The following is a 243,793-nucleotide window of genomic DNA, read 5'->3' on the forward strand; positions in this document are numbered from 1 at the left end:
ACAAACCCTCTAGCCACTGTTATCACTGCAAGGCTGATGGGCGTGTGAGAAAGATGAGGACGCTGGAGTGACACAGACCCAAGTTTGAAGCTTGTTCTGTCATTTCCCCCAATGTGGCCCAGGGAGACCCATTTCCCTTAGAAATGGGTCCTCTCCCTCTCTCTGAAGTAGAGGTGATAATAGCACCTACCTAAGATGACCCATAAGTTTAAATACTATGATGTGACGTTAAATGGTCAGCATCCCCCGGCATGGGCATGTGGAAGGAACTCCATTAAAGATATAATGCTTTAAATTATTTTTAACAGGGTGTTCTTACCCTATAAATACTGTGGAGTTGATATTCACCCCTGAGACTCTGTAAAATGAAAGTGTGAGGTTCCATCATTCAGGACAGAGACTGTGTAGCCGACACTCATATTTATTCAGCCACAGAAAGTGTCTTAGGATGTGAGCCACTGAGAAGTTGCAAAAGAAGGGGCCCCCCATGAGTCAACACCCTCCGAATCCTGTCTCTTCACCAAGGCCAGAAGCATGGGCTTGATGATGCCTATGTATGAGGTATATGCACACCTCAAAGAAGAGCTAAGAGGAGAATTGGAGGTTCCATCTAGCTTCCTGAGGTCAGCGATCACCTGTAAGAAATGATGTCAAAGAATATAGATGCTGCCCCTCTGAGATGAAATGCCACCACCTAGCCCCTTCTAGCTTCTCTTCACTGTTCTCTCCTCACTCTGGTTCTGTGGAACGAAATTCAGAGTTGCCCTGGAGTCCTTCTGGCTTGGCTTTGCTCTGTGTCCTAAGAAAGGGCATTGTCTCATAATCAAGGAATGATTTCAATGCATTTATCCAAGATTGTGGGTTGTCAGAAATACTCAGGGATGTGTGCAAGGGGTGGAGGACAGACCAGCCCAGGCTCACTGGCCTGAGCCCAAAGTCCGGGTCCCTACTGTCTCTGAACCTTAGCAAATACTAAGGGGCTAGTTGAGGATGTGACTCGCTCAGAAACTCTTAAGAAATGAACGTTGAGGGAATTTCAGAAAGAGATGATCCATAGTGATACCATTAGTCAGGAGCCCTGTTGAATTCTTCCATCTGATTTCTTGCTTTTTAAGTTTAAAAATGTCCCCAAAGTTCAAGATTCCTAAAGAGGTGCTATGGTTTAGATGTCCCATTCAAAAGCCATACTGAAATTTCATTGCCACTGTGACAATATAGGAAGGTGAGGCTTTTAAGAGATGCTTAGGTCATAAGGGTGCCTCTTCTGACAATTAAGACCCACTATCATGGAAGTGGGTTAGTTATCCTTGGAGCAGGTTGTTATAAGAGTGAGTCCAGCTTCCTTGGCTCTCTCTTTTACCTGTCCTCATCCTCTTTCACCACGTAGTACCCTCTCACCTTCCACCATCGGATAATGCAGCTAGAAAGCCCTCACCAGATACTGGTGATCCTTGATCTTGGACTTTCCAGCCTTTAGAACTGTGTAAATTTGTTTTATTTATAAGTTACCCAATTTGTTGTGTTCTGTTAGAGCAGGGGAAAAAGGATTAAAACAAGAGTATTCCAAATGTCCTAGAGCCATATAGTTCGGGTATAAGACATTGGATTTGCTATGCTTTGAAGACAAAGAGGTGATCATAACGAGAGTCAGGGCAATGTACAGATGGAGCAGATTCTCATGTGGGTAAAGGAGTAGTAGGCATGGTTGAGCAGGGCTGGACTAAAGGCTTGGCTCTGCCACAGAGTGTCCAGAGGACTCTGGGCACCTCACATGGCTGCTCTGGGCATTTTTCCTTACTTCTCCATGAGAACATTGGTCACAGTGACAATGTCTGAGTGTGAACCAGTTAAGACACTCAACTGACTTTTATCCATCGGATAAATAGTAAGAATCATTACATTGTTTACTTGTCTGCTGAATTTTCCAAAGATCTTTTTGCCCATCATCCACAGTCATCTGGAGGATATCCAGCTCTCTAGGGTCACCCTAAATCCACCAGAGGGCTTGCATCTTAGATGCTGTGTTCCTGGTCCTTGGCCCTGGTGACAAGCTCTGATCCTGACTCTTGCCATCTTCAGGAATGAAGCCCTTGGACCTCCATTCTTTATGCTCCCAGGCTCTGGGTGTGGCTCCAGCAGGGCTCTGGGCTGGGGGTCAGAGGCACCTGTGCTCAAAAGCTAGAGTTAAGAAGCCACAGAGTCCTAAACTCCACTGGGCAACGAAAGTGAGATGACAAGGAGTAGTTGAGGTTCCTGTTCTCTGCAAAGGTGGCTGTTATGGCCCAGAGCAGGCAAGTCAGAGAGGAGTTGGTAACAGAAACCTCATATGAACCTGCACTTGGCACATCTCTCAATACAGGGTCTCAACAAGAGCTCTGCCTGAGGACCATGACCATTTATATACCTAGGGAAAATATTCGAAAGAGAAAAAGGCTACAGGGGACCTTCTTGGCCAAGGCCAAACATAATCATCCTCCGTAGGAGCTGGAGAAGCTCAGGCTTCCATGAAGAGAAGCATGTATCTTCAAACCCATGTCCAGTCAATGTAGGCAAGCATGTCCCTGCAGGGCCAGCTGGAAGCTTCCTGCAGGACCTCTCCTTCTGGCCTCTTCAACTCAAGAGGTTTTACTACAGTGTAAAACCTTAACAGACCAGAGAATAATCAAAACTCTAAACGCATGAGGTCATTTTTAAGATTCTCCAGTGATGAGAAAGAGAAACCACAGTAAGACGAATTTACATCAAGGACACTCCAAACGAACAGTACCAAGCACCACTGCAAACTGAAACGGTCCTACCTCTTGTCATCAGCAAAAATGCAAAGCTTTGGGTGGTGGCCCTTGGGCCATCAAATCCCAGAGGAACTATTCCAACCATTTAATCAACAAAATTAGTCGTGGGGTGGTTCGCTGTTTTGAAAGATGGAGGGCAGGACACTCACCATGTGTTGTCAAAGATGAGGCAACTGAAATCATTTCCCTGGGCAACCTTTGGACTCACTCAAGTGAATGAGATGATTTTATTAACTGATTAGTGAGTATCTTGGGCCCTGCTTGAACATTCTGGTGAAAGGACATTTGTAAGACGTACAAAGTATTCACACCCTGCATCTCGACAAAAACAGAAACTTCAAATCTTTTTCAGAAATGTGATCAAGAACAAAATAAAGTCTAAATATCTGTTTAAAAAATCTGCAAAACAATGTCGAAGAAGACGGGGGGGTTACAAAGTGGCAGCTCACACTTTCATGGCCCTTTGGGGAGCTGGAGAGGTTATGTGTATCTCACGTCATGGTTCTGACTGGTGCCAGATTTGAGAGGCACCTCCAGGCATTTGGAAGAAAGCACTACTTGGCTAGGAAAAGTGGTAACAAGGGAGGCTTTTAGTCCAGGAATTGCAATGAAAGTAACGTTAATCAGGTCACTACAATTGGCTTCCCACAGGCTGTCTCTACAACTGCTGAAGAATATCTTTGTGTTTACTTGCACAGTTGATCAAAAAATCCTTCTTCCCTAGAATAGATTAACCTCTTTCTCTAGTTATCTTTAAAATTGGGGAGGTTTGAGAATCCAATAAAATCTCTCTGTCAAAAGTCCTCTTGGCACACAATTTACAATGCATTTGAAAGGATCTGAAGTCAAGCCATAAACACTGGCTTGGAATCTGTGTTAAAGTGGGCTCCATTGGAACATGTGGATTAAGAGTGGTTACAGGTCCATTTCCCAAGCGCTTCAGTGTCAGGGGCCCATCATCTCTGGGGGCTGATGGAACTATTATAATCACAAGAGAAGGACACTGAATTTGTCCTGAGAATCCACCATACTCACTGGCTATGACAGAAGCATGTATTCAGCAGGCCCAGAGCCATTTCTCCCAAGGGTTTTCAGAAACTTAGGGTACACCTACTGGCATGACTGGACAGACAGATATAAGTGAGGACAAACTGGCAGTACTCAAATCAGGGACTGTCCCCTTTAGGTCCCATTCTATAACTGGTGTGTGTGTATATGTGTGTGCAGGTGTGTTTGTAAGTGCACATAGATGCTTGGGAGAGTGACATGCTGAAAGTTACCCATCTGAAAGGGCGCAGTATCGGATGCTCCAGGCTGGCCCTGTCATACTCAATGCCTCTTCCCCAACCACAGTCAGAATATGGGAGAGGGAGGAGGGGAGAAAGCATATTCCTACTCTGCATGATGCTGTTTGCATGCTGAGGGTCCATGTCCCCTGGGGAATTCTGGGATCTGTGGCCCTTCCTGCTACTGGAGCAGGCACATTATTGACAGCCCCTTGCTTGATGTTCCCAATATCTTGGAATATAGGCCATGAGACAAGTGAATTTTTATCTGACCTCTCTGACTTGGAAATAGACCTCTTGGAGGAACACATTGCAATAGTTTCTGTGACATTGGTGTCACTGGGGTACATGGGGTACATCTTCCTGCCACCCGGAAATTACTCTGGCTACAGGCTCCCTCAGCAGGGCCCTTCCCTCCTTAGAGACCAGGGAGGAGAATGACACTCAATCCCCTTCTGCTGTGTCCACTGGGAAGGAGACAGAGGGCAGGGAGGCAGGAGAGGTTGTGAGAGATGACTTGCCTTAGTTTTGAAGTGTGATGGTTTTAGACATAGTGCCCACAGCTAGCTGGATGGTGACAGAGGCTGGAAAGTCAGGTTTGCTAGGGGTCAGATGTAAATAGCTCAGTCTTGATACTGTGAGCCAAAGAGTAGAGCAGGGGACTGCTGAGTAGTGTTGTCACTTTCACAGGGTAGTACTTGAGGATCGCAGCAATGGCTGATTAGGGCCCTAAGCCCCTGAGTAGGACCCCCTAGAGTGTCAGCTAAGAAGGGCTTAGAGTGAGCCTCTCCCCTACCCCTGGTTTAGGGGTTTGCTTGGTTTATCTTGAGGGCTTATATACTTTAGTGGGCCCTGAGACACTCACTGCCCCAGGGCACTCCTTCATTTTGTTGACAGTTTGTCTGTCTGTCTCTCTGTCTCTCTCCCTCTTCCCTCTCCCCTTCTCCCTCCTTTGCCGCTGGCTTGACATTTCCCCCTGGAATGCTGCTCAAAGAGTTAGCCCTGGTAGATATTCATTCCCACTACACATTTCTGCTTGGGGAAAAAGATGGAAGTCTTTGTCTGTAATAGAGCAGCTTCCTTCTCCGGACATCAGTACGAAAAGGTGATATAACTACTTTTCCTGGATTTGCCCTTCCTGCTCTTGAAATTCTGGGCTGAGTGATGTAATGTCTCCCTGTCCATGGCTTGCTGCAAGGATTTCTTTGGATGACCACATGGAAGTATTCGCTCCACCAGGCAGTTTCCGTTTTGTTCTTTCCATTTCTTCCTTTCCATCACCCATTTGGTCCATCCTGAGGGTTTCTAAATAAAGCCAGAGCAGCACATTCCCATCTTTGGCATTCATGCCTTCAGTGGAAAGTTCTCTCTTTTTCCTTATAACGATGAAGTGGCTTCATCTTGAATATCTCTGAGAAACTCTTACTCAGTTGATTACAACATTGCTAAACTTTTGGCAGAACACATGTTTACCCACTTAATTATCATTATTAAGTTTTTCTCCCACTCAGATTTTTGGCTTTACATATTATATCATTTTTGGCTGAGGGTGCATGTGTGTGGGGTGGGGGTATCAAGAAGAGGAAAAATACCATTTATTCATGTTGATTAAAATTCTCTGTACTTAAACTTCAATTTTTCTCCCAATGACATATATCTAAGAACTACCCATAGTGCTTGGCAAATATTCCTTTCTTTAAACCATTTTTCTTTTGTTTCCAGAACATGTCCTTTCCACTTGTTCTGCCCCCATCCATCAAGTCTTATACTTCCATCACCTCCCACTTGGGTTATAGATAGTTTTAGTTTTATAACTGGTCTAAGATGATGTCTTTTGAATATCCAAGGAGCCAAACGGACATCAGAAAGATTAATTCTAGGGTATGGAAAGTAAAATATTAGTCATCTGATTTACTCACTTGTGAAAATGCCAAAGGATTAAAATCCAAATCGCTCGTCTGGATTTCCAAACTTTTTGTCCTTCTGGTTAGTACCATAATTCAAATCCAAAACCACTTCACCTCTTACATGTGATTTCCTTTCCTTGATGGATCTGTGAGTGGTCACTTCTAAACCCCTGACCAAGGAAGATCATAAAGGAACTATGGTGACCCCTTTATGGGGATTGCTACCATTCCCCAGATGAAAGCTCGGTTGCCCATGGTTCCAGCTGTCCCTAGGAGAGGGCCTGTGCGGCTACTGCTGAGGACTCTGACCTCTGGCCTGAAAGGACTCCCACATTGGATTCTGCTGTAACTACCATTCCATGAATACTCTGTCTCACTTTTGTTCCTCACCACTCCCTACCAACAATCACTAGTCGAAGTTGGCTCCCTAGGATGTAGGCAGCAGTTCAGAATGCTGGAAGGGGGGGAACAATCTACCCACATGTGTCTCATGATTAATGGGCTCAGTCTGGACTGGTGCACTTGACACATCTCCCCACAATTGGGGTCTTCTCTTTGTCCTCCAACAAGTGGCTCTAAGGGAGCCTTCTCTCATAGTCATCTGCTTCCCTCTGACATGTACATCAAAAATGTGCACTTCCTATCTAAATAGGGGAAGGCCCTTAGGAGACAGGCTCACCAGGAGACAGCTCCACCCCATCTCTCACCTCCATTCCATCTGGGTAGACAAGGCCATGCAACTAACTCTTGCCAGTGGAATGTAAGCAGAGATTCTGAGTGTCATTTTGGTGGAGGTCCTTAAGAAGAAGATATGTTTGACCCATAGACTTTCCATTTAGCAGCAGGGCAAAGGACAAGCAAAAGGTCCTGGGGGAACAGCAAAGACATGTGATGGAAAGACCCATGCCCCTGTCATAATACATGGAAAATAACTTCCTGTTGGTCAAAACCTCCGGCCTTGGACTACGTTACATGAATGGCATATAAAGGTCTATGGTGCTAGGTCAATGCCATGGTTTGGATGTTGTGTGTCTCACAAAGGTACATGGATTAAAGGCTTGGTACCATTGGGAGTTGGTGAAAATTTTAAGAGCTGGGCCTAGTAGAAGGTCTCCTGATCATTGGGGGTATGCCCTCAAAGGGGATAGTGGGACCCTAGCCACTTCTTTTTTCTCTTTTTTGCATCTGTCCATGAGGTAAGCATCTCTGCTCCACTTCATGCTCCATGGTGTGCCATACAGGTCCCAAAGCAACAGGGCCAACCAACTATGGACTAAAACCTCCAAAGCTGTGAACCAAAAGAAACCTTTTCTCCTTTTAAGTTGATTATCTCAAGTATTTGTTATAGTGACAGAAATCTGACTAACATAGCAACTGAAGTGTGGAAGACTATTTGTTATAGCAGCTGTGTTACCCTCATCCTCCAGTGGCCATCTTTGTCTCTTCCACCCTGGAGCTGCTTGGTTTCTGGCACAGTACACCCTGAAAATGACTGTCCTCACTGAGGCCTCTGCCTATCAAGGTGCTAATTTTTCCACAGCAGTTGAGATTAGGATCCTGATGCCTAACAGAAGCAGTTTAGAACCTCAGAATATTTTGATGAGATGACTTCTATGCCTTCAAGTGATGGCCTGTGGGTGTTGCCCAGGCTGCTGGGAGAAGGACCAGGGTTTATTTCTTGGTAGGTCTGAGATGAGGCTATACCAAGGTCAGTTCTCCTAGTGGCAACCTGACTACACAAATAGCCTAGCCCATCTCTCCCTGGGATCTTGTACAAGGAGAATGATGAAACCCCAGAGGATAAATGTCAAAGGATGAGATACCTAAAGTACCTGGCCCACAGTGAAGGCTCAGGAAACATTAGCTCCCTTCCCCACTCCTTCCTGAGGAGGAAACTCAGATATAAGTCTGTCTGGTTTAAAGTCTAGAGAAGGAAAGAGGGAATCCCCAAAGTGACCAAACCAGGTAGGGCGCGGTCACTTCCCACTGTGGCCTTCCAGGTTGAGAGTGAGCTCAGCAGGCTTTTCAGCATTCTAGGGAGGTGAACCATCTGAGCCAGTGGTCCATCTGAGCCAGTGAGAGGTCAGGACAGTTATCCCAGGCCCAACATGACCAGAGCCCCTAAAGGGTCAAAGGTAGCATACAGAATGACCAGGGGACACACTCCTACCATATCAGGACCACCTCATGGCAGAAGGAAGCTGTTTTGAGAGCTCTTTAAAACAACGCTTCCAAGTGGTGCCCACCTCCCTCCCATATTAGATGCAGAATCCACACTCTCCTGGATAATCTTTCATTTATGCCAACACAGTCTAGGGCTTCAGGTTGGAAAGTCTACAGCTCCTTTGCAGCCAGCTGCCTGACAAGCAGAATACACATGATCCTTTCCCTGAATCAGCTTCAGTTCTCCTGTCCTCTGAGTATCAGCCTCGCCTTCCCCATCTCTTGCAGCACCTGGGCAACCTAACTGGGTTGTCCTCAGATGTGTATCTCATGTCTGGCTTCATAAGAGCATCTGCTGGAACCCAAGCATGGGAACCTGCTTGTCATTAGTCTTCTTTCCAAGGCTCTGGGCTTCATCCATATTCTTTCTGAGTCGTGGCTACATATCATTGTCCTTAACTCCACTTTATGTCTGCAGCAGGTCAGCTCTCAACAAAACATAGTCAACAATGTCCACTGGATGTTTCTAGAAACACCAAAGAGTAATTCAGAGTCTTTTGTTTCAAATGGAAACAAATATGGAGGAATTATATTCATCTTCAACCCTCTCCTAAGACAGCTTCAGAATGTCATTCAAGAGACACCCCATTTGGGGGGAAGTGGTTTAACTTATTCAAAGGCCTTGAGTTCACAGACAAAATGGCCATTTCTTTATATGCAGAGGCACTCAGGATGTCACTTACCTTCCTTCTTAGGTGGGCCAGGATCCAATGGGGCGGGGAGTGGGGGTAAAGGAGCCATCTCCATCTTTCTTGCAAGAGATGCTTCATCAAGCATCTCTTTCCAAGAGGACTGTCCTGGACCATCTCTGAGAACCCCCCTCCCCAAGGCCAACTTCCAGAATTAAAAAAAAGAGCCACCAAATTCAGAGAGCAGGGGCTAGCCTTTAGGTGAGCAGATCCATTAGCTGGATTTCCCAAGATTCCTGGCCTCCAGGAAGCATCAAATCAGCCCTTGAAGACAGGGCAGATGACTGAATGCTTTGAGTCAGGAGAAGAATTTGAACCCAAGTAAAACTTTCTGTGTCTATACCATAGGCAAGATTTGGCTGTTCACCTCAAATTTTTCAATTTCCAACTAAGGTAGAGTACATTTTGAAAGGATGTGCCATGTGGTTTTTTGACAGCAGCTGGGTCAAGGCAACCTGCCCATTATATAAGCAGGGCAGTTACAAAGGAGGTACAATGCTAAGCACCAGGGGCTGGATGAATGAGACACACAGGGTCCCACTTTCATGAAGCTCACAGTCCTGTGGGAAGAAAAGCAGATGATTCCTGGAATAAAGGAACTCCCCACTTAGTTTGGGAGTGGCCAGAGAAAATTTCCCAGAGGATGGGGATGTCTCAGTTAAGATCTGTGGGATGCCCAGGATTCCACCAGCAAAGAGGAGTCTTAATGGGGTGGGGACCCAGGCCACATGGAGGCTGTGCACTGAGACAGTGAGGTGAAGGAGAATGTTTCGCCTGGGGAAGTGGCTGAAATGCCAAGGAGAGGTGAGCAGAGCCTAAGGGCCAACATGAATTTTGAACTTCAACCCAGGGGCAATGTCAGGACACAAACCTGGCATGAGAATTCAGAATGAGTCAACTATTATATTTGTAGATTCTAAGATGCTATCAGTTTTAAACCACAACCTGTTTCAAAAATATTAAGATGTGAAAAATTAAATGTTAGAATATAAGAGATGGAAGTCCAGCTTGTAAAATAAAGAAAAAAAATTCAGTTTCAAAGCAACCCAGGCACCAGAGGTGTGAGGCAGTCCCACCTTGGGCAGGCAGAGTGGGGAGAAGAGGTCACACATGGTACCATATTGCTGGGACAATCACAGGCCCCTTGGTTCTCTTCTCTCAGCAATGTTGGCCAAGACAAAACAGATCAAAGCAAATCTCAAGGCCTCACTTTAACAAAAATGTGGAGGAAAGGGAACTGTTGTGTACTGGGTGGGAATGTAAACTGGTATTTGCATTATGGAAACCAGTATGGAAGTTCCTCAAAAAATTAAAAATAGAACTTCTATATGATCCAGTAATTCCCCTTCTGGGCAGTTACTCAAAATATTTGAAGTCAGTATGTCTGCACTCCCATGTTCATGGTAGCACTTTTCACAATAAAATGGTGTTATAGAGATTATGGACTCAACTGAGGTGCCCATCAATGGGTGAATGGATGAGGATAATATAGATACATACATAGAATACTACTTGGTCTTTAAAAAGAAACAAATTTTGTCATTTGCAGCAGCATGGATGGCATTGGAGAATGTTATGTTAGATAAATAAAGCCAGGCACACAAAGACAAATATTATATGTCCTCACTTATGTATGGAATCTGAGACAATAGAACGAGAGAAACAGAGGAGAATAGTGGATGCAGAGGCTGGGAGAGTGGAGGAGTGGGGTAGTCATAGCCAAGTTCTACAAAGCCTCAAACAGGAGGAATATGTAGTTTTTCTTTGAAATCTACTCCACAGTGTCCCGAGTGTAGTAAATAACAATTCATTGTGCATTTAAAAATCACTACAAGACTTAACTTTCAAATGTTTTACCATAAAAAAAAGTATTTTTAGTGATGGCTGTATTAATTAGCTTGACTTAATTATTCCACATTGTATTCATAAATCATCACATCACTTTATATACCATAAACACGTACAAGTATAATTAGTCAATTTTATAACTAAAAGAATAAAGATTAAAAAGAAAAAAAAATATTCTGGGCAAGGGTTCCTGAATTGGGCATGGAGACAGGGACAACACTGTGCTCTTTCTGAGGGGCACTTGGGTTGATCCTCGCCATATGAGGCTGTTCCCCTGCCCCACAGGACTCTTTCAAACCCCCAACTCAACAGCAGCCCCTACTCTGACTCCCACCCCTAATGAGGCGGTGGTCATTCCTCCCCACTGCAGATGGTCCAAATTCATACACCATTATATTTTAGATCTTAAATGGTCCCCAAAGACTCATGAATTGAGGGTTTGATTCTCAGCTGGTAGCACTATTGGGAGGTGGTGGAAGCCTTATGAGGAACGGCCCCGTGGAAGGAAGTGGTTCAATGGGTGTGTGCCCTTGAAGGACATAGTGGGACTTTGCTGCCTTCCTCTCACTCTGGCTTTCCAGCCACCATGAGATGAGCAGCTTTCCCATCATGATGTTCACCAGACCCACAACAACAACAAAGGGGCCAGGTGACCAGGGGCTAGAACTTCCGAAACTGTGAACCAAAAGAAATCTTTCCTCCTTTTAAGTTGCTTATCTCAGGTATTTTATCACAGCAACAGAATGCTAACACATACCCCATTTCAAGGTCTGCATTTTACCCACTTGCTAATGCTTCAGAAATCATGATGTCTCTTCTAATGAATGGGTAAAGGAATTCTGAGTGGGACATGGAGATGAAAGGGTCAATCCCCACGTTGTTTCTGAGGACAATCTGTTACTAAATTGATGGTGTCTCTTAAAATCACTGTTCTATTGAGTTGTAGACTTTCAAATATTTGGTAATCCAAATGATCAACAGATCACGCGGTAGCAACTGTGACTCATTTGAAAAAACACAAAACAAAAAGCAAGGCACTTGTGTGTGTGTGTTTTAAGAAATACTTCTGTCTCCAACTGGTCTCCCCTTTTCTTGCAGATGTGCACAAATGAGCACTAATAAACAAATTCCAACCTCTATTGGGTAATTCATCTTAAAATGGAAACAAAATCGAGGAGTATGTGGATGATTGCAGGAATTAGAGTCATGAGTATCTTAGAAGAGCACGTTACCTCCTTATGTAAGGATATGGATTTGCAGGGGTGGGAGGGAATGGCCCAGCAGGGTACAGGTTGGTATTTTGTTGGCTGCAGTTTGCTTTGCTCACTGGCTGCCATTCAGCAGTGCCTGTTGACACATCTCATCTGAGTCCTCTTTGCACAAGTCCAGTGACTGTCTGGGTGAAGAAACCAAGTCAGAGAGAAGTGACAAGTCTATGTGTCTCATCACAGACAACAGGACTGAATAGGTGCATCTAATTGCAGAGAACCCCAGAGTCTCCCAGAGATAGGTATGGCACCCATGGTGCCTTACCTGACTTACAAAAGTTCTTCTCAGTAGAAACTGGCATGTGGAATTCACCTCTCCACCCCACAGCACTTCGAGAGAAGTCACTGGCTAGGGGGAGACTCATCAAACTTGAGATTCTTTCCATCTCTGCCCCCAACTTGGTGCCGGGAATGCTTAAACAACAATAATTGGCAGGGCTTATCACTTTCTGTGACTTCCAGGAAATTCCATTAAAATTATATAACATATATTTTAATATTTAAATTATGTTATAGTAGTGGGGTCCAAGACTGACATGTCAGCCTCCTTCCCTGCTTACCTGGCAGCTCTCAGGAAGCCTAGGAGCTCCTTTTTCAATATAGAAAAATCAGGCCTTGGGCTGGGGTTGTGGCTCAGTGGTAGAGCGCTTGACTACCACATGTGAGGCCCTGAGTTCAATCCTCAGCACCACATAAAAATAAATAAAATAAAGGTATTGTGTCCAACTACAACTAAAAAAATAAATATTAAAAAAAAAAAGAAAAATCAGGCCTTTCATTTGCAGGTGTGGGTCTTAGTATCAGAGCTCAGACCCAGGCTATAGGGATAGGTCCCTTGTCCTGGTTCATTTTCTGCTGCTGAAACAGAATATCATAGACTGTGTAATTTGTAAAGCAAATAAATTTACTGCTCACGGTTCTGGAGGTCATGAAGTCCAAGATCAAAGGCACTGTCCTCTAGTGAGGGCAATCTTGTTAATATTACAACATGGCAGAGGTCATCACATGAGGAGGGAGCATTTGTGTGAGAGAGAGCTCACTTTGATAACTAACCCACTCCAATGATAACAGCACTAGTCCATTCATGAAGTGGAGCCTCATGACCTAACCACCTCATAAAGGTCCCATCTCCCAATATGGTCACAATGGCAATTCAGTTTCAACATGAGTTTTAAAGGGATATTCAAGCCATAACACCCTCTGAACAGCCTAATGACATGGCTGGTGCTGGCAGCCCTAAGGCCGAGCTCATGGCTCCTGAGGTAATAGCTTACATGACACAGCTCACCCCTTCTTCTCTCCTTCAGGGACTCATGTCCATGCCCATCCCCACTGGCATGGATTCCTGCAGCCGCCTATCACTTGATTGAGCACACTTTGAAAGCTGAGCCCTTGCCCTTCCCCTCCTATCTAAATCAAGTGTTCAAGGATGAGTAGAGGTTGGTTAGACCAAAAAGGTCAAGACCAGGGAGACCTAATATGGTGGCTGGACTATGCCCCCATGCATTGAAGTTACAATCACCAGTACCTTGGAGTGCAACCTCATTAGAAAATAGAGTCTTTGCAGACTGCACCAAGCTCAGATGAGATCACTAGGGTAGGCTCTAATCTGATGGGTCTGGTATCCTTATATAAAGGAGATTCTTGGACACAGAGAGACACTCATGGAAAGAACACCATGTGAACATTATGGCACAGACTGAATGCCTTTTCAACAAGCCCAGGAAAACCAAAGATCACCAGCAAACCACGAAAAGTAGGAGAGAGGCCTGGAGCAGATTTTTCCTCACTACCTCTGGGGGAACCAGCCCTAGCCACACCCTGATCTAGGCTTTCTAGCCTCAAAAACTGTGAAAGAATAAATTTCTGCTGTTCAGGTCACCTAGACTCTAGTACTTGGTGGAAGGCCTAGTAAATTAACACAGAGACATAACACCCTGGATTCTCCAAAAAAGGTCATATTTCCAAATGTTCTAAACCTCAGTTCTCATGAGTTATCGAAATGTACCAGAAGTTCAAATTTTAGCTTGAAAAATACCCTTTCATGAGATGCTTCCTAGATCCCCAAACAGCATCAAAACCATTTAGAGAAAGTCTTAATTTAACGTTCAGAAAATATGTTCCTCAAATGTGTAGCTCAATTTACAAAAGCCTGTCTGCATCAGAACTCAGTTTACGCAGCAGGGAAACCTGCTCTGACACACATGATGGGCCAAGCAAATCCCTGTCCTGCTGACAGACTTGGTCCAAGGGATCAGTTGGACTAAATGCAGTGCCATCTGGCTTGCAGAGGAGCCTTAGAAAGTTCCAAGATAAACACACGTGGGTCACCATCCCACCTGCATCATTTCCTCATCATGTGGCTTTGGGCAAGTCAGTCTCCTTTTGCTTTGGTTTCCTTATCTCAGTGCTGAGGTAATGTAGTGCCTGCCTCCTGGAGTCAGGGAAGAGTTAGATGGACTGGAGTATATAGTAAGCACACACATACAGATGCATGCACTCACGCACCAGAGTCACAATTCTCCAGTAATCACAGCTTTTAGGCCATCAGGACCAGAGTTCCCAAGGGCTCATCTGGACAGAAGAGGAATCTATGGCCAATGGAGGACCCACTGCAGGGCTCAGGGCACAGCAGAACCAGCTGCCCCACACTTCCACACTCACAATTTCTCCTTCTCAGACCCAGATAACTCACAACGCCAGGAAAGATGGGTTTCTTTAGTCCAAGAGCCTCCTACCACAGGAAGGAAACAATTTTAAAATGGCATCTAGAAATGATCGCTTAGATTAAGTGGGAGCACAGATCCTCAGTCCTCCACTTTCTTCCCGCCCTCTTTTCTGTGAGCCTGTGAGCGGTGTGTGTGTGTGTGTGTGTGTGTGTGTGTGTGTGTGTGTGTTTAAACACAAGCAAGGCTGAGCCACAGCATTTAAAAATCTAAGGAAAGGAATTTTCAAGTAAGTTTTGTAAGCTCCAACTCTGTGGATTAACCAACTTGGGCTATGGATTTACTTGGTGATTCAGTTATTGGTCTGAGAAATGAAACATGGAAACAGAATATGTGCACGCATGAGAGTGAGCATCACTCCCCCATTTAAAAATTAAAACAAATGAAAAAAAAAAAAACAATAGGAAGAGAACAAAACCCCACCATGGTGTAACGAAATGAGGGACAAAATCCTCCATCCAGACAAAAACAGGCTTCCCCAGGTTCTGGTCTTTACTGGGTGGCGGGCCCAGGATGCCTCAGAAGGTAGGAAAATGCAAGTCAGATCAAGTGCTGAGCAACCCTAACTAGCTCCTGGAAGGGACACAGCATTTCCAAGCCTGTGCAAAGGGGCCAGATGTTTTCCTCATTAGGACTTTCCTCAGATAGAAATGATTCTTTCCTGTTTAATGCTTGAGTCAATTAGTCGTCATTCTGCAAAACTGGCAGCTGTCTAATTTCAACTGCCTTTAGAGGCTCTGAAAGTGTGTTCTGTACCCTGCATCAACCAGAAAGCACATTGGCCAAGTGTCGACCCTGGGCCCAGCCTTGCTGCCAGACTAACTTGAGCTTACAGGAAATACTGAAGGTAGAGGAACAGAAACTCGAAACCAGTCACACACATCCAGCATGTGGGACGTTCTCCAAGATGACTCTTTCAGACCCCTCAGTCAGTCTCCTAAGATTATTATATTTTTTAAACAGGTAGGGTGTACTCTGTGGAACACAAGAAAGCAAAGAGACACAGTCAAACACAGTGTGTAAACCTAGGTTCGATCCTGGTTTAAATAAGTAACAGCAAAACAATCATAACAGACAGTCTTGTGCCAACTGGGGAAATTTGAACATGGACTCTGTTGGTTTAGATTATGGCATTACCATTATTTTCTTAGGAATCATGTTGTTATTGTGGTTATCTTGGATATAGGGTGAAGTATCGTGATGTCTATAGCTTGTTTTTTTATTAGTTCTTTTTAGTTATACATAATGTTAGGATTCATTTTGACATAATTATAACAGCATGAAATATAATTTCCTCTAATTCAGGCCCACTATTTTCCCTTTCCCTCCATTTCTTCCTTTCTCTCTACTCTATCGATCATTCTGCTATTTACTTAATTTTTATTTTTTTAATTAGTGCCTTGTGGATACAACAAAGGTGAAATTCACTGTGGTATATTCATACATGTACACAGAAAAGTGAGGTCATCCATTCCACATTCTTCCCTGTGGTGTTCCTCCTCTCTACTCCTCAATTCACTTCCTCTTCCACTGGTCTTTCTTCTATTTTGATGGAATCTCCCCTTTTTCTTTTTCCTTGTTTTACACTAGTTTCCACATATCAGAGAAACCATTTGACCTTTGACCTTTGAGACTGCCTTATTTCACTTAGCATGATGGTCTCCCGTTTCATCTATTTACAGGCAAATGCCATAATTTCATTCTTCTTTTTGGCTCAAAAATCAAAACTCCATTGTGTATATATATCCATTCATCTGTTGATGGGCATCTAGGTTGGTTCCATAGTTTGGCCATTGTGAATTATGCTACTTATAAACATTGATGTGGCTGCATTCCTAGAGAATGCTGATTTTAGATCTTTTGGATATATACTGAGGAGTGGGATATCTGAATCATATGGTGATTCCATTCCTAGTTGTAAATAGCACATAAAAAAATACACATACACACGTGTGCAATGATGTAAAATATAAAGCAATGATTTAAAAATTGTCACAATTAATGGAACTACATGGAGGTATTTGTTGTATAATGTTTTCATATGAAAAAGCAGGGGAAAGAAGAAAACAGAATAGAAAAAAATAATGATGATTATATGTATTAGGACCTGCAGAAGTTCCAAATCTTTATATCTACAAGGTGAGCTGAACAGAACCTTAAATGTAGCAACTCTACCTTGGCTTAAATAATGATCTCTTGTTGACAAAAGTACCTTTAAAGAGAAAGTAAATAAAAGGGAAATATTTTAAAACTAAAAGTTTCTTTTAAAAGTTGGGGAAAAGATTATTCTAATTAAAGCCATGCATTCTACTATCTTGTCTTCTGAAAAGCATACTGGAGAAAATATGGCCAGTATGCAACTATGCATGCTAGAACAACTAGGAATGGGGGGAAAAAAGGAAACAAGTGCTTCTAAAATCAAAATCAAAATGCCTGGAACAGGGGATGTCTTGGGATTGGGAGAAGAGCACAGATGTCAGTGGAAGTAGATGTCAGTTCCAGTTCATGATTTGTGTGAAAGCCTCATGTACATGATGTATTATTAATAAATGAACAAACAAAATGGAAGAGGGCCATGCATGGATCAATGAGGATGGCTCAAAAATCAAGTAAGTTAAAATACTACCTGGTTCCTGTGGTTGGTTACGAAGATGATAAGAAAATGTTCTTATGTCAGTCTTTAGGACAGTGAAGAAAAAAATTGCACTCAGCTGGGCTCTGTGGTGCATGCCTGTAATCCCAGTGACTCTGGTGGCCAAGGCAGGAGGATTGCAAGTTTCAGGTCCTAAGCAATTTAGTGAAACCCTATCTCAAAATAAAAAATAAAAGAAAGGCTGAGGATGTGGTTCAGTTGTCCAGTGTCCCTGAGTTCAATCCCCAGTACCAAAAATAAACAAACAACAAACAAACAACAACAACAAAACTTCACACTCATTATAGGTCCACTCATTATAGGATGGTTTCAGTTTATCTATTACTTATTCATTCTACATTTTTTTTTTTAGTACCAGGAATTGAACTCAGGGGCCTTAACCACTGAGCCACATCCTCACATCTTTTTAATATTTTATTTAGAGACAGAGTTTTGCTGAATTGCTTAGGACCTCACTAAGTTGCTGAGCCTGGCTTTGAACTCAAGATCCTCGCGCCTCAGCCTCCCCAGTCACTGGGATTACAGCATGCACCACCACACCCAACTCATTCTACAAATATTTACTGAAGATCTGCCATAGTTCAGGTAGATAGATAAATGATAGGTATATGATAGATAGATGGTAGACATGTGGATAATAGATAGACAAATGATAGATACAGACAGATGGTAGATATATGATAGGTATACATATTTTTATAGAAGGATACATGATAGATACATTTAGATGATAGAGATAGAAAAATAGGTATAGATGTCATATAGATAATGTAACATGTCATATATACAGGCATCTGTACATATGTCAAATGCTATGAAGAATTACATAAAGCATGTGAAGGGGCTTAGAAACAGGGGCTGTTGACCAGTGGGCAAGGAGGGAGCTCTCTGAGAGTTTATATTTTAATGTAGATGGACAATAAACAAAAAAGCAAAATATACACCAAGCAAATTTCAGCCTGAAAAAGTAAAAATCATTTGATACAGTGATTAAAATAGGTTGGGCACTTACTTTAGATCCAGAAGAAAATCAACAAGAAAAAGACAATATAGAGAACCCCTTCCTGCTTCCCTAGAGAAGTGTGTGGCATATGAAAAGTGCTTGATGTATATTGGTTGGAAGAAAAAGTGAACGTGGAGCATCATTTAGCAATCAATAAGAATCAGGCACATGTGCATAGGCTAATATAAAAGGGTGACTGTGAGTAGAGACAATTAAGCTACAGAAAGATCATTTCATAAAACTAAATGTGACACAGACAGATGCACAGAGAAAGAACTGAAAGAACCCACTCTATGTAGGTAACACCAAGAGGGAAGTTGGAGGGGCTTTCACTTTTGCCCTAATGTACACATACTGTCCTTCTTCCAGAAGCACTTCTCACCAGAGATCATAGGGCTCCTCACTCATTCTGGGATGGCCCTAATGTGTGTGTGTGTGTTATATATATATATTAAGAGTATATGCCTACTTTGAAATAAAATAGACTTTTAAAGAAGCACATGATGATTATATGTATCAGGAAAGATGAAATAGAGCAGAAATAGAGCAGGAATGTTGTTGAATCATTTGATTCAATCATGAAACCTACACACAAAAAAGTTACTTTATAAGTGATTATTGCTCAGATGTCCAGGCAAAGCCAGCTCACTCACATACTAGCCATTGGCCAGGCTCCCTATGCACCCTGAAGCCTCTCCTATGTCCCAGGAAAGTCAGGGGCAGAGCATGTCACAGTGTCTACTGCCCATGTGTTATCTCAGAAACAAAGGAAGATGGCATAAGAATAGAGAATAAAGAAAGCATTCAAAATTTCAACTTTCAGCATCCTGTTGGTACCACCAAAATAACTTGTCAGGATCTAGTAGCAGTTAAATAATCCAGATCTTCACTGTGAAGGGAAATTAGAGATGCTGACTTGGTGGCCTCAACCCAGGTGAATACTGTGACTGGTTACAACAGAAACAACTGTCTTTTCTGATTTCTCACCCACAAAAAAAAACAAACAACAACAACAACAAAAAAAAAACTGTTTCATGTGGGAATGTTGACAACTGAAGACAGAGTACTGAGTTGTAGTTAAGAGAAAGCAGCTCTGTGTGCTATTGCACAGTGGGGTGACTGTACAAAAATGATAATGGTCCGTGAATATTTCACGAAAAGCTAAAAGAAATGATACTGAATGTCTTCCCTACAAAGAAATGATAAATGGTCAAGGAGATCTGCTTGCCCTGATTTGAACATTATACAATGTGCACATGTATCGAAATATCACAGGGTACCTCATAAATATGTACAATCTAGACATGTCAATTTTAAAACAATTAAAAATCCATAGACATCAATAATAATATTTTAAAAACTGGAGACAAAGACATCTGGTATGGGTTTTTGTGCAAGAACTGGAAAACTAACAAGGCAAGCCCTCCCCAAATTCTCCTGGGCAGTGTTGGTCTGAGAGCCCCACCAAGGACAGCTGCACACAAGAATCTGGTGGGTGGGATGCCAGCAGGAGTGCGTCCCAGGGTGAGGGCTCCTGACCCCAGAGGCTGAGCAGGCGAATCAGGTGACTGGGACTCCTAAAAGACCCTGTAATTTTCAGTTGACTAAATGGGGGGAAAATCAATATCTGAATCACCTTTCAAGTTTTTAATTTAATTAGACAAGGAAAATGAGGCTTCTTTAAAATTCTTACTCGGTATTAACTTCTGTCACAAAGCAGCCCAGAGTAATTGGTAAAAGTGCAAAAGTGATTACCGAGGCTTAAGCTTATTTATCACAGCTGCTGCACTTTCACAAAGTGAGTTTGCTGCTACTAAAGCCTCCGCCAGAATGGCACGCCCACCCACCCCCCAGCATAGATTCCAGCCTTTTCATAAACCACCCCTAATAAGCCATTGTAAGAGGGTGGGGCGGGGAGTATGTTAACAAACCACCTGTGGGGTTCACAGCTGGAGCTTTGTCCTAGGAGCCTGTCTTTCCCCCTCCAGCTTCTCTGGAACACTAGGATCCTACAGTATGGCTTGGTCATGGAGCCTCTAGCTCATCCCGCTAATCCTGGGCAAGGGATCCTACAGTCTTTGGTGCCACCCGTCACCAGCAGAGCCAGACAGTGGCCTCAGTCATGGGATGCTCAAGTTACAATATTTTTCTGCCTTTGGCAAGTGACTCAGCACATAGAGCTAGACATCGGTGGTGGTGGTGATGTGTGTGGGGGTGTTCTGCAGCAGCCCTTCATCTGCGGCCTTCAGGGTTCTCACTTGCCTTTGTCTCCTCTCTTCTTCCAGGGTCTGACTGTGGGGAAGGCAGGTTCCTATCCCTTTTATTTTCCAGGAATGACTGCAGTGCCCTGTGGGAAGGAAGGAAGGAAGGAAGGAAGGAAGGAAGGAAGGAAGGAAGGAAGGAAGGAAGGGAGGGAGGGAGGGAGGGAGGGAGGAAGGAAGGGATGGATGGATCTCTCTACATAAATAACCACCCAATGAACCATAGGAGTCTGTTTCTTCAACTAAAACAGAATAAAACTTTCAAGGAAGGAGTAACATGCCAAGCTGTGTGAGGAAAAAACAGACCCAGCCCACAAAAAAAATTTTTACAATCCAGTAGGTGAGATGGCAATATTTCATTTGGGAGGAAAAGATTTAAAAATTTAAACTGAAGGCTCTGAGAATAATAAATAGCACAAACAGCCACAAACTGACTTCCAAAACATTATTATTTCATCACACTCATGTTGTCCCTCCCAAACCCAAATAGGCAAATCAAATCAGTATTGTAACAGATCAGGAATTGTTTGTGATCTTAGTAGGCCAGAGATTTGGCTGCATTTTGCTTTGGAAAAACATTCTGTTGGACAGTAAGGAGATATATGGGATGGAGAAGATGATTATTAAATACTTAGACACTTTTGCCTGTTGAAGGGTTTCTGATCCCCTCCTCCCTCCCGTCTTGCCAGTTGTCACTGCTGTCAGGATGGAGCTACAAGATTGACAGCACTGGGCCAGGTGGACCTGAAGCCAGCCATTCTAAGACCGGCCTGGCCAGGCTTCAGAGCAAGGGGTAGGCTGGATGCAGACCCTGGCTCATGAATAGCAGCCTTCATACTCTGAGGAGAAACTTTGCACATCCCCCTTCTTTCAGGGTTGTCTGGCTTCCCACCTTCATATGAGAATCAATCAAACCCACCAAATCGCATATATTCAATATGTGCCTTTTTTTTTTTTTTTTTTTTTTGGTACAGCAATTACACCACAAAGCAGCTGTTTAAGAAAAAGGAAACATTTCTTTATTTTGGCAGGCAGACTCTGTGCAGAGATTATTCCACGTTGTTGGTTCTCAGAGTGGCTTCCAGGAATAGCAGCAGCAGCAGCCATTGCAGAGTATCCTCACCTGCTAACTCATTTGTTTATTTCTTAAATCAAGTAACATCAGCTTGGCCCCTAAGATGCTCAAGCTGCATTCAGGGGCTGGGAAAGGATTTGTAGATGCAGTAATTCCTTCTAACTTCTTTGGTTGGGGGGGCTTTGGTTTCAGCCAAATGAATGTGGCAAGGTGTTTTCTCTCTGCCATCAATGCTTGGGACCATGCTCCAATGCTTTGATCTTAGGGACACACCATTGGCAGCCTGCCTCCTGAGCAATGCCAAGGCACATGCTGGCTGAGGCAGCTGGAGCCATTGTCTCCCCCACCCCCAAACAGGTTAGGGCTGTCATTATTAATGTTTGGCACACATGTTATTTATGAGCTACTAAACGAGGCTAAAGAACAATAACAGCAGGATAACAGAACTACAGGCTACCAGTTTTGTCTGTGCCCAAATTAAATTAAGTAGTTGCAAAAGATAATTGGAGACACAGAGGTCTAGACTTGGAGTTAGCTTGTAATGTGGTAGGAAAGATTTGTAGTCTTTGTTAACATAACACATACAGGACTATCCAAGGCTAGTCTATAAAGTCAGGAGACTCGTTTTTACATGTGAGCCCCAAGAATCACCAGAAGTACTTTTATTCACAACTCATAGAGAATCAGGTAGGTGGTTTCTATAATATCCTATAGTGAATGTTAGATTCTTTTTCAGTTTAGTTTTGTTTTTTTGTTTGGTTTTGTTTTGCCATGGGTGAGTCCAAATACCCTAATGAAGTGGTTCCAAGTGTGGTCCCAGGACTACTAGCATTCACATCATCTAGACACTGATTAGAAATGCAGATTCTTAGGCTTCACTTTTCTAGGGATGGAACCATCAAAACATATATAAGAGCTGGGGATGTGGCTCAAGCAGTAGCGCACTTGCCTGGCATGCGCGGGGCGCTGGGTTCCATCCTCAGCACCACATAGAAATAAAATAAAGATGTTGTGTCCACTGAAAACTAAAAAATACATATCAAAAAATTCTCTCTCTCTAAAAAAAAAATATATATATATATATTTATAAATATAATTTGTGTGTGTGTGTGTGCAAGTGGTACTGTAAATTGGACTTAGGGCTTCTCTACCACTGAGCTACATCTACAGCCCATTTTATTTTTTATTTTGAGGCAGGATCTCACTAAATTGAGGATCCTCAATTGTGATCCTCCTGCCTCAGCCTCCTGAATTGCTGGGATTACAGAAGTGTTTCACCACACAAACTAGCAATATTTTAACAAGCCCTCCACGGGATTCTGATGCTCACTCAATTGCACCAATATACAGTAGAGCACCATAATTCCACACTCCATTTAGAACTTGGAAAGTGGACACACCATTGGCAGCCTGCCTCCTGGGTGATGCCAAGGCACATGCTGGCTGGCACACACTGGCCTACCCTGGCCTTACCCAGCTAACCCTGCTTCCTTTCGCTTGTCAATCAGCTGGGTTCAGCGCTGGCTCCTTCTGATCCCTAGATGGCCAGAGTCAAAAAATGTGTACTGAATGAGTAAGGAAGCCTCTACTGGATCATTTCTAAACTCTCCCAGGATTATGTTAATACGCTCAGGAAAGAACTCAAGGGTGGAGTCTGTTAACATCACATAAGGTCTCTATCTTGTGTGCACCCTACACTTGGGTTAGGCAGACTCAGGACTCCTCTGGGGATATTTATTATGTATACTCTGACTTGTGGAATATCCCAACCTACATAACCTGCAAATATTGGCTTCTACTAAGAAGGCATTTTATTACTTCCTGTTAAAACAGAAGGTGATTAAAGTACTTTTTAATTTAAAACAATTATTAAATGGAGCAGGAAGTAATGGTATCAGTTAATCTCAGGGTAGGGCTTTTTAAATTTTTTTTTTTTAATTTTAAGACCCTAATAGCTTCCTAAACATCAAGCATTTCTATGAAGCTAACCAGAGTTACTTAATTATAGGCTCTGTGACTAAGAATTTCTATGGAATTCTCAAAGGAATCATCAGGATCCTTGTATAATGCAGGGTTTAGATGTTCCACGCCAGAGCCTATATACTAGCCCTTTTATCTTAATGCACAAAGGTGTCCAGAAGAGGATGCAATGAGGAGTTAAACACCCTGGGGAGCCAGCCTGGCTCAGGGATGAGGCAACCGACCAAAGGCATGAACTCGGGTGCTGGCATCCCCACCCTGCTCGGCCGCGGGCCTCTGCAAGCCTTGTGCCAGGCGTACAGTGGCCTCCTGGTGGCTTTCTCATGCAGGGGAGCCCCCTCATAGCAGAAACATCATGGCTTATCACCAAGACACTCAGTGTGGCTGTTGCTTCCCCTCAGAGCACTGAGGATCTGTCTTCAAAGCCCATTCGGCAGAGGGAGCCAGCTACATGTTGGAACTTGAGAGCCTGCGAGAAATTAGGGCCGAGAGGAATACAGTGAATGGATGGCAATGATGAGCACCCAAGCCTGGTCCAGTGTCATCACCAGCAGGGGCACATGCACAAGCCCTGCAGCCCTCTCCTCTCCACTAACCTGCAGCACCAGATTCTTCAAAGCCCCTGTGAGCTTACAAACTCTCTGCTTCCTGTAATCTTTGCATTTAAGACAGGAGCCACATGGTTAAGTGAGGAAATGAAAACTAGGGAAGTGCTATGGTTCGCATCTGAAATGTTCCTCAAAGGTCCACAGGTGAAACACTTGGTCCCCAGCATGGTGCTATTGGGAGGTGGTGGAGCCTGTAGGGCCTCCTGGGAGGTTTTATGGTCACTGGGGACATGCTCCTAAAGAGGATCTTGGGACCCTGTCTCTTTCTCTTTTTGTCTTTTGCTTCCTGGCCATGAGGTGAACAGTTCTGTTCCACCACATGCTCCTGCCATCATGTGCCAACACACACCTAGGACAATAGGACTAACCAATCCTGGACCGAAACCCCTAAAGCTGTGAGCCAAAATAAACCTTTCCTCTTTATAAGCTGATTGTCTTGGGTAAAACTGATAAAAACAGAGAGAAAATCAAGAAAAGCAAACAGGTTCTGAATCTCATCCAACCTGAATTAGGGCCAGGCAGGGACACAGAGGTCCAGGTGGCAGGAGACAGTGTGCCACACTCATGTCACCACTCAGCACAGCACATGCAGCACTCTGCTGAAGGCCCGGGGAACTCTCACAGTGTAACGCACAGCCCCTGACACCATTGGTGTTATAGGCGTCTTGGACACTGTGGTAGTGCCATAGATCCTCTTCCTGGGAAAAGCCACCTGTGCACATCCTCAGAAGGTTTCACAGTCCTGAATTCAGAACTCAGAGGAAGATGGTACACACAAAGAACAAGGCAGTGGAGATGTGTGTCATAAAGCAAGTCTGTGGGAACACTAGGAAGCGTGAATCATGCCAGCTCAGAAGCTTGGGGAAGCCTTCCTGCTGAGAAGGCGAGAAGGGATGGGGTGGAGGGAGGGAGTCAGAAGAATCACCGTCTGCCTCTTCATCTTTGGAAATAATCGGAAGTAACTCACAGGGTGGTGATGAGAACCCGGCTTTACACAGTAGGTACTGGGACCTATCAAACTTCAGTTTCTGTGGTACTTTCCTAGTATCAGTGCTGTGGGCTACACACTCCCCACTCACCAAACACCTGCCAGTCAGTGACTACATGTGGCACTATTCTAGTTGTTGGGATGCAAAGTGCAAGGCCAGATCCCTCACTTTCAGAGGCTTACAGCATAGCAGGTGGAGACGGAAAACAAACCTTAATTTCCCCTTTAGAAAGAACTCCAAGCAGGACTTTCCAAATACACAGTTGGGGTCAAGAAATGGGAAGTCAGAGGGCCAGGGCACCCTCCCAACTAGAATAGGAACACCTTGAAGAAGTTGGCCCAAGAGGGAGACTTAACTGCTATTTTGGGTGGTACGGACTCAGGGTCCAGCAGGACAAAGACCACTTCCTCTGCTCTCCCCAGCCCTAGAAATAGCAGGCAACTTTAGAATCTGATCCCAGCCATCTACACCACTTCCTCTCCTCAGTTTCCATCCTATTTAGACTTACTGAGCTCAAGTCACTCCCAGTCCACAGGCCCATAGCCTGGAATCCCTCCACCCTGTATGCATCACACTCTGGAAGCCGTGGGCCAGCCTCACCTCTGTGGACAGGGACAGAGCTGTTGTTTCAACATTTTTGTTTTATTGGAATCACATCCCTGTTCCCCTAAGGCTTTATCTTAATGTTAACACACACACATACACACACACACACACACACACACACACACGACCCCTCAGGGTGGGTGATAACAGTAATTTGTCATTTACATGTTACAGGACAGATAATCATGTCTTGAGGACAGGTTTAATAGACAGGTTTTTTGAACAGGCTGCAGCAAAGAAGCTGCTGCTTTCTAGACTGTGGTGGGTACAGGGCATTGCACACAACTCTGTGGCACCCATTCTTTTCAGGACCTCAAGGCAAGGGTGTTATGGCTACCATTCTGCCTGTCTTTGTTGTGGCTCCAGGTACACCTAGGAGTCTGTCATCAGACTTTGGCTGTGGCTACTCCATTCCTTCCAGGGCTGGTTCTCCCTTATGAGTCAGGCAGCAGGTGATGTCCATCTCTCCTCTACTGGTTCTACCTCAGCAGGTGGAGGTCCTAAGTCACAATGGCTCACGTACAAGAAACAGCTGCTAGGGAGGGGAGTGGAGGCCAGGGAGGCGGTGGTGGAGACTTTTAACATCTACCCTGAATTGGGTCTGACAGGGAGTGACCTTGTCATGGACATGTGCAATGTGATTTTAATCACAGGACCTCAAAATTTTCTGTGGGTAGTATATTTGAGCCAAGAGTACTTTTCGGGACAGTGCATCATTACCTTAATCTCAAGGGCTGGTGCATTAGGGTAAACTCTCATGATTCAATATTTTCTCCAAGTCAGAAACATCACTCAGCCTACCACTGACATGGCAGTTTTACTTTATATTTGCCAGATAATCACACAAAAGTCTAGAAACTAATAGTGTATCTATCAGCTTCTTACATAAATTTCGGAATTCTCCAGGTGAGTAAGCAGCAACTTTAAAGAGTATCAACAATCAACTAGTTGCTGATACTAGGAATGTTTATTTCAATTCAACTTAATCTCTAATGCAAAATATCCTAGTTCTTCTCCCTTCCAGATCCTTTTAACTCTCAGTGGAAGTATGTATTATAAATGTGAGCAAGCATAAGTTGGTGAAAGGCTGGTCGTATTTCCATCTCTGTAATGAAAGCTAACAGAAAAAGCTTAGTGTACACACCACTGGCATCTTGGTGCAAGTTCATTCAGTTATCCAACCCATCTTGTAAATTCACAGAGGGAACAAAAACACAAAGCCACAAGAAGTAATTGGTCCAGCCATGCTCACAAGGCTGGCAAAGGGCACATATAGTTAAGGGGGTCCCCAGAAGACAGGCTGTTTCCTTTCAATGAAGATTATTCAAAAAGGCAAATGGAGGCCAAGACTGAGCTCTCAGAACACATTTAGTAGGAAGTTATGGGCATTTTATGGATGTGTGGGCTTTAAATCTAGGAAGTACACCTATGAAATCCTGACTCACCAACTCCTGCCAAAATCTGTGTTGTTCTATTTTTGCTCTATTAACAGTAGGTTGATTTGTGTTCCATGGCAGACAAGTGACTTGGGCAATTGTCATGCTAAGCCATGCTAAGCCATGGAAAGCTGAAGATCTAGCAAAAGGTTAGGGAGGCCTGGCTTCTTCAGTCTACACTACCAGTGAAAGAAAAAAGGACAAACTATGCCAGTGTTTTCCTACAACATAAAAAAAAAAAAATTATACTGGACTGGGACTGTAGCTCAGTGGTGGAGCACTTGCCTAGCATGTGCTAGGTTCTGAGTTCCATCCCCAGCACCCCTCCTCCACCACACACAAATACACACAGAAAAAATACACACAGCATTCATGTCTGCAGGATATGGACAACTGTAGAAAAAGCACATAAAGTGGTGATGGGGCAGGACTACCCCTCAGTCCCCATCTAGCTGCCCTGAGAACTGAGGAGAGCTCTGATCAGAGCTGGAACTCATGCAGATACCTCAGCTAGCCAGGGATCCATGTGGGACAGCTCTGAACTGGGCATTCATAGAGTGGACCCCTCCTCTTTCCAAGTGCTGTGGGAGCTCAACTAGGGACTCCTGACTAGACCATTCCCTGCAGCCAGAGTTTCAGTGAGCCATCCCCAAACTCACCATCATGGTACCAATGGCCACATGTAACTAAAGCTGTGGAAAATAGATTCTTTTGGCAACAGGGTTGGAGAAGCAAGCAAATAAAACCCAGGGTCCGTTCTCAAGGAGTTCTGAGCCCAGGGGACTCAGGGAAAATGGTTTCTTAGGAACAACAGTAACTAGGAAGAAATACAATTTGTTCCCTTCAAGTGCTACCCAAGGTGGGAAATGGCTGTAGCCCAGACTAATTTAGTGGGCATTCTTCCAAAATAGTGAGCCATATTTCTATCCAGGTAAGGCAAAAAAAAAATTCCTGAACTCTAAAATTGAGAAACTAAAGCAATTTAATGGGCTAAGTTTTTACCTTGTGTACAAGCATGCACTTCGCTTAAGGGCTAAGTAACCGGAATTAAGAGAGGGGAAATCTAGAAGCCTCTAGAGAAATCTAAAACATTCACGTACAGTAAGCCCATGCCCTCTGAGTGCTCTTTTTTTCTGGTAAAGAAAAAGAAAACTAAGCAGTGACCTGACCCAAAACTATCAGAGGAAGAAAAGCAACATTAGCTCAAAATTGAGCAGCAAGAACAATATGACTCCATTTGCCAGATAAAATAGGAAATTGTGCAGCTGGATTACCTCTGTGTCCGTCACAAAGGGTCAGTCTACTGGTCACGTAACCCAGTTTCTCAACTTAAACTGATTCCTGCTGTCTAAATTCAGCCATCTCTTTTCTGATTAATAAAACTGTTTCACAGAAAACTAAATCACTTTACTTCTTATTAATGTGACATAAAATTACTCATATTAATTTTAAAGAATTTCCTAATAGAAAGGAAACACAGATTTGACTTTTTAAAAAATACTTTCTTAGTTGTAGATGAACACAATACCTTTATTTTATTTATTTATTTTTTATGTGGTGCCAGGTATTGAACCCAGTGCCTCACGCAGAACCACTGAGCCACAAACCCGCCCCTCCTGAGTGAGATTTTTAACATGCTGGGAACAAATCAAGATTTAATTTAAAATATATTTATAATAATTACAAATGATTACTGACTTTTTAAAATAAAGGTCACATTTGCAAGGGAAAAGTAATTTGCCTTCATCAGATCCTTTGCTTCTAATGGTTTATGGGTCTTCAGAATTAAAAAATCATTTTGCTTGATGATGTACAATTGGAAGGCAACACAAGATACTCTGGGCATAGGTGAATGAATGGAATTGAAAGAGCACCTCTCAGCACTTAGTCAAAGGGCTGAGCACTTTCTCAGGGCACTTTAACAGGGCTAGCTAGGGGTCAAGGTTTTAGTCCCCTGCCAATACAGAACATTCACAAATTGCCTCAGTCTTTTCCAGTGTGATTTGTACAGTGAACTGTTGCTTAAGAATCACAGAGATCTTCAGAAGATAACAAACTTAGGGAATGTGCCATGGTCTTCAAGAAATATAATACAAAACGGAATGCTATTTACCAGTGGCATACAGAAAGTTGAGATCAAGTAGCATCATTGACTGGGACCCTTTATTTTGATTATCTAAGATTTAAGAGACCTCATGTAGTGAAAGAAGAGCCAATAATAGAAGACAGACAATCATCTTTGTATGTTGGGAGTCCACATCAACTCCAGCCTAAATTTCAGTCTTTGGCAGTTAAGCTGGTAAAAAATCTAACATCAAAATTTGTAAAGCATCACTCACTCCACTTAATGGAACAGTTACACTAAGTTACATAAATATAGGCAGATGATACAAACCCATCTTCTTTCTTCTTGGCTACCCAATTACACAGGATGTGGAAAATATTCCTGATATCAAGCAGATAATCTGTTTTATCAATAGCAAGGAAACCATTTTTATAAACTGTCTTTCAGCTGAGAAAACAATGCACTCCTTACATCATACTGGAAAAGGAATGACCTCAAGATTTCCAAGCAACACAGCTATTTTTCAAATCCTAACTCCCCTGCTGATCATCAGAAATAATTTCAAATGTCCCATTCTTGGCCTTCATGGGTGCCAAACCCTGGACAAGTATGCATCAAGGTTATAATTCCAAAACAGCCCCTTTCTGCACAGGGTGCTAAGCAGTCTGTCCTCCCTTTCTCTTCGCACACCATCATTTATATGAGTTTCAGGTCTCTCCTGAATCAAGCTGTGCTTATGTCATAGGGAGGAAGTGAGAAATCCAAGTTATTTTGCTTCAAGCTCCTGCCGGCTAATAAACTACCTCAGATGCACTGTGACTACATTTACTGTACTGTGTTTAGAAAGCTGTGGTCTGAACTCTGTCTTTGGTCAAGGTGTACGTGCATGAGACTGGTGATGAATATGACCCAAGAAGGCTCAGCACTGTATCCAACACACCCACGACTTTGTTGGTTGGTATTTGCAGAATGCATTTTTAAAACATAAATTTAGTAGAAGGGTAGAAATTGGTTTATCCAATGCTGATGTAAAGTGGTACTGTTTTCTATATCACATCCTTACTTAGTCCCAGCAATCTAAAATATTGATGAATGATAGATGAATTTTTGTTTTTCACTAAGTAGCTAGAAATATTAAAAAGCTAAGGCAGACCAGAAATAAAACACAATTCCAATATCTTTTTTAAACCATATTTAAGTTTTTTTTTTAATTCAAATTGACCCAAAGCAAAACTTACATTACAAAGGAAGAACAAAATACATTATGATATAACACACTGGGAGTTAACATGAAAGCTAAATTTGCAGGCAAACAGCCTCATCCCAATCACATCCTGGGCTAATGAGCAATTCTGCAGGGAAGTTAGAATCTCAGTTTCACATGGTCCACTCTGGTAATTAAGCTACACATTCTCGTCTCTCAGGGTGTGCATCTGACAAGTCATGCTAGACTCCCTCCTGCTCCAGATGTGTACTCTTGCCACTGCCAGAACACTGAATTCTCTAGTGGAAATGTTGTTCCAAGCATGACTGATAATGAATTAAAAAACAAAACAGTCAAGTCCTCCAAACTAACAAGCATGGATTATTTTGTAGTAAATAGTTTAGAAATGTGGGAATTAAATAATCTAAAAACACTCTTACTCTTCTGCACATTTATAAACACAAATATTTACAAAAAAAAAAAAAAAAGCAAACGTCTTTTCAAAAAATGAGGTTTGCGGTTCATTAATGATCATAAATCTTTTATGAGCTGGTTTCTTTGGTGTATCTGCCAAATATATTCTTATAAAGATTGAGTGGTTAAGTTTCAATAATAAATTTCAAAAGAAACAAAGAATCAACGACAAATTTGATAATATGCTGAACATTTTAATCAGGATTCTGAAAAACTAATCAGTTGATTTTCTGAAAATATCTGTTTTCTCTACTCAATATGTGACCACAAAAATGCTTCTCTGGCAAGCAAATTCGAATGCAGATCTGTATGTTCACTGCTATATTCTACTATTACCAACTGCAAGACATTTTAGTTATTGTTAAATATGATATGTGATTGGGACTTTATTGAAAACAAACATAAAATATTCTTTTGAAGCTTTCAGATAAATCAAACCTCAAACAATAAATAATGCAATTATACACTTCTTCATTAAATAGAATTTTCAATTCCAGGAAGAGTTCCCATAATTTTTTTCTGAAATCACAGCAGCAAGACAGAACAAAGAATTCACCTAATCTGATCTTTTTCCTTGGAATTTCCTGGCTCAAACTCAGTGGCTAACTTAGTTTGGAAATCTTTGAGTCGCTGGGGAGAGAATATCCTTTTAAACTAACTGAATAAATTAATACACATATGTGGATATAAGCACTGGGTAAATGAAATATTAACATCACCACTCAGAGTGCAGGACCCTAGGCACCCTCCTGCCTCCTCATCTCCCTGGGCTTGGGGTTTTAAGAGAAGCAACACCCAATTCATTTCTGGCCACATGTGTCCCTAATGCTGCTTCTACATATCAGATCTGATCTGGGGTGGTTTAAAGAATGAGAATACATCTCAGCAACTGTCTTCACAAGGGACTTAACTCTGACTTTCTGGGGATAATGTTTTGGAGAATATTTTTAATAGGCAAACATCTGACTACCCACTTCTATCCATCAGGCTCTGCCAGCTACAGTTGGGAATGGTTAACAGAACTGGTCTCTTGCTGACTAGGTGCCTGTAAGAATCTACAGTCCGCATAAGTGCTTCCCCTAATAATCCTTTTCCCGAAGCTGCACTTTCTTCAGAAACCTGCACATGGCTTAGGCATATCAGATTCTCTAATGCCAGGGCTACTCGCTAGCCCAGAGAGCAAACTTTGTGCTTGAGAAACTAGCACTGCTGGCTCTGAAAAAGGCAAAGCCAGCATTATCTCCTGGCTCGGCTTAGTTATACTTCTAGGTGAAAGAGTTTTTATGACTTATAAGTAGAAATTCAGACAAGAAAAGAGAAGCCCTTCATCTTGTAAACTTCTGATAACCAATTTATTAATAGCATATAAATATTGTGGCATTTCCCAAATCACTAAAAATGATACTGGGACATTTGAGGTGCTTCTGAAACTAACATGATAATGAATGAATGAAGCACACAACACGTCGGCCAGGACATTATAGATACCTAGTGCATCTGGGCTATTTTCCATTGTCAGACACTTTATCATATCTGTGTTTACACTGCACACAAAAGACCAATCAACCCAGAAGAGAAAATAACAGTCCTGAAGAGCTTCACTGTACAGAACCTTAAAATAGACCGGAAATGTTTAATTAGCATATTAGGAATTAGCCAGACTTGCAAATATGCACCCGTTAGAGATTTTACGTTTAAAAAATATATCTAGATGTAGACATATATTTAAAACTGGGGAGGAAAAAACCCACTATGAAACGACCCCAAATTATTTAACCATTAAAGGCAAATGGTTTAACAATAGTTTGGGCTATTTTTAGGAAATACTCTACCACCAGGATATGAAATTTGCTGCTTAAAGTGAAGTAAAAGATAAAGCTTAAAATAGAATTGGAACTGACACACTATGGGTCTGCTATGAAAATTAAAGTGGCGGTTCCTGTTCTCCCGGGCATGTCAAAGCCGGCCGTGGAATGATGAACAGCAAGTAAAATAATGGATAGAATACACGAGAAAGAGTATTGCACTGGAGGCACTGTTTTAAAAACAGAATACACTGGCTTTATAAAGTTATTTTCTATCTCATTAATTTTTTTTTTTTAAAGCACAATTCAACTAGAGAGAGAGAGGTTGAGACACAGTGTCTCATGGTAGTGTCCTAACGTTGTTAAAAAATAAGTTAAAAACGAGCACACCAAAAGGAAAGCCGAGGTACTGGATTTTTGTCATTTGAAAGCTACATTAATTAGGAAAAAAGGAGAACAGTTTGAAACAGCCAATTTATACTCATTAAAAATGAATGAGGTGACAGCATTATTTAAAAAAAAAATTTAGGGCATTTTCCAGTATAACCCAGGACCCCCCCTGGGTGAAACTGTGCCTCAAACTTCGACAAGTGTGCTGCTGGTTTCTGGTACCATGCTTGCCAATGAAACTAGAAATTTGGAAAGGGTAAACTCTCCACTTCAAACCTGCTTGTGTCATTTAGGAAAGACAATTTTTCTAAATGCAATGTTGTATAGAAAGCTTGGACCTCTTAAACTTGGACCAAGAAACCAAATTAAGACTTTCAAGCATGTGGTGTAAGTATATATAATATATATATATATATATATATATATATATATATATATATATAATCCCTCCCCTACAATGAAAACCAACCAAATAAACAAAAAACCTAAAAGTGTATACCTGCTTTCTGACTTCACAGCAAATCAGAAATTGCATAGGATATACTTTGTGCAAGGCAAAAAGCCTTTTAAGTATCTGGAATATAACTCCTAATCTTGCTCACAGTTCTGATATATCAGATATCATCAAATTTGTGTTTTAAGTAGTCTTTCATGACCTTGGCAATTGGTAGTTCATCAAGTAGCTTTAGGTTTTGAAGGCCTATACATTGTCGAATTTTAATTCGGCACAGGTCCTGCAAGTTTCGGGGCTGTCCTAAAAAGACAGAAAAAAGAAAATGTTACTTTGTTATCAAGCACAATATTTAAGATGGGCTTTGAGATTTTGAAAAGAACTGTTTATTTCACTGGGAGTGCTCTCTATGGATTTTAAACACCATGGATCAGAAAGGCACTGACTAAATGACATGTCCCTGTGAAGTCTCAGATAGTTCTTGTCACAATCCTCTACAATATGGTAGAAATTTCCATTTCCATTTTACAAATAAGGATACTCTGTATCAGAGATTTAAGTAAATTGTTCAATGTCAGACAACCTTAGATTGAGACTAAAAACCAGTTCTGAGTCTAAGCCTGGTCTTTCTATCATAAATCAAGAGAACTCTGGTTCTTGTCCTGATGAGGCCTCTAATCTGTAGACAAGCCTCTGAGAGCAAACTGTTTCTCTGGGCCAGAGACATTATCTGAAGAATATGCACCCAATGAGATACTCTCTTCCTCAAGCCCTTTCAACTCTGGGTCTAGGATGCTGGAGCCTTGATGCCTCTCAATCTCTGTGGAACTTTCTAAAGGACATCTGCCCACTTGTTTACTGTCATTCTAGACAGAGCAGAACCCTGGTTGTGAGGATGAGGGCTGAGAGGTGCAGCAGGCAGGGAGTGTGAACAGGCCCCTCCAGCTAGTCTGAATCTATGTTGTTTCACACCTCATACCCTAACCACCTGCCAATAACCCCTGCTTATCACCCCAAATGAAAAAAGGTAAACTCCAATTTATTCCACTTCTGAATACATTCCCAAACCATATAGATGGCCACAAACACAAGCGAAAAAATTTGTTTAACAGTGCTTCAACATATTTGGAGTCACGTACATTCTGCTTTCCTATTAAATGGTAATGATAATAAAAGCTAAAATATTAACTGCTTACTCTGTGCCATGTATTGTTATAAGTTCTTGACACGTATTAACTCCTTTAATCCTTTTATGAGGGAAGTACTTTGATCATCATCCCCATTTTACTGACAGTCTCAGAGAGATTAAGTAACATGGGTATGTATGGCCAGGTAGATGCTGTATTTCAGTGGTTCTTGAACTTTTTGTCTCAAAACACCTTTACACTTTTAAAAATGATTGAGGACCCAAAAGAACTTTGATGTGGGTTATTTCTATGGATAATTACCATATGAGAAGTTAAAACAAATTTTAGAGATTATTTATTAATTCATTTAAAAGTAATGGCTCAAAAACTAAAAAGAAATTTTGAGAGGAATGGCATTCTTTCACATTTCTGGAATGTTTTTTAATATCTGGCTTAAAAGTGGACAGCTGAATTTTCACATATGCGTCTGTTAATTATACCATCTAGTCTGTGGAAAACTTCACTTATACTCAGGAGAGAAGAAATATGAAAATCATTTTGACCTCATAGATACCCTGAAAGGGACCAGGGGACTGTAAGACTCCTCAGGCCACATGTGTAGAAACACTGCTATTCTTAGTAACCCCTTACTTGAATTATACTTGTTTATAGTGATCACCATTACTCAAATAATTCTTCACGAGTGAAAAAGTCTCCCAGTCCTCAGACTCAGACAACTATTCTAGAAGGCTTGGGTGAATGCTGCTTTCCAAGAGCATAGTGAATATGTGCATTCTTGGCAGAGTCACAGCAGAAGCAACTGCTGCCTTGGAAATGCCTCAACTTGGGGTATGTGTAACCACAGATGTCTGTAGAAGGATCCATGCAGGATGTGACCTATACATTCAAGGGGTCTCTGGACAAGATTGAATCTTCTCCATCTTCCAGATCTTTGCCAAAACAGCATTTCATCGGGAGACTAGATCATGCTCCCTATGGAAACCCTTAGAGCTCCCCTCCTTTATAACAGGCTGTAATTTTACCTTTCCATGTTTGGGTCTTACATATTAATGCCCATCTTTCTTACCATATGACATATGTCATGAAGCCAGGACCATGTCCAATACCATTTGCCAATGTAAACCCAACGCTTGACACAGTACTCAACAAATATTAGCTGGAATAAATGAATACTTAATAGGCTTTCCTTTAAAGTATAAAACAGTCAATATGTGGTGAAACATGCCTATAACAGCAAGTCATTTCCTAACCTGTTTTGAATTATTTTTCATCACCACTCACGGGCTACCTTGGGAAGAGAATGAATTATCACTGTCATTTTTCAACAAATGCTTGTAGTATTTGACCTGAAAATGCAAATCAGAATATTAGTTAGATTCTTCTTCTTCTTTTTTTCTTTTTAAGTAAAGAATCCAATTTTCCTGTTGGGTGTGGTGGCCCATGCCTGTAATCCCAGTGACTCTGGAGGCTGAGGCAGGAGAATCCAAGTTTGAGGTTAGCTTTACAAAGACTCCATCTCAAAATGCAAAATAAAAAGGGTTGGGGAATGTAGCTCAGTGGTAGAACACCCTTGGGTTCAATCCCCACTACTGAGAGAGAGAGAGAGGGACGGGGGTGGGGGATAGTTGATTTTTCTAATAGATGGTTGGTTCTTTTCAAGTATCATTTAAGGTGACATACATAAGTATACATTCATATAGAAAACATATCATCAACAAAGTGGAAAAAACAAAATTCCTGGAATTTTGCTTAGCTCTATCCCTTAGAAAGGACTGGGACAAAAGGTTATGTAATGGGGGCTCTTCTTAAGTTGTGTTTGTGATAGACTGTCCTCCCCAAGGATGACTACAATTTCTCCTCTCCCTCATATTTTGTGTAATGTGGCTGGATACTCTTATCACTGACTGGGAAAGACTCAGGCATAGATAACAGAGAATGGTAGTATTTTTATCATCATTACACTTGACAATACTACTACTACCTTTAGTATTTAGTGATTTCTCCTACCATTTTGTGGTTCAAAACAATTATTATCCCTTCTCTGTTCCATGCAGTGTTTTCTGGAGGCTTGACCAGGGCTTCCCCGCTTGCAAAATGGCTCACTCAGATGGCTGGTGCGTTGGTGCTAGAGGTCGGCTAGGAGCTCAGTCAGACTGTCCAGATCTAAATATATCAGAATGCTGTTAATGGACATTTTAGGCCTAAATATTTGGGAACACTTTGCTCAATTTGGTGATGTTTCTTCTCCTTCAAGCAGTTATCTGGTATGTTTGGGGAGAATGTGATCTTTATTTTCTCAAGCCTGTGTAACTCCCGTCTTTAATGATAGTGATATATCAGAGTCAGACTGCCTGGGTCTGACTTCTGGCCCTGTGTCTACATGATCTTGACAAGGTATTTCTGCCTCAGTATCCTCAAAATAACTGCATCTATCTCAAGGGCTTTATAAGCATTAAAAAAGTTAATTTTGAAAAAGTGCTAAGAAGAGTGCCAAACACAAGGGGATTATTTGGTCAATGGGTTTTTAAATATTTGTAAAGATAAGGTTTGCTTCTCATTCCCAGAAAAAACAGAAAGGCACCCTCTTTGGAAGGGAGAGTCTTCATCTTTTTGATGTTAAAATAGTAAGAAAACTAATTAGTGTAACCATTAAGGAGCAACTAGTTATTGGGAACAATTTATTACTCAGAAATAGTCCTGGGAAAATTGATGGAAATTGTATTCTGGAAATCATTGCATGACTTTTTTTTTTCTTTTTTTAACTTTTTTAGTTGTAGATGGACACAATACCTTTATTTTATTTATTTATGTGATGCTGAGGATTGAACCCAGTGCCCCATGCATGCGAGACAAGCACTGGTACTACCACTGAGCCACAACCCCAGCCCACTGCATGACTTTTAACTATATAAAAAGATGTGATGAAGTGAGGGATGTATTTATAGATTCTGCACTTATATATAAATACTAACTCATCTTGTCATACCAGCATTGTTGACTTAACAGGGGGCTAAATAATAAAGAGTAATAAGGACTACTCATTGTAATTGTTGTTATTCCTAAACTATTTCAGGAGTCTTCAGGAATAACATTTTAGGAATAGATTATGATTAAAACAAAAGTACTTAATTCTTGTCAACAGAACACATAAGAGTATTTACTGAGCACCTACTATATACTAAACAATGCACTGTACCAAAGATTAAAGGGGCAGGGGAAAGACAGAATAGTAGAGGAAGAGAAAGAATGAAGAGAATGAAGGCAAAAACATCAAGACAGATGTGCACATCATTTTCTAGGCTCTTTGAAAATTAGCTCCCACTAAATAATAACTGTTTAGTCCATGGGAATATAAGAGGGGAAAACGTGAGAGAAACCTCTCAAAAAGGGTAAAAATAAGAAACTATAAATGCTTTGAGGGATGCAGAAAAATTCCAAGGTATTCAGACTAACCAACTACAGTGGAATTACATAATAGTTCAAAGGGTTATTAGTCTTTCCATTTGGTAAAGAAGCCCATCATTACTAGTAATTGGGCTGGTATACAATAGGAAATCAGCTTTTAAAGGGTCCAGTTTAGTATAAATTACAAAACAAGAACCAGCTACCTCCTTTGACAGCACCATTACTATATTTGTGATAGATAAATCTATTTATTTGGATAAAAATATCTGGATTCATACAGGTAGACAGAGAGACAAAATATTTTAAATACCAAAGTGGACAACATTAAAGCAAAACAGATCCCAGGTTTTCCTTTGGGGGCTGGGGAGACTGGAGGAAGAGAGGAGTGTGTAAAGAAATAAAGGGAAAGATTTAGCCTCCTCTGGTTTGCACGATCTGTCACTCCTTCGGGAACCTCTTCATCTTAGGTCAAAATCTGGAATGGTCTCCCAGTACGTATCTCTGTGTTTTATCTCTACTTCCCATTTTTAAAACCCTACTATAAACACATGTTCTCCCTTTGTTCTTGCTTCTGAATTCCCTTCACTATGGGGTAGTATGAAATGTACTACACAAATTTTACTTTATAGGGCCAAGGCAGTTTCTAGTTCTCTTAAAAAAAAATTATGGCATAGTCTCTTAGAGTCCAAATGTATCCACTTATCAGTCTTCTGACATTTGCCTATTGGTTACATTTTTTCCATAGACAAATGAGCTTTGAACTCTAACTTCCTTTGGTACTCCATCACAAAAAACCATACATGGCTTACTAACAAATGACAAGAAATCTTTAGATGCTAACATTAAAAATAGAAAGTAATAAAAGTACTGTGAAAAAGTGCAAAATAAGATTTTCTGTATCTTTAAATTTTAAAATGTGATAAAAATTGACTTATAACTATGTACTACTGATTGCTAATTTCTAATTTTTAGAAACTAGAAATGATTATTGATTTTTTAATAATTAAGAATGGAAAACCTATTTAGATTATGATGTAGATGCCTGACAAAAATCCATAATTCATTAGAAAAAGAAAATATAAAAAATAACCTTAGTTAAAATGTGTTACACAATGTCTCCAAATAGTTACACTATATAATATTGTTTTAAAATGAATCATCCTGGGGCTGGGGATGTGGCTCAAGCGGTAGCGCGCTTGCCTGGTATGTGTGCGGCCCGGGTTCGATCCTCAGCACCACATACAAACAACGATGTTGTGTCTGCCGATAACTAAAAAATAAATATTAAAAAAAAAAATCCTCTCTCTCTCTCTCTATCACTCTCTCTTAAAAAAAATAAAATAAAATGAATCATCCTACCAAAAAAAAAAAAAAAAAATTAAAGCAGCATCGGAAAGGACAGTAAGTAAGGGGAGTAGATGTCAGTGGCATTTTGCATGATCACATACCTACTGCTGTACTGATTCAGCTTAGAAAGTCTCAGTCCATTTCCTTTTCTTAAAATTAAAAAAGAGAAGCCATGATTTTTATTGGTCCTGTGTGTGTGTGTGTGTGTGTGTTATTTTTCCTTTTGCAGTGTTAGTGATTGAATGCAAGGCCTTGTGCATGCTAAACAAGCTACTCCACCACTGTGCTATAGCCCTGGCTCTGAAGTTGTGTGTGTGTGTGTGTGTGTGTGTGTTTCCTCCTTTTTTTAAGTTTGAAATCTTGTATTTTACTTTTGCAAACATAGTACTTTTGTTTTTGCACAAACATAGTACTTGACTATTGCTGAAATATAAACAAAAACATATTTCTGGTAACTGTGATATTTATAAAATAGTATTTTTAAACATCTGTGATTGATGTTCCAGAAAGTTACTAGCTTAAGTAGTTGACAGATTGTCTCCTGCGAAACAGTTTACACAACTCAGTTCCCATCCACTTAATCTTTTTCTTTTGGAAATATGAGCCATTCAGTTTCCTAAAACATACAAATAAAAATCCAACCCAGTCCTACCTTCTATACACCCCTGAAACATACTGATTGCTGCTTCCAGTCTTTGAGCAGTGTCTTCCAGAACACAGACCACACTGCCTCAGTTCAGACTCCCTTGGATTTAAACACAAACCCAAATAGCATACTCTCTGCCCTAAGAATAATTTAGACCAGAGATTGCTATAGAAATAAAAAGGTGCTGTGTAAAAGAAAGTAAGCTGGGAAAGTTAAGCTGCTGAACTAGCAAACAAAGTTAAATGGTTTATTTACTCAGGGGCTTGGCACTTTTTACATATTACCATGCATGGCAAATCTCTGTAACTGGCCTCTGGGATCCAATGTACCAGTCTTTTCAGCTGATGAGAATCATGAACCTGTTTTACATCACAGTATCTATAGGGCCACAATTTTATAAACAAATTTCAGGAATCACCAATCTCAACATAACCTATGTAGTAAATGTGATAGCATAGGGCAAGCAATAATTTTTTAAAATTTCACATTACCCACAAATTTTAACTTAATAGAAATACAATAGAGATTCATCAAATTCCCAAATACTAGGCTAACAGGACACCCTTTAAAAATCTCAATGTAGAAATTACATATCACTGTGTGTTGACTTTTTAGTTTAAGGACCTCTTTGTACCTTTAAAATGGTAGGACCTTAAAGAATTCTTCTTTAATTGAGTTGAATTTATCCATATATACCACATTTAGAAAATAGAAATTTTAGAAACCTTTATTGATTCACTTACAAGTAACAGTAATAAATTCATCAGTTGAAGTAGAAATAAAGTCTTTTGGAAAAATTGAACTGATTTCCAAAACAAAAATGATCCCGAGATAAATGGCATTACTCTCACATTTCTGCAAATCTCTCTCTCTTTTTTTAAAAATACCCTTTATTTTATTTATTTATTTGTATGTGGTGCTGAGGATCGACCCAGGGCCTTGCACGTGCTAGGCGAGTGCTCTACCACTGAGCTACACCCCCATCCCCTGCAAATCTCTTTTAATGTGTGACCTAAGAGATCTGCTTCCGCATCTCATCTGTTGTAATATGCTGCCTTGATTGGAGAACCTGGAGAAAACCCTGCCTTACTCAGACATGCAGTTGGAAAAGAAAGGAGTATTTTAATATTTTTTTTCCAGATAACTGTAGATCTTCTATGATACTCTATCAAAACCACACAAGTGATGGCTTCTTCAAGGTTAGCTGAAATACAGAATTTGAAACCAAATTGGTGAACTTTTTGTACTCTTTTAGATTAAAATCCATTTATCTTGCACTTTGGGTCTTTTACCCATGTATGATTCTCGAACAAAGCCTTTACACATTAGAATCTTACAGTAGCAAATACAAACTTCCCCAATTCTCATTTTCAGAGTTCAAATTTCGACTAGCCATCAAGGCTGTCAGTTGTTTTCCTTAAAGTGACCAATGAATTTTATTCATTTTCAAGAAAATGCCTGCCAATAACCCAAGACTAAATCTATAGTTTGGCTGTTAATCTTTCAGGTAAAAATGGTGCTTCCTGAAAAAAACCTTCTGGTTCAGCTCAAATGAATTACAGTTACTTTTCCTCAATTCAGTCATCACACTTTGGTACACAGTGAGAACATTTTCCATTTCCATCCCACAGAATATTAAGAAGTATATACACAAAAGGGTAATATTTAATAAAATTAATTTTACTGCTTCATCAAAGGCATTCTTAAGTGGGACTGGAATACTCTTTACTGAAAGCACCTGCTGGAAAGATGCAATGACTATTGAGTACGCGTTGGGCCACTGCCTATATCATGCTAACAAGCCAGAGTTTACCCTCCACAGCTTGTCTACCAAATGTCATAAAGTGTAAATGTCATCACTGTGAAAAGGGCAAACAATACTTAATGAAATTAGTTTAGACTTGATGGACACATAAGACAGTCTTGAGGACCTGGAGAAGCCCATTTGGTGAAAAAAACAGTTCTACGTGAAACAAAAATTATTTTTAAATTGCAAGCAGTAGGAAGTCATGCCTTTAAAAGTGGTTAGTGGCAGCTGGGTACCATAGCCCATGCCTTTAATGCCAGTGACTCAGGAGGCTGAGGCAGGAGGATTGAAAGTTTGAGGCCAGCCTCAGCAATTTAGCAAGACTCTGTGTTAAAATAAAAAAGGGCTAGAGACGTAGCTCAGTGGTAGAATGCACCTGGATTCAATCCTCAATACCAAAACAAATAAGCAAACAAAAAAAACACCCCCCCCCAAAAAAAAAAAACTTGTTACCAGTAAAAATTTCAAGTGAGGGATCTTAAGGACTATGGTCTGATTTCACCAATTTTCAAAAAAAGAAACTAAGATTCAGAAGTGGAGGGTGAAGGGTAAAAGATCTGCCCTTATTTATTAGGCAAGTCAGACAGGAGCCCATTAGGAGCTCTCTCCCACCCCATCCTGCTGATTTAACAGCACCTCTGACACAGGCACAGTAGAGAGACCTTATTGATATAGGGAGACTGTGTTTCTGATCCCAGTGGGCAAATATTATTCAGTTTAAAGGATCACAGATAGGATGTATTTTTTACATTTTAAGTAAAAATGATAAAAATTTTTACTTCTGGTTTCAGCTCCAACAGGAAAAGAGCTTGGTAGTTGTTACTTCCGTCCTTAAAGAAAAATTTGAACTAAAATTATTGATCTTGGATCAATCAGTAAATTGAGGTTGTAGGGCAAACTTTACCAAACAGTTGAGATCTGCTTACCTGTAGTAGGAGCCACTGGAACTGACAGGAATACTTCAATGGCAAGTTTGAGGAACTGTTAGAAGTTGTGTATGAACTAGTGAGGTCATAGTCTTGGGAAGCCCCCTTCTGGTTATGAGTTTTACTTCCAGGAACCCCACCAGGTTCCCAAAGTGAAGAGCCAATAAAGACCGTCTCATGGCTCCTAGGGGGAGGGAAGCCCAAAGTCTAAGGCTTGGGGAACCCAAAACAAAGACCCTGTTGGAATAGGAACCTTCCAGTACCTACAGTTCCAGCAAACATTACACACAGCCTAACTCCTAGGCACAGTAATAAAACACCTTACATTAAAGGCTTATTTACCTCATTTCCTATTATCCTATATCATATCTTGCTTCAATAAAAATTTACAAGGCATACTACAGATTAAAGTCATTCTAAAACAGACAAAAGACAGAAAGAGAGCGTCAGAACCAGACTTAACATATGACACAGACATTGCAACTACCAGCCAGGGAATTTAAATTAACTATAATTATTAATATAATTCTTGGTTGTTTTTATTGCTCCTGGGCACAAAGCTACTCCTTCACTTGGCTGCTTTCTGGAGGAGGCCACCAGTCAAGCTGCAGCCATGGAAGAAGGCGGGGGTCTCTGAAGTCTGACTGTTGGATAGCTCATTCTGTAGGTAGACCGTGACAGGAAACTTTTGTGGCTTCTCCCTCCACTCATTATAAATGTGATACCAGAAGACCTTACTTTATGACCAAGCCACCTGATCCACTGTTTTTATATAGAATGTATCAAGAGTTTTTATGACAAGTTTTTAGTTTTTAAATTCCAGGATTAAGATTTCTGGGGCCTCTTCCAATTTGAATAAGCTGCTTCTAGTCAAAATGGTGCAATAAACAATTAAGATGGCCCTAAAGGAATTAGACACTCTTGCATCCACTCATTTCCCAGCTACTCAAGAGGCCAAGGTAGAAGGATGTTTTGAGCCCAGAAGTTCAGGGCCAGCTTGGCAGCATAGTGAGATTCCATCTCAAAAAAAGAAAAAGGAAAAAAAAAAATAATAGAAAAGATGGCCTTGGAGAAAGACCACCAAGAGGTATCTCTGCTATCCTTTTACCTGGGGAGTTTGAGTTCTCAGATTAGAAGCCAACAGCTTGGTGAACAGAGCTCTGGTGCTCAGTGGCATTAGGGCTCAAGCAGCCCACAGATTTGACTTGTGCCCTCTGAACTACCCAACCTTCTTTCCTTCTGGTTTCCAAGAGAGGAAACCCTCAGTGGAGGGCTCTAAAGAGCAGCAGCTACAGTGGCTCCTTCTAGCACCTATAATTTACTGGCAAAATCTATTAGAGCCAAGGAATGCATGGGTGAAGCAGGAACATCAAATCTGCTTTGGGCAGAAACACCACTAGAGAGTCAAAAAGAATGATTTAGGTGGAGGCACTAGAACACAAAGGAAGACTGCAGCCTTAAAAAGACAGATGGTCCTACACTTCTGGAAAGTATCCCAATTTTACTCAGTCCCTGCCCCTTTGTGTGCTCAGCCAGTCAATCCACGCACTAGGTGCAAGTTCCTGTTGATGCTTATTGTTGCCCCTCTTATTAAGTACATGCTCAGCAGGTCCCTCCTAGCCACCTGGCTGCATGACTCCACGCACGGACTCTACAGGGCTGAAAATAGGCAGCTGGGCTAGAATAAGAATCTATTGGTAGTAAGCTAGTCCTTGCTGTTTATCTACCCTCACTTTATTATAGTCTATTTTGAAAAAATGCTTATATAGCATTTAAAATATGTCAGGCACTATTTTAGGTACATTATAAATATTAATTTATTTAATGTTCATAACAAGCCTGTAGCGTGGATATTATCATCACCTTTATTTTGAGAAAGGACACTGAGGCACAGAGAGGTTAGATAATCCTGCCTAAGGTCACAGCTAAAGTGTAGAATTAGAATTAGAACTTAGCAGCCTATCTCTAGTCTATGCCTCTGCAGAGCAAAATATTTAACAAAAGGGGCTCAGATATTTAGTGAGTAAGTATCAGGCATTTTTGAGGGCAGCCATACTACTTCAACCAAGATTCTTCAGTGCAGAAGTTAAAAGAATATAACGACAAAAAAGATGCAAGGTAACCAATGATAAAAAGATACAAGGTACCAGTGGCTGCAGCACCACATACACCACATCTTCATTCTTTGGCTACTTCTGTGTGCCTCAAAAGCTTTCTGCAAGGGAACATATGCCAGATAGCCCCATACCTCTCCAAGGCCAGGCTGAATGGTGCAGACCAACAGGGAGTCATCAGTGCTCATGGCCATTTAAATTTATCCTAATGACAAGTAAATAAAATTTAAAAATTAGTCCCCTTAGTGGCATTAGCTGCATAACAAGTGCTCAACAGTCACAGGGAGGCCAATGGGTACCATAATGGACAGCACTGAGAGAACATTTCTATTATTACAGAAAGTTCTCCTGGCTGCACTGAGTTAGACCTGTGATTTTTTTTTTTTTAAGCTTTAGTCTGAATATATTTAATCATAATAAGTTAATCTTCTTCCCCACTAGAAATAAAAAAAATTATATTTCATTTCTTAAAAGCAAATTTTTACTCTCAAGTTCAGTTTCAAGAGTTGAAGTGGATTGTTTACAAGCAAGTTAAGTGAAATTTCTTACCCGTGTACCTAGGATGTTAATGTCTTTCTATAATCATGAGTGAAAGTTCAAAATCAGTGAGGTAAAAGGCATTCATTAGAAAGTACAGCAGGCAGCAAAATAAATTTTGTTTATAGACTTAACTTCATGTGTTGGATGTTAACCTTGGGGACGTGTACTTGACTGGTCACAAGGAAGCTGGACAAGAGAAGGAATCGAAGTCTACACAAACTAACAGTCCATCAGAAAACAACTCAGATGCATATGCTACTACATAAAGTAGATATTTCCAAATGCTTAAAAAAGAAGCCATACATAAACAAGTCAGACTAATGGAAGCTGTGTGTCTCAGGGACAATAGTGCCTAATTTCCCACTGATAGTTTTTTCCTACAACAATTTCTAGTATCCTTAGCCTCCATTACGAGGGGACTTAAATAATACTGCCATTCCATTTCATGTGGGTTCACTTGAATAGAAAAGCCACAATTAAAACATGAATAACTTAACAATAAATCACAAATTCTAGAACACTCCCATAACTAAGGAATCTAAAATCCAAATTTTCCATTTTCCCAATCTGAAAACTACAGAATTCTAGAAAGACGATCTCTTTGTCTGTAGGAACTGGCTTGTTCTAAACACAGATCTTTGTTTTGAAAATTCTCCTCCCTGTCCTTTCCTCCATTTCTTTTCCCATCCTTACTATCTACCCTGTTATTTTTATTAACACAAGTGAACTCAGAACTTTAAAATTTTTTTTGGATGAATGAGGCGTTATTTAGCAAGCAGGGCTTATAGGAACAATTAATGTCTAGTTATTTAATGTTATAAAAACACCTTGAGCTTCTCAAGAGATGCAAATTGTTTTAAAAGATGCAATAATATAGTAATAATTATATTACATACTTGTGACTTCTTGTAAGAAATCCAAACACGGTCGACTACTTCCCGAAATACTTATTGAAACAGCCAGTGGGGTCTGACCTTCATAGTTCCTTGTGTTTGTGTCTGCTCCATAGTTATATAACATCCGTGCACACAGCACATCATCCCGAAGGGCAGACAAGTGTAAAGGAGTCTGTCCATCTTCTAAACGCCCCAAGTTTGTGTCTGCCCCTCTCTGAAGGAACATTCGGCAATAAGAGTGATTACTTTTGATCACAGCATATCGCAACAGGAATCCATTCTGAATGTCGATGTTGGCATTGTGGTCCAGGAGGATTTTTACACAGCTTGACCTCTCACGGATGATGGCGAGCTGAAGCGGTGTTGTACCTTTATCGCTGAGTGGGTCGACCTCAGCCTTGAACTCCAGAAGGAGTCGGACAAATGAGTCCCTACCATAGTGAGCGGCCACATGGAGGGGAGTCCAACCATCATTGCTTTTTGCATTAATAATGTCACTCCTGTATTCCGATTCTAACATCAAGCGTGCAATCCGGGCCCGGCCATGCATGGCTGCATAATGAAGAGCAGTGAAGCCTCCAATTAAGTCTTTAACCGTGGGATCAGCTAGAGTTAAAACCAAAATGAAAACGTTAGCAGAGTCTAAGACAAAACAATGTACTCTCCGATGGCACAGCACTCCAATTCTAGCCAATTCTCGTACAAAATGTGAAGGGATCAAACATTACAAAGAACATCAAGTACTTTCTCCCCTCAGTTTAACTGAAGTCTACTTTCCACGAAAAACAAATTTTAGTAGAAAGTTATCAAGCCTGAGCTAGTGGAAAGAAAAACACATACAAAATGTTTACGCTGATAGATACTAAAAACAGAGTTCAGACCATCATATCCCCTCTTTGCTAATTTAACCAACTCCTTTGGCTACCTTACACCCCCATCTCTGCAGTCTCCCTTTTCTCGTTTGTTCTGAATGTTTCATTTTCTCTTGCACTTCTTCTTGGTCCTAAAGAGAAGCATGTGCAGCAACATCTGCTGCTCTGAATTATGGATAATACTCTGGTCTGGCAGACTGTGTTGTTTTAGGGCATATTTGATCAAAAAAATAAAATATAATATAAAAACAGTTTTTCTGTGGTCTATAAAAATTCTAAAGCATGCAAGATGTTAAAGTGATCTTGATAAATCATGTTTCCATAAAATAAAATATGTCTCTGAATTCTTAGTTTTACATGGTCTTAGGAATTCATAAGAATTAAGTACATAGTATGTGAAAAATGGGGAGAAATTCAAGCACTAGATAAACGCTATGTGCTAAAACAGTCTCTCCTTAATTGACTGATTTCTGGGGGGAAAAGGTACCAGAATTCATCTGCTATGTGACCTTTGAGTCACTTCTGTCACTTGCCCCAGTGTTTTCATTAAGGCAAAGGTCAGTTCTCTGTAGCTTGAATCCCTCTGGCATTCCTGCACAGTGAGTAGAGCAGGTTCAAGATCTGCTTCCTCTAACTCATATAGGCTACTTCCTGGAAGCCAGCAGTTCATTATAGGATATAAACTGGCCAAACGTAATTACTAGGATTAAATGGTTTTCTTATAAAAGTCATCTTGAATTTTCAGTTTGTTGATAAAAATTTAAAAAAACAATAGTGATTTTCACACACACATACACAAAATGCCTCTAAAGTTATGTGATTAAACATTCATATGTTGTTTAGTAAAATGTAAAATTTAGTTCTAGAATATATTACAATGGATGGATTCTGTTAGAAAAATCTTAAGGCAGAAAATTATATGTTAAAATATGAATAATACTATGGAGAGTGACATTTTCCATTAAGAAAGATTTGCTAACAAAATCTATGAAAAGTAATGCTTTTTAGGTAAACCATATCATTTGAATTCCTAAAAACACTTAATCTAATGTGACAGTATACAATGGTAATGTCATTTTAATCAGTTTAGAGAAAATAAGTGTATCATATCTATGTTGGTTTTACCTAAAAGAAAAACATACAGCATCTATTTACTCTCCGTTCAAAAAGGCAGGCAAGAACATTTTAGCAAAGCATTTTGCTGCCATCTACTGGTTATAGTGTGAACATAAACTATTAAGTTTTATTTTGACAGATGATGCTGAGCAAATCTGTTTCACATAACTTTGCTCATCTTAAATAAACTTAAAAAGCAAAGACAGGTATGACATCCAAAAGATTCCCTCCTATTCAAATGTTGCAAGCAATCTTGCCTAAATGTCATTTTCAATCTATACCTGGCCAGGCAACTGTTTCCTGACCTCTTCATCTGTGAGTAAAATTAAGAATACCTTCTTTCACTTCTCCCACCTTTCATCCACCAGGAGAGCCTTCAAAGGTGTCAGTCAACATCCTTATTCTCATCCTATACTCATTCTAAATTAAAACTGGGTTAGATGAAATTGCACTTGCATCTTTGATTTCCACTTCAGGTTTGTTTTTTTGTACTGGGGATTGAACCCTCTGGGGTGCTTTACTACTGAGCTACATCCCCCAATCCTTTTTGATTATTTATTTTGAGACAGGGTCTCCCTAAGTTGCCGAGGATCATTCTCAATTGCAGAAACTGGCCTTGAACTTGCGATCCTCCTACCTCAGCCTCCTGAGTTGCTAGGACTGCAGACATACCCCCAAGCCTGGTGAGGTCTTTTTTAGGCACTATTCACATGTTGGTGCTATGCTGGGCTAAGAAAAAAACAGATAAACACATGCAACAAAGATCTGCTTAGTCTCATTAATTAAAAAAAAAAAAAGCAATCAAATGAATTAATGGACTACACCCTAGGAATATGTCACTGAAAGAAGCAATGGAGGTAACAATGAATAAAATTTGTACAGTTACTGTTCACAAGACATTAACAACCAAATCAGAGATCATGAAGCAAATGAAAATGCAAACAAAATTTAATTTCTGGATTAGTATTTGCCAATGCAATAAGATAAGAAAAAGATATCCCATTTAATGGCAATAAAAACAACAGAACACTTAAACAGATATTCACTAGAAAATATGTAAGGCTCAAGCAAAGTACACTACACTACTTCATCTACGTTTGCTCAAACATCCCTTGATAAAAAAGAAGCCTTCCCTGAACACTTCATCTAAACTAACAATTCCACCAAACCTATTCATCTGTTCCTTTAGCAAACATTTTTTTTTTCTTCTCCAGATAGGACCTACTTTAAACAAGCTACAGCATAATCTCAATAAGCCCATTTAAATCTATTGAAAATTTTTAATATATATAAATAAAAACAAGGAAACATTCCTATGATGAATACAGTTTCTTCCTAAGAACTTCGAAGTAAAATTCACTCATTTTAAGTATAGAGATTGATGAGCTATGACAATTACATACAGTCACATAAACAGAAACACAGTTAAAATATAGAACATTTCCATCACCTCAGAAAGTTCTTTCATGTCTCAGTCAACTCCCTGCCCAAACTCTGGCAAACCATTGATGAGGAAAAAAGGAAGTTTTGCCTTTCCTGAAATTTCACATAAAAGGAATCATATGTAAACTTTTGTTTGATTTATTTCACCTGGCATAATATCTTGAAATTTATCAACATTGTTGAATCAACAGTCCATTCCTTGTATTGCTGAATAGTATTTCTATAATATGGATATGCATTTTTTTATCCATTTGTAAGCAGGTGGACATGAGTTATTATCAATGTGAAGCTATTTGAATGATGCTACTGTGTACATTCATGGTAAGTGTGTATGTGCATGTTTTCATTTCTAGGTGAGAACTCCTGGGTCATATGTTCAATGCACATTAATTTTATAAGAAATCACCAACTATTAGTTTCTAAATGGCTATACAGTTTTGCACTTGCAACAGCAATATGTGAGAGCCCCAGTTCCATGTCCTGGTATCATCAGTTTTACGTAGTTTTAAATCATGGCTTATTTTGCTTTAAATTTACATTTCCCTGATAACTAGTGACACTGGGCCTCCTTATACACTTTCTTTTGTGAATTCTTTTTTCACATCATTTAGCCATCTTTATTGGGATGCCTTATTATTGTGTTGTAAAAAATCTTTATATATTCTACATATATGATCTTTGTGAGATGTTTTGTAAATATTTTCTTCCAGTCTACCTTTTTTATCTTTGCCTATCTTTTCATTCTTTGTACTATGATTTGAAGAGTAAACATTTAAAATTTTTATTTAGTTCAATATTTCTTTTGTGTGTCCTGTTAAAGAAAGCTTTGCCCAATACAATGTCACAAGACATTCTGTTTTCCGTGGAGTTAATCTAAACAAACTTGCTTATGCATGGATGTGGCATGGTGGGTCCCAGCATTGAGTGTATCCACAGGGCACTAATAATTTTTTTTTAAAAAACTAAATGAATTGAAGAGAAATTGATGCAGTAGAGGAAGGGGAGTGAGGGCAGGGAGGGAGCAAGTGCTGGGGACTGAATTGGAGTGGGTCGTGTTTCATGCTTTTGTGATTATGTCGTGGTGTGTATCCTGGTATTGTATGTAACTAAAATGAATACATTTTAAGAAAAGATATTCTCTTTTCCTGTAGAAATTCTGAACTTCTAAATTTCTTATGTTTAGGTCAATGATCTACTACTTGTTAACTTTTTTTTTTTTTGGTACTGGGGATTGAACTCAGAATCACTTGACCACTAAAAGCCACATTCCCAGCCCTATTTTCTATTTTATTTAGAGACAGGGTCTCACTGGTTGCTTAGCGCCTCCCAGTTGCTGAGGCTGGCTTTGAACTCTTGATCCTCCTGTCTCAGCCTCCAGAGCCATTGGGATTACAGGAGTGCGCCACCATGCCTGACTATACCTCTTCACAATGATTTCCCCTAGCACCGTCAATGAAAATCAATATACCATAAAAGTGTAGGTCTATTTCTGAACTCCGTTTTATTCTATGATCTAAAAGTCTTTCCATACACAAATACCAGACTGTTTTAACTACTGTAACTTTACAGTAAGTTTTGATAGCAGGTAAGTACTTCAATCTTCTTTTAAATAATTTGGCTAATATATTTTAGAATCAACTTACCAATTTCTTCAAATAAGCCTGCTGAAATTTTGATTGGAAGGAACTCCAATGAATCTAAAAGTGGCAATATCCTCAAAATGATATAAACAACATGTTTTTCCCAAACCATGCAAATGGAATTTCTCCATTTATGCAAGTCTTCTTTAATTTCCCTCCGGAATATTTCAGTGCATGGGTTATATATTTTAAAATTTATCCTACAAATTTAAATTTTTCTTGCTATATATACTCATTCTTTAAATGTTAATTGCTCAGAGAGAAAAGTTAAACTGAGTTTTATATGGGCCTATAAATTCACTTCTTAGTTCTAGTACATTTTTGTAGATTTCTCACAATTTTCTGCATGCAAATTATGTTCTCTGTAAATAGACTATTAAACTTTTTCCTTTTCAATTTATTGTTCTTTTATTCCAATGGCTAGAACCCACAATAGAATATTGAATAAAAATGGTAAAAGCATATACCCTCGCCTTGTTTCTGATCCTAGAGTAAAAATATTCAATAGTTCATCCCTGAGTAGAACACAAATTGTAGGTTTTCACAGACATAATTCTGTTAAATTGCCTTCTTTTGTCTGCTTAAGTCTTTATCAGGAATGAGAATTTTAATACTATCACACACATTTTCTGCATCTATTAACATGTTCATTTTTTAAAATCTTTTATTCTCTTAATATAGTAAATAAGTCACCCTATTGACTTCCACACATTAAACAAACCTTGAATTTCTGACATAAGTACTACTTATTAAATGTATTGATAAATTTGCCACTATTTTGTCAGTGATTTTAAAAAGTCTTTGTTTAATTCCCAATACTATCAAAAAAGAGACAGAGACAGAGACAGAAAAGGAGGAGGAGGAGGGGCAGAAGAGGGGGAGAGGGAGGGGGAGGGGGAGGAAAGAAAACCTTAAAAAAAAAAAAAGTAGAGGCCAATAAAAATCATGGCACCTCTTTTTAAATTTTGAAACCAGGACCTCACAATGCTGGATAAGTGCTCTACCACTGAGCTACATCCCCAGCTCAAGGATTTTTCTATCTGTACCCATGAAGGATGTAGTTTTCTTTTCTTTATTGTCTTTGACAATGCAAATCTACATATGAAGTTAGGAGTGTTTTCTCTTCTGCTTTCTCAAAAGGTCTATATATAATTATTTGTTCCTTTAATAGTAAAACAACACAACAGAGACAGTAGCTGGGCCTAATGTTTTCTTTGAGAAAGTTTTAACTATGAACTAAATTTCTTAAATTGACGTACAGCTATTAAATCGTTCTATTTTTTATTTGGGTCAGTTTTAACGATTTATGTCCTTCAAAGAACTTGTCCATTTCTTCTAAATGGCAAAAAGATGCTCATCATATTCCTTACCTTTTTGATACCTATAGGATCTGTAGTAACATCTCCTTCTCCATTCTTGAAATTAGTTATGTTTTTTTCTCTTGCTTTCTTTGGTCTAGCTAAAGAGTTACCAATTTTATTGATCTTTTCAAAGAACCAATTTTTGTTTTTTAGTTCCCATCAATTTCCTCTAGTATTTGCTCAGTTTCAATTATGCTGATTTCTGGTTTTGTATTCATTATTTTAGTCCTATTTTAACTTGGGCTTTAATTTTAATAGTCTATCAAAACTACTTTAATATACTCACCTTTTCTTTCCCCTTTTCTATGTTCTTACTGTCATACATATTATATTTTCATATAAGTCCAATAGTTTAACAAAATTGTTTTACGATATTGTTCTTTCAAAAATGAAATGCGCAAAAAGCATATTTATACTATTTGTGATAGAACTATTCAAAGGTAAAAACAGTATTCCCTAATAATGACTATCTAATGTAATAACAGACTTTCAGCTTTTCTCCTCCTACTTTAAAAAAAATGATATTCAATCATAATCACATTCTAATTACTTAACCCTTTCCCTGTGTGTGGGCTCTAAGAATGCCTCTGTTTTTAAAATTATATGTAATAGGGGTAGCATTTTTATAGAGAAAATATCTCTTGCTTTTAAGACTATGTACTTGGGATAAATTAATAAAATTTAGTTATTAATTTAATTGAATTTAAATTATTAGAATGTATGTACATTTATTGGGCAAAAGCATCTACCAGTTTTAAAGTTATAAACATATTATTCAGTTGCTTTTCAAAAGTCATCTCACAATTTCCCACCATGTTTTGGCATTATCATTTGGGTAAAATGTTTCATTTCTGAAAAATCTAAAAAAAGTTCTTATAACTTCTGTGGAAGTCTTTGATTACTCCCTCATCTCACTTATTTTCATGTATTCCACACCAGTAGAGTTTTACTTAGTTTATTTTATTTGGTACCAGGGATTAAACCCAGAGGTGCTTTACCAGTGAGCCACATCCCCAGCTCCCCCAGCTTTTTTTTTTTTTTTTTTTTTTCTATTTTGAGACAGGGTCTCGCTAAGTTGCTGAGGTGGCTTTGAACTCGTGATCCTTCTGTCTCAGCCTCCCCAGCTACTGGGATTTCAGGTGTGCACCACTGTGCATGGCTTACTTACTTTGTTGAGAGGGGACCTAAGATGTTTTTCTCAGGTTCCTCTGAGGATTTGCTCTATATACTTAACTTCTAAAGTTTTAGTCTAATGCCCTCCAGGCCAGTTTGCAAAAGCACTCAATCTAAAGATGAATAAGTACACTAAGTTATGGTCTCTTCATTTCCTCTTTTGAAATGTTCAACACTGTCTTAGAATTTTTAGAAAGATTCAAAATTGGAAATTGAAGATAATAACAATGGATTTTTAATAATTCCTACCTTTGTAATATTCTCTTCTCTTACAATTCCAATAGGACACTAGATCAATAGCACAGAAAGACTACCACGATCTGTACAGAGGTATTACTTTATGCCTTCTATTTGTATTGAAAATTTATAAAACCCTAGTTTTTATCATTTTGAAACAACATGTTTAAAAGTAAGGCAATAAAGTACCACTTACCTGTGCAGGCCAAAGTTTTTTTTTTTTTTAACTTGTGCTAACACAGGAGCCCCTAGTCACCTGTGCTTATGGAGCAGTTAAAAACATGGCCAATAAGACTAAGGAGCTGAATTCATTTAATTGAAATTTAAATAGTTTCCCTGCAATGGATAACACAGGTTTAGAATGAACTAAAGAGTCTCATTTTTCCCCCTTTTGGAATATTGATATTATTAGTTATCTAGCTCAAATCTGCTTTTTTTTTTTTTTTTTTTTTAACAAAACTGGATTTTTCCCATAGTAGAAATATAGCTGCTCCTCAGCAAGACTACTCCGATGGTCCTACCACTCATACTCACTCTCAGGCATGGGAAGCCTCTTAGCTCTGAGCTTTGCTAGCTCTGTGCAATCACTCATGCATGAGTGGTTTTACTATGCAGGTGTATAGACTTAAAATTGGTAAAATCTGATCTTTTAATATAGTTCAAAAAACTGTGTAGTTTTACAAGTGGCTTATATTAAACATCTATCTCCTGCTTCTTAAATTGCATCTACCTTACTTTCTCCTGCTTGTTTGCGAATCTTTAACATTTCAATAAATAGCAACTCTTTCTTCCAGAGTCTCAAACCAAAAACCTTCATTCATTTGTGATTTCTTTCACTCCCACCTCATATCCCACTTCCTTAGGCCTCAGGTCTTGGGCCCTTCAATACAGTTACAAACTATAATCAGAGAATTTCTAGAACACAAATCTGCCTTTCCCATTCCTCTCCATTAAATATTTTGATAGACCAGAATGTCCCTAGAATAAATTATTGAATATGCTCCAAAAATAATCAACTTTTTTCAGTTCCTAGTATCAAACATGTTCCTTCTCTTTTCAACCTTCTCACTCGCTGTCCCTTGTTTTTGGATTAATTCCACACCCCATTCTTTCAGCACCCACACTCCTGTCTGACACACCTTTCAAGATCTTTGTTCAAACTCTGCTTTCTCTAGAAATCCTTCCTTGCCACCCCAACCACAATCCTAGCAGACAGAGGATCTTATAGCACACAGCACTTAACTCACTTTGTTGGAAATACCACATTTTCTTCCAAGCAGTAGTCATGGTTAGAAAAATGGTTTGATTCCCAGATCCAATGTTAATGATGTGAATGATCTTAGGCAAATTATCTACTCTTCTGTGGCTACTTTTTCATTGTGAAAATCAATAACACTACCTTCACAGTTGTGAAGACTTTGGCATATATTAAATGCTCAGTAAATATTGGCTATAAATCTACACACTTGTTAAAATGCTAGAAGGCTAGCACCATGTTTATTTCTGTGTCTTGTTGCCTAATACAGGGCCAGGCAGATATTAAATGCTCAATAAATATTTTCTGAATAAATATGACTAAATTATTTAGAGGGGACCAAATAGCCAAATCATCTATCTATGAGTTCTCTCTCTCTCTCTCTCTCTCACACACACACACACACACACACACACACACACACACCAGAAGAAAGGGGAATAAAGAAAAGGAGAGCAAAATGTTCAACTCTTGTTATACATTTTTTTTCCACTTATTTCCCCCTGTTGGTGATTTTGAAGAGTGGTCTGATAAATTCAGGTAGCGTTCTAATTCCATCACAAGTTTAGCCCATTTTCAAGCAATAGTTTTTGAGAAAAGATCAGTTGTATCTGTCAGACTAGTAAACTATTATGTTAGTTACTTAACTGGTGCTAGTTTTATCTCTTAAGAGAAAAAAAAAAGGTGTAGGTTCTACCCTCATGAAACTTCAGACTAACTGGCAACAGAGATATTGAATAGTAAACTAATTTATCATGCTTATTGACAGGCGCTACAATAAGAAGGTGTAGAGGAAAATATCATGCACTAAAGGGATAATATCATACTGGAACAGCATTTTATCATACAACTAGGACATAAATAATGATCTCAGCTGACCTAAGAGAGTAGCAGCTGAGATTTGAGGGAGAAGTAAGCACAAGCAAGGGAAAGGGGGCCAGAGTGAGGTAAACACAAGAGTGACCTATCCAGGAAAAAGCCCAAGCTCAGCAAAGGCACAAAGCTACAGCAGGAAAAGTAAGTGGAGTCAGATACTGCAAGCAGATCACAGGAAGGACTTAGAACAGCAACTGCAAGGAACTGGGAAACCACTGATGGATTTTGAAAAGGAAATATTTTAATTTCCACTTCTGACAGATAACATTATTTGGAGTTAAGCCGAGTTGAAGGAAGGGCAAGATGATGTGGGTATGAAGGAGACCAATCCAATAGTACTGGTGAGGAAAGAGGCTTTCCTGCCTAAGAGTGGGGCTGTGTCTCCTGTGAAAAGAGGTGAAATCGTTGACAGATTTTTACAAGGCAGAATCAATTAAGATTTAGTAAGATTTAGTAAATATTTTGGCTTCTCCAAAATATTTTGTTGTTGTTTTTTATTAAAATGTGTTATAGAGCACATAACAGAATAAATGGAATGACATGTTGTTCTTTCAAACACCGGTTAGAAAACTTTATCTGATCCAACAGTGCATCATCATGAAGAAAGAAGGGAAAATTGAGGCTTATCTTTGGGGGAAAGAGGTAAAAATTGTACATGCACAAAAACCAATTCTGGACTAACCTAAATGCCACAAACTTTTTTAGAAGAAAATACAGGTAAATAATGATCCCATGATATGATGTATTTCCTAAACAACACATAAAAGGCACAAACCATAAGACAAAAGAAAAACTGAACTCACATACATTAAAATGTAGACTTCTGCCCAACAACAAAAACATCAAAAATGTGGAAAAACTGGGCTGGTGATGTCAGTGGCACAGCACTTGCCTACCATGCACAAGAACCTGTGTTTAACCCCCAGTACCACAAAACAAATGATTAGTAAAAATCAAAATGAATGTGAAAGAAATAGTACAAATTCAGAGAAGATTGTTGCGATATATAGCAAAGGGGAATATATAAGCAATTCCTAGAAGTCAATAAGAAAAAAACAACCTAGTCTCATAATTTTTCATTAGTTATAGTTGATTTTGAAAAAAAAAAAAAAAGAGGCAAGCGTGTCGCACAGGGGAAGAGCAAACCATCTGCTGATACGCTACTGGCAGAGGTAGAAGAATGGGCACTTTCCCACAGGTCGGGAAGGACATAAGCAATTACAACCTCTTCAGAGGACAACTTGTCAATATCCATTAAAAAATTTGACTTGGGAAGTGCACTTCTAGGAATTATTAAAGAGAGAAGCTTACATATGTAGAAAGATCAGTCCAGGACATTCTCTGTAATACTACTTCTATCAGGAAAATGAAAACAATTTAAAGTATCCAACAACAGGAGTTAAGCGGAAATAAATTACATAAATAAATTAGAAATAGAATGATATTCTAACAAATAACTATCACTAAGCTGTTAGGTGACAAAAATCAAGATACAGAACAGAATATTAAGAAACGGCAGCAGGCTAGAAGGTAGAGGATGGAAAAATAATCATGCCTATATGCACAGACTATATATGCAGGTTTTTTTAAAAAAGTGATGAAAGATATGGTCTCTGGGGAAAAGACTGAGACTGGGACTGGGACTAGTGAGTATCCACTTCCTCCTCTCTGACCAGTCTGCAGTGCCTTAAATTTTGTTTTTAATGAGGTATGTACATATTACCTTCTCAAAAGACAACATCTCTTAAGAAAATTTCATCCTTTCTCAAAAATAAAAAACAGAATAAATGATAATAAAACCATACTGAAACATCAACATGTATTTATTGACAGCTATTTATGAGGCAGAATCAACAAGACTTAGTAAAAAGGTGTCCATGATGGTTTCTAGATCTGGTACAGCAGTCCAGTTATATTCATAACATATCATCTATGGCTGCTTTCACATTATGCATTACTATAGAACTCATATGAGGTTTCTCTTTGGAGTAATGACAAATTAAATGTGGTATTGGATGCTCAAGTCACTGAATCGTACACTTTTACATGAGTGAACTGTATAGTATGTGAATTGTATCTACTTATTATTTGAGGTACTAAGGGATCAAACCCAGGGGATCACACATGCTAGGCATACACCAATTCCTTTGAATCATGTAAATAAAGCTGTAAACACACACACACACACACACACACACACACACACAATGTTTATAGAGAAAATAGGGATTAGAAACTGTGGCCTACAAATAAAATGTGGCCCATCACTGGTTTTCTTCTTCTCCCCCAACTGGTTTTGTTTTGTTCTGAGACAAGGTTTCATTATATAGCCCAAGCTGGCCTTGAACTTGCAATCCTCATGCACCAGTCTCCTCAGTGGCTGAGATTACAGGAAAGTGCCTCTGCAGCTGGCCCACCATTGATTCTTTTTTTTTTTTTTTTTTTGGTACCAGGGATTGAGCTCAGGGGCACTCTACCACTGAGCCACATCCCCAGCCCTTTTTGTATTTTATTTAGAGACAGGGTCTCATTGAGTTGCTTAGGGCCTTGCAGTTGCTGGCTTTGAACTTGTGATCCTCCTTTCTCAGCCTCTTGAGCTGCTGGGATTAGGGCGTGCCCCACCATGCCAGCAAAATGTTTTTTTGTCATTGTTGTTTTTGTGTGGGTGGTGCTGGGGATTGAACCCGCAAATCAAGCACTCTACCAACTGAACTACCAACATAGCCCTGATTTTTTTTTAAATATTTTTTACATGGTACATGGACATAATACCTTTATTTTATTTATTTATATGTGGTGTTGAGGATGGAACCCAGTGCCTCACAAGTGCTAGGCAAGCTCGCTACACTGAGCTACAACCCTAGTCCCTCTACCATTGATTTTTATAAATAAGGATTTAATGGAAAAGTCACACCAATTATATATGATATATAGCTGTTTTCTCATTACAAAACAAACCTCTGATATCAGAAATATCTTTAAGTCATACAATTGAGTATAAAGCAACTGCTGTAGAACAGTAAGTAAGCATATTGCTTATGATCAAAACCCACACACAATACAATGCAGTATAATTTTTATGAGTACATGCAATGGCATTAGGACATGATCTGGAAGGATAAACACAAAATGAAACTTATGCCTACAGTTACTTACAGGCAGTGGAAGGCAGACAAGGATAGGGGCTGGCCAAGGGGGACTTGGGCTTTATTTGTAATTTATTTGAAAATGTGTTTTATCTGTGCTAAGGAGACAGTATCCATGTATTACCTGAATATTTGGACTTTTTCTTCTTAATTTTATTTTTTTAGCGAGGCTGCTGAAAGTAGAAAGTAACAAGACTAGGAAGAATAAAGAATGTGAGCTCTGATCTTCATCTTAATTTTACTATCTACTGCCAGAATTTTAAGTGTTCTTGATCCTACACCCACCTTTTTGTTTTTTCAATCTTTTTCCTGGCATTCCGCTTATGTTTCACCTTCATTAACTTCAGAACTGAGGTTTTCAAGTTGTATGGTGAAATGACGTGGAAGACAACTAGAAAGCAGGCACAGGCCAATGAATTTCTGGGTCTTGTAGACAATAGACTTATTTCAGGCATATAATTCCCATTTCAGGGCCCCTGGGATGTATGACTACTCCCAATCTCAGGTTTAGCTTTATCTTACTCCATGCTCATAGCCTTTGTATCCATATATTCATGTTCTTCACTCAATCGTCATAAGAGCTATGGGACTTCTGACATTTTTATGCACTTCAGAATGCAAGGAAATTTGGCTAGCCTTGTAACAAAGTGCAAACTAAGAATGAAACTATGTTGTTAATGAGCAATCCAGGCCATACAATGGCACAAATGTAAACTGAGTTCCGACCAAGCTGTTTTATACCATAATTTATAGAGTTAATGAAGGTATAAATAATAATAAAAAAATCCATTTCTAGGAAAATCAAGCAGCTTAAGTTCAACTGGAAGAAAAAGTAAATTGATTTGGGACAGTTATTTGTTTAAAAATCCTATGGAGATGCAGTTTTTTGAAGCAAAAACATCAAATGACAAATGTAGTTTCCAACTACATATATTTATACAGAATTAGACCTCAGAAAAACCAGTCTTCTTGTAGGATACCTAGAAACTATGTATGATTCTGGAAAAGGCAAGTGCTCTACAGCAATAATAATAAAAGTAAGCATTCAAAATAAAAAGAAAGGCAAATTTTAAGACCATTAGAGCCAAGATGTTTAAAAGAAGTCTGAACTAAGGTCTCTCTGCTTAAGCAATTATCAACAGGGAAAACTTGTGCAATTCTCAGTACCTCAACCACTTCTGCTTCTGGAAACAAAAGTTAACTACACAGCTCAAGAAGTACAGCTTAGTTGAAATACCTTGAGAAAACTTGGTTGCACGTGGAAATTATACATGCAAGGAGAGGAAGTCAAACTCATCTTTTAAACAATCTGGTTTTAAACAAAACTCAGTATTTTGTTCACAAATTTTTCACAAAGAATAGGGAACGAGATGTTGAGTATTAATGAAAGAGGAGCATTAAAAATTACACACACACATGTGTGCAGACACACATGCACTTTTAACTTGATTTCAAGTTTCTCCATGGGGAAAAAGGTTTGCTTGTAATAAACTCACCTCCGTGTTCTAGAAATACTCGAACACATCTTTCCTTTCCTCTTGCTGCAGAGAAATGAAGCAGGGTCCAGCCATTAGCATCTCGGCCATTTGGAGAATAGCCTTGTTCTAACATCTTCCGCACTGTGTGAACATCCCCAGCGGCCACTGCAGCCTGAATCTGCAATTCTTCCTGGAGTTCAGGGTTCCTTCGACAATGGTGGTGTAACATCCTAGCGAGTCCACTTTTTACAAAGGATTCATTAGGTCACAGGGATCAGCCTTTCAGGAAGGTAGAATTTATGAAATTTAGAATAGAATATGTGGCTCCTAATACTGCATCCACAAAATATCACAGAATTATCTCCAATTGCTAAATCAGTAAACCTAAGTAACAACAGTTCATATTCCTAGTTAACATTAAGACAAAAAGTTTCAGGAATTTCACTAAGATTACAAATGATTTTGCCAGGTATTGAACTCCTAGAACAAAACATTTCTTCTTTAGCCTTTTGAAAATTCAAAACAAGCAACATATGGGCACAAGAGCTTTATTACAGATAAAATGGGAGGTGACACATGGCAGCTAAAAAAAAAGTGGGAACCACTAAAGGTGCTAAATTAGTACCTGTTTTAGGAGTTCTGATTTATGTGGTGCACCACGGAAGAGATTTAAGTTGCAAACATTTAAGGATTCTATCTTAGATCAGAGTTAGTAAATATGGAGTATCAAATGGACAATCCATGTTCTTTAAAGACTAAAGACAATTTTGTGAAGTCAAAAACAAAAAAAAAGAAAGAAAGAAAGAAAGAAAGAAAAATCTTTAGGCTGGTTCTTTAAAGTAAATCAATATCTTATTTTTAGCATATGGTGGAAGGTTGGGGGAAGGAAAAGTAGACTGGATTAAGTAAATTAGAGTAAAATATTTTTATTATATTTACCTTCCTTTTGTCTATTTCAATTTCTTTCTATCAGTGTTTCCCAGTTTATGGTATTTGATGTATGATCTACTCCTTTCCTTTTCTGCCACATCCTTTTTGGCACTTTTCTAATTTGTTTTTCAGAAGTTTAACTTTATAAATATTCAAAGCAGAAAAATTATGATATATTTTTAAACTCTAAGAATCTGAAAAACCTGTTATGTACCTGTTAAAATAAAATTATTTTAAAGGAAAAGTAATACCTAGAATTTCCATAAGCTCTAGTAGGTCACAAAAGAGATATGTACTCAAACCAAATATAAAATGAGATCTTCATGCAAACAGGAACAATCCAAATTGAAATGATGAAAGGTCACATCTCATGTGTGAGTACAAAAAAGTTTTTAAGATTTTAGATATGCGTAGAAACCTAAACTCTAATAAACTTCTAAGAAGACATTCCAATTGAGCTCATTTGAAAGAATAGATTACCCTCATCTTTTAAGTAGTAATTTCCATTTCTAACAATAAAAATTAAAAATTATGTGATAAGGCCATTTAAAGACATTTTGTTCTCATATGTAGGTTAGACATTTTGAGATAATCTTATGACCAATAATAATTTAACTTGCAAAATTTCTCCTTATAGATTATATAGTTTAAACTAAGCCTATGTTAGGTCAAACCATCAAGTTTAAGAGTACAAATACCTGATGTGATTTTATACATGGAACATTATGTTATTACATATTCATAAGTATCACTACTATGATGTAATTTAAAAATATCAAGCTACTGCTACAAATAGCTATTTTCTCAGAGACAATAGAGAGTTCTTAACAATTTGTTATCTTAAAAAACAAGATTTTCCCCTCTGTCTCCACTTAGTTACTTCATTGATATTAAATCTGATCTTAGAAACCTTAAGGAATTAGAATTTTTGCTAATTCTCAGTGTTATAAGAGAAAATGTGGAAGATCATCAGAAAGAATTAATAGAAACTGTAACTATATGCTCAAAGCAATCATCTTTAACAGAATGTTTTAAATGGGATGATTTTCTTGGAACTTAAAGAAGGTCTGCTGTACAAGAAAAAGTCTGAAACAGTATCAAAACAAACCTGGATTTCCTTTTAGCAAGTGTTGTATGTAGTACACTACTGTTATGCCAAATTAAAAAAAAAAAAGTTGAAACAGTATCAAAAATAAACTGGCATTTTCTTTCAACAAGTGGTATATATAGTAAACATTAACTTATTTATTTATTTGGCTTTTTGTTTGTTTATTGTGAGGGGTGGTAATGAGGATTGAACTCAGGGGCACTCAACCACTGAGCCACACCCCAGCCCTAATTTATATTTTAGAGACAGGATCTCACTGAGTTGCTTAGCGCCTCACTGATGCTGAGGCTGGCTTTGAACTGTGATCCTCTTGCCTCAATCTCCTGAGCTGCTGGGATTACAGGCATGTGCCACCATGCCTGGCTGATTTATTTTTTTAATTCATAATTTGTACATTTCTTTATTTAATTAATTAATTTATTTTTGGTGTTTGGAATTGAACCCAGGATGTGCTCTACCATTGAGTTAAATTCCCAGCCCCCATATGTTAGCTGATTTCAAGAAAAGTAAAAGCTAAATGGGTATCTCCCGATGTAGTATAGCTGACTGATAATCCTGATGTACCTTACCTTACAGAAGAGTGTCCCTTCTCCTGGTGTATGGATTGCCTAATAACCATTGTGCATATACAGCATTGTGGGGAGGGGTTCAGAGGGTGTCCAGGTTGCAGAGAAAAAGAGCCTTCTTAACCTAAAAATAAATAACAATCACAGGGAAATTCCTCAAAATAATAAAGAAATCATAGCTACTTGAACAGTCTACTTTTTGGTGAGCTTAAATATCTGTACTTTACCATAAATCTATACAGAGAGAAAGAACTCAGAAAAACTCTTAGAAAAAATGATCTTGTCACTTAAAATATTCCTGAAGGTAGTATCAAACGTGATTTACTTCCAATCGCCCACAACCCCTATGTATTTTTTTTTTTTTAAGAAGAGTAGAGAAATCATATATTTGGATTCTGGATGCAAGCACAGATTCTTCTTTTTCCTCTACCAAGAATGTATCTTCAGACATTTCATTTGAATTATTTTAACTGACACCATGAGTTACCTGGTGTGCTTTCTAAACAGGACTAAAAGGAGAAAATGTGTGCACTGAATATAGAAGATGGCCAGGGTCAAAATGGAATCTATGACAACTAAAAGGTAAGGATAAATGCTGGTTCCTCATATGCTCAAGAGGTATCAACTCAATAATGTTAAAGATATTATTTCTTTATGTATACATCAAACTAGGTAAAATAGTAACAATACTTTTGCCAGCTTCCCCACATGAATTCTAAAACAAACAAACAAACAAAAAAACCTCTCACTACAACTAAAAGAAAAGGGATCTTTCTCCATGTCAAGTGAATACTAGGTCTGTAAATTCCATTCAGGTTAAAGACACACGCAAAGTGACTTACACAAACAACAGGAGAGTCACTTTAGGAATTTTGTATTGGAAGAACCAGCACCCCTTTCCATGACAACAGGATAGAGGTACCACACCCTCTATCACTTAAATCTTCAGATAAGGGAAAGGCCAGGCTACCTGGCAACCTGACAAGCTGTAGGGAAAAAGTAGAAGTTGTAGGTACTGCTGGCTGCATGCTAGAATTTTCTCCAATCCAAATTAGATAGACCACTCCTGCATTTTGCTCTTTTCATACCTGATTCTTTCTTGTCAAACTTTTCCCAGGAGGGCAAAGACTGCTAGCTTTCACTGGGAAATAAAATCTAATATTCTATCTTATTGTTTCTAAATAAATGAAGTAGACATGATAAGAGCACCTTTACACAAGGCAAAGTGTAAATAATGTGAAACAATCCTTATAGAAATGACTAAGTCTAAAGCTAGGGTAGGAAATATACAAGATGAGCCTGGAGCATCTTGTAGTACTAAAAGGAATGTGCTCGACGAAAAAAACTCACCAATGGACTAAGTTGAGAGAACAAAGGAACCAAATGAAAGAGCTTTCAATGGCCAAAGATGAAACAACTGGAGCAAGGAAATACTTCAACAGTACTGAATTATAACCCAAAATATAAAATAAATCCCAGTGAGTACATATTGAAATAAATAACTGGACAAATAAAGAGAAATACAATTCCTGTTCAGAGTTCCAAATAACATGTGTAGTAGTACCCACTTGAGAAGGTAACAAATATATATTAACATAGGTATCAACAGCAGAAATTGGCTAGAGAATATATGGGGAACATTGTACTATCTTTGTAATTTTTCTAAGTTATGCTAACATAAAGTCTATTTTAAAAATGCAAATCAATTATTTCTAATGATGTGCCTCACACATTTCCACATATGACCTGTGATCATCTTCCACATCAATGACATTTACATGTCAGAAATGAATATCACTGGACACCTTATTTCTAAGTGTGTCCTAGCAGCCCCTGCTCCCAAAAGTAGAAAAGATCCAACATGGCTTCAAGCCCATAAGAATCCTTGTGGTTTTTACTGGCTTCTAAATAGCCATCACTACTACCATGGAGGTGGGTAGACATGATGGGGAGGAGGCCATGACAGCTGAGAGGTTGAGGAAAATATGAAATACTATTTATTTATAATATCAGAAAAGACTGGATATTAAAATATGAAGTGACTAAATTACTTCTCCCCATTAAAAAAGATGTATGAACAATAGTAACTTGTGATAATTTCATATAAGTTACTTCAATCAAACAAATGAATGTCCGCTGAATGCCTGAGATGGCTAGCAGAGTATTTTAATAGAGAGTTCTGTATACTTAAAATGATTTTTTTTTAATCCTAGAAATTTTAGGATTGTTTTTCTCTTTTCTGATAAAACAAAGCACTATAAATTTAGATTTAAATCAAAAAAGCACTCCTTACATACATCTGGTACATCACTCTTTATACGGAAAAACACATACAACTATGTACACATGATGCCTGTCAGTTGCACCATTTTAAATTATGGAAGGCATTAATTTATTACCAAAATTCCCAATAGTTCAAAGCATCAGACAATTTTCTCTTGGTGTTACTGATGAGAGCTGCACCTAATAGGGTATGGCTACTCATGTATGTATAAATAAAGAATAAAAAAAGACCATAGAACTTAAAAGTGAATACTGTATTCACTGGTAAAAATGCCTATTACAAACCATCAAGGAAATCCAAAGGTGAGAATGGAGAAGAGCCTATTTCCCCTCAGGGAGTACCTGTTTAAAAATCTGAAAGCTCATGGAAGTCTCTATCAAAAAAAAGGAATATGGCAAAAGAGACAATTTTTAAAATAACATAATTCAGTATAAGACTATCTTGATGACTTGGACTCAGGAACTAAGATCCTGTAAGGATACAATCTTTAGAAATTCCATTCTAAGTCAGAATAAAGCAAAAAGTATACAAATGCTGAATACTGTAGAAGTATGTATCAAAGTGAACCATTTCCTTAATATGTATCACTTTTATATGCAGTCTTATTGCTCAAAGTTAACACTGTGTTTAAATTTTGCTAACTCATCTTTTCCTCTCTACATGGGGTCAAAAGAAAACAAACTTGGGTTCCCAAGGTTTTATACTGTTTAATCATATTAGAAATTACAAGTTCAGAAATTAAGATAAATTACCGCTTAATTTCCATATAGATGTCAAGTGAACTTCATTTAGTAAAACCAAAACTTCTTGTTTCACATATTTAAAAGAAAATATGTGATATGATAGTGAAATATAAAATACCCACAAAACTAAACATATTTTAAAAAACCTCTACAAAATTATAAAATCTTCATAAAGTTTGACCATATTTCTCTAATTTCCTTTGGTATAATGACTAGACCTTAGTGGCTTTTTGCATATTATTTTCACTAAAAGTTCACACGGTTTTTGATTAAGTGATACAAATTAGAACTGTCTTCATGATTTCACACAAACTAGAAACAAGCTAACAGCTTGCTACTCAAAAAAAGAAATAAGCATTTCCTTGCAGAGTAAGCAAAGATAGAAGCTAGTAAGGAAATAAAATCAACAACTTCAAGGATTTTGGCTCTAAGGGGGAAAAATATTCTACCAGTGGCTCATAAGACCTAAGAGGAAAGATGGATGCAGAAACACTCCAAGGCCCAATCAAAGCATACAACCTGGTTGAAATGCATGTTAATGAGCTCAACTTAGTGATTAAGAGCCTGGAACCCCCCAAAAAGTGGAGGTGTTATTTTAAAATCACTCAACATAGCACTGTGTTTGTGTTCCTAAACAAATATAAGGGTATTCATAGTTCCTCCAAATTACTGGGCCTGTGAATAACACAGGGATTTATCATCATGTACAATGTATCTATGATTCACTTAAGTTTCAGCAGAAAACCCAATACTTTCACATAGTGCAGATGAGGCAATAAAGGAATTTTAAAGTTCACTTATCCAACTCAACTCAAAGCTTAAATCACAAGTATTAAAAATGATGCTACCTTATTCTATTAACCCATGTATGCCAATACAATCTTTGCAGCCTCACATATCAGTACCTAGAAAGTCTTCAAGAAAGGAGACAAGTGTTATACTGTGGACTGCTTTCACTTGAGAATGAAATGAGAAGCTGAAAGTCAAATAGTAGATACAACATGAACTTTAACTGACTTTAGGATTTTTAGAAGTAGCATATGCCTCTAAGTCACCAAAGTTAAATATGAACAAAATAAATAATTTTCAATGTGTAATCCATAGTATTTTCAAGAGGCATCACTGAATAGCTTCAATTAAAATCAATTATTCTCTTCTATGTGATTATAAATATATTATTTGGTGACCAAATAAATCAGATGAGTTTGTTTTCAAAATGATGTGTCTGGCAAAAGAATGAACATAAAGTTGGCAGCCAGACTGAAAAAAATATAAATGACCTAAATGGCCATGTTGCAAGTAAATACCCAAATTAAATATTTTAAATGTTTGGCATAACCTAGATCAAATACTCTCCATCATGCTAATAATATTCTCTAATCTTAGAAAAATGATTAAAAGCTGAGCAGATCCATGATATTATTTAAGCAATGAGAATGAACTGGTGGGAAACATGGGGAAAGCAATGCCCTCTTTTCATAAGTTTTTGACAAGTTACAGACTTCCCCTCTCTTACCATCTCAGGATATGGAGAAAGCCCTCAGAAATGAAAACTCACTAGGATTAAATCCAAAGCAGAAAAAATATTTCACCAAGAAGGGTTAAATAGAAAATATATACTTCATATGAATCTTTAAATCATATCTCAAATATTTAGCTTTTTTTTTTTAGATTCTAAAGTAATCATTAGGTATCTCTGTTTACTTCCATACTTAAATAATAAAAAGCAGCATTTAACTTTATAGCTTTATGCCTAGCTTTTATTGAAATGATCAATTAGCCTTGATTCCTACATACATATATAAAGGTCTACCTAAATTTTCACCATAGAACAGTCACTGGTAGATGCTATTTCTAATTGTATTCAGAAAATAGTCTTGACATCCAGTTCCAGATCTCAAGAATATCCAGATCAGATCCCTTAAAAGTATCTTTAGTTATATCTGGAGAATTAGTAGAATCATATGGAAAGCAGAAATTCCAGTGGAACAAAGTAAAAAAAAATCATCTGTTATTTTAAGTGCTTTTTCACACCAAAAAATCCTTACACAATCTGAGATATTAAAAAAAAAAAAAAAAAACCCTGAGGTTAACAAGTCACTTTATACCCTTGCTAGTAGATGCTAGAAAAGTCATTCACTTGGCTGATTTCTGAATTAGCCTTTATAAAATTTCTGTGCTCATATGCTCTCTTTAGGAATTATATTCATGTCCTAAACTTACCTTTAATGCATTTTCAGAGGCAGCATCAAAATAGGCAGCAGAAATGTGACCACATGAATTAGATGCTTAAATTTTTATCTAGCAAATTCTCTGTAAGGGTTTTGAAATGAGAAAACTGATTTATGAAGAGGGCCAAAATTAAGCCCCAGATATCTAAACACATGAAAATATCCTTTATTTTTGTATTCCTGACTGTAAAATGATTGTTAACAAAACATTGTGTAAATTTTTGTTTGTCTAAAACATCTGTGATGTAACAAATATCTCTTTGTAAAAATTTTGGTGTCTATCTATATTTGTCATACACAAATGTGGGAAAACCTAGAGTTAATCACATGTAAATGCTTCAGGAGCTAATACTGTTTTCATTCTATTCACACTTTAAAAGTAAATATATCCACTTTTTACTATTGAAAAAAAATCAGAGTATTTTTGAAACTTAACAAATTTCAAGCCAATAGTTTACCCTCCCCTACCAGTCAGGTGAGGTAATGAAAAGATTTTCTGACAGAGGTACAGAAAAGGTGACAGAAGTAGCAAAGGGGGTGGGGGTAAGTAAATCGTGGTTTAATTAAAAAGCAGAGTCTTTCGGAATTAACAAGCAATTAACATGAAATTGAAGAATTCCTATGAGAGTAAGGAAGGTGGGAGAGCTACAAAAAGGTCTCAAAGCCTCAGAGCAAATGGCACAGTGTATCAAAGGATAAAATGCAAAACATGGAAACTCACTGAACGGAGAGGAAAAGGAAAATACGTTTCTAGAGTAGAGAAGTTATTAAAATGTTAAGGAACAGGCCCTGCAGTGTTTTTGTTTTTGCTAGGAAACTGGGGTCTAGGAAAGGATGCATCCCCAAGCAACCGCCCTGAAAATAATGCACTGCCTAATGAGGTAGGGGCCAGGAATAAACAATGGGGGAGGGGAGGTCTGGCTCATTACCTTTATGGAAGATGCTGGTCAGAGGTACTCTGCCTGCTGCTTCTCTAGAGAGTGGACAGACCCCCTTCCTGCTCTCGAGTGTCCTCCGGTCAGTTCACACCTGGAAAACGGAAACCAATGAGTGGTGCAGTGCCCCAGGGGCGAAGAGAAAAGGGTTCTAAGAAAAAGGGAGCAAAGGAAAAAGCTAGAAAGTGGCAAAGGGCAGGCAGGCAGGCAGAAACAGTGATTTTTCCTTCTTCCCAGACCTCTAGGTAGCCCCCTTCCCTTCGGAGGAGGTAACTGACTTTACCTGTTTCCTCAGCTGCTGCTTCTCTTCCTTCTTTCAGCCTCCTTCACACTCACCAACTTCTCCATTGAAGAAACACCCCAGGCAGGGCCGGACACGGGTGTTCCCGATCCTCCTAGGTGCCTCACGGCCCTGGCCCGGAGAGCATCCAGATAGCCGAGTAGGGTAGGGGTGGCTGTCCTGGCCTCCGGGCAGCTTCGGGACAAGGGTGCAGGGAGAAAGTCCCGGCTCGGGGATTGGGGGGGACAGCCCCGGTCCAGGGGCTCGGAGCAGGGGGGCTGTCGCGCTCCCGGCCAGAGGCTTCCAGCTACGGAGGGACTCAGGAGGTCTCGGGACAGCGAGGTCCTAGGTCGTACAGAGTCCGAAGTGCCAGCAGCCGAGTCTCCGGACAGGGGGCTTTCGGGATGCACTTTGCACTGGGCCACCCCCGCCCCCTCCCTCCAGCACTTTGGGGTCACTGGGATGGGACCAATCCTTCAGCAGCCAATCAGCGGCCGCACTAGAGCCTGAGCCCTGAGCCGTAAACCAGGTCCGGGGTGGGAGGGGGGTGGGGGGTGAGGGCGACTTGGTTGGTTGGTTGCTTCCTTCTCCCCTCCTTTCCCCAGCAGCCCCCACCCCCTATCTGCCGTAAAGCTGCTTGCGGATTCGCGACAGTTAGGAGAGGCGTGTCGATCGGAGCTAACACTCGTCTCTGATTGGTCTCACTCACTTCCCCTCGGCTTCCCCGCGGAGGCTTCCAAGGCTCCGCCCCTGGCAGAGGGACTCGAAGTGGTTGCTAAGAGACACTGTACACCGAATGGTGGCTGTGCGCATGCGGGAGGAGTGGATTAGCGTATACATTCCGTGAACTACGGTGGCCCTGAAAGAACAGACGTGAACTTGAATGGCGTTGCGAAGGCCGAGAGGCCTGAGGCAGCTCCCGGACAGGTAACCCCAAGCGGTCGTTGAACTGAGCGACAGGAGAGACGTGTGTACAGCAGAGTGAGGGTCTGGTACCGGAGCTGGGGAGGCAGCAGTCTCCACAAAGTGAGGAAGGAAAGGCCCTGACCCGCCGCCTCTCCTCAGCGCTTCCAGTGCTCAATCTTTGGTGCATCTGTCGGTCTCAGAGACCCGGTGAGCTACCAAGCTGGAGATGCCTCCCGGAGGCTGCAAGATAGCATTGTCTTTGGAACCGCGATGCTGGCTCAAGTGCTTTCCTGAAAGGATAACGATCCTCTGGTCCACGGTTTCCTGAGTGAAGGTAACGGGAGAGTGGGAAACATGTAACATGGGCATATGGAGACGTGTTTATTAAATGCGTTAATTCATTTCGCTAGTACTTACTGGCCAAGCACTGTTCCAGTCTTTGGGGAGACAACAGAAAACAAGAGAAAGGCAATCACTTGTGTTTTCATTTCATCAAGGGAGACTAATACAGGATGATCAGGGACAGTCTATACTAAAAGCAAAATAAGAGGATCGAATTTGCGAGGACGTGATGGGTTGTTTTAGGTAGTCAGGAAGGGTCTTAGAGTGACATTTGAGCAGCAGTCTGAATGACAAAGAGCTAGCCATGTCGGTTGTAGGGGAAGAGATTTGCAGGTAGAGTGAATCAGAAATACAAAGCTTTTGATGCTGGAATAAGCTTTGCTGTTTACAGGAACTGAAGAAAAAATCCATGTAGCTGAAGCAGAGAGTAAAGGGTAGGGGGAGAGCATTGATAAGATTAGAAGGTGTGGGACAGGCTGTAGATCTTGCAGCACCTTGTTTGCTTTGACAGTCTCTTATTTATGTTTGAAAAGACCACTGGCTCCTCAATAGAGAAGACTGGTGGGCCGCTGGATTACAGCAAATATGGTCAGCTGTTATAGTTGTCCAGGCAAGAAATGATGTCTCACACTAAGGTCACCCAGTACATCAGACATTTGACTCCCACCAGTATCCTCAAAAGTAAAATACCTACTTGATTGTATATGAAGGAAGTATTATAATGTATCGACTACTTTTATGTAATTAGATATATTAGGATATTTTGTGGCAGGTGGGAATCATAACCACTTAAGTTTGTTCTCAACTGTTTTCTTCTACACTGTCATTCATTTATTCAAGAATACTTGCTTAGTGCCTTCCATGTGAGTCATCTACGTGTTTATGTGGACAAACAGGGCTCAGTTCTGCCCAGAGAAGCTCATAATCAAGTGTGGAGGGAACCAAAGAACCAAAGTTGAGGAGAATGCAGTGAAACAGATACTGTGGTATTAACCTAGGGATTATATGGCAGGACTGCCTGATCCTGACTTGCATATGTAAAAGGCTCTCTGAGGGTAATGGTTTCCAAGTTGAAGGTGGAGGGTGGAGGTTAAGTATGATTTAGTCAGAAAAAAATGGGTTACACACAGCCTGGGAGTCTCTTAAGTGCACAATTTCTAGGGACCTTAAAAAAATAGAGCTTAGTTTGTGGTCTCAGAAGTGAGGAGACCCCAATAGTTAGATCTCAGAGGACCTGGTAATGCCATGTTTAAAGGGCTTTGACTTTATCCCAAAGAAAGTAAACATTTTTTTCAGAAGGCAGTGGATGTAAGGTGGGCCAGATACAACCACTTAGGAAAGAATCTGTTGCAATTGTCTAGGATAAAAGTGGTAAATGCAGCAATGACAGTGAGGATGGAGGGAAGACGGATGGGGAAGGGTTGGAAGATGCCCAGGTTTCTAGCTTGGGTAACAAGGAAATATAGAAGTCATATTGAACTGAGGAGTGTAGGAGAAAAGCAAGTTTGAGGGAAGAGACAAAGAGTTGAATTTGCCAGGTGGAGGGTTCCAGAAGGTACTTGAGTACAGACATGTGACTTGGAGTGGTTCAACTTACCATAAGTATCTGTAGAAATTGTACTTCAAATTGTATTTTGGTCTTTTCCTAGACTGGCAATAATGCAGTCCAGTACTCTCTCTGTGGTGCGCAGTGGCAGTGAGCCACATCCCAGTCAGCCACAGGATCACCAGTGGAAACTACCAGTACTCTACAGCATACTGTATTTTTTTGGATATTGCATTTTGTGGTTTTGTATCCCATCAAATCTACAAAATGCCTGTCTATGTCTATGCCTCCTATATCATCTGTATCCATTAATCATTCTGGTTTTGTTTTTCACTTTCCATAAGGTATTCAATAAGTTATATGAGATATTCAATGCTTTATTATAAAATAGGCTTTATGTTAGGTCATTTTGCCCAACTATAGGCAAATGTAAGGGTCTGAGCATGTTTAAGGAGGTTAGGCTAAAGTATGATGTCAGTAGGTTAAATGTATTAAATGCATTTTTAACTCATGATAGATTTATCAAGAATAATATCATTGTAAGTCAAGGAGCATCTATAGAAAGCTCAGGAAAAATATAGTTAAAGACATTGAAAGTCCACAAAATTGATAGAGAGGACTGAACACTTAGAGATCCCAACATATAGGAGACCAGAAGAGGAAGAGGATCCAGTAAGGGTAACTGAGTAGGACCTTCCAAAGAGGGAGTTCCACTACATAGTTATCCACACGAACATATGCTTATTTTTATTATAAGGAATTTTCCCCTTTGGCCAAGAATTCCAACAATGAAATTGTAAGTGGGAAAAATAGATTAGTAGGGAGAGGAGAGTAAAATGGTATATTTTAAAGTCTGACATCTCACACTGATAGAGAAGGCACTTGAATGTTATAGATTAATGGTTAAATTACTATGCATATCTGGCGAGTGCCAAAGATTTCATTCTCTTGTTCTGTGTAAGGCTTTTCAGAAAATACAAATTTTTAGAACATCTTTTTTATTAACCATTTGCTTGAATTAGAAAACCTAAAGTTGGGTTCAGTAAGAGCCAGGTTGAAAATCATGCAGGGAATTTTCATCATTTCTGGTTGTTTCTTGGAGCTAAAACCCTTTAGAAAGCGTAGTTATATAACTGTATATTCAAAAGAATAAATGCCAAACTCTGCAAGCAGTTCCAAAACAGAGATCTCAACAAGAGTCTAAAACAGTAATATGCCATTTAAAATGAGGTAACTCTTCCTAAAACAAAATAAAAACACTTTGATGTATACCATATATTTTGGGGTGTAGAACTTCCAATTTTTTTAATCATTTTTAGTTTTAATCTCATTATACTTCTTATCAGTCATATTTCAAATCTCTAAATTTCCCTTTTTCCTTAAAATAGATAGGTGAAATATAGTTAGAAACTATTGTAATTTTAGGAATAATCAGAATAGCATTTGTAATTAAATGGTATTAAATTATAGTAAATTAGATGGTTTTAACTTTACCATGATGTTTTCCTAGTTTATTATAAAAGCAAAACAACTTCCCAGGAAATTTGAAAGGCATTTAGAAGACCTCACCTTTAATCCAACTATACTACCTTGTAGTTTTTTGTCTGTTCGTTGAGATAGCATCTTGCTGTGTGCCCAGGCCAACTTCAGACTTGGGATCTTTCTGCTTCAGTCTCCTGTGTAGCTGGCCTAAATATATTTTTGTAATTTATTTTTGTCTTTATTATTTTACATAGCTGCAACAATACTTGTCTTCTAGACTTAATCTGTTCATTCTGTCTATAAAGTTAATCCTGAGAAGTTTCCTTATGGGGAACCTTGATCTCTACACCAGGCCTCCAATATTCTTCAGGTGATGGAATTTCACAGTAGCAAAAGAATCTAGGAATCATCTGATCCAGTGATTTTCACATTTTTTAGCAATAGTACTACAATGTATGTGTGTGTGAATGTGTGTGTATATGTGTGTGCGTGTGTGTATATATATGTAACACAGTGTGTATATATATATATATGTGTGTGTGTGTGTGTGTAACACAGAGTCACGTGTGTTAGATGCCAGTAATGTAAGAACTAAAAAACAGGAGATGCCCAGCAACAAATCAGAAGGGGCCCTATGTGCTTGAGCTAGCGAAATAAGGATGCCCCCTCTTTTTTAACCTGGTAAGGAAAATAACTTCGAAATGACCAATCCATTTTTTTTTGTTTTTTCTCTCCTGCTCAGCTCATTGGAACACCTTCTCAATTCATGAATTATTAATTTGAAAGAAAAAACTATTGAGAAGGACATACTGGTATATGCCTTTAATCCCAGCTACTGGGGAAGCTGAAGCAGTAGGATTGCAAATTTGAGGCCGGCCGAGGCAACTTAGCAAAACCTTGTGTCAAAATTTAAAAAAGGACAGGGATTGTAGTTCAGTGATAAAGCCCTTGTCAAGCTCCAGAACCACAAACAAAGAAAATGCCTAGTAGATCTTTAAACTAAATTTCTTGAAAAATTTTTTAATAGCTCATGTATTTATAAGTTCAGTTTTATAATATGTACTAATTATAAAATCAGGAAATTTCAAACTCCAAAAGAAGGAAAGAGAGGGAGAGAAAGAGGTATATAAATATGTAAATCGTTATGGAGAACATATTGTCTTATAGCTGTCACAGCACCCATGCAGCTCAATGTATTTGCTAAATACTGCTTCATCTGAAAGATGAATGTATATGAACTCTTGGTGAAGGACCTGATCACTGAGTTGTTTCCTGATTGTCAGCTCTTCCATATTTTTGGCCATTTGTTCTTCGTCTGAAGTCCTGTTGGGCTGTGGATATAGTTCAATGGTAGAGCACTTGCCCAGCAGGCTCAAACCCCTGGGTTCCATTACCCATAAAATCCTGTGATCAAGTTGCAAGTATTTTTCAAGTGATTGAGAGATATTATTAAATGGCCTATTAAATTGTGCTATTAAATTTTCTAATTCTTAAATTAGAACTTTTTATTGATTTAAAAGCACTTTAGATAGTAGAGGTCTTGGAGTTTATTTTGTTATGTTTGCATTGCTGCAGATCTAGTCAGGGACTGCACATATGCAGAGATTTGTTTGTTTCATTTGCAGGGTGCTGGGGATCAAACTCAGTCCTCTTATCTGTTAAGCAAGAACTCTACCACTGAGTTCCACACCCTGCCCTAGGTTACAGAGTATTTTTTTTAACAAGTTAACATTGATTAGGTTTTAATAGACATCATTTTTATTCACTTAGATAATATCAAATCGACAAGAGTTTGAAGCACTAATTTTACAACATATAAATGAAGTAACTCAGGAATAAATATTTCTGAAGTTTAATTCATAAAACTCTATTCAACCAGAATTGAGTTTATTCCTTGAGTAGAAAAAAATTATAATTTGTAAAATGCCCAAGTGCCGCAGTCTGGCTGGGCACAAAATCACCGAGCCACTACACAGCCTTTTAGGTTCAAACAGCAACTCTTTATTCCCGAACTCTCATCGGCACTCTACACACACTTTCCGGGAACACACACTCCCTCCACCAGGCTCCACATGCCAATTCTCTCAGAACCCCTCTCAGAACTCAACGGGAACTCCAGAGTAGCAGCAGGTTCCGCCCTAATCCGGGAGCTGCCCTAATCCCGGAGCAGGGTCACCTTTCAACCCTTCCCTCTGGCAAAAATGCCATGCATCATTCTGACTAAACTCTGGCTGGAAACACCCAAGCTCCAATGCAGCAATTCTGATTTAATTGGTCTCTGGAGAGTCCAGGGTTCAAGGATGTTTCCTACTGTTCCAGTGATTTCAAAGGTCTAGAACCACCACCCGGGAGGCTACATCCTGGCCCTTAAAGCACGTGTTAGTTGAGAGAATAAGTAGTTTATGCTCTGATTGACAGTACATTTCATTCTGGGACTATTGAGGGACCTGGTCTAATGAATTAGAGTTATCATAGACACATGCAGTACATTGACATCCCATTAGCTATCTGGTCAACTGTATCTGAAAGGAAGCAGGGATGGGGCTGGGTAGAGAAATTCTACTGTAGATCTTGGTACCATGGTCCCAGCATAAAGAGTACTGAAGGAAAGGAAGCTAACTCATACCTTTTGAGTTCCTTGGGGCGCTGACCTGGTAATTTCAGGGATTTTTTTTCTTCAAGGGTAATTTTTTAATTTGCTCTTTACCACAATCGTTTTAAGATGTGACTTTAATGTGTACCTCATAGTAAGCACATTGTCAGGTATACAGTAAAGACCGAATGAGCTCAGAACTCAATTCCTGTTATAGATACTACTATATACTGTGTTTATAAATGTTTTATTTGAAATTTTTATTGTAATTTAAAATTCAGAAGTTACAAATTACATGGTATTAGGGGTTGGGGATATAGTTCAATGGTACATTGTTCCCTCATGCAAAGAACCTGAGTTCAATCCCCAGTGAGGGGGTACCGGTAGACAAACACACACTGGAGCATATTTTAATATTATTATAGATGTATATGCTACTAAATTTCTCTTCAGGAATATGTTCCACAAATATAAGTGCCTCCTATGCTAGAAAGTGGAGAAGTAATGAACTAAGCAGACTGCTCTTACTGAATTGTTATCTAGCATGGGAAACATACAGATCATTGAACAAAAAATTAAAATACAATTGTGACATGTTCTATAAGGCACAGCATCAGTACTGGGAGACTGAGAACATCAGAGGAGGGCGGGACTTCAGAGAAAGTCATAATTAGGCTTAAAGCAAAAGGAGAAGTGGGTAGAAGAGCTTTTCCAGACATAAGGAACAGCACAGTATCAAGGTCCAGAGTCAGGAAAGAACCTTTCAAGGAGACTAAGGGAGTATTAGCATCCTCCTTGAGTTACATAAGTGAAAACACTTATAACTTAGATGTATGCTACTTAAATATACCTTACGCGTGTACCTTCAGTGTATACTACTTCATTGAGGAAGCCTTTTTTTTTTTTTTTTTTTTAATAAACTGAAAACCAAATTGTCTGTAAAGAACTCAACAGTTCAGTAAAATCTGGGTAGTGTCATACAGACATTCACTAAATTCTCCCTGACACTGGTGGCAGATTTGGGGAGGATAGGAGGACTGCAGAGATTGAACAGAACATAGACTGGTAAAAGTGAATGAGTATAGAAAACCCTTCAATGAAGGATTTCACTCTGAAGGACCACTTAAAACAAAACCAGATTATAGCAATTAAGAGTAGAAAAGTTGCATTTAAAAAAATATTGATACTCAGGAGGGTTTCCATTTTTAAAATACTTTACTACTCATACAATTTGATATAAACCTAAGCAACTTAGAGTCTCATCAGAAAAAAATGGGTAGTTTGATCAGTGATTCTCAAAGTGTAGTCCCTAGTCCATTTCTTAGACCCTCCTGAGACCCACAAAATCAGAATCTCAGTGGGGGTGGGGGGATACTCTCAGCCATCTGTGTTCTAACAAGCCTTCCAGGGAATTCCAGTGTTAAGAGTTTGATTGATTTAGACCTTCTCCAGGATTTCTTCTGACAATGAACTATGGTTGTTTTGTTTTGTTGGTGGGGATGTTCTTTTTGTTTTGTTTTGTGATGCTGAGGAGTGAACCCAGTCCCTGGTGTGTGGTAGGCAAGCACTCTTTATCACTGACCTACACCCCCAGCCTAAAGCTCTGATTCTGATATCCAACATCAATTTGTGCTATGTTGGATAAAAGTTAGCTTTTGGAGTGGACAAATAATGGAGCTACTTGGGAAAGATACATGTGGATACTTTCTAATGATGTAGTTTATGTTAAATGCTACAATCCCTGTTATTCCATGCTCCTAAAAACAAAACTACTTCTTTATTTGTTTAAAACTAATACCAGCTGTTTATGAATTTATCCAGCAACTTTGTATTTGCTGATATCTGCATCTTCCCAGTTCAGGGTGATCTGTGTTGAGCCCAATCAGGGTTTCATGTGGTTCAGCTGATTACAACTTTGCTTTTGCGCTGTTTCCCATCTTTTAGTTCATGTCCTGCCTCCTTTCCAGAGGCCCCAGATCTGTCAGTGCTTACTGAATTTCCTTATCAAGAATCTGGTAGCCATCCTACACACACACACACACACAAAAGAATCCGGTGACCAATATTTTCTTCAACCCCCTATAAAAGAGGGAAAGAGGACTATCTTTCTCAAAATAAACCATGTTCATCTTTTTTTTTTTTTTTTAATACCACACACAGAAATGCAAAGGAATCAGACAGATCCCAAGGTGGATATTTCAGGATTGGATTTCATTTAACCTTCCTAGCATCCTGTGAGCTGAGTACCATTATATGACCTTTGAACACAGAAGGAGACTGAGGTTTAGAAGATAATTTGCCCCTGTGATGACTTTGATTTAGTGAAGCCATTTGACTCTAAGACTCTTATTGGGTATACTACTTTAACAAAAAAACACGTAAGTTTCTGAGCCTTTTATCTATAACTGGATTGCCAGCTTTTATCTTCATACTTAAAAATTAAATAAAATTTTTGGCCATTATCAGAATCCAAGGACAAAAGTTTAATTGGAAGACAATTTATAAACACTTGAGTTTAAGAGTTCTGGGCTGGGGGTGTAGCTCAGTGGTAGAGCACTTGCCTAGCATGTGCAAGGCCCTGGGTCTGGTCTCCTGAACTTTAAAAAAAAGTAATAACGATAACTAGGGAAATTGTTTAAAATACAAATTATTGGGCCTCATTGCAGAGCTACCACACCTAAAACCCCTTAGGTTGGGCCATGGAGTCTGTTTTTACAGCCTTTTAAGTGATACTGACAGGCCAAACTTTGAGCATGATTGTTTTAAGAAGGGGTAGTGCTACACCCTCAGGCTAGGGCTAGTACTTGCCACTTGTCCCTGTCAGGCTTGAGGGTAAGGAGAAGTTCAGTTCCCAGTAGCTGAAAGTGTCCTTCCTTCTCTGCAGCCCCCCAAATCTCCTAATGGAGTCTATTTGGGCACTGAGAAGGGTGAAGAGTTAAGCTAGCCAAGGGGAAGATACCCAGCACATGGCTTGCTGTTTGAAAGATGTCCCCTTCCCTTCTTTTGACAGCAGAGAGAGGTGTTCTTGAAGAGCCAAACCACACCCATTTTGGTTTTTTCTGGCATAGTTAATGCGATTTTGATTTTGATGGGGAAGGAAACCAGAATCCTGGAAGAAGCATTTGTTTGGAATGCTTCAACTTTTGCTTTAAATATCTTAATATCTAGATTAAGTAGCCTCTCAGATTTTATTAGATTTGAACCTATTGTTGAGTATGCTAAAGCCCAGTATTGAATCTATTAGCAACTGAAGTAGCTAAGTCATATGTGAAAGTTTTTGACTTTTAGTAATATTGACTGTGAAAATAGATGTTTTTCAAATTTAAAGACTCCCAAAGTAGCAATTTCCCCATGTAGAAAGGATTAAATTACTAGCAGCTTATTCTTTGATAATTTTGAATTATCAAAGATGAGAGTATTTTCCAATGAGAGTATTTTCCTTTTTAACCTTTTTTTTAATACTGTTTAGTTTTGGATTAAGACATTTTGAAATTCAAAATTCTAATGTGTTTTTTTAGAACAATGGATATTAATGAAATAATCTGTACATTAATGCTGGGAATTAAAAGACTGATGTATATAGCCAAAATAGTTGAATTTTTATTTAAACTTTTTACTTTGAGATAATTATAAATTCACAAGTTGTTAAGAAATAATAACAGTACAGAGAGATATTATGTAGCCTTTACCTAGTTTCCTCCTATGGAGCTGACTTAGCACAATGTCACAGCCAGAAGTTTTTTGTTTTTGTTTTTTTTCCTTCTGTGCTGGGTATTGAACTTAGGTCCCCACACATGCCAAGCAAATGCTCTACCACTGAGCTATATTCCCAGCATAGTCAGGATCTTGTCATCAACACCAATCTCATTCAGAGTTTACTTATATTCATTTGAATGTATACTTAGTTCTGTATAATTTTATCATCTGTGTATTTTATCATCTATGTAGGTTAGTCTGTCCCTATCAGTTCATTATCACAAGGATCCCTCTGTTACCCTCTATAACCGTACCCACTGAAGGAGAGGAGGCCTCCCTTGCAGCTGGCAGCCACTAATCTGTTCTTCACTCCTTATTTTATCATTCAAGAATAGAATTATGAACTACACAGCCTTCTGAGATTGACTTTTCCCCTTCAATCTAATTCCTTTGATGTTGCACGTATTTATAATTTTTCCTTTTTTTGTTGCTGAAAGGTATTCCATGGTGTGGATGCATTCCAGTTTACTTACCCATTCACCAAGTAGAGGACATTGTGGTACAGATTTAGCTTTTCAAGAAACTGCCAAACTGTTTTCCAGAGTAGCTGTATCAGTTAATATTATCACCAGTCATATAAGAGGGATCCAGTTTCTCTTATGTTCTTACCAGTGTTTGGTGTCACTGATTTTTGTTCTAGCTATTTTGAGAATGGTCTTTCACTGTAGGTTTAATTTGCATTTTCCTAATGACTAATGAGTTTGACCATCTTTTCATGTGTTTATTTGCCACCTTTGTATCCTCTTTAGTGAAATATTTGTTCATAAGTCTTACCCATCTGAGAGTTCTTTATATATATTAGGTACTTGCTCTTTGTCAGATACATGGTTTGCATATATTTTCTGTTTATATCTTGCCTTTCATCCTCTTAATATGATATTTCACAGTGCAAATTATTTTAACTTTGTCAAAGTCCTGTTTACCAATTTTTACTTTTATGAATTGTGCTTTTAGAGTCAAGGATTTACTTAACCCTAAATCCCAAGGATTTTGTTCAGTTTTTTTCCTAAAAGGGTAAGTTTAAGTTTTGCATCTATTTTGAGTTAATTTAGTAGAAAATTAAAATTATTTTAATTGTAGTACAATCGCAGTCTCAGTCACTTAGATTCATAGTACCTGTAAGCTGCTGATGACCTGATGTCGAAGTGGGATCATTGCAACTTTTCTTGAGGACCTGATGGGTTTGTTGTAGCTACTAAAATTTAATATAAAAATTGAATCAATCAAGCCTTTGGCTGCTGAATATTTCTTTAAAAAAATTAAATCTTGGTTTGCATTGGTAAATTGCATAGTAATGAACCTTGAAAATGATTGGGGATTGGTATTCTGTTTTATGGTATGCCCGGTAGAATGGAATGTCAAAGATTAGGCTGTATGAGTTACTACTTACTCTTAGGAAGTTTATTCACCTGTCATTCTGGGCTTTGTGGCAGCAGAGGAAATTTGAAGAACTGCACTTGCCTTCTAACTTGTCTTGGTACCTTCCTAGGCAGCCAGGAGTGGGAGTCTACTCTTCCCTGTCAAGAGGCATGTTCTGTAGATACCAAGAGATGCACTGCTTGTTCACTTGTCCTGATTTGACCCCTCTAGTTATTTACTCCCTTTCCAGGCTAGACAGGCCTCTCTTGTTTACTATGTATGAACAGTTTCAAAGCCTCACAGCATCCAGAGTGGCCTGCTGCTTTGTTCTCATTTCTTACACGCTTGGTGTCTGAAGGGTACGCCTTCTTCCAGGCCAGCATGGTAATGCAGCTTGCCATGTGCCAACCTCAGAGCAGGCACTTCTGGAAAAAAAGTAGTTGGTTCATCCCCCTAGTTTGCTTTTTCAATTTTCATCCTTTCATTTAACACTACAGTTGTTTTAAAAAGAAAATCTACAGTTTTCAATTTTCAACAGGTTACCCACATTTATTTTAGTGCAGATTTATTTGGTCTCTCATAAATATTTTGAGAAACAGTGTAATTAAGAGAGGTTTATGTTTGATTTGGTCCCAACAGAAGCAACCTAGCAACTGGTCCTCATTCATTTGTCATCTGCCTGGCCATTAGTCTTTTGTGACCCCATCATTTCTCTTCTGTTTACAAAGAGTCCATTTGAGTCTGGGTTGTTTGTTTTTTGTGGTTCTGGGAATTGAACGTAGGGGTATTTTACCACTGAGCTATATCGCTACTCCTTTTTATTTTTTATTTTGAGATAATGCCTCACTAAGTTACTGAGGGTCTCACTAAATTGCTGAGACTGACCTCAAACTTGCTACCACACCTGGCTTAAATCTGTATTTTTAGTTTAAAGTTTACAACTTTTCAGCTTGATTTCTTTCTCATAGCACAGGGACCTAACATGACAGAAAGCAGGTTATTTTCTCTCTGAAATATTTATTTATTGATGCTCACTTTCGTTTGCATGCTGGAAAGATTGCACTGTACAAATTTGTCCTTTCTGCCCATAGAAATGATCAAATAGCAAATTCATTTTCCTTTATGGTAAAATTTAAGAATTTATGACCCATAGAAATATCATTGGAAGTATTTTTATTGATGTAGGATTGAAATAAAAATAGTTTCATTTGTTGCTAAAATTTTTAATGAGTTGAGCATATAATATTGATTGAAGCCAAAAAGATTCTATTTTAAAGTCAGTAGTTTTATTGAGAAGAAATGTTATTGTTAAAACTAAAAAAATAAAGAAAAATAAGTATGATAAAATTAGAAGTAGATAAAATTTGAAGTAGAATATGAAAACCAATTTCTGATATATAACTGACAACAGCCGAGGTGATGATTTTATTTAGGCTATCACAATAGGGAGAATGTTCTTCAGTGGGAAACCTCTCAAGGAGGAGGAAGAGATTTTTATAGAACAAAGAAAGCAGTGTACCACTCAACACCTGTAGTTCCAACTACTTGAGTCTCAGGCAGGAGGATCTAAAGTTAATGGCCAGCCTTGGCGACTTAGAGAGACCCTCACCTTAAAAAAAAATAAAAACTAAGGAGTCATGAGGGGAATAAGGACAGGGGCCAATCCTTCCTGGTTGGCTTCTTCCTGGAATACAAAGGGGCACAGTGCTCTTAACTATAGCTGCTTTCTGGGAGCACAGTGCTCTGATAAAATTTAATGCTATCAGATGGAAAAAGATTATCATTAGATATATTAATCAATCATCTTGAATGTATATTGCAGCTTGAAAGTAGGAGTCAGAGAAAACTTACCAAAGCTTTGTTCATAATTTTAAAATCTATAGGTTTCTTGTATTTATCTCTGTATTAGAGGTCTGAAACAGGACAGCTTTGTCTGGTGGGGTGGCCAACAGTTGAAATTTCTTAGAAGCTAAATAGGGGGAAGAAGCCAGTGTAAAGAGGTGGAAGACCACAGCTAGGTTGGTGGGCCACACTGTAGAAGTGAGGTCCAATGTAAGTGGTCATCTTCAAAGTCTCTTCCGGAGAAGGAGGTTAAAGATGGGTCCAGCATTTATGCACAGGTCAAGATGGAGAAGAAAAGGTTTTGTTAAAAGGTAAAGTTTAAGAGGACAAAATCATGACCCATATAAAATGAACAATTATTACATATTTTACTAAACTCTTTAGTTCATGAGGGAATCAGGCAGATGTCACAGCCCATTTCAGGGAGAAGTAAGAGAACCATGAGTTAATATGGAGTAAAGGAATATTAAAATGTTTACAGGTAGAAGCAAAACCAATTATTTGCTTGTCTATGGATAAGAATTACTTGCATTTGTATCAATTATCTACAGTTAAGAGATGCAAAATAGCTCAAAGGCAATGAAAGGGTCAGAGCCTCCATAGGATCAGGTCATTCCCAGAGGCACCAGTATTCCATTAGAAGGATATTCAGTAAATCTTTGCTTATGCCGAAGTCTTTATACTACATGCTTCCTCTGATATTGACCCATCAGTCAATGGCCCATATTCTGTGCCTTAAAAGTCCTTTCTGACCTTAAATGTCCATTTCCTTCCTCTTCCTGGTCTTCATCATGTCCGGGAAGTCCTAGACAACTGGAATGTCTAAATTTACGTCTAGCTACAAATATAGTTTGCTCATGTTTGGATTACTTTCGCTTCATATTTTGTCTTTTTCTTGAGACATTTGAACATTTTTTTAAATAGGTGATAATTAAGACTCTTGCCATTATTTTATGTTCTAAATTGGAACTTAATGAGCAATAGCTATAATATCGTTTGGCCATATAGCAATCTAACCTCACATTTTCATCTATAAATTGGAGGTTAAGTTTAATGAATTTTAGTTACCCCAATGAACTGGGGCGATTTTGCCCCTAAGGGACATTTGACAATGTCTGTAGACATTTTTGGTTGTCAGAATCTGGTGGGTGAGGCTGGGAGTGCTTTGGAATGTAGGGGTAGAAGTTGGGAATGTTGCCTAACATCCTACAGAGCCCAAGACAGCTCTTGACTACAGAGTAATCTAGCTACAAATGTAAACAGCACTGAGCCCTGGCAACCCAATGAGCAGTTGCCGCAGTCTTGGCTGGGCACAAGATCACGAGCCACCACACAGCTTGTAGATTCAAACAGCAATTCTTTATTCCCGAACTCACACCGGCCTCCACACACGTTCTGGGGCAATCCCAGTTCTGCTGCCACCCAATTCACCTACTCCACGAGGCTTTTTTCCCAAAATACTCTCTGAATCTCACGAGAACTCAAAGGGAGCTCAGGTAGCAGGAACGCCCTATTTCCAGCAGCAATAATCCTCAACATCGAACTTCCCTAAAACCCAAGGTCTTAAACTGGGAACGCCCTAAACCCAAGGACCGGGATACTATACTTCCTCAAACTGCAGGATACACCCTAATCCTGGATCCACCCTCGTCCTTGAGTAGGGTCATCTTTCTCAAACACACATGCAAGGTCACAGCAAATTTAACATGGGGTACGCTGGCAAGGAAATATCGATGCGTCATATCTACTTGGTAATGGCCCTCAGCAAGCAGTGTTAGAAGAAAGTTGATGTTTTTGTTGTGATAAAATCACCCTTAATTTTTTGCCCTTAAGTCTATATAGAAAGCATACATTTTACTGTTATAGTCTTTTTGGGGGGTGGGGGCGTGCCAGGGATTGAACTCAGGGGCACTCAGCCACTGAGCCCACATCCCAGCCCTATTTTGTATTTTATTTAGAGATAGGGTCTCACTGAGTTTCTTAGCACCTTGCTTTTGCTAAGGCTGGCTCTGAATTTGTGATCCCCCTGCCTCAGCCTCCGGAGCAGCTGGGATTACAGGTTTGTGCCACCATTCCTGGCTCATTATTATAATCTTAAAGTGATGTTCTTATTATGAATTTCCATATTAGAAATTCAGCAACCAATATTACCCTTACTTGAGACTTTGTGGTTAAGTGGAAACAACAGTTGTCTTTCTTTTGTAATATGAATATTACACTCAGTATTAAAATTACTTCTTCTATTTTAGGCTTTACTGAAGAAGCATTATAGAGATTCATCACATTTCTAAGATATCAGTATTTACAAATTGGAGTTATCAGCCATCTTAAAGATTGATGTTGGATATCAAAATGAAAACCTTCTGTGAAGTTTTAGAACAGTTATACAATAAAGTACTTTCTGGAACCATACTTGAAGATGACAGCCATGATTATGTCTTTTACCTCAACCCAGCACTTTCAAACCAAGATTGCTCTGCAGCCAGTTCTTTAGAATGGCTGAACACTGATTCTGTGCCGGGCCAGCATCAGCTGCCCTCCATCAGGGTGTCTACCATTCCTGAAGCACCTGTTTATGTGAAGAGACACTCTCAGATGAGCGATGCCCGAGAGATGATGCTCCTTCAGTTAACTGTGATCAAAGTGATGGTAACCAGGATATTGTCTGTTGAAACTGAGATCCATGCAAAAGAGAAATACAGAGATGTAATTAAAATTCTTTTGCAATCAAATGAAATTGATTCTAAATTGGTAAGCCAATTTTTCTCGATTTTGAAGACCTAAGTATTTAAAATAAATGTTTTAAGAACATTCAGTAGTAATGATTACATGTATTTGTTTGGTTGTAGATCTGCATGTTCCAAAATTCAGACAAATTGTTGTCTCACATGGCCGCAAAGTGCCTTGCGTTGCTTCTGTATTTCCAGTTGAAAGAAAAGGTAAGCTAAGTGATCAAAGTATGTTATTATTTCTCTTCTAATATTTTCAAAGTTGTTCTTTGACACTTGATTTTACACCTTCAGGTATTTGCATTAATCAAGTATTTTCTTACATAATAACGTGAAGTCCACAAAAATCTAAGAATCTAATAATACAATGGTGGCTTACATCAAGAATTAAAGTCTTAAATACATTATAAATTATAATAAATCAGATTCTTAACCTTAAAAGGTGGGTTTCACATCAGAGGCCATAACTTTCTTCACATTCTCAAGAAAGTAGGTTAGACCCCTCTCCACAAGAAAGGTTTAGGCACCTCTGTTTGAGACTAAGCCTGTTTTCAGTGGCTAATATAAGTTAATTTTGAGAATGGTCCTCAGCATAATGGAAAAAATATATCGATACATTTAGAATCAGGTTATCCTCTTATCTGTGAATTAGTTAATAAGCAGTTCTAAGAATCTACTGACTTCTTTCAGCTATAAATGATTTGTTTCCTTCTTAAAATAACATTTTTTTCTGATTATAAAAAGATGTTATTGGTAGTAGGAAATTTGAAAAATGTGACAAAGTATAAAGAACAAAATAAAAGCTACACATCGTTTTACCACCTAGAGATAAGACTGCTAATATTGGCATGTTTTCCTTTATTTCTCTGATATATTGATTTTCTTCACTTAAAGAATATTAGGATGTTTTACTTCCTTCTTGTTTAACCAAATGTTATCATGTTTTTTTTAGGCAAACAAGTAAACAATGTTGTATATAGTTGTGTTGTGAATAATAGGTAATTTATGATTTTAAAGAAAGTACTAAATCATAAGATTTTTTTATTTCTTCCTTATAGATAATGTTAAGTAATTCATGGATTGCTTTTTGCCAAAAAAATCTTTCTGGATATTCTGAGAGTGATGAAGCAATACATTGTCTCTGGACTCTTACAGCAGTAATGAAAGAAATCTTTAAAGATACGTGTTCAGAAAAAGCAGGTACACATTACATTGTCCCATAAATAGTCATCATCTAACTTCCAGGAACATTATATTTATAATCAAGAAAAAAAAAACTTACTTATGATCTGTTTGAAGTATAAAAAACAAAAAAAAAAATCTTTCCATATTTTGTGTGTATGCCTGCGTGTGTGTGCACATGCCATGGGGTTCAAATCTAGGGCCTCCTACACATTAGGCAAATACTCTACCACTGAGCTACATTCCCAGCCCAAGGATAACTTTTTTAAAAAGAAAAAAAGTTACAAGGAAAAAAATAAAGCTTTTACTTATTATCTGCTGCTATTGGTGTTTGTAAAGTGAATGTTAACCATGGTTAATAACTGTTAATCTCTGTATTCTCATTTGTTCATACTCTAGGTAAATATTCCAAACCTATCTTTTCTCTTATGAAGTGATATTTATAAAAATTGAATTATAAAATTGCATTTTAAAAAGCTTTGTTTTCCCTATTGTGTATAATTACTGTTTTTATAATTGCAGAAATTTTAAAGCAGTTCCTGACTCCTTTTGATACTACTCTTGAAGTGTTCTATGATTCCTTATTCGCTCAGCATTTTAAAAACTGTCAGAAACCTTCTAGAATAATAAACAGCTTGGTATGTTTCCTGGAATTGCTTGAACTTCTCATAGCCTCCAGAATCTACCTGAAGTTGCATTGCAAGAGCCAAAGGATTTTATTTTTGAAACCTTCTTGTGTGCTAGATGTTCTTACCTGGCCTATTCAGGCTTTTGTCAAAAGAAAGTTGATCATTTTCATCAAAAAGTGCCTTCTCTATAAAGTGGGCGAAGACCTCTGTCGTGGCTCTGTTCCTGCCATGATATTGCCAGATCATCACTTAGACACGGACATGTTGGCTTTAGCTAATGCTGTTTTGCAAGCTGTGCATCTCGGGTTGTTGAAGACATTGTCTGTTCATAGAAAACCTTCCTGCTTTGGAGGTGATGAAGTTCAGCCTGGATGTGCATGTCTCTGTGGTCCAGATCATGTGATCCTTAGAGCAGCAAGTTTAATTACAATAAAATCCTTAGAAATCAAATTTCAAAGTGATACCTCAACAAATGAAATGAAAGGTAATTCTCCAAACCCCTTTTTTGTGCAAACTAATGTATAATTATTTACTTCAGTAAAATAATTCTTAATTATCAAATCTCAGGACTAGTATGAATTCCATTAATTTAAGATTTTTCCCCCAAAAGAAATAACCTTAAGGAACATGCCAGCTTTTTGTGGGCTAACTGAATGTGTATAGCATAATAAATGACTTCAGCCAAAAAAAAATTACTCTCAAATCATCTCATAATAAATGATAGAAGTCAACTCATATTCAAATATTTGTATTTTATCTATATTATCATTCATGAATGTAGTATTATCTACTTATGTGGATTGCTGATAATTAGAAATCAAATTAAAACTAAAGTATGAGAAGTTATATTGATGAAGAAATTGTTGCATATAATTTCCAAGACGATAAATCAAGTGTTCAAAGAAAGCCTTGTAAAGTATGATTTTCAGTGTAGGTGTTGGAGAATACGTGTCCTCTATTTCATTTGAGAAAAATGAACAGTAAATGTCTACCAAACAGCCTACTGTGAAAAGCATAAATTGTAAGCAGTGACTTTCCTGGACTGCTTTGGATATCATTGAGCTTTTAATAACTACTTATTAGTTATAATTTTTGTAGTTACAATTTGGAACACTAGGTGGCATCTATTGTATAATTCATAGTTTAAAAATTCCATAAGCCTTTTTGATATTTTTTGCTTAATATTAAGCAGAACTTTCTTTACATGCTTCAATAAACAAACAAAAAAATATTTTCTGTTATTTTGAAGGAAAAACTTGCTTGGTTGTATTGTCTCTAGTAAAAAGCAGCTTTGGTATCCAATGAAAAGACCTTTTTTCATCATTTATGTATATGCTTTTATCAAGAGATCACAATGTAATTTTTTTCTCAGCTGTATTGTAATTACTTATTTGTCACTTGTGCCAAATAGACATATAGCCATTTTTAAATACATGCTTACATTTTAAATGCATGCTAACATTTTAAATGCATCTTTCTAAATCACTTTTTTTCTCTGAGCCTCAGTTTCCTCATTTATAAAATAGAAATACTCCCTAATTTATATAACTTTTAGAAGGTGTGAATTATGATCTAGCACTTTAAGGTACTTTATTAGAAATTTGTATATAGGCAAGGTATTATTAATGTATTCATAAACTATTGCCTACACTTTGAAACTTGCATTTTTTGAAGTTGATTTACACAGGTTCATGTCTGAGTTACTGACCTTCTTAAAGCCTCACCTTCAGCCCTCACTGCAACTACATAATCCATGTGAATGGCTGTCCAGGGTATTCATAGAACAAGACGATGACATGCTGGAGGCTGCCAAGGCATCAATGGGCATCTACCTAAAGTTGACCAGGTTAGTGAGTTTAAAGTAATTATTGAACTATCCGAAAGCCAAAAGGCAGGAAACATTTCAGAAAATGTGCTGAGTGTATTATTTACCTTCCATCAATTGGGTGGTGGATCTTGTGGTTTCCTCCTAAGTTCCAATTCCTTTCTTTAATCTTGCCTTACACGCAAACAAGATTACATTTGTATTATTATGATAACTTGGCAGACTGCGCAGGGGATGTAGAACTAGGCTGGAATCCGAAAACCTGGGTTCCTATATAGTCTGCACCTCTGCTTTACCTGTGTAGTTAGGGGTAAGCTAATTCACTTCTGTGAATCACATTTGATGGGTATGATCATTATTCACTTCTGAGACTTATTCTGTATAAAACTTCTGTAAGATATTTTTTCCTTTATAAAAATAAGTACTGACTTATAAATAATCAAAGGAACAGTTCTATATTTTCACTGTAATCTACAGCCACATTTTAACTTATACCTTCTCCAGGCAAGTATGTAAAATTAATTTTGAAGTTTTGTTACTGGTGACATTTCATACTGACTCTGTTTCTACTTTATTAAAACAGCTGCACTTAACAGCAATATCTTCTTGTGGCAAATATCTATAATTGCTTATGAAATTAATAACTGATGACCTTTTCCACCATTTCTGCTCTGCTTTATTAAAACCCTAAAGTATTTGCTTTATTTCCATTTCTTTCTTGGCCTGGGAGAAAGGGATTTCTCACTAATGATCGGCGGTGCAGCGTTGTGCTGCCAGTACTTGCTGTGTTATGACACTGCTGGCAGTGGCTGCTTTCAGACCAAGTGTTTGAGGCCAATTTTCAAAAGGTTCTAATCAAGAACACAAAATTCCTGCATGTGATTTGAATTAGGCTCAAAAATGGTAAAATAAAAATTCATACTGAAAATGCACAGGCCTATAAGAGCATATCTTAATTGTATTCAAAGTTGACTTCTTAAGAAAGAGGAAGCCTCTGAATTAAATTTGCTTTATATGTGAATTTCTCTGTTCATTTCAATTCAGTGTCCCGAATGGCATATACTTATGGCATACATACTTTCAAAAAATATGTAGTTATATTAAAGATTTTTTTTGGTGGTAAATGATGGAAATCAACTCAAACTGATTTAAACAAACAAAGGATTTATTGGCTCACTATGAGGAGTTCTTAAGGGATTTAGTTGGCATCAAGGATTTAAATTGTCATCAGTTACTTCTCCTTTTTGGTATCTCACAATTCTGAATTAATTTTAGGCATTTGCCATTTGCCATTTGTAAAAGAGAAATATCTTCCCATATAATCCGTAGCTGCACTTTTGAAGTTGCTAAAAAGTACAGAGGCACTGTGTAATAAAAGTGTGAGCTCTTTGTGAAACAGTGGCATTTGACTTCATGAATTGGTTTTCCTCAATATAAATTGTGTCTCAATGATATAGTAGTTAAAAAAAAAAAACCTCCATTAAAGGGTTTTCTAAATGAAGTCTTTCTTTTTGAATATTCTCCAAAGCAAGACTATTTTATGAGCTACTAGCAGCTCATCAGGCTTACCTCAGTCTTAGAATTATCACCTTTCATATCTCAAGTAAAATTCCCAGCAGAGATCTGAATAGCTTACTTGAGTCCCATATTCAGAACCAATCATTGTGGCCAGCAAGGAGCATAAGTGCACTGATGGGTCAGTCTGGGTTACTTGCCCACCTCTGCTGAGGAGAGTGGGGAACTGGTTTAGGTTCCAGCTCTACCTTACCACATAGAATTGGTTGCCCAAAAGAATGAAGGGTTCTGATGTCAGGATAAAGGATGGCAGGACTTCTGTTAGGCAGACAAAAAGTGGAAATGCCTAAGACAGTGGACTTTGTTTTATTAAGTCAAATTCTCTTAGAGTTTGTGGGGAAAAGGATTGGTTTTGAACTTTTTTCTTTTAAAGTTATGGGTAGATTAAAAAGTAAGGTGACAGGTGAATATGTGGCATGTGAATTAAATCTGTCTAAACTGTTATGTTTATAAAAAGTCATTAATCCGAGTTCACCATTACCTTCATTTTCAGAGAAAGTGAGGCTACGAAAAGGTTGACCCAAGAAAAGGAAATGTGGATCCGTCACACCCATGAAAATGGTTATAATCCTCACTGTATTTTCTTATTCTTCCTAAAAAATATAGGATTTGATTCTACAGTTCTTCTTGACTTTTTGATTTCATCAGAAACCTGTTTTCTTGAATATTTTGTTAGGTATTTAAAATTACTGCAAAAAGACTGGGATAATTTTTTCACTATCTGTAAGTTCTTTGATGCATCTGAATCTCAATATGGCATAAATATTTGTGGTTGTGTCTCCTCACTAGTCCAAGACAGAAGCACCAACTCCATACTGCCTCATCATTTGACTGCTCCTAATAGTCCCAAAAAGGGACACACTTGGGTCCCCAGGGCTTCTGGTGATTCTTCTGAACCACTGAACCAGGTTGTGATATCCAAGGAAACCCATACCATGGGGGATCATAGTCTGTCTTCCCCCCAGGCGTCTCACAGTCTGGTAGATTATGAAGACTCTGATGATTCTGAAGCAGAATCCACAGACCAGTGTTTAGTAAAAAGTGAACAAACATCTTTACACCAAGAAGCAATTAAGAAAATTCAGGACCCAGCTGGGTTAAGCAGGGATAAAAAGGAATTTAACCATGAGCCTCAATCATGGCCTCTGATTGCAAAGGAATCTACTACTTCCTTCATTGATTGTGAAGCAGCCCCAAATAACACTGTCTCCGAAGCAAGAATATTTTATAGAATAATAAAATGCTTCAAAGAGCTACAAGATGCCATTTGCCGTTTGCAAAAGAGAAATCTCTTTCCATATAATCCAGCTGCACTTTTGAAGTTGCTAAAAGGTACAGAGGCACTCTGTAGTAAAAGTGTGAGCCCTTTGTGAAACAGTAGCATTTGACTTCATTAATTGGTTTTCCTCAATATAAATTGTGTCTCCGTGATATAACAGTTCAAAACAAAACAAAACTCCACCAAAGCGTTTTCTAAATGAAGTCTTTCTTTTTGCCTATTGGAAGAAGCCTAGTGCCTGAAAAGATGCATCAAATGCCATATCACTTGATATAATTGTATGCCTCTTGAAATTGATGGTGATTCAAGCACATACAATTTGGGACAGTTAATTGTATTAGTTTCGTAGGGCTGCCATAACAAATTACTACCTACTTAACAACTTAAAACCACTAAAATGTATTCTCTCAAGTTCTGAGGGCAGTAAGTCCAAAGTAAGGTGTCATCATGGTCGTGCTTTCCCTCAAAGCTCTGGAGAAGAAACCTTCCCTGCTTCTGGTATTGCCAGCTGTCTTTGAGGTCCATTGCTTTGTACCTGCGTTACTCTAGTCTCTTGCTCGTGGCATGGCATGTGTGTCCATGTCCATTTTCCCTCTTATAAGGGCAACAGTCATTGGATTAGGCCTCATTCTAATCCAGCATGACCTTGTCTTAACTTGATTACATCTGCAAAGAACTTTTTCTAAATAAGATCATGCTTACAGGTTCCAGATGGACATGGATTTGGGGAATGAAGGTCTATTGTATGAACATGATCCACTGTATGAATGTGATTGTTTTAATTACTATCTCCAACTCCTCAAAATTATCAATTCTGTCTTGTGAACCTTCAAATTCTTCTTTTCTACTTATTTTGAAATGTTTGTTGTTGTAGACTATAGTTACCCTCCTGTGCTGTAGAACATTAGAACCAATTTCCCCATCTAATGATTTTGTGGTACTCATTATTCAACCTCTGTCCCTCCTTTCCTCCTACTTTCCTAGTTTCTAGTGACCTACGTTCTACTCTCTACTTCTATGTGATCAATTTCTTTAACTTCCACAAGAGTGAGAAAATGCAGCATTTGTCTTTGTCCTGGCTCATTACACTTAATATAAAGTCCTCTAGTTCCATCCATGGTGCTGAAAAATGACAGGATTCCATTATTTTTAATGAGAAAATATTTCATTATGTGTATACTGTGTATATATAATATACCTCTAATGCATTCTTTCATTGATGGATGTCTAAATTGACTACATATCTTTGCTATTGTATACCATATTGCAATAAACATGTGCATGCAAGTATCTCTTTGATATACTGATTTCATTTCCTTTGGCTATATACCCAATGATAGGATTATATGGTAGTTCTATTTTCAATTTTTTAAGGAACCTCAATACTGTTTATGTTCCATAATGGCTGTACTAATTTACATTCCTGCCAATAGTATGTAAGAGTTTTCTGTACATCCTCTCCAATATTTCTTTTTCTGTGTAAGAGTTTTCTGCACATCCTCTCCAGTGTTTGTTTTTCTGGTTTTGTTTTTTGTCTCTTTTGACAATAATCATTTTAACTCGGGTGACATGTTATCTCATGTGGTTTTGATCTGCATTTCTCTGATGTTTAGAGGTTGAACATTTTTTCATATACTGCTGGCCATTTGCATGTCTTCTTTTTTCTAATAATACTGGGGATTGAACCCAGGGATGTTTGACCATTGAGCTACATCCCCAGTTCTTTTACTTTTTATTTTGAGACAGGATCTCACTAAGTTATTGAGTTTTTTCCTAAATTGCTGAAGCTAGCCTCAAACTTGAGTCCTCTTGCCCTTGCCCTCCCCGACCCACCCTCGTATCTAGAATTTTGTGTGTCTTTCTTTGAGAAAGATCTCTTCAGGTATTTTGACTATTTTTCTTAATTGAATTATTTGTTTTTGTTGTTTGTTTGCTGTTGTTTGTGTTCTCTATGTATTCTGGATATTAGTCGCCTGTCAGATGTATAGTTATTTCCCTTGTTTCACTTTTGTTGTATGTGCTTTTGAGGTCTTATCCAAAATATCTTAAAGCATTTCCCCTATTTTTTTTTTTTGGTAGTTTATAGTTTGCAGTCTTACATTTAGATCTTTGCTCTATCTTGAATTGATCTTTGCATGTGGTAAGAGGTAGGGGTTTCATTCTTCTAAATTCTTCTAAATATGTATGTTCGGTTTTTCTAGTTATCATTTATTAAAAAGGCTATCCTTTCTTCAGTAACTGTTCTTGGCACCTTTGTTGAAAGTCAATTGGATGTAAACATGTGGATTAATTTGTGGAGTTGCTATTGGGTTCCATTGGTTTGTGTGCCAGTCCCATGCTGCTTTTATTACCATAGTTTTGCTGTGTGTTTTGATGTGAGGCATTGTGATGCCTCTAGCTTTTAAATGTGATTCTTCTAAAAATTTTTTCTAATCAGGTAATTTTCTGATTTAAAATTATTGTGATATGTGTCATTCTGTCTTTCTGAACAGAAGCAGTACATGGATTTTTTCTTATGTTTATTAGATTTGTGTAATATGAGCAGCAATTGTGTTATGCTGGTGACTCTGTCATTAAAGCAATCTAAAATGATGTCCTTAAAATACTCTGTAAAAGTCCCCTTTGTAGAAAAAGGAATATAAGGAAGACTTAATCTACTAGACATTAAGGTTTATCTTCTGATTAATATTTGATTTAATATTGATTAAACAGTGTAATACTTATTAAGGTAGAAATAGAGAGGTCAGTGGAACTGAATAGAATATTGCTAATTAAAATAATGAGGTGCCCATGTTAATCAAATAGAAATGCAGAGGTCAAAAAGTTTGTTGGTACACTGTTAGTAAAAATACACATTCATTCAGTTTCTACCATAAGTTATTTATTTTAATATTTTTATTTTTTTAAATGCCCAGGCTGATCTGGAACTCCTGGACTCAAGTGATTGTCCTGCCTCAGCCTCCTGAAGATCAGGAACTGCAGGTATATGCCACTATGCTTGGCTCTATCATAACTTAAAAAGCACATCAAAGAATGTGTATTCAAGGATGTTCAATGCCACATTGTAAAACACAAAAGACTTGAAACATCATTGGAATGTATACCTGTGAAAAGAATGAGTATATCCATGTTTATAGATATGAAACATCTCCTGTAAAAATAGATGGATATAATGGGCACCCATTTATTTAGAAAAGTAGTGGGGCAGGAGTAATACACATCCATGTATTTATATAGTCATCCTTTGGTATCTACAGAGAGTTGGTTTCAGTACCTACACCACCCACACACATCTTGCCAAGCTACCAAAATTCACAGGTATTCAAGTCCCTTATATAAAGTGGCATACTATTTGCACATAACCTACCCACAGCCTTCAATCTAATACTATGTAAATACTATGTACACTGTGTTAGAAAATAATGACAAGAAAAAAGTCTATATACATTCAGTACAGATGTAATGTTTTTTCAAATTTTTCAATCTGTTATGATTGAATCCATAATACAGAGGGATGACCATACAAAATGTGTATTTAAGAATGTGTAAGAGAAGCCAGGCATAGTGGTGCATGCTTGTGACCTCAGGAGACTGTGGCAGAAGGTTTGCAAGCTAGGCTTAGGCTAGCTCCTTCAAGTTAGAGAGACCCTGTCCCCCCAAAATAAAAGGGGCTGGAAATGTAGTTCAGTGGTAGAACATTTACCAAGCATGTACAAGGCCCAGGGTTCAATCTTCAATACTACCTCCAAAATGTGTGTGTGTGTGTGTGAGAGAGAGAGAGAGAGATAACAGTGGTTACCTCGAGAGAGAGATCTGAAATGGATTTGACTTCTCGTATCTTTTTGTGCTCTTTTGCTTGTAACTGGGTTAAAAAAAATTTTTAATAAAAAACTTGAGAAAACAATGTTCCCTAGGATACATAAATATTGAATGAATTATAACTTTTACAAATGCAGATGTGTTTTGTGCCTACATTTTTTTATAAGGTTAATAAGAAACCACCATCTTTATTGTACATAAAATGAGGGGAAAGCAATCTGGTAGGAGTGCCAAATGTGTAACTGACTTTTGAGTGCACGTTAGTTCATTACACACATGCCAAGCCCTGCTGTTGCTGAAGGTGACCCTTGGTTATATGGTGACTATACTTGGTTTTTTAGAGCATCCACAAGCTGTTCTCAGATTAGGCCATAAAGGAACAGGTAATGAGCAATATTTATCTACCTAGTGAGCTCCCAGGGGATTCCCAGAGGGCCATCTGTAATCCTTCTCCCAATAAAAGCAAGTTAGCATAAAGTGTCGTGAATATACTCTGTTTAACTTGAAGCATAAAAGACACTGAAAAGCTGTTCGTGAATATACAGAATGTTGAATTTTCGGAAATGGCATGACAGTGGAACCAGCACCCCAGTCAAAACACACTAGTGGTACCCAGAAGTCCCCCTGAGTTCTTCTTTCAGTCACTATCCACCCTTAAAGACAGCTATATCCTGAATGGAGGAAACATCAATTAGCTTTACCTGGTTTTTTTACTTTTATGTAAATGGAATCCTAGAGTATGTATTCTTTTGTGTCTGGCTTCTTTTCTTACACCCTGGGAGTGTGTCCTGATTTATTTTTACAGGTAGCCACATTTCATCTATTGTTAGTAACAAATTGCTTGGACTCCTCAAAATTACATGTGGCACACCCATTGTACTAGAATGGTGAGGTTGACAAACACTCGACAGACAATGACATGCAGACTTGTGCAATGGGCCCCAGCCTGTCTTTTCAGCCCCACCTGTGGTTCTTCCCTGCCATGGTTCTTAGCAACACAGCATTTTCCCTACATATTCATTCATGCCCCGTCTCAAATGTTAGGTCAGAAAGAATTCCCCATCGTCCTGGACCATTAGATTTTACTTGCTCTGTAGTCTCTGCACTTTTTGCACTATTCTTGTTCCTGGAGTATAGCATTTGTCACATTCTATTTGAATCATTATTCAACAGTCTTCCCATTTGCCAAGTTTTTTTTTTTTTTTTAACATTGTCCCCATTGGCTAACAAATGCCACATCATAAGTACACCAAAAATGTTGAATAAATGAGATTTTTCTCTAAGAGCTTAATAATTTCCTATGGGAGACAGATGTGTGGGGAATTGTAATTGTTAATGTTTAGATTGCATTTCCCAAATGCCAGCCACTATTCTAAGTGCTCTGCAAATCCCTATGGTAATGTTAGAAGGTGAGTGCTATTATGAGCTCTGTTTTGCAGATGAGGAGATTAAGCAACTTGCCTAAGATCATCCAATTGGCAAAGTGGTAGAGCTAAGTTAATGGCTAAGTTAAGCTAGGTAGTCTGTTTCCAGTGTCTTCTCACACTCCTTTCCATAATTTATAACTTTTCCTTAAGACAGAAAGTGATGGATACCACTGAAACTAAATTGTTGAAACTAAAATTGTTGCAGTTTTGGATATGGGTGAATGATGGTGTAATGAGTCCTATACTAGAAAAGTATCCTAAGGTCAGATTATCCAAGACCACACTCAGAAATTTTGACTACTCTAGGCAGTGGAGAGCTGATGAGATTTTTGAGTAAAGAAAGAAAGTAATTTCCATGCAATATAGTGACTAGATGAACAAACAGGAAGATTGGCAAGAATCTGCTATAGAAGTCCATTGAATCTAGGACATTGGAAACACTTGGGCCTTCCAGCTGAATATCACATCCACTTCTCCCCCTCCAGATACTACCCTAAGACATAGTAAAGAGACAAAAAATCAGGAGCAACAAGACACACATGGACAAAACAGAAAGGGAGGAAGCAATTTTGAAAATTAAAAGGTAAGTAGATGATTAATAACTGACTTAGCAGACCCAAGAAAACTAAATCCTCAGTCTGATACAGGGAAAGCTGAGAAGCAGCCTGATTAACATGGTGGATCCCCTGAAGGCTCAGGAGTTTAGAGAGCACCACACAGTTGTTAAGCAATATCTGCTGGAAAGTCTGTTCAAGAAACAATCTCCTGCCCTATTCTGTGTAGCTAAAGCTCTATTCACTGTTCCCCCCATCCCCCAGCAAAAAATAATAAAAAAAAACTTAGCAGATTAGAAGCTTATTTCCCAAAGAGAGTAAACCAGAGAATCTTTGGATCAGGGAGACACCAGATACAGCTGAGAATAGGAATAATAGAATGAAACAGAGGGACTCGGGAGAAAACGACTTCTCTCTCCAGCATTCTCCCAACTGCTGTTCTCAGAACACTTCTAATTGCAGACAAGAGCCTAGAAGAGACACTTCTGGGAAATCCAATTAAGCCACGAGAAAATATCTAAAGATATTGACATAGGAAGGGGAGGGGGACCCCCAAAGAGAGATGTAAGTGCCCCATTCTTACAAATGATTGAAAAATGGAGGATCATCAGGCATGGGGTGGGGAGTAGGGAGTACTGATATGAAAAGATGAGGCCAAAACAAACATGAAACATTAAGCAGGAAGAAGTTAATCTCTCAATATCCTCAGAGTAAGAGATTGTAAAGAACATTACATTTTAACAATTGAAGAAAAATACTTCTTAAAGTAGCAAAAATGCAAAACTAATTTAGAAATTTGTACAATTAAGTTGAGGAAATATAGAAAGTCTAGAAATGGGACAAAGAAATTAGAAAATGGGATAAGAAATGATAAAATCTGGGGACCAGATGATGAGTTTCAATAATTGAGAAAGTAGGATAAGGACTGGGGAAAAGTACTAAAGAAATTTATGAAAAGTCTCCAGAATTGAAAGACTTTGAGTCTTTAAAAAATGCCTACAAATACAACTGGAAAAAATTAAATTTTACAAAGGAAGGAGAATCCACATGAAACAAGGAGCCATTTTTCCCCTTGCATAGCTAGGATGCTGCTACTGCTATTTTATTTATAAATGAAGTAAAAGCCTTGTGAAGAAGAAAAGGAGATCTGTTTTCACCTGAGTGACTAAAGGCACTGTGACATATGGTGATATCCAGCAGACAAATCTTTTAAATATCAGGAGGGCAATGTTAGAACAAAATATGGGCATCATTTGCATATAGATATTATGAAAATCATAATCCCTGAGGGTATATATAGAAAAGGGTATATATAGAAGCCTAGATAGAAGAAGGAAAATGAAAGAAATTTGGACAGCAGGCAAACCAGAAATACTATAAGGAAATGAGGAGAGGAACAGTAGGATCAGGTCTGAGAAGCTACTGAAGGTTTGCACCATCAGGTGCAAAGTATTTGAAGCACTGGTGCACTTGAGAGAGCACTTTTAGTTGGACCCAAATGTGCAGTGCAAGGCAGAAGGGAGAAACCACAGGGACAGTGATTTTCAACTAGTGTTTTCTGTACCATCTGAATACTGGAATTTTGGGTGGCATGTTTGGAATGACAGAAAGGCTGGAAACAATGCCATCCAAGTCAGAAACAGTTTTCATAATGATCACTGAAGATGTTCAGTTCACAAGTATGGAAAGGATTCCCTATAAACTGACTTGACCTGCTGCCCATCCTCCCACCTCTTCCTGGGTACGTGCTGGGCCCACACTCACCACTGCATAATATAACCCAGTGGTGCCACATTTGGCAGACTTGGTCTGCCCAGATATTTGGATATATGACCTAAATATCAAACATCATTTATGACAGCCTGTAATGTTGCCTTGCTTTATTAAAATGGTCATTTGAAATTTGTACTTAATAAAATGTCTTAACTATGTTTTCATAGATCAGAGCAGCAAACAAATTCTAAATTTTTCTGATTATTCTAAGGAAAGTGGAGCTGAACTCAGACCAAAACCTTTACAGTTATCACAGTGTATCCCTTCCTATTGCAAAGCTCACTAGTTTAGTTACTATGTAAGGCACAGGAAAAACCAACAGTGATCCCTTTCTAAATTTGCAGTTGACCATGAGCTATGCCAAGTGTAGATTAAACTATAGACTAGTTGCTTAGTGCATTGGGTAAAATACATGTTGTACATATCCTGGGTTGCTTGTGATTTTCCTTTTCAGGAATTTTGTTTTCAAAGTACAGTTCTCTGGTACTTGCAAGCATTGAGAAATGGCATGTGATATATGGATTTCCTTTCCTTCCAATATCCTTGTCAAGAGCCTACTTAATCATGGAAGGCAAGGTAGTAGGGTTTAAAATACTAGGTTTCTGTGAAAAACACTTCTAGTAGTGCTGAGTTGCATATCTGTGTGTTTTTTAAGTGTTCTAAGTCTCCCACCAAACACAATTCTCCCTTGAAGTCCAGGAAAAGTAAACACACAAGTGTACATTTGTGATTGCTAGTGACTTTGTTTTTTTAAGTTATTTAATACCTTATAATGAAGGGCAGTTTTTCCAGAGCATCACCATTTAGGTTTATCTTTTTCCCCCAGTACAGGGATATTGAACTCACAGGTTCTCTATAAACTGAGCTAAATCCCCAACCCTTTTTATATTTTACTTTGAGACACATTCTAGGTTGCTGAGGTTGGCTTCAAACTTGTGATCCTCCTGCCTTAGCCTCCTGAGGAACTAGGATTACAGGAATGCATCACTGCACCAGGCTTACTGGGTATCTTTGTTTGTTTTCTGTAGAACACAATGAGTAGTATAGCCTACTTGCATAAAACAGAATTGGATTTTTCACTATTCTTTTTTCCTGTAAATTGTCTTTGAAAACTTTTGTTTTCATGATTTTGCTAGTTTTCTCCATGATAAAGAAAAGGTTTTCCTTTACCTACTAGATTGTGACAAGTAAATCATTTTTGCTACATTTAGTATTCCTTGCTTGGATATGATACATGGTCTCTTTGAAGGAGCAGGTACTGGGAATTGAACCTAGGGCTTCATGTGTGCTAGGCAACTGTTCTACCACTGTACTATAGCTTCAGCCCCTGGCATATGCCCTCTTAATTATATTTCACTTTTAACATGCCCAATAAATGATTTGATGATCACCCAGATGGGAAGTTCATTGATTAACTGGAAAATAAAATTAATCAGCAACAACTTCTCCCCTGTACAGGTGAATTTTATTACAAATTAATAATGGAATCAGAGAATATTTGGGAATAATCACAAATAGCTGCAGTCTCTGAAAAGCCTATATGGGCAAAAGAGCATGCAAACACATCTCCAGGTGGGGATTTGGAAACAGATCTGAAATGAGCACTATGTACTTCCTGGATTGGCAAGGAGAGAGCAACCTCCAGGATTCCATCAGAGGCTTTTTTTTTTTTTTTTAAACAGCATTGTGAAAAGTAAACAGTGCTGCTTATTTAGTTCTTTAATAGTCTGCTATGGAGGATGACAAAGAGCCACCTCCAGAGACAATGTGTCATTTCAATTTGTTGTAGGTCAGTGGTGACATACCCACTGTGGGAGATTGGATTCACAAACACAGCAGCATGCCATTTGGAACAGTAGTATGTAAAACAGATGATGCTGGAATCCTTATGCAGTCAGTAGTGTCCACCTGGCTCTGCTGAGGAAGGAAGGAAGGAAGGAAGGAAGGAAGGAAGGAAGGAAGGAAGGGAGGGAGGGAGGGAGGGAGGGAGGAAGGAAACACTGTAGTATTTAGAGAAAAGAGCATTGGGATGAGGCCTTATTGGGATGAGGCCAGGCTTTCAGATTCTACCTGGATATTATGTCACTTTTAATCTGAATGTTTTAGTATGATTACTTCAGTTTGATCACTTAAAAGCAGCACATAACAAATGGAATTTTTATTATAAATGCAATCAGCTTTTCATTGAAGCATAGCATACATGTAGTTAGCCTTTTAAATTATTTTTCTTGTCATTAATTAATATATTTGCTGTATGTAGATACAAACCAAATACTGAAATGAGGCATTTGGCAAATACGTATTGAGATTGAACACATTAAATGAATTTTATTCTAAAGGTGAATCCATTTAGTAGAAATGAAAACCAGATACGAACTCTTTACTTTTCCTACTACCTGATTAGATCTAAGGAAGTGTGGAAGCTGGATCAGAACACCCCTCCACAACTCCCTGATGCCCATCCTGTCATTGGGCTCTATATCAGAGGTCAGCAACTACAGCCTGTCACTTGTTTGATCAAGTTTTACTGGTGCACGAGCTTACACATATACACAAAATTCCATATTTTCCATCTTACTTTATTCTTTCTTGATGTTTCGTTTGTTTTCTCTTGGGTTACATATGGATTGTTAGTAATTTGTATTTATCTCCTTTAATTATTTGGAAAATATACCTGTTTGGGGATTTTTTTAGAAATTTATTTTTGGTGATACTGGGGAATCAAACCCAGGGCATGGTCCATGCTGGGCAGGTGACCTACCACTGAACTACACTACACCCACCAGCCCTTTTTAAAAAATTATTTTGAGACAGGATGGCTGAGTTGCCTGAGCTGACTTCAAACTTGTGATTCTTCTGACTCAGTCTCCCAAGTAGCTGGAATTACAAGTGTGTGCCACTGTGTCAGTTTTCATAGATTTTTATTTTAATCAAATATTCAGAAAAATAAGCCCTTCACTTCATTGCTGGAGATGTTTGCAGTAGCTTCCATTTGTCTAACTTCTATTTATCAGTCTGTCCTGTTCATTCAGCCTTCTAATGAGAAATCTCTGCAGACTAAGGCTTGCCAGCTTAGAGAGTGCATGGATGCTAAAAGAATTATTCTAGAAAACCTTCCCCTTCCCTCCCTTACCTCGGGAAGCTGTTAACAGTCTGTAGACCAGTTACAATGTTATTTGCCCTCTGAAGAGATTGTGTAATGGCTCTGGGTTTCTAATCATAAAAGATAACAGGTTCAAAGCCACCTATGCCACCTAAGTGGCTGAGCAGCCCAGGCTAATGACTTAGCCCCTTTAAGCCCATATCACCAAGTCAACTGGCTCATCAAGGTGAGTGTGGCCCAGATAAAGTACCCAACAGGAAAGAGCAGCCATAAAGAAAGCCACTACCCCTGGGCGCATAGCCTGACCCGCTGGGGTCTCCCTGCACCCACGTGTCCAGCGCCCGGCCTGGGGGCCTCTCCCAGGATGCAACGGGTGCGACCGCCTCGCAGGCTTCGAGGAAGCTCCGTGGCCTGAGGACCCGAGGAGAAAGGTAAACCCAAGGATCAGCTGGGGCCTGGCCAAGGGCACAGCCCTGCCCACTCTGGTTCAGACCACCTTACAGGCCAAGGCTGAGAGTCCCAGTCCCCGCGCAGGCCAAGACTTGAGTCTCTGTCCCTTCACAAACCGAGCGCAGGTCCCGGGACCCTCTGACCAGGAGCAGGCCCAGCAGGCCATGTCCTCAGGGGCTGTGTCGCCGCCCCTCTAACTGCAGCCCCCGCATACCTTAAAAAAGTCTGTTAGGCACATCTCAGGACTTGGGTGGCCAGTGGTTTTTCATCTTTGCTTTGCCTTCCCAGGTTTTTGTGATGCGGAGTAGAAAGAAGGGTTGCTGGGTTACCTCCATTTTTTTCTGCACGTTATTAACCCCATCTAGTTAAGGAGAGATCTAGTCTAGACGTCTGCTGGGTTCTGAGGCATTCAGCAGGGAGCCCTGGAGCCTGTCTGCAAGTGGGCTGGTGGTCTGAACTGGACTCTGTGTGCCACCAACATCTCTGTTACCGCTGGCCACAAAGCCTTCTTTAAGTAGGTCAAGTGAAAATTAATATCTTTAATCCATGAGTCTAAACAAATATTAAAAACACACCCTTTGTTTATTCTAAAATTCAACAAAGTTATCAAGGCCCAGTATGTGCCTAGGACCTACTACAATTCTGGGTGTTGGAGTCTCAAAGATGAACAAGATACCCACTCTCTTGTTTGTAGTCATAGTTTGGAGACCTAACTCATTCTTGGATATTTGCTGCTCACCCAAAATTTTCTTTTGGGACTGGGACTCAGGGGTAGGCCCTGGGTTCAATGTCTAGTACCTGCATCCCCCTGCAAAAAGAAAATGTCTTTAAATCAACTAGAATGACATGTAACATGTGGAGTTGTATAAAATGTAAAGCAGCTGATGACACAGTGTAGATCATGTGTCATCACTTACTAATAGGTCATGAAATCAATTTAGTGGGTCCAAACCAAAGTTTTTTAAATTAAGGAGTCAGATTAAACTAGAATAGATAATATAGACAATAAAGTACATTATAAATAGCATAGATAAGAATAGCATTATATATACACACACACACACACACACACACACACACACATTTATGTTAACTCATGATGTAAAATGTACTTACTGTAGTTTACAACAAAAAATTAAGTTATTTGTTTGGACCAGGATAAATATGTTATATATATACAAAGAGGCTTTTCAGTAGTGATTACTTTAAATACTAATTATTTATATGATTGGATCTGTAGAAGAGTCAAATGGTATTTTTGTCCTAATTAACTTCATCTTTTACATTGACTTTACATAACATTAATATGGCATGTGTTTTGGTGTCTGATCTATCACATTAACTATAGATTATTCCTGACATGTAAGGAATGAAATGGCAGAATTGCTCCAATATGTGAGATCTGTCACTCTGGTGGTTACTGATTATGGAAGCCGTAAGCCATCATTGTTACCATAAAAATATGCATGACTTAAAGATCACCTCTACTATTGCCATGTGTGACCATACAAAGAGCTTCACCTTACACTGTCCCTGCCAAAACCCAGTTAAAAAGTTGAACAGTTCAAGAATTTTCTGGTCTGATCCAGTTATTACATTATTTTCTCAGAAAATTTAGGACCTGAATAACAGTCTTGAGACTGTTATTATTGACAGATAATTCCATTTCAGCCTTGTTAAATTAAAAAAATTAAAGTTTGGCAATTTAATGATTATAATAATTATTTTATATTTTGTATTTTTACTTATTGATTGACTCGTTGGTTAATTTTGATTTTGAGGACTTAAATAGCTAAAAGTTTGGACTATATTTCTAGGAGAGAATTTCCCTACATGCTATTTATCCTCTGTTTAGTGCAGACATTTGGTTGTAAGTGGCCAGTATCCCATTTTGCTCATTGGCCCTGCAGTAGTTTAACATGATCAAGCAAACCATTTTTTATTTTAACCATGCTTACTGAGGTCATAATGGCTGTGATGGGAGCTCCATGCATGTCTAAATGAATGAGCATTAGAGTTACAAAATATTGATCTAAACATATGGTGGCATGTATTATTAGTTTTTAGTATACTTAATTTTTACACGTGGTCGATATGATGATAAGATAGTTTTTGATAGGATTGTTTCATGGAAGCTATGAGGCCTCCATCAGAAAAGAGATAAGTGAGTAGAAATCATCCCTGTTATAGGCAACATTTTCCAACAACACCCAACAGTGAAACAGATTAGGTGACATCTGAACTCCTAATTCAAAACCAGCCTGATGCAAGAGTTTCAAAAAAGATTCTTTTTCCTAATTTAAGTTCTAAGTAGAAGCTAGTAAGAAACAGATTATAATCAACTCATATGTGGTGTTTTGTTCGTATCCTTTAATGCCTTCTAAAGTATTGGACCCCTCATACTTGCCAGGTAGCACAGTTGACCTGTTGATAGTCTCCAGCAGAGGGAGAGTGGGTGACTGCCCCCATTCAAGGGAATGGGCTTGCTTTTTCCAGCCATAGTCAAAGCTGTAGACTCTAAGTAAGTAGAAAGCAGGAACCACATCTGTCTTATTCACTGAAAGTTTCCTATAATTGTTGATTGAATTAAATATCATGGAAGAGGGCTGGGGTTATGGCTCAGTGGTAGAGGGCTTGCCTAGCATGTGTGAGGCACTGGGTTCGATTCTCAGCACCACATATAAAAAAAAAGTCCATTAACAACTAAAAAATATTTTTTAAAAAATCAAGGAAGAAGGAAAGAAAAAGAATAAAGTAAATAAAGCTTAAAACAGAGGATGAGATAGTGGATAACCATCAGATAAAATAATAGTATAATACTGTCCTCAGATAAGAGTATGTTTTCATACTATGATATACATAAAGTGTCTTCTATAAACCCTGTAATATTTCTGGGAAAAAATCTGATCCCATAGGGTTTATGGCCTTTTGGGAATAAGGCACATGCCTGCCTGTGTGTGCATATGAACACACACACACACACACACACACACACACACACACACACACATCATCATCATCATCATCATCTGATCAAGTGGTATTACAAAAGTAATTTTTGCTATACTATTTGGGTTGTACTATGGGGCTGCATATAAAATGAAGTTAAGGTGTGATTAAGTGTAAAGATTCAAGAAAGAGAAAGGTTGATTTGATAGGCAATGTGCTAGAGGAAATGGCAGGAGCTTGGATAAGGAGAAATCACAGGTGAGGCATGAGTCAAGGTCAGAGCCAGAATAGCTCCCAGTTCACTGAGGGACAGCTTAGTATTGGGGTATGATGGAGAGTAAGGTGGGAATCACATTTCTGGCATCCGGTTAGGAAATAAACAGTCAAAGAGGTTTAAATTTAATGGAACTTGTAAAAGAAATCATAACTTCTGGGCTGGGAGTGTGGCTCTGAGGTAGAGCACTTTCCTAGCATGCACAAGGCCCTGGGTTCAATCCCCAGTGCTGCAACAGGAAAAAATAAAAATAAAAAAAGCCGTAGCTGTTCCAGCGAAGAAGGCTGTGTTTTGAGGTTGCTTGGTAGGGGCAAGCAGGAGGGCAGCACTTGCTTTCTCTCTCTCTCTCTCTCTCCCCCTCCCTCCCTCCCTCTTTTTCTCTCTTTCTCTTCCCCTCTTTCTTGGAGCAAAAAAAAACAAAAAACAAAAAAACAAAAAAACAAAGGAAACAGGAAACAACCTCCTAAGATTGGAATGTATCTCAACACCACTGTTGGTCACCTGGTCACTCCTGTGATGTCCAGTTCACCATCACTGCTTCAGCAGCACAAAAGTAATGGAGGGGAGGAAGTGTGTTGACATTTCCCTTGAGAAAGCATGGAAATGATCAGAATGACTGAGCTGACTGAACAGCCAAAGCCCTGCACCCTGACCTCAAGCTCACATTTCTCTTGTGCTAGAGTAACCAAATCTTTTGTTAAGGCAGAAGGTACAAGTGTCTTGTTCTTGGAAATGGGTCTTAGTTGGCTGACACCACAACATATAGCCTCGCTTGTGTTTTTCGTAGGGTGCTTCAGCCTACTTTAAAAATCCCATCAGAGATTCAGCCTGGACTAAATAATGGTCCGTTCTTGGATGTCTCCAGTTTCCCCAGCAGTTCTCCCAGTTGTTTGTTAACAGGTGGCATAGTAGGGTATGGGATAGGAAGTGGAACAGGAGGAAGAGAAAGCTAAATCATAATTTAGGAGGCCAGTGACATTGTATTCATCTTTGTATTTCAAGCATCTTGTACAATATATATCTTGGATGAATGAATAAGATGTATTTTGTTTCTTTGTCTTATTCACATATGACATAGCATGGAAAGCCCAAATATTTATTTGAACACTAATCTCCCTTTTACCTCCTATTTCTTCCTACCTGTCTAGTGCTGATGCAACTCTCATAAGTCCATTTCCTGAGATGCCTTACACAATATTGGATAAAGGGATTACAGATGCTGACCCTACCAAGATCTGCTTATGGTCTGAGACAAACATGGGATTAGTTATTTGGGGTGATGAAAACTTTATCTGCCCATTCTTTTTCCTGATTCCATATTATGTAGTTAGCTCCTCATTTAAAAGCTACAGCTTGTGTTTTCATGAAGGTGGGACATGAAGTGGTAAATGAGAGTCCATCTCCTCAATTGTATTTGAGCATAAAAATGTACCAACACCATATATGCATATAGATGTTTCCTTCTGCACCCCTGTGTAAGGTCTGTGAACAATTCTGCTCATCTGTGTTTAAGTGTATGCTTGTGTCTGTTTTGGTTATCAGGATGTATTTTTATTCCCAAGATCCATAGCACCTTCAAAAGAGATGATATGCCTCGAATATTTTACAAACACAATAAATATTCATCCTCATTATATTATCATTGTAGTTAACTTCACATACAGCTTACTCTATGCTTACTGTGTGCCAGGTATCAGAGACTTTTATATAACACTGAAACATTTTTACCAGTCTATAAATATCGCTTTTATTTTCCTCGTTTTGTAGAGAAATCCTAGGGACTAAGAGCTTAAGTGACTTATCTGGAGAAACACAGCAAATAAGAATAAGATCACATAGTGAGCACCAAGTGAGACTAGGTTTAGCAACCAAAACTTTCTGGAGGAGCTATATTCTTCCCTGTCACTGATAGGCACGCACACCTGTGGCCAGGAGTTGTATACAAAAGTGTTCATGACCATTTGGCCAGCCCTCACTCAGTGAGGGTGGTGAACTGACAGGCCATAAAGAGACAGCTGGGTTGAGAACCTGCTCATATGATAATATGGCCAACTTAATTCAGCACCACAGCCTTCCCAGAGTATATGACACATTGATTCTAAGAAGTCCTCAGTATATGACAAACTTAGGTCTTCCAGGAGGAAATCTTCTTACCTCCCAACAAGCTCAAAGTAGAACTGGCCACCTTCATGACTTGCAATACTCTCTTCAGCTTTTGAAAGAGCCCAACAGACACCTTTGAAAAAGTAACTACCTATCATGGTAGAGAGGAAGAGACACAATTGTAAATACATAGATAAATAAATTTACTCTGTTAGCATTGATGGTTGACACTGTACCAGAAATGGTTCTAACTAGTCCCGGAGAATTCAGCATTGGGAAGTGCAGACAGAAATCCCAGCTCTACCTGGGCAGACACAGACAATAAACAAACAAATAAGAGATCAAGTAAACTAGAAAGGAATAGCTGTTGGGAGGAGGAGTGAAGCAAGAGAAGGGATCTTTGTGGGCAGGACACACTCCAAGGGAGTCTGTCTGTCTATTCTCAGGACTTGTTTAACTACATATGATTTTCTCTAGTTTTCTTACTTTATCTCAAAGTGGCTTCTCAAATTAGCTGCCAGGGAACCTTTTAGCCTTTTAATTATAGGCCAAGTTAAGTGTGGAACTTGGTGGAATGGAAGTAAGGGAGATAATTCAGGTCCTATAATCCTGTAATACACCAGGGATTTGGGTGTGTCATGGGAAAGGGGGCTGTTTTCGTGCAGATGTTGATTCAGAGATTGTATTTACGTACTTATTTATTTTTGAGAAAGGAGTCTTGCTATGGGTAGACCAAGCTGGCCTCAAACTTGTGATTCTCCTGCCTCAGCCTCCCATAGTTAGGGTTACAGGCATGCATCATCATGCCTGGCTTGATCCAGGGCTTTAAAGTTTAAAGACATCTAAGGCAAGTTCCTTAGGAATTCCCAGGATGGTGGGGACCATTTGTGAGAACATTTGTTTCATTATGTCCCTTAGGAGTTTCCCCACCCACCTATTAAAGTATACATAGTTTAGTAGCTTTTTTTTTTTTAGAGAGAGAGTGAGAGAGGAGAGAGAGAGAGAGAGAGAGAGAGAGAGAGAGAGAGAGAGAGAGAGAGAGAGAGAGAGAGAATTTTTAATATTTATTTTTTAGTTCTCGGCGGACACAACATCTTTGTTGGTATGTGGTGCTGAGGATCGAACCCGGGCCGCACGCATGCGAGGCGAGCGCGCTACCGCTTGAGCCACATCCCCAGCCCCATTAGTAGCATTTTTGATATAAAATTTCTGTCTGTGAGCAAACCTTAGCATTTGAAGTCTGTGAAAATAAGATTGAACATTAGAAGGAAATAGAGTTTGTTGACAGTAAACACTCAGAAAATTTGCCTCGCTCAGTAAGAACAATATGGTCAAAACTATACATTTAGTTGGTTGGAAGGGATTCCTTTCTTTGAGGAAAACACAGGTCAATTCTAACTTATTTTTTTTTTTCTTCTCTAGAAAGTTTGATTAAGGATTGGCTCAAAATATAACATGAAGCTTAGACAATCAGAAACTGCCCTACTTTCTTTCCTTCTGTGTCTGTACTCTAGGCAGCTGTGTACCTTTGCTTTTGGCTAGTGGAGTGTTTGGCATGATATCTAGTTCTCTTCCTGCAGGGGCCCAGAGTCCATTTCCCTGCATCCTGCTTAATCTCTTTTACCTCTTCTGAGTTCCTAAGTGGCCCTCCAGAATCTTGAGTGGGTTTGCTTCCCATCCACTTAATGCACCTCCATTATTTCACTCTTATTTCTCTCCTTTATTTTACTGAGAAAAAATGAACCAGGTAGGCAGGTACTTCACACATAACTCATTTCAATAACATTTAATATCCAGTTTTCTCTGTGTACAAAAATAGCCATTTTGTAATATGTTCCCTTCTGTTCCCACAAAATCACTCCAATGTCACACTTAACTGTTTACACTTCATTGGTCAGAGGTGTGATATTTACTTTTTTAAATGCAATAAATGTTTAACATTCTAATGGTTTGACTTAATGACTAAATACCTATTGAGGATTTAACATATAACTGATTGAATGTTTCCACTTACTCCTGAAGTTCTCTCATAACAATACAGTTAAGTATTTACCCAGAAGAAATGACAACTCTGCATGCATCTTGCTTTTTCCATGATACTTCCAGGAGCTCTCTTTTCTATTAGCAATGAACTGATAAATGCAAAAGACAAAAAGAATTCTGAAAGAATCATATTCATATTTGTCTTCGCCTCTGTGCCTTAAGGTTATCTTCATCAGAGGAGCTGTAGGAAACACAGAAGGCTGACACATAGACCCCTAGCTCTCACTGAGGTCTCCAGCCATCCCGAAGAATTCCTCACTTTCCTTCCTCTAGCATGGATTGGGCTATGGTCTCCTGTTCACAATTGTTTCCTGAAAAAGGAGGAAATACACCTTGACGGTAATCCAAGAACTAAGATAAATAGGGCTGGGAGTGTGATTCAGCGGTAGAGCACATGCTTAGCATGTGATGGGTTCAGTTCCCCTCTCCAAAAACAAAAACAAAAAAAGATAGTAGATACTAATGAGATCTTTAGATTGTATAGGAGGCATTGAACTTTGTGTAAATAAATAGTTCCTATTTTATTTGAACATTATATTTCATTGGCAGATAACATGTATTTCATTATACATTTGACTAAAAACGTATTTTTAAAGATGGTTCTATAGTAATCTTTTAGCTTGTTTCAGTCTGAGGAAAGGAATCTGAATAGGGTTCAGGAATATTCTCTTCCCCAGTGAATGTGGGATGCTCACAATTTGGGGTGTTGTTTGAAAAGCTGGAGGAGTCAGAGAAGACAGAAAAAGCAGCAGGTACCAAGGGCTTGAAAGTTGCCAGATCCTTTTGCCTGAAACACAGCCAGAAAGGGCAAAAGGAGACCTGAAGCCTTAGGTTGTAACCAGGCAGTGTCATGCTCCGGAGTTTGGTCTTGATCTTACAGGAGGAAAGTGGCTGGTAGAGACTTGTCAGCAGGGGAAAGAGGAATGAGAAGGGGGGGGGGGGTGGTAATTAAGAAGATAAGCTAGGGGCAATTGGAAAAAGTGGACCAGAACTTGGAAGACCATGTCAGGAAGCCAAGGAGATTTTCCAGTCCTTGGCAAGGAATAATCAAGACCTGACTGACAACCTACCAGCTTTAGTAACCAATCACTGAAAGTTCCACCCTTCTATCTGATGTTTTTTTTTTCAAATCCATGAACTCCTTAAAAGAAAAAGGAGTCTGTGAAGAAAAAGGCAGACTGGGAAGAGTCGAATGAGCTAGTTTTGAAGGGGCTTTTACCAGTCCTCTTTGTTTGATCTAAATTCATTAGCAAAATTTGAGAAACTTCGGAGTTTCAATGGAGTTGATACTGGTGTCTATCTGCAGTCCTTTTAAAATTTGCTGTCATCTATCAGCCGACAGAAAAAGAAAAAAGTCTTTAGCAGTGGAAGATGGCTAATGAGATCTTTGAATCGGGCTTTCTGAGTAGGCGGAGCTGCCTGAACCTTGGACACTATATTTGGTTTACAAGTGATACTTGAATCAACTTGTTGAGGCTTTCTCACTTGTCAAAGCACTTTTAAATAATCTAAGCTCAGAGTTGTTTCATCTTCAGCAAGAGAAAGTGAAAATGGTCCCAAGAGGTACAACATTGCAAATAAACACTCTAAAACACACACACACTTGCCTTTGAAATTGAAGTATTTCAAGCACACAGAGACAATGTTTCTTTCTTTCTTTCTTTTTTTTTTTTTTTTTAGAGAGAGAGAGAGAGAGATTTTTTATTATTTATTTTTTAGTTCTTGGCGAACACAACATCGTTGTTTGTATGTGGTGCTGAGGATCGAACCCGGGCCGCACGCATGCCAGTCGAGCACGCTACCGCTTGAGCCACATCCCCAGCCCCAATGTTTATTTCTTGATACTAATTCGCTTGTCTTTGTCTGTGATGACTAGTCTTTGGGACTGAAACAAAAGCAAATTACTTTCCACTGTTCTAAAAAAAAAAATAGTTTGCCAGACAGTTTTACTTTTTGGATGATATAGAGTTCAAAAAAGCAATTTTTTCCCCATTACCAGGAATCAAGGGGAGAAATCCCATTTCTGTGGACTGATGCTCCATAGTGAATAATTTTGTGGTGTGGTGGTGGTGGTGATTTAGTTGCAAATAGTTCTGCTGACATTCTCAGGCTTCTAGAGAGTATAGTAGTTGTCAAACCAGCAGAGACCAGAGCGTAGGATTGCCCAGTGTTTCAGGTTTCTCTCTGCAGCGGCATAAGCCCCTTCCTTTTTACATAAACAGCGAAATCATCCTGTTCAGTGGTTGACTGCGAGGCAAATGATGTGCTTGTAATTCAGTGTCTGACTGAACTCCAGTTTTCCCCTCTCCAAGTGTTGAAACAGGAAGTAACATCCCATCAGGAAGAACCTGAAAGTGCCATCCAGTAGCTTTGCCTCACGTCACTCAATTATCCTCAGTCAGAAATCTTGACTTGCAACTTTCAAGGGTGGGTCTCTGAAAGAATTTCAGAGCTTACACATAGATGAGGTGTGTTGCTCTCCGATGAGAACAAAGCTGGCTTCAATGCTGGAAACTTCTCTCTAACTGCTCTTCACAAGCAAGGGGCATCTTTTGTCGACTGACATTTCCAAAAGGTAGGCGCTGTCTCACCTCGTTGGTTGGTGGTGTTAATACTTGAGAACTTCCATACAAGGTGGCCTTGACTGTGTGTGCGTGTGTGTGTGTGTGAGTGTGTGTGTGTGTGTGTGTATGGGGCAGGTGGGGGGAGAGAGAGAGAGAGAAAGAGAAGGGGGTGTGGAGAGCACAAAATTTTTGCCATGATGTTTTTGGAGAGAGAGAGAAAAAAACTTGCAGCAGCTGCTTAAAGAATTTTACTTCAGCCGTATTTTGAAGTAGAGAGGAAATGTCGAGTCCATTTTTCTACTTCAGACCTATGTTACTCACTCTTTCGTGAGTTTACACTGATTCACTGAAGGGATGGAAGAATGGTTTAGGCAGTGAACGCACAGGAGGCTGAATACTCAGCATTAACTCAATTTATTAGGAAAGTCTGACTCAAAGTGAAATGAAAAGGGTGACCACCAATGTTGGCCAGGAGGCATGGCAAAGGCCATTTTAGATCATTTCATAGTGCCTTAATTGTAAAGCAAGGCAGGATTTGCTCACCTCATGGTGACAAACGTCTTTGAGCTAGTTCTGTCTTGAGGGCTATTTTGGTCAAAGTTGTGCCCAGAAAAATTAGCTGTTTTGTTCTAAAACTGCCAGCTTCATGCAGCAAAACAAAACAGAACTTTATTTTTTCTAATCCCAGCGAGTGTTTAGCAAAGATGTTCTTTTAAGCATTTTTAAAAAAAATATTTTTGTAGTTGTTGATAGACCTTTATTTTTTATTTATTCCTACTTGGTGCTGAGAATCGAACCCAGTGCCTCATACATGCCAGGCAAGTGCTTTTCTGCTGAGCCACAGCCCCAGCCCCAGCATTTTTATTTTCTGAAAATCTTTATACCGAGCTAGGGAAGGAAACCTCTGGGACTCCCCAGATGATGAATATTAATTTATTCATCAATTGATAATGTTAAAGTGCCATCTCTACCATGCATGAGGATACAGGGTACAGACTTTATACTTTACCTCTTCAAACCTGCCTATAAGCTTTTTATTTACTTAAGAAGAATTTCCCCTTAAAATTTCATCATTAGAATTGCTGGTCAAAGGGGTAAATTCCTTAAAGAGATAATAGGCATTTGTTCATATGGATAATAATTGTGTGATCCTCCCATTAAAAATACTGGTGCTGGGGCTGGGGTTGTAGCTCATCGGTAGAGTGCTCACCTAGCACGTGCAAGGCCCTGGGTTCCATCCTCAGCACCACAAAAAAACGAGTAAATAAAATAAAGGCATTGTGTTCAACTACACTTAAAAAAAAATACTGGTGCCTTTTCTAAAGTATTGATCAAATTAATTTACTGAGTTTGAAGATAATTCTGGCTTACTTATACTTGACATTTGTTGTTTAAAGCCTATTTATAATTTATTAATTATAGTCTACGTGTGGTCGTTGCTATGTGTGTATGCATTTTTCCATTTAATTCAAAGAGATGAGGAAATTTAAGTTTAGTGAGATTTACAGTGATATACCAGGGAAGTGAGAAAGCCCAAATTTTGTTGCCTCTGTGCATATTGAGAGATATAATTTGAGCCTCTCTAATTTCTCCCATCCTGTGCCATCAGCCCTCCAGGGTCTTCAACCCATGGAAGAGTTTCTGAACCCACAATAATATTCAAACATTCTAACTTAGTGTCTTATAGCAAAAGACCAAAAGTCAATCTATAATTTACTTCTACTGTTGGGGTGAAGGTGCAGCATGCTGGACAGAGAACACGGACCAGAAAGACAGATTTAAACACAAATTGCTGCTTTCTGTTTACTGTGACCTAGGCAAGTCAGTGAAATTTCAAACTCTAGTTTCCATACTTACACAGAAATCATGATAGTGTCCACTACACAGGAGTTTGTTATGAGGAATAGAAAGACAAGATGCCAAGTGCCTGCCACATGCCCTGACCAATGGTAGGCCACTAGTACGTAGTATTCACTTCTTTATTTTGCCATTTTTTGTTAATGCTTTTGGTGTGCTAGATTATTTTCTAAGCATAGGAATGTCTGCAAGTCCTGCCTTCAGGGAACTCACTGTCCTCTGTTGCTGGATTATTATGTCACCCTGGGATATTTTTTTGGAAATACCTTTATGGTTATTGAGATCCTTCTTTGTGTAGTTGGTCCAGCTTTGAAACTTTGAATAGGGTAGTGAATGTCTTGTGTTAAAAGTCCCACAAAACAGTAAAAATCAGGCAAAAAGCAAGGACATCAGACATTTCTTTCTTAAAATCAGTTTGTGGCCTCTAATCCCAGCAGTGTAGGAGGCTGAGACAGGAGGATCATGAGTTTAAAGCCAGCCTCAGCAAAAGCAAGGTGCTAAGCAACTTAGTGAGACCCTGTCTCTAAATAAAATATACAAAATAGGGTTGGGGATGTGGCTCAGTGGTTGAGTGGCCCTGAGTTCAGTCCCCTCTACCCCTCCCCTCAAAAAAAGTCAGTGTGTGGCCAAACTCATTGGTGCCCACCTATAATCCTAGAGACTTGGAAGGCTGAGGCAAGAGGCTTACAAGTTTGAGGCCAGCTTCAGCAACTTAGTGAGACTGTGTCTCAAAATAAAAAGTGAAAACATCTGAGGATATAACCTCAAGGGTACAGCTCCCCTGGGTTAAATCCCCAGTAAGGTTAAAAAAAAAAGAATCAAATTTGTTGTGCTAATCATTGCAAAGTATCAAGTGACAGCTCAGGAGATATATGCTTTTACACACACACACACATACACGCACACACACAGACACACACGCGCGCGCACACACACACACACACACACACACACATTGTAATGCGAGTTTTTCTGAGCCCCCAAAGCCCATGGCCGAAGCACTGCCAGGAGCTGGTAGCACACAGGAGGAGGGTGCCTGGCTGCTTCCAAAATGCTCACTTCTCAGGAAACAGAGGGTAGCATAGCAGCCATTCATCTAATTTGGGCCCCACATCATCCCATCCACACAATAGCTTTGAGCTTCCAAGAATCTCCCCAGTGTGGACTAAAGGATGAAATACAAAGACTGATCTAGAGATATACACCTTTGTAAAGATGGATTTGGGACAAAAGTAATAGATTTGTTTACTGGCAAAAAGCCTAGAGTCAAGTTCATTGAGTAGGTCAGGTGGCGTCAAGAATTTTTTTTTTCAATCTATCCCTAATTTTGAATCCTGAAGAACTATAGATTGTAGCCAAAAGATAGGAGAGAAAAATACAGGGAAACTCCCTCTGAAATATAGTGTAGTTATATTCTTCCTTTTCCTGGAAACACTTCCATACCCAGTGCACCAACCATATTGGTCTTGTGCAGCCCAAATTTTTTGTTTTATTTACTGCATGAACCCAGGGTAATTGAAGAAATCTTTGTGGAAGCTCCGGACAGACCAGACAATTGGTTCTATGAAAGAAGGCATTCTAAAGAAAGCGGGACTTATTTTCCTAAGCCCTGTGAGACCATCAATCCTATCATTTTACAGTCTAACTATATATGTTGCCTTAAGATTTGTCCTTGACTGAGATTTTTAAATGCTGGCAGCATGAACTAAGCTAAAATCTAATTAAAATAAATAAATTATGTTTAAAAAACCCCAATTGGTGCACATACACACAACTTTTTTGCATGCGTGTAGTATGAAAATGAAACAAAGATTCATATATTTTTCATTAATGGGAAAATGTGAAATTCATAGGCCCAGCATATATTTAGGTTATGTGAAGATATATTATAGTAAGGGGCTTGAAATAATTTTTAACCATATCCATGTTGTGAAATGAAGTACTTAGTGAAGAAAAATGATATGCGATAATGTATTTAATTCTCTCTGGGGTACTTGTGTGCTGGAAAAAGACCTACTTTTTTAATCTTGAATCTTTTGCCAGACATATTTCATTGTATAGTCAATAAATAATTGTTGATTAGATTGATCCTGACACAGGCTGAGCAATAAACTAATCACTTCAAGATCCAAGCAAGAAATTCTGAGAGTATTTTTCAATAATGAAGATTACTTGACTTGATTTAATAACTAAATTGGCTTTGATTTCTGCCCTACAAAGTTTGTTTTCTGTTTGACCTATGATTAGAACTTTAAAAACATTCACTGTGCTGAAGCAAAAAAAGAAAACTTAATTTGTGCAAGTTTCCAATTTTCCTTTGTAATCTGTACATTACAGGATCATTGCCATATTACGTTTTGGGTCAAAGTTCAGGGTCTCATCACAAGCCCCTCCTGTTCCATTGTCTGTAACTGGCTTTTCCTGGCTTGTTTCCAAGACAGATCTGCTTTATGTGGAATTCTGGTCTATGACCAAGTGTGTAAGAGCAAAACTTCCTACTTCCTCTAGATGATGACTGTAAAATAATATGCAAGTTGGATTCCCAAAGTGGTTGTTACATAGATTATGCTATTGCTGTGATTTTCAAACTTTTTTGACCTTTACTGATAGTAAGAAATAATTCCCAGATCTCAACTCAGAATGCACACACAATTTCCTAAAATAATAATTTTACACAATAATGCTCGATGAATATTCTTTCCTTTTTTCCATTCTATTCTACTCTATAAATATAATTTCTGGACCTACTAATTAATTTGGTGATCCACTGGAAATGGTTCTCACTACTGGATGAAAATTGAAAACAAGGAAATTTCTAAAAATATACTAGAAGAGAATACAATAAACCAATAGAATGGGCTATAGATTCTAGAACAAATCTCCAGATATTGGAACGCTTGATTTTGATAGGTGGGTATCACAGGAAAAGATTATTGCTTAAAAGTTCACATGGAAAAAAATCTTGGTTCTTACCTCACATTTTAGTCAGATCTAAGTGTTAATCTAGAGGTGACAGGTAAAACACACCATTCATCTGTGACTGTCAAGCACCTAAAACATAACTGCTCCAATAAGGACATTTTTGAAGTATAAAATAGAGCAGATACTTAAAACTTTTTAGAAAAATGATCCAAAGTATCTCATTAATAATTTTCATATTGATTATATGTTGAAATTATATTTGGGTATATTGGGTTACATAAAATAGATTATTAAAGTTAATTTCACTTTTTTTTTCTTATTATTCCCACGTGTACAGATTGCAGGATCACATTGGTTATACAACAGACACTAGTACGGCAGTATGTATAAATGTGGTTATATAACCAATTTCACTTTTTTTAATTTAAAAAGTAGAGCCACTAGGAAATTAAAAGTTATATATGTTACACTCATTTTTGTTTCCTACTGAAGAGCATTGTTCTAGATGACAAAATAGAATTTTTTCATGACCTTGAGGTAAGCAGTGATTTCTTCAGCAAGACGCAAAATGTACTAACATTATGAAAAGCTATCTACAACTTGGACTATACTAAAATTAAGCACGCACTTCTGTTTCTCCAAGCATGCCATGAAGAGCAAAATCCAAGCTGCTGAAGGAAAAGAGGCATTTGCCACACCTGTAACCAACAAGGAGTCACATCCAAAACAGAAATAGATGAAAGATAGGTCAGCACAATAGAAAAATGGGCAAGAGATTTGAGTAGGTACTTCACAAAAGAGCATTTCAAATGGCCAAGAAACACATGAAACTCTCAATCTTGTTAGCTATCAGGGGATGTCAATTAGAACCACAATGAAGTGCTACTGTATACCTACCAGAAAGGCTGAAATTTAAAAGACAGATTCAAGAAATGTCAGTGAGGATATTAAGCAGCTGGAACTCTCCTATACTCTCCTATCTTCTCATGGGAGTGTGGATTGGCACAGCAGTTTTGGAAAACTGATCTGCAATAGCTATAAAACCTGAATATGAGCATGACATATGACCTGGCATTTCTGTTTGCTATATGGCCCATGGAGATGCATACATATGTTTACCTAAAGACACATTCAAGAATGATCATAGACAGCAACATTAATTGTTATAGCCCCAAACTCAAAACAACCCAAATTTTCATCAGCAATTGGGTGGAAAAACAGATAGTGATAGAGTCATATGAAGGAATATTCCAGTGAAAACAAGCAACTGTTACATGCAGCAGCAAGGATTCATCTCAGTCCTAAAAGTTGAGTGAAAGACTCCAGATGGCAAGGAATGCATTCAACATGATTTCATTCATGTAAAGTTCAAGAACAGACAACATTAATCCACAGTGGTAGAACTTGGGATGGGGTAGTTGAAGAAGGGGAGGTAGTGATGGGCCAGGGACACAGAGGAAGGGTCTAGGGTGCTAGTAATATTCTTTTCTGCTTTTAGACTTAACTGTTTGGTACACTTCAGTTTGTAATACATACACAACAATAACAACATTGCACCTAGTACTTCAGAGATCCTGATTGAAATGGCCTGGATAAGTGGAGAATGTAGTTTTAAAATGTCTCCCAAGTAATTTACATGTAGAGCCACAGTCACAAATGGCCCTTTGAAAACCATACTATGGCATAACCATCATATTTATACCAGCCCTTTATTATCCTTTCTCAAATTATGTTGACTGTGAAGATATAATTCACACTGATAAATCTTAGCAACATAAGGAATAACAAAGTTAAGCCTTAAAATGCTAGTCAGGGACTGAAATTAGCAGGGACCAGATGTATAACCTTGTGCTCCAATTAAGGCCTGTGGCTCCAGTGTTTTTGCCATATCTTCTGATTTTTTTTCAAGTAACATACCCAGTTCCAAAAGGGCAATTGGAATTCAGGCAGAAGGGCTTCAAATTCAAGCCAACACTCCATTATTAGCCTATCATTTTCTTCACTTTACCCAAAATGTTGCTAAATAGCAAAGCTGTTGAAAACTAAATATACTTTCCCAGCCCACTTTCTAGTGGAGTAGAGAATAAATAGTAAGGAGGTAGCTTGCTGATAAAGAGAACTAGGAGCCATTAGTAAGCCACAGAGTGAATAGCTAACTTCCTACTAACTTTATCTGGGAAGGAGTGGTTCAGCTGGACAATCAAAATTTTATGAAGATTTCTCTCTTGGTCATGCTATCAAACCCTGTAGGTGGCTACATAGTCTGAACTTGACTTCCAGAATTCCTGGGGCTTCTGGAATTACAGACCTATCCTAAGGCACCAAGTGTAAGCCCACCCCTGGTACTTTAGGGGTCAAAGGCCACAGTACTATTGAAGGCATCTAGCCCTTACTCTAGCCCTAACCCTCTTCCCAGACCCAATTCTGTTCTGCTTGGCTAGGAGCTTTGTGCACATGTGTGTGGACATTCTATTCTATATGTCTAAACTTAGTTCTTCTTCTCCTATACCCCAAGAGTCTCCTTTTTGCTCCCTATGCCTAGGAGTATACTATTACTTTTATGTGGACAGACTTGGGAAAGAGCCCATCCAGGCTCTGAAACTGGGCTCAGAGCTCTTTGGGCAGAGAATTCTGGGATCCAAGGTACTCCTAGCAAGTTCAGAAAGGGGGCACAGTGTGTAGATGGGTATGTCACCTTGAGTCTTTGGACTCCTCACCCCACAGAAGAGGTGTGATCAGAGGACAACCAGAGTGGGGGTGTGTCCGATTGAGGTCCAAATGTAAGGGTGGGGCTCTTTCTGGGCATCTAGCTCAATACCCTTGACATATAGGTGGCACTTGATCATATCATCTGCTGATGTGCAAGACAATGACAAAGACTGAGCAATTTCAGAATGTAGAATATGTAAATAGTATTTCTCTTTTCCCATCATGCTCTATAAATGTCTCCTAACAGCATCCACCTGTCAGCACAGCAAAGGTCAAAATCGCTAAGGTTTCATAAGCTGGCTGATGAGTAATATTCCCACCCTCAGGTACCAACAGGAGGAGACACTTACTTGGCATGGAAGAAGGGTAATCCAAGGCTGTTTCTTCCCCTGAACAAAAGGACTTCATTGAGGCTCAGATGGACACCATCTCCTAGTATACTTTAAGAGAATCTACCCAGGCTTGGAAGAGTGTCTCTTTTGTCTGTACTTCCACTTGGGATATTTGGAGTGGAGTGTCATGTGATTCTTTTGTGTACTTTCTCTCAGAGCATTCCTTTTCTTTTTAGGTCAATGTATTGACACTTACAATGAATTTCACTAACAGGAATGGCACAGAACTCTGAGGTCTGAGTCCTCTCATGGAGTTGGGGTGGGTAAGGGGGTGTCAGTTAAACAGTTCAATTCCAATCCATTTCTCTCTCATTTATATATTCACATAAGGTCCTTCTTCTCAAAATTGAGACCAGTGATTTGCAGTACCACTTCTGTCAACTCTATATTTTGGAAGAAAAAAATTTTAATTATTCAGTAAGTCTTAGTTTAAAGAAGAAATTTTATTCATTTACTTATTTCTGGTGCTAGAAATGGAATCCAGGGCCTTGCATGTGATAAGAACATGTTCTATCACTAACCAATACCCCCAGCCCAAGAAGAAAATGTAAGAAGAAATCATAGGAATCAATAGTTCCCCAATCAGTATCAATGAAGGAATATTAGAAAATCCCATTGTCACATGTTTGACTGATTCCCCCAGGGAAAGGGAGCTGGATATTGTGTTGAGCTAGGAGCCTATGCATGTTAGCACACCATTTTCTCTCATTAATACTAGCTGATTTTCATTAATAGGCAGCCATCAGAGAGATGAATTAGAAAATATATTAATGCATAGTGATAAAATTTAAGGCTACCCTTTTTGGGAAAAAATATATATTTGAAAAACCTAGAAACCCAGGGAAATTATTATTTTTAAATAATAGACTACATTTTCAACCCTAGGGATCAATGGGGTGACAGATGTCAGAGCCAGATTACCCTCATATCCAATAGGTTTTCAACAATATGCCCAGGACTTTTTTCTGTTCAGCACCTTTGCAGGCAAAAGATGTCTAAATTTAAGGCCATAGATTTAATCATCAATCCAAAGAAATATATTGAGTAAATCAAATAAATCCCCCACATTCCAGATTTTGCAAAGAAACCTAAAACCATTATTATTTATATGTCTCCCCTCCCTCTTTCTGTCTACTTAAAAACTGAGTGTTGTCTTTTTGTTTCTTTAAGAGGATTCTTGCATCACATAGGAGGTAGACAGGAGTGACTAGATGTTTTCCAGTTTTGACCTTCTAATTTATTTTCTTTTGTAAATAAATAGCAAGAGCTGATAGCCATTGATAGAGGTGGCCACTGCCCTTGCCAAGGAAGAAAAGTGAACGACTTGTCCCTGTTTGCTGAAGGGAGAAAACTATGACTATTCCAATAAATGCCCAATCCTCCAGCCCAATGCCAGTGATCTTTGAGCAGAAGGAAATCTTGCTTTTTATTGTTCTAATGATTTTAGAGTCCCAGAAGAAAGCAGTTGAGACCATGTTGCCCAGGTTATTTTTCTGTGCCTCTTTTCCATTTCCTGCCCTCTCCCTAAGTGGTCATACCCACTGAACCTCCCTCATCCGGAGATTACTAGAACCTTTGTCATCGTGTTCTTTTCCAAGGGGTGCTTCATTCTGTGGAGGTGGCAGGCTGTACAACAGGAAACTCTGCCTTTAAATGTCATATAAACATATATTTTAAAATATTAAAATTGGGGCTTGCTTCATCAGTGTACCTTAGTAACCTCAGTTCTTCCCTAAAAGTAATCCAACTTGCCCCATATCTGTGGGTAAAACATGTTCCAGATTCCTGCTTGATTGAGGTGTGGCCTCACACCCTTCCCTAGGTCCTTCTGTCTTTCGTAAAATGATGCCTTTGGTTACCCTGCCCAAGATGGTTCCATGATGTAAGAATCCTGATGTCACTGAGGAAGTGATTTAGCCTGTCAAGTGGCACTCCTTTCTCAGAAGAACTGCTCCCCCATTGGCACCTGCTCTGGGTGACCTAAACACTGAACAGGGTATTGTAAAAAATCAAGGATGATGGATGGCCACCGTGCCATTGATGAAAAAATGTACATGGTGACCACTGTCCTAACACTAATAGCCTATTAAGCACTTGTTGTATGCCAGGCATTACACTAAAGTGACCTGTACAGGTGCCTTGTTTGATCCTAACCTAAACCTTTCAAACTGAATACTACTATACCTGTCTTACAGATGAGTAACTCATAACTTAGAAAACATCATTTGTCATGTTGTTGGAAAGGATTGAGTGTAGCAATCAGATTCACAAACCCTAATTAATAGGCCACTAGGTCTTGAGTTTCCATGTGTCCTGCTCTGGAAATTCTACCCAGTGTGTTGGGATTGGGGCAAGTCTGGGCATCCTTTCCATACCAAGGTCAGCCCCATCACTGGAAAGCAAGGAATCACATGACTCTCTGCAATTCTGCCTCTCCAAGATTTGTCCCCTGTGTTTTTTGCTTTTAGATAGACTTGCCTTACTGAAGTAAGTATATAAAACCAGTGATCTATTCCTATTGTGGGAGAGATAATGAGAATGTGGTAGGGGAGGGCTGTGAGAAAGCAGAGGGTGTCCCCCAACATTCTCCCTGAGGAATCTTGTTAAACTTAGTATTTATCTTATTATTTAAACCAGACTTACAGCTGATTCTTTTCTGTATTCAATAGTTTGGGATAATAAGCTTAAGATCGCTATATACATTTATACAGCACTTTACTGTGCTCAGGTATGTCTTTATAGTTAATCTCCCTTAATCCTATAATTTGTCTTTGTGGGAGGTAGAATTAACCCCATATAACAGGTGAGCAAACGAAAATTTAGAGAGATGGAGTTGCCCAAGATCACTTGGCTATTAAGTGACAGGGCTGGTCCTCAAACTGGCTTCCTGACTCCAGAACCATAGTTCTCTCTTAAGATTTTGCACATATTTTCTTTAGTGATTAAAAAACATATTTATGTTTTAAATCTATTAAACATGTGGGCTCTGAGAAAGAAAGTGAGCTAATTGGAGTGTGAAGCACTGTATTCATTATTGGTTTATTTTTTCATATTACTCAATTACCAGCTTGCCACTTGTGTGGTGGACTCTCTAACAGGATGGAGTGATAGGGAAGCCCCTTTGAGCATCACACAGAAAGTCGTGGCAGACACTAAGCCAGTCCTTCAATCTCTCAGTGGAGAGCTGAGACAGAACCAGATGACTCATCTCAGACTTTTTGTGAGTCACCAGTAGCAGGTTCCCAGCTCCCTCCCTTTTGCCTGGACCACTCACTTGTGCCTGAGACTAATAACAGGGTAACTTGTGAAGCAAGATGTGACTCACTGGGCAAGGGAGGAGAGCGTGCAAGGACAGAGCCACTGGAGAGGAGCAAAGTATTTAGTAGCAATTGGAAAGAAAATGCTGACACGATGTTGTTTGGGTTAAAATTTCTTAACATTGTGGCAGTACACTATTGTCTAGTTACCAGGATACTCATATTTCAGTTTCCTAAAATTAACAGAAAATTTTTAAAAAAGAAGAGGAACCAAATATGGTGGGGAGGGGAGTGCTGCTTTTGAAGGCAGAACTGTCAATTCTATGAAATTTTCCCATGGAGTCCCTCCCAGTCAACCTTGAACCCTAAGACTTACATTATCCTACCTTATCTGTTCTGTAACTTTGCTTTACATTCTTCTGGTTGTAGTCGTACCTGTTTTTCTGCAAGTTTCTATCCATATTACCAGTCTAAGGAAATTTCCTGGCACACTTACCTCCCTCCATTCTGAGCAGGGCTTTGGCTGTTTCTGTCCAGTTGCTGAGGAGGGTAGAGATGAAGAAGCTTTAGGAAGGAGAACATTTGGGGGGGAATTATCTCATGTAACTTCATGTCTTTAGACTTCCAGACTCTAAAGTCAGTTTATAGGTAGATCTTAAGAGCCTACCTTCTAATGCCTTTGAATTTTCTTGGAAATTATTAAGATACAAGATTCCAAATAGTTAGCTATTCACATGTGTAAAAATGCTGTGATAAACTTTCATGAAAATAACCAACTTGCCTTATTCAAATAAGTTATTAGCCTCCCCACCCTGCCAGCAATGGGGATTGAACCCAGGCAGCTCTACCACTGAGCTATGCCCTCAGCCCTTTTTTGCTTTTTTTTTTTTATTGATTATTTATCGCATTACATAGTTCATGATATATCATCTTTCATACATTAGACTCAAATTGTGCTTTGAACTCCCATTTTCACCCCAAATACAGATTGCAGAATTACATCTGTTACATATTCACATTTTTACATAATGCCATATTAGTGACTGTTGTATTCTGCTACCTTTCCTATCTCCTACTATCCCCCCTCCCCTCCCCTCCCCTCCCATCTTCCCTCTCTACCTCCCCTGCTGTTGTTCAATTCTCTCCCTTTTTTTTCCCCTCCCCCTTGCCCCTCATAACCTCTTATAATTTTATGTATCCTTGAAGGTCTCCTACCATTTCCATATGCTTTCCCTTCTCTCTCCGTTTCTCTCCCCCCATTCGTCTTTGTTTACTGTAGTCTTTTCCTCATGCTCTTTCTTCCTGTTCTGTTCTTAGTTGTTCTCTTTATATCAAAGCAGACATTTGGCATTTGTTTTTTAGGGCTTGGCTAGCTTCGCTTAGCATAATCTTCTCTAATGCCATCCATTTCCCTGCAAATTCTATGATTTTGTCATTTCTTAGTGCTGCATAATACTCCATTGTGTATAGATGCCACATGCCAATCAAAATCCCAATGGCATTTCTTGTAGAAATAGACAAAGCAATCATGAAATTCATATGGAAAAACAAAAGACCCAGAATAGCAAAAGCAATTCTAAGCAGGAAGTGTGAATCTGGAGGCATAGCGATACCAGAGGTCAAACTGTACTACAAAGCAATAGTAACAAAAACAGCATGGTACTGGTACCAAAACAGGTGGGTAGACCAATGGTACAGAATAGAAGACACAGAGACTAATCCACAAAGTTACAACTATCTTATATTTGATAAAGGGGCTAAAAGCATGCAATGGAGGAAGGATAGCATTTTCAACAAATGGTGCTGGGAAAATTGGAAATCCATATGCAACAAAATGAAATTGAATCCCTTTCTCTCGCCATCCACAAAAATTAACTCAAAATGGATCAGGGAGCTAGGTATCAAATCAGAGACACTGCGTCTGATAGAAGAAAAAGTTGGCTACGATCTACAAATTGTGGGGTCAGGCTCCAAATTCCTTAATAGGACACCCATAGCCCAAGAGTTAACAACAAGAATAAACAAATGGGACTTACTTAAACTAAAAAGTTTTTTCTCAGCAAGAGAAACAATAAAAGAGGTAAATAGAGAGCCTACATCCTGGGAACAAATCTTTACCCCCCACACCTCCGATAGAGCCCTAATATCCAGAATGTACAAAGAACTCAAAAAATTAAACAATAAGATAACAAATAACCCAATTAACAAATGGGCCAAGGACCTCAACAGACACTTCTCAGAGGAGGACATACAATCAATCAACAAGTACATGAAAAAATGCTCACCATCTCTAGCAATCAGAGAAATGCAAATCAAAACCACCCTAAGATACCATCTCACTCCAGTAAGATTGGCAGCCATTATGAAGTCAAACAACAACAAGTGTTGGCGGGGATGTGGGGAAAAGGGTACACTTGTACACTGCTGGTGGGACTGCAAAATGGTGAGGCCAATTTGGAAAGCAGTATGGAGATTCCTGGGAAAGCTGGGAATGGAACCACCATTTGACCCAGCTATCGCACTTCTCGGACTATTCCCTGAGGACCTTAAAAGAGCGCACTATAGGGATACGGCTGCATCAATGATTATAGCGGCACAATTCACAATAGCTAGACTGTGGAACCAACCTAGATGCCCTTTTTTGCTTTTTATTTTGAGACAAGTTCTCACTAAATTGCTCAAGCTGGCTTGAAACTTGCGATCCTCTTGCCTCAGCCTCCTGAGTAACCGTAATTATGGGCATGTGCCACTGTACCTGGCCATTAACTTTTTTGTGTGTGTGTGTGGTTCTGCGGATTGAATCCAGGGCTGTGTATACACGTGAAGCAAGTACTTTACCAACTGAGCTATATCCCCAGCCCGGCCATTAAATTTTATGTAGAAAAACATTTACTTAAAAAAATTAGTCTCTTAAAGGTATTAATGTGAAATAAATCACATGATTACTTTTCCATCAGAAGAACTGGTTATGTGGGAAAAACACTGGTTTGCTTAAATAAAGCAATTTTAAGAAGCTGGAGTGGTGGTTCAGCAATAGAGTGCTAGTCTAGCAAGTGCGAGGCCTTGGGTTCGATCCTCAGCACCACATAAAAATAAAATAAAGGTATAAAGCAATTTTATTTCCTTGAGACTCGGTTTCTTCATGTATAAAAAGTTTGGGCTAGATGTTTGGTTTTTTTAAATTAGCTTTTCTTGATTTAAATCATTAAATAAGAAAAAAATTATACATTTTTTAATATTGAATCAATATTAACAGTTATTTTACAAATTTGAACCAGAATTTTAGCTCAATTATTTTTTGATGTTTCTTTCTAGTTTTTGTCTTTTATACATACATATACATATATGTAAAAAATTGCATAACATAATAATACTAGGTGCCATTATATGATCATTCATAAATATAACCTTGAATTTATGTTTTATTTTTTAATATGTCACAATCATTTTTCAGGTTGATAAATTTTATAATTTTTAACATTCTGTTAATGTTATTGCCTGGAATTAATATTTTAAAATGTAAATTGTACTGATTTTTTTAAAAAATGAATATTACTAACATCAAATTTATTTATTAACTGTAGCTTTTATATATTTATTAATATATTATATTAACTATGGTTTTTAAAGGAAAAATTTCATCTGGTTCTTTGTATATTCCTAGGAAGGCCTAATCATTTTAGTGACTCCTAAAATTCACTAATTTCCAAAAGGATGTAATAGTTTTACTATGTCATAGTTAGCACTAAATATTATCTTTAAATAACTTCTTCTAATTTAATTAATGTCAATTACAGAATTTTAGGACCTGAAATTCATTTAATTTCTTTCTTTAGAACAACTTCATGATATTTAATAGCTTTATTCCAATTTGTCATTTAGCAGACATGTAATAAAATGGTTTATAAGTATTTATATACAGACTCATCCTAATAACCCTGCAGAGGGGTATGATTGCCAGCTCCATTTGGTGAATAGGGAAACTGAGAGAAGTCAGTTATTCAAGAGCTCATACTAGTTAATTGTCAGGGCCAGACTTTAGTCTCAGGCAACCTGGCTCTGAAGTTCATGTACTTGGCCATGTGTTATTCTCCTCCCATGACATATATTTAGCACTTCTATATGCCAAATTAGGAATACTAACAAATCCTACAGGGTAGTCTCTGCTTTCATGGATCTTGAAGCCTAGGGAGAGAGTCGGGTCTTAGTAAAGTCAATGTACAAATATAAAATTACAAATTTGATACATTATGAAGAAAAAGAGTGGGGAATGACAGCAGTACCTCATAGGAGTCCTTCATTTAGCTTTGGGGTGTTGGTGGAGAGTGGAGGTCTTAGAAAGCCTGGATGAAGACTTTCTAGACCCTAAACTAGAGACTTGTGGGGTCAGGAGGAGAGTGGGGTGAAGATATGTGAGAAGAGTCTGTGGACTTGCTGCAAGGCTAGAGGGACCTCTGGCTTTGTCCTCAAGGGTCAGAAAGACGATCCAGTTGTGGCTGCAAGATCCAAGAGTGAGGAGAAGGGTGACACAGGATGACTGGAGAAGTAGGCAGAGGCACTGTCATCCAGGGCTATCCTACAAGAATCTCAGGAGAGTGTGCAGGGGACGGGGAAGGAGGGAGCTGCCACCAGACAAGTCAAAGTCATTTTGGACAATAGGCCTCTGGAGTAACCTTTGCTGGGTAGAGTTTTTCCTACACACAGTAGCAGTCAGGAACTCTGACTGAAGGAGCTGATGGATAGCAACCTATAGCAAGGCTTTCTGTGAAGTTTCATTGTATGGCTGAAAGAAAAGAGCAGTAGGGAACAGCTCTGTCGTAAAAGGGACCTTGACCCCAGACAGATTCCAGGTGCCTACCTGGCATTTTATGAGGTTACTAGCTTTGCTGGGAAAATATCCCAGCTGTGTTTAGTAATATAAAAATTATTGTCTTCATCTCACTTTCTAGTGATAGCTGGCTAATGCCGATACATTCTAAGTTTTAGAATTAGCAGGAGAAGAAGGGTGAAATTAAATCTTCATGAAACTTCAAGTTATCATTAATCTATAAGCAAATGCTACAGAAAGTATTAGAGGAAAAATGAGAGGGCTCCCCCGATCCTGTGGACTTCAGAGGTCTTTTTAACTTTCTCAAAAAACCCTCAGCCTTCTAGTATTAGAGTAAGCACATAAAGATGGCTGGCTTTCCCATTAAGGAAGACTGGGCCCAATCAGGATTGGAATAACCAGGGCATGGCCAGTGAGAAGAACTCTAAAGAATATAAGAATAGCAGATGTAGGAAGCAGGCACAACCCCTGGGATAGTGAGCAACCAAAGAAGAGGCTTTCCAGCCCTGAGACGCAGAGTCTTTCTGGTACCAGCAGAACTTGCTGGAGACCAGCCCTCTGGAACTTGCCATAAAGTTGTCCTCTAGGGTTCTGGGGAGGGCTGTTTGTTTTCACTGCGGTCCTCAAGTGAGGGATTGGACTCTGCAGGCTGCTGGGGGCACTGGAGCCCTTCATTGTGAGCTTTCCACAACTAGGAACTAAAATGTTTCTCCACTACCCTCTACTGACAAAGCTTTGGAGCCAGTTGGCAACAAGAAAGTATGTAAAAGGATTCAGTACATTTTCCCAGAACAGGCCAAATAGAGAGTTTGTCCCTAAGAGGCATTAAATTGATAACTAGCACAAGCTCCATACAAGAAGCCTTATAGGTGGAGCAAATACTTAACTACTTACTCCTCACTAGGCAGAATATTAGTGGAAACCTTGGTCCCTGATAGACTTCTTATAGAAGAGGTCCCCTGATTTATGTTTTACTAAGTTATATATCTTTATATGTAAAGATACATATTCTTGGCACAAGTTCTTTGTGTTGCAAATATTTAAAATATTTTCTCAGAGTCTGCAGCTTGCTGTTTTTATTCTTGTAATAGTATTTTTTTTTATAAGTAAAAGTCTACAGATTTTATAATCTACCTGGAAGCAATACCGTGTATAGTTCTTGCTTATGTCTCCTTTATACCTTTCCCTAAGTATTAATTAGAGTTAAAGTGTATGCTGTTATAACAAAGAGAATTTGTAATTCAATGACTCAGGTAAGACAGAAGTTCATTTCTTTTGTATGGGAGTATCCAGATACAAATGGGCCAGGACTAATGAGCCAATTGGCTGCATAGATTGCTTCTGCCCTGTCATCTTCATCTCCAGCTATCAAGCAGGAAGAGAAGAACCAGAACCTGAAGCTTGGTCTTTAAGGAGATTACCCACCTCAGTTATACTCCTATGTCCTGTGGCTTGCCACATCTAGCCACAGGGACACTGGGAAATGTTGCCTCACATGCAGGGCAGTTGTGTGCCCAGGTAAAACTGAGGTGTGGGAGCCCGGTGCGGAGGTGCATGCTTGTAATTCCAGCAGCTTGGGAGGCTGATGCAGGAGGATTGTGAATTCAGAGCCAGCCTCAGCAAAAGCAAGAGGCTAAGCAACTCAGTGAGACTCTATCTCTAAACAAAAAAACAAAATAGGTCTGGGAATGTGGCTCAGTGGTTGAGTGCCCCGGAGTTCAATCCCTAGTGTGGAGGGTGGGGTCTGTAACTCAAAGGCAGGATAAATGAATACTTGGGGACATTATGACACCCTTCAATTTGACATCTTTGAGGTGATACCACGTTTTTGTTACAAATTCTTTGAACTTTTCTTTTTTTAATTTCTGAATCTATTCTGAATTACTTCAGCTTTAAATTGATATAACTGTAAATTTTAGTATGAGAGAATTGCTTAAAATTGTGTTTTAAAATTTAATTTCTCAATAGTAAGTATAGGAGTTTTTTTTTTCTTTTCCATTTTATCCTCAGTTTCCTTACAGCTGCAAGCCCAGGCATTTATAGGATTTTAATTCACTAATTTAGTCACAATAAATATCCTTTGGGGTTAAGTTGTTCTATCATTTTGCATTGTCTCATTCATTTGAAATGGCACAATTTTAGATGCTTTTAGAATTGGAATTTGTAGTTGGCCCTGTTCTTGATACTGTTCACAGGAAGCAAGTAGCTGCTAATGTTTTCCTTTGTCTTATCTTAAACACATAACCAGTATTTTTGGCTGGGTTTGTATAGTTAGTTCCAAAGAAAACACAAACAGACTCGATGTAGATAAACATGTTTACCTGACCCTAGTACCAAATTTTAAGAATTATTTTAAAGCTAACAAAAATGAAACTGTAGATAAAGTTAAATGTCATTTTTAAGTATGGTATCACTCCTTATTGTTCCTAAATAGACTCCAGTTATCAGTAAGCCTCCTGTCTATTCATGCAACAAATAGTTATTGTGTGGCCAGCTCTTGGTAGAACATAGTGACTAAGATGGACAAGGTCCTAACTCTAATGGAGCCGAGTTTCTCTTCATCAGAGAACTCTGGGCCAGCTATAACCTACCTAGTCACCGAGTCCCCAAAGCTGTCACCCATTCTCACCTCCTCCAGCCATAGTAATACTCAGAGATTGTGAATATTGATTCAAGAATATCTTTCTTTTACTTCATCGCTCAAAAATACATCTTTACTTCATTGTGATTTGCCTCCCACCTTCCTATTCCTTGTTATTGTCTTCTATCTGAGATTTTCTTCTGTAGAAGTATTTTTTTGTCACTCCTCTATCAAGACCCATATCCTGTAAAAGGCACCTTCAAAGCTGATATGGCACTCACAGAAGGGATTGGATGGATGTCCCCAGAAGCTGTCTGATGCCTTAGCCTGACATGGAGTTTTTACTTCCACAATAGTTGTAGTGTCATATTTTTGAGTAATTTACAAAAAAAAAGTTGCTTCAAATAGTGATAAATTTGTGGCCTAGATATTTTTTTTTTCCAAATGGTTTTATTTCTTCAGTCCTGGGGTCAAATTTAATGGTGTTGGTCAGAGGAAATGGCTCACCCTATTGGGTTCTATAGCTGTGAGGTCAGATAATAATGAGCCATAAACTCTTGTCTCAATTAGGTTGTCTTCCTATGGATTTTTGGCAGCTGGATTTGAAAATGGGTTTTAAAAGTTCTGCAGCAGCTGGGGTGTGGCTCAGTGGTAGAGCACTTATGTAGCATACATGAGACCCTGGTTCTATCCCCAGTACTGCAATAAAAATAATAAAAGACTGTTAATTACTGAAACTTCTAAAGCATTAGCAGGTAGGAAAGCACATCAGCCACCTCCATTACAAATACTTCCCCAGAGTAAGAAAAAAAAACTGCACATACTTTTCTTAAAATATTTCTTATTTTTTAAAAAATAGCTTCAGATTTTTTATATCAATTCAATTTTTTTGCATCAATAAAAATTGCAGTAATCAGAAAGTGCTCAACAGATGAGAAAAAGGAACTGGGTAGCTGAAAAGGAAAAAAATGAAGGAACTGGGAATAACTAAAGAGTAAATAAATACATTTGCTTCCAAGAAAATACCAAGCAGAGATGCTGAAGAGTTTATTTATTTATTTATTTATTTTGAGACAGGGTCTTGCTATGTTGCTCAGACTGTCTTGGCCTTTGGTCTTTCCAAATAGCTGGGACTTTAGGTGCCTGGCTCTAACAGTTTATTTTTCAATTGTCAGAAAAGCCTAGAGGTAAGCCAAATGAATAAAGCTGACAGATGGGCTAAGAGTTTATCATTAGAGTCAATGAGCTTTTCAGACTGACCAAAAGGTGAAAGTTAGGATCCCTAAATGACAGAAACATTGCATTGCTTCAAATGCTTAGGACATTTTTCAGAGTAGTAATTTGAGGAGCTTTTAAAACCCAGATGTCTCTCCATTTCAATATTTTGTAGTTGTTCTTTCTATCTTGGTATTGGTGAAACATCCCAGTATTAAAATTATCATTTTTCTTACTGGATAGGTATGATGTTCTGTCATTAGCAAGCATCTTTTTAAAGCTGTATGAGGGAAGCCAGCAGCCTCTTTTTTTTTTTTTTTAAAGCCAGCAGCTTGTTTACATGGGAAAAAGGGAAAGAAAAAGTAAAGAAACAACAACAAATCAACCAAACAAACAAGAAACCCAAACATTATTCAGTGGCTGTGAGTGCCACTGTAATATTTGAAACTTAGGCAAAGCAGAGGTAAAAGTGGAAGAGAAAGGAAGAAGGTAAAGGGACAAATTAATGTCCATCGTTTGCAAGATGAGACCAGAGGCTAAATAGAGGGATAGTGGATAATGTCTAATAAGTCTGCCTTCTGGTCCTTGGCTATGCAAGAGAATTCTGCTTCTCTACGTAAGCTTTAGAAGGAAATCTTAAGAACAGGCACCTCTGCTAAATTTAAGGTTTGGACTACTGAATTGGAACTGCCAGTTCTACTAAAGGAGTTTGTGGAAGATACCAGGTGTGTCAGTCAGGGATCTTAGCTGTAGGCAACAGAATCCTCTTATTTCTTAGCATGTTAAACAAAGGACTTTAATGGAGGTGACGCAAATGAAGGAGAGCTAGTGTACCAGACAAGGACAACAGTGGAAACCGAAGCAATTCAGAAAGTCAAGAAGCTCAGAAGCAACTATCTTTTCAGCAGTAACAGCAGCAGCCTGGTCAGGATACCATGTGCTGCTGTTGGGTGGCATTAACTTCTCTGAATCCAAAGTCCCAAGAAAAGCATCCAGTTTGGGGTGCCTAAGCCCACTGTGATGGAAGTGGATAGAAAACTGTGCTTGTGGTTTCATGGTGGGTAGAGCATTGCCTCAACTCACACATAGTAGTGATTTTCCCTCTTCTGTGGGGGCGGGGTGCTGAGCTACCTCCAAAGTGGCCTCTCCTATAAATTAGGGTCAGAGAAAGGCGACTATAAAGAATGCCAGAGGTAGTTATGGATTAGCACAGACAGTGGCATTAGGAGCAGTTATCAAGGGATCAAGAGAATATGTTTTGTTTCCTGGTAATAGGTTGAAATGGCATGGAAGATCAGAAGAGAGCACTTGTTCCCTGTCTTTTAACTTCATTTCTCTGTTTAGCCTCTGATCTCATCTTGAGGGGAAAAAACAGGTTGGGGGAGGAGGTGGTAGAGAGGCTGACTGGAGGGACACAACCTGTATTATTAAAGCCCAAACCTAGAACTAACATGTTGACTTATGGAGGTCTAGGGGACACTTATTCTATCATCTGGGAGAGCTCATTTTTCAGGGGAGTTTTTGTTTTGTTTTGTGGTGTTAGAGATTGAACCCAGGACCTCATGAATGCTAGGTAAGCACTCTCACCAAACTACAACCCCAGCCCTTGTTTTTGCTTTTTAAGGCATACAATGTTTTCCCCTGCAGAAATACTTTAAAATCTTGCTGAAGTCTGAATCTGAATGTAGTCTTTCTTTCAGTTATTTATTTTGGGGTTTGTAGATACAGGCTTGACTTGGATGAATTTGGGAGGTAAAACTTAAGCCCAGTGAATGAAATAATAGGGAGTTCTAGCATGAAGTTCAGGATGCTACATGGATTTAAAGGGGGGAAAAGGTTAAAAAGTTATAAAGCTGAGAAGAAGGTGTGTTGACATTTTGTTTTCTTTTTGACATGTAATTCACAAACTATACATTATTTAAAGTGTGCAAATCAATGTTTTATATTCATAGAGTCATGCCACCAATACCACACAATTTTTGAATATTTTCATAACCTCTAAAATAAATGATATAACTTCTCACAAGCTGTTACCAGAGTCCTAGGCCAGAGGCTGGACACTGGGTCCCAACAAATCAGATCTGGCCACTCACCCCCAATCCAAATGGCAAATGTAGTGGTGAAAAGCCAGTAGGAACTCTAATCAATATGGCTACCTTGGGAAGGCACAACATCTGAGATCAAACATTTCAGCCCTGCTTTTGGGGTACTCACATGAGCTTTAGGTTTAAATAGAGGAAGAATTGGGGCAAAGGATGAGAGGCATGCACAATTGGTCAAATGGTGGTCTGGTTGATTGTTATTATCAGTTCTAGTTCTGCAAGGTGGCTCTGGAGAAGTCACTGCTTGAGGGGACAATCTCCACTTCCTGTTCAGGATGCTTACCTCTCACACCTGTGATCCTGGAAGAGAACAGCAACTGGGGGGGCTGAACTAGAGGTTGAGTCAGGACAGAGTTATGCAAGTTCATGCCAGTTTTTCCTTGTGCTTGCACATTGCCCTTTTATGTTCTAATCATGATACATCACATGTCTGGCTAGCGTCTTCAGTCTCCATCCAGGGTGGTGTGCATCTTACTGTTGTAATGAGGCTAGGGTCGTTTCTCACTCACCATAGTCTTTAATGCACACGCTCCGTACAGGAGTGTTTCCTCCAGATATCTTGTGATTGTCCTGCAGGTTTGCTTTTTCATTAGCTAATCAAGAAACTGCAGATAAGAACAAGGCAGGGAGGTAACACAGTGTGGGATGCTCAGGAGTTGTTTGTGTGTTCCCATGATTTATGGGCATTTCTCTTTTGAAATTGGGTGTTCTCTGTGTATCCCTAAATTCCTGGCTCATCATGAGGTGATTGTTCTTACTTGGAGGGCAGTCTCTTCCTGGGTTGATTTGCCTTCAAGGTTCTGCTATTCCTGAAAGGAGTAGGGCAATGGCTGGAGATATCTAGGTATACATCACTCTTCAAGTGTGCATTATAAAAGCTGCAAGTTGAATGTCTCTGGGTCATGGGAGAAAACATATCTCTGAAGAAAGATACAAGGAGTTCCCAGAGAGAAGGGGACCTTGACTTAGGACCAGTGGAGTTCTTGGCAATATGTGACAGAAAAATACAGCACAAGCCAAAGGGATAGACAGGTTTATTTAGGAAAGTAGATACATATTCAAAGACTGGGACAGAAATGCCTTTAAGGTAAGCCAGGAATACCCACTCAAAGGCAAATGTGGGCTCTCTATAGAGGAAGACACCGCAATCCCTTGGTGTTAATATTTATAGATGACTGGTGCTAGGGGCTGGATTTGAAATGGACCCAGGGTAGAATTATATAATTCCTGCTAGTTTTACCTGTGCTGTGCACTGCCCTCATGTTGCAAGGATTTGGGTCAAGGATGCAGTTCAATGGTATGGACCAAGGGCATGTTGCTCAGGAGTGGCAATTGTTTGTGGGTGCTTTCTGCACTTCAGTGGTTTACAGGCACTTCCTTTGAGACTATCTTTTCCTTAATTCCCAAATTCCTATCTCACCTGCAAATCTTGAAAATACTCTTATCTTGGTTTTCTTGAGCTTTGAAGGTGTGGATTACCAGCTTAAGATAAACAAATGATTCATCAAGATATGCCAATGTACAAAACTGAGTGGAAATATGATTCAAACATTAAGGTAATAAAGGAGACAGATACAAAATGAAGGCAGAGATGCCAAGCTTTATCCTGCTTTTAGTTACCCATTGGGTATCTGCAGGCCCAAATGAAGAGTCAGTGTTTCTACCAAAAGCAGCTTCTAATTCTATCATTAAGTCACTTCCCATTCCCTTCCAATCACACCCCTCTCACCCATCCTTAGGAATATCTAATCTACTTCCAACCTACTTTCTATCTTTATGGATTTTCCTATTCTAAACATTTCACATATAACATATTATACAATCTGAGCCTTTTGTTTCTGGACTCTCTCTCTCTCTTGAATGGTACCAGGGATGGAACTCAGGGGGCACTTAACCACTGAGCCACATCCCCAGCTCTTTTTATTTTGAGATATGGTCTCACTAAGTTGCTTAGGGCCTCACCAAATTTCTGAGGCTGACTTTGCACTTGCAATCCTCCTGCCTCAGCCTCCCCGGCCACTGTGATGACAGGCATGTGCCACCGTGCCCAGCTTGTTGGCAGCATAAAATTTTCAAGAAAAATACAAGTTGTAACATTAATCCTTTCAATTTTCTTGAGTAGTACTAGCAATAGAATTGCTAGGTCATATAGTAACTGTGTATTTAACATCTCCAGGAACTGCAGGGCAGTTTTCCACAGGAGCAGCAGCATCATTTTACATTCCTATCAGCAGTGTCTGAGTGTTCCAGTTTCTGCACATCCCACCAACACTTGTTATCTTTTCATTACAACCTCTAGTGGGTGTGGAGGGTGTCTTTGGGTGCAGTTTTGATTTGCATTTCTCCTGTGACTAGTAATGCTGAGCATTCCTCCTTGTGCTTATTGGCCATTTGTGTATCCTTTTTGGTGAAATGTCAGTTCAGATCCTTTGCCTACTTTTAAATTGGTGCTTGTCTCTTTATTATTGATTTGTAAGGATTACGTATTTTAAATACAAATGCCTTATCAGTTGTGTGCTTTTCAACTATTTCCTCCCATCATGTGGGTTGTCTTTTTATTTTCTTGATGATGTTCATTGAAATGAAAAAGTTTCAATTTTGATGGCATGATCTATTTTTTCATTTGTTGCTTAGGTTTTTTGTGTCATATGGAAGAATGCTTTGCCTAAGCCAAGGTCGCTGAGATTTATTCCTGTATTTTTCTTCTAATATATTTATAACTTAAGACTTTATATTTAGGTCTTGCTTCATTTCTAGTTAATTTTTGTGTATGATGTAAAAGAAGGAGTTCTTAACACTCTCAAAGCTTCAGTAATTGATGTTTGGTGACAGCACATGAGGGAAGAGTGAATAATTTATTTATTGATTTATTCTTGGTTTGAACTACATTTTCAATGGGGCTGTCCTCAACTTTTGTCTTCTTTCTGTCTCCTTTTAAATGTTTTTTGGCTGTTGTGTGTTACAGTTATAATGGCTTTTAACACATCTTGATTCACTGTTTGCACATATTTATAGTAGTAACCCCTACATAAGCATTATAAGCCAAGATCAAAATGGTCACAGCCTAAACAATGAGATTAAAACTTCGAAGGGATATTGTGAATTTTATATCTGGTCTTCATCCCCATTTCCTGGCATATTCCTAAAATATCTTGGAGTCTCTGAAGTGTTAGTATCTTTTTGTATGCTAATGAGTTCACTGAGGGCAGCCTCAGGATGGGATGGGCTCAGGAAAGAGCCCACCCCCTGCAACCTTCAGGGAAGGTGGAGAGTGATGGTTAAATCCATCACTAGAGGCCAGTGATCTACTCCTTCATGCCTATGTAATGAAGTCTCCATAAAACCTCAAAAGGATGGGGTTTAGAGAGCCTCCAGACACTGAATATGTGGAACTTTCTGGAGGGTGATACATCCAGACAGGGCATGGAAGCTCTGCATACCTTCCCATTGCCCTGCCCAAAGCATCTAGATCAGCATCCTTGATAATAAACCAGGAAATGTACATATGTGTTTCCTGAGTCCTGTGAGGCTCTCTGGCAAATTAATGGAACCCAAGGAGGGGGTTGTGGGAATCACCATGTATAGCCAGTTGCCAGAAGCACACATAAAACACCCTGGGCTTTCAGGTTGGCATCTACAGTGGGGGCAGGATGACAGTCTTGGGACTGAGTTCTCAAGCTATGAGGTCTGACATTATCTTCAGGTAGGTAATTTCAAAATAGAATTTAATTGGAGGACAACCAGTAAGGCCCACTGCTGCAGAGCTGCTTGCTTGCTGGTAGGAGAAATGGGGTCACAGAAGTCTTCTGTGTTGACTGTTTTGGTGTGAGAACAGAGGAAAACCACAATTTTTTTTTCTACAGAATCTAATTCTATGTTATTCTGTACTTGATCATAGTTCTTTCTTAAGTATTCTACTCCCTCATTCCTAGCTTTCATACTTTTCTTGGTTTATTTCCTCTTCTTATTCAAGACATCTCAAGGACCATCTGTTTCAGTTATCTTTCCATGACATGGCCTGGCCGGGTTCAGTGCCCACCATCTTCTTCCTGTAGCACCCTGGGTTACCCTTGTAAATACTTTTTTTATTGTACCTAAAAACAGTATGTTGTAGTCGCCTGTTAATGTCTGTCTTGCTTACAATGCTTTTTAGTCCTCAAGGCAGGAACCTTGTCTTATTCATCTTTGTGACCTCAGTGCCTAGCATAGTGCTTCATAAGTAATAGTCTCCATAAATAGTTGATGACATGTGCTAATTTGAATTCCTTGTAATATTTCTTCTAGGAAATTTTTTAGGGTATAAGTGAAGACTTATACATACTTGGAGCTTTCAGGTGCTTGACTTTTGGCATTTGAAGTCATAGAAAATCTAAAATTAAAAAAATTTAATATCTTAGGTGCATATAACAGGAAAATACATACCCATAATATTCACATGTGTGCTACTCAAAGTGACTGTAGTATGTTAAACTTCCACGCCATAGCCAAATTGTTCTGTGAGTATTAAAAGATTAATTCTTGTATAATGCAGTGAGGGGTCATGAAGCCCATTAAGTAATAAAAATCCAGGCTGGGTACAGTGATGCACACCTGTAAACATAGAGACTGAGGAGACTGAGGAGGCTGAGGCAGGAGGATTGCAAGTTGGAGACCAGCCTGGCAACTTAGTGAAACTCTGTCTCAAAAAATAGGGGCTAGGGTTGTAGCTCAGAGGCAGAGCGATTGCCTGGCATGTGTGAGGCACTGGGTTCAATCCTTTGCACTAAATAAAAATGAAACAAATAAAATAAAGGCATGCTGTCCATCTACAACTACAAAAAATTAAAATAAAAGGGCTAGTGATGTATCTCAGTGATAAAATGCCCCTGGATAGATTCCCAGTACTGTGATGATGATGATGATGATGATGATGATGATATAGTAGTAGTAGTATTCCATTTTTGCTTTATTTTCAAAATTAGTCTGGTTTGGATATGTTGAGTGAAGGTGCTCAATGTTGTCTTAAGTGTTGATTTGGCAGTCTAATGTATTCCTTTTACTTGTGCAGAATGTTTCAGACATTTAAGGAATGGTTCTGGCTGGAACGGTTCTGGCTTCCTCCAACGATACAGTGGTCAGATCTTGAAGATCATGATGGACTCGTCTTTGTCAAACCTTCTCATTTGTATATGACAATCCCATATGCTTTTCTTTTGCTGATCATCAGACATTTCTTTGAAAAGTAAGTAGCACTTGTGTCTTCCCTTCATTCCCCTTCCTTGCTCCAACCCTAGATAATAAAGTCTTAGATTTGGTGAGGTCCTTAATGAATCTCTTGTTTGGAGATTGCCACTTATGGGCTGAAGACCCTTAGAGGGAGTTTGTGCCATCAGGTACACACCAAACAAAACTTAGAGGCTGACCAAGAAAAACTGAGGAATGTGGATACCACTGTGTGAGATCAAGATAGGTTAAGAGTGAATGGATGTGATAATCACACATTGTAAGCATGTATGGAAATATCACAGTGAGTCCCATTGATTTATACAATTAATACGTGTTAATAGTAATACTAATAAAAGGTTAAAGATCCCAGAGTTTATTAGTGTCAATGACATGGGAACCCAGTTTATCTTCCACTGAGTGGGGATTTCTGACAATACATGTACTTTCCCAGAGAGACAAGGTAAGAACAGTCTGTGACTCAGACATGAACTGTCATTGTAAAATGCCAGTAAAATAACAGAAATGGCTTATTAAAGAGTAAACCACATATTGCTTCATAGTATCACTTATTTTAAAGATTTATTTAAAGGTTTTATAGCTGCACTTCATATCAAATTATAAGGAAATCAAAGAAAAAAATCAATTTACTTTCTCAGAAAATAGTAATCTTTTTCTTTTTGTTGATTTAATTTAAATAGATATTTCTTCTAAACTTTTTTTCTTAAGAGAGAGAATTTTTTAATATTTATTTTTCAGTTTTCAGTGGACACAACATCTTTATTTTATTTTTATGTGGTGCTGGGGATCGAACCCAGCACCCCATGCATGCCAGGGGAGCGTGTTACCACTTGAGCCACATCCCCAGCCCTCTTCTAAACTTTTAATTAAACTTGTACTTGTGTTCTGATAAGAAGAGATAAATGTCCATTTCTAATCTCTGTAATTGTCTCTGTTTCAAAAAACTGTTATTAGTACATTAATTTATTTGCAACAAAAATAATACTTGTATCTCAAGAGCTAAAAAAACCTAAGACAAACTCTGATAGTGATCTTGTTGTCTGAGATTAACTAAAATATAGATCATATGTTATAACCATTTGTAGGGTCCTTATCTTGGGAATTAGTTTGACCAACTCTATTTCATAGACTTGCCAAATGCTTTTATTTTTTTTCAAATACAACTTCACTTTGGTCAATGACATGCTGTTCCTATTGGAAAAGAAAGCTCCTGAGCTGAGTACCCTTGGCAGAGCACATTTGAAATGTACTTCCTTTTTAGCTGTTAATTCTACTTTTTGCACACATAGTTGGATTTGTCAAAAAAATGTATAAATAAATAAAGTAGCATTTGTCACTGAGCTTAAAATAGAAAATTACTCTTTACTAATCTGAAATACTTGTTTTGATTTGTTTTTTTCTTGCATGTATCTGGTGGTCTTTGAATTTGGCAATTGGAGTCTATTACTTATCTCCATCCCAGATTTTCCTACTTTTCAGTGGGCAGCTTTATTTTTTAGAGTTTGATAAGGACAGTGAGCCAGAAAATTATTTTGGTTGCTAAAACAGCACAGCTGTGGAGGACCAAATTGTTGTGTTTTGGTCTTGGCTACTCCAAGAACAATCAGGAAGAAATTCCTAGGACCATTGTTTTTTCTTCTCAAGGGATTAAGAGTAATTTGTATCTTCTTTTCTATCTCCTTGTGAATTTAACTTCTAATAACTCACCATTAGCTTTTTCCATTCTGTGATATTACAGAAAATTATGTGCCATTCCACCAATCCCATATATCCCTTTTAGTGCAACAGAAGGAAGAAACATTTAACGTGGGAGAGAGAGACCTCACTTTCTAAAGTATATAAGTCATTTGTTTAAAGACTTCTATTATCATTTATAACAGATTAAGCCATTTACATCATAAATACAATATTGCTTACACCTTTGACAGGAACTTATAGTTTAAGAGGTATAAAAAATCATAAGTGATGATCTCAGTCTTCAGGTGAGGAAGTGAGAAAAGAGTAGACTGTTGGGGCTCGCACAGGTAAGTAAGGAGTACATCTAGGACCAGAACTCACAGCTACTACACCAGGTTTAGGTTGGTGTTGGCTTTGGTTTTCTGTTTTCCTACTTCTTGGACTTTCACAATGAAATACTACTGATAGCAGAAGAGAGTAAATGAATATCTTTGGGGAACAAAGAAGACATATTTTAAATAGATGACTGCAAAAAAATGTGAAATTTTCTGAACTGTCTTAAATTTATAAATTTGACATTGTTTCAGCATATTCTATTATATATTTGTCACAATAAATCTTCTTTTGTCCTATATTATACTTCCTAAATCTTCTCACTGTTTGAAGAGACCAGGGGTTTTGATATGGCTGGCTCATTTTTGTCCTTTATTGCTAGCTAAGAGCCATTTAAGATCAAGAAGTAATATTCCTTCCCAGAAAAATAAAAGTGGAGAGACAGAACTGGTAAGAAAGGAACAACAACAACAAAAAAAATTAGATAATTTGAAAGTGTTTTGTATTTAGGATTTCCTTTTTTTTGCAAGTTTTAGTTTTTGGTATATATATATATATATATATATATATATATATATATATATATGTTTTTTTTTTGTCAAGACTAGTAGTTTCCAACTACTTGTCTTCTATGCATTATTTTATGTGTTCAAAGTGTGATTTAAAGATCTGAACTACTGAGAGTTCAGCACTTAAAGGATAAACCCATTGTCTCTGAGTAAATTATGGCCCTGTAAGTCTAAGCAGAGGTGAGAAGGTCAAAGGTCACCTTTTTCTTGTACTTGATTGTGTAAGATATAGATTGCCCACCTCTACTATTTTCACTCAGCACTATAAGGTCATGATGGGACAGAATGTCCTTCATTCTTTAAAGAAGAATAGGGGAAGTGGAGTAAGTCATCTATAGTAAATTATAGGAACATAAGAATGATTGTTACTGGCTGTGTAAAATGGAAATAGTATCAAAATTGGCACATTTCAAACTATATCACAGAGCAATAGTGACAAAATCAGCATGGTTCTGGTACCAAAACAGGCGGGTGGACCAATGGTATAGAATAGAGGACACAGAGACTAATCCACAAAGTTACAACTATCTTATATTTGATAAAGGGGCTAAAAGCATTCAATGGAGGAAGGATAGCATCTTCAACAAATGGTGTTGGGAAAACTGGAAATCCATATGCAACAAAATGAAACTGAATCCCTTTCTCTCGCCATGCACAAAAGTTAACTCAAAATGGATCAAGGAGCTTGATATCAAATCAGAGACTCTGCGCCTGATAGAAGAAAAAGTTGGCTCCGATCTACATATTGTGGGGTCGGGCTCCAAATTCCTTAATAGGACACCCATAGCACAAGAGTTAATAACAAGAATCAACAAATGGGACTTAATTAAACTAAAAAGTTTTTTCTCAGCAAGAGAAACAATCAGAGAGGTAAATAGGGAGCCTACATCCTGGGAACAAATTTTTACTCCTCACACTTCAGATAGAGCCCTAATATCCAGAGTATACAAAGAACTCAAAAAATTAGACAATAAGATAACAAATAACCCAATCAACAAATGGGCCAAGGACCTGAACAGACACTTCTCAGAGGAGGACATACAATCAATCAACAAGTACATGAAAAAATGCTCACCATCTCTAGCAGTCAGAGAAATGCAAATCAAAACCACCCTAAGATACCATCACACTCCAGTAAGATTGGCAGCCACTATGAAGTCAAACAACAACAAGTGCTGGCGAGGATGTGGAGAAAAGGGTACACTTGTACATTGCTGGTGGGACTGCAAATTGGTGCGGCCAATTTGGAAAGCAGTTTGGAGATTCCTGGGAAAGATGGGAATGGAACCACCATTTGACCCTGCTATTGCCCTTCTCGGACTATTCCCTGAAGACCTTAAAAGAGCATGCTACAGGGATACTGCCACATCGATGTTCATAGCAGCACAATTCACAATAGCTAGACTGTGGAACCAACCCAGATGCCCTTCAATAGATGAATGGATAAAAAAAAAGTGGCATCTATACACAATGGAGTACTACACAGCAATAAAAAATGACAAAATCATGGAATTTGCAGGGAAATGGATGGCACTAGAGCAGATTATGCTTAGTGAAGCTAGCCAATCCCTAAAAAACAAATACCAAATGTCTTCTTTGATATAATGAGAGCAACTATGAACAGAGTAGGGAGGAAGAGCAGGAAGAAAAGATTAACTTTAAACAGAGACATGAGATGGGAGGGAAAGAGAGAGAAAAGGGAAATTGCATGGAAATGAAGGGAGACCCTCATTGCTATACAAAATTACATATAAGAGGTTGTGAGGGGAATGGGAAAATTAACAAGGAGAGAAATGAATTACAGTAGATGGGGTAGAGAGAGAAGATGTGAGGGAAGGGGAGGGGGGATAGTAGGGGATAGGAAAGGTAGCAGAATACAGCAGTCACTAATATGGCAGTATGTAAAAATGTGGATGTGTAACCGACGTGATTCTGCAATCTGCATTTGGGGTAAAATTGGGAGTTCATAACCCACTTCAATCTAATGTATGAAATATGATATGTCAAGAGCTTTGTAATGTTGTGAACAACCAATAAAAAAAATAAAATTGAGTGCTATCTGAGACGTGCATTGCTTCAGATAGTTTGTTCTCATATATGGAACTCTGAACAACCCTGCTCATAGAGCCTCTGAATCCTTAGGGACTGGAGTCAATCTTATGCCAATAGCTACTTTATCTGTTTATGGAAGTATTTAAATTTGCCATACTTAATATTTGCCTAGTGCTGCCTTTCTTTTATTGAAAATAATGGGAGAAATCTTGGATTGCAAAGCTTTTGGCTGCTGGAAGACTAGTGTTAGACAAAGAGGGGCTGACTGATGTCGGAATGGGGTATCTTTACAGTCTCAGTTCTGCAATACTACAGAACTTAAGGGACTCATTTCCTGCTAAATAACCTAAGTTGGAATCATTTACATGAAAGAAGTATATCATTCATTTTCCTTACTCTGGCTTTTATCCTACCATATCAATAAAATGAAAGTTTAGGCAAGTTAATCTCTGAATTCCCTACTAGAGCTAAGACTTAAAATTTCCCTTTTAGCATAAGTTCAGCTTATCTAGTAGTTACTATGTGCTTCATTCTTCTCTCCCTTTTTGAAACAGATTTTTAATCAAGTACCTGTTCTTATTTATCTATACTTATGTAAGGTGATTGATTTTCCTCTCTCTCTCTCTCTCTCTCTCTCTCTCTCTCTCTCTCTCTCTCTCTCTCTTTCTCTTTATTTATTTTGGTACTGGGGATTGAACCCACGGCACTTTATCACTGAGCCACATCCCCAGACCTTTTTATTTTTTTATTTTGGGTCAGGGTCTTGCTAAATTACCTAGGGCCTAAAATACACATATAACAATGGCTAGACAATCTGAACTAATCTAAAGGGCACCCATTGCTTCTCTATGCATACTTTCTCCTTCCCCTACCCAGTGAACCTTCAACCTACGGGAATGAATTGTTTTAGTTGTAACTCTGCCAATATGTCTATCTAGAGGCCTGTTGCCGTTTCTGTCTTCAGTGAAATTTTTGTCCCCAAGAAAGGATAACAGATTGAGTTGGTGTATTCTTGGTTATCAAAAAATACTCATGTAGCTTCAGGATTTTGAATTGGTGAATATTCATGATGTGTAGAAAAGCATAATACACACCACAATCTCAATCACACAAAATGGGATATTGTGTATATATGCACACAACCTAGAGGGACACGTCCAACTAAACTTCTTGTGAGTGGATGACTTTGTTCTTTGCTTGTGTTTTTTTTTCCCTGTAATGTACAATTTACTTTTAAAAAATAAAAATTATTTTAAAAACCAAAAAAAAAAAAAAATTACCTAGGGCCTCACTAAATTGCTAAGGCTGGCTCCACTGTACTGTGTTCCTCCTGCTTCAGCCTCCTCGGCCACTGGGATTGCAAGTATGTGCCACCACACTTGGCAGATGATTGATTTTCTATATTTATTTGAAAAGAAAGGCTAGAACTGAATTAGATTACAGTATTTATATACTTTCTCTGTTCTATTAAAAATGCTATTTCTCTCCTTAAGACTGATAAAAAGGACCATATTTCTCTTTCTTGTTTAAACTGATGATTTTATATATCTTTGTTTCTCATATCAGTATTATAGCTTGTTATACTTATCTCTCAAATGATCTTCTAGAAAGAAATCTCTACTTCATTTGGCTTTGAAATTGGTTTCATTCCCTCATGGCATAAATTTAATTCTGTCCCTCCAAATTTCTTCATTTCTAATATCTGAAGAGAGAGCACTGAGTCAGTATGATTGAGAACACTACCATAGGAAACCATTCATATTTGTTATTTTACTAGTAAAAACAATGGGTGTTTTCACCAATAAAAATTTCAACTAATAGGTTGGAAAAATGAGCCAATTTTATTATTTTTCCAAAATCCTGTCAAATAATTTTTTTGAGATTTAGTTAATTTTAAGGATATCTTAGTTTCTCTGAGTTGATTTTTTTGGAGGGGGGCACTTTTATGCCAAAGGGGAATTAATTAACAATATTCTTCATATCTCAGAGGCATAACACATTGACATTTCTCTGAATAAGAGTTCTTTTGACTGATTTAAATTGCTTTTTCCTTAATTGCCTTTTCATTTCATTCCATACTCCCATTCTCCCTGCTGTGTTCCAATGCATCTGATGGTCCTTTATTTGTGTGACCAAGGAAAACATGTGCTTTACATGCATGTGTGGTTAGTTGACATAAATGGAATGGCACTAAGACCTTATTCTTTTGTAAAAAATTCAGCATAGTGTTTTATACTCTATCCACATTTCTGTGTACATCTGGTGCATAATTAGCTTGTTTTTATATGTCTCTGAAATTCATGGGCCATTTCCAAAGGACCTTAGTCCATCTGGAAGTTGAACAGATTTATACACTTTATCCCATTATCTTATGAGATTTTTTTCATTCAACTCCCATGGATATTAAAAAATGAATAAAGGGCTAAATGATCATTCCTAACTTAAATGTCTTGAATTTAATTAAACACAGAAACTCTCCTAAATAAGTACTAGAAAAGAATAGACCTGGTAGAAACTAAACTTTTATCAGAACTGAAGGAACAATAGAGATATCCCATTATTTTATATCAGCTTTATCAAGGTTTTATTCACATATAGTTCATCCAAAGTTTGGTGAATTTTGACCAATAAATACAATCATGCAGCCATCACTATGATTATGGTGTAGATTTCCATCAGCCGAAAACTTCCCTTTACCTCTTATTCAGTTAATCCCCTACTATCCCCTGATAATCACTGATCTGCTTTCTGTTGCTGTAATTTTGCATTTTATAGGATTTCCTATAAAGGAAATCAGAGAGATTATAGTTGTTTGTATCTTATTTCTTCCATTTAACATAATGCTTTTGCGATTTTTTTCATGTGGTCGTATCAATGATTCTTTGTTATTGTTGACTAGCTTCAACATATGGATATACCATTCTACAATTTATTTATGCTTTAATTAATTGATATCAATTTGTGTTTAGACTTTGGGGGCTATCACAAATGAAGCTGTTAAGAACATCTAAGTATAAGAATAGGCTTAGCTAGGGACTGAGTTGTAGTTCAGTGGTAGAGCACTTGCCTAGCATGCGTGAGGCACTGGGCCTCAGCACCACATAAAAATAAATAAATTAAATAAAGGCATTGTGTCCATCTACAACTAAAAATAAAAAGAAAGAAGATAAGCTTATGTATATGCATTTGTTTCTCTTAAGAAAAAGCTAAAAATGTTTGTTCTTTAAAAGATACTATGAGTGTGTTTTTATACCTTGGGTTATTTTTCAGCAATAACAAGGAATGAGCTACAAATAAGTGCTATGGCATGGATGAACTGCCAAGCAATGAAAGAAGCCTGACACAAGTGATCATATATTATATGATTCCACTTATACCAAATATCCAGAAAAGGCAAAGCTCTAAGGATATAAAATAAATAAGAGGTTTCCGAGGGCAGGTTCAAGAAGAAACAAGGAACAATAAACATGCATGAGGGATCATATTGGGGTGATGGGAATACTCTAAAAATGATTCATGGTAATGTATAATTTAGTAAATTTACTATAAAGTCATTAATTTATATACTTGAAAGGGTTTAATTATATGATATATAAGAATGCCTTAATAATTATTATTTAACTATTTATTTTTCATGATACTGGGAATTGAACCCAGGTTCTCATGCATGCTAGGCAAGCGCTCTGCCTCTGAGCTATATTCCATGTCCTTTTTATTTTTGGTTGAGGCAAAGTCTCACTAAGTTTCCCAGGCTGGCCTCAAACTTGTGATCCTCATACTTCAGCTTCCCAAATAACTGGGATTACAGTATGCATCACCATGCCTGGATAATAATTATTTTTTTTAGAAAAAGACAATGTAAATAGAATGTAAAGGCCAGCCACAGATGGGGAGAAATTATATGTAAAACATATATCTTATAAAGGACTTAATTTCAGTATATATGAAGAAATCTTATAACTCAATAATTGTATCTTCATTTTAAATATGGGCAAAAGATTTGAGCAAATACTTCATTTAAAAAGCCAATGAGGGGAACAGAACAGAGTTGGAGCTCCTTCAAAGCATCTTACTAGGGAATTTTCACTATCTGACCTGCCTGGTAGCTCCCTGGATGACACTTCTAAGAAGGCTGTCTCTATTAGACTTGTCTCAGAGTTCACTCAGTGAAAAGGCCTTTTCTTTGGGGATGTTTATCTAAAATAATCTGTGGCAATTGATTAGTTTCATACCTTTGTGACACAATTGATAATAATCAGAGCAAATTATAGTCTGGTGAAAAAGCTTAACACGAAAAACTAAGAAATGAAGTGTCCATAAGGGACGGCGATATTTTTGACAATCCAGAAGGCCACTTTTAAGTGTTATGATTTGGACATGCCCATGACTTGGGGAAAACCTGGGAAAGCCCTAACTCTCACCTCTGAATGACCTTTAGGTTCTGTGTAAATAGTGAGCATATGCTAGGGCATAGTTATATGCCCTGCTGAATGCTGAAGGTGTGCCCCAACATGCACACAGCCACTTAATGTTTCTAGGCCTTAAGGAAATCTCTGTCTAATCATTAACTGACTCCTAAGCTAGCCTAATTGAGACTTCAGTGCCCACACATGACAAAGAATACAGAGTTCACAGTTTAGTTTTTAAAAAGTAACTAAACAACAGCAAATAAAAATAAACAATCAAAAAATTCTGAGAAGGGAGGGAAGTCTGATTTCCAGAGTAGTGACTTTACAGTATTTAACATCCAATTTCCAACAAAACCTTAGGAGTCACATGAGGAAATAAAAAATGTATTTATTTATGTCCTACACATAGAAAATGTAGTGTCCCTGAGAAAGCCTACATGTTGGACTTATTAGAAAAAGACTTTAAATCAGCTATTTTAAACATGTTCAAAATTTTAGAAAAAAAACATACTTAAGAATTAAAGGAGAATTGCTTCAGTGTCCTGGTGTTACTATACCGTGGAGCTCATGATATTACCAGCCAAGATGCCAGAGAAGACCCAGACCCAAGACCAGCATGTGGAGGAGAAGGAGGAGGTGGAGACCTTTGCCTTCAGGTAGAGATTGCTCAGTTGATATCATTGATCATCAACACTTTCTATTCAAACAAAGAGATCTATCTTCCTGTGGGAGCTGATTTCCAAAGCCTCAGACACCTTGGACAAAATCAGATATGAAAGCTTGACCAATCCCAGTAAGATAGACTCTGGAAAGGAGCTGCACATTAATCTCATTCCAAACAAACAAGACCAACCCCTCATGATCATGGATACTGGAATTGTAATGATCAAGGCTGACTTGATCAATAACTTTGGTACTATCATCAAGTTTGGGACCAAAGCATTCATGGAGGCTTTGCAGGCTGGCGCAGACATCTCCATGATTGGCCAGTTTGGTGTCAGTTTTTATTCTGCATATTTGGTTGCCGAGAAAGTGACTGTGATCACCAAATACAAAGATGATGAGCAATATCCCTGGGATTCCCATCAGAGTCTCCTTCACTCTCAGGGCTGAGACAGGGGAACCAATGGGTCATGGGACAAAGGTTACCCCGCAACTGAAAGAAGACCAAACTTAGTACTTGGAGGAGAGAAGAATAAGGGAGATTGTGAAAAAGCAGTCCCAGCTTATTGGCTATCCCCATTACTCTCTTTGTGGAGAAGGAACGTGATTAAGAAGTCAGTGATGATGAGGCAGAAGAAAAGAAGATACAGAGGAGGAAAAGAAAAAGAAGAAATGGAGCCTGATGACAAACCTAAAGATGAAGATGTTGGTTCTGATGAATAAGAAGAATAGAAGGATGGTGACAAGAAGAAGAATAAAAAGATTAAGGAGAAGTACATTGATCATGAAGAACTCAACAAAACAAAGCCTGTTTGGACAGAAATCCTGACAATATCACTAATGAAGAGTATGAAAGTTTGACCAATTGGGGAGATCACTTGGCAGTGAAGCATTTTTCCATTGAAGGACAGTTGGAATTCAGAGCTCTTCTTTTTGTCCCAAGTTGTGCTCCTTTTGACCTCTTTGAAAACAGAAAGAAAAAGAACAACTGAAAGGCGAGTGACTCACCTGAGACGGAGATTCAAACAAGAGATTTTATTGGGGGGCTGCCTGAAAGGGAAGAAAAGGAGAGGCAGAGAGAAAGCAGAGAGGAGAGAAAGAAGAGGAAGAGGGCAGAGAGCGTGAACTTGCAAGCTTCAGTTTAAGAAGGGTTGCGTAGGTGATGTAGCAGGTGCTGATTGGTAGGGAGACTCAGGAACAGCCAGCGGACACTGTGTCCTATGGGGATTGGTCAAGAAAACTTTTGAATTTGGTGCTCTTGGGCTTGGCGCCCTTCAGAGAGGAGGGGTAGGGGTAGGGAATTCCCTGACGTTCTCATGAGACGGAAACTTAACCTCAGTGGGAAGTCTCTCACACACCCAACAACAACATTAAGTTGTGTGTATGCAGGGTTTTCATCATGGATAACTGTGAGACGCTAATCCCTGAATATCTGAACTTCATTAAAGGAGTGGTGGACTTTGAGGATCTTCCTCTAAATATTTTCCATGAAATGTTGCAACAGAGCCAAATTTTCAAAGTCATCAGAAAGAATTTGGTTAAAAAATGCTTAGAACTGTTCATTGAACTGGCAGAAGATAAAGAGAACTACAAAAAATCCTATGATCTGGCTGGGGTTGTGGCTTAGTGGTAGACTGCTTGCTTAACACATCTGAGGCATTGGGTCCCCAGCACCACATTAAAAAAAAAAAGAAAGAAAGAAAAGCTAAATAAACAAAATAAAGATATTGTGTCCATCTACAACTAAAAATATTTTAAAAAATTATGTGAGCAGTTTTCTAAAAATGTAAAGCTTGGAATACATGAAGACTCTGAAAATTGATAGAAGTATTCAGAGCTGTTATGATACTACACATCTGCTTCTGGGGATGAGATGGTTTCTCTGAAGGACTATTGCACCAGAATGAAGGAAAACCAGAAACACATCTACTATATCACAGGTGAGACAAGGGACTAGGTAGCTAACTCTATCTTTGTGGAGCATTTTCGGAAACATAGTTTGGAAGTGATCTATATGATCAAGCCCATCTATGTGTACTGTGTTCAACAGCTGAACGAATTTAAGGGGAAGATTTTAGTGTCCATCACAAAAGAGGGCGTGTGGAGCTTCCAGAGGATGAAAAAGAGAAGAAGAAACAGGAAGAGAAAAAGACAAAGTTTGAAAACCTCTGCAAGTTCATGAAGGACATCTTGGAGAAAAAGGTTGAAAAAGTGGTGTGTCACAAAATTACAACTATCTTATATTTGATAAAGGGGCTAAAAGCATGCAATGGAGGAAGGATAGCATCTTCAACAAATGGTGCTGGGAAAACTGGAAATCCATATGCAACAAAAAATGAAACTGAATCCCTTTCTCTCGCCATGCACAAAAGTTAACTCAAAATGGATCAAGGAGCTTGATATCAAATCAGAGACACTGCGTCTGATAGAAGAAAAAGTTGGCTCCGATCTACATACTGTGGGGTCGGGCTCCAAATTCCTCAATAGGACACCCATAGCACAAGAGTTAATAACAAGAATCAACAAATGGGACTTACTCAAACTAAAAAGTTTTTTCTCAGCAAGAGAAACAATCAGAGAGGTAAATAGGGAGCCTACATCCTGGGAACAAATCTTTACTCCTCACACTTCAGATAGAGCCCTAATATCTAGAGTATACAAAGAACTCAAAAAATTAGACAATAAGAAAACAAATAACCCAATCAACAAATGGGCCAAGGACATGAACAAACACTTCTCAGAGGAGGACATACAATCAATCAACAAGTACATGAAAAAATGCTCACCATCTCTAGAAGTCAGAGAAATGCAAATCAAAACCACCCTAAGATACCATCTCACTCCAGTAAGATTGGCAGCCATTCTGAAGTCAAACAACAACAAGTGCTGGCAAGGATGTGGGGAAAAGGGTACACTTGTACATTGCTGGTGGGACTGCAAATTGGTGCGGCCAATTTGGAAAGCAGTATGGAGATTTCTTGGAAAGCTGGTAATGGAACCACCATTTGACCCAGCTATTCCCCTTCTCGGTCTATTCCCTAAAGACCTAAAAAGAGCATACTACAGGGACACTGCTACATCGATGTTCATATCAGCACAATTCACAATAGCTAGACTGTGGAACCAACCTAGATGCCCTTCAATAGATGAATGGATAAAAAAAATGTGGCATCTATACACAATGGAGTACTACACAGCATTAAAAAATGACAAAATCATGGAATTTGCAGGGAAATGGATGGCATTAGAGCAGATTATGCTAAGTGAAGCTAGCCAATCCCTAAAAAACAAATGCCAAATGTCTTCTTTGATATAAGGAGAGCAACTAAGAACAGAGTAGGGAGGAAGAGCATGAGAAGAAGATTAACATTAAACAGGGATGAGAGGTGGGAGGGAAAGGGAGAGAGAAGGGAAATTGCATGGAAATGGAAGGAGACCCTCATGGTTATACAAAATTATATACAAGAGGAAGTGAGGGTAAAGGGAAAAAAACAAGGGGGAGAAATTAATTACAGTAGATGGGGTAGAGAGAGAAGATGGGAGGGGAGGAGAGGGGAGGGGGGATAGTAGAGGATAGGAAAGGCAGCAGAATACAACAGACACTAGTATGGCAATATGTAAAACAGTGGATGTGTAACCGATGTGATTCTGCAATCTGTATACAGGGTAAAAATGGGAGTTCATAACCCACTTGAATCAAAGTGTGAAATATGATATGTCAAGAACTATGTAATGTTTTGAACAACCAACAATAAAAATTAAAAAAAAGAAAAAGTGGTGTGTCAAACTGATTGATTACCTCCCATGCTATGTCATCATAAGCATGTATGGCTAGACAGCAAACATGGAAAGAATCATGAAGGCTCATGCTCTGAGAGACAACTTTACAGTGGGCTACATGGCAGCGAAGAAACATCTGGAGATAAACCCTGACCACTCTATCATTGAGACCTTAAGGCAAAAGGCAGAGGCTGATAAGAATAAGTCTGTGAGAGATCTGGTCATCTTGCTGTATGAAACTGCACTCCTGTCTTCTGGTTTCAGTTTGGAAGATCCCAAGACCCATGCTAACAGGATGTACAGGATGATCAAACTTGGTCTACGTATTGATGAGGGTGACCCCACTGCTGATGACACCAGAGCTGCTGTAAAACGGAAGAGATGCTGCCTTGGAAGGAGACGATGACACATGGCGCATGGAAGAAGTAGACTAAGCTTCTGAAGAACCACTCATACGTGTGTCCCCTACTTCACCTTCATTCCTGATGTTTTCAAGGATTTTTTTGCTCTTTGTTTTTATTAACATTTATCAAACAGTCTGTATGGCACGACAATAACTACTTGAGGGAAGATAAGATTTCTTTATACTTTTAAGTGATACTGTGATGCTTTAGGCACTAATGCAGAACTAGTAATGCTTTTTCTAGTTTCACATTGGCTTATTTTTTAACAGGTTGAGATGTTTGTTCTAAAACATGTAACCTATCATTAACTTTGTGATCTAAAGTGTTCATTACCAACTTGTATCCCTAGTAGACCAGACCAAATCTTTTGTTCCTAAAATGCTCCAAGATAGACCTCTATATTTAAAAGAAAAATATTTGTTAAAATGGCTTGAGTTTCATCTCGTTAGATTCCACTTTTTAAATTTTCTATGCCATTGTGCATGTACTAGTGCTCTAGAACCAGGTATGTTAAACTGAAACAACTGGCTGGCCTCTCCAGGGCTTGTTTTCCAAATAAAATTATTGAGAGGAACAAAACTTAACCCTCCCTAGGAGTGTTACAAAGCAGTTCAATCAGAAAGTCAGTAAGGCTTGTGAATGGAAATGTTTAGTACCCAAGTCAATATTCTGCTTTAAAGAGTAATAAATGCAGATGAGTTAAAAAGGAACTAAATGAAAGTATGAGAACAATGTGTTATCAAATCAACAATGTCAGTATAGTAATAAAAATATAAATTATAACAAAGAATCAAATAGAAATTATAGAGCAAACTGCTTACCTCATGAATCAGGAAGCAAAAGAGTATATTCCCAGTTATCTAAGAACTCCCACCAGGTCCTGCCTCTTAGAAATCCACAGTACCTCCCAGTAGTGCCATATGAGAACCAAAGTAACACATGGATCTTTGGGAGGCATTCAGCATCCAAACTATAGCACAGCACAAGCAAATGATGGATTTTTCCCTGAGCATCTGAAGTTACAGCTCTAGTTTTCTGGTATTGTTGTGGATTCATTCTGAGATATTGAGCTTAATTTCTTTTCATATTTTTGTAGGTTTGTTGCTACACCTCTAGCAAAAACATTTGGCATTCAAAAGGAAGTTAAAAAATTTACACCAAATACCACCTTAGAGAACTTTTTCAAGCATTCCACAAGGCAACCATCACAAGTAAGTACATATTCTTTGCTTGTGGATTTAAAGATCTCCTTTCTTAGTGGTTCATCATTCATGGTTTACCTTGTTTGTGCAAGATACCTCTTCCAGCTGATCAGCAAAAGATTTGATTCATTTGGATTATTTCTTTGCTCTGTTGACAGTTTATACAGCATCCCAAGGATAATATCAAATTACAAATACATATTACAATCTAAAATATCAAATGTTAATAGTTAAACTATGTTGTCAACCATAGTGTTGAGAATTAACAGTCAGTACCATGAGTTGGATGTAAAGATCACAGTTTAATTTTTAATAGTAAATTTAATTTTTAATGGAAATACATACAAAGTATTCTTATCGAGAAAGAGAATCATCATAGCAGAGAAGCCCTATTGGACACTTTTGATGATTGTGGCACCATGAAAATAATGAAAGTGTCCATACATAATGAAAGTGTCCATGAGGTCATGAGTAGTGCTTTTATTTTGTGCAAGGCCTTGACATAATTAAAAATATGCTGTGCTGCTGCTTATCTCTAGAGATGAATTTTCAAGAAAGTCAGTTCTCTTCACAATACAGTGTTTTTGTTGTTGTTGTTTATACTAGAGATTGAATGCAGGGATGCTTTACCTCTGAGCTACTTTCCTGCCCTTTTTATTTTTTATTTTGAGACAGGGTCTTACTAAATTGCTGAGACTAGCCTCAAACCTGTGATCCTCCTGCCTCAGCTTCCTGAGTCACTGGGATTATAGGTGCCCACCACTGTGCCTGCTACAAGGTATCCTTCTCAAGTGTTGATGTGTAATGAATTTTTATATATCACTGAAATTTTTATCTTTATTTTTATTATTATTTTTTTGTTACTGGAGCTTGAACTTAGGGGCACTAAGCTACATCCCCAGACCTATTTTGTATTTTATTTAGAGACAGGTTCTCACTGAGTTGCTTAGTACCTTGCTTTTGCTGAGGCTGGCTTTGAACTCTGGATCCTCCTGCCTCAGCCTCCTGAGCCACTGGAATTACATGCACCACTATGCCTGGCTCTGAAATGTTTAATTAATTAATATCTGTAATAAATAGTATCCAGGTCAGTCTATTGTTCACTAAAATTTCATTATATTTCCATAGTTAAAATGACATATGAAATGAAACTTCTACAAATATAGCACACCCTTGAACTGGGGGTGTAGCTCAGTTATAGAGTGCTTGGTCAGCATGCCTGAGGCCTAGTACCACAAAAAAATAAATAAAGTGGCACACCCTCCATGATTAATGAAGACAGCTTTCATCAGTCATTTTTAAAGTTGAGTATATGCTAACAGCATTTTAGGACAGATAGATTCTTTGAGGGTCCTCAACCCTATGAATTCATTTGTATCTACTACAGCTATTTCTCTCATTGCTCTGCTGAGCTCCCTGCATAGGAAGGTATGTTGGGGCTTGATCAGATATGTTTGGAGAAATATTTGGAAGAGACCAACATCTCTGACCAACAGATCAATTTTTCTGCCATTGATAAAATATAGTGACAATGGAACTTATTATCTAGCCTTTTCCTTAGTAAAAACATGATCAGAACTGATCTGGAACAAATCTGGAAGAGAGCTTAAAAAATGTGGTACTTGAAGACTGACCTAAAGCCAGTTCCTGGGTCAAGGAGCCAGTTCCTGGGTCAATGAGTTCCCATTGGCTAGACTGATTCATCCATGGATTCAAACATTTTTAGAGCAAAAGCCTCACCTAGTGCAGTTTATTTTACAGGCGAGACATGAGATTCAAAGAATCTGGGTGAATCTACCACAAGCAAGCAGCCAGGAACCTGGCCCCATTCATTGCTCTTCCTTGGGGCCACACTACGTCTCTTCAAGGCTCTGCCTGTGATGCTTTCCCTCCACTCTCTAGTCATTACCATGTTCATAGTAATATGTAACAGAGAAGCTGAAAGCATGATTGCGAGGACAGGCTTTGAGCAGACCAGAGTCCAGTTCTGTTGCAGACCTTGTGTGCCAAGATAGGCAGATTAGTTTCGCTCTCTGTGCCTTAGTTTCCTCCATTTTGAATTGAGAATGATGATAACGTTTCTGTTGTAAGGTTCTTCTAAGGATGGAATTAATGCACACAAGGACTTAGAATAGTGTGTGGCACATAGTGGATGCTCAGTAAAGGTCATTGTTTATTATTTGTAGTCCATACCATTAATTTTGTATTTATCATTTACTGATTTCTACAGAAGCATTTTAAAACATGTCTTTCAACTCAAATTATACCAAGGGCATATTGCTGATCACTTAATTGTGCTTGTTTCCATTCCAATAATATCTTGCCCAATTTTCTGTGCATATACATGTTCAATAATTGTTTGTTTCATGTATTAATTAAACACTTCTAGAAACTTTTGCTTGCAAGATTTCTTACCCAATAATATTGTCATGCATGAGTCTGGTATTGTCAAGACTGACTTCTAATTAGGTTCATCTCCACTCAAAACCAAGAAATGAAAAGCCTTCAAATCATATACAATTATTATCTTTTAGATGCATATATTAAACAGATATTCATGGAAGTGGTGGGATAATAACAAAGTTGGATTGTTCTAAGATCTGGGGAAATTCCAGAATGAAAGTGAGAACTTAAGGTTTTTTGCTCAATGCTAGATCTCCAATCCCTAGAATAGTGCCTGACACTAGTAAGGAGAGATTATTTTTGAATGAATGAGTGAAATGTTTAAAACAGTAAAGTTAGACCCAGAACCCTTTCACTCTCAGAACACATAGAATACAGAATAGCAGCATTTGAGAATGTGTCCTATTATGGACCACGTAATAGGATTTGAATTATATCATCTGTCTTGGGGATCAATAATGTTTTCAAATTATTTTAGAAGGAAATAATACTTTTTTTCTTAAATAATTTTCAGTCCATGCTCTCCCTTTCTGTGTTTGGCCATAAAAATCTCTATCACTGACACAGCACTCGATCCTTGACATAGCCTATTCCCATCCCTTGATCCTAGGAGGCTGTTCCTGGGAGGCTGGAAGCATATGGCCTCATTACTATGCCATTTTTCCCAAGACAGAATGTAGAGCTGGAGACTGTGCTGCTAGGAGGCAAGAGGACAGGGTCCTCTATTCTCACCTTGCTGCCCTTCCCACCAAGTTCTACTGCCCCCATACTTTCAATATTGTCCAGCCTCGGTTGTTAGACCCTTACTGTGAAGAGCAGAGACCTAGGAGGGCAGCATGAACTTCATCTCCACCTCCAGTCTCCATCCTGCTCATTTATTCTTTACACACTATAAGAGGGAGACTTTAAAACACAAGCAGCCTATAATCTGGTAAATTCCAGGCGAAGTCCTCCTAAGTGACCCTAGCTATATCCTTCTACCCTCCTCTCAGTTGTTCCTCCCCTTCTAGGAGACTCTCCATTTCTCAAGGCTTCTCTGCTCACCCTGCTCTCATCTGTCCATGACCACACATGTGGGTTCCTCTGCAGGACACTGGCTTCCTCATCTTTTCCTTGGGGCACTTTTAAGGGCTTAGCTGAAGGGAGACTTCCAGGAACTGCCTACATGGAGTAAAGTCCCATGTACCCTGATCTTTCTCTATCTCAACACTCATACTATTTTATTATAATTCCTTGTGATATCATCTGACATCCTTATCATACTTTGTGAGGAGGCCCATGGAAGTCTCATTCATTTAGATCTCCAACATTTAGCACAATGCCCAGAAGTAGTAGGCACTAATGAATAGTTGCCTATTCTATTTCCTCAGAAGAATAAAACAAACAGCAATAAGCCAACCCTTGACCTAAAAAAGATTAGAGGGTGTACTTTACAGGAAACAGACTAATATGGGCTGTATCCTGTTTTTGTTTCGTTTTTCTTTCCCTCTCCAGATCAAGTTAAGTTAGGTAGGGATATTAAGGTAAGGTTATTAAGTTTGGTAGGGATATTAAGCTGTAATTAGTCCTCTTCTAGGCCTTCAGTGTGGTAACTTCTGATGACTTTATCTGCTGTTGTTCTGTGCCCTGAATGATTGGATGAATCCTATGAGATGATACAGCAAAAGCTATCTGGCTGGTTACAGACTGCTGGGTATTCAGCCATCTGGCCTGCAGTCAGGCTTTGTATGGCCTCACAGTGTTCACTGCTACTGGCTTAAATTTATCTCTGGGGGCTGGGTGTGGTGGTGCATGCTTATAATCCCAATAGGTCAAGAGGCTGAAGGATCACAAGTTCAAATCCAGCCTCAGCAATTTAATGAGGCCCTAAGCAATTCAGTGAGACCCTGTCTCTAAATAGAATATAAAAAAGGGCTGGGGATGTTGCTCAATGATTGAGTGACCCTCGGTTTAATCCCCAGTACCCAAACAAACAAAAACCTTTCCTCTGGGTATTGATCCACATTTTTAAAACCCATTGGTTTCACATCAACATCCTTGGACTGCTTTGTCTCTGTAATCATCAGACAGTGATGTGACATGTGCTTTTCTATTTGCTGCATCCACATAGTTACTGATTATTTCCTTAGTGCCAAAACTGAGGGTCAGTTTTAGGCAATTTTAATTTTTTCACAATATAATAAAGAGGAAAAATTTTTTTTCTTATATTGATAAAGTTCTAGGAATTGTTGTAAATACAGGTTTATTTGTCTGGAAATAAAGACTATTGCCCTAAGTATAACATATAAAACATACCTGTGTTAAAATCCTATTTATTATGAAATGGATCTGGCCCACTTGATAATTTGTTTTGTTTGGCCCTGGTTGACCACCGAGTTTGTAACCTTTGAACTAATTCATCATCCATATTGTTTCTAATTTTAAATCATAGCCTGTAGATTAGTGTTTTCCAGAGGATAAACTGTCATTATATTTTTCAATCATTATTTAAATAATTAGAAATAGGTCAGATTAGTTTGAAATGAGCTGAATATCTGATTAAATGTGAAAGTAAATGACCAGCACCTGTTTTTCTTAAATTACCTTCTAAAACTATTATATCATGTAAAGTAACAGCACACTAATCTAAGTTCCTGACAACACTCTGTTATGAATTTTAGCTCTTGGACAGTCACTAAAATGCTTAAGGCTTCAGTTTTCCTACAGGAAAAATTAGAATATTGGGTTTGATTGACATTTAAAACTATGCTACTCTATCTGGCGCCTAGCAAGTCTAAATAAGTTTTAGCTGAGTGAATGAGCTCACGAATGAAACTTGAACATGTGGATTGCTACCAACTTAGGAAGATTTGGTCTTTCTCAGTAAAACAGCTAGGCTACTGACATTCTCTCTGTTGTTTGTTTTGTTTTGTTGATGTGTGTGTGTGAGTAATTCCATAAGCAAAAGAGATAAATTCCCTGGCTCATGGTCTCATGGCAGAAGGTCTCTTATCCCTCATATACAAGATTTTATAATCCAAGCTCACTGTCTTTTAACTGCCTGCCTATCTGATTCTGCTCTTTATCACTCATTGATTTGTTTCATCTTTTTTCAGACTGATATTTATGGGCTGGCAAAGAAGTGTAACTTGACGGAGCGCCAGGTGGAAAGATGGTTTAGGAGTCGGCGGAATCAAGAGAGGCCTTGCAGGTTGAAGAAATTTCAGGAAGCCTGGTAAGAATGATGGTCAAAGCTGTTGCAGTTCTGCAGAATTATGTGGAGCAGAGTGGTCCTCTTAGGATACTAACATTGGAGTGGAGGAAGGGTTCAAACCCAGCTCGTTATGTCAGAGTGTTATGCCTGCTCCGTTCCCTTCTGTACTTCGATTCCCTACTCTCTGAAATGAGCCAGCTATGAATTCTCTAAGGTAGACAGGAGACACTAAATACTTAGAAAAATAAATACAAAAAAAAAAAAACAGATAAGAGGTAACATATGTCTTACCTGGTGTTGTCTCTTCTAGAACTGAGGTTGGTACTAGGTCACAAGGCTTTTCTCCTGTTTCCAATCACTATGATGGTAGGAGCAAAGGAGGTCTCAGAACATATCCCAGTGTGTTCCTCAGGACACTAACTGTGAGGACCTCTTTCTGTCTGACTTAGTTCATGAGCCCAGCCCTGCCTGTGGGTTGCACAGCCTGTGCCTCTTGGATCCCAGATGACTTAGCAGGAGGGTCAGGATGGGCTGGAGCTCAAGCATGGTTTACCTAGAATAGTCTCCAGGCAGGGAGGCTCCACTGGATTTATTTTTTGTTTCCTTTGAGTTCTGCTGTGTTTTCCCCCTCGTATTGTAGCACTTTGGGTCACTCTCTTGGTGGCAGAAAGTGCTCAAAAAGGCGGTCTCAATCAATGCTCTTACTATCTCCTCTTCTCTATATCCAGATGAATGTATATTAGTTGGTTTGTGTCTGCTACCACATTTGAAACTGCCTGTTTCTTTCTTAAGGCCTTTACATTTTCTAGTGACTTCTACCAGGTAATTTTATTTTGATGTTAAAATAAATGACTGGCCAAATTAAGAATTAAATAAATAACTGGAGCCTGTGGCAAAACTTCAGTGACTTCATTTAATTTCTCTATACATTCCTGAGTCTGTAATCCAACTGTGAAGTTGGCCAGTGTCTAGAGAGACAGATCCATTCTTCAGGGTGTCTCTAAACACCCTCTTTCTGGTCAAAGGCTTATACTGCCTTTCCTGCAGTGGCTCCCCGTGCATGGCCTTGCTATTTCTAACTGGCTTCTCTCTGTTTTTTAGCTTTTGAAAAATTAGTTAATACTGCTTTGCCACTGATGTCAGGTTGACACAAAGGATATCTGTAACTCATCACCATAAAGAAGGGCATAGTAGATCAGGTCTCATATGGCATCCTCCTTTTTTTCTTCTGACATTCATTCATTATTGCTAACAGATGATTTTTATCTTAAAGTGCCCAGGCGGGGACTCATTCTCTGTTTCTGAGCTGAATCATATTCCAGTGAAATTCTCTGGCAATTTCTTATGCATTGTAGTGCCTCGCAGTTTATGAAAGTATGTTTGATTCTCCCACCAACAGGGGCTTATTATGTTTGAGAAATGAGAAACTGCACATCCATCTAGCTTAAGGAACTGGCTCAAAGTTACCTAGCTGTCTGAGGAGCTGTTGTGTTCAAGTCTTCTCTCTCCTATTCTGATATAATTTCTGCTGCCTCATACTGCGCCTGCCACCTCCTGCCTTCTTCTCACCAAGCAGAGCATACCCTACACAGAGTAACATTTAGAAATTTGGAAACATTTGGGCTGTGCTCTGCATTGGAAGATGTTCACAGAGTTCAGGCTACAGAAGGAAATTTCGAGTTACCTTAACCAGTCAGTCATGTCATGCAGAGGTTCATGTTGAAGATCTCAGCATGGAGTACTATCCTAGAGTGTATAGCGGTCTAGATTTTAAGAGGGAAGTAAACATGTAAGGTCTGTTCCCTAGCCCTAACCAGCTGACTGGGGAGACCTGACCATTACCCATAATGCCATAACACCTATTGTTATTCCACTCCAGCGATGCAGGCCTGTACACCAGCAGGTTCATGGTCACGTTTAGATGTACTCTGGGACTTCAGAGGGGGGTGTCAGCATATCAGCAGCATTAGACAACAGCTTTTCAGAGTAGACAAAACCTTATTATCTGAATCTTGAAGAATGGGTTGAGTTTCCATAAGAAAAGAAAGCAGGATTTGGGGATGGAATTTTCACATAAAGCAAAGATGCAAAGCAGGAAATTATCTAATATGTTCAGGAAACAGTGAACCCACAAGTAAAATTTAAGCTTTATCTTATTTAGCAATACCACAAATTTATTCTATCAGATAACTGTTAAAAGTTGATTATGAACTGTGTAAATAGATGAAGGTAAAATGCCAAGCTGTTTAATTTTTACTATTCACTTTTATTCTACTAATTTCTGGAATGTACCTCAGAAATCAGTGCCTGAGGTACTAGCCCAGACATTTTGGAAATTTCAGGAAACCTGTATTTCCTAACATTTTTAACCTCTTACAAATTACTCTCCAACAGACAGAAAATCCTGTTGGTGCTCTCCATAATGTCTAAATACATTAATCTCTGAGCACCCTGAGCTCAGTTAATTGTTTCCATGATTATTTCCTTTAGTGGTAACCCCTGTGTCCCATGCCACAGCATTCGAGATTTTAGTCCACAGATGGTCCTTTAAAAAAATCAAATTCCATATTACCTGGACATCTTTCTTTTTAAAGTAAGCATTTCCATCTAATAATAAGAAGCAACTCCAAAGTACCCAAGGTTTATAGAAAGAATACCCAGTGCCAGAGGGAGGACTCTCCAGGTGGCTGTTAACTCACCCTTGCCTGACCACACAGGTACACTGCCTGCTCCATTCTACCTCTCCCACTACAGAGTCCCATCCTGCCCCATCTGGCTCCACCAGCTTCTTTCACCATTGGTCTAAATCCACACTTCCCATTTTCTCTCTGATTTCACTCTGCAGTTCCTTCTTTTCCTACTATTACCAGCTTTGCCTAATGGATCAATTTCTGAATTTTTCTAGTGTTTTTTTCCTTCCCTCCCACAATTATGTTTATATAAGCCTCTCCTGGGAATAAGAAGTAACCAAATAAACCAAGTAAAATTGCATCAGCAAGTACATCATTATTCATGTTATCATCCATGAAGTGCAGTAGTTCTCAAACTTCTTCGTCCAGGATTCCATGTTCTCTTAAAAATCCCAAGAACTTAATTAGTCAGACATTTACTGTATTAGACATTAAAACAGACATTTATAAAATATGAGACTGCATGAACACACTTTTCACCAGTGCAGTTTCATTCAGAACAACAATATGATCACATGTTATGCAACCTCTAGAATTTACCACTGCAGCCTTGTGAGAGAATGAGAGCGAAAGGGGGAAACACTGTTTTAGTATTATAAAAATATTCTGACCTCAGGGATCCCTGGTGCACACTTTGAAAACCTCAGGTATGGTGTGATGAAACCTGAGTAGAACTGGTCCAGAAAAATGTGAAACTTGGGTTGCACTCTTGCATCTGATTATTATTATTTAATGACCTTGGTGACTTACATGATCTCACTCAGCACCAGTTTCCTTTAGTATTTATCTTATCTACTTTTTTAGGGTTGTGAGAATCAAGCAATGGTCTGCAAGAAGTGGCTAATTATAGTATCAACTTCATAATCTTGTTAAAATAAATGTTAAAATCTTGATAAAAATGTGATAACATGTGCTTGGCATAGTGCCTGGCACAGACTCAAGATGTCAATAAATGTTTGAGATACAAAAGATTTGCCACCTAGACTTTTGGCTGCATTTGTGGGCTGTCTGGCCTTATCATCTATTTTTTGATTCTTGTCTGGACAAGATAACCCAGGGAGCCAAAGAAATGCTGTCTAGGCCAAACACAAAGATGACAAGTGCAGACAGGTTTCAACTCTCATTTTGTAAAATGCCCTTTGAGTATTTTTATGGTTCAACTTTCTGAGCATTGAAATCCACTTTTTTTTCTCCTATGAAAACAAGCTATGAGGGGCTGGGGCTGGGGCTCAGCAGTAGAGCACTTGCCTAGATTTTTAGAGGCACTGGGTTAGATCCTCAGCACCACATATAAATAAATAAATAAATAATAGTATCATGTCCAACTACAACTAAATTATACATATATATTTTAAAAAAACAAGCTATGAAGAAAGACTATGATCTAACTCAGAGGCAATGATAAAGTTCAGGAAACACTACTAAATGCAGAGTCCAAAGACCTGTGATTATAGCCTCAGCTTTATTATTTTTTACTACATGAACTGAGAAAGTAGGCTGGCTATAATGAGACTGATTTTTCATCTACAAAATCAGTATATGCTTATGTCCCTATTTCCTACCTGTCTTACAGGGATGTTGAGGAAAACACTGCAAGGCCTCACTCAAATTTATTTTGGTATTATTATTGCTTCAGCAATCATTAGATAAAATAGCCATAACTTTTTAAAAAAATATTTATTTTTTAGTGGTAGTTGGACACAATACCTTTATTTTATTTTATTTATTTTTATGTGGTGCTGAGGATCAAACCCAGGACCTCACATATGTGATGTGAGGTGAGCGCTCTATGGCTCAGCCCCAGCCCTGCCATAACTTTTAGTATAAGCTTTTTTTTTTAGAGAGAGAGAAAGAGAGAGAATTTTTTAATTTTTTTTTTTTTTTTTTTTTTTTTTTTTTTTTTTACGTGATGCTGAGGATAGAACCCAGAGCCCCGCACATGCCAGGCGAGCATGCTACTGCTTAAGCCACATCCCCAGCCCTAGTATAAGCTTTTTGTTTATTTTGGAAAGTTGCAAACATATACAAAAGTAAAAAGACTACATAATGAACTATGACTGCTACTACCAATCACCAACTTCAACAATCAACTCAAAGCCAGTATTATGCTATCTAAATTCCTCCTCAGGCTACTCTCCCCAGCCACAGATAATTTTTTAAGAATATGTCAGGCACTGTATGGTTTAACTAATTCGTTAGGGTGTATCTCTAAAAGGGAAGAACTCTTTATTTTAAACATAAGTGAAAAACCACTATTATACTAAAAGAATTTTAATTTGCAAACAGATATTTAATGAGTGTTTGGATTTCCTTCATTGTCTTATAATTTTCTTTACAGATTGTTTATTTGAATCAGGATCTAAATTTAGATTCATATGTTGCTATCAGTTGATGTCGTTTAAGTTCTTAATATGTAAAGCTTTCCCCATACATGAGAAAACTATTTTTTTTTCCAAATTCTGCTTTTAAGAAAAAAGAGTAAAGTCTGGCCACATGCAAGTTTTTCAAGTAGGAATTAAATGGGAATAAAACAGGTTACTTTTTAAACTTTGTTTTATTTATTTATATTTTTATGTGGTGCTGAGAATCAAACCCAGGCTTCACACATCCTAGGCAAGAGTTCTACCACTGAGCCACAACCTCAGCCCCTAAAATAGGTTATCAAGCTAATTAGATTGCTTCTCTCTACATTGATGACAATTCATTATTTTTTATGTATCCAGAACTGGCCTAGTCATAATAATAAGTAGCTAATATGTATTGTTGCTTACTTCATACTAGAACCATGATCAATACTTTTGTAAATTATCTTTAATTCATTTTACATTTTGGGGTAAGTTTTGTTATTCCCATTATACAGATGAGGAAGTTAAGACTTCCTGAGATGAAATGATTTACCTAAGGTTGTAGATATATAATAAATGGCAGAGCCAGGATATGAATTTAGATTTCTTTGACTCCAGAATGCATGTTCTTCCAAACTCTGTCATACCAAATCCTTTTCTTCTCAGATGTCAATCATGTTTATAAGGGAGTAAAGACTTTTTTTTTCTTTTGGCAGCTGGAGATTTGCATTTTACTTAATGATTACTGTTGCTGGAATTGCATTTCTTTATGATGTAAGTTCCCTTTTTGATATCTTTGGTTGGAATCTGCCTTTAATTTTTAAAGTTTCTGCCTATGAATTCCTTTAGGATATAATACCTCCAGTTAGATAACCAGGTTTAGAGCTTTCTCTTGAAATTCAAGACTTTGCTCAAATATTGTTTTGGTATGGATGTCTCAAGATATTTTTATTGCTACAGACACAGTAATTGAATCAGAAATAATTTAGTAGATTCACTTGTTCAAACTAATCCCCTCAATGAGATAGCACTATTTACTGATCCCAGATTCATTAGAAGCAGTGAATTTGGTGGGGGTGTCATATAGGAATATGGATAAATACCTAGACAGGGATAACTGTGTACAACAGAAGCAATAAGAATATACAAAGTCAAGTTTTCCTGTGCAGTGTATCTTTGCCCCCAGTAAACATCGGGGAGAGCTGTTTTCTGTTGAAATTAGCCTTTGACTCTGACAAATTTATTTCTTGTCTCCTGGCTTCCTGTGTTTTTTTTTTTTTTTTTTTCCCAGAAACCTTGGGCATATGACCTCTGGGAGGTTTGGAATGGCTATCCCAGACAGGTAAGACCCCTTTAACATAGCTCCTCCCCTTTTCAACACCCAGTCCCCCAAAATTGCCCCTTAGGTCTTAGTCCTCTTTCTACTATTTGCCCACTACCGTGCCATCATCGGCTCTTTCTCTATCTGGGTTTCCTTATTCTTGGTGACTCATCATTTGTCTCATTCCTTAGTTTTTTCACAGGTTAAATGAATGATATGTTTAGATTTAAATATTCCATTTTACCATTTGTTTTTATTTGTATCCACTCGATTCATTTCCTTTTGTATTCCCATCTTGCTTTTCTGTGGGACAGTTTTTTTTAAATACAGTTCTGTATCTTTTCTTCTTATTTTTACTTTATTTATTTATTTATTATTTGTTTTTATGTGGTGCTGAGGATCAAACCCAGTGCCTCACAAGTGCTAGGCAAGTGCTCTGCCACTGATCTATACCCTAATCCCCACATTCAAGTTTTTTAAAAAGTTGCTATCCCATTTCTTCCCTTCTGTTGACTTTTCAGTGCTTTTTAATTCTTTATTAGTTATCCTATCCTAGGGATTACAATATACATCCTTGACTAATTGGAGTCTAATACAAATTAGAGCTCTGTTGTTTTTTTTTTTTCGGTTATTGAAAAGTCATTAGAATATACCATTTACTTTCCTGATTCAAATGTTTGGAGCTCTGCATTTATTTTTATTATTGTTTTGTAAATCAGTCAAGTTATTCTTTTCTTGGTACCCATTCCTATCTGCATTGCCTTGCTTCCATCTAGGATTATTATCCTTCTGGTTGAAAAAGAGTCCCTTTGGTATTTTTTTAACAGTTGGTCTGCCAGATTTTGTTTGGCTAAAAATTGTTGTATGACCTTTGATTTTTAAAGGACATTTTGCTGGGTTCAGAATTCTAGGCTAGCAATTATTTTTCTTCACCACTTCAAAGATGTTACTCCATTTTCTTCTGGATCCCATTGGCTTCTTTAAGAATTTACCTGTCATTTTTACTTTTGCAAAGAAGCAAAAAGAAAATAATGTCTTTTTCCTCTAGCTGATTTTAGCATTTTATCCTATCTTTCAGCAGTTTTATTACGATATACATAGATATAGTTTTCTTTGAACTTTTCTTGCTTAGTGTCCATCTTTCTTAGAACATTTGCAACCTGTGTTTGATGTATTTTTTGTAAAATTCTTAGCCATTGCTTCTGTTCCTTCCTTTCTCTCCAATCTTCTGGAATTCAAATTACAAGTGTGCTAATATACTGGACCATTAAACTGGGCCTCATATATCTCTTATGCTTTTAAAAATATTTTCCATCCTATTCACTTTCTTTGCTTCAGTCTCTTGAGAGAATATCTCCACAGTCTTTTGGATTTTGCATGTCACGTGAAGTGAAGCACTGTCTTTTGTTCTAGACTGTTTTTTCAGGGATGTTTGTATAGCAAACAGTCGCAAAATATAGGGATACTCTTTTCAGAGAAAAGAGAAACATGCTACTGTTCATCATGAAAGAATTAGGTCCCCTAGCTCAGGGTTCCTCTCATGTAACCCAATTTACTGTGTATGCCATTGTCATTTGGTCCTCTTTGTTTAGTCTTATGGAAACTGAGGATGGAATAAGTGGCCCAGATACTGATAGTCTGGCTACTGCTATTACTGTAAATCATAAACTATACTTTATCTCCTGCCTTCTATTAGCAACCAGGAAACTTGTGGCAAATCAACCTGTTATCATGAAAATGGGTTAAAATTTCAGGTACTTTACAGTTGGGTCTTTTTTATACTTTAATGTCCTCCAGCTTACTACTGCTTTTTCCAGCAGTGTCTAATCTGTTGCTAAACACATATTTTGAATTCATAATTTCAGTTACTGTATTTTTCAATTCTCAATTTTTTATGTAATTATTTTTTATGGGTTTCAGTTCTCTACTGAAAATTTCTCTTTTAGCTTGTTTTTTCATGTTATTTTGGATATAAATCAGATAAGTCTAATGTGTTCACATTTGGATTTGTTTTCTTTCTTGCTCCTGTCTCCTTCTCCTTTATAGCTTTTGAACGACAGACATTGGATGTTTAAACATAGATGGTCAGGATGATATTTTCCTTCTAAAAGTATTATTTTCACTTCTGTTGGGCATTGAAGTATGTCATGTGATTGATCTACTTTTGTTTTGTGTGGACCACAATCTTTGTGCGGGTAGGTGTGTTTCCAGCTTACCCATAAATTTCACTGTTTTCTTCAGTGGTTTTAAATAGAAGAATACAGTGTTTACCATGACTTCTTTTCTTTGGTTGGCCTGAACACCAGTTTACCTCCTAGTACTGTGAGACTATCAAAAATCCTCCTTAACTTTTGCTGCCTTTTAGTTTCTGGCCTCCATAACTGCTTATAAATTGGCAGATGCAGACTTTGTGATATGCATAAAAATGATTTTCTTTGAATTTATTCTGCTTAGCCTTTATAGTACTTGCTTTATAAAATGTTTTCTTGAAATAAAAATTTTACTTTAATACGTTTTCTTTTCTTTGGGGGTCTTTACTCCACAGGTTCTGGATGCCTTGGTTGCTCTCATATACCTTCAAACAGATATTCCCTTTTTTTCCCTTTTGTTCATATTTTTAAGTTTTTTTCACTAAGGTTAGTCATAAAAGGTTCATTTGTCATAAAAAAGAAGAAACTAAATTTGTTTATGATCTTATTGAGGATGATGAGATCATCATGGATAAAATAAATAGTCTTTTTAATGTGTTAGCTTCAGTGTTAAAAAATCAAAGAAGGTTAGACCAAAAGAAACCCAGGCATTATCTAGACTATAACCCAGTACTATCATCTTCCATCTCTAACTTTCTCTTATCTTCTCGGGTGTATCAATCATCTTGATATATAATAAATGATCCCCAAACTTGGTGCCTCAAACAGTAAGCATTTATTTGGTCATGATTTGGGTTGGCAATTTAGGTTAGGCTCAGCTAAACATGTCAGCTGAGTTCATCCCTGAATTTTCAGTTAGTGGCTGACCCTCATTCATGTTTTTCTCAGTCAGCCCCTTTATTCTCTTCTTTGCAGCCTCTCCAGCAAGATAACTAAGGTTTCTTAAGGGTGCTTATGAAGTCTGTGCTTCCATCCCTTTGGCTTATATCCCTTTGACTAAAGACCGGGATCAAGTCCATAGTTAGTGTAGGAGGGAACCACACAATGTCTGGATACCAAAGTCAGCATTCTGGTTGGGCATCAAGGTAACAATCAGTCACACCAAGTAATAGATTGCCTCAACTTAGCTAAAATAAGCATTCCCTGCTGAACAAGTATTAAGAGAAAGCCTAGCAGTGAAAGTTTATTTCTTAATTTTTTCAGAAGTTTTAGAGTCCTTAAGTAAATGTGCATACTTTATTACTGTCCCATTTGAGAATGGATGAATTTTGACCACCAGACTATCACCAGAAAAGATAAATTTTCAGTAGTATTCAGGAAACATTAAACAAGGAGAAGCATAGGAGGAGCAAAGCAGATTTCCTATTGTTCTTAAGTAAATATTTTATAATTGATTTTCTAAGTTAACTTCCATTTAGTTAATATAAGACAATTACAATGAGTTTTATGAACTATTGAGATAAAACATTTAACTTGATTTTGGGGTGCTTCTCTACCTTTTTAGAAATAAGTCACTTTGAAATATTGCAAATTTGTTTCTGTAAGTTGAAAAAAAAGAAATATATATCAACATTATTTTAGGAAATTTTTTGGACTATAAATTTATCAAAATAAATTGTTGACAAGATGACATTTAACGCAATGATTACTTTCCTTTTCCTCAGCCATTGCTGCCATCCCAGTATTGGTACTACATTTTAGAAATGAGTTTTTATTGGTCTCTGTTATTTAGCCTTGGCTCTGATGTCAAGAGAAAGGTAAGTGTCTTATTTACAAAATTTCTTCTATATAAGTTTCCTCAAAAAAATTTATCCTTCTCCTCAAAATTCTAATTTTTAAAAATTTTATTTTATATGTATTTATTCTGGTTCATTTCTTTTGCTTTTGATAATACATGAAATAATGTAAATTATGCCCCTGCTTTTGTGCCTTGGTAAATATTTTCTGTGAAACCCTATTGAAGCTTTAACTTTGAAGTCCCATCCCATTCAATAAGAAAAGAAATTTCTTTTATGTTATCTGTTTCTTTTGATTTAGAAATTTAATGTTTTTAAAGCACAGGAAAAAAAGTTAGTTTTCATTCCACAGCCACATCTCTTAGTTTTACTTTACATAATACTTTCCGAGTTTTTCCCTGAATTCATCAGACATTCTTCTTGGGAAATTTTGCTTCAAGCATTATTAACTTTATTTTATGTTCATAGAAACTGAGTCACAGCCATCCAAATGCCTCTTCTGAAGTCACAAAGTGATGAATTTCAGGGAATGTTTGGTTGAACTTTTTGCTGGTCCAGCAAACCATTTATTTTATTGTGTTTTATTATTTATTTAGTTTTTTTGGTAGTCGGAATTGAACCTAGGGGTGCTCTACCACTGAGCTACATCCCCAGTCTTTTATTTCCTTTGAAACAAGGTCTTGCTAAGTTTCTGAGGCTTACCTCAAACTTGTGATCCTCATGCCTCGGCCTTCCAAGTTGCTGGGATTACAGGTGCACCACGATGCCCTGCTCAAGCAAACCAATTTAGACCCTGAATGCAGTCACAAGAATTCCTCATATGTAAGCAACACAGATCAAATGATAAAACTCTTGGCCTATGCAAAAGTCTGGTTTGTAACAAAATTTGATAAATAAAATTAAGTTTAATTCAATATTAGGTAAAATGAAGTTGGCTTGATTAAATGCTTATGGTGAGTGATGGATGTTACTCATCACTAGGGGGCATACTGCAGTCAACTAGACATCTTCAATGAAAACAGATTCTCTATATGTAAGAACACACTGTGAAAAAATCTGATAGAAATTATTTCCATTTCCATATAACTCAATAGTAGCTATAGATTAACTGTTGCTAATTTTAGGCTAATAATACATACAACTTAATTGGTTCTTTTTCTTAAGGATAGAATAAAACAGTTTTTTAAAGAAGATTTTCCTAGATACATAGGTTGATCCTATTATAATCCTTTATTTCTTCTACCTTTGATTTGATTATAATTAAAATTAAGTATATGTTTTATGTTGTGTAAACTCATACCTTTAGAGACAAAAGAACTACTAGGGGATGGCTGAATCACACCTCTGCAGTCAGTTGCCTGGGTTTGAATCCCTGACTTTATGACTCACTAACATATTGGTTAAAATCCCTACACTTGGGTCTAGGCTTGTAGCTCAGTGGTAGAGCACTTGCCTACCACTTGTGAGGCACTGGGTTCAATTTTCAGCACCACATAAAAATAAATAAATAAAATAAAGGTATACAACTAAAAATATTTTTTAAAAATCCCTAAACTTGGTCTCTTCATCTATAATGTGGAACTAAAAATAGTTCTTATCTCCTCTGGTTGTTGTGAGGATTACATAAAACAATTCCTGGTTTTCAGCAATTGCTCTATAAATCTGTTATTAGTGTCATACTAAGTCTTTTAGTTTGGCTTCAGGGAAACTGAAATCTTTGTTTTTTTAAGCATCTTTATTGAAATAGTCACCAAATACTTCAACCATTTTAAACATGTAATTTATTGGTTTTTAATATGTTCCCAGTTGTGAAATCATTTTTTTACCACCTCTGAAAGAAACCTTGTACCCTTTAGCATCACTCCCTGTGTCTCTCAGCCACTGGCAACTGCTAATCTATCTCTGTGGATTTTCCTTTCATGGATATTTCACATAAACAGAATCATGCGATATTTGGTGTTTTTTGTGTCTGAAACCTTTTACAAAGCATAATATTTCAAGGTTTGTCCATATAGCTATCCTAGTGAGTGTGAAGTGATACCTCAGTATGGTTTTGATTCACATTTCCCTGAAAACGAAGGATGTTGCACATCTTTTTGTGTGCTAATTGGCTATTTGTACTTCTTTGCAGAAAATCTCTTACGTTTTTATGCTCAGTGGTGGTAGCTTTCCTTAACCTTGATTTTTCTGATATGGTTATTCCAAATTCATTTGTTACTTATTTCATATGCAGTTATGTACTTTAATGGTTGTATAGTTTTACTATATCATTTTTCCCTTTTGGAATTAAACAAGGAATAAACAATACATGTGAATGTACACAAGGACATGCTTTTGTATGTGTATTTGCTATGTGTGTGTGCATCTCTGTATGTGTACACGTATGTCCAGTGTGGGGCAGTAGAAAGAATAGCAGATGATAGGGGTTAGATGACAACTATTCAATGCTGTCTCAAACGTAAATAACTTTGTCAATGAAGATAATACTTGGCATAGCTTCCTCACAAAGATTGTGTTTAAAAATTAAAGTGAAAGTGCTTTATAAATTTCAAAACATGCAGATGTAGGTTATTGGTATTATTATTATCATTATCATGTCCTCCAGTGATTGGGAAATGACTGCATTTGCTTAATGACCTCTATTTTCCTCTTGTTATATAGGATTTTCTAGCTAATGTCATCCACCACCTGGCAGCTATTAGTTTGATGAGCTTTTCTTGGTGTGCTAATTATATTCGCAGTGGGACCCTCGTGATGATTGTGCACGATGTAGCTGACATTTGGCTGGAGGTAAACATTTGCCTTTAAAAAATATATTAATAATACCACTCCTGGGTTTCTGTAACTGCTCACAGAAAGAATTGTCTGTGCACTATTTAGGAGGGCTCTTTTTCTTGAAAACACTTAAAGTCTGAGAATGTCTCTGAGTTCCTAGATCCTTCAATATGAAAGAAATCAAACCTCTTGGTTTTCATTTTCTAGGCTTCTCCATGGTGCAAGTGAAAGGTTAATTTGTGGGATTCCACTTATGAAAGTTGCATGCTAATGCTAGCTCTGGGAGTGATATGAAATATTTGAAGAAGGAACAAACTTTAACCTTTTAGAAGGAATATTTGGATTTATGGTACTCTGGATTCTCAAAGTTGTAAGGCACCATCTATCCATTTAAGCCAATGCTTGAATACCCCATTCTTCAGCCAAAATAATTCCTTGCTTTAAGGAAGGCAAGCTGATATTTTTTAAAAGTCATCATTTTCTAAAAGAGAAAAAGCGGTTAGGGTATTTTCTGAAGCAGAAAACCTTAAGACAAGAGTCTTCCTTATCCCATACCACATAAAATATGAGGAACAAAGCAACATTAGGACAGTTTTCTTGACCTGTTTCTGTGATACATCAGTTCCTGTTGACCTTAAGGCTGTTGCTGAAGGATCCTCTCACTGCCAGATCTCCTGCTGTATTTAGAGCAACATTTCCCAGAACCTCTTAGTTATTCACTTCAATATACTCATTTATAATGAACCCAGGGAAAATGATGCTAACCCATTTTGGTTCAGGATTGCTCCTTGGAGGGCTAATAACTAAATATAGGTTGATATGGAAGAAATTAAATTTAATAGACTCTTATTCTTCTTGATTGGAGTTCAGCAAACTTTTTGGTAAAGGGCCAGGTAGTAAATCTAGTTTTGTGGGCTGCATGTGATCTCTGTCACATATTCTCTTTGTTTTTTTCGTGAGTTTTTTATACCCCTTTAAAAATATGAAAACCATTCTTAAGGTTTGACCAGCTTTAGCCCATGGGCTGGACTGTAATTTGCCAAACCCTATTTGAGAAGTAACCAGAAGTCATTTGAAGCCTTTTCAAAGTACCTGGTTACAGTTAAAGTATTATCTGTGTACTAAATGTTGTTTCTACTTTGTCTGTAATTGTAATTAGATATGTAAATCCCATTCTGAGGGTCAAGATTATTGGCCATTTACTTAAGGCAATAAATGGCTTTGAAAAAGAACGATTGGGACAGATTTTTCATGAGTTACTGTCGGACTGTAGCCATCTCTGTTATAATTACCTCCTTCTCTGATCATGTCTCAGTAACCCTGACTGAAAATGAAGACCACATTGATCGGGACTTAAGACTTTTATCCTAGTCTGTGACTTCTATAGTCGGTACCAGCCTTATGCACTGTTTTGCTCTTGTTCAATTGCCTTTAATGTATCTCCAGTACAACAACACTTTAACTGTGTAATTAAGGAGAGTTATATGTTCAAACTAAGAATAAACACTGGGGTTTCCCCTCACCTTCCTCTTTCCTGTCACAGACACAGCATAACTCCCTAAGAGACTTGGGCAAATCATGTATTGTTTGCTTTCTACCCTAGCTGTAACATGAGAAGTCATATCTATCCCTTAGGGCATATTTTGAAGTTTAGCTCATTACTGTTTGAAATGTTCTGAAGTTCTTTAGTTAAAAAAAAAAAAAAACAGAAGAAAAATGAAATGTCAAACCTAGAGGTCCTTTCATGGGTAAAAAAAGAACAGCTTCATGTTGTTAATGATCATGAGTCATTTTTGATTCACAAGTCATGATTTTACTTGAGGTTCAGTGCATAAGGCTGGTACCTTCCATCAACAACTAGTGGTAGAGACAACATTAAGTGGTGGCAGGAGCCCATTTTCTAATATTCTCCCAAGGACGTATGCTCCAAGGCTTCCTTGGGTAGTCATGCTAGTACTTGTTCTCTAAGTCAAGTTCTAATTGAACCCAGACATGGTACCACTTTTGCCCATGTTTAGACCTTCCTTAAGATGGAGCGTATTAATCTTTCATATTCTTCAATACATTTGGTGGTACATTTCTTGTCTCTTGTCTTTTTTCTTTTTTTTTTTACAAGAAAAACCATACTCCACTTCTACAATTCTTATTCATATATAAGAATATATATCTTATTCATATATAACAACCTTTTGCTTTCTCCATACATCTTCCTGTTTCTATATAGTTTTCCCCAGGCCCAAGTTTGTATCTAGGACCCAACACTTTAATATATCTTGACTAATACTTAGCAGAGACGAGGGTCTGTCATCTAGTATTTGATCGTCCCACAGTCTAGAATGTGTTGTGCTTATTTTTGCTCAAGAGTGCTGCATTGCCCTTACAAGTAGGCTTACAGAGATTCCCACTCCTATGCACATCTCTAGATTCCCATGCTGGCCTGGCCTCTGACCTTTCAGACAGATACCCACTCCATTCCAATCACTCCAAATTTCTGGTCTTTGTCCTCGAATCTGCCTCCCACATAACCAGGTGTGCTAGCCTTCCATGTCAGCAGCTGGAGCTATTCCCTATGGGGCCTCTGCTAACCTCACAGGCTGACCATATCCTAACCCCTGAGTAAGTAGGAAAAAGCATGGAAAATACAACGTAAACCCTTCCTGGAGCATACATATGTTGTCTGTCTTGTTTAAGAACGAGCTTGAGCCTCCCAGGCAATATCAGTTCTGAGTTGAAGCCATGCTTCCCAGAGGATGGTCTGCATCCCAGCAACTGCTTCCCATCCCTCATCCTGCATCCCCAGTTCTCACCAGAAACTTTCCCCTTCAGCCTTGGGCTGCGCTGAATAGCGCAATAAACTATCCCCATCAATTAACCTTCCAATACTGCATTCAACATCCTTTTCCGTAATTATTCTTATTCAATGCGATAGTATGAGCAGTATAGATTAGCCTAAAATAAATAGGAAATAATCAAGTGCTTAAAAGTTTATTTTAACCAGCTGAGGGCCCCAAGAGTTGCTTCCTGACACCTCTTCTGTTATCTGCCTTGCTGTAAGCACCTTGATTGCAGCATTCCCAGCCTGACCTGGATTTCACTCCTATCCCAGCCTTTCTCCAGTCCAGCTCTCCTCAGAGTTAGAAGAAGATATTACATAGATGATCCCCAAATTAAATATATGCTGAGAATGATTATGCTAACTTCTAGTGATTTTGAAAGACAGGAGTTATATTGCAGTCATTTTAATATATCTTTTTAAGTCATTACATTAGGGAAAATTTCAAACACAGGGCAAGCAAGTAATATGGCAGACCCAGCCAACTTCAACAGGTGTCAGTATAGCCATCATGTTTAACCATGGGCCCATGAACAGCCCCTCATTTTCTTGGACTGTTTTCAAGCAAATCCTAGACATCATATCATTTCATGTATTAATTTTTGAAATCTATGCCACTATTACTTTATCTGAATGCAATTTCTTTCTTTGTTTTTAGTCTGCTAAGATGTTCTCTTATGCTGGATGGAAGCAAACCTGTAACACCCTGTTTTTCATCTTCTCTGCCATATTTTTCATCAGCCGTCTCATTATTTTCCCCTTTTGGTGAGTAGACAAGGTTCCATGCTCTGTGTTTGGTCAGTGTGCTAAGGTGGCCTGGGTGCATTCTTACATCAGAACATTACCCTTTCTGTCCTTACTTTGATCTCCAGTTATTTGTTCCAAGTTCAGTTGAAGAAAAGAATATTATGAAGTTATTTTTATTTAAAGAGCATGAAATTTTTAATAGTTTAAATTTTTATAAATAATTTTAAAAAACACACTCCTGTGCAGAGAGGCTTATTACAAAGGGAGATGGAGAGTATGTAACCCAATGTGTGAACAGCAGTTCTTATTCCATGTCTTGGTGAACAGCAATTCTTACTCTGTGTCTTGTTTCATGACTAAGATCTTCCTTTGTGATTAACAGCTTTTCCATTTTTATCAATGAAAAGTCATTGGCCAATCATGGGGTCTCCAGAACAAAGGCATGCTCCATGTTATAATACTTACAGCCCTTAAGTGCCAGCTGCTACACTAGGTTTTGTACATATCTTGGTTCTAGTCTACACAACAAATCTTAAAAGATAGGTAATATCATTCCAACTTCTCACATAAGGAAACTAAAGCTCATTTCATTCTCTGTGAAACAATTTGGTTTTAGAAATAATTGGGGTATACTTTTGATACTGATTGGCTTTTGATCAGTCTGTTGGTTTTGTTTAGCCATAGACCGGCAGTGAAAGACCTATATTATGTCTCCCATAGCTGTCCTTCCTTTGCAAGCATAATTTCTCATGTCTTGATTGACAGAAACCAGAGTAAACATGTGGGGAAGGTTTGGATGGCTTGAAAGGAACAGCCTTTTTTTTTTAGTTTTATTGATTTTATTTTTTAAATGCACAACAGCAGAATGCATTACAATTCTTATTACACATATTAAAGTACAATTTTCATATCTTTGTATATAGAGTATGTTCATGCCAATTCATGCCTTTATATATGTACTTTGGTTTTTTGCATTACAATTCTTATTACACATATATACCACAATTTTTCATATCTCTATTTATACATAAAGTATGTTGAAACCCAATTCAAGTCTTCATACATGTACTTTGGGTAATGATGTCCATCACATTCCACCATTCTTGCTAATCCCCTACCCCCTCCTTTTCCTTTCCACCTCTCTTCCCTATCTAGAGTTCATCTATTTCTCCCATGCTCCCCCTTCCTACCCCACTATGAGTCAGCCTCCTTATATCAGAGAAAACATTCGGCATTTTTTGGGGGGGGGGGCGGGATTGGCTAACTTCACTTAGCATTATCTTCTCCATTCATTTACCTGCAATTTTATTTTTTTTATTCTCTTTTAATGCTGAGTAAATTTCCATTGTGTATATATGCCACATTTTTTTATCCATTCATCCACTGAAGGGCATCTAGGTTGGCTCCACAGTTTAGCTACTGTGAATTGTGCTGCTATAAACATTGATGTGGCTATATCCCAGTAATATGCTGTTTTTAAGTCCTTTGGGTATAGACCAAGGAGAGGGAGGGAAAGTTGGGTCAAATGGTGGTTCCAAGGAATCTCCATACTGCTTTCCATATTGGCTGTACCAATTTGCAGTCCTACCAGCAGTGTATGAGTGTACCTTTTTCCCCACATCTTCGCCAACACTTATTGTTGTTTGTCTTCATAATAGCTGCCATTCTGATGGAAGTGAGATGATATCTTAGAGTAGTTTTGATTTGCATTTCTCTTATTACTAGAGATGATGAGCATTTTTTCATATATTTGTTGACTATTTATATATTCTCTTCTGAGAAGTGTCTGTTCAGGTCCTTGGCCCATTTGTTGATTGGTTTATTTGTTTTTTCGGTGCTTAACTTTTTGAGTTCTTTATATATCCTAGAGATTAGTGTTCTATCTGATGTGTAAGGGGTAAAAATTTGCTCCCAGGATTTAGGCTCTCTGTTCACCTCACACATTGTTTCTGTTGCTGAGAAGAAAGTTTTTAGTTTGATTTCATCCCATTTATTGATTCTTGGTTTTAATTCTTGTGCTATAGGAGTCTTATTAAGAAAGTTGGGATCTAATCCCATAAGATGAAGATTAGGACCTACTTTTTCTTCTATTAGATGCAGAGTCTCTGGTTTAATTCCTAGGTCCTTGATCCATTTTGAGTTAAGTTTTTTGCATGGTGAGACATATGGGTTTAATTTCATTTTGTTGCATATGGATTTCCAGTTTTCCCAGCACCATTTTTGAAGATACTATCTTTTCTCCAGTACATGTTTTGGGCACCTTTGTCTAATAATAAGATAATTGTAATTTTGTGGGTTAGTCTCTGTGTCTTCTATTCTGTACTATTGTCTACCAGTCTGTTTTGGTGCCAATACCATGCTGTTTTTGTTACTATTTCTCTGTAGTATAGTTTAAGTTCTAGTATAGCGATGCCACCTGCTTCACTCTTCCTGCTAAGGATTGCTTTAGCTATTCTGGGTCTCTTATTTTTCCAGATGATTTTCATGATTGCTTTTTCTATTTCTATGAGGAATGCCATTGGGATTTTGATTGGAATTGCATTAAATCTGTATAGTGCTTTTGGTAGTATGGTCATTTCGCCAATATTAATTCTGCCTATCTAAGAGAAAGGTAGACCTTTTCATCTTCTAAGGTCTTCTTTGATTTCTCTCTTTAGGGTTCTGTGGCTTTCATTTTATAGATCTTTCACCTTTTTTGTTAATAAGATACTTGATTCCCAAGTATCTTATTTTATTTATTTTTTTGAGGTTATTGTGAATGGGGTAGTTTTCCTCATTTCCTTCTCAGAGACTTTGTCACTGATATACAGAAATGCCTTTGATTTATGGGTGTTGATTTTATATCCTGCTATTTTGCTGAATTAATTTACTAGTTCTAGAAGTTTTCTGGTGGAGTTTTTTAGGTCTTCTAAGTATAGAATCATATCATCAGCAAATAGTGCTAATTTAAGTTCTTCTTTTCCTATACCTATCCCTTTGATTTCTTTTGACTGTCTAGTTGCTCTGGACAGTGTTTCAAGAACTATGTTGAACAGAAGTGGTGAAAGAGGGCCTCCCTGTCTTGAGGAACAGCCTTTAACCCATCTTAGTGCAGGGCTAGTCTGGATACTTCAGATCCCCTCAACAGAAGAATTGGTACTATTGAAGATTCTTGGATCCCAGAAAGATAGATGGAGACTCTGGTTCTAAGCCTCATCCTAGGTGAATGGATAGTACCCTTAATTAACACCCAGGGCGTGTCTGGCCAGAGGCAAGCCTGCTGCATTCTCTCTACCTTGGCTAGGTGTCTTGCATTTTCTGGACAGGAGCAGCCCAGTGCAGTGGTTAAGTTCTTGGATGTGACTCAGGCCTGGATTCAGGCCTGTGATCTTGGATAGATTAGGTCATCTCTCAACTCCTCTGTTTTCTTATTTTTAAAATGGAAATAAGGGTTTACACAAGGATTACCAGAAGTAATACACATAAAATAGTTCTAGTAAAATGTCTGGTACTTAGGCAGCATTTATTTAATCTTTACTATTATTGCTAGAATTATTAATGAGTATTTCAAAATTTGGAGTTTAATCTAGAATCAAATTCAAGATATATGCCTCATACATTCCTTGGTTGATAAATCACATTACTGTCACTTTTGCTTTGACTGAACAAGTATGTTTGTGAAATTACAGTGTTGTATGATAGCAATTATTCGTTATCATTATTATTATTACTATCACCATCATCATTGTTGTTTTTGCAATACTGGAGATTGAATACAGGTTCTCACTCATGCCAGGCAACCATTGTACCACTGAGCTATAGCCCAGGCATTGGTAGCATTTATTGATGAGATAAATGTTGACTTTCAGTTGGAGATAGATTTTTGGTGTGATTTTTATGGCAGTGTAAGTCCAGCACTTTCCCCACTATGCATCTCATATCCAAAGACACCACACATTCCAGTTGTCTCTGGCTACATAACAAACCATCTGAACATTGATGGAGAAATTTTTCTCCTGTAAAGAGCTAGAGAATTAAGATTTTAGGCTCTTAAGGCCATATATCATCTTTGTTCAATATTTTTTTTGTTTTGTTTTGTAACTCTTTAAAATGTACCAAGCCATTTTTAGCCCACAAGCTGTATAAAAACGTGGTGCAGGCCAGAATTTATCCACAGTCAATAGTTTACAGACCTCTCTCTTAAAACAACAACATCACAATGGTAATGTTTCAACATTACAACCATCTCTAATGGTTCTTAAAGTTGATTAGCCTTAGCTAGATGGTTTTCAATTAGGTGTCTCATATGGTTACAATCAGATGGTGGCTGGGTGGTTGGGTAGTGAGTGGCTAGTGTTGGAATTTTCTTGAAGCCTTCCTCAGACACATATTTGAAGTAGCATCAGCTGTTAGACTCTTTGCTGGCTGAGATCTGAGCTGGAGCTGTAGACTGGAGCTCCTCAGATGACCCCTTCCATGTGGGCTTGGCCTCTTTATAGCACAGCAGCTGCATTCATGCATGAGCATTATGAGAGAGGTAGGCAGACACTATCCTTCTAGAACTCTGCCTCAGAAGTCTTATCATGTCTCTTCCTACTCCTTGGTCTTGGTTGGAACCAGATCCCTAAGGCCAGCTCATAATCAAAGGAAGGAAACTTTGTTTCTTGATGTAAATTGTTTCCAAGAATTGGCAGACCTGTTTTTAAAAAACACATCATAGAAGCTCTCAGTTCAGAGAACTCTGTGAGAAATTTATATGCTATTGCTTCTGGGTTGGCTTTTCATTTAGCAATGGAGAACATTCATCTCAGATTTTTCCTATGTCTCAAATAAACAAGCCTGTTTGCTTCCATAACAGTCAAACACAGTGGAGGGGTTGACTGTGGAGATAGTGCACTACTTTCCCACACACTTCAACATTAAAAATCCTAGACTTAGGAACTTATTCTCCTGCCAGAATTTCTGAATTTCAAGAAGAATTAGTTACATGCATTTGACATTTTCTTGATCTGAGAACTGAATTCACCAGTCCACTACAGAGGGCAGCAAGAACCACTGTTTGCCATCTTCAGTTGAATTATGAATAAACAATATAACAGACTTAACTATAAGATTTTTTGCTGGTAAAAATATTTCTTTACTGACATTGACTGATTTTCATTGCTTGAAAAGTTGAGCAAAATCCCACCAAGCCATTGGCAGAAAGGGAGCTTCTCTCCAATGACATTATACTACCCTAGCTGAGCCTCCCAGCAGCTTGGACTTGTTACATAATCATCTTGATGGTGCCCAAGAGGAAAACTGAATTTCTTATTGTCAGCCTGGTTCCACCCACCTGTCCAAAACTTGTAACTCTGTAGATGGATTTCTCAAGGATATTTATTCAGTCTAGATTTAATGGGAATCCACCATGGGCCATGTGTGGATAACAGATGCATCAGAAGGCAGCTCAGCTAATGGACTTAGATCCAGACAGTTTTTAGGTGCTAAGGGGGCTGTTTGCAATCTAGTTGCTCTGTTCTTCCCAGTTGCTCTTGTTGCACATTTTGTGATGAGATACAGTGTAGGGTAGGAGAAAGCCCAGTTAGGTTCTACTTGTCTGAGATTTGTCTGAAAGCCTTTAGAAAAAGAACTGGGGCTTATACATCACACTCATTTTTTTCTTTCACTTCCCCAAGCTTCAAGCATGTTTGCTTTTCCCCAAGGGTTCTCCCTTTTGTACTTCTGCAACTGCAACACCGGTGTCCATTCCTCTTGCTATGTCTGAGGAGCCTATTTAGCTGATTATCAATCAGTGTTAGCAAGAGTTGATTGCATTGCTCTTCTAAGCATTGTTTCATTCATGTTAGGCAGAAATCCAAACTGGCATTGGTCAAATTTCTTTGATTGCCTATAATCCCATTTGTTTGCATTTTTATTTGAAACCATCTAAATTATAGGCTTACATTTTTTATATTGTATTCCCAACTTTTATTTTCAAATAATGTGTATATTTTTGAATTATTGAATGTATTTATCCACTTGAACATTATACAAATACTACCAGATAATCAGTGGGCTAGAAAGACCTTTCTTTGCTTAACCATTCCCCTGCCTCCTGACAGTTTGCTCTATCAATTACAAGAGCTAATATTAATTTTCTCCAGACTAATTGATCTGAAGGGAAGGTGTACTATTTTGCTGATTTGCAATCTGAGAGTTGAATATTCATTTATCACAGCACAGCCCTCAGGTGCCAGTGTAGCTTATTGCTTTGTGGCTTGAACTCACCCAGAGCTAGGTGTTGTAAAGAGTAGGAGGAGTGGGAGATAAAGTTCTTAGCCTCTGAGAATGCCTACTGGCAGTAGAAGAGATCTTTGTATCCACCCCTTATTTATATAAAAACTCTTATTAGTGACCTGTGATTCTCAGATGTTTCAAAAAGAAAACATCAAAATATTCGAAACTATAAATAATATTCAAATACCTGGCTTGCTTATCTCCAAGAGAATATATGCTTGTGGTTATCTTATTTCTCCACCACTGGTCACTGGATTTCAGATCTCAGCTTTTGATGAGTAGTAAAGAAAATCAGTACCCTGGGAAGCCCATATGTGAAAGGGAATTTTATGGATGATGGGACCATAGAAACACTTGGAATGGCTTGTAAAGAAAGAAGAGTTTTAATTTCATTGATTTCCGCTCTGATTTTAATTATTTCTTGCCTTCTGCTACATTTGCTGTTGTTTTGCTCTTCCTTTTCTAGGGCTTTGAGATGAAGTGTGAGCTCATTTATTTGTTGGTTTTTTCTTTTTTTGAGGAATGACCACCAGGCAATGAATTTTCCTCTTAAAACTGCTTTCATTGTGTCCCATAGATTCCGATATGTTGTGTCTGTATTTTCATTTATCTCTAAGAATTTTTTGATTTCCTCCTTTATGTCTTCTGTAACCCATTGATCATTCAGTAACATATTGTTCATTTTCCATGTGATGTAGGATTTTTCCTTCCTTCTTTTATCATTGATTTCCAGTTTCATTCCATTATGATCAGATAAAATGCAAGGTATTATCTCCACCCCGACCTTTAGCCATGCTAATGAAGAGAAGAAGAGAGAGAACTCAAATTACTAACATACGGGATGAAAAAGGCAATATCACAACAGATGCTACAGAAATACAGAAGACAATTAGAAATTATTTTGAAAACCTATATTCCAATAAAATAGAAGATAGTGAAGACATCGATAAATTTCTTAAGTCATATGATTTGCCCAGACTGAGTCAGGAGGATGCACACAATTCGAACGGACCAATATCAATGGATGAAATTGAAGAAGCCATCAAAAGACTACCAACCAAGAAAAGCCCAGGACCGGATGGGTATACAGCGGAGTTTTACAAAACCTTTAAAGAAGAATTAATACCAATACTTTTCAAGTTATTTCAGGAAATAGAAAAAGAGGGAGCTCTTCCAAATTCATTCTATGAGGCCAACATCACCCTGATTCCGAAACCAGACAAAGACACCTCAAAGAAAGAAAACTACAGACCAATATCTCTAATGAACCTAGATGCAAAAATCCTCAATAAAATTCTGGCAAACCGAATACAAAAACACATCAAAAAAATTGTGCACCATGATCAAGTAGGATTCATCCCTGGGATGCAAGGATGGTTCAATATACGGAAATCAATAAATGTTATTCACCACATCAATAGACTTAAAGATAAGAACCATATGATCATCTCGATAGACGCAGAGAAAGCATTCGACAAAGTACAGCATCCCTTTATGTTCAAAACATTAGAAAAACTAGGGATAACAGGAACTTACCTTGACATTGTAAAAGCTATCTATGCTAAGCCTGAGGCTAGCATCATTCTGAATGGACAAAAGTTAAAGGCATTCCCTCTAAAATCTGGAACAAGACAGGGATGCCCTCTATCAACACTTCTATTCAATATAGTTCTCGAAACACTGGCCAGAGCAATTAGACAGATGAAATAAATTAAAGGCATAAAAATAGGAAAAGAAGAACTTAAATTATCACTATTTGCAGATGACATGATTCTATACCTAGAAGACCCAAAAGGGTCTACAAAGAAACTACTAGAACTAATAAATGAATTCAGCAAAGTGGCAGGATATAAAATCAACACGCATAAATCAAAGTCATTTCTGTATATCAGTGACAAAACTTCTGAAACGGAAATGAGGAAAAACACTCCATTCACAATATCCTCAAAAAAAATAAAATACTTGGGAATCAACCTAACAAAAGAGGTGAAAGATTTATACAATGAAAACTACAGAACCCTAAAGAGAGAAGTAGAAGAAGATCTTAGAAGATGGAAAAATATACCCTGTTCATGGATAGGCAGAACTAACATCATCAAAATGGCGATATTACCAAAAGTTCTCTATAGGTTTAATGCAATGCCAATCAAAATCCCAACGGCATTTCTTGTAGAAATAGATAAAGCAATCATGAAATTCATATGGAAAAATAAAAGACCCAGAATAGCAAAAGCAATTCTAAGCAGGAAGTGTGAATCAGGCGGTATAGCAATACCAGATTTCAAACTATATTACAGAGCACTAGTGACAAAAACAGCATGGTACTGGTACCAAAACAGGCGGGTGGACCAATAGTATAGAATAGAGGACACAGAGACTAATCCACAAAGTTACAACTATCTTATATTTGATAAAGGGGCTAAAAGCATGCAATGGAGGAAGGATAGCATCTTCAACAAATGGTGTTGGGAAAACTGGAAATCCATATGCAACAAAATGAAACTGAATCCCTTTCTCTCGCCATGCACAAAAGTTAACTCAAAATGGATCAAGGAGCTTGATATCAAATCAGAGACTCTGCGCCTGATAGAAGAAAAAGTTGGCTCCGATCTACATATTGTGGGGTCGGGCTCCAAATTCCTTAATAGGACACCCATAGCACAAGAGTTAATAACAAGAATCAACAAATGGGACTTACTTAAACTAAAAAGTTTTTTCTCAGCAAGAGAAACAATCAGAGAGGTAAATAGGGAGCCTACATCCTGGGAACAAATTTTTACTCCTCACACTTCAGATAGAGCCCTAATATCCAGAGTATACAAAGAACTCAAAAAATTAGACAATAAGATAACAAATCACCCAATCAACAAATGGGCCAAGGACCTGAACAGACACTTCTCAGAGGAGGATATACAATCAATCAACAAGTACATGAAAAAATGCTCACCATCTCTAGCAGTCAGAGAAATGCAAATCAAAACCACCCTAAGATACCATCACACTCCAGTAAGATTGGCAGCCACTATGAAGTCAAACAACAACAAGTGCTGGCGAGGATGTGGAGAAAAGGGTACACTTGTACATTGCTGGTGGGACTGCAAATTGGTGCGGCCAATTTGGAAAGCAGTTTGGAGATTCCTGGGAAAGATGGGAATGGAACCACCATTTGACCCTGCTATTGCCCTTCTCGGACTATTCCCTGAAGACCTTAAAAGAGCATGCTACAGGGATACTGCCACATCGATGTTCATAGCAGCACAATTCACAATAGCTAGACTGTGGAACCAATCCAGATGCCCTTCAATAGATGAATGGATAAAAAAAATGTGGCATCTATACACAATGGAGTACTATGCAGCAATAAAAAATGACAAAATCATAGAATTTGCAGGGAAATGGATGGCACTAGAGCAGATTATGCTTAGTGAAGCTAGCCAATCCCTAAAAAACAAATACCAAATGTCTTCTTTGATATAATGAGAGCAACTATGAACAGAGCAGGGAGGAAGAGCAGGAAGAAAAGATTAACATTAAACAGAGACATGAGATGGGAGGGAAAGGGAGAGAAAAGGGAAATTGCATGGAAATGAAGGGAGACCCTCATTGCTATACAAAATTACATATAAGAGGTTGTGAGGGGAATGGGAAACTAAACAAGGAGAGAAATGAATTACAGTAGATGGGGTAGAGAGAGAAGATGGGAGGGGAGGGGAGGGGGGATAGTAGGGGATAGGAAAGGTAGCAGAATACAGCAATTACTAATAAGGCATTATGTAAAATTGTGGATGTGTAACCGACGTGATTCTGCAATCTGCATTTGGGGTAAAATTGGGAGTTCATAACCCACTTCAATCTAATGTATGAAATATGATATGTCAAGAGCTTTGTAATGTTGTGAACAACCAATAAAAAAAAAAGAAACATGGAGAAGAAAAAGAAAGAAGAGTTTTAAAACTTTTTTTAAAAAAGTAAATTTGAAAGCATCCAGCAGTGTTCTTAGATAATGTTCCTTACCATCATGGACCCTTTCTCTCCTCATGGTGGCCTGGGGCCACCATGGTAAGTAGAGGGCTGAGCACTGGCTCTAATGGCACCATGACTGGCTTGGAACCCTTGGCACTGTCAACAGAGTAAAGGAGGAGCTTGTGCAGTGCAAGAAAGGCTCTGTCGGAGCTAGAGACACTCCTTAAACCACCATCACAGATGTGAATCTCAGAACCAGACTTTCCAGTTACACGTCTGATGAAGGAGACCTTGAGTTTTGTGGCATATGTTCTTTCTCTCATTTGATAGAGAGCCCACAGAGGAGCCCAGAACCCTGTGCTTGGTAGATACTTATGCTGTTTATAAATTTATAAAAGACAACAACCATTCTTCAGACCACAAAATCTTAAAATAAGGGACCTTATTCATAATTCAGTTGAACTCCTTTATTAATTTATTTAGAAATAATTTCAAGCTTATAGGAAAATTTTGCGAATATAACAGAATTCCTCTATATACCCTTTACTAGTTGGCATTTTGCCACATTTATTTACTCATTCCTTCTCTCTCTACCACTCCCCACACACATACCTGTGTGTGTGTATGTGTGTGTGTGTGTGTGTGTATAAGTATGTATGTATATACACATATATATATACACTTATTTATGAACAATTTGAAAGTTATAACATCATCTAAATAATTATCGTGCCCTGAATACTTTAGTGTGTATTTCCTAAGAACAGGACATTCTCTTACATAATCACAATGTGGTTATTAACTGCAGGAAATGTGGCAATCCACTTTCAGTGTCCCAGTTTTGTCAATCAATCCAATAATATCTTTTATTGCTTTTCCCCCACCATTTGGATCCTGGCCTTTGAGTACATATTGTATTTAGTTGACTTTCATCTGGAATATTTTTCTATTCTTTCTTTGTCTTTCATGTCATTGACATTGCCAAAGCATTTAGACCCCATATTTACTTCACAGATGAGGAATTATGGTATTCCTAGGATCACACAGTTAGTTATAGGAGAAACAATCCGAGAAACAGGACATTTTGTAACATAGAAAAGATATCTTTCCAATTAAATTACTATACTGGATGATTAAGAAACATCATTTGTCTTTACTATTTATTATGTTATCTTCAACTACCCTGTCACTTTGAAATCTAAGACACCTCCAAAGGAGACAGTTGCTGTCCTAACAGGACTTAATGCTCACACCTACAATTAACAAGAACAAAAGGTCTTCAACATTTAATTTTCATTATAAAAAATATAAATTTGGGGTGGTTGTCTTACCTAGCCCAGAAAAACCAGCTACTATTTATGCCAACACTGTGATTAGTTCAAACTATGTGAATTCCAGTGATTTAAAGGATTAAGATCAGAAACAAAACCAAAACCAGTAAAGGCTGAGTTTTGCAATCCAAGAGGACAGTACTAGTAGTAGCAGTAGTTGTTGCAGTAGTTTATCAATTTGAAAAGATTCAAGTCTAGGGGCCAGGAGCTGAGTGGTTCTAGGAATTCAGGACTCTGGCAGTCTTTTGGCATTCTTTATGAAAAGAAAAATTCCATTCAATCACTATGAGATAGTGACCGATTAAAGCATACAAATACTGTATGTGCATGCATGTGCCTGTATATGTGTATGTCCAAGTATTAGGGGAAAGTTGGTAAGGGGAGATGTGTTTATTTTTTTTTCTTCCACCTACTTTTTTTATTCAGAGAAGGAGAAAAAAAGCAGACTGTGAAATTTGATCATCCTTTCATTAGGTCCTAAAAATTTTAACTGTGGCACCATAATCTGCTATCACCAGTGTCACAATGGCTTCCCACTCTGAGCTCTTCTCTCATGTCTTAGGCAGGTCTTCCTCTCTGTCCTCCCATAGAGAATGCGCAGGCAGCTCAAGCTCTCTCCTCTAGAGCCTGGTCTCTTTCTCCTAAGCGGCTTCCTCCTCCACACCAAGTAGAAAGTCCAGCCAGTTCCACAGCACTGTGTCATGGGAATTGCTCTAACTGTGTCATTAGTGTGGGTCCCCTGGAGTAGGGAGGGATAGGAAAGTAGTAACAATCATAGTGCTGGTAAGAGAAACGGTTATAATGACCAGTTCTTGTGTGCTCGTGCTAAGCTCTTTCCATGTGTCCCCTCACTGAATCCTCACAGCATCCTGATGAGGCAGGTGGTGATATTCTCATTGTGTAGATGACTGAAGCCCAGGAAGGTGATGAGACTTGCTGAAGATCCCAGGAGCCCTGATCCTCACCTCACAGGCTCCAGAGCCCACATCCTTGGCCTACTCCCTCCGCCCAGAGGCTCAGCTCTCTCATTGGCATTTGCACTAGAATGACAGTCTCTTCCATTTTGAAAGCTCTACAGTTTGTGTCTCTCCCTGGGCCTCTCAGTCAGAGGGGTGGAGTTAGTTTCACTAGGTGACTAAGGAAATAGGGTCATTGACACCTGCAGGTTTGAGGTATGTGACAAATGACATCAGACCTTGAACTGGCTCTGATGATTCTGGTTCAGGTGTCCCCTTTCTAAAACTGTTGCTTGGATGGCTCCACTTTCCTCTGCTGCCTCCTTTTAGATCACCCTTCCCTGCCGCTTCTCTCCCTTAAACTCCCTTCAGAGGTTTACTAATGATGCAGCTCTCAAAATGGAAGATACTGCCATCAAGGCTCCTCAGATCTTTGAATTTTCCATGATACCTTCTGCCAAAGAGCATCTGAGCATTTCCTTCAACTGGAACCCTCTGTCCTGTCTTCCCTTCAGCTAGAGGGAGCAGGGAAAGAAAGTTCAGTCAGAACTCTGCATATGCCTTGTCCTTTTCTCTTTGCATGGACCACAATGAACAATTGTAAGTTTGCTAATTATTCATTCTCTAATAGACTGTGTAAAGGAGGTATTTTCAACTAGGTTCTGTTGTCAATTTCAACACTGACAAACTCCCAGTAGAGGATCTACTAGGGATAAGGCACTGGGTCAGATAGGGGAGGCCCAGGGATGACTATGTTTGTGGCCCTGACTTTGGCAACCTACCTGCCAATGAGGAGCCAATTCATATGAGCAACTGTTGCTGCAGGGCCTACAAAGATGTTGGTAGTGGGGGTCCTACAGCAAAGTTATAAATTCAGAGGTGACTAGAATAATGTGGAGACTTTGGGAAGGGACCATGCTTTAATGGATAAAAAGAATTAATTGAAAAGGGGAAGTTCATGCTGGGCTTAAAGTACAGAAAATTGCCCAAGGACAGCAAACCAGAACAGCAAGGGTCTTACAGATATTAGTGCCTTTAATTCCCAGTAATAACTCTAAGAATATGAGCTCCACTAGTCCAGGGATTTGGGTTCCTTTTATTTATTACTGTATTTCTAGTTCCTGCCAAATGCCAGGTAGCACTTTGCCAGGTGCCCAATAAATATTTAGTGAATGAATAAAGGAGGTGCTTTTTGCTTCCACTTAACAATTGAGAAAATGTATAAAGAAGTGGCACAAATTCACATAGCCTGTAAGTAGTAGAGCTGGATTTTTAAAAAATTCTATATGAGAATGAAAAAGATCTTTTAAAGCATAATATGTAAGCTACATATAAAGGAAAAGATAGATTAGTTTGATCTAATCTGTCAAAAATATAAAGATTCGAAAAAAAGTATTAGATTGTAATGATATTTAACATAAATTTAAAATAGTATTGTTATCTTTAACATAAAAAGAATAATTGTGAGTCAACACAAAAAGTAAACACTGCAATAGAACAATGAATAGATACCATGGATAAACAGTTCACATATGAAAAATAATATTAATCAATAAGGGCTGGGGTTGTAGCTCCGTGGCTGAGCAATTGCCTAGCACGTGTGAGGCACTGGGTTTGACCCTCAGCACCACATAAAAATAAATAAAGGTATTTTGTCCCTCTACAACTAAGAACATATTTTTAAAAAACAATCAATACTAGGGCTGTGGCTGTGGCTCAGTGGTAGAGTGCTTGCCTTATACATGTGGAGTTTGATCCTCAGCACCACATAAAAATAAACAAATAAAATGGAGGCATGCTGTCCATCTACAACCACAAAAAATCAATAATATGTAAATGTATGTAATATATTGTCACTTCATATGAAGCAAAAATATATTAGTACAATGTTCTTTTACATGGAGACTGACAAAATACAATGTTGGTTAATTAATGTTGGTTGGTTAACTACTGTCTATCATACACTAGGTGCAAGAATACAAATTGTACAGTTTTGCAGGAAAGAAGTTTAGCCAAATATTCCCAAATATAAAATGAGTCTTTGATTCAAGTTTAGGATCTTAGCTATTTCAGGGTAGAATCAAACTATTTTATCAAAGTGTTTTTATATGTAATTATAGTCTTTAAAATATAATGAAAACTGAGGAAGAACTTAAATTTCTTCAGTTAGGGATTAGTTTATTATATATCCATGAAATGGATTTCTAGGCAGCTATTTCATAGCATAATATACACTAGAGATTGGCAAACTATGCCTCACAGGCCAAATTCAGTCCACTGCTTCTTTTTTTAATAAAGTTTTATCAGAATGCGGCTATACCAATTGATTTATGCGCTGTTTCTACATGAATTTATTTATGTAATAGCTGTCATGGTTGCTTTCATAATACGAGGGCAAAGTTAAGTAGTTGCAATAGAGTTTGAATGGCCCAGAGGCCTGAAACATTTAATATCTTTCCCTTTATAAACAGGTTTACTTTCTTCTGATCTATAGCTATATTCATTGGCATGGAAAGCTTTCTGCAACATATTATTGAGTGAAAAAAATTAGGGCGCAAAATCACATGTATAGTGTGATCCCTATTATATAAAACCAAGTGGTATCAAGGAATAAAAAAAGAAAGAAAGAAAGAAAGGCAGCTTAAAGCATATATTTTTAGAAGAGATAGTTTGAGTTATATTCACCAAAATATTCTAGGGTATTTGTGAGTTGTGAGACTTTTGATAATTGTTTTCATAGCTTCTTTATATTTTTTGGCACTTCCTAAGTTTCTAAAAATCAAGAAGGCTATATTTTTAATTGAAATGTAACTTTGAGGAATATCCACATAAATAAAATAGATAAATGGCTAGTATCTTTATTTATATAGAGTTTATATCATTGTTTTTTGAAAAAAGTACTTGAACTGATAACTCAAAAATTAGAAAACAGAGCTACTAAGCAGGCACAGGGGATCTGTAAAAGCATTGCAAACAATAGGAATTTTTTTCATTACTTTATTTTATTTATTTATTTTTATGTGGTGCTGAGGTTCAAACCCAGGGCCTTGCATGTGTGACTCTACCGCTGAGTCATAACCCAGCCCCTATTATGGGCATTTTTCTTTATTTTTTATTTTACCAATTTAAGTGAGCACATTATTTTTATAACTAAGTAGTAAGATTATAATGCACATATCCAAGACCATATTAGTGTTTGAGAGTTGGGAAAGGAACAATTAACCCTTCATATTGCAATAATATCTGAAGACACTGTGCATCTTGGGTTATCAAGGACAGTTCAAATTGTGTCCAGGGATCTGTTTATGATATTGATTAAGTATGCAATTCACTTTAGAATGTGCAAATGGAAGTAATCATAGAATTTTTGCCTTGTTAATGCCTCTTTTATTTGGAAGTTTGGTTTTTTTGGAGGGGATACTGGGGATTGAACTCAGGGACACTCAACCACTGAGCCACATCCTCAGCCCTATTTTGTATTTTATTTCGAGATAGGGTCTCCCTGATTGCTTAGCACCTCATCATTGATGAGGCTGGCTTTGAACTCGAGATCCTCCTTTCTCAGCCTCCCAAGTCTCTGGGATTATAGGCATGCGCTGCTGCACCCAGCTATTTGGAAGTTTTACTTCTATGAAATTCTCCATTCACCTGTATGTTTGTGTGTGTGTGTGTGTGTGTGTGTGTGTGTGTGTGGTGCTGAGGATTGAACCCCAACCTTTCACATGCTAGGCAAGTGCTCTACTGTTTTATTCACCTGATGCCAAATAAGTGAGACTTTGTCATAATGTGATAATAACTTCATGTGAATGTGTTACCTCATTTGTCCCTCACATCCCTTCCCCTACCCCTGGAAGGTGAGTAGGATTAGTGTAGGCTTTTCTGTTTACAAAGAAGAAACTGAGGGGCTTGGGCTGTAGCTCAGTGGTTGAGCACTTGTCTTGCACATGTGAGGCACTGGTTTTGATCCTCAGCACCACATTAAATAAATAAATAAATGCATAGATAGATAGACAGATAGATAGATATTGTGTCCATCTACAACTGAAAAAGGGAAGAAGAAACTGAGGCACAGAAACTCTAGTGAAAAGCAGTGGGCAATAAATGTATCATTTGCTATAACTTTTCTCTCAGGAAATAGATTGCACTGTTTGGTTGCTTGCCAATAGTGATAAATGGTAATATTCTCATTTTTTCCTCTTGAGAATTTTATGGACATCATTAGAAATGAAGTAAATGTGTGTTTGAGGAGAGAAAATATTTGGGTTTTGTTGAAAAATTCACAAGTGCATTGGCTGTAATTCATTTCTCCCATCTGTTTGTTTTTCAGGATTTTATATTGCACCCTGATTCTGCCTCTGCATTACCTTGAACCTTTCTTTTCATATATCTTCCTCAACCTACAACTCATGATCCTACAGGTCCTTCACCTTTACTGGGGTTATTTCATTGTGAAGATGCTCAAAAGATGTATATTCTTGAAGGTAAGGGCTGTTCAAATATTATTGTTTCCAACAAGTCGACTTCATTGCCAGATTAGAGGTGGGGCCCAGATGATGGAATGCACAAGGTAATTCATAGGTTAATCAGAATTCTTTTTTTATTTGATTATAATTAATGTTGTTGCATTTTATAGTGATGGGCATTGAACCCAGAGCCTCATCCATACTACACAAAGACTCTACAACTAAGCTATTCTTTGGTTATTATTGGTAAAAATGTTCTCTATGATGTAGTTAGATTTTTCGTGAGTAGGACTCTGAGGTACTTTTAAGAAGCTGCTTTTAGAGGCTGGGGCATAGCTCAGTGGTAGAATGCTTGCTTAGCATGTGCAAGGCCTTGAGTTCAAACTCTGGCAACCCTCACCCTCAATAAGTAAATAAACAAACAAACAAATAAATAAATAGATGAATAAAAATTGATTTTATTTGGGAATGTTATTTTGAATTTTTTTAATTAAAAAATTGATTACTACTTTTTAAAGAATCGCCTAATAAATCAAAATTTGCTGTAGTGAGTGACCAGTTTTATGATAGCTGAGTAATATTTCAGAGTGCTTCCCTGTGCTGAGCATCCAATTTGCATGTAATGGTCTATCCCTGAACCTGCTTCTACTTTCTGAAATATTTTTCATCATTTAGTTGTACTATGTTTGTAAAGACATCTTTTCTAAATGCAGCTATGCATCACTTTCAACAGGACATGTTCTAAAGATGTGTTGTTAGGTTATTTGGTTGTCATGTAAATATAAAGTATGAAGTGTACTCATACACATTTAGTTGGTATAGCCTACTGCACACGTAGGATATAGTGTGTGTGTGTGTGTGTGTGTGTGTGTGTGTTGTAGCTGTGGTGTAGGTTGTGATGAGTGAAACAACGTGAAGATAAATTAAGCATGAGAATATGATGTGACCAGGTGGTTTGGTAGATACAAGATAGATGAAGCTGTTACCAGCAGAACAGAGCACAATGTTTTATAATACACTTGTTTTAGTAAGTATCAAGAATACCCTATAAAGTAATTACAAAATGAATAGTAAATATAAAAAATAATCGCCTAGTCATTTATTATCATTCTCTAGTATTATGTACTGTCCATAATTGTCTGTACTATACTTTTATGTGACTGGCAGTGCAATAGGTTTGTTTACACCAGCATCACCACAGACATGTGAGCCTCTATTGTGCTATTATGTCACAATGGTTATAATGTCACTAGGTAATGGAAATTTTCTCATGGGACCACCATCATACGTGTGGTTCCTTATTGACTAAAGGTGGTTATGTAGCACATGACTGTAATAACAAATTTATAATACCTTTTAGACAATAGAAGATTTTGTTTTGTTTTGAATTAGGTGTGGGTTTCAATTCCAGAACAGTGTGAGAAAAGGACTACAGAAATTAATAAGGCACAATCACTGGCTTTAGGGAAGTAGTCCGTATCTACTGGAGGAATATTCACCTACTGTCAACAAAACATAATATATAGAATATCCTGTGCTAAATAGAGGTTCCAGAATCTTTCTGTGAAAGAAAAGATAAAAGAGAAATTCATTTACTCAAGGGACCAGGGCAAGTTCCACTGAGTGATGGAGTTTGAGTTGCACTTTTAAAATAAGGGGAAAAATGAGATCCCACTCCTTCTTTGTCTAGATATCACACATCTGAAGAAGTGTCAGTTAGCCATGCTTCAAGTTGAAAGTTGCAGCTGGCCCATCCTGGGTGTTACCATCCGTGTATAGCAATAGTATCAAACATCATGGATAACTTGCATGCTACATGTAGGCTGGAAACAGTCAAATAAGTTTAATTTTTTGGCTCAAACCTCTGATTGATTCATTTTTCCATTTTATTATATGAGTCTCAAAGATGACTGAAGAGTTGACAGGCAAAATGAATGTTGTAAAAATTAACCTGATTTTTTTTTTTTTTTGCCATCTTAACTCTTGGATCTAGACAGAGATATAGGAAATTGAGATACCACTGGATTAATTTTTTTAAAAATCTGAAAGTTGTTTTTTTTTTTTAAACTAAATTACTACTGATACAAGTGTGTTTCCTAGAGAGGGGACTCTTTCATTCAAGTTGGAGTGCCAAGAAAAGAAACTTCCATTGAATGGTTCTAGCTCATGAAAAATCTAAATAGTTTTACTATGATCTGTGAAAAGGTTATCTTATGTCCAAGTGTCTAATAAAGTTGCAGTAACTGAGATAAGGTTAAGAATTTGAACAGCTAGATGATTTGCATATCCTGTAGTTGGGTTAGAGGGAGGGCCCTGAGCTGAATCTGTAATTCCATTGGATCAAGCCTTCCTGGACCTCCTATTCTCGCGCAGAAACTAGCCCCTTAGTAACTGGTGAGTGACAACAATTACAGTCCTGGAAGGGACCCAGGGAGAGCAAATCTTGGAAGCCAAAAGATACTCTAGTTTGGTTTTGTTGTGATTTTCACATTTCTGATCTATAAAGGGTCATGCCAGGCCCGATTAGAAGCCTAGCAGTCTGGCAAGCCATGGACAAGAATCCCTGATTTCTTATGCTGTACTTTGGGAAAGCTGTTTCCAATTGCAATTTGACAGCAGTGGCGAAGGGCCCCACAGCCCTAATCCTTGTAGTTCGTATGACTTCAGCTGGCTTGCATATGCACTCTGTTTTCCACAGCAGTGGCAAAACTGGCTGTGAAATCAGCTTATTCCTCCAAAGCCATAAAGCCTCCTTTTAAAGAATGGTATTTGAAGGCGTTGTTGCATTGCAAAGGAAAGAAGAAGGGTAGAGGCAGGAGCTGAAATTCTTAGAGGAACAAGTAAATCAGTTTTCAACTCTGTTTAAAAGTATGTAGCATTTAATGCAACTCCACTTGTTACTAAGGGGACTATTCTTGGATACTTTAAAAATGGAATTGCAGAAGTTCATAGGCCTCCAAAAATTTCTGGTAAATCTTATGACAGAGATTGAGAATTTGGCCTTCAATTTCTTATACATGGCAGGTTCTAAGTAAATAATTTTAGAAATACAAATGAAAAAGTAATTTGAGGAAAACAAACAATATTGTTTTGGGTGGAAAATTATAAGCTATTATATTATCAGTTATGATCTCCATGAATTTGTACAGCAGACTAAGAAGAACAAAATGATTATACTTCATAAAAGTAGCATTTTTCTGCAATGTTACATCTTATTTTCCCTAAACAATGGAGTTCTGGTATATATATATGATGAATTAAGGCCTCCCACTCTTTGCTTTTGTTTTGAATATCACTGTGATATCAGAGGACAAGGCTTGGCTCTGAAATGTGATTCCTATAAAGTGGGTGATTTTGTGATGAACTACCAACCCACACATCACATCAGGAAACATGAAAAGCTGACACATTCATCTTGTCATGCTCTTTGCAAACATGAGAAGTGCTTTGAGAGGAAATGAGAAGGAACATAGTATGCTTTTGTTTAATATTACTTAAGAGAACTTGATCATCCTTAAGCTTTTTTTTTTTCTTCTTTTTAAATATCATACTGGGTCCTGGCCAACTCAAGCATGTCTCTGTGACTTCTTACATTGGTGAAGAGCCAAGTCATTCAGGGGGAGCTGGCGCATACAGCCATTAAAGCTGGGGTGGAGACACTAGCCCCTTGGCAATGTGCCCCAGCCATCTGCAACTCACCAGGCAGCATCTCTTAACTTCATAGAATGACACTTTGCATACCCTGCACTAGCTTAGTTAAAGAAAGGAACATGGTAATAAACATGAGGAAACTGAGGCCTGGACAAATTTATAAGGATTTTTGGCAAAGCCAAAACTAGAACTTGAGTCTTTTAACTTGTAATATTTCACCTTTTTTATTATTTCTCATTTGAATTAAGGACAAAAATTTAATAACCAGAAAATTAATTTAAAAACTTTCATGGAGTCAAAAATAGTAAACAAACCAAGTAATCAAAACAATAGTTTAAAACAGAGCACATATCCCTTAACTTACTTTTTGAACTTTTTAAAAGCACAAAAAAAATTTTCTTGGGTTTTTTTGTTTAGTTTACTTTTGTTTTTAATCCCAAATCACTGCCACATAAAGCAATTAGGTAGCTAAGAATACAGGCTCCAGGCAGATTCAAACCTTTGCTCTCCCATTTCTGGAAGAGTGATCTTGGGTGTATGACTTCTACTCATTACCTCAGTACCTGCCTTTTAGGATAAAGCCCTTCCTACATCATCAGGCACGTAGTAAGCAGATAATAAACATTAGCTGATATTATCATTCTCATTACTTCTTAAGCAGGTTTCTTCTACTGAATTACAAAGATCCTGCTGCAAATAACAAGTTGTCTGGCAGTTGGCTCTCATCAAAGCTCTTCATTTTAGACAGTGCAGCAGCTGATGTCAGGTGTTAGAATCTATGGCTGGCAGCCAAAGGCTCCAATGACAGTTTTCAAAGTTGTCTTCTGCCAGTTGATTTTCATGACTCATGTTCTGTATGATCCTTTTTGACACATTCTTTCAAATGTCAGCATATTAGAGAAGAAATACAAAATCTGTAACATCCTAAGAACACTGTTAGTCAGTACTAGCAGATATAAAAACTGTACTTGGTTGGATGAAAATTTCATTAAAATGTTATAAAGGCTGATGATTAAAATAAAGTATTATAGAAGTGCTCTTGATTTATATTTCTATATTCCTGAATATTTATGCAGATTAACTAGTTTGATAATTTACTTCAAGAAACAGTGGAATTTATAAACTTATAATGGCAAAAAATAAATGTGCTCATGTTTACTGGCTTAGAGAATTTCAAATCTGAGTATACTTCTACACTCTACATTCAGCTCCACTACTAAATAGAATCCTTGTAGAGTTTAAAGCTGGAAGAGACCATTAAATGGCCCACCATGACACCTGGCTCCTCTCCTCAAGGTCTTATTATTGTTTTGAGCATGCCACTCACATCCACATATGTGAATGCGTGCTGGCTTTAAGTTTCATGGTGAAGCCACTGTCAACACCCCTCTGTTATACAGGAAGAGAGTGAGTATGGGTGAAAAAGTTACATGACTTGCCCAAGGAGACACAGTAGTAGGATTCACACTCATGAAACCAGAAACTTCAGAGCCCAGGTTGTAACGCTGTGCTCTTCTTCTTTCCTAGTAGTTCAGTACCTGTGAATGTATATCTTCAAAATATAAGTAATACATATTTTGCAGGAGTGTTTTTTTGTTTTGGGCAAAATACCTTTATTTATTTATCTTTATGTGTTGCTGGGGATCTAACCCAGGGTGTCACACATGCTAGGTGAACTGTCTACCACTGAGCCACAACCCCAGCCCTTGCATGTGTTTATGTATTTTTCTGAATGTGTATTTAGTATAGCTTATGCTCAACTCACAAATTCCACAATCTTTGACTTTGCTTACCAATCTTTGTTATCAATTAATAATTGATAAATTAATTCCTGCTCTTCATACAAGGCATTCTAGAAAATCGCATAAAGTCTATCCCATTTGGGGATTCTCTGGCTTAAAACAATTATAAACTGACTCTGAAAGGGTAGAGCTGCTTAAAGAAGTCAAAGTTAACAAGACAATCATCTTCATGGCTCTAAGATAATAAAAGTAAAAAAAAAATGTATTATCAGTGAGAGGCAGGTTTCATAAGTAAACCCACCTCTTCCTAGCTCTCTTGCTTTCATGGACTTACTGTTACTTTGTCCTTGACCTGGAGGCCTCCATATTGGATCCATAAGTTTAAAAGAACACCCAGATGAGTGCTCCAGAGAAGACCCAGCTGCACGAATTTATCTTGAGGTGGAGGCAGGTCAGCAAGGAGGGCTTATCTGTTGAACAAGTAAACAGAGACATGGAGCTGGTGGGGGGTGTTCCAGGGTCATTCAGATCAGAACTTGGGCATGCACATTGATCTGAATTCCAGTCGGATATCTTTTCCCTACCCCAGGATAACATTGTCCTGCATTCCTCTTATAATTGGATATTCAATATCTTTGTGCAAGCTATTTGGAGATTCTGTTGCTTTTTTTTTTATTCTAAAATGATTCCTCTTTCTAGTGTGTTGGGACAGTGATGTGATAACCACATTTAGGAGTTGCAGTGCCTCTCTGCAGCTAGGGACACGAGTGTGTCTCATCAGCTTTTAATTCCAGCAAACAGACCTGTGAGAGAAAAAGATTAAATCAGTATTTTTTTTTTAAAGAAAGTAAATATTTCATTTTGACTTTCTTTACTCCACTTGTTTCTTGAAAATAGGTATGGAAATAGGTATGAGAACTGTTACCCTAAGGAGATTTTGGTCCCTAGGGGTCCATTTAAAAACAGCCATCCTCACTTTTCTACAATTGTCAATGAATTATTTGATTGCATGAATGATTTGCCATACTTGCTTTGTTACATTCTTGCTTTGTCACTTCCTTTTGCACACTCTTAAATTTCTTGTCTGAGATGTTTTCTAAAAATGGTTTTCAAAATGCCAGTTCTTTGAAGACAATGGACTGGTCAAGTCATTTGACCAGTAGAAAGTCAGCTGATCAGTTGTCAAACGAAGGAACTTGCTTCAGAGGAAAGCAGCCTAATGCAAGCATTTCCTTGACCTCTGTGGCATTTAAATCCTGCCTTTCTTTCCTCTTTCCCAAATGGTGGCTAAGATGGCTTCTGAGCCACTGATCAGATCTTATTGTTGTTGGAAATGAGGGCAAGGTTGGGGAAGATCCAAGTAAAAAGAAATTAGAAAAGCTCCGATATTTCTTGCACCCATGATTTGAAAAATCACTTCACAAAAATGGAATGCATCTTTATATAATCCTGAAAAAAATAGATCATCTTCATTTTATTAGTAGAGAGACAGACAAGTGCACACACACACACACATACACACACAGATGTCATATGGAATTTGAGCTTTTCACAAGGGGCACAGGCACAATTCATGGCTTGTTAATAAATCTACACATTTACGCCAGGATGTAAAAGTTTTATTAGTGGGCTCTTGGGCCAGAAAGATTGGTAAAAACAGGTGTGGGGAGACTCCATGCTGACCAACACTGTCCCTGTTGATCTCCCACTATTTTCTGTGGCCACATCCTGTGTTCATCTCCCTATCCCCACTACATAAGTCTTAGAAGAGAGCTTCATGTAACACAAAAGAAACCTTATTCCTGAAAATGCATTCAGTTTGTAGCAGAGAGTATAAGAAATTAGTTTTTAAAACATTTCCATTTTGATCTCTAATGTGGGCTTTAGTTTCTGAATGATTTATCACACAGATGACTTGATCCAAGTTCTGTTTTGGGAATAGCCAAGTATGTCATCTGAGGAGCTCTGGGCTTTCAAAGGGGCTGTGTTCTTTCAAAGTTTCCTTGCCACATGAAAGGGCTCAGGAGATTCAAGGAGAGTAGCACTGGGCACACACTCTTCACACAACTCCACAGTCCATGCTCTGGAGGCCCAACCTGAGTGAGCCTTGTCATTTCTAATGGGCCTTGGACTCACAATGGCTCCAAGTAACTGGTATGCTTCTGTAATATATTTTTAGTGTGAACCTGGAAATGTGGTTATGTCTATCAAAGAAAAGGAATTAGCTTAGGATGGAACCAATGAAGTATCCCCAGAGCCCTCTATTGAGGCCTGGCCAAAAAGGGGACTTTGGCTTAATGTTAGAACTGGCCCTTCATGGTAGCTACATCTATGTAACAATTTTATGGTCGCTTCCACACAGAAATCTACTTACCCTCTTAACCTGGATGTGAGATGGCTTGAAGAATGTGAGGAAATCCAGGCTGCTGGGAGGGCCCCAGGATCTTGGCTGCCCAGCAAAAAAGAGGAATGAGGAAATGATTAAACTGCATGAGGTTGCAGAGTTAGCCTGAAACAAACATGGCCCTTTGAAGCTTTCTGTTGCCATTGTTTTTCCTCTTCATGTCATTTGAGAATTATGTGTGTGTGTGTGTATGTGTGCGCGCGCGCACACATGCGCTCATGCATAAGAGCATTTGTGTCTCCCTCTGGAGAAGGGACAAGTCAGTTCTGCCTCTCTTCAACTCTGTGCAAGTCAGTTCCCATCAGTCCATGATAAGACTTAGAGAAGGAATTATTGTGTGTCTCCCTACCACAGGCGTACAGAGCCTTGGTTCCCAGGGGTTCTAAGCACCACACCACCCACAGGGCATTCCTTGTGTGCCTGGTTCCAGGCCCAAGAAGAGGATCCACATTTCTTCTAGGTCAGGAGGCACACTACTAATCAGAGGGTTCAGAGTCCCAAGCACTTACTTAGACAGGAAATCTTGAAAAAGTCTTTAAATTTTTTAAACTGTTTTCTCATTGGGGTTAATGAAGGAAGGTTATCCTTCCTTTCCTAAAGGACTGTGATGAGGAAAAAATGTTCTACATGAAAAACTATTGAAACTGTGAGGTAGAGTAAATGGCAGTGGTGGTGTTATAGCTGTGGAAGCATACCTTTCGCAGTTTCCAAGCACGGCTCGATTGCAGTTGTTCTTTCCTGTTCTTCCCACAATCCCAGATACTCGTTTCTCTCAGGCTGTGAGTCCTTGTATGAGCTGCAGCCCATTGGAGGGCCTTGAAACACTTTATCTAGATGTCTGATGAGAAAACTGGCCTCTTCTGGGATTCTAGAGCATGAGGGGTGCTCTAGAAGGTAGCCCTACCCTAGGAAAGGAGTTGGAGCCAGGCCTCACCTTGCCCAGAAGCTTACAGAAGGTTTAGGGAGACGAGTGTTGCAAGTGCTGCATTCACTGCTTCATCTGCTCTTTTTTTATTTTTATTTTTAGCTGTAGATGGCCACAATACCTTTATTTATTTATTTATTTGTATGTGGTACTGAGGATCATACCCAGTGCCTCATCTGTGCGAGGCAAGCGCTCTGCCGCTGAGCCACAATCCCAGCCCCTCGTCTGCTCTTTTTAGTCACCATGGAGACAATAGCCCTCCTGGTCCTTGGTCTCCACAGAGACTGTATCTTAGCAGTCAGGCTGAGCCTCCCTTCTTTGAGGCAGCCTTTAACTCTGCAGGCCTGCCTCTAGCTCAGGGCCCTGGTGACACTTGAGGATGGATGATTTTTTATTGTTAGGACTGTCCTGTTCATTGTAGGATGCCCACTAGATGACAATAGCATTTACACTGGTTGTGACAACCAAAACTGTATCCACTTGTCAAATGCCCACTGGAGGAAGTTGTCTTCATGGGAACCATTGCCTCTACATACATATGTCCATTTCCTATCTGTGTGGGTAAATCATGTTCTCCTCTTATTTTCTAAGGTGGTAAAAAATGTAATGTTTTTTATATTTGCCTACAGATTTACTTCTGCCTGTCTTCATTTCTTGTGTAAGTGTCTATCTGGTATTATTTTTCTCCTGTCCTTTTCTCCCATGAAAACACACATTTCTGGTACCACGGGTTTTCTGGCAATTAATTTTACTAGCTTTGTTTTTCTGAAAGTATTTTTTCCTTCATTTAAAAAATGTGGTTTTGCTGGGTTTAGAATATCACATTAGTCTCCCTCCCATCATTCTTTCCTTTCTCTCCTTCTGTCTGTTTCTTCTTGCAGTACTGCACAGCTGTTAATCAGCTGTTGGTGATATGTCTGTTAACTTCTTAACTTTATCCTCTGGCTGCTTTTGTGAGTTTTCTCTGCAACATTGATTCTAGCAATTTGACTATGATGTGTCCTTGTGTATTTTTCTTTTTGTTTATTGTGGCTAGGGTTTGTTGAGCTTCTTGAAACTATGGATTTATGGCTTTTATTGAATTCAAATTTAAGAAAGTTTTTAAAAGTTTCTTCTGTATTCTTTCATCCTCTTTTGAAACTTCAATTACCATTTGTATTGGCCTACAAGTCATTGACATTCTATTCGTTTTCAGTATAATATTTTATTTCAAATATTTTATCTCTATAAATTTCATTCTGGTCTTTTTAAATCTTTCATTTCTGTCCTTATTATGTTTCAAATTTTCTCTACCTCTTTGAATATATAAAGCATATATACAATAGCTATTTTAATATATTTGTAAAAATTCTATCATGTTTGGTATTTCTGGGTCTATTTATGTTAGTTATTTTTTTTCCTGGGTATAGGCCATGTTTTCCAACTTCCTTGCAAGTTTTGTAATTTCCTTTTGGGTGCCAGACATTTTGAATTTTACATTGTTGAATGCTGGATTGTGTTATGTTCGTTTAAATAGTGTTGGATTTTGCTTTTGTATGTAGTTAAATTACTTTAGTAAGGTTGTTCTTTGTATGGCTTTCTTTTAAGTTCTGTTAAGATGAAAGCAAAATAGTCTTTAGTCCTTCTTAACATTCTCCCAATTGCCCATGTAGTAAGAATTCTTTTTACTCTAGACATTGACAAGACAACAAGTGGCCAACCCAGTATGAGCTCTGGGAATTGTTTTGTCCATGTCTTTTGGGTCATTTGTTTTCTGCCCTCAAGTAGTTTCTTCATACTTTTCACAGATCAGTACTCAGCTAAAGACTGAAGAGAACCCCACTACAATCTCTGGTTCATGCTCTCTCACTCTCTCCCTCTCTCCATGGCTTTCTTTTTCCTTCTTCCCAGTATTTTGCCTCATAAATTCTGGCTTCTTTAACTTTAATAATCCCAGTCTCAGTTTCCTCAACTTAGTGGCACCACTGGTCTATTTGGGTTCTTTCAGTACACTGGTATAATTATAGGGCTCTCATTCTTCATTTTCCTTTTCTCAGGAACCACAGTCCCTAATTGCTTTCTGAACAGTATATAAAACCCATTGTGATATATATAGTATGTACTTTCCTAGTTGTTTAAGGTGTTCGGGAAGTCTATCAATATTTTTCCATCCTGGCCAGAAGCAGAAGTCATAGTATTATATTTTCTGAATAACAATAGTTAATATACTTCCTGAGACAGGCTGCTCCAATGTTCAATCAAGTCTAATAGCTAGGTGGCTCCTTCTTTTTTTCTGATTTTCCCCCTAGGCTAGTGCTGTCCAATGAAATATAACGCAAGCCACGTACATTTTAAAAATTATCTAATAGTGACATTTAAAAATAATAACAGGCAACATTTATTTTAATGATATATTATATTAGATGTACTTGATTCACCCTCTTGAGCTCTGCTCCTTCAAGGCTACCACTTGCTGACTCATAGAGTCTGGGCCCCCTTTTAGGTAGCAAGGGCTATGAACTACCAGGGTCTCATGTGGCATTTATGGCTTCCCTTTCTTTTTCTGAGGTGATGCTGTCTGAGCTTCCCAAGTCCTGCCCTCTCACCCTACCCATGTCCATAGGGTCCTTCCAGCCTCCCTTCCCCACTTTTCCAGCCACAAGCTGGAATTGGAATGTGTATATATTTTTCTTCTTCTTATAAATTCTTTGAACAGTGTTCTCTGTTTTCAAGGAAAGCTGAAGGCCTGTGTCCAGTTGTTCTTGGAGTTTCCGGGGGAAATTTAGAATTAGGCTACCACCAATATTCTTCAACTTCAGAAGCCCTCAAATAAATAAATAATTTGGGTGTTTGAAGTTTTTTTAAAGACAGGTATCTTACCACGTACTTCACAAGTGACGTTGACCATGTCCCAGTTTTGGAGGGCTCCCCAGAGCAGAACAGAACTACATGGTCACTATTCAAAGACCAACCAGATCCTGTTACTGTTCAGAGTCAAATCAGATCCTATAACTGTTGTATTGGAACTAAGCAGTTTTTGAGGTATAGTCTGATAAATGCAAAGTCAAGCGAATCTGTTAGGTCTGTTTTTCTGACAACTCCATGTCCATTGATGCAACCTACTTTTGTATATAGTTGCTGATATTCATATTATGCTGTTAATTCATATTTAGCTTGATTGATTAAAACCTTTAACTCCTTTTCACTTTCCTCTGTTTGGGGATTGTGTGGTGTTGGTGATTTTCTCCTCTTGTTGGAGGATAATTTCCTTCTTGTTAAATTTCCTCTTGCTTGATCAGCTTATCATCTGAGACTTTTGTTTGAAAGCATGACATTTGGTTACAGGGACTTTAATGTTTCTGAGGACCTTAATTTAAAAGGCCTATTAAAGAAAATTAAGAGTATTCTATATAAGCCAGCTCATTAAAAAGTCATTATTATTTTGCCTGATGTATTTTTTAATCAGGAGAGGATTATATTCATAGTTAAGGCTTATATAGAATAAGGTACATTGCTCATATCCTGAGATCTTCCAGATTCCATATTTTTACTTGAGATCAACCTACTACTTACTGGCTATGTTGGATACAACTTTCTAGAATGACCTTTTGGTATTTGGCAGGAAAGTACTCACAGTCTGGTCCCAATCAGACAACTTCAATCAAAATCTATGAGGTAGGAACCAAACTGAAATTTTTGACAGTCTTCTTTCCCACCCAAAGTGAATCTAATTTGAGATTCACTCAGTTAAGTAGAAAAAATAAGCTGTGTGTGTCCTCTCCATCACTGGAAAAGTGTACATGGGTGTTCCTCCATTTACTGGGTTCACTTCCTAAAAACCAGCGATGTCTGAATTTTGCCCCACCTTTATAAACTTAGCCAACATCTCAACACTCTCCTCTTGCAAATTTTAACAGAAGTAGTAGATTCTCATGTCACAGTGGTGTTCTCCGCTAACAAAAACTTCATAAATGAAAACTTAGTCTGTTGAAATAAGCGCATTTGGATTCTTTGCTTAGTAGAAAACCAGAATTCTTTAAATTTTATGTGTCCCTGGAGAACTAAGAACATGATTCAAGTGAATCATGATTTATTAATTATTTTTAAATAACCATTTATTTTTGTAAGATGAAATACACTTCTAATTTTATATTGCCTTTCTTGATTGAAATGTAGTCATGAAATAGACTAAGGAAATCAATTTGAAATTATGGAATTCTAGAACTTGAAAGAGACCCAAGTGTGTGATTCTGCTTCAACTTTTCCTTTTCACCAACAGCAGCAATCTAGAGGCTTGTGGCCCTGAAAGTATCCTGGCTGACCAGAGAGTGGTCTGTGACAACCAGCCTGTGTATTGCCCAGAGACTGTTAAAAATACAACATCTAGGGCCCCATTAGCCACCTTCTCACTGAGAATCATAGATGGCTTATGTGCACATTAAAGTTTGAGAAACATTGATCTAGAAAATTTATATTCCACATTACTGAAAGGAAAACGTTCATCTGTAGCCAGGTTTCAAGAACCCAATTTATATTTAATGCAGCTCCTTTAAGGAGGAAAAATTTTGTTCTGTGACCTTGTCAACTTGGATAATAAGAACTAATATAGCACAAAGGAATGTATTTTGCTAGTCAGAAAATTAAACTCTGAGTGAATGTACTTCTTTTTTTTATACAGTGAAAGTTAAATGTTTGCTTTCAAAATGGTATAAAATGCTTATTATATTGCTCTTTGTTTTACTGCCAAGTGTGGGTTTAGACATGGAGTCATTCACAAAGCTGTGGGACATTATGAGTCATTCACAACCTCCTGGGCTTTTGACATTACTGCAAAGCTACAGATTCTTGATCAGAGAGTTTAGTTACAGCATTTCAAATATACAACTACAGTTTTATTGAAGACAGTTTCAGATGTCATTCCCAGAGATATGTGGAAGTACAGTGATCAGAGATTATTCATTTACTAGGAGTGAGCATTTTATCCTCTGAGCATTAGTATATATTTTTTCTCATAGTCTAGGTTAGTGTTATATATATATATATTATATATATACATATATATATATATATATGACAGCGGAATGCATTACAATTCTTATTACATATACAGAGCTCAATTTTTCATATCTCTGGTTGCATACTTAGTATATTCACACCAATTCATGTCTTTATACCTGTACTTTGGATAATAATGATCATCATTTTCCACTACCATTAGTAACCCCATGCCTCCTCTCTTCCCCTCCAATCCCTCTGCCCTATCTAGAGTTGGTCTGTTCCTCCCATGATCCTGCTCCCTATCCCACTATATATCAGCTTCCTTAAATCAAAGAAACATTTGGCATTTATTTTTTTGGGAATGGCTAACTTCACTTAGCATTATCTTCTCTAACTCCATCCATCTACCTGCAAATGCCATGATTTTATTGTCTTTTATTGCTGAGTAATATTCTATTGTGTATATATGCCTAGGTTAGTTTTTTTGTTGTTGTTGCTTGCATTCGTTTTTGAGGAATATAGACCAGGCCCAGACACTTACCTTAACTAATAGGCAAACCACATATAATTAATAAAAATGTTTTTCTTCTGGAATCTTAAAATACATTTTTAAATTATGTAAAAAATAAGTCCCAAAGCATAGACATCAGGATTTGAGTTGAAACTTTGTGTGTGTGTGTTTGTGTGTGTGTGTGTTAACATGGTAAAGAGTCATATAATAATTGAGTGATGTTAGTTGTATTATATTTTTTGTACATGCAGGGTGGTGAGAGATTTCCATGCTCTGTCATGTGATAGTGAATTGAAGGAAATAACAAATACTTCAGACTGGGTCCTTAATAGAGCAAAGAGGTTTATTTAGCTCGCAGTTTTTGAGGCTGAAAGTCAAAGATCCAAGCTTCTGGTCACATCTCGCTGGGTCTAACTCAGCAAAGCTGATCACATGCTGGTAGCAACCACTCTTACCCATACCTCTGCACACACACATTTCTCTCTGTAGGAACCACTGGATCCACCTTTGAGTTACCCAGCCTCTTGCATCTAGTTCAAGCCTTCACACTTATGAGGACTTCTTAGCAGAAAAAAATGAGACAAGGTTTCTACTTGTTGAAAAATTTCCATTCAGCTTTTAAGTTAGACTCTAAGATGGTATTTCCCAACCTTCATCATTTCTGAGATTGATGTTTGTACCCGTACATAAGGGTGAACCTAGGTGGGATCCAAAGCAGGAGGGGTGACCAGTGTGACTCTAGGCACCTGGGGCTCTGGTCACTTCAAGAGCTAAGACAGAGGCACCTCAAGGACTGAAGGGATCAATATCTCAGCACACCTTTTAACCTTTCCATGGCACATCATTTGGAAATATGTGGTGTAGAATAGCCTCTTATATGACCACTCCACTGTGGGTCAGTTCATGATAAGATGGTGCATTTCCTTTAGAAGCTGAGCTAGTGGACTAAAATTGTCTAAGAACAAATCATATTTTGTCTATCCCTAGAGAAGGGCAGGAGTGATACTTTTTGAATTTTCAGAAATCTTATCAACAATAGCAATCTTGCTCCTCTAAGACAGAGAAGTGGCACTGTCCAACAGGAATTGTCTGAAGTGGCTACCACAAACCCTTCTTCAGGGGAGTGCAGGTCTATAGGAGGTATTTGGAGACCAAGACATGTGCAGCTGTGTCTCAGAGGGCCAGCCTGTGCTGCACAGCTCAGTGGACTGCTGTGCCTGCTTACTCTGGGATCGCAGGCCACACCAGCTCAGAATTTGGAGTCTGGCCACAAGATTTGACATAGCTTAGAAATAGCTGAGACAACTTTTGGAGAGCTGAGAAGTGCAGGGGCCTGTATCAAAGAATTCAGCTGAGTGCAATAGGCTGGAAAATGAAATCTCCTGTAAGAGAAAGATTTTTAGGTTTTTTCTGTGAGCAACCAACTAAGTGAATAGTGGTTTCATTTGCTGAAAGATGAAAGATCAGAGAGAAATGTAGTGTAAGTGGAGGAGACCAGAGTCTGATAAGACTGTTAGAGAGCTGAGAGATTGGCTAACTCTTGATTTTTTGAGTTTGAAGCCAGGAGGACAGGTTCGTGCTGGGGATTTAAATTTGGAAGTCATCTACATTTAGATGATATTTAATTAATGCTGTGGTATAGGTTCATTCATTCACTCAAACCCACTCACCACTCACTCACTCACTGAACAAGTACCTACTGCATGCCTAATACTAAATGAAATTGCCTATAAGAAGCTAGTGAAGACAAGTGGTCTATTCCAGTACATTCTAACTCTTCCTATTCCCCATTCTCCCTCTTTTTCTCTCTAGAGGTGACCACTCCTTAAAACTTGTGTTCTTCCACTCATGTTTTTACACATTTATCATGTTTGGGCGTAGCTATACATATTATTGTTTCCTGTATTTTAAAACTTTACACAAATGGTATGACCTAGTATATATAATCATGCAGCTTGATTTTTTTTCTCTTTATAGGATTACTCATGTTGATAAATGTCTCCTTGTGAACATGGGTGGAAATTTCTCTTTAAGTGGAATTGCCAGGTCTAATTCACTAGATGCTGCCAAACTATGTGAGGCAAATTGAACTCTATAAAATTATTATTAATTTTTTTTATAAAATTATTTTTTAACTTAGGACATCAAAAGACTATCAACAGAAAAAAAGGTAATCCATAAAACGGGAAAGTATTTGCAAATAATTTACTTGATAAAGGATTACTATCCGGAGTATAAAGAGAACTAAAACTCAAAACAATACAAAAATAAAATAAAAACATGATTCAAAATAGGCAAAAGACTTAAGAGACCTTTCTTCAAAGAAGATATATAAATGAGCAAAAGCACATGAGGAAATGCTCAGTATAATTATTCATCAGGGAAATGCAAATCAAAACCACGATGAGATACCACCTCACATTATTAGGATGGTGACTATCAAAACCAGAAGATAACAAGCGCTGGTGGAACTTTAAAATAGTAAACCACTGTGGAAAATTTCTGGTGATTCCTCAAAAAATTAAATATAGACTTACCACATAATTGGCTATTCCATTTTGGGGTATATATCTAAAATAATTAAAAGTAGATATCTGCACACAACATTAATTCACAATAGTTAAAACATGGAAGCAACCTAAGTGTCCATTGATGGATGAATGATTGAGTAAAATTATTATATAATACAAAGAAATATTATTTTTACCCTTGAAAAACAAATTCTGACACATGATACACCCTGGATAAAACTTGAGGATAATGTGCTAAGTGAAATAAGCTTAAGAAGACATACTGTATGATTCCACTTATACGAGGTATCTAGAGTAGTTAAAATTGTAGAGACAGAAAGCAGAATGGTGATTGTCAGGGGCTGAGGAGAGAGAGAAATGAGGATCTCTTAAACGGGTACAGCATTTCAATTTCACAGGACTAAATGGAGATGTCACACCAGATACCCTCTAGAGTCTGACTAGCTCTAAAACTTGCTTTTTCTCTTAGAAATGCTTTTTCTCTCCCTTCACCCCTAGTGCTGAGGATTGAACCCAGAACCTCACACATGCTAGGAAAGTGACATATCACTGAGCTATATTCCCTGCCCCTTTTAATTTTTATTTTGAGACAGGCAGGGTCTCTCTAAGTTGCCCAGGTTGGCTTCAAATTTGTAATCTTTCCAAGTAGCTGGGATTACAGGCATGCACCAATGCACTTAGCTGTAAACTCATTTTTAATTTCTTAAAGTCTTAGCAAAATTAAAGAATTTCCTAAAGAATAGAAAGAAATTAAATAATAAATTATAATGCCATAATAAGATAATTAAATTATAACTAAAATTAAATTATTTTATTTTGATTTAATAATAAAGTATTATTTATTATTTAATACATTAAGATAAAACACATTCTATTTTACATTGGTGGGTTGGGACAGTATAAAAGAAAGATTTTGTGTCTGGCTCTGAAATTTAAGAGGAGGCATTCTGTATACATTGGACCTGTTACAAAAATTGGTTTTATTTTCTCTTCCACAAATCAGGGAACTATGAATAGGCCACTTTTAAGGTCATATTTTAAGCAATATAGATTTAAATGCCACAGGATTTAAAAGATTTTAGGCACCCTTAACAGCTAAAATAATCTTGACAAAGAAGAACAAAGTTGAAAGACATAGACTTCCTGATTTCCAAACTTACTGTAAAGTTACAGTTACAAAGCAGTGTGGTATTGCTATAAAGACAGACAGACTGACCAGAGAGCCCAGGAAGTATACCCTCACAAGACTGTCAAATGGTTTGTGATAAGGGTGCCAAGATCATTCAGTGGGGAGAGAACGAATTTTTTTCAACAGTGATTCTGGGAAAACTAGATATTTACATGCTTTAGGGCTGAGTGAGTCTTTGGATGTGAGATGGTTCATCTCCATGCCCCTCCCCAGAAACGTGCCTTACATAAGACAGTTTTGTCTTTTACATGAGTTTAATAAGGTTAAATCATTTTGGTTCCAAATTCAGGATGTTCTGTTTCTGCTAGTCATGGGATGTTCTGTCATTGACAGAGGGTATCCTTCATGGTGACTAATTTCCAGCTTTTCCTCTGAAGGCAGTTCTCCTCCGCCCAGCCCATGAGGTGTACCACATGAACAGCATTTCCCAAGAGCGTTCCTGTTTAGTGATATGAGGGCTCCAAGACCTGTTAGGACCAGTAACAAGGTCTCCACCAAGTCACTGACTTGTTGTTCATGCTTTTCACTGTCCTTTTATGTGACCAAAGAGGAACCATTGGGGCAAAAACTCTTAAACTCTTAAAAGACCTTGCAAAAATTACATTCTTCCACCTTCAATTATGAAATAAATAGTACTGTTAGTAATTTATCCAAGAGGACCCAGAGCTTTTTTGGAGAAAACTCAGTTGAATGAATAGTAGTTATGTTAGCTAGTCCTAGAAAGCAAATTATCTAAAGTGGTCAGAATGGTAATATGCTCTCTTAAATGGTGACTGCTAAGCCTTCACCAGGGGGAAGCCGGGTCTGGCAGAAAATTAGCAGATGTGCTGCCCTGTGCCTTGACAAATGAGAACTGTGCAGTTACCACAGTCCTTTGGCTGCTGAAACCTAGGACCACCCCTCCACTATTCAAAGAAGGTTTGGATCTTTCTTTATGCATGTAAAGTTTGGGGCCATTAATGATTTGTGGGAGGGTTCAGAGTCAACAATTTGTATCAGAAGAGTTCTAATACCCCAGAAACAAAACCTGGTAACCTGGTAAATTCTAGCAGCTCTGTAACAACACCCAGTAGGGAGTGTTGGTGTACAACAAGTGGGAAGGGTAATAAAATAAAAAAGGCTGGTTGATTCCAAGAATGGGACTCATGCTGGTCATGTAAGAAAAGTGTTGGCACTCAATCAAAGCAGACCGGTAGAGTCCCAGAAACCTCTGTGGCTTGATCTTTAGCAAGTATGTACATTCCTGGTTCCCCTAGAGCACATTTGATTTGGTTTTGCTTTATATTAAGTGTTTTAATTGCTGGAAAGGTTTTATAAATTGGTTTGTTTCTTTTCTTGCAGGATATACATTTTTTTTAATATTTATTTTTTAATTGTAGATGGAAACAATACCTTTATATCATTTATTTATTTTTATGTGGTGCTGAGGATCGAACCCAGGGCCTCACATGTGCTAGGCAAGTACTCTACTGCTGAGCCACAACCCCAGCCCACAAATATTTTTTATAGAACATATGGTCTCCATCTTTTATTAAGCTTTTCTTATTTCAGCTGATTTGTCTAGAATACCTTACCCCGTGTTTTTCAAATGGTGGGTTATAAATCATTAATAGGTTGCCAAGTTTACCACTTAGATCTTGACCATCAATTTTAAATGAACTACAATTGAACATGTCAATGTCTGTTTCACCTAGTAAAAATCATTAGGGATGAGTTTCATTATTTCAGGCCAGTCCTTATGGCATCAAGGGCAAGGTCAGAATAGGGGAGAGACGAGGTGGTGAGCCAGCTGGTGCTCAGGTCAGGAGGAAAAGAGAGGGCAATTTCTTATATGGAGAACTGACCTCAATGAGAACTGGGGTGTGTGTCACCTGGGGGCCCTGTCTTTTCAAGTATTTTGCACAGCCTTCTCCAGCAGGGGTCTGCAAAGGACTGTTTTCACCCTGTATGCCTTGTAAAAGTTACTGAACCCCTCCCAGCCTCAGTTTTCTCTCTTTTAAAGTAGAGAATGCTTCCTATGTCCTGTGGTTGTGATGAGAGAACGTTATTGCTTATAGTGACTTCTTAGTTCAGTGACTGGCCCATAGTAAGCCCTCTAAGTATCTTTGCTGTTACTTTTATATTAAAAATGGATAATTATGATTGTAATGCATTCCACTATTGTCATGTAAGAAATTAAAAATGACATATTTAAGATAAAATTGAATTTAAAATAAGTTTTGATTTATATTTGGATTACACACACTGTCTAATCTATATTATTCAACCTTGCATAACATGCAGCCAACTACATGTCCACCCAACAAACTCTTACTGCCAGGAAATCCATAGGGCTCCTTTCTGAGTTTGGTTCATCATGGAAGGCAGTGGCTTTCAACCCTGCCATACCCATAACCCTTCACTAGCCTGATATTAAATTCCTAGGTAATATAATTTACCTAGAAATGTAATTTCAAAAAAATAATATAATGCCCAATTGTCATTAAAAAAGAGATAAAATGGAAGGGTTTTCTGGTAAAATATACATTTTGTACATAAAATGTGTGCATGATTATAGTAGAGAGCATAATATAGCCGACAGATGATTGTATCTGTAGAATTATACCAGTGGGCAAGCTATAAGTATGGGTTGATACAGGTGACTCGAATGTCATTGGTAGTGTTGCCATCAGTGACATGGTTTTCTGGAATTGAGGAGTTCAGAACAAAACAAATTATATTCTTTCTTTGATTTATATACATAGCTGCATGCCTGGAAAATTCAGAACACATTTGTTTCTCCAAATCCACAGGAGATTGGTCCTAGGACAACCCCCTACTCCAGGATACCAAAATCTGCAGATGTTATATAAAATGATGTAGTATTTGCATAGAACCTATGCATATCCTCCTGTATACTTTAAATCATTTCTAAATGACTTAAATACCTAGTTCAATGTAAGCACTATGTAAACAGTTGCTATAATGTATTGTTTAGGGAATAATGAAATTAAAAAGTTTATACAAGTTCAGTAGAGATGCAGTTTCTTTTCCTTGATTTTTGGTCCTCGATGGGTTGAATCTGCAGATGTGAAACCCAGAGAAGCCAATATATTAAAGCCATGCAACAGTATGCAATATATTAAAGCCATGCAACATGTAGTTGGATGTAAAATGGTGTTTGATTCTAGTCCTGAGCAGGGTTTTCACCTGCTCGTATGTCTGGTGGAACACGTGAATGTGATGTATATTTGCAGGATGTTGGCTTCTCTAGCTTCTCCTCACTAAAAGTCGGTAGTGTTCCCAACAACCTTGGTGACCATGAAGATGCCATAAAGTCTCAAAGTGCACCAGACAATCTGGGGCCTCTTCTTAGAGATGAAGGTGTAGAAGACGTGGCTGGGAGGAGACAGGGTGGCACCCCCAAGGACTGGTTTCTTTCATCGCTAAAGCAGCTCCTCAAGTCTTAAAGAAATGAGTAGATAGATACCAGTTTGTCTTTCTGGAAAGAAATTGGGTTATTTGTTTCTTTTTAAGTTTCTCCTTGTTCCCTACGAAAATATTTTGATAAAGGAATAGGAAGCCTGATGGGCATTGATGTTCCCTGAGTATGGCCCTGTCCTGGAAGATTCCATCTAGATGAGGATCTAAGATCCAAGCTACCAGTATATCAGAGAAAATATATCTTTCTCTGTTGCATCATAAGGAGATGTTGAGTTTACTCCTCAACGTTTTCAGTGAAGTTTGTTTATTTTGAGGTGCTTCCTGTATTGTGGAAAAGCACAGAACCTACAGAGAAAAGTCCCATGAAGTTTAAATTTCTGTGACTAAACCAGTAGAATATGTGCATATTGGTTGGTTTCTTTCAAAAGCCATGTTTTCGTGCAGATTGCACCCAGAGGAGGTATTTGGTTACATCTATCCTAGACTCTTGGGAGGTGGTCAGTTTTAATCTGCTTGTCACAAAAGGAAAAATAAGTTGTATGATTATGGAATGTCATCTTGAAAAATGATGTGAGAGGAAACCGTCTCCACCTTCCTCCTCCCATCCCCATTCTAAACTGGGTTTAATAGAAATGCTTGTGAACTGGCTTAGTGGGTGACCCTGGGGTCATGTCCATCACTAGACTTGCATAATTCTCTTACTTGTTTTAATAATTCATACCATCTTTATTTTTCACAACCAGGGCCAATCTGTACCAATCCCTGACCCCTTTCTCAGGGTACTGTTTTCCTTCTAGGAGATTTCCTAGCAAAAATACTTTGAGAAGCAATGCAAGAAGAGGAAGAAACATAAAACTCTTAATTAAAAACTGTAGTTAATGAACCCCTGCGTAAAGAAAACATCATAATTACCGTTAATAAAAATACCTGACAGCAAAAATGCCTATCCAAGTAATGCCTTACTTAGCAAATGGTTATTGGGGAAACCATTGTGTGTTTTTTTTTGGGGGGGGGTACCAGGAATTGAACTCAGGGGCACTCAACCACTGAGCCACATCCCCAGACCTATTTTTTATTTTATTTAAAGGCAGGGTCTCACTGAGTTGTTTAGCACCTCACTTTTGCTGAGGCTGGCTTTGAACTTGAGATCCTCCAGGCTCAGTCTCCAGAGCCACTGGGATTACAGGCATGTGCCACCATGCCTGGCTGTGTTTGCGATTTAAAAAGAAATCTTGTTGTTTTAAAAAGTATCAACAGTAAAATATACTTTATTCTGTGATTTTTAACATATGTATATATTTGTGTAACCATTGCCATTATCAGGATATAGAACAGTTCCATCACTCAAAATAACTCTTTCTTATAACTTGATTCCTCACTGCTGATTATCTATTTTCCATCCCTATAGTTTTATCTTCTCAAAAATGTCATGTAAATGATGTTAGTATGTCATATAGTAGGTGACTTTTGGAGACTAATTTTTGTTTTACTTATACTTTTGAGATCCATTCAACTGTTTATGTGTCAATAGTTTGTTCCTCTTTATGGTTAACTACTGTTTCATTATATGGATATACCATAGTTTATCCATTTAAAGGACATTTGAGTTGATTCCATTTTTGCAGTTATGAATAGAACTGTTATAAATGTTGGATTTATATGAATATTTATTTCTCCAGGGTATATACTCAGGTGTAGGTCTGCTGGCATCTACACCTAAGTATGTGTACTGCAGTAAACATTTGTTGACTTTTATGAGTCACTGCCAAAACTGTTCTCTAGGGAATGTGCACCATTTTTAATTTCTGCCAGCAAGACATGAGAGTTCTAGTTGTTCTGCATCCTTGATAGCCCTTGGTATTGTCAGTATTTTTAATTTTAGCTATTCTAATGGGCTTGTACTCATCATGGTTTTAATTTGTGTTTTCTTAATAGTTGATTAGGTTGAATATTTTTTCATATGCTTACTTATCATCCTGCATTCTGTTTTATGAAGTGCCTATCTTTATGCCCTTTGCTCATTAAAAAAGATATTGTTTTCTTATTGTTAAACTTGGAGAGTTCTTTATTGCACATTCAAGTTGGACATATGATTCACAAATATTTTTCCCCAATTTGTAGCTTATCTTTTCCTTCTCTGGATAGAGCAAAAGTTTTTAATGAAATCCAGTTTATGAATTTTTTATTTTATGGATTATACTTTTGTGCCATATCTAAGAACTCATTGCTCAACCCAAAGTTGAATGTTCTAAAAGTTTGATAGTTTTTCATTCTATATTTAGATCTATGGTCTATTTTGAGCTTACTTCTCTACAAGGTATGCCATTTAGATCAAAGTTTACTTTTTTGTCTGTAGTTGTTCAATTGTTCCAACAATTGAAGAAATAGGTATATATCTATTTCATTTTTTGAAACTATTGTAAATATTATGTTGGGAAGACTTTTCTTTCTCCATTGAATTGCTTTGAACCTTTGTCAAGTCAGCTGTATCTGTGTGCATCTATTTCCAGAGTCTATATTCGGTTCACTCTACTGATCTATGTGTTTATACCATTGTTAATACTATCCTGTCTTGATTACTGTTAACTCTATAGTATGTCTTAAAATTGGGTAGTATAACTCCTCCCATTTTATTCCACCTTTTCAGAATTGCTTTGGCTATTTTAGGTTTTTTTCTTGGTATCTCCATATTAATTATAGCATTAGCTAGTTTGTATGTAAAAGAAGTCCTGCTGGGACTTTTATTGGTAATTTGTGGAACCTATAGATCAATTTGAGAATAATCAGTAATTTTGCTATTATGTCTTTCAATCTATGAATATAAGGTGTTTATACAATCATTTAGATCTTTGATTTCTTTCATCAGAGTTTTGTAGATGTTACATAAGACCATATACATGCTATGTTAGGTGTATGTATATTTCATTTTTTAAACTATTGTAAATGTTATGAATTTATAAATGTCAATTTTTATTTGGACATGCTAATTGTATTATATTTATGGCCATTGTGACAAATTACTAGAGACCTGGAGCTTGCAACAGCAGGAATGTGTCCTCTTAGAGTTCTGGAGTGGAGCATCCATAATCAGTCTTGCACTGGAATCAAGGTGTTGTCAGGGCTGTGCTCACTTCAGTCTAGTATAAAACTGCTGTTTTCCTTGTGTAGCTTCTGGGGCTTTCTGACCTTCTTTGGTTTATAATGACATTATTCCAGTCTCTTCCTCTATCTTTACATTGCCTCTCCTCTATGTATGGAATTCCCTGTGTCTATATTTTATAAGGATCCTTTAGATGCCATTTGGGGCTCACCTGGATAATCCAGGATAATTGTCACATCTCCAAAACCTTTGCCAAATCAGATAATATTCACAGGTTCTAGAGATTCAGTCTTTGAGGACATTTTTTTTTAGCCTACCATATTATTAGTGTTTAGTAATAAAGATTGTGGTGTGTGTGTATGTGTGTGTGTGTGTGTATGTGTGTGTGTGTGTGTATGTGTGATTCTGTGTATTGATCTTCTACAAATTTGCTAAACTCACTAATTTTATGGTAGATTTCTTAGGATTTTCTAGATAGATAATTGTGGAGAGCGGTAACAGTGATTGGGAGACCAGTGTCTGAGATTGGGGTCCCTAAAGACTTCATGGCTGTGGCACGCTTGGTGACTGGGAAAGTTTCAATGCAAACTGTACGATGCTCAGTTGATATGGCAATGCTCTCCATAGAATCTTATCAGCTTTGACCTTATTCTCAGGCACACACTTCCTTTCTAAGATAGCTACAATGTTTCACCAATTCTGCTGCTCCTGAATCTGCCAGCGAATTAGAAACTTTAAACAATGGACTTTCTTGAGAGCTGCACAATGCTCCAGACATTGCATATTGCAACTGTAGTATGTAACTGAGGAAATAGCTGCATACTGTTGCTAATTCTGTAACTTTCATGAATACAAAGAATAATGCTTACATAGACTTTAATCTGATTAATGAGACATATTTAATAAAGATTGCTGGTGTAATTCTTCAGATCTCTTCTCCATCAGAGAGCAGTGCTCCACCCGACTCCAGCTTTATCTTCAAGATCTGCGTGTGTGACTCTATTTCTTCCAATATCCCATGGCCCCTCACCAGAACCTGCTAGTTTGGCCTCATTGATCACAGCAGATAATGATTATACCTACAAATAGACATACTTCTTTCTATTTTCCAAACTGTATGAATTTTCTTATCATGACAAAAACTTCCTGCTGAGGGCCATTGCCAAATAGGAATGACGCATCGAAATTTCCTTGCCAGCTACCCCATGTTAAATGGACTTGCCTTGGAATTTCGCTGTTGACATTGCATGTAAGGTGACCTTGCTCAAGGACCAGGGCGGATCCGGATTTAGAGCTGATCAGGTTTGAGGAAGTATCCCGGTCCTTGGGTTTAGGGCGTTCCCGGTTTAAGACAATATGGGTTTTAGGGAAGTTGGAGGTTGAAGATTATTGCTGCTGGAAATAGGGCCTTCCTGCTACCTGAGCTCCCGTTGAGTTCTCGTGAGATTCAGAAAGAAAGGATTAGGAAGAAAGCCTCGTGGAGTAGGTGAATTGGGTGGCAGCAGAACTGGGATTTCCCCAGAACGTGTGTAGAGGCCGGTGTGAGTTCGGGAATAAAGAATTGCTGTTTGAATCTACAAAGCTGTGAGTGGCTCGTGATCTTGTGCCCAGCCAAGACATTGCCAACTTCCAGCACACTGTTGAATAGGAATGGTAAAAATGGACATTTTTGTGTTGTTCTTAATCTTAGGGGGAAAGCATTTACTAATTCACAAGCATGATATTGGCTCTAAGTTTTTGAAGCTAAAATTGAGGAAGTTCTTTTCCATTCTTTCTTTACCAAGAGGTTATTTTAAAAAATCACAAATGTATGTAAAATTTGGTCATATCATTTTTTGCATCAATTAATATAACATACCTTCTTTAGATTATTAATATGATGGATTACACTGATTGGTGATTTCCGCATTTTTGAGCCAGCCTTGTGTTATTGGGACAAATCCCACTTCATCATGAATCATATGCATTGCCCATTTTGGTGTTGGAGACTTTTGCTATATGAATTGATATTTGTCTGTAGTTGTCTTAAACTGTCATTGTCTGATTTTGGTGTCAGGGTAATTCTGGCCTTATAGGATCAGTTGAGACACACTCCCTCCTTTTCTATTACCTAGAAGATACTGTAAATTTTTTTTATGATTATGGAATCCCATTTTAATTATAGCATAAATTAACAAATCTAAATAATACAACTACCATAAAGCTAAAATTCTCATTTACGTAAAAATTTATTGTTATTTCTTCTTTACATGTTTCATAGAATTTGCCAATGAAACCATTTAACTGGGTGCTGTTCTTTTCCAGAAAGTTTTTTTACTACAAATTCAATTTTTTATATTTATATGAATATTCAGGTTTTCTGTTCCATCTTGGGTCTTAATCATTTATAGTTTTTGATCCATTTCATCTAAGCTGTTGAATGAATACGCATAGAGATGTTGATAGCTTTCTGTTATAATTACAGTCTGCAGTACTTGTAGTCATATCCCCTTTTTCTCTGTTAATTTTTCTTTGTCTCTTTTTTTATCTTTCAGATTTGCTATTTAATTATCAATGCTTTGGTCTTTTCAAAGAACCAGCTTCTGGTTTTATTGTTTTTCCTTATTTTGCTTATTTTCAATTTAGTTTCTTTCTTTTGTTTTTATCATTTCTTTCCTTTTGAATACTTTGAGTTTATTTTGCTTGCTCTCTCTCGTTTCTTAAAGTTTAAGCTCAAATTGTTTGAGACATTTCTTCTATGCCAATATAAACAATTAATGCTACAAATTTTGCTTTCGAGCACTATTTTAGCCACACTTGACAAATTGTTTGTATTTTAATTTTCATTTAGTTCAAAAATGCTTTCTGATATTATTTAAGGCTCATTTTTGGCCCATTTATTATTTATTTTTATTAATTTCATTTCCAAATGTTATGAGATTTTCCTGTGTGTTTTTTTAATAGTGTTGACATCTAGCTTTAATTTCATTATGGTCTGGAAATATACTTCATATAATATCAATTATTTAAGGTTTGTTTTATGACCCATGATTTGGTCTCTCTTGGTGAACGTTGGTTGCATGGATATTGGATCTTCCTCAAAGGGAGTCAGACCTCTAAACTGGGCCTGTTCATTTGCATATGCAATCAAGACTATTCCTGAAAGGCTGTCACTCATAGCCAATTCTTCCCTTTGTCTAGAATATCCAGGATGTGAGAAGTGATGATGAAGATGAATATGAAGAAGAAGACGAGGAGGAAGAGGAGGAGGAGGAGAAAGAGAAAGAAGCTGCCAAAGACAAAGACAGAGACAGTTTGAAGAATGGCCTTGGGGCTGACAGGCACCTCATTCCCAATGGTCAGCATGGTCGTTAGCTTGAAGCCCATGTCATTCCCACAGCACAGCATGCTGCAAGGACTCCTGGGAGCTGGAAATGCTCCCCTTTCCATGGCTGTGGCCAAGAAGACCCACAGAGATCCCAGATACTGCCCTTCCCTCTTTCTCACCTTCCCTCCATCCTAAGATGTGTTTAACAAAATGTTGTTAACTTGTGTTAAATTGTTAAATATTCAAATGCCCGTGGATTTTATTGCAGTTAGGACTCACACTGGTCAATAATTTCAAAGATTTTTCCAAAGCACTGTTTCAGTTATAACTTTGTTTTGGTCCTTTTACCTTCCCACCTTGCCCATCCTCATGATGGTTTCACAAGTGCTAAGGAAACTCATTTTTCCCAGGTGTGTTTGGCCACAGAGAGCAACTCAGTTCCCAAAGATGAGTTGAAGTGGCAATGGGACAGTTGCAGAAGGATCAAATAAGGAGATAGGCTTCTGGGGCTCTTGGCCCCTTCCCTTGAGCTAGAAATGGTAATGGGACAGTGACAGAAGGGCCAAACCAGGAGATAGGCGTCTAGGGCTCATGGTTCCCTCCTGCCACCTGCAAGCTCAGGTGCTTTATCTCTACAATGTGACTTCACAGGGTGGAGTAAAGATCAAATGAAATAATAGAGGTGGAAGTGTATACTGTCACCTGTGTATTATTGCTAACTGAACCTCTTTGAGCTATGATTCCCGCTCTGTTTGGGAAAGAGAAACCTGACTAAATTTGGTATGAGTGGGACTGAACAAAAAGCACACTCTTAAACAATTCCTCTTAAGTGCATCTGAGATACCTGGAAATACAAAGCCCCAGAGGGCTGCTTCCACTTGATTTGGTAACTATTTGTTAGCTCCATAAGGATAATTCTCAGATTGCCCTGGAATTCACCTCTCTCAGGTCCTCTGAGAGGATCAAGAAAGTGAGTTTTGGCATGTTTCCTTCTTATCTTTTGCTGGTTTCTCACGGTTTTCCTGTCTAAGAGAGAAACTTAACCTATGCTGCCCTGAGCCCCTTCTGGCCAGCAGGGCTGCACTGTGGGCTGTTAGGGTCCATCTGGGGCCTCACCAGGGAATGGGGCCCAGGTCAGGTTGCTCACTGAGCCATACCACCCAGGGAGCCTGAACCTCTAAGTGGCATGTGTGGGAGCTGCAAGACCCCCAAAAAACTCTTGGAAACAGAAAGAGGAAGCCATACATTGCTTCTCTGCTATCCAACCCAATCAGACCACATAACAGTGAAACTATACAATACAGAAGGCCAGAAAATAACCCTGAGAAATGTCCAAGGACAGGCTCTGGAGTCAGTGTCAGCTCTCTGGGAGGATGGATAAGGGCTAGTAAGTCAGTGGCTGGCTCTCCTTCATCCCCAGGGGAGAATAGTGGGGACTACTTGGATATTTCCAGTCTATAGCCTTGTCTTCACAAGGGACAAGTCCTGAGCAGTGTGTCAGGGGTGACCACAGAGGCTCCTCAGGGTCCTGCTGACAGGAGAGACTGAGCCTTCCAAAGAAGAGTTTGAGCACAGTATGCCTCTTCTCTTCACACACATCCCAGCCTCTTGTATTGGGTCAGATTTTGTATCTTCATCCTATATTGCACAGGGACTCATACTGTAAAGTCACATGAAAGTCAGCCCCAACCAATGCAGGCCATAAGGCCATTTGAGGAGAAAGGGTACTATGCTCACTAAAAAGGTCTGAGACTTTTGGTTCCTAATGAAAATATGTTTTTAAAACCTTCAGGCCAAATAAAAACAGGCAAACAGACACAAAAACCTTTCAGAATTCTTTCCCCAACAAAATCTTTGGTTAAAGAATTGTAGAAAGAACAGAAAAACAAGCCTCAATTTTTCTCTGCATAATATTTGCTTTTATGAGTACAATGCCTTATCTGTATAATGTGATATTATATATCTAAGATGCCTCCACTTACTTTGTGGCATGGCTATTGGTTTATTATTACTATTATATTATTATTGTTATTTGGGGGGAAGAAGGTCACACTAAGATTACTTTTTATTTTTCCAGTTATCAGAGTATTTTCCCCCTTGATTTATTCTGGTCTTATCTCAATACCAAATCTCTTCTTAAGGTAAAAATGCTCTCTGTCCTCCAGTTTTTTTTTTCCTCATTTGATTGTTAAAATTAAAACTGATATATCAACTCTTGATACAGCTGGAAGCACTAAACTACATTATAAGAGTGAGATACAGGTTTATAACTTCCTTTAGGGCATTTGAAGTTAATTTAAAAGGTATCCTATTTTACTACAGGACACAAGGGCTCAGGGCTATGCAAGATGACTTTTTAAAATTGTAATCCACAGTGCCATCAATATTGTAATGGTAATGACTTACAATAAAACAGAAACAAAATCTAGTGTGTGTGGTGTTGCATGGATTTGGCATTCACATTGCTTGGCCTCTGAGAGAGAGAATTACAGGTCTCCCTGCATACTGGAAACAAAGGTTTGCCAGTCCTACAGAAAGGCCTACGGGGAATTGAAGGGAAACTGAGGAAAAGGGATCCAGCTGTAGATTTTCAGGCTGCTGGTCTCCTGATGCCAGACATCAGAACAAAGGAGGTGGGTGGGGCCCAGCTGAAAACCCCAGGCCTGACAAGGTGGTCACCCTCAGAGATTAAGGCTTCCTGGAGTATTTTCATTTCCAGGCACTTCAGACATATTTAAGAAGAATCTTTTAAGAAAGTGCCTCTTGGCTGTGCATGGTGGAGACAGTCGGCCAGCCTGGAGGCTGGAGTCTAACCAGGGTGGCATTGAGCCATGTGCAGGAACTTTGAAGTGTTAAGAGAGGGTATTGATCCTAAAGGTATTTTCTCAGTCACATTTTGATATGGGATCTAGAAGGATGGCTCAATTGGCTTTCCATCAGAATTACCTGTGGAACTTAAAAAATGGATACCTAATTCATTGCCTGCTGCACATTTTGATTCAACACTTCTGGGTGAAAAGTAAATCTACATTTTAGCTGAACCTTAGGTACTTCTGAAAAGCAGTCAGGATTCTGTGTGACCCTACTTGATTTTATTCCTATTGGCAGTTTTGTACACTAAGAGACGGTAAATGCAATTGTTTAGAATAAAATAAAATAGGGAAGAAGAAAAGCAAGCAAGGCAAATATAAAATTCATACTAAGATGGATAAGTGTGGTGTATCATCAGCTTTTCATTGCTTTGGCCAAAATATCCAACAAGAACAAGTTAAAGGAGTAAAAGGTTATTTTGGCTCACAGTTTCATACATTCAGTTCATGGTTGGCTGACTCCATTGCTTTGGGCCCAACGTGAAGCACAATATCATGGTGGAAGAGCATGGTGGAGCAAAGCTACTTGACTCATGGTGGACAGGGGGCAAAGATGGAGAAAGAGGAGCCAGGAGACAAGAAGTAATCCCCAAGAGTATGCCCCCAATGACCAACCTCCCAGCTACACCCCACCTGGTTATTTCAAATTATTAATCCGCCAAATGGATGCATCCACTGATGGAGCTACAGCTATCATAATCTGTTTATTTTTATTTCTGAACATTCCTGCTGTAACACAGAAGCTTTAGGGATACCTCATATCCAAATCACAACAGTGGGTATGTTGGCAGGTTTCAATCCAAATTAATGAGAATACCAAATATAAAAGCAAAGAGTCTCAGATTAGATTTTTTAAAATATCAATGTTTACCACAGGTACACTACAAATGTCAGGAAAAAGAAATTGAAGGACAGAGCAAGATAGAGATGCAAACTCTACCCAACAAAGCACCGTGGTTGCTGTTGTCTTAAAAAGGCAAGGAGAACCAGTGAGCAGTAAGAGAAAGCATTTAATAATAATGAAAGGGATCAATCCATCAAGAAAACACAAAACGTTTACTTAATAACTTCAAAATACATAAAGAAAAATTTCACAGAATTAAAAGAATTAACAAATTCATGATCACATTTTGGTGGTTTTAACATACCTCTTAGTATTTGATAGAACAAGCTAAAAAAATCAGTAAGAAAGAACATCTGAAAAATGAAATTAACAAAATTGACCTAGTTGATGCACACAGAAAAACACTGTAACCAATAATTGCAAGATACATATTCAGGAGCACATTCAACATTTAGAAAAGAGCCATATAATGGGCCATTAAGCAAAACTTGAAACATTTCTAAAGTTTAAAATCATACAGAATATAGTTACTAATCACAATGAAATTAAACTAGAAATCTGTAACAAAAAGATACATAAAAATCACAGGTTGAAATTAAGCAATGGACTTCTAAATAAACTATAGAATAAAAGTGTTTTGGAGGCTGCAGGTATGGCTCAGTGGTAGAGTGCTTTCCTAGAATGTGCGAGAGGCTCTGGGTTTGATCCCCAGCACAACAAAAATAAGCAAAAAAAAAAAAAAAAAAAAAAAAAAAAAAGATGTTACTGTTTGTAGATATAAACAAGCTTGCTCTAATATTTATTTGGAGAAGTATGGTCCTGGAATAACTAAAATAGTCTCAAGAAAAAATTAAAGTGGGCTGAATATAGAGCTGTAGTAATCTAGACAGTATAGTATTGGCAGAGAGAGAGACACATAGATCAGTGGAATGGAATTGAGAATCCTTGGCTGGAGGTGTAGCTCAGTGGTAGAGCACTTGCCTACCATGTGTGAGGGCTCTGAGTTCCATCTCAGCAAAAAATAAAAAACAAGAGAATTCAGAAACACATCCACACAACCATGACCAACCAATTCTTGACAAAGGTGCAAATCCAATTCAATGGAGAAAGGAGAGCCTTTTCAGCAAATGGTGGTGGAACAATTGGATGTAGATATGAACCTTGACACAAATATCACATCTGTATAAAAATTAATTCAATATGTATCATGAGCTTATATCGGGGGGATGACAACCAACATCTCATTAAGGGGTCCTTCTTCCTGCCCAGAATAATCCAAGCCACCCTAAGACTGACAATCTCAAATAATTAGTAAATAACAAAGCACAAATACTGAGAAATACTTACAGAAATTGAAGCCTCTGATAGATCTAGTCCACATGGAACTAGACAAAGGACAAAATGGTTTTGATGGTTTATTTAAGGGGGGTACATCAAAGTCAGGGATAAGGTTTCAAGGGCAGAGTTTTGCTTCCTGATGTCTTGCAGTCAGTAGGTTGATTGATATCTTGGCAGGTCACACCCATCTCAGGTGCTGTGTGGGATCTTTGCAGAGCTTGAGGGGGAAGTGCACCTGCATCAGGCAGTCAATTCCTGTGGGGGGTGCCATGGGGAATTCCCAATGCCAGACTTATTCCCTTAGGAGGCTACTATGTGCAACAGTCCACGGTGGGCTCATGACAAACTTACATTTAAAATTTTAAACTATGGAGACTTTTAGAGAAACAAAACCCAGAAAATCTTCAGGTTCTTGAGTCAGGCAAAAAAATTCTTATAGCAAAATAAAAAGTACAATCTATAAAAGGGAAAACTAATTAATTGAACATCATCAAAATTAAAATGTGGCTCTGTGAAGGACCTCCTTAAGATGAAAAGACAAACTACATTCTAAGGAAAATTATTTGCAAACATACATTTAATGAAAGACTTGAATGCAGAATAGTTAAGTAATTTTCAAAACTTCCTCCCCCAACAGGATGATTTTGTCAAGCTTTGTTTTCTGTGACTAGCATTAGGAAAACAACAGGCCATTGCTGGGGATTACTGGAGGGGTCAATTTTAAAATAAGAATTCCAAAGCCCAGGTAGAAGAAGGGTCTTGCCTGAGGTGTCACCAGTTGTTGGCCTAGCTTGGTCCCTGCACCTTGCTGTCACAGCCAGGGCCTGGTCAGAACAAAGGATTGGTAAAGTCTGTGCAGATAGATGGGGCCAGAGTTTTCCCACCTGCAATTTGAATGGGAGCCCTCACACCTGCCCCTCAAGGCTTGGCTCAGAGTCCCCTCACTTCAGAGCAGGCTGCTTTCTTTGGCAGTTTTGTTGGCTCACTGTCCCTGAGGTGACAGCCATGTTCTACTCAGAAGCTAATCCACTGGTCTCCCTGGGGTTCCCCAGAACCTGTGAGCAAGCAGATGACCCAGCCTGATTCTCTTGCAGTGAGCAAAGCCTTCTGGTCCAGAAAGAGTTTAGCAGTTGACATATAAATCTGTACTGAGTCTCGGTGAAGGAGAGACTTAGGCTGTCATCCCAGCTGCCTCCCCAAAACTTCTTGCTTTTCATAGGCCCTCTGCCAAGCTGTCAAATGCTCCCTTGCTAATAAAATCTTCCAGCAGGTGGCTCACAAGTTCCTGTCAAGAAAGAGAAGGGATGTGCTGGGGTTGTGGCTCAGTGGTACAGTGCTGCCTAGCGTGCATGAGGCACTGGGTTCGATCCTCAGCACCACATAAATATAAAATAAAGATATTGTGTCCACCTAAAACTAAACAATAAATATTTTTTAAGACAAGGAGAAGCAGAAGCAGAGGAAGAAGAAGAAAGAGAAGGAGGAAAAGTAGGAAGCAGAGAAGGAGGAGAGGGGGAGGAGGAGACAAACATCTGTATCTTTTTGAAAAACAGGGTAAGGATAGGAGACAGGGAGAAACAACTGAAAGCTCCAACCAGGACTGTCATGGGAAGACATTTTATTTGGGTACCTGGCAATTAGTCTGTACTTTGGGACTAAGGGCTCAAGATTGTTGGCCAGAGATGGCATCAGTCTGGGCATCACCTTGCATATCCTATTCCCACTTAGAGTGGTAGAAAGGTCCCTTCCAGCTCACTACCAACAGGTCTTTCTCATTTATTTGGCACCATTGGCAGGTTCCCAGTTTCTAGGTAGTTCTTTCATCAGAACCCCTTTTCTTTAAAACAATGACATTAGAAAGGGAAGTTCATAATAGGTCTGCATCCCTGGGCAACTTCTGCACCAGCTCAACTTGGTTGGAACAGACACAGAGCCAAGGGACATGGAGTTAATGTACAACAGATAGGCAGCAATGCGGCATTGACAGGGAAGAGACACATCACCATCCCAGCAGCTGGGTTTGTGCTCAAAGTCTCTTTTTCCAGCCCAGATTTTTGGTTGCCATCCTTATGAGGAAGAGGCAAAGGAAAGAACTTTGCAGCAATTATAATGGGGTTCTAGGATGTGACCTTGGTCTTGGATAACTGAGCTCAGTGCTCCTCTCCCCAGGTTGCCAATACCATGTAAGGGGCCAGACACTGTAGGCTTTGTATTCTATGTGCTCATGAGCAGGAGCCCTTAATCTGGACTCAGTGGAGTCATCCTGGGCAGAAGCAAAAGAATCTGACCCTTTGGCATTCAAAGGCAGCTGCACTGGCCCAGATAACTATGGCAACTTAGCAGAAGGTGTGCAGGGTGGGTCAACAAGGAAAGATTGAGGTAGGCCATGCCCATGAATAGGAGAGTTGCTTGGAATTTGTTACTGAAATTTGTATACTGAAGCTGTAGGTCATTTATTCTTAAAAAAATGCATTCAAATTTATTTATATAATTTCATCTATGAAATTTCATAATTTCATCCAAATGATGACTCTTATAAAGTAATTATGTAGTTGAGAATACAAAGGCTACATGAGATGCTCAGAACATGGGTTCTGGAGTTAGGCCATACTATGTTGAATCAAAATGCACCATGTATGGGATGTACAGAATGGATAAACCATGTCATCTCTCTGAGTCTTTGTTTCCTTATTTATAAGAATGATCTTCTGAGGTATGTTTTAGGATTATATAAAATATATTTTGAAGCAAGTGGCATAGAAAATGTGCTCAAAAAATATTGACTTAAACTTTAAGAAAATGTTTGTATCACACAATTTATGAATGGCAGAGCTTGGATTTAAATCTACACTTTTGACTGATCTCTAAATATCATGCATGGATGGATTGAAAAACATATTGTGGCCCACTGTGTGTCAGTCCAAGGATTAGAATATATAACAAGATACACACCACCCATGTTTCCACTGAATTAGATGGATGAAGAACATGGACATCAGATACCATATATTGGAGTTCAGTCGGGAAAATAGGAGTCACACAAGGTATTTCAAACAGAGGTATTTAACACAGGGGATTGCTTACATATGTGTTTGGGCTAAGAAAACAACCAAAAAAGCTTACTCGGGTATAATAACTTCAGGAAAAAAAAGCAACATTTTTTTTCAGAACACTGGTGGTTGGGGGAGAAACCCCATGGAGCTTATGCATATCTTGGCTCTGTACAGTGAGTACCCAAACTCTGGGCAGAGGACAAGGTCTGGAAACTGCTGCTTGCATCAGTTGGGAGAGGGGAACTCTCTGCTACTGGAACTCTGAGAAGTAGACACAAACCAGTCAATGCTAGAACCTCCATAGAGGAAGCCCAAACTGGCAGATGAAGGAGGTGCTCTTAGAGTGGGATTGGTCCTTATAAGAGGCCACAGAGAGACCCCTTGCCTCTTTTACCATATGAGGATATATGAGCAAGGAGGTGCCATCTGTGAACCTGAAGGCAGGCCTTCAACAGACACAGAATCTATCTGCACTTTGATCTTACGCCTCCAGAATTATGAGAAATAAATTTCTATTTCTATATGCATTTTAGGATGTTATTTATCTTTATTGTACACAAATGTTTACTGTTGAATTGTTTGTTGTATCCAAAACATGAAACCAAGTTCAGTGTCCATCATCAACTGACGGATAAATAGATAAAAATGTGATAGCCACACAATGGAATACTATTATGCAATAAAAAGATATTAAATATCCATGCATTCTACAACATGAATGAAACTTGAAACCTTGGGCTGTGTTAAAGAAGAGTCATTCCATTTGTATGAAATTTCCAGAACAGGTAAAGTTATGGAGACAAAAAGTAGATACTTATTTGGGTTGGGATGGGGGAAAGGGAAACACAGATAATGAGTATAGGTTTTCTTTGTTTGTTTGTTTTGACAAAGGACAAAAATGTTCTCAAATTTAGATTATGGTGATAGATGCACAAACTTAGGAACAGACTAAAAAATGTGCACTTCAAAATTCAATAAATGGCAAAATAAAAGCAGAGTATCAAAGTTAAGAACAGTGAAGGCAGATGCACTGTGGGACTTATCATGTGATGTCACTGTTGCAATTTTAAAACCTGTAGGTTGATTATGTGGGTTTTTTCGTAATTTTTCAGCGAGTAATACACATACTTTGTGCATTTTTTTCACATGTGGGTTATACTTCAAAAAAACTTTTGAAAGGTATGATAAGCAATGTTCCTGAGGCAGTGACCAAATCTCCAGTAGACTCTGTCCCTATTTCTCACCCCTAGGCATGCGGTGGTAATATAGCAACAGGGCAGCCATTTAAAGAAGAGCCATTTGCTTTCTGAGCCTCTGTATTCCAGATAGAACAACCAAAGTGTCCTGATTGCAGAGCCACATCTTCAGGATACCCTTTCTGTCCCCGGAGGAGACCTCTCCATTTAAGCTCCATCTGTAAGACAGAGGTAAGTGTTCACCCCTTTCAGAGACTCTAGCCTGTCTGTGTATCCTAGGTTGGGCTGTAACTGAAAGTTCTCTGTGCAACTCAGGCATTGGATTTCCTACCAACTATAGTTGGACAAAATAATTTTGCAGACTTGAGGGATTTTTGAGAAAGAAATACTGTGATAAGTTTAGGTGTTTGGAAGTTGGCAAACACCCCAAATTCCATCTTGGGACAGAGGAACTTAGCCAGTGTCCACTTCATGTGGCTGAAACATTCTCATTTAATTTTTAAAGGCCACTTTATTAAGGTATGTTTGACACACACAAAAAAGCTGCATATATTTAATATATACAACTTGATGAGTTTTTAGCTTTAGGGAAAATTTCATTGGGATATTCTGGGTATTGTGGATCCCAAGGTCAGGAGTGTCAGTGTTTCCATTCTGTTTCCAGGGATGTGATGCAGTCAGAATCCAGGGACATCTGGGACTCCCTGGGATGACCCACACCAGAGGGTCTACCTAGGGCTTGGCAGATATGAGGGTCTCATTAAAATGTGTGCAATGAGTTACAGGTTTAATTTGCAATTGTAACCAATCCGATTACTAACTCCAGAATCTCATAGATTCTAAGATGCATTTTTATCTTATTTTATTTTATTTACATCTTAGCATCTCAGGTTAGGATGTATCTTAAAGCCAGTGACATCTTAAAATTGCCATTGTCCATATACATCCTGCAGCAATGGTTTTGCCAGCACCTGTGCAAAGCTGGTAGCTATTCTGGGTGACTGGACAGGACAACCATAGACCTTCAATGTTTCAGTAAATAAGCCATTTAGGGATCAGTGAGATCATTCATATCTTATTTATTTTCCTGAAAATCTTTCGTTGCCATCTTCTGTTATACTCAAGAAAGTTCAAGGATCAGAGATGTTAGCAGTTGGAAGAACTGCACACAGTTTAAGAAACAGTCTACCATTAACATTCCCAGTGACCTGGAATTTAGTGATTTCACTTTAACTTAGTTACTAAAGACCCTATCTAACATATAGCTGCCTTGCAAGGTCCTGGGAATGAGGACTTCAACATATGAATTTAGAGGGGACAAAATTCATCCCATCAGGGCTGGGGTTTTGGCTCAGTGGCAGAGCACTTGCCTAGCATTTGTGAGGCACTACGTTCGATCCTCAGCACCACATAAAAAACTAAGTAAATAAAATAAAGGTATTGTGTCTGACTACAACTGAAAAAATATATTTAAAAAATTCATCCCATGACAAGATGTAAGAGACCAGGAAAAATAAAAAAAACAACAACAATGCAATAGAAGAAAAATTATCACATAAGAACAAGACAACTTAAAAAAAACTAAGGCATTAATTTTAAAGAAGATAACACACCCACCCAACAATAAACAAGATATTATTAAAATGAAGTAATCAGAATTAAAAAAAAGATCCCTAGAAAGTTAAAACATGACAGTTGAATGGGAAATTCAGTAGAAGGACTGGAAGATAGACTTAAGGAAATTTCCTAGAGAGCATATCAGGAATACAGAGATGGAAAACAGGATAAAATATATATTTTAAATATTCATTCATATATATATAAATTCCCACAGAAAGCATAAAGAGAGGAAATCTGTAGGGAAGGAAAGCAAGCACACAGGGAGAAAATCTCTAGGGAAAGAATTCATGAGCTACAGGATGTTGCTCTAGTTAAGTTAAAAAAAAAAAAAAAACAAACAATGTCTCCAAAGACCATCAGACCGATACTGCTTGACAAACAAGATAAGTTACCAAACCCTGGTTTTTAAAAGCCCCTCAAACACTGGAGGATGCAAGGAAACCTAAGTGAACCAAATTCTAGAGTGTGATAAGCTTTTCCTAGGAGAGACATCACAGCTGATTTCATCTTGGGTGGAGTGGTGGGAAGAAGAAGCTGCTGTAGGCAAATCCTGTGTTCAAGCAGAGAACACAGATTGGAATCTGGAGGATCCCAAGGGAGGGAGTTGAATCAGATTTGAAAATTTAGAGATAGACCCAGACATCTTCAATGGCTCTTTAAAAAAAAAAAAATTCAAGGTGATGAATCAATCCAACAAAGTTAGAAAACTTTTCCTGATTCTTATATAAATTTTTATTGGCACATAATAATTATACAAAATAGTGGGTTTCATTGTAGTGGGGGTATTTATTCATTTTTTTGAGGTTGAGAGAATTGGATAATGGTATGGAAAACAATGAACCTCAGCCAATTTGTGCCAGAGACAAAAATTAATTTGAAATGAATTATTGCCTTAAATGTAAAAGCTGAGATAATAAAACATAGGAAACATGTTTGAAACTTGTCCATTGCTGATGGAAATGCAAAATTGTATGGCTACCCTGGAAGACAGTTTGGCAGTTTCTTATACAATGAAACTTACTGTATGACCCAGCCATAATACTTCTTGGTACTTACCCAAGTGAGTTGAAATTTATATCCACACAACAAGCTGCACACACATATTTTTAGCAGCTTTATTCATAATTGCCAAACCTTGGAAGCAACCCAGATGCCCTTCAGTAGGTGAATGCAGAAATAAACTGTGATACAGGCAGACAATGGATATGATTCAGTGCTAAAACGAAATCAGTTCTCAAGTCACAAAAAGACATGGAGGAAACCTAAATGCATATGAGTAAGTAAAAGAAGCCAATCTGAAGAGGTTATGTATTATATAATTCCAATGATAGGACATTCTGGAAATGGCAAAATTATGGAGACAATAAAAAGATTGGTGTCTGCCAGGATGTAGGAACTGGGGGAGTAATGAATAAGCAGAGCCTAGAAACTATCCATGATGAGACTCTAATATCTAGCTACATATCATTATATGTTTGTCAAAAGCAACAAATAGAATGTACCACTGCAAGAATGAACCCCAATGTAAAATAAGGACTTTGGGTGGCAATGACTTGTCAATACAGCCTTGCAAATTGTAATAAAAGTAGTGTTGTGGTGAGGGATCTTGACAGTGGGGAAGGCTGTATGTATGTGGAGGAAGAGGTAAGAACCCCTGTATTTTTTGCTCAATTTTGCTGTGAATTTGAGACTGCTCTTAAAAAAAAAAAAAGATGAAGTCTACTGAAAAATGTATTGAACTATAAGAAAAACTCGAGAAAAATTTCAAAATGCAACAGCATATTATTTGAAGATGCATAGTTCAGGTAGAAGGAATATAGGAAGGGAGGGAATGATGAATGCAAAAGTCCAAGCAAAGGTTGCCTGTTGGTGAGAAGACAAGTGAGGCCCCTCAGGAGGCATGTGGCTACTTCTTCCAAGGGAACTGGTAACATTCTATTTCTTAGAATGAGTGGTAGGTTTATGGACATTCCTTTTATTATTTTTTTTAAATGTACATATGCCTTTTATATACTTTATATACATGTGATTCATTTTATGTTCTTTCTTCCTTTTTTTTTTTTTTTTTTTTTTTTTTTTTTTTTTTTTTTTTTGGTGGTGTTTGGGATTGAACCCAGGTCCTTAGGGCCTTGTATGTGTTAAGCACATTCTGTGCCACTCAGCGACACTCCTAGTCCCATTTCATGATTTAAAAATAAAGTAGGCAACATGAGTAAGTAGGACTTTGCAATCAGAAAAATCCAAGCTCTCTGCTCCCCACAATCTGAGACATGCTGGCAGTTCCTCTTAAATCACTGGAACTCAGCTTTTTCTTTATGAATTGGGAGAAAATACAAATGCAGCAGCACCAAGCCTGGCCAAGCCTAAGCAGAGGCTGAGATTCGGACAAGTGGGAAATAATGACCGGGAAGGTGAAATTTTTCTTCCCAGGAATAAAAAAACTTGGCTCAGGGTGAGAAGAGAAAGGAGGATGAATGTTAAGCGTTCCTTGATCTTTGATTCTATTTAATGCGCTATGATGACCATCTCATTTTACCTATCTCTCAGAAGAAAAAAATCTGGAACAATTAGATCAACAATGCCTAAGTTTGGGCTTTGGGCCCAAAAAGGGCATCCAAAAACACAGTGACCAAATGTGGTCACTCTAATTACAATATTGAGAAGAGATGCCTTGCCTCATGATGCCGTGACACGCGACTAAACCAGTCAGGGTCACTCCAAGAGAATTGGGCTGGCACAAAATAATGACAGACAGACAGACAGAGATACATTTTTCTTTGGGTTCTGTTGTGGCCCCTCTGACCCAGCTCCCACCAAGGAGGCAAGGTAGGCAATAAAGAGAGGGAGGAGCATGTTCTGAACTCTTTTATTGGGGAGAAGCCATTCAAATGAGGCAAGGGGTCAGGTTTCAGGGGGTTGAGTCTAGCTTTGTGATGTTTTCCAGGTCAGCAGATTGACTTGACATCTTAGAAGGCCACACCCATCTCATGTGCTGTGTGGGGATCAAAGGCAGAGCCTGTGAAAGGGACACACATGTGCACAGCCCAGACAGAGCAGCACTGTCAGTCCAGTTTGCTTTATGTGCTCAAAATGCTCATAGCTCACACACGGCCCAGCGCTGGCTCGCCACTCCATGATCCTCCAGGAGGCCTGCTCAGCTTCCACAGGCACCACGATTGTTCCCTGGATGGGCACCTCACTAAGTCACTGTGCTGCTGCTCACACAACACAGGCCTGAGAGTCAAAATATGTGTGTCAGGGGCTGGGGATGTGGCTCAAGCGGTAGTGCGCTGGCCTGGCATGCGTGCAGCCCAGGTTCGATCCTCAGCACCACATACCAACAAAGATGTTGTGTCTGCCGAAAACTAAAAAATAAATATTAAAAATTCTCTCTCTCAAAAAAAAATATGTGTGTCAGAGAGAGAGAGAAATGAATGGGGTGGAGAGGTGGGCAAGAGGGAGAGACTGAGTGAGGGCAGGAGAGGAGATAGGGCACAACTGGGGAGCCCTTGGAAACGAGGGGATCTCCGAGAAGCAAAAAGTCCCCCTTCTCCCACTTCCCTTGCTCTTTCTGGCTATGTTCCTTCCACTACCTTCCACCCAGGTCCCTTCTCTGCCCCACCTTGGATTGGCTCCTTGGTCTCTTTACCTATCAGAAGAAAAAGAGAGGATGCCTCATGAGTATGATGCAATCAAATCTGTCTAACTAAGATCCTGGGGGAGGACAGAGGTGGTGTCAGAGGAAGGTAGAGGGAGGAACAAGAGGAAGAGACTGGAAGAGGGGGAGCAGCAGGAGGGGAAAGAAGACAAAAGGAGTTCATAGAAATCACTCCCACGTCGGCTCCCCCAAAGACTTGGCTAGGGGCCAGCCAAAGCCGGGGCTATCTGTGGATTCAGTTACAGGCTATCAAACTCTCCTTCTCTGGACCCTCTGCAAGAAACTTGTTGCAGAGGTCCTGCCAGGTTGCTCTTATGTTCTATCATTTATTGTGGTATGCGGGGATTTCTGTGTGTCCACCTGAAGATCCCTGGCGTGTGTGTGGCCATCTGGTTTTGGGGAATGTGTTTTATTAAGGTGAAAATATTTCCGGACTTACCGAGCCTCTTCCAAGGCAAGCACCAGCTTGGCCTCAGTTCAAGGTTCTCCCAGTTCCCGCCCCGCTCCACAGTCCCACCAGGCGACCTCAATGGCTTTGCCCTTGGCCCTTGGTAACACCAGTGAGGAGAGGTTGATGCCTGGCACGCCTGCTCTGAGAGTGCACACGGAGCTGCAGAAAGGTTTATGAAGGCGACCTTCTGTGCGTGTGGACTCTGCGCTGCCCCTGGCGGGGGCAGAGGATACTGTGGGGGTTGGGAAGGCCATGAGAAGGTGAAGACCAGGGACACCCGCACACCTGGGTGGTTGGACCTCGGGTTCCATGTGAAACCCCAGTAGCAGGCGCGCGTCCTAGGATCCCACGTTTTGTAGCTCGCAGGTCTCCTCCGCCTCCGCAGCCTGCACAGAGATGGGGGTGGTTGCTGGGGAGAGGTGTTCCTTGGGAGAAATAAGGCGGGGAGAACCAAGAAATCAGGCCCAAGGGACAAAGAGACACAAAGGGGTGGATTTCCCCCCTCCTGTTCTTGGCAACAACCTTATTGCAGAGGCTCCAGGGAGGGGGAATTTGATGGCCTGTAACTGTACCCACAGATAGCCCTGGCTTTGGCTGGCCCTTAGCCAAGTCTTTGGGGGAGCCAACTTGGGAGCGATTTCTGTGAACTCCATTTGTCTTCTTTCCCCTCCTGCTGCTCCCCCTCTTCCAGGCTCCTCCCCTTATTCCTCCCTCTACTTTCCTCTGGCACCACCTGGGTCCTCCCCAAGGATCTTAGTTGGACAGATTTGATTTCATCATACTGGTGAGGCATCTTCCCAAGGTCCTGCCAGGTCTCTCTTTTGTTCTATTATTTTCCTCTTAATTCCTCCTCATCCACTCCCCAGTTGAGAAGCTCAATCTACATATTTAACACATGTCTTTGTTGTCCAGTTCCACCTTTAAATATAGTGTTGTTTTGAGCCTTAATTACATGAAAGTATTGTGTCAAAATTTTATTCCATTATTTGCATTTTAAATTCAACAGTGTTTTTGAAAAAAGCTTATGGAGATGTAGTCATTGTACAGAAAACTGCCCATGTTTAAAGCATACGACTTGGTGATACTAATTGACGTATGTATATACTTATGTTTTGACATATATAAACACCCACACCACAATCTGTAGTGAACATGTTTTTCTTCTCGAAAGTTTCCTCCAATGTACTCCTTCTCCATGTACCTCTCTGAACCTACCTTTTGTCCAATCACTGACCAGTCAATACATTAATTTGCATTTTCTAGAATATTATATAAATGAAATCATACACTGTACTTTTTAAAAATGTGGCTTCCTTCATTCAGTAATTGTATTGAGATTCATTCATATTGTGGCATGTATCAATGGTTCATTATTTTAAATTGTCAAGTAAGTAATTCGTTGTACATTGTGTATTCTACAATTTGTTTATTCATTCATCTGTTGATGGACATTTGGGTTGTTTCCAGTTTGAGGTCATTTCAAATAGAGCTGCCATGATCATTCATTTATAAGTCTTCCTATGGACATATGCTTTCATCACTTAAGAGTGGAATGACTGAGTAGGTGCATGTTTAACCTTTTAAAAAACTGCTAAAATGATTGCAAAGTGGTTGTATTGTTTTATTTTCTTACTTGCAGTGTGTAAAAATTCCAGTTCCTCCACATCCTCACCAACATTTGGTTAATGTTTTATTTCTGCTTTCAAGAATTTCTAATAGGTATGTAGTAATTATTTCATTGTGGCTTTAAATTTTCATTTCCCCCCAAACTAATAACATTGGGCATTTTTAAAATCTTGAGTTCCATCTGCATGTCTTGTTTTGTAACATGTCTATTTTAATCTTTTGTTCAATTTTTAAAATAATTAGGTTGTGTGTTTCTTTATGTGTTTGTCTTAGGTGTGTGTATTTTATTGTAGTGAAATATATATAGCATAAACATCACCATTTTAGCCATTTTTAAGGGGACAATTGAGTAGCATCAAGTGCATTCACAGTGTTGTGCAACCATCACTGTTATCTATTTCCAAAGCTTGTCTTCATCCTACACAGAAACTCTATGCCTGTTAAGCAGTAACCTTGGTCCCTTCTATCCCCAACTCTTCATGATCTCGGTTCTGCATATTGGGTCATGTGCTAGTTCTGTGTTTAACATTTTGAGAAACTGCCATACTTTTCCAAAGAGGCCAGAGGATTTAACTTTCCCACCAGCAATGTATAGGGGTTCTAATTTCTCCATATCTTCACCAACATTTGTTATTTTCTGTTTCTTGATAGCAGTCTTCCTAATAGTTATAAGGTGATATCTCACTGTACTTTTGATTTACATGTCTCTGATGATTAGTGATGTTGAGAATCCCTTCCTGTGCTGAATTAGCCATTTGTGTATCTTCTATGAAGAAATGTCTATTCAAGCTTTTGCTCATTTTTTAATTGAACTACTATTGATTTTTGAGAATTCTTTATATATTTTGTATACAAGTACACTATCCGATATATGCTCTGCAAAAATATTCCCCTAAACTGTGCCTAGTCTTTTCATTCATTAGCAGTGTTTTTCTTGAAGAGCGAATTTTTAATTTCAATGAAGTCAGTTTATCAATTTTTTTCATGGATTATTTTTTAGGTGTTACATGTATGAAATCTGCCTAAATCAAGATCATAGTGATTTTCCCTGTGTTTTCTTCTAGAAGCCTCAGAGTTTTGTTTTTTTTTTTTACATTTAAGTCTATGATACATTTTGACTTAATTTGACGTATGATGCCATATATATATATATATATATATATATATATATATATACACACACACACACACACACACACACATATATATATATTCCCCCCCTTTTTGGATATCCATTTTTTTTCTAGCACAGTTTGTTGAGAATACTATTCCACTGTATTACCTGCCCCATTTCTAAAAATAAGTTGTCCACATTTATGTGAGTGTATGTCTGGACTCTATTCTGTTACAGTGGTCAATTTTGTCTAACGTTATACAAATATCACACTGTCCTTTTTACTGTAGATTTATAATAACTCTTGAACTCAGACAAACTTAGCCTCTTATTCTTCAAATAGTTCTTTTATAGAGTTTTTTCCCCCTAGAATCTTTGCATTTTCTTTCTTTTCTTTTTTTCAGTACTGGGGACTGAACCCAGAGCCTTGCACATGAGCTTAGCAAGTGCTCCTCCATTGATCTATGACCCCTTCCTGTTAACCTCTTTATATTTTATTTCAAGACAGAGTCTCACTAAATTGCCCACTCTGGTCTTAAACTTGTGACTCTCCTGCCTCAGCCTCATGAGTAGCTGGGATTACAGGTATATACCACTATGCCAGCTTGAACCTTTGCATTTCCATATGAATTTTAGTTTCACCTTATCAATTTTTCAAAAATATCCTTGAATTTTGTTTGAGGACACATTGAATGTGTTTATCAATTTGGAGGGAATTGACATAGAGCTTTATGAATATTGAATATCTCCCTCATTACTTGGGTTTTCTTCAGTTTTGCTTTGTACTGTTTTATGTTTTCAATGTACAGGTCTTTTACATCTTTTGTCAGACTTATCCCTAAGTTTTCATATATAAGTTATGCTATTGTAAATGGTATTGTTTTAAAATTCCAATTTCTGATTGTTCATTGCTAGTGCATGGAAATGTAACTGAAATTTAGATAGATAGATAGATAGATAGATAGATAGATAGATAGATAGATAGATATTGTACCCTGCAACCTCTCTGAACTTACTTATGGTAAATTTTTAGTGGACTCAGGATTTTCTACAAAGATGATCACATTCTCTGTGAATCAATGTATGTATTAAAATCAATGATAAATTTGGGTCTCATCTGCTTTTCAGCTTGTATTTGCTTTGAATTATAGCTTAGTTTATCTAACAAGCTGCTTTCTTTGAGCAAAGAAAGAACTGGAGTGAAAGAGGGGCTCAGGATCCTGAAGGGCAATGCTGAAAGAGGAGAAATTATCAAAGAAGGCAAAGGTGTATTACACAAGAATGAGAAAATATATTGTTTTTCTCAGTTGTCCTTAAAGGAGAGGAGCTAGTTGGGGTGAAGTTCTGAGCTCATGCTTAACACTAAGGTTTCTCCTCCTGCTAATTCAGATATATGAGGTCTGCAGGTGTCGTCTCCTTGTCAGATGGTTCTCCTAGTCCCTCTTCAGACAGACAGGATGATGAAGTTGCATTTTCAATAATGGGGCCTTTAAAAAATTCTGTTTATACTTTATTTTTTAATTAAAAAATTTTTTTTTCTTTTTAGACCTTCACAGCAGTAGCGTGTATTTTGACATATTATACATCCATGGAGTATAACTTATTCTAATTAGGATCTCATTCTTGTGGTTGAACATGATGTAGAGTTACACTGGTCCTGTATTCATATATGAACGTAGGAAAGCGTCCAATTCAATGTACTCTTTCCCATTCCCAACCCGTCTCCCTTCCCTTTATTGGATTAGACAAAGGGCAACATGGGGACTTTGAGGGCCAGGGGTATGCAGCTCTGAGGCAGGCCAAGATCCCAGTGGGGTAGCCTTGGGGAGGGGGGAGAACTAAGATGTTGGGGAGGAATAGGGCTAGGGAAACATCAGAAGCAATGCTGATTGACAAGTAATAGCTAGATTTAAAAAAATCAGGTTTTAAAGGTTATCTTGGACTTGTTCTACAATATGTACAATTATTCTTGGACTTGTTCTATAAATATCAAAAAAAAAAAAAGGGGGGGCCTGACTGGGTGAATAGAAATGGAGGAACGCAGGAAGTTTTGGACAGTGGCCATTCCCAGAGGCGGGAAGGAATTCCTTGTAGGGCTAGGATACTGATTTGTGGTCAAACAGATCTTGCCAGTACCCCAGAATTCAGAGGGGAATACACAGACCCCTCAGGGAGAGGTTAACAAGATTCATTCAGGAGATTTGGATGCTGGCCAGGTGGTCTGATTTAGGTTGGGATCCAGACTCAGGAGGGAAGAGTTGAAATAAAAAGTTGGGGAAATGGGGCTTTGAAGGAGGGAGGCAATTGGTACCTGTTTTCCATACCAATCCTGGTTTAGGAAGATAGGACTGATGTTGGGTGCCCCCTGCTGGAAGGAAGGGGCATCTTATTGGCTGTCAGGGAAGTAAATTGGTCATTTAAGGAACCAAGTGAATTTATATTAGTCCACCTTTATTTGTGGTTTTGCTGTTTGTGGTTTCAGTTACCCTTGGTCATTTGTGATCCAAAAAATGTTAAAATATTTTAAAAATATTTTTAAAATATTAAAATATTTTTAAAATATTAAAATATTTTTAAA

At 38.3% G+C, this 243,793-nt stretch overlaps 2 protein-coding genes and 1 pseudogene across 5 annotated transcripts; 2 read left to right on the forward strand and 1 right to left on the reverse strand.

Moving 5' to 3' along the window:
* Positions 1–33,736: 33,736 nt before the first annotated feature.
* Positions 33,737–70,816, reverse strand: ASB7 (ankyrin repeat and SOCS box containing 7). Of its 2 annotated transcripts, XM_081292718.1 has the most exons (6): positions 70,246–70,816; positions 69,957–70,056; positions 63,773–63,893; positions 61,184–61,444; positions 46,569–47,174; positions 33,737–34,042 (listed from the first exon to the last, which is right to left on the reverse strand). In XM_081292718.1, exons 4-6 carry the CDS (start codon positions 61,392–61,394, stop codon positions 33,903–33,905), a joined length of 957 nt encoding a protein of 318 aa, XP_081148844.1. In that variant the 5' UTR covers positions 61,395–61,444; positions 63,773–63,893; positions 69,957–70,056; positions 70,246–70,816; the 3' UTR covers positions 33,737–33,902. The 2 variants fall into 2 exon arrangements, with proteins under 2 accessions (XP_081148844.1, XP_081148845.1); XM_081292719.1 differs by lacking the exons at positions 63,773–63,893; positions 69,957–70,056; positions 70,246–70,816 and adding an exon at positions 59,973–60,078 and having other exon boundaries at positions 61,184–61,322.
* Positions 70,817–71,079: 263 nt separating this feature from the next.
* LINS1 (lines homolog 1) lies at positions 71,080–225,881 on the forward strand. Of its 2 annotated transcripts, XM_081290167.1 has the most exons (16): positions 71,080–71,482; positions 86,318–86,819; positions 86,918–87,007; positions 87,856–87,997; positions 88,502–89,092; positions 90,283–90,454; positions 141,257–141,430; positions 156,416–156,530; positions 162,020–162,138; positions 167,869–167,926; positions 168,444–168,494; positions 172,288–172,380; positions 175,021–175,149; positions 178,626–178,732; positions 195,550–195,703; positions 223,319–225,881. In XM_081290167.1, exons 2-16 carry the CDS (start codon positions 86,406–86,408, stop codon positions 223,490–223,492), a joined length of 2,583 nt encoding a protein of 860 aa, XP_081146293.1. In that variant the 5' UTR covers positions 71,080–71,482; positions 86,318–86,405; the 3' UTR covers positions 223,493–225,881. The 2 variants fall into 2 exon arrangements, with proteins under 2 accessions (XP_081146293.1, XP_081146294.1); XM_081290168.1 differs by lacking the exons at positions 141,257–141,430; positions 156,416–156,530; positions 162,020–162,138; ... (5 more) ...; positions 195,550–195,703; positions 223,319–225,881 and adding an exon at positions 92,502–94,061.
* Positions 151,058–156,530, forward strand: LOC308646775 (heat shock protein HSP 90-alpha-like; annotated as a pseudogene). Its single transcript has 5 exons — positions 151,058–152,118; positions 152,499–152,753; positions 152,910–153,349; positions 154,911–155,371; positions 156,416–156,530. The product of its transcript is annotated as a heat shock protein HSP 90-alpha-like (transcript).
* Positions 225,882–243,793: the final 17,912 nt, after the last annotated feature.

Source organism: Spermophilus citellus, assembly GCF_964194105.1.
Source record: "Spermophilus citellus genome assembly, chromosome: 4".
Lineage (NCBI taxonomy): Eukaryota > Metazoa > Chordata > Mammalia > Rodentia > Sciuridae > Spermophilus > Spermophilus citellus.

Bases quoted from the DNA above. Each gene is read 5' to 3' on its own strand.
- ASB7 (XM_081292718.1), bottom strand. From the start codon at position 61,394: ATGTTACACCACCATTGTCGAAGGAACCCTGAACTCCAGGAAGAATTG. The intron at 47,175-61,183 runs GTGAGTTTATTA...TTTTAACTCTAG, and splicing joins AGTATTTCTAGAACACGGAG to CTGATCCCACGGTTAAAGAC. The intron at 34,043-46,568 runs GTATGTAATATA...CTGTCTTTTTAG, and splicing joins TTTCTTACAAGAAGTCACAA to GACAGCCCCGAAACTTGCAG.
- LINS1 (XM_081290167.1), top strand. From the start codon at position 86,406: ATGTTGGATATCAAAATGAAAACCTTCTGTGAAGTTTTAGAACAGTTA. The intron at 90,455-141,256 runs GTTAGTGAGTTT...TTACTTGTGCAG, and splicing joins ATCTACCTAAAGTTGACCAG to AATGTTTCAGACATTTAAGG. The intron at 141,431-156,415 runs GTAAGTAGCACT...ATATTTTTGTAG, and splicing joins ATCAGACATTTCTTTGAAAA to GTTTGTTGCTACACCTCTAG.